Below are 288,358 nucleotides of genomic sequence, written 5' to 3' on the forward strand. Positions count from 1 at the left end.
GAAAAGGGAAAGTGTGTCATTAACATAACAAGATTCAAGCATCCAAGTGTTTTGTGGCCATTTGTTTCTAAAAGGGAAATATTGCTTCCTTATCAACTCACTTTATGGACTGACCACGCATAGCAGTTTCTGTGGGATAAATGATTAACATGAGTCAAAGCATAAAAAACTTTCTGTCTTCAGATATTAGCACTTTTGTGGGATTTCTCCATTCATGTATGGTATTAATTTGCCTCTGTGTGTTCAGGCAGGACAATGCCATTGCATAGTTTCAGCTTTCTTTTTTAATAAATTCACACAAATTTGCTTCAGTAGTTCAAACATATACAATCTTTTTCCTTTATCCTCAGCTGTTTTTGAATTTAGAATCTTGAGAGTGATGGGTGTTTCCCTAATATAAATTTTCCTAAATTATTTTATAAAATTGAGGACCAAATGTAATTTCTGAACTTCACACAATCAATACATTCTTGCTGTTGCTGTAGCAAGATTGAAGAAGGTTTCAATTACTTGAAGAAAATGTTCTAATTTTTTTTTTACATCTTTATTGGAGTATAATTTCTTAACAATGGTGTGTTAGTTTCTGCTTTATAACAAATTTAATCAGTTATACATATACATATGTTCCCATATCCCCTTCCTCTTGCGTCTCCCTCCCACCCTCCCTATCCCACCCCTCCAGGCGGTCACAAAGCACCGAGCTGATCTCCCTGTGCTATGTGGCTGCTTCCCACTAGCTATCTACCTTACATTTGGTAGTGTATATATGTCCATGCCACTCTTTCGCTTTGTCACAGCTTACCCTTCCCCCTCCCCATATCCTCAAGTCCATTCTCTAGTAGGTCTGTGTCTTTATTCCTGTCTTACCCCTATGTTCTTCATGACATTTTTTTTCTTAAATTCCATATATATGTGTCAGCATACAGTATTTGTCTTTTGCTTTCTGACTTACTTCAATCTGTATGACAGACTCTAGGTCCATCCACCTCATTACAAATAGCTCAATTTCGTTTCTTTTTATGGCTGAGTAATATTCCATTGTATATATGTGCCACATCTTCTTTATCCATTCATCCGATGATGGACACTTAGGTTGTTTCCATGTCCTGGCTATTGTAAATAGGGCTGCAATGAATATTTTGGTACATGACTCCTTTTGAATTATGGTTTTCTCAGGGTATATGCCCAGTAGTGGGATTGCTGGGTCATATGGTAGTTCTATTTGTAGTTTTTTAAGGAACGTCCATACTGTTCTCCATAGTGGCTGTACCAATTCACATTCCCACCAGCAGTGCAAGAGTGTTCTCTTTTTTCCACACCCTCTCCAGCATTTATTGTTTCTAGATTTCTTGATGATGGCCATTCTGACTGGTGTGAGATGATATCTCATTGTAGTTTTGATTTGCATTTCTCTAATGAGTAAAGATGTTGAGCATCCTTTCATGTGTTTGTTGGCAGTCTGTATATCTTCTGTGGAGAAATGTCTATTTAGGTCTTCTGCCCATTTTTGGATTGGGTTGTTTGTTTTTTTTGCTATTGAGCTGCATGAGCTGTTTATAAATTTTGGAGATTAATCCTTTGTCAGTTGCTTCATTTGCAAATATTTTCTCCCATTCTAAGGGCTGTCTTTTGGTCTTCTTTATGGTTTCCTTTGCTGTGCAAAAGCTCTTAAGTTTCATTAGGTCCCATGTGTTTATTTTTTTCTTTATTTCCATTTCTCTAGGAGGTGGGCCGAAAAGGATCTTGCTGTGATTTATGTCATAGAGTGTTCTGCCTATGATTTCCTCTAAGAGTTTGATAGTTTCTGGCCTTACATTTAGGTCTTTAATCCATTTTGAGCTTATTTTTGTGTATGGTGTTAGGGAGTGATCTAATCTCATACTTTTACATGTCCCTGTCCAGTTTTCCCAGCACCACTTATTGAAGAGACTGTCCTTTCTCCACTGTACATTCCTGCCTCCTTTATCAAAGATAAGGTGACCATATGTGCGTGGGTTTATCTCTGGGCTTTCTATCCTGTTCCATTGATCTATCTTTCTGTTTTTGTGCCAGTACCATACTGTCTTGATTACTGTAGCTTTGTAGTATAGTCTGAAGTCAGGGAGCCTGATTCCTCCAGCTCCGTTTTTCGTTCTCAAGATTGCTTTGGCTATTCGGGGTCTTTTGTGTTTCTATACAAATTGTGAAATTTTTTGTTCTAGTTCTGTGAAAAATGCCAGTGGTAGTTTGATAGGGATTGCATTGAATCTGTAGATTGCTTTGGGTAGTAGAGTCATTTTCACAATGTTGATTCTTCCAATCCAAGAACATGGTATATCTCTCCATCTATTTGTATCATCTTTAATTTCTTTCATCAGTGTCTTATAATTTTCTGCATACAGGTCTTTTGTCTCCTTAGGTAGGTTTATTCCTAGATATTTTATTCTTTTTGTTGCAATGGTAAATGGGAGTGTTTCCTTGATTTCACTTTCAGATTTTTCATCATTAGTATATAGGAATGCCAGAGATTTCTGTGCATTAATTTTGTATCCTGCTACTTTACCAAATTCATTGATTAGCTCTAGTAGTTTTCTGGTAGCATCTTTAGGATTCTCTATGTATAGTATCATGTCATCTGCAAACAGTGACAGCTTTACTTCTTCTTTTCCGATTTGGATTCCTTTTATTTCCTTTTCTTCTCTGATTGCTGTGGCTAAAACTTCCAAAACTAGGTTGAATAAGAGTGGTGAGAGTGGGCAACCTTGTCTTGTTCCTGATCTTAGTGGAAATGGTTTCAGTTTTTCACCATTGAGGACGATGCTGGCTGTGGGTTTGTCATATATGGCCTTTATTATGTTGAGGAAAGTTCCCTCTATGCCTACTTTCTGCAGGGTTTTTATCATAAATGGGTGTTGAATTTTGTTGAAAGCTTTCTCTGCATCTATTGAGATGATCATATGGTTTTTCTCCTTCAATTTGTTAATATGGTGTATCACGTTGATTGTGTATATTGCGTATATTGCGTATCACGTTGCATATATTGAAGAATCCTTGCATTCCTGGAATAAACCCCACTTGATCATGGTGTATGATCCTTTTAATGTGCTGTTGGATTCTGTTTGCTAGTATTTTGTTGAGGATTTTTGCATCTATGTTCATCAGTGATATTGGCCTGTAGTTTTCTTTCTTTGTGACATCCTCGTCTGGTTTTGGTATCAAGGTGATGGTGGCCTCGTAGAATGAGTTTGGGGGTGTTCCTCCCTCTGCTATATTTTGGAAGAGTTTGAGAAGGATAGGTGTTAGCTCTTCTCTAAATGTTTGATAGAATTCGCCTGTGAAGCCATCTGGTCCTGGGCTTTTGTTTGGTGGAAGATTTTTTATCACAGTTTCAATTTCAGTGCTTGTGATTGGTCTGTTCATATTTTCTATTTCTTCCTGATTCAGTCTTGGCAGGTTGTGCATTTCTAAGAATTTGTCCATTTCTTCCAGGTTGTCCATTTTATTGGCATAGAGTTGCTTATAGTAATCTCTCATGATCTTTTGTATTTCTGCAGTGTCAGTTGTTACTTCTCCTTTTCGTTTCTAATTCTATTGATTTGAGTCTTCTCCCTTTTTTACTTGATGAGTCTGGTTAATGGTTTATCAATTTTGTTTATCTTCTCAAAGAACCAGCTTTTAGTTTTATTGATCTTTGCTATCATTTCCTTCATTTCTTTTTCATTTATTTCTGATCTGATCTTTATGATTTCTTTCCTTCTGCTAACTTTGTGGGATTTTTGTTCTTCTTTCTCTAATTGCTTTAGGTGCAAGGTTAGGTTGTTTATTCGAGATGTTTCCTGTTTCTTAAGGTGGGATTGTATTGCTATAAACTTCCCTCTCAGAACTGCTTTTGCTGCATCCCATAGGTTTTGGGTCGTCATGTCTCCATTGTCATTTGTTTCTAGGTATTTTTTAATTTCCTCTTTGATTTCTTCAGTTATCACTTCGTTATGAAGTACTGTATTGTTTAGCCTCCATGTGTTTGTATTTTTTACAGCTCTTTTCCTGTAATTGATATCTAGTCTCATAGCATTGTGGTCAGAAAAGATACTTGATACAATTTCAATTTTCTTAAAGTTACCAAGGCTTGATTTGTGACCCAAGATATGATCTATCCTGGAGAATGTTCCATGAGCACTTGAGAAAAATGTGTATTCTGTTGTTTTTGGATGGAATGTCCTATAAATATCAATTAAGTCCATCTTGTTTAATGTATCATTTAAAGCTTGTGTTTCCTTTTTTATTTTCATTTTGGATGATTTGTCCATTGGTGAAAGTGGGGTGTTAAAGTCCCCTACTATGGATGTGTTACTGTCGATTTCCCCTTTTATGGCTGTTAGTATTTGCCTTATGTATTGAGGTGCTCCTATGTTGGGTGCATAAATATTTACAATTGTTATATCTTCTTCTTGGATCGATCCCTTGATCATTATGTAGTGTCCTTTTTTGTCTCTTCTAGTAGTCTTTATTTTAAAGTCTATTTTGTCTGATATGAGAATTGCTACTCCAGCTTTCTTTTGGTTTCCATTTGCATGGAATATCTTTTTCCATCCCCTTACTTTCAGTCTGTATGTGTCTCTAGGTCTGAAGTGGGTCTCTTGTAGACAGCATATATATGGGTCTTGTTTTTGTATCCATTCAGCCACTCTGTGTCTTTTGGTGGGAGCATTTAGTCCATTTACATTTAAGGTAATTATCGATATGTATGTTCCTGTTCCCATTTTCTTAATTGTTTTGGGTTCGTTATTGTAGGTCTTTTCCTTCTGTTGTGTTTCTTGCCTAGAGAAGTTCCTTTAGCATTTGTTGTAAAGCTGGTTTGGTGTTGCTGAACTCTCTCAGCTTTTGTTTGTCTGTAAACGTTTTAATTTCTCCATCAAATCTGAATGAGATCCTTGCTGGGTAGAGTAATCTTGGTTGCAGGATTTTCTCCTTCATCACTTAAATATGTCCTGCCAGTCCCTTCTGGCTTGCAGGGTTTCTGCTGAAAGGTCATCTGTTAACCTTATGGGGATTCCCTTGTGTGTTATTTGTTGTTTTTCCCTTGCTGCTTTTAATATGTTTTCTTTGTATTTAATTTTTGATAGTTTGATTAATATGTGTCTTGGCGTATTTCTCCTTGGATTTATCCTGTATGGGACTCTCTGTGCCTCCTGGACTTGATTAACTATTTCCTTTCCCATATTAGGGAAGTTTTCAACTATAATCTCTTCAAATATTTTCTCAGTCCCTTTCTTTTTCTCTTCTTCTTCTGGAACCCCTATAATTCGAATGTTGGTGCATTTAATGTTGTCCCAGAGGTCTCTGAGACTGTCCTCTGTTCTTTTCATTCTTTTTTTCTTTCTTCTGCTCTGCAGTAGTTATTTCCACTATTTTATCTTCCACGTCACTTATCCGTTCTTCTGCCTCAGTTATTCTGCTCTTGATCGCATCTAGAGTATTTTTCATTTCACTTATTATGTTTTTAATCATTGCTTAATTCATCTTTAGTTCTTCTAGGTCCTTGTTAACTGTTTCTTGCATTTTATCTATTCTGTTTCCAAGATTTTGGATCTGGGAAATAGAATCTTGGATCATCTTTACCATCATTATTCTGAATTCTTTTTCAGGTAGACTGCCTATTTCCTCTTCATTTGTTAGGTCTGGTGGGTTTTTATCTTGCTCCTTCTCCTGCTGTGTGTTTTTCTGTCTTCTCATTTTGCTTATCTTACTGTGTTTGGGGTCTCCTTTTTGCAGGCTGCAGGTTCGTAGTTCCCGTTGTTTTTGGTGTCTGTCCCCAGTTGCTAAGGTTGGTTTAGTGGGTTGTGTAGGCTTCCAGGTGGAGGGGAGTAGTGCCTGTGTTCTGGTGGATGAGGCTGGATCTTGTCTTTCTGGTGGGCAGTCCACGTCTGGTGGTGTGTTTTGGGGTGTCTGCAGACTTTTTATGATTTTAGGCAGCCTCTCTGCTAATGGGTGGTGTTGTGTTCCTGTCTTGCTAGTTGTTTGGCATAGGGTGTCCAGCACTGTAGCTTGCTGGTCGTTGAGTGAAGCTGGGTGCTGGTGTTGAGATGGAGATCTCTGGAAGATTTTCGCCGTTTGATATTATGTGGAGCTGGGAGGTCTCTTGTGGACCAGTGTCCTGAAGTTGGCTCTCCCACCTCAGAGGCACAGCACTGACTCCTGGCTCCTCAATTTGGGATGATTTGTTGTCTATTCATGTATTCCACAGATGCAGGGTACATCAAGTTGATTGTGGAGCTTTAATCCGCTGCTTCTGAGGCTGCTGGGAGAGGTTTCCCTTTCTCTTCTTAGTTCTCACAGCTCCTGGGTCTCAGCTTTGGATTTGGCCCCACCTCTCCGTGTAGGTCGCCGGAGGGCGTCTGTTCTTCGCTCAGACAGGAGAGGTTTAAAGGAGCAGCCGCCTCAGGGACTCTGGCTCACTCAGGCCTGGGGGGAGGGAGGGGCACGGAGTGCGGCGGCAGAGGCCCGCGTGACGTTGCAGCAGCCCGAGGCACGCTGTGCGTTCTCCCAGGGAAGCCGTCCCTGGATCCCGGGACCCTGGCAGTGGCGGGCTGCACAGGCTCCCCAGAAGGGGGGCGTGGACAGTGACCTGCGCTCGCACACAGGCCTCGTGCCGGCGGCAGCAGCAGCTCCAGCGCCCAAGCCCGTCTCTGGGGTCCGCACTTTCAGCTGCGGCTCATGCCCGTCTCTGGAGCCCCTTTAAGCAGCGCTCTTAATCCCCTCTCCTCGTGCACCAGGAAACAAAGAGGGAAGAAAAAGTCTCTTGCCTCTTCGGCAGCTCCAAACTTTTCCCTGACTCCCTCCCGGCTAGCTGTGGCGCACTCACCCCTTCAGGCTGTGTTCACGCCGCCAGCCCTAGTCCTCTCCCTGTGCTCCGCCCAAAGCCCGAGCCTCAGCTCCCAGCGCTGCCCGCCCTGGCGGGCGAGCAGACAAGCCTCTTGGGCTGGTGAGTGCCGGTTGGCACCGACCCTCTGTGCGGGAATCTCTCCGCTTTGCCCTACCCAGGTACGTGGGGAGTTTCTTGCCTTTTGGGAGGTCTGAGGTCTTCTGCCAGTGTTCAGTAGGTGTTCTGTAGGAGTTGTTCCACGTGTAGCTGTATTTCTGGTGTATTTGTCTGTTCTAATTTTAATGAAATACATTATCTCATGCAAAGTTCTAGCCTCCACAGTTTCCTCTATCACATTTCTGACAGGTTTTATAATGCTTATTTCAACTCTGACAGTGTTCTAAGGATATATTCAGTTCTTCATTAATAATATATAAATTACCTTTTTTTCAAAGGAGTAACTGAGGTTGGAACCCAGGTTCCAGGCTGCTGGACTGTTGATTTGGTGCTATTCATCAGGGTCTAGTAGACACCTATAAGGAGAGGTGGGGGAGGGGAGGGGGCTGTGCCTTCCTCTCTGAAATCTCCCTTGTAGCAGTTTACCCTAGCAGCTTGGTTTCTGCCCCTTGGTTCTCTAGTTTATTAAACTAAGAGTGAATTCTAGACCCAAGCTGGCCCAACTAGATTTGTTCTCTTGAGAAAACAAATGCAGAACCAGAAGCAGGTCATGGAGAGATGTTGTGTAATAGAGAATTTGGCCTCTGTCCCTAGTTCCTGGGAGGGAGCTTCTAAACTCCTGGAGTATCCTGAGTGGCAGGAATGTCTTTGTTATTCATGGTGGCCAACTGGACCACACCTCAGTTTATGCTAAACTGACTCCAGATGGGGCTGGTCACACCTGAAAGCTCAACCATATAATTAGAGGGTTGGGCATTGGGCCAGGTGATATCATCCCAGCCTCTGGAGAGGTGGGCTGGAGATCAAGTTCTGTCACGTGGCTGATGATTCAACCAATCATGTCTGCCAAATGTAACCCCAACAAAAAGTCTGGTCACCCAGGCTTGGATGAGCTTTCTGGGTGGTGAGCACAGATGTGCTTGGAGGATGATGTGCCGTGATCTCATGGGGGAGGACCTAAGAGCTCTGCATTTGAGACCCTCCCTGATCTTGCCCTGTATGTCTTCTCATTTGGTTAGCCCTTTAAAATAAAACTGCAGTTGTGAGCATAGTGCTTTCCTGAGTTCTGTGAATTATTCTAGTGAATTATTCAACCTGAATGGTTCCTAAGAAACTTCTGAATTTGTAGCCAGTTGTTCAGCAGTGCAGGTGGCCTGGCGACCCCAGAGCTCATGGCTGGTGTCTGAAGTGAAAGCAGTCTTGCTGGGGACTGAGCCCTTGCCCTGTGGAGGCTGTGCTAGGTCCTGAGGGTTGACCTCAGTACCGAGTTGGCAATACAGCAGTAACCAAGCTGTATTAATGTAGAAATTTAGAGAGAAGACTTCAGGCTCCTTAGCTGTACCACAGCTCATGAGACACTGCAGTGTCCTTCCAAGAATGCCCTTTTATCCTTCCCCCACACTTCCTTCTAGCTAGGGTGGGACTACCATTTGCAAATCAAAGAAACTTTGGTAGTTCAGGCAGGAAAGGAGGCCATCAGAAGCCTGTGGTGCCCTCTCCCAGCTCAGATCTTGTTAAGTCCTACCTGTCCTGGTGCCCTAGAATCTGGCCAGATGTAAGACCATGGTTCCTGCATGACCCCATCCCATCTTGCATCCTCTGCCCCAAGTCTGGTTTAGGGCTGCAGCCTGACTCTGCTTTTCCTTCCCGGACAGCTCTGCTGTTAGCCTGGACTGTAGTAGATGCTTGTGGGGAATATGGGCAGGAGGACCTTGGGATACTTCCTCCAACTGTGACCTCTAGAGGCTGCCCTGGGCTGCTTTTATGTTAAGTTCTTCCATCTGCCATCAACACCATTTTCTGTTTGGCTACTGTTTGGCCTACGTGTTCACATTTTTGGTGTTTTAGTTTTATTTAATGACAGAATAGAGGAATTTTATTGTCTCCCTTTTTTCTGTAATTTCTAAATATTAAAGGCTGATTTATGGGTTACTGAGGGATATCCAATGATCTGTATTTCCAATATGCACTAATGCACAGTACAATTAATATTTAACATATTTTCTAAAATATTTAAACTAAATTTTAGGCATAAAATGGTACGTACGTTTTTTTTTCCCCTTTGTGGCCTCCCCTTATTTCCTGCTCTATTCAGATTCCTTATGTTATTACTGGAATGCAGTTAATTGGACTGTCAGTACTGTTTTAGCTTTCTACTGAATTTAGAAAATCTTCCAGTGATTTCACTAATCTAAATTACATGTGAAAAAAATTTAAATTGTACATGAAAAATTTTATATGACCATATATCAGTGTTAGGAGTCTTTAGGGATGGAGACATCTGCAGGTTTCTGGAGCATTTCTGATAAGTACCAAAGTTGGAAAGACTGCTTAATGGTTCTGTAATTCTCCTAAGTGCATATTTTTATAATGCCCTACCTGTTCCGCATAGTTAGCAATAGACTTCTTCAAATAAACGAAAAGGGGGATTGTAGTGCTTATTTTAAATAGGAAGTAACCAACTCGTATTTTATACCAGGGCCAATCTTGGAACAGGGAGAAGAACCCAAAAGATTGATTTGGAGGAGGTCAAAGAGCAGAGCAGTGGGAACCCTGGGGGCAGCGGGAAGGAAGCCCTTAGGAGGATTTAGAGGAGTCATGACAGAGAAGAGAAGGGAAAGGAGGTGTAAGCGACCCTACAGTCACCTGTTACTGCCCTTGATGTCCTTCCTAACCCTGGCTACAGTTTGCCGCCCAGGGCCTCCCAAGTGAACAAGCATTTATTATGGGAAACCCCTCCCTGGTGGATGGATTGTGTTCACTATGGAACTGTTGGTTAGGGTCACTCATCCCAGAGCTTCATCTCAAACTTCCAGTGACAGGTAACCCACGTGATTTTTTCCAGTTGCCTCAGTAGAATAAATTGATTTCTGATGCTTCACGCAAAGTGATTGGCCAGGGCTCAGCCTTGAGTTTATTAAACCTCCATCCCTGCCCATGCATCACCCTTGTCCTGTGGCCAACAGTCAAGCCTGGCTGACATTCAAACCTGGAACCCCAGGAGAACCAGAGAGAAAGATCAATGTCAAGGAATGCTGCAGTTTCAGAGAACTAGAAACTTGGAAACTTGCACAGCTGAGATCTCACTTGATAAGTCAACAGGCAACAGATTTCATTTTTTGTATTGTTGACATGCTTTTTAATTACAAACTTAATACACATTGATTGCTAAAAATTCACACCCAACAGAAGAGTATAAATAGTGGAAAACTTTTATTCGGTCAACTCTCTTTTCTGTCCAATGCCCCAGGCATAACATTGTTAGCAGTTTGATGTGTACTCTTCTGGACCCTTAGCTGTGCCCATGAACAGAAACACAGATACACACACTTCCAGGGCTTTTGTTCTTTTCATTTTTGGCACGTGTTTTAGAGTTGACCTTTGTACCACCGTCTTGCTCTGCCTTAATGTATTTCGTCATTCCCTATTGGTGGATATTTGGGTTGTTGCCACTTATTTGGTCATTCAGTAAATATTTATTGAGCATTTATTAAATGCCAGCCTCCAGTGGAGGCCAAGATTCCTGCCCTCATGGAGTTTCCTGCAATGGACACATGCACCGCCTTCTTGATCACAAGGCACATTTTGGGGTACAGTGTGTCGGACAGTATGAGGATTTCACATGTTGAGGGTCCTGCCCAAATACCACATATCTAACTCTGGATTGTATCTTTTAAAACTCTGTAGCTTTTACTTCTATGCAGAAGAGTTTCTTTTCCAGAATCCTGTCTCCTGTGGACCTATGTGAAAGTGATTATATTTTAATCAGAAATGCTGAAAGAATAATTGAAGTCATAATGGAAGAGATGGCAGAGTGAATCAGGAAAAAAAGAGGTCCTTTTCTATGTCGTGGACATCATTTCTCTATCTTTAACCGGGTACCTGGAGAGGCAGCCAAGTCTATTTGGCAGTTTCCTCAGAAGAGATACTACCTGTACTGCAATGGAAATCATGATTCTTGGAAGACATTCCCCCAATGTTCCAATGAATGGATCAGTGCAAATAACCTCACTAAACAGTTTCATCTAAGTTGCTTGGGAAGCATTTTCAACTAGTGCCAACTGGGACGGCAGGCCCATGTGGTTTGTTCACTCATGTCCTTGTAGCTGCAGTGGTTGCCCTACAGAGATTATTTTATGACAATTTGGGTGATCAGTAACATTTTCCTTTATACATTGCCTAAGACAAATGGTCTCCCCTGCTCTTTGGTGCAGGATGTTGGAATTTCAATCAAGTAGACACCAGGGCAGGTACAATGGCATGAGTTCAGTCATTCATTTATAATAGTCATTCATCCATTCAACAAACATTTCCTGGGCCCCTGGGCCCCCGTGGCACTGATCTAAGTCATGAGGAAGAAACTCAGTGCCTGCCCTATGGAGCCTACAGTGTAGTGAGAACCATGTATCAGATAATCAAACAATGAAACACTAAAACAGAAACTGTTTATAGTATGTGTTAAAAATAAGAGGCACATACATGGTGATGGAGAGGCTGTAGAGGGAAATCTGACCTATTCATGAGAGGTAAGGATGTACTGAGAAAGTGATCCTTGAATGGAGATCTGATAAAGATGGGCTTTGAACCAGCTTCAAGGTGAGAGAAAAGCATTCCAGAAAGATGAAGCAGCAAGTACAAAGAGTCTGAGGTATGAGGGAGCATGCGTGTTCCAGGAACTGAGACGAGGCCAGTGTGGCATTGACCAAAGGTGAACAAGTGAGGATGGGTCTGAAGAGGAGGCACTTAGATCGGTTATGCAGAGCCTGGTAGACATTGCTGGGAATTCCTGTTTTTTTTATCCTAATACCAACGGGAAGCTGTTAAAAGGTTTCAAGAACAAGTGTCTGTGTGTGTGGATGTGTGCAATATACATGATTTGATTTCCAGTTGGAAGGCTCTCAGCTGCGGTGTGGGGAGGGGGCGGGAACAGAGATGGAGGAGCAGTTAAGTAACCAGTGAGAGATGATGGGAAGTTGGACGGAGAGAGTAGTAGCAATACCGACCTTTGAATGCAGTTCAGGAGATAGACGTGACAAGGTGCAGTTTTGGATTTAGAAATGGAGGTGATGCAGAGGTTCAGGGTGAAGGGTGACATTTAAGTTCCTGACTTGTATACCAGATGGACAGTAGAGCCATTTACTGAGATGGAAAACACTGGAACAGAACCAGGTAGACAAGGGAGTTATCATAACTCTTGCAAAACAATGAGTTCTTCCTTTCGGTGCTCTCTGGGGCTTGGCTGTACATGCCCTGCGGCTCCTCTCCACACAAGGAAGAAGCTACCCCTGAATTTTATGCCACCAGCACCTCTGGGATTAAGCTCTCAGATTTCTCTTCAATTAACATCACGAAATTGCTATATTTTTCATACTCCTCAGGGAACTCAATATAACCTCTGGGACTTGAGGGATGAGTAAGAGTTCATGAGGTAGAGAGGATGAGGGAAGGACATTTTGGGCACAGAAATAAGTCAAAGTGCAGGGTATGTTTGGGGGAGGGCAGATGGCTGGGAGCTCCTGGAATGCAAGAGCGCATGGACAGGGAAGTGGTTGGTGAGAGAAGAGGCAGAAATTTGAAAGGACCAGACAGTAGAGGCCCTCCTGTGCTAAGGAGGTTGGATTTGAGCCTGCAGATGGCCAGAGCTGTGACAGATTTCTGAGAAAGGGAGTGGAAGGACCGTCTTATCATTTAGAAAAAAAATGACTCAAGGGACAAAGTGAAGAATACATTGGAAAGGTGAGATTTTAGAGACAAGTGTCTAGATTTAGGCAGTTGTTATGGGTTGGATCATGTCTCCCCAAAAACATATGTTGAAGCCCTAACCCCCTGTACCTATGAATGGGCTCTTATTTGGAAATGGGGTCTTTGCAGATGTCATCAAGTTAAGATGAGGGCCTTAGAGAGGATCTTAATCCAACATGACTGGTGTCCTTATAAGAAGAGGGAAATTTTCACAGAGACACACGCAGGTAGACACACACAGGGAGGATGCCATGTGGCAGTGATGGAGGCGGAGATTGGAGTGATGCAGCTGCAAGGAATACTGAGATTGTCAGTGACATGAGAAACTAAGGGAAAGGCATGGAACAGATTATCCCCTAAAGCCTTTGAGAGAGCATGTTCCTGCCAACACCTTGATTTCAGGCTTCTGACCTTCAGAGCTGTGAGAGAATACATTTCCGTGGTTTTAAGGCACCCAGGTTGTGGTAATTTTTTAGAGCAGCTACAGGAAACTCATATAGCAGCCTTTAACATTTCCCGAAGACCAGCTAGCCTGGGACTCATACTAAGAACCTTCACAGAGATGGATGTCCAACCACAGGGAGAATTCAAAACTCAAACTTCATTGGTCAGAGGAGGTCCTGACAACATTCAGTCGTGCAGGCAAGTCCTCAGGAGCCATGCTGCTACTGGCAGTGGAACCATGATCACCTTCTGCCTCAGTGGACTCGATGAAGCCACCCTCAGGGGAGAGGGAGCAGTCACACTTAGACAGCCACGTGCTCCACTGAAACCCCAGCTCACACCTGGAGTGCTAAGAGCTCTAATGGAAATGTAAGAGTTATGACATACTCTGGATGCTTCTGAGGCTTTACAGCCTGAGGGCTGGTCTCTCTGACAACTAAAGTTGAGTCAGACTTGCCACTCGCCTCGCATGGTGAGGTTGCTGGTGGGGTGAGAGGAAGCTTCTTGTCCTACCTTCGGGTTTCAGCTGCCGCCTCCCCCGTCACTGACTGCAGTGACGGGGTAAAAACGAAAGTGAGGACCTCACTCCATAAATAAAAACTGAAAATCAGAGCAACTAAGGGATGCCATTGTTCACCCATTAAATTGGAAAACAATGAAAGGAAGTGCTGTTGGGGACGGGGAAGGAGGCTGTGTGGCTGTCAGTCTCAGAACGCTGGCGGGAGTGGAAATGTTTGCAGCCTCTTAGGAGGATAATCTGGTAATGTCTACCAAAATGTTTAATGCATGTACACTTTCCTGTACATTGCAGGTAAGTTCCTACATGAGTATCAATTCACCCTGTGGTTATGCTTGCAAAAATTCGCTAATTCTGATGTGCAAGGATGCTCATTGTAGCACTGCTTATAATGGACAAAAATAACTAGAAACAACTTGTGGTAGTTAGTTTTACGTATCGACTTGACTAGACTAAGGGATGCCCAGATAGCTGGTAAAACATTATTTCTGGGTGTGTCTTTGGGAGGGTTTCTGGAAAATATTAGCATTTGAATTGGTAGACTAAGTAAAGAGGATCTCCCTCACCAATGCACGTGGGCATCGTCTATAACTAAAACAACCCAATTCAAAAATGGGCCAAGGATTTGAATAGACATTTCTCCAAAGAAGAGATACAAATGTCCAATACACACATGAACAGATACTCAATATCACAATCATGAGGTAAATGCAAATCAAAACCACAGTGAGATACCACTTCACACCCACAGATATTATCAAAAAATGGAAAATAACAATTGTTGGTGAGGATGTGGAGAAAATGGAACTCTTGTACATTTCTTTTTTTAAAATTTATTTTATTGAAGTATAGTTGATTTACAATGTTGTGGTAATTTCTGCTGTACAGCAGAGTGCTTCAGTTATACGTATATATATTCTTTTTCATATTCTTTTCCGTTACAGTTTCTCACAGGGATATTGAATAGAGTTCCCTGTGCTATACACTAGGACCTGTTGTTTATCCATTCTATATATAATAGTTTGCATCTACTAATCCCAAACTCCAAATCCATCCCTCCCCCACACCCCCTCCCCTTGGCAACCACAAGTCTGTTCTCTATGTCTGTGAGTCTGTTTCTGTTTTGTAGATAAGTTCATTTGTGTCGTATTTTAGATTCCACACATAAGTGATATCATATGGTATGTGTCTTTCTCTTTCTGACTTAGTTCACTTGGTATGATAATTTCTAGGTCCATTCATGTTGCTGCAAATGGCATTATTTCACTCTTTTTTATGGCTGAGTAGTATTCCATTGTATATATGTACCACATCTTCTTTATCCATTCATCTGTCGATGGACACTTAGGTTGTTTCCATGTCTTGCCTACTGTGAATAGTGCTGCTATGAATATGGGGTGCATGTATCTTTTTGAATTATAGTTTTCTCCAGATATATGCCCAGGAGTGGGATTGCTGGATCATATGGTAACTCTATTTTTAGTTTTTTGAGGAACCTTTATTCTTAGTTTTTTGAGGAACCTCTATTTTTAGTTTATTTTTGTTTTCCATAATGGCTGCACCAGTTTACATTTCCACCAACAATGTAGGATGGTGGAACCCTTGTACATTTCTAGTGGAAATGTAAAATTGTGCAGCCGCTGTAGAAAATGGTTTGGTAGTTCCTTAGAAACTTGGACATAGACTTACCGTGTGATCCAGCACTTCCTCTTCTAGGTATATGCCCCAAAGAATTAAAAGCAGGGATTCAACAGTACATAGCCAAAAGATGGAAGCCATCCAAGTGCCCGTCACAGGTGAATGGATAAACAAAATATTGTCTATCCATACAATGGAATGTTACTCAGCCATTAAGATGAATGACATTCTGACACATGCTACAACATGGATGAACCTCAGGAATATTATGCTACGTGACATAAGCCAGACACAAAAGGACAAAAATTGTATGATTCCGTTTGTATAAGGTATCTAAAATAGACAAATTCATAAAGACAGGTTACCAGGGCCTTAGGGGAGGGAAGAAGGAGAAGTTATTGTTTGTGGGTATGGAGTTTCAGTTTGGGATGATGAAAAGTTTTGGAAATGGATAATGGTGATGGTTGCACATGGTTACACATTCAATGTTGTGACTGAATTGTACTCTTAAAATGGTAATTTTTATGTTATGCATATATTACCACAATAAAAAAGTAAAACAAAACATAAATTAAAAAAGTAGAGATGTATGTGATATGAAATCATCTTCCTCACATATATTAGGGGAAAAGTCAAGAACAGCATATATATATTTCTATAAACATATTTCTATATATTTCTATATAAAATAACCTTAATTGAATATTTTAAAAGCATATGCAAATATACACAGTTACATGCTTTAATATTTTACTGGAAGAATGTGCAAGAAATGTTGATAGTGGTTGTCTTTGCAGAGGTCTGGAAGTAGGAGGGGAGATCAGATGGTCCTTTTTTATTTTAAACATTTTTCTGTATAGTTTGAGGTCTTCTTTCTCCTTTCTATGCATGATTATCTTATTAAAGTAACGATAATGTAAGGTAGGAGCCGGGAAGCTGGAGGAAGTTCCCTTGGACTCACTTTCTCACAGTCACGGGCCAGTCCTCTGTGGAACAGTCCTGAGCCCGGGGGCGGTAACGAGCCCAGCAGAACCACTGGCCTCGCTGGGCCTGGGCTCCCTGGTCCTCTTCAGGACCACATGACATGGGGCAGGCTGACTACTGCAGTTACATCCTGGAATGAAGTAAACCCATTAGCCTGGGGCTCCAGTTTATGGAAGACCAGTCCATTTCACTTTATAGGCCAAATTACAGAAGTATTCACCAATGTTTTATATAGTCATTTCAGTAATATATAAAAGGGCACCATACCTTTACTGAGGTACCTTGCCTCAGTAAGAGAGTGAGAGAGAGAGAACTAGTTATGTCTTTGAACAATCATCTGTTGTATGTTTAATGCCTGCAAATCGATGCTAGCAGAGTCAAGTTTCCTGGAAGAAACATCCCATGCTCCTAGATGTGTATGGACTTTGCAGAGATTCAGTGGAACTGTTTACATTAGCATCAGTGTGAGGTGTAGTCATCATTCCATCTAACCTGTGACAATTGTGACAATGGAGTGGGGCCCTGATGTCTCCTAACTGCCCTCTTGGGGGAAAACAAATTCCTTGGGCCTGAGCTATTTGGTTCAAGGAGTTGTTTGCTAAAGTATATCACAGCCTAACAGGAAAGCAGTCCCACGTTTTCCTAGAAATTCAGAGAACCTGGTTGTCACTTGTGTAGGCCAGCTGTTAGACTGAGCTTTTTGAGCTGGAGCTTTTTGAGTGTTTCACACTGTCAAATGGCCCCAAGAGACACAAACAGACACCACTCCAAAACCACAAGGATGGGATTTTATTGAAATACCTGATTAATAAGAAGTTTCTTATTGATTCGAAAGTTTAATTTCCCTTTGGAGGAGGATTGATAATTTTAGAAATTAAAGTGCTACTGAGTGGGAAAAGAATCAAGTTTTTCAACAGTAGGTTTCAAAGCTGGAAGAAAAACATTTTATTTTGCTTAAACAGAAACTCTTCATTGTACTCAATCAAGGGTGTTTCATAGCACACAGTATATCTCTGGGGTACATGTTGTAGCTTCCTTGAGCAATCTCACCATAAAGTTAGTTCTAGAAAGGTCCTCCTGGAGGCTCCAGCCTTAGTTCCATGAGATATTTCAGTTAGGATGGTTAATAACAGAGCTGGCATCGCCAAAAATCCATGTTGCAGCTAATGCTTAGATGCGGGAGCTTTTTCTATTAGGAAGGAGGTGCTCATGCATTTCATTTGAAGAGGCACAAACTCCAAGTAATGATCACTTCTCCAGTTCCACTTGACAAGGAGGGTGTCTAATCATCACTAATTCCTTTGGTGTCTGCACTGTGGCACCAGCTGTGTGATGAGCATGTCTGGAATTAATCTGGATGTAATGTGGCATCCTTGTCATTACCATTGGTTAATCTCCTCAAAACTAGAAGCTCCTGGGTACACTTTCTATGCAAATGCCTAAGACAGAGGGAACGGACTTGGCATCGGCATTTGTGGGGATACAGGAAGGTGACACAAACCTCATTTCTGTGATCTTGGTGACTCAGATGAAGTCCTCAGTGCAGCCTCAGGACGGCATCATCCCATCCCTAGGAATGCAGTCGGGATGAGATGGGAAGAAGGCACTGGAGAACAGGGACTGTGGAGAGGGCCGGCAGGTGATCCTGTGAATCAGGTCTCGCTGCTTTCCGTGTCAGAGCCGTGCTCGAGGAAGTCGGTCTCATCTGAGACGAGAAGAACACAGTGGGCCTATTAGCCGGTATAAATTAGACTAATGTGATAATGACTGCCTGCCAGTCCTTTTAGGAGTTATACCAAGACAGACAGAGTATAGCCTTTTTTTAGTAGAATATTCTGGAGACAAATCATGATTCACTGTCATGTGCACTGTCATCAACTGTGAGGTTCCCCCCCCACCATGCATCTGAAGCCATAATTTGCATCATTTCCTTGTTTTTATTAACTTTGTTTTATTTTAGACTCAGCGGTTTTTTGGGTTTTTTTTGTGGTACGTGGGACTCTCACTGTTGTGGCCTCTCCCGTTGCGGAGCACAGGCTCCGGACGCGCAGGCCCAGCAGCCATGGCTCACGGGCCCAGCCGCTCCGCGGCATGTGGGATCTTCCTGGACCGGGGCACGAACCTGCGTCCCCTGCATTGGCAGGCGGACTCTCAACTACTGCGCCACTAGGGAAGCCCAGACTCAGCCGTTTTGTTTGCTCACTGACTCAACCTTTTCCTAAAGAAAAAAAAAGGAAGAGCAGGTCCTTCCAAGGTTTAGATCCACAGGTGTTAAGAGGGGGCCCAGATCCCTCATTCCCCATCAGGCAGTTTCCTGGGATCATCCTTCTTGATGTAACCCTGTGTCTTTGCATGTGCTGATGTCCTGAACAGCCCTGTCCTCACCGTGCACACCTGGGAACCTGCTCTTCTTTCCAGTGTCTCCCCTGTGGAGCCTTCTCTGCCTCCCCCCAGATACCTGTTCATTCAGAAAACATTTGAAATGATGTAACAGGCCCTTGCTGGAGCACTGGAATAGCACAGTGGTTACAGCAGACCCAGCATCTGCCCTCCTAGAACTGAGAGGTTGGTGAGGGTTTTAGACAAAAAAGTAAGTAAATAAATAATCATAAATGGTTTGAACAGTGGTAGTTCATATAAAGATAACTGGAAGCTAGGACGGAGAATGATAAAGGAACTCAGAGGTAAGGAGGTGAGAGGAGGCCTCTTCGAGGAGGAGACTTGTAATCTGTCCCTCAGAGAATGAGAAGGAGACTGCTGCCCCTAGAGCAGGGGAAGGGAAGCAGAAGGAAGGAGCTCGATGAGTCTGAGGGACTGGAGGAAGCCAGCGGGACGGGCGAGAGCGTGGGTTAGGGGCTCCCTGTCTGGGTCTGCAAACCTTTTGCGCATGTTCCCATGCAGAGCGTGTTACAGTTCCCTGGGTTTGGTGTCTGCAAATCTGTCACCTGTCTCTGTGATCCAGTCATCTGGCGTCATCAGCTCTTGGTCGCCTACTGGGCGCATGATAGGTACACAGCAGGTTTTTGAACGGAGGAGTCAACTCAGTGTCCTGTCTGTGCTGGGGACTGATTGTGTGCCTCCTTCAAAGCTGCTACCTGTAAAGGCAGGTAGCAGGTCCTCTGGGCATCATCAGGCTGTGGTGCCACAGGTTCCATGGCTGGGATCGTCTCTGGTACCCTCAGTAGACACAGAACTGCCCAGACTGTGTTTCATGGTTGGTGCATTGCTATTTCTACCTGCAGTTCTTGCTCTGGCTGACTCTGGTTGCTTGGATAACTTTGCAGCAACTTTGGCTTAATGCTGTAAATGAATTCCGTAGCCAGCGATATAGTAATATAGATATTCCAGGATTTGGGGCTGGAACAGCCATGGGAGATCATCAGCTCAGCTTTCTCATTTAATGAAAACCAGAGGGTTAAGTGACTCATCACTTAATAATGAGGTATTGGCAGGAAGGAGACTCGTGCCTGGAGCCCTTGACCCCCAGGCATTGCTATTTCCACTATATACCTGGTCTCCAATTAGGCCTCAACTCTCCGTGTAGGAGAGTGGCGTGAGAGCATGGGCTTTGGAGTCTGGCTTCCTAGCTGCCTCTGCTTCACTTCCTATGCTTGGCTATGACATTGAGCAATGCCTCAGTTTCCCTATCTGAAAAATGGGGTAACAGCTAAATTTATCCTTTAGTGCAGTGACAATTAAATAAAATAATGCATACAAAGAACCTGGTCTTTAGTAAGAGCTTCATAAATGTCAGCTATTATTATCTTTTCTCCAAGCACTATGCTGGAGTCAGTCAGCACATATTTTCAACAATCCTTTCCTCTATTTATGCATTTTTTTTCTAGCTACTGAACTGGATTTTATTTGTCCATCTCTCCCTGGGCAAATGTCTGTACTGTTGGAAAACTTATAAATCCCAAGCTATTGTTTCCTTATTAAATTTTAGGAAATGACACAATGCTTATGATGTTTTCTTGCCTAATGCTGACAGTGTTGGAAGGAGGCTTATTATGATTAGAGAAGTTAATTAGTCATGCACAAGCAATGCAAATAGCGTGGAGGAGAAGGAGGTCTCTGTGGGGAGAAAAATGGCTTGAACTGTGGTCTTGAAAATGAAATTATAAATGAGACAAGGGATTTACATGCATAAAATCCATCATGATAAAGAGAAATGGAGAAAATGCAATTGGAAATGAAAAGGTATGAAAAGGCTTCAGTTGTCTAAATGGGACGCTAAGCCTCATGTCTTCCATTTATCAGGTGCTTAATAAGGGTGTAAAGGGATGGGTAGACGGGTTGGGAGTCGGCAGATGGGTGGACAGCCGGATGCATAGGTGGGTGGATGGATTTGCGGATGAGTAGATGGATGAGTGGACAGGTGGGTGGGGGACGGATGGATGGGGAGATGGGGAGGTGGATTAAAACAGAAGGGTCACCTGATTTTTGACAGTAAGACACCTGGGGCTCCGTACCTCTGGCTGTGACACTGTCCAATATACATTGTAAATTTCCAGAATGAGCTGCAGAGGAGGCTGTGATGACTGCGGGGTCCCCACCTGCCCCCAGGAGAGCCTCAGGCCTCTTCACGCCTTCATGCCTTATGCTCTGATAGGCCTCAGTCACCACCGGCGCTTCCCAGGGGAGCATAGCCGCTGTGACGGTTCTCCGCGCAGCACTTTGTCCTTTGACCCAGCTCTCCACCTCACCTGCCTCCCCAGCTTTTCCCCAGGACCATCTGGGACACTGGGATTACCGTCAGCAAAATTCCGTACAACATCAGCCTCTTCTCTGAATGTTTCTTCCACCTTCTTCTATCGGCAGAAATTAAGCTGTTCCCTGAGTATCTGGCTTCTCCTACAACCCTCTCAAGAGTGGGCTACTGTTTTCGTACCGCATTTCTCGGAGCCCAGAGAAGGGTTAGGTGCCTTGCTCGCTCCCATTGCTGGCTCTGCCCTCCTCCTTTCAAAATCCCAGCTTCTCTCCAGCACGCCCCCTCAGGCTGTCTCAGTGCTGTCACTCAGTGCTGCAGTCGTCATCTGCTCCTGGTCCCCCTCCTTTTACACCCCCTCCTTCACTGCAGGTTTTAGCACATAATAATCACAGCTAACACTTGAGTAGTATTTCCTATGTGCCAGGCACTGTTCTAAGTGCTTGCTATCTTAACTTATCTTCACAACAACCCTCTAAGGTAAGTATTATTGTTATCGCCATTTTAACGGTGAGGAAACTGAGGCACAGACAGGCTAAGTAATGTGTCCACGGTGATACACTGCTAGTCCTTGATGGAGCCAGGATTTGAACTCAGGCAGCCTGGTTCATTTTTCTATACCCCAACGCTTTGGTCATAATTCTTACTGATTTCAGCATCTTCTGGAGTAGCGCTATCCAATAGAATGTTCTATCACGGGAATGGTCCACATCTGCAGCTTCCAATACAGTAGTGTGGACCCTTAAAATGAATTTTTTTGGGGGGTGTGTGGTTCGCAGGCCTCTCACTGTTGTGGCCTCTCCCGTTGCGGAGCACAGACTCCAGACGCGCAGGCTCAGCGGCCATGGCTCACGGGCCTAGCCGCTCCGCGGCATGTGGGATCTTCCCGGACCGGGGCACGAACCCGTGTCCCCTGCATCAGCAGGCGGACTCTCAACCACTGCGCCACCAGGGAAGCCCTAAAATGAATTTTTAATTTGAGCTATTTTAAATATGAGTAGCCAAATGTGGCTAGTGGCTGCCATATGGGACAGTGCGGCTCTGGAATCCATGCAGTGTCTGGCTTTTTAGTTCCTGGTCTTGTTAGTGCCCAGCAATCGTTGCTTCCATCCTGTGTAAGCCCCAGGATTCCCATGGTCATACTCTAGTTCTTGCTTCTGTTGAAATGTCACTAAATCCAAGATCTTGGATTCAAGCATCTCAACCTGAGACCTACCTCATCTGTATTTCCAGCACATTGTCTCCAGTGCCATCACATCAACAATTTTCAACGTGATCCACACCTTCTAACATTTACCCTGCCATGTTTTTACTGGCCAATACTCCTTACATCCAGACTTCTCATCTAGCTTAGAGATAAGATGACCCATTATTACAGTTACGCCTTAAACAGATGTTTGACTGCGTAGCTAGTGACATCCAGGTCCTCATTTGCAGGGGATCCTTCCAGGACCCTGGGAGAGGCCCTAGAAAGGTCAAAAGGTCACACGTTATTGCAAAATTTGCAAAGTGAGATATTAAACCACAATCAGTTAAAAATCACTGTCTTTTTCTATTCAAACTTCCCCTCTGTTGCAAATGCCTTTTTGTTGGGAAGGGTTGAATTGGCCAGAGGCAGTTTTCAGATGTGGCTAAGGGGAAGTTGAGTTGGCGATGCACTTATTTTGGGTAAGTGAGATAACATCTGTGTATAGTTATGATACTACTAGCTGTCCTCATGTAGACGTGGCTTCTGGAATATTCCTGCTGCCTTCTGTGCTGACCCATCCATCATCACAGCACAAGGGGTCAGAGCCTGAGGTCATACGGTGATATGAGCGTGCCTTACAGCGCCCAGTACAGGAAATGTCTGGGTAGTGGGGGAGAACCAAGCTTCAAAATGTGTGGACCCAGCAAACAGTCTGTGGAAATTTCTCATAGATGCCTTGGAGGAAAGAATATCCTCAATGACACAACATTTATAAAAAACAGTGGATTTATAAGGGTGAATTCATGGGGAAAAATTCTGTGTATGGGCAAAGGAGAGACTCCTGAGAGTTGTGAATGCTTAATTTGGGAGAAAGATTCTGTCAAGTTCTAGAGAAGACTATATAATTCTTCCCCCAAATTTGGCCTCTTCCCGAAGCAAATTCATGCAAGAAGCTAAAAGCCTCAGTTATTTAGTTTGTTCCATGGAATCAGCTTTGTTCAGATGCTCCAGACATCAAGAGGAAACTTGCAGAGGACTTTCTCCGATAAATGAAAGCACATTTTAAATGTAGACTTTTTTTTAAAACAGTGGCAGGAGCTAATGTTTTTGTTATGTTTTTATGAGTATAGCTTGGTGTAATTTCTTAGCATTGATGCATATTTTTAAATAAATTTATTTTCCATATGTATCTATGATATATACACACATGCACACATCTGAGGGATTTTTCATAGTCATAATTGAAGAGGATTTCTTAAAAATAAATAAAATTTTAAGGCAGAAAAACCCCCAAAACACTTATAAATTCACTATTTTTTTGATGGGCATGATATATATAACAGAATCTATCACTTTTTCTGTATTTGTAGCATAAAACCTGTAGCAGTATTACACACAGTAAGTATATCTGTGTGAATTCACATGTTTTATTTCTGCAACCCTCATAAGAAAAAAAAACAGATATCAATCAACCTTGTTAGAGGAAAGCCTGACTTATCTTTCTGTTCTCTAAGATTATTGTCACATGAATAGGCAAAAGAGGGCAGGAAAGAAAGTAATACAAAGTTGTAATACAAAGTAATACAAGCTTTTGTTGGACAGCTAATAAAAAATCATGTTATTTTTCTGGATTTTTGTGATGTCTGTAGTAAGTATTGAGTTTCAAACTTATTATTTTCTCATTCTAAAAAAATTCACTTTTGTGTTTAATTTCATATTTGTGATTTCATAAACTTTCTCTTAAAGAGGGCACCCAAAGCGTCTACATTTCAGGCCCCCCAAACCTGGATTCCTCCTAATGCCACAGCCTAACCCTTCACTCTCTGGTCCTGCCCCCCCAACCCGGCTTCACACACACATGACAGTGTTCCATCACTGATTAAACCAGACTTCCTGTTTACTGCCACCTGAGTGTCACTGGAAGAAGACACATGACTGGGATGGCAGTTTCTGACCTCAAAATGGCTCTCGGCACCATCCTCACCCACGTTGTTTCTTGATAGATGCACCTCCCTACTCTGTTTGATGACCATTTCACACCTGTGCTTTCGTCAAGCCTCCAACACCTTTCCCTGTCCACTCCCTCAGCTGTTCTCATGTCACTGAGAATACAGACGAGAACCGCCCGTCTTCCCCTATCTGCCTGCCCGACTCCTCTGTGTTGTCCCTCCCCTTGTCAGTGACAACGGAAGAGCTCATGTTACCATCTAAGGCAGCTACTCCACCAGGGTGGTAGCCCAGCTCTTCTGGAAAGTGCAAGACCTGGGAGCATAACAGGGGCTGTGGGTGTCCCTCCCGTTCCCCTCAGCCCACCCTGGACTGGAAGCCACGGGGAACAGCGCTCTAACCTGCTAACAGTCCCCAAGGCTGTTCTTTGGCCATGAGTGTGGGGACGATGTGGAAGGGCCGAGTAGCCCTTGGTCAGTAGGGGGCAGGAGTGAGAGGATAAATGCTCCAGCCCCTCACCCTCCGTGAAGCAGTTCTGCTTCGAGGAGTCCCTGGCTGGACTGAGCCCCATGTCCACAGCCGTCAACACAGCCTCTGTTGACTTCCATCCCTTCCATGTCTTACTTTCCCAGGCTGTCACTGTGCTTCATAAGATCCACCTCCCGAGTTAACTACTTACACCTAAATCTTTGCTCAGGGTCTTCTGGCTTCAAACGGTGTCCCAAACCCACTTGGTTCTTACCACCTTCACGGTCACTGCCCCAGCCTAAGCCACCTTCATCTCGAGCCTGTAACATTGTGATGGGCTCTCAACTCCTCTCTGCTATTTGTGCCCCATGTGGTCTATTCTACACAGAGCAGCCAGATGGTCTTGATCTTTAAAGTGCATAAATCAAATCATGTGACTTTCTTGCTGAATATCCTTGGATAGTTGTCTGTCAAATCCAAGCATCTCACCACGGTCCCCTCTGCCTCTCTGACCCTGTCTCATGCCCTCTCCCTGTCACCCAAGCTCCAGTAACACGTGTCTTTGCTCTTGAACACGCCGATCTGCTTCTGCCTCAGACCCTCTGCTTCAAATCCTCCACCTCCGTGCCTTCCTATGGCTGAGTCCTTTGCATAAATTAAATCTCTGCCTGAGTGTTACCTCCTCAGAAAGGTGACCGCTCTGTGATAGAAGGAATAATGGTGCATTAAAGATGGCATATCCTAATCCCCAGAACCTGTGAATATTTATCTTACATGGCAAAAAGAGACTTTTGTAATTCAATTAATGATCTTGACATGGAGATATTATCCTGAAGTGGATGGCCAGTGTAATCACTACGTAACCCTTTTAAGGCAGGAGGATCAGAGCGAGAAAAGGCAATATAACAAGAGAGAGATAGAGAGGGAGAGGGAAAGAGAGAGAGAGAGAGAGAGAGAAAGAGAGAGAGAGGTGCTATGCTGCTGGCTTTGGAGATGGAGAATGGGGTCAGGAAGCAAGGAGTACAGTCAGCCTGTAGAAGCTGGAAATGCAAAGAAATGGATTCTTCCCTAGAGCCTCTGGAAGGAGTACAGCTTTGCCAACATCTTGAATTTAGGGCTTTTGCCCCTCAGAAATGTAAGAGAATAAATCTGTGTTCATTTAAGGCACTAAGTGTGTAGCAGGTTGTTACAAGAGCACTAGGAAAGAAATACACCCGCCATGAACCTTTATCCTGTGTTATCTTCTCCCCAGCACTGATCACAATCTGATCGGTAACATTTATGATTTAGTTGTTTGTTTACTTGTTTGTTCCCTGTGACCCCCATTAGAATGTAAGCTCCACGAGGGCAGGGACTCTGCACTGTCACTGCTCTGCTCTCAGCAGCATGTGGAGGTGGGGCTGTGTCTTTGCACGGTGTGTGTGGTCATACATGTGGCCCTGCCAATCCCATGCCTGATGCTACTTGTTGAACGCGTGATGAAGACTTCTCCAGGATGACCACTGAAATATGCTCTCCTTTACCTACAGAGACAGGCTACCCTCCCTCCCTTAGCTGAACCTTCGTTTGAGTGTTTTTCTTCCCAGTATTGGTAGGTGTGCCCTGAGCCAGCCGTACCTACCTGATCTCCTTATGGGACCATGACATTGGCTTGGATCTTTTACTTTCCAGGACCATTTAGGTTATGCCCGATAATGTGCATGATTATAAGTACACTTCCCAATTAGAAAGATACATCAGTGGTAGAGCTGGGCCTCCTAGGGGGACCAGGAAGCCATTTGGATTCCAGGGTCATTCTCAAGGTCACATTCTTAATCCCCCCACTCAAGGTGGCCATTCACTGTTCCCTTTTCTGGAGTCCAACCCTCATTGGTAATGATACTTTCTGCCTATTTTTTACCACTACTGTGAATGTCTTTCTATCCTCATAGCTTCTGTGCACATGGACTTTCTACTATCTCACATCACCTATGATTGCTACACTCTCTGCCTTTCAGAGTGGAGTAAATGCTTGATTTACATACACCAAGTGGGTTCCTTGTTGTCGCCAACAGTGAAGGAAATCCAGGTTTTGTAGGTTTGCAATGTAAACTGCTCTTGATCAAATTAGCACATAGGTTAGCGAGGCTGCGAACTGAACCCTGAACAGTTTGCACTGGGAGTCAGAAATTTACCAACTCATCTCATTAAAGGAGAAATCACCTTGAACAGCCACCACAGGCTTGGTGAAATTAGCATTTTAAAACAATTGAATGCATTCTTTCATCTTTAATGTCGTTATAGGCTTTAATGGAGTAAATAGAGAAGGAAAAGTTAGTAAAATACGAAAGTGAAAAATTAGGCAGGCTGCTAATAATCCTTAGCAGAATTAAACACAGACGCCTCAAAGGTATTTCTAGGCTGCTTTACAGAAAATAGCTAAATAATTCACTTTATGAATCCTCTTGTGGCAGCAAGTGCCATGTCTTTAAAATGTTGTAACATTTCTTTCTGAGTTTCTCTGGAAAGTTACACGAGGAAGGGTTTTTAGGTGGCAATGTTCAGAATCTCTAAGACGCTTTAGCCCTGTCATTTAGGGGAAGTGGAAATTGTCCCGGTGGACAGTGCAGCTACCCCTGGCCCTGGGGGGCGGTGCTAGGTGGAGGAAGAGGAAGCAGATCGCTACCACTCTGATTTTCTGGGAGAAACGTCTTCCAGTGACAGAACGGTAAAGATATGTTGTGTCTGTGAAACTGTATACTTAGTTCTGGGATTGTGGGTCTTTAAAGGGCGGAATCATCAAAGGCAACCCTGGGGCGTGGATGGGGCTTGTTACCCTGAATCATTTCCTCAGGGCAATGTATTCGTTCATCAACAAATGTTTCTGAGTACCTGCCTGGCGCGGTGCTGGCGCGATTTGGTGGTCAGCATGCCAGGCCTGGTTCCTGCCCTTTGGAAGCCTGCATTCTAATGGGACCATTACTGAGCACGAAAACACATTTTGAGAAGTGCTGAGGAAACAAACTGTGTCGTGATGGAGATCGGCAGAGGAGGCTTACTTATTATGTTTAAGCTGAAACCTGGAGATGACCTGGGTGGAGATGAGGAGTCATTTCTAGCGGAGGGATGGATTTGTGCAGAAGCCGAGAAGGGCTCCGTACGTTCCAGGATCTGGGGAAGGCAGGCCTGCCTGAGTTAGAGCGGGCAACCAGGAGAGTGTCAGGGAAGAAAGACTTTCTTCTACCTTCTTAGGCTCATTGCCTGGGGCCTGTGAATTTAACTGAAAAGACATTAACAGGTTAATATTTTACCTGCACAGAAGTATACAGAAGAGAAATGAAACTCAAAAAAACACCAAGACTCAGGGACTTATATACCATCTTAACAAAGGAAAAGGGGTTTGCGTTTCAAGGGATGATAAACTGAAGAAGAGACTAGGAAGTGTATGGGAGGAGCTAACGGAAGGTAAGGGTTATTTTAGTAAGGTGTGTTTATGGAGATTAATCTGGGTGCTGACTCTCCATCTCCAGTAATAAAGTATAGGAGGGGAGGGCACCTTCACAGAAGGAAATTTATTATCTGCTTTTATGAAGAAAAGTGAGGTAAGAGAACTCTTCCGCATCTGTTGATTCTCAAATCCTTCAGTTCAAAGCCATCTTTGTGCTAAGGTGCATATTTTGGCCTGGTTTAACCCGATCCCCTTCAAGAGGCACCGATGATGGGGGGCAGAGGGCAGAGGCTATACAGTGGAGGGCCTGTGGGCCATGGTAAGGCTTTGGGATTTTATTCAATATGTGACAGGAGGTACAATTGAAGGAGTTTAAGCAAGGGAGTGACATAATCTGATTTACATGTTAAAAATTTGCTCTGGTGTCTCTGGGGAGAATAATCATCTCACTCCACTCGTCTCCATAGGGGAAGTAAGCTCAGGAGACAGGGTGTGGAAGCTAATGTGAGGTCAGCCAGTCAGCAGAGAGCAATGGGTGTACTTGGGGGACTGCTGCCCCTGGCTAGAGGCAGAAGCTGGGCAGGCTGCCGAGCGCAGTGACTGCTGCTGAAGCCAGGTCCAGAGGACACTCGGAATGAGGGGGCAGACGCCCGGGGTCACCACGGGGCCGACTCTGCTGTGGTGCTGCAGGCCCCACTGGGAAGGGAGCCGTGGTCGGGCAAGCTCCATGGGGTCCTGGGGAGCACCGGGGGCTCTAGGAGAGGTGAAGGGAAAACCACTTCCCTCAGTTCTCAGCGTTGGGAACCTGGGGAGAAACCCTTGGGGTCAGAATGGTGGAGGCCCATAGAAAGAGGGCAGATGGTGTCTTTCCTACCTGGTGGATGGCGGACCAGTGCCATGGCCAAACTCACCATTTTTGCCTAGTTCCCCCCTCCACACACACACACACACACACACACACACACACACACACACACTCACTCACCCCCAGTCCTGAGAGTGAAGTGGACATGGCTGCTGAGGTAAGGCAGGAGTAGTGTGGAAAGTGGACCCTGACCTGATTATCTCTGTCGGAAGCTGAAGGCTCCATTTGGAATCAGAGGATGTGCCTGAAGTCTGAGGTTCTCCCCACAGCAATGGGGTTAGTAACTACTTTAGAAAGTGAGCCCAAGGGCAGGACTTTGCATAAATGTGCAAAGGCAGAGCACAGCACTATAACCTACCACAACTCCCCCTGCCCCAGGGGAAGCTCTCCTTAATTCTTCTCCTTCTCAGTGACTCAAAAATAAGGAAAAGACATGAAGTTTTCAGCCTTCAAACCGAATCTCTAAGGGGAAAATAAGCAGATCTTGAGAAAGATTCACTTGTACTGTGTTGGAATATAAGATCTTAATCATAATGAGTGAACAACAACAACAAAAAAACAACCAACATGAAAACCATGTAATAATGCTAGAGAGAAGAAGGAAATGAAGGAAGGACAAAAGATGCAAAAGAAGGAAGAGAAAGAAATGAAAGATACTTCTAACAAATGCTTTGCTATATAGAGGAACTTCAATTCAGTAAAATAAGAGCTTAAAGAAGAAATAAAACATAGTAGTAGATATTGGGTTATATATAAGGGAGATGTTGAACTTAAAATAATAATGAACCCGCAAGAAAGAATACAAAATAAAGAAAACAAAATAAGAGCTAGAATAAAAAGCTGACTTATCATAATGAATGCAGAGAATAAAAACAAAGATATTGAAACAGAATGATCCAATTCAGAACAATTGGCATCCTTGACAAAGAATCCAATAAATGGAACAGAAATATTATTCAAAGATATTTTGGGGAAAAAAACCCATTTTCTTCCTAAAATCAAACCTCTCCTGATAAAAAGGCAGTAATGATCATTGTGTCTTTTTTACTGCCAAAAATAAAATAATTCAGAATGATCAATACTAAGACATATCCCAATAAAGATAATAAAATGCAAAAGGAAAGAAAGAATTCTTCAGGTATCTAAGGGGCAAAGCAGGTCACATTTGAGGTGGAGCTTGGGCAAAAATAGATAAATGGGGACAATGTGGCAAAAGAGCTGGGTGAGCATTGAACTCGTGGCTGCATATAAAAAGAGCAAGTTGCATACCATAATTGTAGAGGGCAAATGTCGTAAACCTTTAAAATGTGCTCAATACTGTGACAGCAACAACAATGAGAATGACAAAGAAACAGGTGAAGGAGATTAAGAGGTACAGACTTGCAGTTGAAAAATAAATGAGTCACAGGCATGAAATGTACAGTGTGTGGAATATAGTCAGTAACAGTGTAATACCTTTATATGGTGACAGACCATAACTAGAATTATCATGGTGGTCATTATGAAATGCATAAAAGTATCAAATCACATGTTGTGTTAACAGGAACTAACACAGTACTGTAGGTCAATTATACGTCAAAAACAAACAAGCAAACTCATAGGAAAAGAGATCAGATTTGTGGTTACCAGAGGCAGGGCGTGAGGGGAGGGGGGATTGGATGAAGGCAGTCAAAAGGTACAAATTTCCGGTTTAAGGTAAATAAGTACTTGGGATATAATGTACAACATAACAAATATAATTAATACTGCTGTATGTTATATATGAAAATTGTTGAGTTCTCATCTCAAGGAAAAAACTTTTTTCTATTTATTTAATTTTGTATCTATATGAGATGATGGATGGTCACTAAACTTACTGTGGTCGTCATTTCATGATGTGCGTAAGTTGAATCATTATGCTGTACATACATAATACATAATACATATAGTATTGTGTGTCAACTATATCTCAATAAAACTGGAAGAGAAAAGAACAGTAATATTGTAAATGAAAATTAGGGCTGTATTTGTGTACGAAATGAGAAGAAGGAGAGATAAATGTTTTTATTCATGGGGAGGATTAAATAGATGTATCAAATATTGGTAGGTCAACTAATAGAGACGTTCAAGCTTACTTATAAATGTATAAATATAACCACTTGAAGAACTAAAAGCAGATGAATAAGACTTTAAAAATATCAAAAGGAAAAACAAATGCTCTAAATAAGACTGAGAAAAGATAACCCATATAGCAAAAAGAAGCACTGAAAACTTAAAAAGAAGCACACACACAAAAGAAGATGATGGAATGAGGCAAAACAGCACCAGTAACTATAGAAGAGCCAAACTCATTCACTAAAGAAAGAAAACCTCAGGCTCAGGTTTTTAAGAATTCAATTTTTGAATGAAAGACATTCAAAGTAAGTGATTTAATAATGTTAAAAGCAAAGGGCCCTGCCAACACCTGGATTTTAGCCCAGTAAGTCTTCAGATACCCAGAACTGTAAGGTAATACGTTCGTGTTGTTTAAGCCACTAGATTAGTAAACTAATACATGTACCAAATAAGAAAGCATCAAATTATATAAAGAATAAAGGGCAGGGACTACAGTGAGAAATACACAGAAACGTAAAAGAGATTTTAACTCACTCCTGTAGCGTACAAAATTGGGTCAGAGATTGCTGACTGCTAGTCAGAATCTGGGTGCTCTTCTTCCCAGGTACACAACTGGACTACAGTTCCCAGATTCCTTTGCAGCTAGATATGACCATGTCACTAAATTCTAGCCAACGTGATGTAAGAGGTTTCTGGGTCAAGAGTTTCAAGAAACTCACTCTGCTCCCTCTTCCCTCAAGGCAACGATGAGGCCTTGGGTGACAGAGGAGTCTCAAGGTGGAAAGAACTGGGGTTTAGAACCACTGACTGGAGGAGTACCACCTTGTGACCAGGACATTTTATGAGAGTGAGAAATAAACTTCTAGTGCATTTGAGTCATTGTATATTTGGGGGTCTTTTTGCTACAGTAGTCCAGTTTAAGAATTAGGGAAAATATATTTAAGAATTTTAAAAACCTGGGAATTAAAATTAATCAGATCAGTTTAATACACATTGGCATATCAGCTAATGGAGGCTACCCTTATTTTCAAGTGGTCTTTTCATATTTATAAAAAAATGACCATATAATAATCATGGAGAAAATCTCAATAAATTCTATTAAGTCAAAAGGGTAAGATTATATTTTCTAACCACTATGCAGTAAAGCAAAAGTAACTGACAAAAACAATAGGGTTCCACTTTTCTTTCCAACCCAGTACTTTCACGAAAAAGAAGAAAGTATTTCTTAAATTACGCTTTATCTCTCCTTTCATACCTTTCTATAATATTTGAAATTTCTTACTTGATTCTTATATTATTTCTTAAGAATCGGGGCAAGAATCGGCAAAAAAATGGGTTAGTGATTTCCAGGGACCAGAAATGGGGAAAGGAGATGACCTACATCTCCTTTAGGTAATGAAAATGTTTAGGGGTAATGAAAATGTTCTGTATCTCAGTTGTGGTGATGGTTACATGGCCTTATCCAAACTCACTGAACTGTATACCCAGAAGGGTAAATTTTGCTGTATGTAAATTATACCTCAATAAACCTGAATTTAAAAAAATAAAGTAAAAGTAAATTGAGATAATAGAGTAAATTTATGGACAATAAAACAGTGGGGTTTTTTTCTTATTCTTTTTTTGTATCAAAAAACACACTAGTAACGTAATGTAATGTAATGTAATGTAATGTAATTTAGAATGCCTGTTTGAACCCAGTGCAGTCACCCCTCCATATCTGCAGGTTCCACATCCTTGATTCAACCAACCATAGATTGAAAATATTTGAAAAAAAAATTCCAGAAAATTCCAAAAAAGCAAAACTTGAATTTGTTGCATGCAGGCAACTATTTACATAGCGTTCACATTGTATTTACAACTATTTACATAGTATTTTACATTGTATTATGTATTATAAGTAATCTAGAGATGATTTAAAGTATATGGGAGGAGGTAGGTTATATGCAAATATTGCTTCTACACCATTTTATATAAGGAACTTGAGCATCCGTGGATTTTGGTGTCTGCTGTGGATCAGGGAACCAATCCCCTGCAGATACCAAGGGACAACTGTAGTGCACCGAATCATCTGGGCTTCAAATCTGGCTGTGTTGCATTTGGAATTAACCATGGCAAGTTGGTACTGCTTCAGTATCCTCTAGCATGGTACAGTACCAATATCCAGGCTGTACTTCAGAATCCTAATATCAGGAAACATGTGGTTATTCTCTCACTTGAAAAGAGAGACAAATCACCTCTGCATAAACACATTACAAACCCAAGATTCAGCAGGATGGAGAGAAATCCTTTAGGGCACATCCTGAGACTGGCACCATCGCCAAGCTCTGCATTTACCTCCTTATGACTGTAAGCCATATCATTGTGTGGGAGGCTGGCCCTGAAAATCAGTCATCCTGATGCTCATTATCTAGAACTTTCTAGAAGTGGGCCATTTTATTTTATTTTAGAAAAGAATGTCAACAAGAATTTTAAATACAGTTTTAACCAATATTTAACAACTATGACATCTCCCTCCCCCAACCCATTTGAATACAATATGGACTCAACGTAAAGGTGCTAAAATCAGAGGGGTTTGGAGGGTCACTACTGAAATGCCAGTTGGCGTATTCTGGTGCAGTGGAAATGGTCTGAGTTGGATTCTAGGCCCTCTATTGCCTGGGCCCTGCCTTCCTCTCCTGTGCCATCTCCGCCACAGTCACATCAGTCATTGCCAATGTTTGAGCAATGTCAATCTGTTCATTTCAAATCTCCAGGTGTTCACTCATGATTTTCCCTCTGCTTCCTCATCTTTCTCTGCCAAGTTACTCTTCCTCACCCATCTGTCTACTCCAGGAAGCCTTCCCAGAATTTTCTGTCTAAGCTAAGGGCCCCTAATGTTTGTATTCACAGCTCCTTGTGCATACAGCTATTTTCATCACCCACCAAATAGTATGTGTTCCTGTGTCAGTCTTCTAAACTGGACTAGAAACTCCAAGAAGGAAGGTCTCTGAGAAGTAGTCACTACTTTGCCCAAGCAGTCCAGTTCACTAAGATGTTACTTTATTAATGCAACTAAAAATTCAACCAACCAAAAATGATTTTGCTTCCTTGTATGTTGAGCTAATCTGGAAAGAAAATGGAAACCACATGGACAATTTAGAATTACAGTAGAGAAAGGGGAAATTCCAGTGGAAAACTTAGTCTTAACCTTATCACCAGGTAATGCTATGAATGTGCCCTTATCTCATCTATAGATGTGCTGGTTTCTTTTCTCTTCAGCTGTGAGACTAAACGGCTGAGGAGGACACTTCACCGTACTTCCTGGTGAGGGTACAGGAACCTGTGGACAAGGAAAGTGAAACTACATTGACTGGTGCAAATCAGGGCCAGAGTTGTATGGTGGATGCACAGGCAGGCGTTCTGAACTCTGGATGAAGCTCAAATGCTGAGTCAGGAATAAGCCAGCTGTCAGAATGCAAGAACCACAGACCCAAGTGAATGAGGAAGCAAATCAGGACAAGCTAGAAAGTCTAGTAAGGTGGTTCAGATCAAGCTGTGTGGCTGGGAGGGTTTTGGCTGGGTGGGACCTCTATTGAACCCCCTGGGGATACTCTCAGGGGAATTTCTATTTATAGTAATAGCTTTTATCTTTTTATTTCAACATGAGATTTTTTAAAAAATCACAGCAATATATGCCTACATTTTCATTATAAAAATTCAAACATTTCAGATTCTTTACATTTTTTTAAGTCAGAATCTTTTTTCTCCTTCTGTTTCCTCCCAGGAAATCGCCGATAAGAATTTGCTGAATGTTCTTTCAAACATCCCTAACATTTCAAAACGTGCATTTATACCTGTGTGTGTATGTGTGTGCAGTGTGTGCACACATGCATAGCTTCGATTTCTTTTTTTTTGTACCATTTTAAATATACGTTCAAATCGTTTGTCCACTCTTTAATTGGATGCTTGTTTTCTTAATAAGAGTGAAATTGGCAAAAGAAAGAAATAGATCAATAGAGCATAAGAACTTAGAAATATACTTACACATACATAATAAATTTTTAACAAAAGTGCAAAGGCAATTAAGTGGAGAAAGGATAGTGTTTTCAACAAATGGTGTGGAATAATCAGATATCTAATTTTGATCTTACCTCACACCATATATAAAGATTAACACAATGGATCATAGAGCTAAATGTAAAACCCAAAACTCTAAAATCCCCAAAAGGAAACAAAGGAGAAAGTCTTCTTGGGTGAGGTAACAATTTCTTCAATGCAACACCAAAAGCACGATACATGAGAGAACAGGTTGATAAATTGAACTTCATCAAAATTTTAAAAACTCCGGCTCATCCAAAGACACTGTTAAAGAGAATGAAAATGCAAATTATCCACTGAGAAAATATTTGCAAATCATATATCTGGATAAAGAACCTACATCTATCATATGGAAAGAACTCTGAGCAGAGTTTTAAAGGACACATAAAAATGACCTGGGCAAAGGAAGACATGGTATTCCAAGGCAGATGGACAGGGCTAGTAAAGGCAATAGATCAAGAACACCACAGTACACAGAAGGAAAGGCAGGATGTAAGACTGGAGAAGAGGCTAGGATTCAGATCATTTTTGTAAAATATTACGTTAAAGAGGTTGAACTTTATTCTGGGGGTAATGGAGTAATTTAGAATATTTTTAGTAGAGTCATGACGTGGACTGATTAGAATTCTTAGATAGCTCACTCTGAAGCCTATGTGTAAGATGTATTTGAAGGAGAAAAGTATGAGCCAGAGCTGTTGCAGCAGCCCAGGTCAGAACTGAAACAGTAATAGTAGGAATGAAGAGGAAGGGGAAAACACAAGATGTTTAGAAGATAAATTCTACAAAATATTTTATTGCTTGGATGTGCGAGATAAATTTAGGAGGCAGAAGAATAAATACTGGCTCTCAAATTTCTTTGCTAGTGATACACAGAATACAAAAGGAATAGTTTGACAAGTTACAATCAGTTCAGTTTGGGATACATTGTTTGAGTATGAGTCTGAAACTCCAAGAAGAGTCCTAGATATAGAATTAAGTTGATTTTTATCATACAAAACTATCTAGCACAATATACTGATTAATCAGTATAATGCCAATTTATAAAAACACCCAAGTTCTCATTATGTGTGGGTCATTTCTTGAGCACCTCTGAACTGTTACATTGACATACAGTACTTGCCCCCTCCCATGCCAACATTACACTAGTTTTATTTTAAAAGTCTTGCTACTGCATAAATAAGTCTCTACACCTTATCACTACCACATCTTCTTCTTCCTCTTCAAAACTGTCTTGGCTGTTTTGGTTCTTTTTTTTTTTATATACAGCAGGTTCTTATTAGTCATCCATTTAATACACATCAGCGTATACATGTCAATCCCAGTCGCCCAATTCAGCCCACCCCCACCCCCCAATGGCTTTCCCCCTTTGGTGTCCATACGTTTGTTCTCTACATCTGTGTCTCAATTTCTGCCCTGCAAACTGGTTCCTGTGCCATTTTTCTAGGTTCCACGTATATGCGTTAATATACGATATTTGTTTTTCTCTTTCTGATTTACTTCACTCTGTATGACAGTCTCTAGATCCATCCACGTCTCAACAAATGACCCAATTTCATTCCTTTTTATGGCTGAGTAATATTCCATTGTATATATGTACCACATCTTCTTTATCCATTCATCTGTTGATGGGCATTTAGGTTGCTTCCATGACCTGGCTATTGTAAATAGTGCTGCAATGAACATTGGGGTGCATGTGTCTTTTTGAATTATGGTTTTCTCTGGGTATATGCCCAGCAGTGGGATTGCTGGATCATACGGTAATTCTATTTTTAGTTTTTTAAGGAACCTCCATACAGTTCTACATAGTGGCTGTATCAATTAACATTCCCACCAACAGTGCAAGAGGGTTCCCTTTTTTCCACACCCTCTCCAGCATTTGTTGTTTGTAGATTTTCTGATGATGCCCATTCTAACTGGTGTGAGGTGATACCTCATTGTAGTTTTGATTTGCATTTCTCTAATAATTAGTGATGTTGAGCAGCCTTTTATGTGCTTCTTGACCATCTGTATGTCTTCTTTGTCTATTTAGGTCTTCTGCCCATTTTTGGATTGGGTTGTTTGTTCTTTTAATATTGAGCTGCATGAGCTGTTTGTATATTTTGGAGATTAATCCTTTGTCCGTTGATTCATTTGCAAATATTTTCTCCCATTGTGAGGGTTGTCTTTTCATCTTGTTGATGGTTTCCTTTGCTGTGCAAAAGCTTTGAAGTTTCATTAGGTCCCATTTGTTTATTTTTGTTTTTATTTCCATTACTCTAGGAGGAGGTGGATCAAAAAAGATCTTGCTGTGATTTATGTCAAAGAGTGTTCTTCCTGTGTTTTCCTCTGAGAGTTTTATAGTGTCCAGTCTTACATTTGGGTCTCTAATCCATTTTGAGTTTATTTTTGTGTATGGTGTTGGGGAGTGTTCTAATTTCATTCTTGTACATACAGCTGTCCAGTTTTCCCAGCACCACTTATTGAAGAGACTGTCTTTTCTCCATTGTATATCCTTGCCTCCTTTGTCATAGATTAGTTGACCATAGGTGCATGGGTTTATCTCTGGGCTTTCTACCTTGTTCCATTGATCTGTGTTTCTGTTTTTGTGCCAGTACCATATTGTCTTGATTACTGTAGCTTTGTAGTATAGTCTGAAGTCAGGGAGTCTGATTCCTCCAGCTCCATTTTTTTCCCTCAAGACTGCTTTGGCTATTCGGGGTCTTTTGTGTCTCCATACAAGTTTTAAGATTTTTTTGTTCTAGTTCCATAAAAAATGCCATTGGTAATTTGATAGGGATTGCATTGAATCTGTAGATTGCTTTGGGTAGTATAGTTATTTTCACGGTATTGATTCTTCCAATCCAAGAACATGGTATATCTCTCCATCTGTTGGTATCATCTTTAATTTCTTTCATCTTATAGTTTTCTGCATACAGGTCTTTCATCTCCTTAGGTAGGTTTATTCCTAGGTATTTAAATATATATATAAATAGGATCCTTCTGTAAATAGTGAAAGTGTTACTTGACTTTTTCCACTTGGCACTATGTCTTGTAGATGTTAAAGTGCCATTGCTTCTTGACAAAAATCATTTTAAAAATTGTTCCAGAATATTCCACACAATATGGTGGTACCAAAAAATATTTAATCTATTTTCCTCTTGATAAATATTTGTTTTTCATTATTCAATTTTGGGCCATTTAAATGGCTACCTTCCTTATACATACACCTCTCTACAGATGGGCAAGTATATTGGTAGCATAGCTAGTTAAAAGTGAAATTGCTGGGTTGAAAAGTGAGTATCATTTACTCTGCAAACTGTTTGTAGATAGCATGGATTCTGCAAATTGCCTTCCAGAAAATTTAACCAATTTTTGCTCCTACCTTGATATACGCCTTGCCTGTTTCTCCACATCATTACAGAGAGATATTATTCTGAACCTGAGGTCCGACACTTGTGTTCAGCTGCCTTCTGTTTCCGGTGTCACTAGCAGATCACCTGATGAATGACCCTCTTCTTCCTCTACCTCCCACCGGTACTCCACACTGTCTCTAAGTGTCACTTCCCTTGGCTGGTCTCCCCTGATGCACTAAACTAGGTTTGATCTCTCTATCAGAAACTCACATTATAGCGTACACTTTTTGTACTTATGTATATGTCAAATAATTATTTGTTTAATGTTTGTCTTAGATTCATTCATTCATTCTTATATTTATTCATTTATTCATTCAAAACACTGGGTGACGGATTCAGTACCTTTCAGGTATAGGGATTAGGAGCCCAGCCATTGGACTCAGACTTCCTGGGTTCAAAAACCAACCTCGTTTCTTTCTAACTGTATGACCAAGGTACATAACTTCCCTATGCCTCTATTAGTACCCACTGCATAGGCTTGTAGGGATGATTAATTGGAAGAGTGTGTAAAATACTCTAAAGGGCAACTGGTATATAGTGAGTGCTAAATAAATTTTATCTATTACATCTTATTATATGCCAGGCAGTGTGTCAGGTACTGGGGATCTAGCAGGGAAGAAGACAAAACTGTCAAAAAAAATCAGACTAATTTCACATTGATTATAAAGAAAATAATTGCAAGGTGGTGGGGAAAGGAAATTTCTCTTACATAGTGTGATCAGGGGAGGTATCTCTGGAAAGGTGACTTGTGAGCTGAGGCTAAATGGTTAAGGGTGGCCATGAGCTCTACAAAGAGCTGGGGGAAGAACATTTTAGGCAGAGGAAATAACAAGTACAGGTGTCCTGGGGCAGGAACATGCTATGTAAGAACATAGCCCATGCGATGGGGGAATGGAGAGAAAAGGTGAGTGTTCAGGTCTGGGTCTTGTTCACTATAGGATCCCAGTGCCTACTCTGGGTCATATCACTGTGTAGGTATCTGGCAACTTCATAGAATAAGTGTATTAGTGACAAATAGATTAATGAGTGGAGAAAGGATGATATGAATGGGTTAGAGGCCTTCTTTTGCTCATAGGTACCATCTACCCATTTTCATTCACTCCAGCCTCTGGAGAAGAAACAGGTGAGCGTGGCCTGTTGGAGAGTGGGAGCGGGGGGTAAACATTTCAGTCTGGATAGGATTTGAAGGTCCCTCAGATCATGCATGGCACCTAGGTATGGTCACCTGCCAAGAAACTGATATGCATCTGGAAGAAGGAATTTTTGTGGATCATGTGCACAGAAAAGGTGACAATGGACATTTCAACCAGACAAGCCTGGAAGGCTTTTCACGGAAACCTCCTATTTCCAATTTTGAGTTTGCCCGAAAGCAAACTCAGTGAATGCTCAGAGTTTAAGCCCCAGGCTTTTGCTTCCTGTGCCAGGATGGTCTGGGGTTTCTGCCCAGTGACTGGTGTCCCGATGCTGTGTCCACCTGTGCACAGACGTGCAGCCAAGTGCCCACAAGGGTACCCCTCTGCAGACTGCACACTGGTCTAACCCTCTGGTTGGAGGTGATTGCCTAAGGCAGCAGAATAGCAATATTTAATAACCATGTAAAAGAGAAGTAGGGTCCAAATTAGCAAAAACGCAGGAACCCGAGTCTGGTGAGATGGGATTAAACAAAAACTATTACCATTGGTTTAGCACTGTAGATTTTCCAAGCTGTTTTTAAGCATATACTATCTTATTTATTATCATGACCACCTCAAATGAGAAAAATAGCTCACTGCTAGACTCTGATCCTAGGCCAAAATCCCAAGCTTTTCGCATCAGTCAATGTTCATGTCCTAATCATAAATTACAGTGCATCGGAAAATCCAACCGTCAGAGCTACTTTATTTTTCTAGGCAGTTTTAACATATCTATATTATACCTAGATCTATTAATAAGAGAAGTCAATTTTACATTGTCAGTATTAAAAATATTTCTATTTTTATAGATTGAAATAATAATTTATTTTAATCAAGTCAATATTTTAAAATATTCCTTTCTTCATTCATATATTCAACATGTAGTTTTTGAACCAACTGCATGCCAGAGCAAAGGTTTTCGATTTTCACAAATCCTTAATAAGTGGGATGAAGAATAAAGCAGTTAGCATTGTTTTCCTGTTCATATTTACCAGCCTTCAGAGTCCTTTTATCTTGTGGCTCGCTTTAGGGGAGAAGTCCTCCAAAGAAAGTGTACCCCTCCGCCCCAAACCTGGGGTTGAGTCAGACTGTTTTTTTTTTGTTTTGTTTTTCATGAAATCTTTAACACCAGGGTGATCTTGTTCATGAAACTTTCTGAATTTAAAGGGCAGGGTTGCCACGGCAACTAGTGTACATGGACAACTCCTGTAACCGGATGAGCAGCTGTCTGGAACATTTCTCCCACTGGGGTCTGCCTCTGCCTCCCTGCAGTCATTGCTTTACTGGGGCTTTGCAAGAGCTCAGCTATATATTCCAACCCCAAAACAGGCCACGCCTGAAGTCCCCGCCATACTGCAGCCTTGGGGCCAACTCTGTGAATACTTACGTTTTCTCGTATCTTCACCACAGTTTTTACTCATGTCATCATAGGACTTGCCAATAGGATGAGAGACTTGTGCGATGGTAGAATTCATGTTCTATCTGGAGAGACGAAAAAAATCTGTTCTAGGTCTATAGGAGCCAGAAGAACCAGAGAAGAATAGGAGAAACGCTCCTATTTTCTTATGCTTTGTTTTTTACAAGACAGATGGCTCTAGAAACACTACAAACTATGCTCTCTAAAAGGGGAAAGAGAATGGACAGTCTTTCACTTAACAAATATTTATTGAGCACTATTGTGTGCTACACACTGTTCGAGATGCTGGAGATTCAAGATGTAGGAGTCGGGTGGTTTCCAGTTAGCACCTTGCTAGCCATGTGTGAACAAGGGTGCTTTATGACTTGCTCAGTGGAGAGAGTGCCCTGGAGTCTATCTTGCAAGGTGTCCTGTATACAGTAAGTGCTTGACAAACACTGTCAATGACAGTGATGAGGATGGGGAACAGGAAGGTACAATACAACGGACGTCAAACAAAGAGGCCTGGTGACCCCAGGCAAGTCACTTCGGCCGCTCTGAGCTGCTTCATTTTAAATGTGGGACTAGTAATATCTCCTTTGCAGAAGTATTTTGAGAATTTACCCAGGTAACGTCCCTGAAAGGGTATAGTGTAGTGGCGGGCAGTAAGGAGCCTCTGGAGGACTGTCTGTGAGGCTGGAGCAGGATGCTGGGGAGAAGGGAGGGGAAGCAGCAGGAGCTAGATCAAGCAGGCTGCCAAAGGGGGCATATTTGCCATTTTGGACCATAGGGAGCCCTGGGGGGTTCTGAGTTACAGGACCAGCTCGGTTCTGCCTTGTAGGAAGCATCCTCTGGCTGCAGCGGGACAGCAGCCTGGAGCTGAGAAGGACAGCGGGCAGGCTTCTGTCCTAATGCGAATGATTCATGATGATGACCTGTGCAAGGGACCATGGCCCGTGTTGGAGAGCAGTGGTTGCATCCAGGTAGGCACGCTGGGAGGTAGAATCAGCAGGACTTGGCGTTGGTGAGATATGGGTGGGAGATGAAGGAGCTGTTCAAACGCAGAGGAGACAAGATGACATCCTGACGTTTTGCTTGTACAGCTAGGTGGAGAGTGGTGCCTCCAACCTGAGACGTGGGGTAAAGGAGGAGGACTGAGTTTGCGCGACAAAGGGCAGAGTTTAACCTTGTACACATGGAACCTGAGGGGTCTGCAGGCTGACCTCCAGTGAGGGGTCCAGGAGATGGCACCGAGCCAACAAGCCCTGAGGGAGAGTGTGTTTCTCCAGTGAGTCTGGAGTCACCTGGTCTGTGCTTGTCTTTCAGCACATGCCTTACTAATCACATCACTCATGTTTCCTCAGGTACCCCCTGGCACACAGGTAAATGAGACAGATCTGGACCCCCTGGGGTTTCCACTCTAGTGTGGGCGGCATATAGCCAACGTGTGACCAGGAAGTGGATGGGATAATTTACCCCCATTTGGAAAAATGGAGGCAAAGAGGTTGGAGTGTTTGACAGTAGCTGGTGAAGGTGGTGCTAGGGTGACTTTATACAGGGCAGTTAGGGAAGACATTTAAAGTCAGGTGACTGTTTAAAATCAGGAGGAGGTGACATTTAAAATCAGGTCAGGGGACTTCCCTGGTGGCACAGTGGTTAAGAATCAGCCTGCCAATGCAGGGGACACGGGTTTGAGCCCTGGTCCGGGAAGATCCCTCATGCTGCGGAGCAGCAAAGCCTGTGCGCCACAACTACCGAGCCACACGCCTGGAGCCTGTGCTCTGCAACAAGAGAAGCCACTGCAATGAGAAGCCCGTGTACCACAACGAAGAGTAGCCCCCGCTCGCTGCAACTGGAGAAAGCCCGTGTGCAACAGTGAAGACGCAACACAGCCCAAAATATATAAATTAATAAAGAAATTTAAAAAAAAAAAGGTCGGAAGAATAAAAGACCTTGGGCAAGTCACATCGTCTCCTGGAGCTTCAGTTTCAGCACCTGCGGGAATGATGGTGCTTTCTTTACAGATCAAATGATACTGTCTATCAATGCAACTCTAGGTTCCATAATCATAAGGTAACAGTGGAGGTGTGGGGAGGTTTGGGCCCTCTCCTAATGTCCTTGATGGTACCAGAAAGAAGGAAGGGCATTTGCTTATTGCCCAGCAGTCTCCTTAGAATCAGAGGTCCTGGCCTGGTGAAGGAGTCAGGCCTTAAACTCAACCCTCTGGCCCCCAAGTCGACCTCCTCCAGGACCGAGGGCTTGGGGTGGGGATGCAGGCCTTGGCTGCACTGTGCTTTGTGGCCACAAGAGGGCTCACAGCTCCCAAACTTTTCCTCTAATAAATCTTCCTCGCTCTCTTTGTTTCACTGAATGTTTAAAACGAGCGTCAGACAATTATAAGCACTTCCATAATAGCTAAACATTAATTTTAGCATCTTAATTTTATAAATGTTTAAATGCATTACTCATGCATAGCTGTTCAAATGCAGATGGTTAAATCAAATGATTGCGTTTGTAATCTTCTGCAAGTTTTTCCTTTGAAATTAAATGTCCCTATTAAGAGTTTTCTTTTGCTGTCATCCTCCATCAGCTGTTTGGTTCCATTCTTGGTGGTGACTGTCCTCTCCCCACCATATGCATGTTTGTGCCTTGATTTCCGTTGCCAGATCCGTTAGGCATGTGGCGTGTGCATGAGTCCTGCTTAATGATTCGCTGTCTCACCCTGCGGTGTCCAGCTGGAAATAAGCAAAAAGAGGAATCTCCAATAACGGAAGCTCTGGGAGTTTGGAAAGCTCATCACTGTGCAATAGAGTTCTTGGTTTTCAGGCTGGCACAGCAGAGGCAGGGGAATTTGGATGCAGTGCCAGCCTTTGCACAGATGGAAAAAAAATTCCACGGTCATGGTGACTCCTTCTGTTGATAGGAGCTCAGCAGATGGCCATGAACTTCCCCCTCTAGGGGGCACTTTCCCGCTGCAGTTCCTCTGAGCACTGGTCACAGAGAAGAGCGGTGGGCCCAAGGCAGTCATCAGGGGGAGACGTTTCCAGCCCACTGACTCCAGAAGCATCTGATCATCGTCCTTGGCCACTGCACGGCCATCACTTGTGATAAGGACCTTGTCACGTGGAGGGCATTGGAACCTCAAGTCTTAAGCCCTCCTGAGTAGAGGGGACCTTTTCACAAGGCTGTTGACACTGGCACCGAGGAAGGAGGCTTCAGGAGCAGTCTCAATCATTAAAGCTGAACCATCCCCTGAAGAGGCATGCTGGTTTGCCTCTATCTTGGACCCCTCGCCAGCTGTTTTCATTCTGGGCTCGCTGATCTTCAGGCTCTCTGTTGACCTGGCACGGGGCGGATCTGTACAAGTCGACCTCGGCAGCTGTTGTGGACGGCGTGGATTTGGGAGGAAAAGGAAGGGCATCCTGTGTTGTGTGCATCTTGGTGGCAGAGAAGATTCTGCCAGAGATTCTAGAAGCTGAACGAGGGTTTGTCCCTGGTCCAGACTCAGCCACTCTGATGCCCCACCTGAGAGTATGATACACTGATGGAGGGACACTGGGAAGTGACTCAGAGCCAACAGGGTGCAGCTGAGGGTCCAGGGATAAGAGTCCTAATCGATTGTTCTTTGGTGTGTGGGCACCGTGTATTCCTTGCTGCTTGGATCTCATTTGTTCATGCTTATTTTTGTTTTTTGAGTCTGGTTCTTTCCTGTCGATGTTATAAAATCCATTCAAAGAATTGCTGCTAAGAACTTTGGTTTCCTCTTCTTTACCGAAACCCTTGATTGCTGTAGCTACTGAGAGAGCAGCTCATCTTATTCACTCTTAATTCTTTTGTTTTCATCTGAGACTGTTTTCTTTTTTCTGCACGTGCTGTGGGCCCAGGTTCCACAGACTTTTTTCATCTCACGCAAATCATTCCTTGAAGCTAAAACCACTTTCCCAGCACTTAGTGAACGTGCCAGCCAACACCACTCCCGGCTCTCCCTGGATGGCTGCTGCTCCCTCTTCCTAGAAACTCAGTGCTTTGGGGCGGTGGATTTTCTGGTCAGTCCCTGGGTTCAGCTCCACCCTCTGCTATTTACTCCTGTGTGACTTTGGTTCCAATTCTTAATTTCTTGCTGTCTCAAATTCCTCATCTGAAAAATGGGCATAGCAATGGTCTATAGCTTATACAGTTGTAATAAGAATTAAATTCATGAAGATACGTAAAGTGCCCAGGCCAGTGCTTGGTACACGGTGAGTGCTCAATCGATCACAATAGCTCTTGTTATTATTTCCTTTGTCTATTTGTTAGGAGGCTTCACTGACGGGGTGGATGTAGCGTGTTCAGCGTAGTTCCTGGCACATCGTAGGTGCTCAGCTGTCGTTATTATCATTGTCCTTCATCTGATGGACTATTTCTCATCCTTCAGCTGTGGGTCAACTCACCTCTGACCTAACTTGCTGATCTTAGCTGCTGTTGGTCAGCAAATGTCCTGACCTTCCTTGCTGTTGGTTGAACTTATCCCAAAAGGAGCAGGTGGGAAGAATGAAGAGATGTAGGTTAGGGTTAGCAATTCAGATGTGATAGCAGAAGCCTGCAAATCAACAGGGGCGCCCCTTGGCTGGTGGCACTTCCCTTGGGATGGGCCTGTGATTCCAGTTTAATGGGAAAAATCAATTCACAGCTACTTGTGGAGGTGTCGTTGTAGGATCAGAGCCCCGTCCTTGGTGAGCACCACTGGTTTTCTGGGGTTTGTGTTTGTTTCTCTGATATCTTCATGTTTATTTTCCTTCCCCACCTCCTTCCCTCTCCTTGGGATTTAGTACAGTTTTGGTTGGAAAATTGCTGCCTGTGTGGGAGGGTTTGAGGGAAAGGGTTGTGTCCAGGGACAGGAGAGTAGCACATTTTAAAGGCAGGCCATGGTGGCTGCAGGAGGACAGAGGTGAGGGGCCTCGGAGGAGTGGGGGAGGGGAAGAACTGGGCTCTGCCCAGGATGGTCCCACCTTCCTCCTCATCCCCATCCCTGTCCACCCTGTTCTTCTCGCAGCCCATGGCCCTCTCCACCCGCTGTTTTCAAATACTTCCTTGGTAGGAGAAGAGTCTGGATAGAACTGCCTATTGAAAGGACCATATCTGCACTCTAGGGATCTTCAAAGGCAGGGATGCTGATGCTCTAGGCTAATACCGGGCCAGTGGGAAGAAGAGTTCGGCCAGGCAGGCACATCTTTTGAACAAGATGGAATGTGTCTACAGCCTTTGCCTGGACACTCTCTGAGAATTCTCACCCATAGCACGATCCTTCTCCTTTTAAAATATTCCTTAACAAATGCTATTGCACCCATAAAGATGCTAACAGTAAAAATACCAACACAAACATATCTTCAGCATTTGTCATATTCTATGTGCTGTCAGCATTCTGGATGCATTTTTTCCCAGGTAACACCCTATATATCGTCTCATTATTCACATTTTGCAGAAAAGGAAACTGAGATTTACAGAGGTTACATGACTTGCCTAAAACCACATAGGCAGTAAAATGTAGAGCCAGTATTTAATATCAGTTAAGCTCTTAGAAACCTAACTCGTGGTAAGAAATTGACATGAATTTTTTATTAAAGTATGCATGATATTTGGTAATTATTTTTCTAGACCAGTTTTCTCAAATTTGGAGGGCTAGTTAAAACACAGAACATTGGGCTCTATTCCACAGTTTTTGATTCAGTAGATCTGGGGTGGGCCAGAGAATTTGTACTTCTAACAAGTTCTCAGGTGATGCTTTTCCTGCTGGTTCAGAGACCACGTGTTGAGAACCACTGTCCTAGACCAACTGATGGCTGTGCATTGATTGGAAATGTTGAACTATAAAAGCATTGTCAATTTAGACTCAACTTGCAGAGATTCTGATCCCGTGACTAGGGCTAAGATGTCAGTTTGCACAAAAAAGATAAGGTCTTGTTCGTGAATCCACAGCATGCATAGTTATGAAGAAGAGGTTTAAACTATAAGAAAAGAACTGCTCTCTGGCATTCACAGGTGGGCTAAGTACAAACCAATAATTTATCAGCAGGTTGTTTCCCTAAAAGGTGCCATAAATTGTGCCCTTGGTGGCACTAAATAGCACTGACCCACAAAATGAGAAAGTTACTTGTTTTACAGTTCTCTTTCCGTCCCAGTGATGTCAATGAGAGAGCTTTAGTTTTGTGCTTTTTCCTTTAACACCTCTCAAAAATGCTCTTTAATTTCCTCTTTCAACAAAACCTCAAGACAGGGAACAGTAACCAGAATTTAATACACTGGTTGTTTTTTGTTTTTTTTTTTTACACTGGTTGTTTTTATTGAAGTGCTTTGTTTTATTTTTAACTCATATGTACCCTATTTAAACAGCTTGGCACAGATCGTGAAGACAGACTGCCTGGGCTTTAACCGATTCCGCCAGTTACCAACTGTGGGCAAATTTCTGAACCTCTCTGTGCTTCAGTTGCCCCAGTTTTTAACAAGGGTAAATAGTCTCTGCTTCAGTGTTTTTATAAGAATTGAATGAGTTAATATTTATAAAGCATTTAGAAGATTGTCTGGAACATCAGAAGTGCTATATAAGTACTTGTAAATAAATACATGAGTAAATAATTTACAGAGGTATGAAAAGTATTGTCTTAAAGCAATTAGAGGGCAGAGGGGGTGTGCTAGGAACCGGATGCTGCCATGCCCCTCTCAGCCCATGCCAGGCATCGCAAATGCAAGGTAGCCACAGCAATAGTTGAGACTTAATACTTAAGACAAAGATCCTTTTGCTCACCCTGGTCCAGCCACTCCAGCAGGCCCGGAAGGGGGCTCAGGTTGAATGAAGTGTGGCCTGGCAGCAGCTCTGGTCAGGGCAACGCCCACAGTGGTGAGACCAGTCAGGGAGGCTGAAGGAGGGCAGTTGAGGCTCCTGCCCAGACTGGCCATTACTTTTTTATCCTCATTAACTAAGGGTCCTCAGGGAGCAGTGGTCCACCGTCCACTCAAAGCCAACCAATGGGAGTGTCTAAGGATACTGGAAGTGGAGGTGTTGGGGCTATGAGGCACATGGGATGGGCACCCAGGTCAGGGGGGTGCTGTGGAGCCAGACAGGCCCTGGGTCCACGTGTCTGCTCCTCATTAGCCAGCCTTTTGACATGCAGCCCTCCTGACCAAAACCCAAGTGTGTCTTGTCCACCATCTTGCCTTAGTCCAGGCTTCCCTTAGTTACCAGGGACCTTGTTTAATAAAAAGTGGATCCAGAGCCAGTGTTCCCAGAGATTCTCATTCAGTAGGGCATCTGCATCTTTAATCAGCACATTTGTGATTCTGATACTTCCGGAAATCCTGCTTCTGTCTCTCTTTTTTTTTTTTTGGCCGCACCTTGTGGCTTTTGGGATCTTAGTTCCCCGACCAGGGATCGAACCCAGGCCCTCGGCAGTGAAAGAACGGAGTCCTAACCACTGGACTGCTAGGGAATTCCCTTCTGTCTTCTTTTAAAGGGGGATGTTCCTTTGTCTTTATTGTTTTAGAATTTTCTGTGTAATTTTTTTGCTGGCACCACGTCCCTTTCGAAAGGAAGAAAGTGAAAAAATGTTGCCAGATAGATATGAGAGATGACATTAAAATGAAGGATGAATTTATAAAGTGCAGAGAGCTCTGAGAACATTAAGTCACTTTCTCCATTTGACCTTTTCATTCCTTGCATATTATAAAAAATTAGATAAATTGCTCTTAGATTATTAAGCAGAAAGTTCTGTGTGCCTAAAATCTTTAGCCAAAAAAAAAAAAATCAGAGCTTTTATGCTTTTATTACCCTATATTAAAAAGTTTAACTCAATATGAGTTTCTGTGCCAAAGTATTGAAACAGGAAGCCTGGAGTGTTAGGATATTACAACCCAGTTTTTTGTTTGTTTGTTTACATCCAGTGGAAAGTGTACTCCATGGCGCTTGAAATTTAGAAAAAGTCAGTTGCCAAAAAAGAATACGTTGTCAGGCCCAGAAAAGAGGAATTGAAAACACAGATGAGAATGGAAATGAGAAAAAAATGGTAAACAGTATTAGCTTTGAGGGATGCTGTGAATCATTGCTGTGCATGGTTCTTTGGTTGATGGAAAAACACCAAGATGGGAAATTCTTCCAGCGGGGGATTTTTTGTTTTCACTGTGGTAAAATAGGTATAACATAAAATTTACCATTTAAACCATTTTTAAGTGTACAGTTTGGTGACATTCAGTGCATTCTCATTGTTATACAACCATCACCAACATCCATCTCCAGAATGTTTTCATCCTCCCAAACCAAAACTCCATACCCATTAAACCCTAATGTTTGATTTCTCTCCCCACCCCGAGACAATGCTACTCTCCTCCCCATGAATTTGACTACTCCTGGTACCTCTTATTGTAAGTGGAATCATATACCTGTCTTCTTGTTTTGGCTTATTCCACTTAGCATAATGTCCTCAAGATTCGTCCATGTTGTAGCAAGTGTCAGCCTTTCTTTCTTTCTTAAGGCTGAATAATATTCCATTTTATGTACAATCACACTTGGTTTATCCATTCATCTGTCTGTGGACACTTGAGTTGTTTCCATCTTTTGGCTATTGTCAATAATGCTGATATAAACATTGGTGTACAAGTCCTCCAGCAGGGGATTTTAATAATAAAAAGCAATGACCCTTTCCCACCTCCCCCTGGCAAGTCTGGTCTGATATTCCAGAACTGGCAAGGCTGCAGCTGCTTGAGTGACACTCAGCTTGAGGTACACTGAGTGAATGGCTGAAATCCCAGAATCACTGGCCAAGCTCTTCCTAATTTCTCTGGAGGCTGAGTTTGCTCATGCAGTCTGTCAGTTTAGAAGTTCTCACATTTTTCCCCACAAGGAGAATGTGGGGAATGGTCGCCAGCCTATTCCCTTTGAAGGCAGTTTTCAAAGTCCTTGACCTCTTGGGAGCAGTGGTGGGTGGTCACACGAGAGCACCTGTTTTAATCGATGCCGCTTTCTTGGTTTTGGCCCCTTCAGGGTGCCTCTGCATCACTCCTCCGTTTAAAACTGGCTGGCAGAAGCGCTCGCCTGCGGCACTTCCCGGGGGGTCGGAGGTCGGGCTGTTTTCAAGTTCAGTTTTTGAAAAGGGCTTTGAGGATAAAAGTGGGTGCCTCTTCTTCATGCTGCTCCCCCCTTAATTTAATCTGGTCTTGCAGGCTCTCCCTAAAACCAGCCTTCCGTCCCCACCCTGCAGCGATGGTGGGAGCTGTCAGCTAAGATGCTGCTGCACCTGTCCTGGCAGCCCTCCTGCTCCTGGAGTGTGGCCTCGATTACACCCCAGAGGTTGCACAACCTTCCTCCCAAAATGATCCCCTTGGCCCTTCAGCCATTTCTCTCCGTCTTTTCCAAACTCATCTTACTGGCTTAGAACTTTTGCAATGGGAAACCCAGCTCTGCCAGGGCACGGATAATCCAGATCATTGAAATAGACTCTGTGAAGCACAAACCTGGACAATGCTCATGATTCTTACTGGAAGTCTTTCAGAAACCACATAGCATCCTTAGGTTCTGTTTTCTGGTTTTTTTTTTTAACATCTTTATTGGAGTATAATTGCTTTACAATGTTGTGTTAGTTTCTGTTGTACAACAAAATGAATCAGCTATATGCATGTGTGTATCCCCATATCCCCTTCCTCTTGCGTCTCCCTCCCACCCTCCCTATCCCACCCCTCTAGGTGGTCGCAAAGGAGCTGATCTCCCTGTGCTATGCGGCTGCTTCCCACTAACTATTTTACATTTGGTAGTGTATATGTGTCAGCGCTACTCTCTCACTTTGTCCCAGCTTACCCTCCCTCCCTCCCCTGTCCTCAAGTCCATGCTCTACATCTGCGTCTTTATTCCTGTCCTGCCCCTAGGTTCATCAGAACCTTTTTTTTTTTTTTTTAGATTCCATATATATGTGTTAGCATACAGTACTTGTTTTTCTCTTTCTGACTTAACTTTACTCTGTATGACAGACTCTAGGTCCATCCACCTCACTACAAATAACTCAATTTCATTTCTTTTTATGGCTGGGTAATATTCCATTGTATATATGTGCCACATCTTCTTTATCCATTCATCTGTCGATGGACACTTAGGTTGCTTCCATGTCCTGGCTATTGTAAATAGAGCTGCAATGAACATTGTGGTACATGACTCTTTTTGAATTATGGTTTTCTCAGGGTATAGTCCCAGTAGTGGGATTGCTGTGTCATATGGTAGTTCTATTTTTAGTTTTTTAAGGAACCTCCATACTGTTCTCCATAGTGTCTGTATCAATTTACATTCCCACCAACAGTGCAAGAGGGTTCCTTTTTCTCCACACCCTCTCCAGCATTCATTGTTTGTAGATTTTTTGATGATGCCCATTCTGACTGGTGTGAGGTGATACCTCACTGTAGTTTTGATTTGCATTTCTCTAATGATTAGTGATGTTGAGCATCTTTTCATGTGTTTGCTGGCAATCTGTGTATCTTCTTTGGAGAAATGTCTGTTTAGGTCTCCTGGCCATTTTTGGATTGGGTTGTTTTTTTTTTTTTGATATTGTGTTGCATGAGCTGCTTGTATATTTTGGAGATTAATCCTTTGTCAGTTGCTTCATTTGCAAATATTTTCTCCGGTTCTGAGGGTTGTCTTTTTTCTTGTTTATGGTTTCCTTTGCTGTGCAAAAGCTTTTATGTTTCATTAGGTCCCATTTGTTTATTTTTGTTTTTATTTCCATTTCTCTAGGAGGTGGGTCAAAAAGGATCTTGCTGTGATTTATGTCATAGAGTGTTCTGCCTATGTTTTCCTCTAAGAGTTTTATAGTGTCTGGCCTTACGTTTAGGTCTTTAATCCATTTTGAGTTTATTTTGTGTATGGTGTTAGGGAGTGTTCTAATTTCATTCTTTTACATGTAGCTGTCCAGTTTTCCCAGCACCACTTATTGAAGAGGCTGTCTTTTCTACATTGTATATTCTTGTCTCCTTTATCAAAGATAAGGTGACCATATGTGCGTGGGTTTATCTCTGGGTGTTCTATCCTGTTCCACTGATCTATATTTCTTTTTTTGTGACAGTACCATACTGTCTTGATTACTGTAGCTTTGTAGTATAGTCTGAAGTCAGGGAGCCTGATTCCTCCACCTCCGTTTTTCTTTCTCAAGATTGCTTTGGCTATTCAGGGTCTTTTGTGTTTCCATACAAATTGTGAATTTTTTTGTTCTAGTTCTGTGAAAAATGCCAGTGGTAGTTTGATACGGATTGCATTGAATATGTAGATTGCTTTGGGTAGTGTAGTCACTTTCACAATGTTGATTCTTCCAACCCAAGAACATGGTATATCTCTCCATCTGTTTGTATCATCTTTAATTTGTTTCATCAGTGTCTTATAGTTTTCTGCATACAGATCTTTCATCTCCTTAGGCAAGCTTATTCCTAGGTATTTTATTCTTTTCATTGCAGTGGTAAATGGGAGTGTTTCCTTAATTTCTCTTTCAGATTTTTCATCATTAGTGTTTAGGAATGCAAGAGATTTCTGTGCATTAATTTTGTATCCTGCTACTCTACCAAATTCTTTGATTAGTTCTAGTAGTTTTCTGGTAGCATCTTTAGGATTATAGTATCATGTCATCTGCATATAGTGACAGTTTTACTTCTTCTTTTCTGATTTGGATTCCTTTTATTTCTTTTTCTTCTCTGATTGCTGTGGCTAAAACTTCCAAAACTATGTTGAATAATAGTGGTGAGAGTGGACAACCTTTTCTTTTTCCTGATCTTAGAGGAAATGGTTTCAGTTTTTCACCATTGAGAATGATGTTGGCTGTGGGTTTGTCATATAAGGCCTTCATTATGTTGAGGTAGGTTCCCTGTATGCCTACTTTCTGGAGAGTTTTTATCATATATGGTGTTGAATTTTGTTGAAAGCTTTTTCAGCATCTATTGAGATGATCATATGGTTTTTAAACTTCAATTTGTTAATATTGTTAATAGTGATTAAAGGGATATCTGGCTGCCCTGCCTTGTGGGACCACTGAGACTTTGTCCTATTATTAGCCTTCTGCTTCAACTCACCAGGACAAAACCAAAGGAACTCTTCTGGGTTGTTGGCATCTCTAATTTGCTTTCTCTCTGTGTAGATTAAGGATGTTATTGTTGTCTAGATCTACTGATGATGAACTTAAAAGGGAGGGAGGGCTGTTACCTTACTACTTAGACAAAGGTTGGGAAGAGGGGAGATATGGCACCCATTCTCATTAGCACCCTTGGCGTGGAGAAGGGGAAAACATCTTGTGAATATCACTTATTACTCAAATGTCAGAACATCTTGTGTCCTGGAAAGTTATAAAAGAGACCTGTGAATTGAATAAGGAGGTGAGCTTCAGGTAAAGTGGGAAGGGGCCAGCTTTGTCCTGGTGATATCACTCTCTCCTACTGTCCCTTGCTGACAATTCCTGGTCATGCACGTGGATCGCTAGAGGCTAAGGAGAGAGGAGGGAATCATTCTGGAATGGAATTTTATTCTACGGCTGATGGATGGACAGAATAGCCACTCTCAACTATCCTTGCCAGTGCTGGTGCCATTGAATGTAACCCTTAGTCATTGGCTTTTTGCTTCATGGGAGTTGATCTTGCTCACTAAACTTTTGTAGCCCCTATGCCTCTTTGTCCCCCACATATCCCTCAAAAGTGCTTGGCACATGGTAGATATTTGGCAAACACTCTGTGATTGATGTAAGAGATTTTAATGATTCAATTAGGTCTCGATGACAGAAAAAAATCCTAATCAAACTGTCTTAACTAAAACCAGGAATGCTGTGGCTTAGAGAAGTCCAAGTATTAGTAGCTTTAGGCCTAACTTCCCCCAGGGCCTCTTACAATGTCAATGGGGCCTGATCTCTCTAAATCTTATCCCTTTTCTCCTCCATACTAGTGTAATTCTCAGGATCTTTGTGGTGAAAGGGGCCAGCTCCAGTCCCACCTCCTCCAAGGTCTAAGTTGAAGCAAGAAGAGAAGTGCCTTTCTCAGCAGTGGGAGGAGATGTTGCATTGTATCTCATTGGTTCTAACCAGGTCATGTGTCCATCCCTGACCAATCACTGTAGCCGAAAGAATGTATACTCTGATTGGCCAGGCCTGAGTCAAATGCACATCTTTGAGGCCAGGGTGAGGTCAACTTTACTGGAAGCACAAGATGTGAGGGTGGAGATGCTGATTGTCTTAATCACCTACTATTCCCCTCTTTGGTGAGGGAGGGGTTCCTGACCTGGGGTTATAGGGATGACCAACATAGGACACATGACCCCTGGCACTGGAAAGGTGAGGCAGACAGTGGTTTAGTAGTGACATGCACTCATAGTCCCAGGAAGGAGGATACTGCATGGTACACAGGGCTACATGAGGGTTGCACCCAGGAATAGCATGAACAATTGGAGTGACCCCCAGTTTCCATGGGAAGATGTGATTGGTCTCTTTGAATAATTTTGCAGGTTGGTAGGGAACTGAAACCTGGCACTTGGGATAAGCAGAAACTGTGCCTGGTTCCTGAGTGACAAGGAGGTCATTGTCCAGGGGCCTTATCCACAAGAGCAGAACAGAGAGGAAAATTAGCAATTTGGCTGTTTGAAGCCCTCCTGGTTTCACCAGATGTCCAGACAGCACATAATATTGGATCTTAATTTTAGGCTCTTACAGCACGGTTGTCCCCAGAAAAAAATGAAGGACTATCAGCATAAGAAGGACAGATTGATGCTGGGTAGAAAGACGATAGACATCCACTATCCCTGAGTCAAGAGACTTCCAGAAAGTGGTCATTGGCAGCTGGTCATCAAATGCCTGTTCTTTTGGACTGGTTATCCTTATCCTGACCCAGTCTTGGGAATCTTGTATAAATGCCTCTAAGGTCTTAATGGAGAAGGTTAGGTAAGAAAGTGTGGATGGCACAGGACAAAGCCCTGAGGACACCTATCCTGCGAAGGTGGGTCATGCCTTTTGGGAAGAGAGCCCTAGTTATAGAAGTTTCGAAATGTCAGCCTTCAGGGACACCCCGGATGGAATACACAGCTCCACCCCAGGGCACTTCACTCCTCTTTCCTCATGTTCAGGGGCCCTATCCAAATGTAGGTTGGGTACATCAGATGCCCAGGTGGACCTGCTTCCAAGTCTGACCATGAGAGAGAAAATCTTTGTTATCCAATTGGAATCATTAAAAAAGAAGCTGTGGGCTTCCCTGGTGGCGCAGTGGTTGAGAGTCCGCCTGCCGATGCAGGGTACATGGGTTCGTGCCCTGGTCCGGGAAGATCCCACATGCCGCGGAGCGGCTAGGCCCGTGAGCCATGGCCGCTGAGCCTGCGCGTCCGGAGCCTGTGCTCCGCAACATGAGAGGCTGCAACAGTGAGAAGCCTGTGTACTGCAAAAAAAAAAAAAAAAAGAAGAAGAAGCTGTTTAATGCCTCTGGGGCACAAGGCTGGAGTTGCTGCTGATGAAAGCTTACCAGGGTCATAGGTGATTTGATCTAATAATTACTAAAGCAGAGCTTCTTGAATTTTTTTTTACCTATGAAGCTTTCCAAGAATCAGATAAAAATTATGGACCCTCTTCTCAGAAAAATAAACATATATTCCAAACTTTACAAACAATATGGGGTTTTCATGTTATCCTTGAAATCCCATACATTATGATTAGAGAACTCCATGGCCTTGGGAGCCATATTTGGAGAGGTTGGTGAGTAGCAAGTCAGGTAACGCAACCTTTATTCCCAGTTCCACCTCTGCAGAGGCTGTACACCTACAGGGTAATAGCTTTTGGAAATCCAGAAGCCTGTGCTCTTGGTCACTGGAAGTGCTGTTTGGGGCCCCTGTGCCAAGATGTGTGCATATGTCTCCACTGCTGCTCTATACACATTATCCCCTTGCAGTAGGATCTCCTTAAGCTCTTTGAGGAAGAGCAAAGGACACAAAGTGTGGAAAGATTTCTTTAGAAGTTGGGCTCCAAGATGCAGTCTTAATATGTATATTAACTTGTGAAACTCATCAATGTCACTTGCACCATGATAGAAAAGACACGTGTTGTCTGCTTTAAGCTCAAGTGGCAAATGGACTTTCAGGCAGATGGACGTCACACAAACAGGCATAGCTGCTGGAGGTGGCTCTGCACCCAACTCTTTCCTGAAATCCTAGTTTGGACCAAGGAAGTGATGAGCAAAACCAAACTGTGTGATACCATACTTAGCAGCTTCTCTGAAAGCTTGAGTTTCCCTCATTTATTCATTTGTATGATAAATACCACTATTTACTGAGTACCTACTATGTGCCAAGTATTTTTCTAGGGGACATAGCAGTGAACATGGAAAAGATCCTGTCCTATTGGAGATTACCTTCTAGTGAGATCTATGTGGTGGGCATCTTACTGCATGGTGGATATTTGAAATTTGCCTTCTCGATATCCATTCACCCTTCTTTGGCCATAGTAACTGACTTTAGCTCAAGGTTCTACCCGTTTTCCACTGTTGTTCCTCTTGGTTTAAGGGATGGGTTTATGACCCAGAGTTATCCCAATCATAGTCCCCAAGCATAGTCCCCCACCATCATGGACCCATGACCCAAGCTGGTCTAATCAGAGCAAATCTCAGGACTTTGGCAAGAACTATTGGAAAACAAATACACACACCCATATTTTTTTTCTTTGCTGAACTTGAACTTAGGAGGCTGTAAGATGGAGCTGCCCAACAAGGAGAGAACAAATCTGAGTATGAAGACAACAGGGAAGTAATATTGAGTGATGTGCAAAAGACAGCCTGAACCCAGCATTCCCCTCTGGTCATTGTCCAGGTCAATTTGAGTTGGGTTTTCTATCAGTTGCTACTAGAGGAATCATAATTGATTCACCCTGCTGGCCTGGAAGATTTGGTGAAGTAGTTTCAGTTACAGGCATGTTCTGAGTTCCTGGTGTGTTTAAGGTTCTCTGAGGACATATATGCCAAACTACAGAGCAGGTGAAGGTGGGCCTTGTCACCCCTTCCTTCCTATCATCAACCCCTCTGCTCACTCTCCAATATCCTGCCCCAGGCAGCCTTCCTGCCTTTGCCAGGCACCGGTCCTGTGTTCCATTTCTGCTCTCCCAGCATCCCATCAATCCCCACTTGGATGGTGAGGGCCAGGGGCCTTGGCATGCTGGAAAGGACATGGAGCCTGTTACTGGAAGACTTGCCCTTTAGTTTGGCTCTACAACTGACCATCTAGGTGGTCTGGGTGAGCCACATAACCACAAGCTTTATCTTCTAAAAAAAAGTGGTGGAGATAATAATAATAATAATAGTAATAAAAACTTTTCTTCCTCGTGTGATCTTGTGGTGAGGATCAAAGGAGGTAATGCATGGGAGTGTGTGTTGTAAACAGCAAACTGACATACGTAAAAGCAGACCTTTCTGTTTGGGTCTCTGAAAGACAGCCATGGCAGTTGCGCTGAGTGTGTCTGACCCCACTGCAGTCAGAATACTTGGACAAACTGAGGAGTTGGCATTGTTTGCTTGGGGGATCCCTCTGAGAATTTTCTCCGCATCCTGTGACCTAATTTTTTCCTTTGTTTTCCCTCTTTTTTAAAAAAGTTAAGATATAACTTACACACAATTAAATACATAGATTTAAAATGTACAGTTGGATGAATACTAACAAATGTATGTACCCATGGAACCAGCATCCCAATTAAGTGTAGAATATTTCTAATACCTCAGGAAGTTCCCCTGTGCCACTTTCTTGTTGCCACCCAGAGGGAACTGCCGTCTCCCTCTCTATCACCATAGCCCAGTTTGTCTGTTCTAGAGGCTCATATAAATAGAATCATACGGTATGTTCTCTTTTATGTCTGGTTTCTTTTGCTCAGAATATGTTTTTCAGATTTATTCATGTGTTTGCATGTATCAGTAGCTCATTCCTTTTTATCACTTAGTGGTATTTCATTGTATGAATATGCCACCATTTATCTATTTCCTGTTAATAAACATTTGGCTGGTTCCAGTATTTGGTTATCATGCATAAAGCTGTAATGAACATTGGTACTAGTCCCCTGGTGTTGGCAAGCACAGAGCAGGACCCCGAAGAGATGGGTGGAGAAAATGAAAAGAATCGAGGGGACCAATACAAATTGTCAGTTTTTGACAAAGCTGTCAAGGTAATTCAACCTGAAAAGATAGCATTCTTAACAAGCAATTCTGAGTAACCAGATATCCTTATGAAAAAAACAACCTCAGCCCCTACTTTATACCACATGCAAAAATTAATTTGAGACATAACATAGACCTAAATGTAAAAGCTAACATTATAGAGCTTCTAGGAGAAAACATAGGGGAAAATCTTCACAGATGCGGAGCAGGCAAATGAACAACCATAAAAGAGGAAATTGATAAGTTGGACTTCATCAGAATTAGAAATGAGTGCTCTTCGAAAGGTACCGTAAAAGAAGATGAAAAGTTAAGGTACAGGTAGGAGATATTTGTAATATGTATGTCTAAGAAAGGATTAGGATTCAGAATATATTAAAAACTCCTTCAAATCAATAATAAAACCCAAAAATCCAATTTAAAAATAGGCAACAAACATGAAGAGATACTTCACAAAAGAAGATGAAAGAATGGCCAAAACTCACATGAAAAGATGCTCAACATCATTAGCCATCAGGGAAACACACATCAAAGTAACAATCAGATTTCACCCAAGATGCAGCTAGGTGCCATTAAAAAACACAGGACAAAAAAAAAAAAAAAGCACAAGACTGTGAATGAGGGAACTTGGGTTCTGGTCCCGCTCCTGGTCCTGCCCCTGACTCCCTGAGGGGGTCTTGGCAAGGCCCTGGACCACCCACAAGCGAAGGAGCAGGACTAGCTGTGCACGAAGAGCAAAGGCTTCTTAACCTTTCACTTTTTTCCCTTGCACTAATATTCCAAGATTCTAATTTGTGACAGAGCATCTGTGGCAATGAGAATCCTATCGACGGCTCCCTTACAAAGATTTCTTTTTGGACATAGTAAAGGTAGTGTTATTCTGACTTTTCACATGATGAATTTGAAAATAAGAGACAAAATCCTGCTAAAAAAGAAAGTTTCTAACTTAAAGCTTTCTAAGAACTGAAGTAACGTTTTTCCCTGAAGGCTTCATTAATTCATACCTTTTCTCCTTTGATGGCCTAACAACTACTCTGAAGACATTAAAGGGTTAAATCACTTTCAGTCTGCTTTCTCTCTTTCCAGGAAGTAGGAACATTACCTTTTATTATGTGGAATTTGGCTTAATGCACTTCAGTGTTGGGTCTGCAGTGCCACATCCTCAGAGGTCTTATAAATATTACTACCAGAAGGTGAAAGAACTGAGAATATTTAACTTGGAAAAGAGAAGACCTACTCTCTCTCTTCCTTTCTGTCTCTCCCTCCATTCTTATCTCTATCTCTCTTCCTTTCCAGCTGTAGAATAATTAAAGAGCCATAACACAGAAGAATAGGCATTGAATATATTCTGTGTGGTCCCCAAAGCACAATTTGGAGCCATGGATGTCGGCTACCGGCAAGTCTGTTTCTACTCAAACGTCAGTGACAATAGGTCTCTCCAGAGATGGAATGAGCAGCGAGTGAGTTCCTCATCCCTTGAGGTGTTCAAGCAGACAGATATTTATTGAGACCCTTGTGGAATATATTCATGAACCAAGTTGAACTTGATGACCTCTTCTGAAATTCCTCTTTTGATCCCTGGTGTTTTAGGCACATCAGCAAGTTCATACCAGGCAACCACGGTGGAAAGCCTGGATGTGTGGGTCTCCATAGGGAAGGATCACCATGCTGGCTACCTGTTTCCAGGCCACACTCTTACAGCAGCTAGGTGGGTATCATTGAGATACGAAGTATAACTTTTGGAAATGACATTATAAGAAATTGTTGCAATTTTGTGTTTTCTGAAAGTGGCTTTGGTTTTTAGAAATAGCCAAAAATCTGATCAATATGGGATCATCATACTGGACAATACCATTCGGGAATTTAAAGAAAAAATCCAACAGCAGAGGCATGACTACGAAGGGATGCGGGTGATTTTCTTGGCATGCCCATAAGCTCAATATGAAATATGAGAGATTTTCCCCAAGTGGCACTTTGAAAATGTGTGCAGCCACAGAGGCATTGAGGGAAGCTGCACCCATTCGAGTGTCTACATTCTGAAGTGATTTTTCAAAGATCAATATCACATTTTACAGTTACGGTGCTCACTTTATCTTGGTAAGGGATTGGCGTGTTTATTTCTTATGATAGAACATTTCTGAGACCGCTAGAGCCTCTGACCCATGCTTCCTTCTCTAGAGAACTCATCACGTTCCATGGGAGTCTTCTGAAGACCCAGCAGGGGCTGCCAAGCTGGGCACCTGGCTGGATTGCTTTATGTAACCTGCTTTACATCACTTGCTTGTCCACTCATGCGTGTGCTGCTGCAGCACCATGACACTTTGAAGGTCTCTACTCTCTGGCACATGTTCACAGCTAGACAGCTGCTGGAGCTGGCCACCCCACACCCATGGGAGTGGCCTCCCACTTTGTGGGATTTGGGACACCGAGGATGGCATCTTTAGTCCCTTTCATAGGGACTGCCCTTCAAGAGGGACCTGGCTTAAATAATAAATTCTCTGTGAGAGAGAGAGAGAGATGGACAGACAGACACATCATGGAATATCCTGATCCAGGTTTATGTAATGAACAAGGCTAGAGCTTTCCCTTAACAGCTGACTTTGGTAAACAAGAAAGGGGATTATTTGAGCAGATGACAGAGTTGCCAAAAAGCCTGGAGATGGAAGAGACCCGGCAGCTGAAGAGGAGCCTCTGAGTGACATCGAAGCTTTGTTTAAAGGCAGTTCTGTAAGTCTGCATGACAAAGCAAAGGCAGGGCAGCCTTATCGTGGATAACTCTTTACTGGTTAAAGACTGAGGGACAGGACAAGAACTCAGGGAAACATGCTAGTTTTCTGCAATCTGCACGGTTGTGGCATGGAAGGGGGTATCCTGGCCTTAGTTTGCTCTATCTCAAAACATTTTCCCTCCTCCAAAGCATCAGCCCTGTATTTGTGGGTCCACTTTCTCCCATCCTCAGCTCAGGGGCACTGGGTGAAGGTTCCACTCCCAGCTTAGGGATGAAGCATGTGACCCAGGCCTGAGACAATCAAGCCATCATGATACCCAGACCATGGTGATTGCTTCAGGGCTGGGCAGTGCCAATGACATTCAATGACATTTTTGTTGGGACTGCTGGCATCAAGACAGAGGTCTTTCCCGTTAAATTTGATCCTGAGAGCATGGAAAGCTGGATTTCTGGCAATCATCTTGTAACTACCAGAAACCCAAGACTGAAGCCAATACAGTGCAGACAGAGCAGAGGTAGAAAGAATCAAGTCCTGGTGACATTGCTTAGATCCTGAATCCAGCTGTGCCTGAAGCCTGATCTTCCCCTGAACTTTCAAATTCTTCTTCTTCTTCTTCTTCTTCTTCTTCTTTTTTTAAATGAATTTGGGTTGAGCCACCTGTTCCTTAGCACCGCAGAAGTTCTGACTGTATCAGTTCTGTGCAGCTAGCAGGCAGGGGGCGGGAGCAGGTGGAGCAGGACTAATGCATTCATATAAGTTACAGGACAGCGTTTTGTTGTGATTCCCTTTAAGGAAGAGATTTCAACAGAGCTGTCTGAAGAGGGTACAAGCTCCCTCAAGGGTGAATTCTTTATCAGTGGCAGGATTTCCAATACGTACAGGATGACCACGTTGTGGGGAGAGCACAGAATTGGTTCAAGCATCAGATGGGGAGTTGAACTGGGCAGCTCTTTAGATCTGTGTTTCAAAGTCACTTCCTCATGATGGCAGCAGTGAGGTCACATGCCCTTTCAAACTCCTTCTCTAGGCATCTCTAATACAAGCAAGAAATGATCAAGAAAATGTTGCACAAAGATTCTAATTCTGTGATCTTTTTTTTTTTAAAGAATCAATTTTATTTATTTACTTTTGGTTGCATTGGGTCTTCGTTGCTGCACACAGGCCTTCTCTAGTTGCGTCGAGCAGGGGCTACTCTTCGCTGCAGTGCGCGGACCTCTCATTGTGGTGGCTTCTCTTGTTGCGGAGCACGGGCTCTAGGTGCACGGGCTTCAGTAGTTGTGGCATGCGGGCTCAGTAGTTATGGCTCATGGGCTCTAGAGTGCAGGTTTAGCAGCCGTGGCACACGGGCTTAGTTGCTCCGCAGCATGTGGGATCCTCCCAGACCAGGGCTCGAACCCGTGTCCCCTGCACCGGCAGGTGGATTCCCAACCACTGTGCCACCAGGGAAGTCCCTAATTCTGTGATCTTGATAACAGTTCCTGGTGGGCAGGACCAACACAATTAGGTCTCCACCATGAATTTAACCTTGGTCCACCCTTCAGCTCTGCCACGAGGTCAATCCACTCTGCCCTCCAAACCCCTTCCTCCTTCTGCCCCCGTCACCTACTTGTGCTTTTGCCCTCACTTGGAATTTCCTTTGCCTTTTAAGAACCAACTCTCCTTGACAAGGCTTTGTGCTCTGGCTACCCCAGACCAAAGGAATGACTCCAACCCTGATCTCTGAGTGATCCAGTTTTCTGAAGCACTCCTTTGGGACTGATTGGTACTGCTTTGCATAGTTCCTTAATGTTTCTTCATGGTTCCTTGTCTGCCTATCTCCTTGAGGGCAGATTTGGATTATGAATCCTAACACCCAACACATGGCTTTGCAGAGGCTGTGCTCAGTTGATGCTTATAGGTAAGTGATGTGTTAATATCATGGGCTCTTGTTAGTAATCTGGAATCTGGCCACCTGACAAGTCTCAGATCTGGGTCATTAGAGTTCACTGAGTTACTATGGGCTCTCCTACACCACAACCCAGTCCAGTTGTGTCCAGGGTAGTTGTAGGGCCCAAGGCACAGAGGAGACAGACCCACACCTCCTTCCTCCAAGTCCTTCCTACTCTCTCCACATCTGACACCCCACACGACTGATTTATATAGTCCATTCATTCATTCATTCATTCACCGAATACTTACCAAGCACAGTGTGCCAGGCGTTGTGTATACAGTGGTAAGCTAACTAGATACAGTTCCTGCCTCTGGGGCTTCCGGGATGGAGTCCCTTCCACACAGAGCCAGGATTGTTCCTCATCTGCCTGCCTCTCTTTCCTAGATCCTGAGATGTCTTGGTTCAGGAATCTTGGATCCATCATATGTCCCTTTGGAGGTGGGGTCCCTTTGCCCTCGCTGATGCCTAAGGCCCCCTCCTACTCCCCCTCTTGTCTGAGGCTGAGCTATGGGTCCTCATTCCCAGGAACCACATTCGAATCCATTTTCCCAGCTCACAAAACCCAGAAGAGATCTGGGCTCCCCAGAGACAACCTAATGGTTATGGTTAATATGAGTTTTGCATCTTGAATGTCCATTTGGTTTAAATTAATAAAGACAAGTGCAAATTCTGAGAAATATACACAGTCCTGACAGGTGATGGGAAAGCAAAGCCTAACCCTCGCGGGGCTCTGGCTTGAGGTCCCGACCCTCAGGTCACCAGTGAGGATCTGGCCTTTGACTCTGCGCCCTGAGGATGAGGCTTCTGGTCCTCCTTGCAGCCCCTGCTGCCTCAGGTGCTGATGACAGTGCTGTGTCAGCGATGGGCGACACTGACCGCCGGGGTGGGGACTGTGCCAGTCTCTATTTTCACATTTCGCAGCGCTGTCCAAAGCTGCTGGGGACTGCGCGGGAGGGGTCCTCTGGCCTGGCGCTGGTGGCATGGCGAGGAGTCAGGCTCGCCTTTGCTCAGTCTGTGCCAGGACCCTGGAGTCTGGCTGGCTCTTCCTGAGGGCAAAGCAAAGCCTGCGAGTAATCTCGGGGGAACTTCCTAGAAAAAAAGAAATGATTCCAGGTTAGAAAGATGTAGGAAGGGCAGAAAACGGATGGGAGGGAGCGCTGGCTGGCACGAACAGTGAGTGCCACGGCTGTCTGGAGCCGGAGAGAATTCCCAAAGCGCTCTCCTGCTACCTGCCCACGTGCGTGCGTGTGCCAGGGAGCGAGGGACCCGAGAGCCAGAGTCAGAGGCCGAGCGAGGAGACGCAGAGGGGCCGCAGGCAGAGCCCTGGGAGCGCGCTGCCCGGGCGCTGAGCCCAGGGGCCGCCCACTGACGGGGAGCGCGCAGGGGAGGCGGCGGCGGCGGCCGGGCTTCCCCGGGCTTCCCCTCGCCTGGCCGCGAGCGCACGGCGAGGGCTCAGGACGCGGAGGTGGTGCCCGGCGCAGGGGAGCGGGGAGTCCCCGAGGCGTCCTCCACTCGGGGCCGGGAGTGTCGGGAGCGGCCAGCGCGGCGTCCCTGAGCCCCGGAGCCCCAGGCAAGAGGTTTGGGCTGAGCCCTCCCCGCCGCCGGCCCCTCCGGGCGCCCGCTCCCCGCCCCCGCCCGAGGCCTGGAGCGCGCCTCCCTCGCCGCCCCGGGTTTGGAGAGCCGGTGCCGGCCGAGCTGCGGGGTGAGCCGCGGACAGCACCAGCCGCAGCCGCCGCGGGAGCTGCTCCGGCCACACCATGCGAGAACTGGCCATCGAGATCGGGGTCCGAGCCCTGCTTTTCGGGGTCTTCGTGTAAGTAGTGGCGTGCCGCGGGCGGGGGCGCCCGGACTCGGGGATCCACGGACCGAGCGTCTCGGCGCTCCAAGTTTGTTTGCGTCCCGCCGGGGCCAGGATTCGAGGGCCCCTCTCCGCGCTAGGGATGTGTCCTAGGGGACCAAGAGAGACCCTCCCGGTCTCCCTCCTGGGACTCTGGGCGTGAAGGGACCCGCGTGCGCGAGGCCGAGACCTGTTCCCGTCACCCGCGTCGCGCCGGGGAGCGGCTCCGGCCGCCTCTCGGGTCCCCTCGCCTGCGCCGTTCACCGGCTCCGCACCACCTGCCCGGGGATTCTGGCTGCTTCCCTGGACGCAGACGCGACCCTCGTTGGCGTCCTCGGGAAGTTTCTCCTTGTGTGTGATCTTCCGAGCCCGACGTTTGCAGCCTTCGCTCCTAGCCGCATCGCTCATTGCCCGCCGCGTGCGCGTCCCTAGCTTTGGCGCCGCGGGTCCGGGTGAGCGTTTTCCCTGGAGGCGTTTGCGGTAGTTCTCCCGCTGGAAAACTGTTGCTGCGGAGGCTCGGAAGTCCGGGGCCTCAGCCCTGGGGTGCGGGCTTCATACGCCCGGAGCTCTGTGCCGAGTCCGTATCCGCTTAGGGCAGCAGCGGAACGCCCGGTGGGGCCCCGAGCAGCGGGTGCCCGGAAAGAGCGGTCTCGGAGGGGGCGCTGCCTCAGGTTCTCTCAGAGACGTCTGAGCCCCAATGCGCCCCGGAGACCCGCCGCCGCCCGCCTCCCGGCCCCTGTCGTGGCGCTGCCTTTCAGATCCAAGCCCAGAACACCAGCTCAGACCCACTTCACAGCCTCCTGTCATCTCCTGTCACCTGGGCACCCACGTCTACACTTGTCCCTCCATTAGGGGGTCAGGTTCTCTGTCCACCTGTGCCCATGGCTGTTTTCAGACACATTTTGCATATTTAAGTTGCATGAACTTTCTGGATTTGACTTTTTTTTAAAACCCACTGAGCTATTCCAAACAGGAGGCCTCTCTCTGGATTTCTGCCCCGAATACGGAGTCATTGGTGGCAGGTGGGAGGCTGTGAGATGACTTCTATTCCGTGCAGCCCAGGGTATACACATACAAAGAAATGCCCTTTCTTGCATGTTTTTCTTTACGAGGGGCGTAAATAAACACTCATCTGGAGTGTTTATTCACACCACCAGAACAAGCCGTGAGCTCCCCCAGATGCAGAAAAGACCCCTCTCCTAGCTTCTGACTAAACACTAGTGTTACTCAGTGGGAAGAAGGAAGGAGAACTTCGGGTGTGTCCTGATGCACCTGGGAAAACAGAAAACACTTTTCCCTTCTCTTAATCTATTTTTCTACCTTTGGAATATACATTAAAATTAGTACTTGCCTTGTGGTCAGTTGGGGACAGTTTCCAATTGGCAGATAGGCTAAGCCCCATTAAATTATTGTGTGATAGAAATGATAAAATAGTGTTCAGTGCACAGTAGAATTTGCCATTTGTTGGGTGAATGTTTGTGTGAGTAATACTGAAATACAGTGAGGCAGCCTCTTGTGATTGCCGCTGGGAATTGTCAGATAAAAAAAGGGTCCAATAATATGTAAATATTTGTATTTTAGATAGCCCTTCAAACATCCCACCAAACATTTACGAGATGTTTACAAATATATAATGAATGGTCTATGCAGTGGATTTGGGAATTTTTGATTATTGTCATTTTATGTGCTTCTTGCTTCCTCTAAGGATGTTCTGTAAAAACCAGGCAGTTTATATTCTTTTCTCCAAACTTCCCCTTTGTATTAATTACTTACTGGGGGATCTGCTATCACCCAAAGGGATACTCTTGGGCACTGATGGCATTTTTGGATGATCCCCTGGTTTCATATCAAATTGGAAATATTAACAGTGAGTCCAACTGTGGCTCTTTTACCTGCCAAGACCAGCTTTGGTATCTGTGCAAGACTCCCTGGGAATCTTGGAAGCTCAGATGCTGTTATCATCAAGCAGATAATGACTTCCGGTTTGGAGCACACAGATACAGATGACCCTTTGTTTTCTCAGATAAGCTTCTGGCGAGATGGGGGGGGCGTGGGGGGTGGTGGTGGTGAATTTTATTCTTCCTTTTGCCGGCGGCGCTGGTCTGATGGCAAGCTTCGGTGGCTTGAACTCCCCTCTGCTTATGAAGGTGGTGGTCTCAGTAGCAGGGCTTCACTCCAGTAGGCTTAGAAAGTCCCTCTGGGCAAGCCGAATCCAGTTGCTCTGCTGTGGGGTCCAACTTAGCTGATACTATCTGGTTCTGCTTGGTATAGCTACTTTATTTCTCAGGATAAGAGAATAATCTTTTGGGGGGGGATACCTTACATCTTTGCAAACTTGTGCCTCTGGGGGAACATCCTCTGTGGATGCACCTGTTCTCTGATCAGATTTGCTCTGCATAAGAGTAGATTGCCTCCACCCAGTGCCCACGTGCTCCCAGAGATTTGAGGTTAGTGCTAATGCAATGCATTTTTTGATCCATAGGTAGTAGGGATATCTGCTTTCCCTTGTTCTCTTAAGGAACTGGTTCTCTGTCTGTAGATGAGGCTTAGTGCTGAGGTTTGATGATTCAGGATTCCAAGAGGAGGCTTTCCATGGGACACTCTCCATAGAGCACCCGAGAAGTACTTGGTCCTGGCTGAGAAGCTCACACCACTGAGAAGAGAATTAGTAACAAAAATTAGGGCTGGCACATGGAGTTTAACCTAAAAGGAAATAAATGGGTTTGAGGAATCAATGTTTAGGATAAATCAAATTATGATGTGTAGCTTTGAGGCTGAATTTAGTGCTGGGAGGCTTGTGGGCCTAGAGGTCCAGTGCTGGCTTTAGCAGGTGCAGAAACACTCAGAGAACCCCTACTGGCGTCTTGGGTGGCAGCAGGATGGCAGGAGCCCCTGGATGCGCCTTCTCTCTTCCTTGCCCGCAGTCCCTAAGTAAGAGCAAAGGGCCCTCTAGGCAGGACCTGGGGTCTTCAGTCTCTCCCTCTGTGCCTCCATCCCTCCCTCCTTCTCTCTCTCCCTCCCTGTGGTTCCTGGAGGCTCCCTGTCTGGCATGTCCTTCCAGGAGCTGGGGGTCTGCTTAGGATGCCAGGCTGCTCAGGGAACAGCGTTTGCCTCACCTCAGATCCACCCAGCATCCTTCTTTGAGCTCTTCCTATGCAGGAGGGCCTGTGTAGGTGCCGGGGATGGTTGGAGACTGAAGGCCGGGCGCCTCCAAGGAGCTCTAAGCCTGGCAGAGCAAGCACACCAGGCACCACTATTTGTTATCCCCCTGCCTCCCCATCCAGTCGGCAGATGCATATTTGGCCTCTTCTAGGTGCCTGCAGTTGTAGTAATTTTCTTTCTCTATCATTAGTAAACTTTAGTATGTGTAATTCCGAACAGACACAAGGAAACTTGGCACTTTACCCGGTTCAGGTGACTTGCTCGAGGGCCTTGGCTGTCAGGAGGATTTTTGGAATGTCGGCAGTAGCTAACAGATCTTTCTTCATTACCCCTAGGAGTCCAGTTTAAGACTCTGGGTGGGGGATGGTTATGGTAGTTGGAGCAAAGTGCTCAGTTTTACTTGGAGGAATTACTTGGTCCTATAGGAGGAGTGACAGGGAGAGACCGGTGCCAGGGGAGGTTGCTTAGAGCTGACCTCTCTCACCTGAGTCTTGAGCAGTGCGTGCTAGGTGCAGAGCGCCGGGGCCCAAGGACATTCCTGCAGACAGAGTGTCCTGGAGCAGAAGCGTGGAGGCACATTTTGGGTGGGATCAGGTCACCACGTGTGGCCTCAGCACAACGTGTGGGTGGTGAGAGGGACAGGAAGTGATCCTGGGACAAGAACGTGGATGGTCTCAGTGCCCTGTCAGGAAGCATGGACGTTCCCTTGGAGGCACTCACTGGGGAGCCCTGGGAAGTATGCTAACACATATATATGGAATTTAAGAAAAAAAAAATGTCATGGAGAACCTAGGGGTAAGACAGGAATAAAGACGCAGACCTACTAGAGAATGAACTTGAGGATATGGGGAGGGGGAAGGGTAAGCTGTGACAAAGCGAGAGACAGGCATGGACACATATACACTACCAAACGTAAGTGGGAAGCAGCTGCATAGCACAGGGAGATCAGCTTGGTGCTTTGTGACCACCTAGAGGGGTGGGTTAGGGAGGGTGGGAGGGAGACGCAAGAGGGAAGAGATATGGGGACATATGTATATGTATAACTGATTCATTTTGTTATAAAGCAGAAACTAACACACCATTGTAAAGCAATTATGCTCCAATAAAGATGTAAAAAAAATAATAAAATTTCAAAAAAGGATAAATAAAGGACAGTAAAAATTCATGGTAAAAAAAAAAAAAAAAAAAAAAAGCACCGTGATGAGATACATGCCCAGTGGGGGGAAACAGCAGTTCCCTTGGGCACCTAGGCCCTGTTTCCTTCTGGGAGTGAGTGTGCACAGCTCTGCCGCCGCTGCTGGGCCCCTCTGTGCTCTCCAGGAGCCCACGGTTTATTCCACCTTCTGTGCAGGTTACACGTCTGGAGTCTGCATGTCTGTCTTCGTTGCTTTCTGCACTCTCCCACCTGGGCCTTGGGTGGTCGGCACCTTGGGAGAGCTCCCCAGAGGGCACTCAGTTTCTGATGATTGCTTTTATAGACCTCTGAGTGTTTTGCATCTATCCAGAGCAAGGCTTCTTGAAGGGCAGTCTGCTGACCACCTGCACCTGGATTACCTGGGGCTCAGTTCAGACTTACCTGGATCAACCTATGGAGTGGAGCCCCGGGAATCTGCATTTCCAACAGGTGATCCTTCTCTCCACCACGTTTGGGAACTACTGATGTGCAGTTTACAGTAGCTTGAGACCCTCTCGTGGTCAAGTGTTGCCTCTAGTTCTTTTCTCCTTTCTGGCTACACGGAAGACTAATGTTCCCAAACCCCTGCCTTTGGGTGGGACCATAGGGAACATGGGAAGAGTGACAGGTGTCACCTCCAGGTTGAGGCAACATCATTCCCGTTTAGTGGCCTGTCATTGTCCTTCTCTGTTGATGGCGAGCTTGGAGCTCTGTGTTGAGATGGCAGGGCTGCCAGATGCCAGCAGCAGGACAGCTGCTGTTGGAGGTGAGCTCTGTGGAGCAGAGGGAAACTTTTTGCATTTGGGGACTGATTAGCTCCAGTAGCAAACGTCTATTCTGTTGTATCTAACTAATACACCTGTAATAATTTTGCTCCCTCTCTAGAAAGAGAGAGTTGTTTGAGGCAAAGTGTAAATGTTAGACCTTGGGCTTTGCAGCTGGAAGGTCTGGGTTTGGATTTCGGCTCTGCCACTAACTAGCAAGTTGCCTAAAATCTCTGAACCTCAGTTTTTTCATGGGGGAAGTGGGAATAGTTCCTACTTCATTGGGTTTTATTAAATAAGGTGCTGTGAGTGCCTACAGTACATATACAGTACATATATATAAGAAGGTGTCTTCTTCCCACTCTTGTGAATTCCTGTTACTTATATGTAGTGTCTAAGGATGGCAGTGTAGCGTAGTGGTCACAGTCATGGCCTCTGGCTCTGGGTTACTGGGGCTTGAATCCTGGTTTTGCCACTTAGCTGTGTGAGCCTTTTAGCAAAGAATTTATCCTGCTTCAGTCTGTGCTTCTCCATCTGTTCGACAGGAGTATTAACTGCATCCATGGATGTAAGCCTTGCGAGTATTAAACGAGAGAGTCTCAGCAAATGGTAATGTGATTATTATTATCCTTTTATTAAGATGAAACCATAATATACACTAAAGAGAAATGCCATAGGTAGCTAATGATACCCTTATTACAAATAATTTACTACAGGATTTCCATAAAATAATAGACTCCTTTAAATATATTTCAGATGATTCCTTTTAGCCCCCCAAAGTGAGGTATGTAACTTCCCATGAGTTCATTCAGTGAGCTGTACCCCCATTTCTCAGTGTGGGCTGCTGTCTGTCTGATGGAAGGTGGCAGGAGGTATCTCAGCCCTGTAGCTTCTCAATGGTGACAAATTGCTGGCCTTTTACAGCAGTGATTCTAGGACATTGAATCAGAAGTGTTATCAGCCTAACAGCATTTGATAATGGGTAAGGAAAATGCTGTGTTCCCATCATTTACTTCTGAGTCTGTGTTCATATCATTTACTTCTCAGTCTGTGTTCATCATACAGAGTTCTGCTAGAAGCCCGGTGCAGACAGTTCTTCCATCAGACACCCCCTCCACCCCCAGCTGGTGCATGCTGGACCAAGCATGCCCAGCACTTCTCCCCCACCCGGGAAGGCATCTGCTTTGTTATCTGATAAATGGAGCATCCTTCTGTTTGAAATATTATTTGCCACTGTAAAATGAGTCGGCTGTACCCAGAATTCTGAGAATTGTTGATGTTTTTCCACAGGGAGATAAATGCTTATAACACCATAAAAGGAGATCATTAGTTTCATAGCTTTTGGATAAAGTTATCTCGATTAGTTATAAAGATTATGCCTTTCATGACCCACACAAGGCTCGGAAAAGCTCCGTACCTCTATTTTTCTGTGATTGTGTTTTTAAATATGAAAATCATCTTAGTAATTTTGCTTCTTTAAAACATACAATCTTAGTGTTCTGTGGATGAATTAGAAACACTGGTTCACAGTGAGGAATTGAATTCGTACAGGACTTGGAGATGCCCGGGATGGGTGAGCAGGAAGCCGGGAGGGGCTGGGTCTGTGGAGCCCGGGGACAGCAGCATCACAGTCTTTTTTTTTTTTTTTACAACTTTATTGGAGTATAATTGCTTCACAATGGTGTATCAGTTTCTGCTCCACAAAAAAGTGAATCAGCCATACATACACATCTGTTCCCACATCCCTTCCCTCTTGCGTCTCCCTCCCTCCCACCCTCCCCATCCCACCCCTCCAGGAGGTCACAAAGCACCGAGCTGATCTACCTATGCTATGAGGCTGCTTCCCACTAGCCATCTACCCTACGTTCGGCAGTGTATATATGTCCGTGCCTCTCTCTCGCTTCGTCACAGCTTACCCTTCCCCCTCCCCATATCCTCTAGTCCATTCTCAACATCACAGTCTTTTAATATGTGACTGTGAAAAATTGTCCCGCCAAGGTGAGGCGCAAGTTGTTACTATGTCTTCAGCAAAAACAAAGGAGCAAGAAACAGGGTCAGAAGCTGCAGGAGCATCTAGGTTGGTTTTCAGAGAGGGTGCAGTCTGCTAATCAATGCTAGATATTTCTTTCTCCTTTTCCAGAGGGTTTTTAAAATGTGTTTTTATTGAAATATTAGTTTGAAACAAATAAAATTGCTGATATTTGACTGTTTTGACCTACAGAAACGGGAATTTCATTTTAGTCCAACCTAAAAATAATATACACAAAGAAAAGTGTATGATTCATAATTGTACAGCTGCCTAGAATACCTTCCACCCTCTGAGCCCACTTCTGCCACCCTGAGGGTCTCCATCACTCTGACTTCTAACAGCAATTTTGAACTCCGTGTAGATGGCATCATGCAGTGTGTACTTTTTTCTGTGGCTTTTTTGGGTTTTGTGCCCGGCTTCTTTTGAGACTCATCCATGTCATGCATAGCTGCAGTTTGTTAATTTTCTTTGCCATAGAGCATGTCATTGCATGACGGTACCTCTTCATTTACTCATTTTATGGATATCCTTTATGGATATTTGAGTTATTTATCGTTTTGGCTATTAAGCATAATGCTGCTTTTGTTTTTAATGAATATATTTGTAATTCCTGTGGCATATGCCCTGAGGAGTGGAAATGCTAGGTTACTCATCTGAGGTTTTTAAAGAGGATTTGGCTTCTTTTTGTCTGTCTCAAATTCTGAAAGAGAGCTGCAGTCTGTATGCTGCTTTAGTCTCCATTCATTGGTCTGTTACTTTGTGTCAAGTATGTGGTGGCCCTGGTGAATGACATGAGGATGCCTAGAACTGGGCCCCTACTCTGCAGCAGGGTGGGCAGCATGGCACCAAAGTCAGCTCATGGGCCTTGGAGTTAAATCCTGACTGCTGATGATAAAGATGTGCCTCAGCTTCCTCATCTGTAAAGTGGGGACAAGATATCTGCCCAGGAGGCTTAAAGATGAAGGTATGTAACATGTGACACATGGTAGTTGTTTAAGCCAATCTCCTTTCCTTCCTCCATCTCTCTTCCTTCCTATGGGGAGGCCAAGATACAGGTCAATAAAAGATATCTAATGTCACAATGTAATAATAATAATGAGTGTAGCTTTCAGTGCCACAGCAGTGATGAACCTGGAACTGGGATTTAGGAAGTTTGGGGAAAGTGTTCTGAATAATTGTCCAAGAAGCCATTGAGAAAGAGAAGTGCTTGATATGTGTGTATGTGTAGGTATCCTTTAATAGACCTGTTTCTCCATCTTGGTTAAAGGAAACAAGTATCAACACTAACAGTGTGCCAGCTTTGTACTAGGCACTTGTCACACCCTAGATGACTTAATCTTTGCAGCCCCCCACCCCAAGAAGTGATACTGTTGTCCTAATTTCCAGAGTTTAGAGTTAATGCTTCTCAAATACAGAGAACTCTTATCAATCAGTATGAGAAGAAAAGAGCTTTTCCAAAAAAAAATAATAATAAGGACAGCGGACAGAACAGGGAACTAACAAAAATACAAATAACCAATCTTGTTTAAATCTTCGATTTCCATAGAAGTGTAAAATATGCGCCTAAAAACAATAAAATATATTGCATATAGATTAGCACAAGCTTTTTATGGGCTACAATGAATGAATGCAGCCACCAAAAGTAGTTTTGTAGATAATGTAGATAACTATTCGTTAGCTTGGAGGATATCCATAAACTGTTAAGTGATAAAAAGTAGGTTACATAAGTATGCATAAAGCTACTGTAATGTGGTAATTAATAAAATCAATTTGTATCTATGTCTGTAAGAAAATAGCTATAAAGATAAACAACAAAATCTTAATGGTGGTTATTTCAGGCTGACAGGCTTATATAATATTTGCTTTTTTCTTTATACCATTTGTTGTGTAATTATTTTACAGTAAACATTTATTACTTTCACACATAATTAGAAAAATTGATTTAGATTTTTCCTGTTATGGGGAAAAAAAGAATCTAATGAAATATCCTAGATAGGATACTGGATGATTGTTTTGTGATTGTTTTAGAAATATCTGAAGGGGGAATGTGTCAAAAATTAACCCTCCTATGTTTCATATCAACTAAAATATTTAAAGGAAAATCAGAAGGTAAGAATTAACACGCAGGATGTGCAAGGTGAAACGGATGTGATCAGATGCTGCAGGTGGAATTGTAAAAGGACATAACCGTTTGGAAGAGCAACATTGCAGTGCATAGACAGTCGTAAAGTTATTCCTGTCGTTTGACTTAGAACTCTTAAAAAATATGTTGAAACACTGATGTAAAAAGTGCAAAATCCTAAATCCTCATGTATAAAGATGTTCATTACTGTGTTTCATACAAAGTAAATATATTTGTCAAATAAAAATAAATTAAAACTCAAATAGTCAACATTTGAAGAATGGTTTCATAAATTATGGATACAAAGAAATACTATATAGCTATTAAAATAATCATTTTGAAAATCAGGGTAAAATTTTATGATGTAATAGTTAAAGAAAGCACTATAAAGAATATATATTTCCAGACTATTTGAAATATATCTGATTTGGGCAAATATTAGAAAGGATTACACAAAAGTGAATGTGATAGGAATGAATGTTTCTCCTCACTTGAACATTATTTTAAGATTATAAAATAGTTTTAAAAATTAAAGCAGTACAAAAAGTGTAAGTTTTCCTGAACTCTGTCACTTATCTCTGCCAATTCCATTCCCTTCACTTTTTAAACTTTTAAACCTATATTTATATATTTTAAAAACTGAGAACACATTTTATCTATAGTAATTGTTTTTTTTACTTAATGTATTGGTATCTTGGAGATATTTTTTGTCTCTATAGATCTACTTGTTCTTTTTGCTGGCTGTGTGGTGTTCAACTGATTAACCTATACAAGGAGTTATAAGGTGTTTTCATCTTTTGTTATGACAAACAGCATGGCAGTTGTGCATATATTGTAATGTACCTGTTAAAGTACTATTGTCATAAACTTGTGCAAATGAAATTTCTGAGTCAAAGGCCACATGTATTTTGAATTTTGGTGGGTACGCCAAATTGCCACCCAAATTGTTGGTTTACATTCTACCAATAGTTCAAAGGTGTCTATTTTTTGACATTCTTGCCAATGTTGGATATTATTAATGTTTTATATTTATACCATGGGAGAGAATATGACATTTATATCTTTTCACTCATGTATTGGAAATTTATATTTTTTAGGTGAAATATCTTGTATTTCCCTTTATCCATGCTTTTATTGGATCTTCAAATTTATCTTACTGATGTGTAGCAGCGCTTTATTCCTTATAGTTATTGACCTTTTATTTCATAAGTTGCAAACACTTTTCCTCTGTGGTTGACTTTTAAGTTTCTTTGCAATTTCTGTTATTGTGCACATTTTAATGATGTAGTTAAATATATCAGTCTTTTCCTTTATGGTTTCAGAGTTTCTCTTCTATTTAGAAAGTCCTTTCTCATCTAAAACAGAAATATTCTTCTGTTTTGCTTAGTATACTTATATTCTTTAATTTTAATTCTTTAATGTATGAGAATTTTTTAAAATTTATGGAGTGAGGTAGAGAATTTAACTTTTTTCTTGCATGTGGTTTGTCAATTATGAAATAGACATTGTTTTCTCAGTGACATCTTAATCACATACAAGCTTCCATATATCCATGGATTGCAAGTGAATTCTCTTCTGATTATCGGTTTGCCTGGTTGCTCAATATAACATTTTAATTATTGTAGTTTTATAGTTTATTGAGATATCTGAGGGGAAATGGCCCCTTCTCCCTGAGAAGGGACATAGGATGGTGGTTTAGACTGCAGGATCCAAAGCCAGGATGCCTGAGTTCAAAGCCCTAATCTGCTATTTACTAGTTATGTGAACTTGGGCAGGTTGCTTTATCTCTCTGTGCTTCAGTTCCCTAGTCTTAAATATGGGGGTAATTATAGTGCTAAAATAGTTTCATTGAATTGAGATCAGAGGCTGTGGCTTGGGTGATTTCTGTGTTTTATAATTTGTTATGATTTTCTGTATGGCCACATACATAGTCAATTTTTAAATTTACATACAGTGTAAATTTTTGTAAATTTATATAGTTTGAACATAGTGAATAGTTTCTGTATGGTGGGTACAAACCTCTAAATATATTAAAGCAAGTTAGCTGTGATATTCAAATCCTCACTCTTTTAAATTTGTTCTTTTTAATTTGTTCTTTTTAATGTGAAGATATGCTCCCTCTGTCAAACCGGGGTAATTAAAGCTTTCACCTTTTTTGAGATAACTAATATTTCATCGTATTACTGCCAACTTATTCTCTGTTTTCTTTAAGTGGTGCTTCATTTCTGTGTTTTTTCCCCTTTTGTTTCTTGCTTTAGCTGAATAGCTTAAGTTTTCCTTGCTGCCTCCCATTTTTTCCTTTAGTGATTTGGAAGTCAAATTGCTACATCTACATTTCTAGTTAGCGTTCTTAAATTTTCTTTCCTTCTGATGAATTGAACGTTTTATTATTATGAAGTTTCTATCTTTGTGTTAATATTCCTTATCTTAAAGTCTACTTTATCTAATATTAATATATAGCTATATTATCTTTCTTGAGATCAATGTCTGCACAGAATGTATTTTTCAGTCCTTTTACTTTCAACCTATTGGTATTTTTATGTTTAATGTATGACTCTTGTAAACAGCTTTAAGTTGTACCTTTTAGTTTTATCCAGTCTGGCCAGTCTCTGCCATTTAATTGGAGTGGTTAAGTCATTTACAGTTAATGCAGTTGATATGGTGGGGTTTAAGCCTACCACCTTACTATTTGATTTTTATTTGTTTCATCTGTTCTTGTTCTTCTTTTTCTTTCTTCTCTTAGGCTAATCAAACACTTGATGCTACAGTAAATCCCCTACATACGAACGAGTTCCATTCCAATAGCACGTTCCTAAGTCCAATTTGTTCGTAAGTCCAACAAAGTTAGCCTAGGTACCCAACTAACACAATCGGCTATATAATACTGTACTGTAATAAGTTTATAATACTTTTCACACAAATAATACATAAAAACAAACAAACACAAAGAATTAAGAAAAAATTTTTAATTTTACAGTAGAGTACCTTGAAAAGTACAGTAGTACAGTACAACAGCTGGCATATAGGGGCTGGCATCAAGTGAACAGGCAAGAAGAGTTACTGACTGGAGGAGCGAGGGGAGATGGGAGATGGTAGAGCTGAAGGATGGTCAGCAATAGGAGACAGAGGGCAAGATGCAGTGTCACTCATGCCTGACGGTGGAACACACGTTCGCATCTTTGAAAGTTCGCAACTTGAAGGTTCATATGTAGAGGACTTACTGTATTCCACTTTACCTCCTTTATTGTATTTTAGTTTTACCTCTCTCAAAAAATTTTAGTAGGTTCTCTACACATTACAATATGCATTTTTTTTACTTGTCACCATGAAGTCAATATTACACCATTTCACACACAATGTAAAAATCTTTCAAAAGCATTTTTTACCCATGTCTTTGGTACATTGTCATAGATTTCACTTTTATGTATAAGTCCCATAAAACATTTAAATTTCGTCTTTAGCAATCAATGTGCTTTAACAGAAACTAAATTTTTAAAATAGATTTACCTACATATCTACCATTTCCAGTACTCTTTATTTCTTCTTTCATATTTGGTTTTCCCTTTAGGATTATATCCCTTCAGCCTGGATAACTTCCTTTAGCATTTCTTGTAGGGTAGGTTTGCCAGGAACGAATTCTCTTGGCTTTGGTTTTGTTGGAATTGTCTTTATTTTGCCTTTACTTTTGAAATCTTTTTGTTGGTTATAGAATTCTAGATAGACAGTTTTCTTTCAGTACTTCAGAGTTGGCTTTGAATTGTCTTGTAGATTTTATTATTTCTGAAGAGAAGTCAGCTGCCCCTGTTTTTGCCACTTTCCTAAATGCCACATGTTTTTCCTGTTAGCTGATTTTAAGACTTTATTTTTGGTTTTCAGTAGTTTGGCTACGATGTTTCTAGGTTGGGCTCATTTGTATTTTTCCTGCTTGGGTTCATGGAGATTCTTGGAGCTATGGTTTGATGTCCTTCATCAATTAATTATTCTCAAAACATAGTTTTTCAAATATTTCTTTTGCCCCACTCTCTCTCTCCTCCCCTTCTGGTTCTTCTATTACATGTGTATCAGACAATTTGATATTGTTCCACAGGTCTTGGATAATCTGTTCCATTTTAAAAAAAAATTTTTTCTTCCCTGTGACTTAGTTTAAGATAATATCTACTGACTTTTCTTCAAATTCACGAATTCTTTATTCTGCTGTATCTATTTTTTCCCTGGTAAGCCCATGTCATAAATATTTTATTTCAAGTGTTCATTTTTTTCAGTTATATAGTTTCCCTTAGATTCTTTTTTTAGAGTTTTAGTTTCTTTGTGATGTTATCCACCTGTCCACCTATTCTTTTCATCTTTCCCTAGAATTAAACATATTTATAGTAGAAAGTCCTTTTCTGCTATTTCCAGCATTAGGATGATCCATGGTTATTTTTTTTTTTTCTGTTGATTATGGGTCACATTTTCCTGCTTCCTTGCTTGTGTAGTAATTTTTAATTGTATATTGGACACTGAATCACACATTGTGGAGATGCTTGATTGTTATTGTCCTCTAAAGAGTGTTGAGTTTTATTCTTGCATGCAGTTAATTTACTGTTGGGTCACCTTAATCCTTGGAGCCTTGGTTCTAGGCTGTGTTTGCATAAGTCTTTCTTGGTTTTGCCTTAGATCCTAGGGTGCATCCTTTAGTCCTAGGATGTGTTTCTTACTCCTATGGTTTGGCCCTTCTGGTTTCAGGAGAAAATGTATCTTGGGGAAACTTCAACTCCAAACTCTATCTCCTAGTACTATCTAGCTGCTGAAGTCTCTCCTTCACTCTTTAGACTGTGACTGTTGCTTTCCATTGGGGTCCTTGTAGTCTTCTCCTGCATGTTGCAATTTCTGAGTTTGCCAATGATTTGAAGGAAATTTGTACATTCAATTTTGCGTACCCCTCTCTGTCTAAACTCCTTAACAGGGATGTATCTCATTTCTTGTATCATCCATTATTTTCTTCCCATATGCTTTATCTTTTCCTTAATTTTTTTCATATTCTGCTTTGCTAATTGGCACCCCTTGAGGCTCTTCAGCCTAGCTCTGGATTTTATGCTTTTCATTCTTTTTAGGGAGGTTTTGAGAGGGAAGAAAGACAAAATGTACAGGTTCAATTAGCCATCTTGAACTAGATGTCTCTTTAAAAAACATTTTTCAAATTTTTCTTTGATACAATGTTTACATTTTTATATTTAAAATTATATTAAAATCCATTGATTCTTTCACACATGAATATTTTTATGGTTTCCTGAGTCATCATGTAAGTGGCCTCTTCTTTGCCTATCTAAAATCCTATTTTCCAAGACTTGGCTCAGAATTTGCTTTTCTGTGATATCTTGTCTAAATATATTAGCTCTGACTAAATGTATATAATACTGATGATAGATTATATAGAAGTCCCACATATATCTTTTTTTTTCTTTGATGATGGAAATAGTTGGTTTTCTGGATGTATTATGTTTTAATTCAGTCTTGTGGACCAGTGAAAATATCTTCAGTCATATAATGAGAACATATTAAATTAGATTTAAAAAATATTAATACCATATTTATGAAAAACCACAAGAAACAAAGATACTTTGATATTTTTCCTGATGCAAAATATCCTTTTGTTGTTTCCTAAAAATAGCAAGCTTGGGGTTGTTTGGCTCCAGGGATGATGATGATGATGATGATGATAATGATAGCAGTAACTAATATTTATTGACCACTTAACTGTATGCCAGGCACTGTGCTAAGGCAATTTACTCGTTAAATCTTCAAATGATACTATGAGGTAGGAATTTTATAATTCTTCATATTTTTGGATGAGAAATCTAAGTCTTAGAGAGGTTAAAGAACTCACCCAGTGTCACGCTGTTAATAAGTGGGATGAGAGTGCTTTCAGTGAAACATTTAAACTGAGTGTTTAATGCAATGGAACAATTTACATCAGATTTGGGTAGAGAGGGAGAGAGAAGGGACTGGTGGTGAGGCTTTCTGGTAATTAAATGACCCTGACAACCTCAGTGAAGTTATGGACATGAAGGGGATTGACGTACACGGGGCAAATGGAACTCTGACATTTCACCAGAAGGCACCACAGAGTGAATTATATTCTACCCGGTGTCTGACCTGGCAGAGTCTCTAGACCTTGTCTCATCTGTCTTCCCCTCCTTTTTTTTTTTAAACAGAGGGTGTTAATCAGACCCTCCTTGTTCAGCAGCAGAGGTGAACCTAGAACCACAGTCTCTTGACTCTTGGCCCCAGGGACTGCTCAGCATGTGACTTCCTCTATTCCTAAGAAGGCACAGGTCCTGCGCATTTAGGATCGTCTTTTCCCCATCCTGTCAGAATCATTTGAATGCAGCTGTGTTTCTCGGCAGCCTCTGTGGGGCAGCTAGTGGGGGAGCTGCTTTTTTTTAAATCAAAACACACTGTTGATCAAAAGGAGCAACATCTTTGTCCGACATCTCCCCACCCCACCCCTGCTTCCGGTTATAAGATAAATAAATTCTGGGGATCTACTGTACAGCATGGTGATTATAGTTAATGATACTGTACTATATACTTGAAAGTTGCTCAGAGAGTAGATCTTAAATGTTCTCTTCACAAAAAGGAAGTGGTGGTTATGTGACATGATGGAGGTGTTAATTGGCATTTTTGCAGCAAGCATTTTGCAGTATATGCATTATCAAACCAGCACGTTGCACACCTTAAACATACACGATGTCAACTATATCTTGATCAAGCTGGGAAAAAAAGTCCTGACAGCTCCCTCCCACGTATTTGTCACACTTCCACAGGACACAAGAGAGAGAGGTTCCACAGGCCACAAGAACATGAGGTGACAAGCCAGCCATGCCTGAGGGTGGTGTCCGCTCCCCGTGGTCAGCCTGTCCTGAGGCTTCCTGTGGACTTTGTTCTAAGTGTCAGGACAAGGGACAGAACCTAAACTTCAGGGGTGGGTGTTTCTGGAGGTGTTTTCTCTACAAAGTCCAGCTTTAAAAACTGGGGGGGGCACCACATGTTACACTCAGAATATCTGTACCTTGGGCAGAGTATCTGTAGATGGTGACACATAGCTTTCTTTGGTCCAGTTCCCTTGTCCTGGGAGCAGAAGTGGATGACACATAAGGGAGCCACTGCCCTCATTTAAGGTAGCATTGAAATCCCCTCCATTCCTTCACTCCTGTAGCCTCAGAGGTACATTGACTGTGTCCCACTGTGCCAGGCCCTGGACACAGAGATGAAGAATGCCACATGCCTCACTAGGCCAGGTCATGTTGCCAGTGGACAGCAGAACCCGTGGATATTGGGATACAGCTGGACCAGTCTTTCTGGCCTGGGGACCTGCCAGTGCAAGAGGACTTGCCAGGAGTTCGGGGGTGCAGTTGGGGTTGAGGGCTTGGGTGGAAGAATGGCAGTGCTCAGGGTGGGGTGACAAAGTAGAGTGGAGGACATCAGGGAACAGCTTTGCCGGCGGCCAGCCGTGCCCTCCTCTCGGTAGACCTTGCCGCTGGCTCTTCAGCCCAAGGGCCTGCCCTTGGAACTGCTTTGCCATGAGAAATAACAGCTTCTTTCTTTTCGAGTGCTTACCCTGTGCCAGGTGACGTTCTTATGCTCTGTGGGCAGTTAGCTCATCGCATCCGTACAGCATGATGTGGGTGCTGTCATTTCTTCACTTTGCAGGGGTTGGGGGGTGAAATGCAGGGAGAGGAGTGATGTGTCCGCGGTCACTTGCACGTAGGTAGCGGAGGTGGAGTTGGAGGCCAGGCCCGCCGGGCTCTGCTCTCTGTTCCCATTGCTCTGCTGCTACAGCTGGGTGGGGGGTTACTTTGTCCCGAGTCGCCCACACAGTGGCCTTCTGCCCACCGTGCCTGGCGTGGATCTAGGTCACAACAAACCTGTAGTGCACCCGAGTCCAGGGTTGAGGAGCCCAGACTGCCGGACGTCCAGTGCTGCCTTCATCTTGGCTTGGGTCACTTTAACCTCTCCTTCTTCAGTTTACTGATCTGCAAAGTGGGGATAGAAATAGTACCGGCCAGAACCTGACAGGGTATAAATACTCGCAGAGCGGTGCCTGGCACGCAGGGAGCACAACACGGATGTAAGCCGCTATCGTCATATTCGCAAGTGCTCATCTAGAAATTTCCCTTCCCTTCTTCTTGCCCCGTCTTCAGAGCAAAATGTCTTTTTCTGTGCTCTTCTGCAATGGCCCTCTTATCACCCTGACCTTATCTTGCCTGTGAGAGCCGTTTGTTTATAAGAATTATGTGTCTCAGTTCACCGTAATCACTGTTTCTTTCTTGACCAAGTGGAACCTCTCCCTCGATGTCAGCAGGCATTGTTGGAAAACAGTGCCTGCCTTGGAATAGGCAACATAAAAAGCATCGGGAGCCTCGGAAGAAGCTTGATTAATTATCTGTGTACTTTATGCCTAAAGTGTGAATTGTGGTTTTCATTTTCTCAAGAATGTGAGCCGCCTGCTTTGAATTAATCCGGAGAACAGTGTTTTTTTTTAAAAAAAAAATCTCCCCACTGCTGCGTCAGCACTTAGAATTACTGCCTGAGGGTTTTCTTTTTCCTTCTTAGAGAATCTAAAGGTATGCTGAATAATTTTCGGATTAAGTTTAATTATTTCACGTTTGAAAAAAAGAAGGGAAAAGAACTTTGTGAAAACTGTGCTCAGGAAAGAAGTGTTCCCATTGTCAATTTTTTTTGTTTGTTTCTAAGGTGTTTTGAAAATCGCTCTGGGTTTTTCTGCTGGTTATGCTGGAAATCACAAGTCCTTGCTTACATCAGGAAATCAGAAAGCAGGGCTCACTCTGGATTGAGCCGGGTTCGATTTAACACTGAACGGAGTCAAGTCCTAAGTACAAATCAATGTCAGATATAAATAAGTCCAGGCACAATTTCTCCGTGTGGCCTTGGGTTATGAAAGCATTTTCCCACTTGACTACAAACTTCTCAAGAGGAGAACCCTTGATTTTTGTGTCCACCAGTCTCTCTCCCACCCCTGATATGTACCTGACACATAGTAGCTGCTCAGGAAATATTAATTGAGTGAATGACGTAACTGTGGTGAGGTGACTTCAGGTCACACTTTCACCTACTGGAAGAAAGAGCTCTTCCAGCTGGGACCCCCTGGGCCTGCATACAGGAAGACAGAAGCCAAGGCTTGTCCTTTAGATGCACAGAGAAGCTCGGAAGAAAAGTTGCAGGAGAACATGTGTCACTAAATGGAAGACACCTTTTCATCCCCAGGAAGAAACACAATGAAGAAAAGGCCAGGAGCTGCATTGAGATGCCCTGTGGGTTTGCAACTGTGTCAGCTCCCTGGGGAGCATGGCAGACCCCTCATTGGGCTCTGTCATTGTCCCTCTTGTAGGAACAAGCAGGGAGGTGGCAAAGGTGGCAGTGGGGTAGTGTGGCCTTGTGTGCGTTTGAGTAACTGTCCAGACACACACCAGGCTTTGCCAGGTCTCCACTTCGGCAACCCCCCAACCCCCGTCCAGGGCCCACACCCGCAGCTGTCTGCACAGCCTTCTCGTAAGGGGTCCTTAGTAGAGTCATGCCTATTTCCCCATGTGCAGACCCCACGCTCAATTACGTCCTATCTCTTCTTGGGGGTTAGCTGCTTTGTGTGGTTGCATTACCTCCGAGCTGAGGTCTTCCAGGACCTCAGCTTTTAAACAAGTTATCTTTGCTAGATTTCTTTCTTTTTACTTTAAATAAATGATTATTTAAAATTATGAGACAAATGTAGGCTCAGTGCAGGAAACTTAATAGAGAGAAAAAATTTGAAAGAAAATGGAATTATTTATGATCCTACAACCCAGAGAAAACCAGAGTTAACATTTTGGTTTGTATTCTTTTAGTCTTCTCCTGCTCCGCCAACCCCCCACTCATGCCATGAGACATAATACTTTTTATGCACAAAAGGTATGCCTCGTCTGAAATAAAATTTTATAGGCTGCCTTTTTCACTTGACATTACGCCCTCAACATCTTTCTATACCAATAAATCTTCTTCCCCAACTTGCTTTTTTAATAGCTGTGAATGGTGACAGAATATGCTGCCCCAAAATTGGCATAAAGATTATTTTGGGAAGAGGGCAATTGAGAGGAGGCAGATTCAGGAAAGGCTCCCTGCCCTCCCCCAAGTTTCCTAAAAGCAGGGCATTAACTTTCAAGGGTGTCTTTCCTCCCCTCTCTACCAGGAAAGACAGAGAGTGGTCACTGGAGACAGCACCAGAGGAGTCTACATAACAAACTGCACAGGGGGCTTCCCTGGTGGCGCAGTGGTTGGGGGTCCGCCTGCCGATGCAGGGGACACGGGTTCGTGCCCCGGTCCGGGAGGATCCCGTATGCCGCAGAGCGGCTGGGCCCATGAGCCATGGCCGCTGAGCCTGCGCGTCTGGAGCCTGTGCTCCGCAACGGGAGAGGCCACAGCAGTGAGAGGCCCGTGTACTGCAAAAAAAAAAAAAACCAAAAAAACAAACTGCACAGTTAACCGTTATCTACCATTAGTTTCCGTCTATGTATTGACTTTCCCACAGTTCGCTGCCCTTAGAAGCCTAAAACTTCTTTCATTTGTCCTGTCATATCTTCACTAATTCATTGCTCTTTATTGGGAATGCTATATAAGCTGGAGTTCTAAGCCACTGCTTCGAGTTACTCATTTTTCCCTGGGTATCCCCTGTGTATATATGAGGTATCCATGTTAATAAACTTCTGATTCTTTTTCTCTTGTTAATTTTTTTGTCTTTTGTTATAGGGGTCCCAGCCAAGAACTCAGAATGGTAGAGGGAAAATTGTTTTTTCTTCCCCTACAGCTGCAACACAGTCCATTAAATTAAGCAAATAATCTAATACAGTAAGCAGACTGGAGATGGACATTAGTGGCCTGTCTCTGGTTTTTAGTTGATATAGACAACCCTGTGTTGAACATCCTGGCTCATGCCTTGCCATGCACATCTCTGATTAGATTCTTAGGCTTAATTCCTGGATGAGGAATTTCTCCGTCAAAGCATTTTTCCCTCTGCTTTCATCAGCTTGCCCTCCAGAGAGTCTGTACCAATTAACATTGCTCCTTGCCTGCTCTGCTGGTGCTCCTCAACACGCCTGCCCAAATGGCTCTTGATGGACAAACCTCCACTGAACATTCTGTTCAATGTCTCATGTCCCATCCTATCACATTATCATATTACCCCATTTTATTTTTTAATAGCACTTATTTTAATCTGAAATGATGTCCATTATTTATTGGCATCCCGGTTTATTGGCAACTCACTCTGTGAGTGCAGGGACCTTGCCTGTTGGGGGTCAGTGCTGTTTGGCAGTGCCTTTCAACCATTCACCCATTCCCACCACAGTTGTGTATCTCGGTGCGCAGGACAAGTCTGCTGAATGAACATATGTTTACCCACAAGGTCAATGACACTTGTATTATCATGCATTAAAAAAGTTGTTATCGGGCTTCCCTGGGGGCGCAGTGGTTGAGAGTCCACCTGCCGATGCAGGGGACGCAGGTTCGTGCCCCGGTCCGGGAAGATCCCACATGCCACAGAGCGGCTGGGCCCGTGAGCCATGGCTGCTGAGCCTGCGCGTCCGGAGCCTGTGCTCTGCAACGGGAGAGGCCACAACAGTGAGAGGCCTGCGTACTGCAAAAAAAAAAAAAAAAAAAAAAAAGTTGTTATCTTTATTCTAAAACAAAAGATGCCAAACATAACTTAACCCATTGCTGGTGACCAGTGGCCCTCAGGTGGTCCCGGGATCCTTTGGTGTACTAAGGTATAAGACCCCTTTCCCAAGCAGTAACTGGGTTTTGTAATTACTGTGGTTTGTTTCTTTTGGCTTAATTTTTTTCTCTGTTCTTGAAAGGCTGTAGATAGTATGCTTACTTGAAGCAAGTTATGTTTCCACTTCTGATTTGCTGCTACTAATCTGCTAAGGCTTTGAAAGGAGAGACTCACCTTACTTAAACAGTGTATAAAACAAGAGTGAATAGGTTTAGCTTGAAGGACTGAATAGCTCTGCTGTGTTTAAGTGCTTGGGTATTCTGTTTGCCCAGAGGCTTTTTTTGACTGTTTTCTGTTTCTTATAGAGGGATGGTGTTGATAGCTGAGTTCTGTGAGCGAGGTACTGCAATTCTTGTTACTGAGTCTGCCCCTCCCTTGAGTACCATGAGAGAATGGCTAATATAGTAGTTAGATGTTGAACAAGTAGTGTATCCGGAGAATACTGGCAGTGGCTGTGCATCTGGGACATGGCTGGGCGATGCTGTCAAGGCCATGCCTCTGGACTCTGAATCTGGCCTCCTCCGTCCAAGGTTTTTATCAGCAACTTGGATAAAGACATAGAAAGCGGGCTTATCAAATTTGAGAATGAAACAAAACCAGGGTGGAAGGCTAATACGTAGGATAATAGAATCAAGATTCATAAAAATCTTGGCAGGAATGATGGGTCTGAAACTAACAAGGTTAAGCCCTAACAGGATTACATGCGAAGTCCTGCGTCTAACTTCAGCAGAGCCAGCCACAGCTGCCAGCGATGGGAGGGGCCTGGCTTGAAGGCAGTTTGTGTGCAGAGGACCTCGTGAGGCCTGTGGGTTTCCTAGATACTAATTTAAAAACTAATTATGCCTTACGTACTATTAACAGCAGTAGGACCTCCAGATCTAAGGATGGCAAACTGCCTCATAGCAGTTCCTTCCTGGAGCACTTCTCCCAGCCGTCCCTCTCCCCACAGCCTTACCCAACTCACATGGTGTTCCGGCGCTAGCTGGGCTCCTACTTTCTCTGAGGAACGTTCCCTGAGTCTGCAAGATGAAGTGAGTTATGCTCTCCTGGGTGCTCAGATGCACCTTTTCTTCCCCATTACAGTCTCCCCAAACCTCGTGGCCATTGTCTGTCTGATTGTCCATCTTCCTCTTTGGACCCAGGGCTCCTGGAAGGCAGGGACTGTATCTGCCTTCTTGGATGCTCCATCCCGAGCAGTGACACTGTGACCGGCACACAGCGGATGCCCAGTGGATGATGCCCTGGTTGGGGGTATGTCTATTTTTAGAATATGGGTTAGGGTTTTGGACTCCACACAGTTGGATCTCGTACCCCCTTACCACCAGGTAGTGACAGGTTTGCAGACCTTGTCCTGTGGGGAACAGGTGATGGAATTGTGGCAGCTTATCCAAACCACGCTCAGGTGTGGACCGCCAAGATAGGAGGGTGTGGACCATCCCAGGGGTTCCAGGGCAGTGCAGGGAACAGCAGGGAGAAGGGACTCCTTGGTTCCTTGAATGGAAGAGTGTGAAAACAATTGGAGCTGTTCAAGTGCATCCGACCGCTTGCTTGGTAGGAGTCTCCCATTGGCTGTGAATGCTGAACTGGGGAGAGGATTTTTAAATTGACAGTGGAGGAGTTGAAAGCTAATGATAATAACAGCAGCTGACCTCTCCAGGGCCCTCCCCAGGCATCGGGCAGTTTGCTTAACTGAGTCCTCACAGCCTCCCTGTGGGGTGTGGTGCTCCTCTTTTCTCTGTTGGGCAGATGAGGACTCCAAGACCTTGTGTCAGGCCACCCAACTAGGAAGTAGCAGATAACTGAAGTCTGTTCCCATGCTAAGGGCATCTGATGGTGGGATTCTGCTGTCTGGGGGTGAAGCAGTGTCTCCTCCAGCATCTGGTAGGTGTAGAATTCAGCGGCCGCGGAGCTGTGCCTGCCTCTAGGGTCCCTCCCCCCCCTCCTCCGTCCACATCTTTGGGTTGGCAGCTGATCCTTCGCTGGCTCAGTGTGTGACCCGCTCTGGTAGGACTTCCCCCTCCCCCGCCCCAGGAATGGCAAGTAGCCAAGTTCGGCTGCGTTGTTAACGTGTGGATGTTGGTCTTCTGTGGGCCTCGAGGCATTGTGGGGTGACGGAAGGCCTCACAGACCCGGAAGCCAGACAGCCCTGTGTTCGAGTCCCCGCGGCCACTTGCTGGCTGTGGGACCCCGGGCCCAATCGCTTAATCTCTCTGAACCTCAGCTGTGAAATGTAGAATTCGTCTCCAGTTCAGTAAAGCACTTGACCCAGGAGGCCCCCTGAAAAAGATGGCTCATCTGCTGTCGGGCTCTCAGCTGCGTTGCTCATGGCTGTGGTGGTTTGAAATCTGTTGTCTGTATAAGCTGAGCCTGTCCAGGAAAAAAATTGACTTAAAATTTCCACACCGTGTATGCGGCACGTGGAGCTTTCCCTGCCTAGTAGGTGTCAGGGCAGAGGGAGGGGGAGGATCAGATTGTTGAACTCTGCTGGCCTCCCGCTGCCTGGGAGGGTTCCGTGTCCAGGCCTTGCTGCCTTTTGTCGTCCTGACTGCCCTTGGCCTTCGCAGTTGTGTGTGTGTGTGTGTGTGTGTCTCCTCAAGGTGTTTTCTATATCTCTCTTCTGTAGCCAGAAATATGATTACAGACCATTTATTAGAGGAAATATCAGTAAATATGTGAGTGGTTTTTTTCTCTGAAATTATAGAGAAGGATCATTCACTCCTCAGCGAATTCTTCTGAACACCTGTTAGACATCAGGCAGAGCTCCAGACCCTGATGCTATAGCAGTGAACAAAACAGAGTCCTTGCCTTCATGTAGTTTATATCCTAATCTGGTGAGAAGGTACCAGATTAATAAGTATACAAGTAAAACTACGGTCTGTTGGATGGTGGTGAAAAGTAGAAAAAATATGTGGGTGAGGAGGAGAGAGAGGACTGATTTGGGATGGGGTGCTGCTGTTTTACGGAGAAATGTTGGAGCAAACCTGGCGGACGAGATGTTCCCTGAGCAGACGCTGAAGGAAGTGAGGAGTGAGCCGCGCAGGTGTCGGGGAAGAGCATTCCTGGCAGAGGGAACAGCACGGACACCATTCCAGACGTCGGGCCTGCCTGGCAGGTTCAAGGAACCTCAGGGGGGCCAGTGTGGTCAGAGTGGAGTGAGGGAATAATGAGGACGATGGCAGCCCAGGTCGACCGGGCAAGTGGGTCCTGGGCCCTGGGCCCTGCTGCCTTGTGCCTCTCTGCTAATCCCCACTGTCCAGAGGCCCTGGTTATCCACCAAGAGGCCGGGTGGGGAGGTCACCTACCCAGGGTCCCAGCTCCGAGTGGAGAGCCCAGGTTCTAACCCAGATCCACGTGGTTCCAGCGTCCTTGTACCTCCCCGTGCTGGGCTGGTGGCAACCCTACTCTTCTTCTGCTCTGCAGAGCCATCCTCCTGGTTCCCTGTGCACCATCCCCAGCCTGGGGCTCGAGTCCTGCAGAGGCATCCACTGCGCTGACCATTAACAGAGACCCGCTTCCTCCTCCTCCCCGTGAGGCGCTTCCTGCCCAGGTTTCAGTCTCATCCCTGTGGAAGTTCTGCGGGAAGAGTATTTATCCAGGTCAGAGTTGGAATAAATTAGAAATTATTGTTTGAGGACAGGACACGGAGTCAGTACTGGCCTCTGTTTCCTGGGCCCTGAGGGTGCCTTTGAGAGCGGCGGGCTAGGGTGGTTTGCTCTTGTGCAAACGGTGGCACGTAACAGGGCCGTGCTCTGAGGGGTCTCATGAGCACTGAGGCAGTTAATGCATATAAAGCACTCAGGACGTGCTGGGCATGGCGTGAATCCTTGGTCAGCGTCCACCGTGGTCACCACCATGGGCCTGGCACTGCTCCGGCCCCCGGAATGGAGGGGGAGAGACAGACAAGGGCTGTGTTCTCATGGTGCTCCCAGCCTGGCGGGGCCACCGGCAGTAAGCAAACATTTGCGTGGTAGTAAGTGCCACGGTGGAAATTTACAGTGTGATGTCATAGCGACTGAGAAGATACAGCTGTGTTAACATTTGGGGGATTTTCTTCTTGTCCCTCGTTTTCTCCTTTGAGTGTTTGCATGTCGTATAAATACCAACAGCAAAACAAAATGGGAGAACACAGGATTCTCCTTTCACCTAGGCAGGCAGCATCTGGAAAAGGCAAGCAAGTGCATTTCCTGTCAGAGCTTCCAGAAAGGAATGCAGCCCTGCTGGCGCTTTGATCTTCCCCCAGTGAGATCTGCATCAGACTTTTGGCCTCCAGAACGTGTGTTGTTTAAAGCTACTAAGTTTGTGGTCATTTGTTACATCGGCAATAGGAAGCTAATACAGTCGGTTTGTACGCCTGTGCCTCCCCCTAGACTGTGAGCTCCCCGAGGGCAGGGGCTGTGCCTCATTCACGCTGGACCCCAGCGCCTGGCACAGCCTTCGGGCTCAGCAAACATCAACTAACCTCTTCGCACCTGCTCAGGAGCTGCCCCTCGGAATTAGGGCTGGCGTGGCCCCTTTAAAGGACTCTCTTCCCCAAACCCAAACTCTAGTCTTGGTGCTGCCCCTTGGGAAAGGCCTCCAAGGCTTAGGGACCTGCTGCCAGGCCAGACCAGTCTCAGCCCATAACAGGTGACGCGGATGGAGAGTGCACTGCCTGCTTGCTTAGCTCCCAACTAACGGGGCCACCTCGAGAAGGGGAGTCCTCATAAAGTAGAAGGATTCATGGGCAGAACTCAAAACATGCACATGTTTTTTGATGTTGGTTACTGTGGATTCCTTGTAACGTTTTTTAAAGGACCATTATTGATTCATTCGGCAGGGAAATAAATGAGGTAAAGACAAACCAAAGAGAGGATCCAAACAAAAGAAAAAAGAACAGGAAAAGTGAAAAGAATGAAAAGATATGTCCCGTTGACCTTCCGAGCTGCCTCCTGCCTGCCTCACTTTGTAAGGAGGCTCCAGAGCAGGGGTGCCTCCCCCTGGATGCCCAGAGAGTCCGATGTAATTGGTCTGGGGCAGGGCAGGGCCAGTGATATTTTTTAAAAGTTCCTCAGGTGAGTGTACTATGCAGCAGGGGTTGAGAACCACTGCCCCAGGGCATCCTTAACTTGGCTCTGTTCTCCTGTTAGAAGGTCTCCAAACCCTAAAAGTCATTAAGTGGTATTTCTTAGAGGCCATTCAAGCATTTTACAAATGGAAAAACCAAGGTCACAAGGCACTTGGTGGCCCAGTTAAGACCAAGGCCTCCATCTGTGGACTTCTCATGCCCTCCATAGATCCAACTGGTGCTGCCAACAGCCTCAAATCAGGATGATCGCACCAACTTCCATCTGTGAGTGGCTTTCTTCAGTTTTTCAGACTTTTTTTTTTGCTTCTTCCCAAATGTCCCTTTTAAAGATCTGCTAATGCTTTGATTTGAACATGGCCCCTCTGTCTCCACCCTTCCCTTGATCAGGCAGGACCACTTGTTGAGTATATGAGCACAGGCTCTGAGATCTTGCTGCACTAATACTGTGTGGCCTCTGAGAGCCTCAGTTTGACATCTGTAAAATGGGGATAGTACTAGAAATACTCCATAGAGGTTGTGAGGTTGAAAAGACATATGGTACATTCAAAGTGACCAGAACAGTGTGTGGTACATGAATGCCAGATGTTATAAATAATATTATTGTTTTACATTACTGTTAATATAAGGAAGAGAATGGGAGTTCAAGCGTCAGAGCCAGTAACAAGTATCGACGGGCACATCATTTTTCACTGTTGCTTTTTGGCTTGCTTTGGACTGTGTCTGGTGGTGGTCACTCCTTGACTGGACATGGTGAGTCCTCCCTTGGAGGAAGTAGTTGTGAGTTTCTAAGCGAGTGTAGGGTGAGAGGAGCCCTCACTTTGGAGCGAGGGCTCGTTGGGCATTTATCCCGATTTAACCTACCTGTCTTGAGGTCAGCCTGCCCAGGGCCGTCTCCTGTAGGGACCCAATCTCCTTGGACAGAGCTGAGCCCCTCCCTCACTGTAGGATTCAGAAGGGACCTGCTGCCTTCTCCTGTGTGTCTCCATTACATAAAAATTTTCCATGCAAGTAATTGCAGAATGGGGTAACAAGGAGGTTAATAGGGGGAGATGATTGTGGATAAATCAGCTTGATTACACACTTTCCCAAACTTGATTATACAGATTTGCAGGGCTGTGCAAAATCTTGAAAGCCAATTAAGACCTTCCAGTAATGACTGCAGATTCCGGGGAAGTCTCTGTCATATGTCTAGCAGGTTGACCGTTGAGAATGGTGAGTATAACTCTTCTGCTTTTGATTTTTTATATTTCAATGAGACAGCCATGGAGTTTTATTTTAATGTTTTTAAACAAAGCAATTACACGTACAGGTGGGAAGGTACCCACTCTTCTGCTGACTGGGCATGGAGTGATATAGACGCACCTTTGGTATTTTGCAAGGGTATCATTCTGGTTGGTAATATTACCAGTTGCACTGGGTGCTGATCCATTTGAAGGCACATGATACCATTGATAAAATAAATAAAGGACTTTGGGAGGTCATTGATTTATTTAGTAGCATACTATTAGCGTCCTTTTACCAATATTACTTAACCTTTAAATTCAGGTTTTTTTCCTTTTTTCAGCTTTATTGAGATACAATTGCCATATAACATTGTGTAAGTTTAAGGTGTACAGCGTGTTGATTTGGTACACTTATATATTGTGAAATGATTAGCATTAGCTAATACCTGCATCACATCCCATAATTAATATTTCTTTTTTTGTGGTGAGAGCATTTAAGATCTACTCTCTTAGCAAATTTCAAGTATATAATACAGTATTATTAACTATAATCACTATGCTCTACATTAGAGCCCCAGAACTTATTCATCTTAATAGTTGGAAGTTTGTACCCTTTGACCAACATCTCCCCATTTCACCCACCTCCCTGGCCCCTGGTAACCACCATTCTAGTCTCTGTTTCTATGTGTTTGGCTTTTTTAGATTCCACATATAGGTGAAATCATAATCATTTGTCTTTCTCTGTCTGACTTATTTCACTTAGCTTAATGTCCTCAAGGTCCAGCCATGTTGTTGTGAATGGCAGGATGTCCTTCTTTCTCAAGGTTGAATAATATTCCATTGTGTATATAGATCACATCTTCTTTATCCATTCATTGACAGACAAGGGTTGTTTCCATATCTTGGCTTTATAATCCTGTACGAAACATGGGAGTACAGATATCTTTTTGATATCCTGTTTTCATTTCCTTTGGATATATACCCAGAGTGAGATTGCAGGTTAACACAGTGGTCCTTTTTTTTAAATCTTTTGAGGAACTTCCATACTGTTTGTTTGTTTGCTTACCAGTTTTATTTTTAAAAAAATTTTATTGGAGTATAGTTGATTTACAAATGTTGTGTTAGTTTCAGGCGTACAGCAAAGTGAATCAGTTAATACATATATCCACTCCTTTTTTTTAGATTCTTTTCCCATATAGGCCATTATAGAGTATTGAGTATAATTCCCTGTGCTATAGAACAGGTTCTTATTAGTTATCTATTTTATATATAGTAGTGTGTATATGTCAGTCCCAATCTCCCAATTTATCCCTCCCGCCTTAGAGTCACGGATGTAGAGGAACTTCCATACTGTTGTCCATAGTCGTTGCACCAATTTACATTCCCACCAGCAGTGCCCAGGGATTCCCTTTTGTCCATATCCTTGCCAACACTTATCTTCTGTCTTTTTTTTTTTTTTTTTTTTTTTTTTGCCGTACACGGGCCTCTCACTGTTGTGGCCTCTCCCGTTGCGGAGCACAGGCTCTGGACACGCAGGCTCAGCGGTCATGGCTCACGGGCCCAGCCGCTCCGTGGCATGTGGGATCTTCCCGGACCGGGGCACGAACCCGTGTCCCCTGCATCGGCAGGCGGACTCAACCACTGCGCCACCAGGGAAGCCCTCCTGTCTTTTTGGTGATAGCCATTCTCATAGGTGTGAGGTGATATTTGATTGTGGTTTGAATTTGCATGCCCTAAACTCAGTTTCTTAATAGGCAAAAATTACCTTGTAGGGTGTGGTAACATCTGAATGAAATAATATATGTTAAGTGTGTAATTCCACAGCTGGAATGTAGGTGTTCCATAATCGTTGAATTCTACATTGTTTGGGAGGGGAGATTTGCAGCATTTGGACAGAAACTCTGAAGTTATCCAGTCCAGTTCCTTAATGAGAAAAATGAGGAAAAGACTTACTCGAGTTGATTTACCAGCTAAGCCAAAAATAGGTGTTCTGGCTCCCAGTGTTGGTGGCTACTGCCTGCGTGGGACTGGTTCCCAAAGCCAAAAGGAAACCCATGGCTGTCAGCTCATAAGCAAGTAGAGATTCAATCCAGGATGGGGAGTGAGAGAGCTCAGGGTTGGAGATGTCAATTTGGGAAGACCAGAAGTCAGGGGCAAGCTTGGCCGTGGGGGCAGATGTCGTCCCCACTGCCTGCTGGCCTTTGCCTTGCGGGGCCAACATTATTCATTGAAGGGCCTGGAGGGAAGGAAGGGAGCTTGAGAAAGAGGATGTGAGCAGGGAGAGGGATGGAAGAACGAGAATGTGTCCCAGGAGCCCAGGTTCACAAAACCCACTCAGTGGGTGGGATGTCAGTGCTTGCTGAATGAATGAGAGAAAGAGTGGGTGATGAATATTGAGCCTGCTTTCTGTGTGCCAGTCATCTCGTTTATAATAATCCTTCTGCAGGTGAGGCACAGAGAAGTAAAGTGATTTGGCCAAGGTCAGACCCAAGGAAGTTCTTTCAGAATCTGCGCTTTTCATTTAACTACCTTGCTGTAACTGCAAATGAATGGATGAATAAGTGAGTGAATTTCCATTTTACCTATAAAGAAGTAACAACATTGAAGGGCAAGTGACTTTCCTATAATTACAGAGTAATCAGTGGTAGAGTCAGAGCTAGTTAGCTCTTTTGATTCCTAGTTCAACAAGCTGCTAACTCGGGCTCTGTGTCTCTGTACCACCTGGGCAGGCCCTGGGCCCTCCCACTGCCCCCTCCACTGAGCCAAGTTATTATCTGCAACCCAGCTGCGGCCACATGTCCCCCTCAGAGCGCTCTTGCCCACGTTTCCAAAAGTGGGGGCAGTGGAAAGAGCCCAGGATTATGGTTAGAAGATCTGAGTTTGGGTTCCAGTTTGGCTGAATGACCTTGGGCAGGTGAAGAAGACTCTCTGGGTCTCAGTTTCTCTCTCTGGAAAATGGGGATAGCAGTGCCTCCTTTTCACTTGTGAGACATGATTGAGAGAAGGTGTAAGACATGCCTGGCAGGCTGCTGGCAGGTAGGAAGCACTGAGAAAGTGATCAGTTTCCCTCCTTCAGTTCCCTCTCTCCCTTCTTCTCTTTCTCCCTTCCTCTGACTTAAGATTCCATGTGGCAGAGGATTGGCTCTTTATTGAAACAGCTGGATTTCTTTGTTTAGTCTGGATTCAACAAATATTGATTTATTTATTTATTTTTAATTGAGGTATAATTGATTTATGATATTATATTAGCTTCAGGTGTACAACAGAGTGATTCAATATTTTTATAGATTATACTCCATTTAAAGTTATTACAAAATAATGGCTGTATTCCCTGTGCTGTACGATATATCCCTGTAGCTTATTTAGTAGTAGTTTGTGCCTCTTAATCCCCTACCCCATCTTGCTACTCCCTGCTTCCCACTTCCCATTGGTAACCACTAGTTTGTTCTCTATACCTGTGCGTTTGTTTCTGTTTTGTTATATACATTAGTTTGTTTTATTTTTTTAGATTCCACATATAAGTGATAATATTTGTCTTTCTCTGTCTTACTTTACTAAGCATAATACTCTCTAGGTCCATCCACATTGTTGCAAATGGCAGAATTACATTCTTTTTGATGGTCGAGTAATACTCCATTGTATGTATACCACATCTTCTTTATCCATTCATCTGTTGGTGAACACTTAGGTTGCTTCCACATCTTGGCTATTGTAAGTAATGCTGCCATGAACATTGGGGTGCATGTATCTTTATGAATTAGTGCTTTCATTGTCTCTGGATGTATATCCAGGAGTGAAATTGCTGGGTCATATGGTAGTTCTGCTTTTTTGAGGAAGCTCCATACTGTTTTCCTTAGTGGCTGCACCAATTTACAATCCTACCAACAGTGTACTAGGGCTTCCTTTTCCCCAGATCCTTGCCAACATTTGTTATTTGTAGACTTTTTTTTTTAATTTATTTATTTTATTTTTTTTATTTTTTGCGGTATGCGGGCCTCTCACTGTTGTGGCCTCTCCCGTTGCGGAGCACAGGCTCCGGACGCGCAGGCTCAGTGGCCATGGCTCATGGGCCCAGCCTCTCCGCGGCATGTGGGATCTTCCCGGATCGGGGCACGAACCCGTGTCCCCTGCATCGGCAGGCGGACTCTCAACCACTGCGCCACCAGGGAAGCCCTGTAGACTTTTTGATGATGGCCGTTCTGACAGGTGTGAGATGATACCTCATTGTGGTTTTGATTTGCGTTTCTCTATGATTAGTGATTGTAAGCATCTTTTTTTTTTTTTTTTTTTTTGCGGTACGCGGGCCTCTCACTGTTGTGGCCTCTCCCGTTGCGGAGCACAGGCTCCGGACGCACAGGCTCAGTGGCCATGGCTCACGGGCCTAGCCGCTCCGAGGCATGTGGGATCTTCCCGTACCGGGGCACGAACCCGTGTCCTCTGCATCAGCAAGCGGACTCTCAACCACTGCGCCACCAGGGAAGCCCCCGGCTATTTTTTAATTGGTTTTTTTGGTTTGTTTGTTTGTTTTGATATTGAGTTGTGTGAACTATTTATATATTTTGGATATTAACTCCATATTGTTCATACTGTTTACAAATATTTTGTCCCATTCAGTAGGTTCTCTTTTCGTTTTGTTGATGGTTTCCTTTGCTCGACAGATATTTATTGAGCACCTACTACATACCAGGTGCTGTTCTAAGCCCTGAGAATACAGCTCTGATAAAATGTAAACAAGAATCCAGGGTGCCTCTTGGAACTGATGGTCCACTCTGGCTCTTCCTCTGCCTCGTGCTGCTGTATCTTTTCAGCTGTGATGAGGACCTGGTTATCTTCATTCCCTTCTGAGGAAGATTTCGAGTGAGCAGCTTCATCCCAGCCATAGAGCCCGGTTATACCAAGGGGAAGCCATGGCTTGGTCCTTGACTCAGGAGCTGGCCATTGTTGGGGCCACAGACACCAGCATGGGGGTGTCTCCAGCTGTCCAAGGTCAGGCCCATGTCCACAGGCCCCTGGCTCAATGTGACTCTGTACTGAGGAGCTCAGGGTTTGCAGGGCAAGTGGCTACGAAAACACTTAGTGATGCTCACCATCAGCAAGAAACTTTGGGGGCAGAAACGAGGCTTTATCTGCTTAAAAACCACAGGCCTGGCCATTCCTGTTCTCAGCCCTGACCTGGGCCCTGACATTAGCCTCTCATCTGATCACTACTGTCCCCAGCCCTCAGCCTTTTGATTCATGGCTGTTCCATCTCACACATCAGCCTCCTCTCGCCTGCCAGCCTCACTGAAGACCGTTTTAGGAGAACATGACCTTATCCCTCCACCGGGGAAAATTGGTCATGGGGAGAAGATCAGGGGCTTAGTCCACGTCAAGACTTGGCTGCTTTCTGCAAAGGACTCAGGTAAGAAAGGCCCGATGCTGCCCTTTGCTGTTGGCAATGGACACCAGGGGAAATCAGATGAGGTTATAAGGGAGGGGAAATCTCAAAGACATATCACAGTCTCCTGTTTAGAAACAAGTGCTCTCTGGCTGGTGTATTTTAATTAAAACTACAGCTCAGAAGCCTCTTAAATTAAGTTCTGTCTTCACTGTGTTTTGCACTGAGTGTTGAGGGGCATTTCTTCTGCCCCAGTTCTCTGCTCAGTGGTGTGTCCTGGGATATCTTGCTGTGACCTGGTCTGGGGATGGGTATGTAGAATGTTCCAGAGTGCTTTACGCTCTGGCTAAATTCCTAAAGACTCCTAATTAATCCAGGAATGAACGGTTCACTGGGCATTGTAGGATCGAAGATTAATTGGAGACTGAGGTCTCTTAGCAAAGAAATTATACACTTTTCTCCCACTTGCATCTTTTACTAGTTTTTTCTTTGGAGTGGCTTTTGTTTGCCTGTGGCTCAGATACAGCACAGTGGTTTCTGCACCAAACATCATTTTCCAATGGGAAGGGTGTCTGGCCCAGAGAGTATTCAGTCCTGGAGGGCTTTGTGTCGCTGGCCCTGCTGGGAGATGAGGAGCTTGTGCTAGGGTGGGGATCTGGGCTCCAAGAAGTCCTGGCAGCCAGGTTTCCCTGAATCCTAGACTCAGCGGCTTGGCTTTGCCCCTAGTCACTGGCCGCTGCAGGGCTCATTTCCACAGGCCCTTCATTATCCTACTTATTAGGCACCTGCTTTCCAAGGCAGCATCTGAGCCAGAGAGAGGGCTCCTCATCACCCCAGGCTCTGGGGCACCTTTAACCTGAGCATTTCCAGGTATGTCCAGGTATGTGGCTTTTTGAAGACTGCTCCATTTCTCTCCTTTCTTCTTTCTGTTTTTTTTTTTTTTTTTGCATTAATCTTCCCATTGTCACACTTTACTGAAATCCATTCAAAGCTAATAGTACTTTCCAAGAGTATCAGTTGCTTTGGCTGGTAAGACACAATTTTGTAGGTATCTTTATAGCCAATGAGTGAAGTCATTAGAAAAAAAAAATCCTTTTTGTTGTGGAATTTTACAACACTGTCCACCAGTTATCAGCACCTTTGTTTCATTTGTTTTCCTCCACTGTCCCTGTCTTTTGGTCTTTTTGTGGAGTATTTTAAAGCAAATTCCAAATATGGCATCATTTCACATCTAAATACTTCAAAAAGTAACTTCAACCAGTGAGAACTAAAAAATAAAATAGGATAAGCAAAACCTTCAATTGCCTGCCCCCCTCCCAAACCACAATACCATTTGTAACACCCAATAAAATTAACACCGATTTCTTCGAATCAGGATCCAAATAAGGTCCATACATGGTTACTCGTGCAAGTATTTTAGGAATGATTTTTTTTAATTTGGAATTTTTCAGTGATTACTGTGTCAGTGCCAGTTGTTGAGTGCTTCTTGTGGGCCCCGATGATGATACCAGACTCTCACTACCTCCCAGCAGGGTGTTCTGCCCATTTTATAGATGTGGAAGGGGATTCAGCAGCTTGTCCCAGGTCATGAAGCCCCAGCTGGCCCCGATGTGTTAGCTTTTGCAGCTTGAGTTTATGTAGAACAGGATTTTCTGTTTGAGTGCAGGCAGTTAAAACATTTTCAGTCTTCTGTTGCTTCCTTCCAAAGGGAAGGCACCCTCGGTAGAAATGTTTGGAAATAATTGCTCTAAATGTTTGGACTTCTGGGGTGATGCATATGGTTTCTGAACATTGTGCTTCTGCAAAATAAGCTTCCATTTATGCCTGTGCTCCATCGCAGGCATGTCCGAATGTGTTCTGCTTCTTCTGTGAAGCAGAAGTAGTTTTGAATATGCCACTGCTGTTGGAGATGACTCCTGGGGGAGGTGACAACTGAGCAGAGAGCGGCCCAGTCTTATGCTGAGTCCATGCTAAGTCCTCACATTCCTTCCTCATCATGGCCCTCCAGGTAGGTGGTATGGTTATCTCCATTCCCCGAGGAGGCAGCGAGGGCTCAGAGAGGAGATGTCAGTAGCCCAAGGTCAGAGCTAGTAAGTGGCAAGGGTGAAAGGTAGGCTTTTCACTCCACAGCTCTGGATGCTACCATTGCACGTTCACGGCAACACTATCTTCAGTGCTGTTTCCCCCACTCAGGGTCCTGCTCCAGGACCTCACTATGCCAATGTTTTATCCTGGAAAATTTCAAATATACAGAAAAATTGGGAGAGCAAAACAGTTCCCCCTATACTCCACCTAGATTAAGCACTTAACGTTTTATCCTATTTGCTTTATCTCTGTATTTATGTTTCTATATATACTTTTCTGAACTATTTGAAAGTAAGTTGCTGACAATCATGATCCTAAATACCCTAAATGTTTCAGCTCCTTCTCCAAAAATATTCTGCCACATTTTTGACCACACTGAAGGAAATTGTAACATTCCTTTACTGTCACCTAATATGCAACTCATTCTCCAGTTCCACAATTTCCCGAGTCATCCTCAAAGTTTCTTTTAAATAGTTGAAAACAAAATTTTTTTGACCTAAGATCCAGTCAGAGCATAGCGGTTACACTTGGTTGTCTTATCTCTTCCAATTCTTGTAACCTGGAACATTACATCTTTATTTCTGGGCTTGTCTGTTCCTTTGCCCCTGTATTTCCGACAAGCTGGCAGTTGAGCCTAAAGTTCTGATTAGGTTCAGAGTATACATGTCTGGAAGAATGCTTCATGGGGATGCCGTGCACTCCATATAGCCTGTGTCAGGGGTCCACAGGGGTCTGTGGTCCCAGCACTGGTGACCACAGGTAGAGTGTGCAGGTTAGTGCCATTTTTCTAAAAGCTGAAGAAGAGTTGGTGTGAGCAGAGCATCTTTGAGTCAGTAGCTTTGCATTATCCATGCAGCCTGTTCCTGGTCCTCTCTCTTCTTTCCTGGGCACTGGATAGATGGGGAACATCTCCAGGCTTGGTCCACACGTTTCCACTGTCCCACCACTTACCCCATCCCACCCCATCATAGTTAGGAGGGCATAGCTGAGGAGTACATGTTTCAATCACCTCTTATTTGCCCCCTTGGCGAGGGAGGGATTCCTGCCCTGGAGTTGAGTTATAGCGATCCTGACCGTTCATGACAGCCAACACTGGACAGATGAGGCTGAAAGCAGTTTATTAGTAACAGATTCACAGCCCACTGCATGTCACACAGGGTCACACAGGAGCACAGTAAACAGCCGGGGGCAATGGGAGGCAGGCTTTGTAGTATCAAGGGGGTGGGGTGCCCACTGCTTCCTGTAGGAGGATGTGATTGGCTTGTCAGAATAAGTCCATGGGCTGGCAGCGGACTGAAACCTGCTGCTTGGGGATAAGCAGGGACTGTAACTGGCCCCCTTGATAAGCAGGGTTGTTTGGCTGAGGGAGCTGAGTGGGAAGGAACTTGTGGTTAGGACATTTGAAGCCTTTGTGGTTTCAGGTGTCAAGGGAAGACATCATATCAGCCCTTAATTTTCGGCTTTTTGCTGTAGTACAACAACGCACCTACAGTGTACTCTCCCCATGCAGGCGCCCCCCTCAGCACTTCATCTTAGTCATTCACCTGCTAGTCCTACCAGCCCTCTGAGGTAGGTGCTGTTATCAGCACCACTTCACAGATGAGGAAACTTAGGCCCAGGAGGTGAAGTGCCTTGACCGAGGTCCCACAGCTGGAAGGGATGATTGGAAAGCTCATCCAGGCTGCCCTCGGGGGTCTGTGCCCACACAGTTGAAAATGACGTGAGATGTAGAGTGAGGGGGGGAGGGTGAATCCAGGCTCTGCCTGGGTGGGCAGGTACACTTGCTAAGCCCCAGTCTTCTCATTTATTGTGCCAGAGCAAGAGGGACCATCCCGAGAGGGTGCTGGTGACTCTGGGAGATGTTCCTTATCTGGTCCACGGCTGGTGTCCTGGATGCAATTCTCCTCCATCCAGGTGAAGGGCAGGTTGCTTTGCTTAAGTCTCCTGCTGTGGGGAACCTGCTTTTCTGAATGACAGGGAGGAGGGAGGTGGTGGGAGCGGCTTCTTGGGGGTCTTCATGTCTCTTTCCACCTCCTTCCCGGCGTGTTCTTCTTCCCTTTTCTCTTTCACAACAAACAGAGAACTGCTCTCTGCAAGAATCTGATCTCAGTGGTTCACACTGCATGAGAATTGAGATCGACATGTTTCATTTTCCCAAGAGTGAGGCTGTATTTCTAATTGTGGAAACTTATATCTTTTAATAAAATAATTGCAGATGCCAACATTGGTGGGAGGTGTGTGTGTGTGTGTGTGTGTGTGTGTGTGTATGTATGTGTGCGCGCATGCGTGCATGTGCAGGTGCGTGCACGTTCCTTGACCTTCTTAGAATTCCAGACTATGCACTGAGGAGGACATGGAACAGTGGACATCCTACAGCCCATAGAGCTGTGCAGACTTAAGTAAGACACCCTATGTCTTGTAGCCTCAGTGCCCTCCTCTCTAAAATGGGAATACTGTAAAAGTAATTTCTACCTCATGGGGTTCTTATGAAGATTAAACAAAGTAATGTTGGAAAGCACCAAGTAAAGCACTTGGCACCAGATGGCTCCAAATGGGATAAGTATTTATTATTATAATATAACTGTGATAAATTGTTATTATTATAATCGTTGCCCTTGTCTTTGGGGGTGGCCAAGCTCCCCGACCCAGGGTAAGTCCTGTCCGGTGGCTGGTCTCCGGTTTACTGACTCACAGAGATGATCCATCAGTATATTCTTTCAGTGGCCCGTCCCCAGGACTAACGGAAAATCCCAGTGCCTCCTCCCTGCCCGCGGAGCTGCCTGCCTGTTGTGCTGACAGTTTGTAAGTGTTTTCCCTCTTGCATGAGAGGGGACCACTAGAGAGGAAAAGTCAATAGTGCAATTAAGAAACATGCTCTGCTTTTTGCTGTCGCCTGGAAAGCTTTATTACGTGTCATGTTTTTTCCTCATTCGGATCTCGCAAGGTTCAGAAGTGACCTTCTGGGCCACTGTTTCCTCATAGAATGGCTAAAGGATGTGGTAGTTGTTGACATTCACCTGTGCTGTCCAGTCTCCTTCCTGCAGCATGCAACCTCACTGCCCTGGGTGGGGCGGAAGGGGGGAGGGGAGAGCTGCTTAGAGCCGGTCATCATGTCGTCAGCATCCTTCTTGTTCACGTTTGCAGGAACAGCGGCCCCCTTTGGCTGAGCCCTTTGGTGCCCCAGCCACTGTGCCAGATCCTAGCATTTATTACTGCTGACGAAAGCAGTATTATTACTGCCCTGGGAGGTACGGCCATCCTGGGATACGAGGAGGAAGATCTTAAATCTCAGAGAGGTTAAGTGACTTTTTTCAAGTCACCCAGCTGGCAAATGCCGAATCAGGGATTTGAACCAAGTGAAAGGTCTGATTAAGTTCATATTCCCATACGATCTTGTGTTTTTTTTATGGTTGGGGGAAAGGATGTTGAAATCTGAGTCTAGTATGTGACAGAAATGTTAACCTATCTTGAAAAAAGCATATTATCAAGGTACATGAGTTAAAGGTCATTGACAAATCTATGGAATCCATTATCCTTTAGATAATGGGGAGACCCTGGGGCTTTGAGAACTTGACTTTGAGTCGGAAGAGGCACAGGGGGCAGTAGCGTCATGGTCGTTTGTTCAGGGACTTGCTGTTCCTGATACTGTGATGTCAAGAGTGGCCATTCCTCCGGGTTCCCAGATTTGGGCTGAATCCCTTGCTACATGCAGCAGGTGGACAGTAACAGATTCACACCCTGGAACATCCCTAGGGGCCCAGGGTCCTCACAGGCAGTTCCAGGTTGGAGCCCATCTCATGAGTCTAATTAGTGAGGCCCCCAAAGTAGAGTGGGGTGGCGAGCTTCTGTGTAGTCAGAGTTCTGATACCTGTAACTAAAGACCTTGACATCTCATTCCTCAATCCGGTGGCACTTAGCAACTCTTGACTGTAATCTCCATGAGAGTGGGACTGTATGTGTTTTATACACCAGAGTTCACAGGCACTCAGTAAATATTTGTTGAATGAATAAGCAATAGGCAAAGATGGAAGTCCACTGTCTGTCCCTACTGCGCCCCTTCCTCTATAAGCAGACATGTATCCTAGGCTGCGTAAGGGCAGGGTGAGCTATGCAAACAGGACTAGCCACCAGGAGAGAGTGTGTGTGTGTGCATGTGTATGTGTGTTTGCGAGCGTGTGTGAGCGTGGTGTGTACCTGTCACCACTCTAAATGCTACCCTAGCTGGCCCTGGTCTGGGGGTCCTCCAAGGGGCAAAGTGATGTTTTTATCTGATGCCCGGCTGGGCCTGGAGAGCCTCCCATGGTGCAGTGCGTGACAGTGGAATCACATCCACTTCTCCTTGGTGAGGTTTAGGGGACCACAGAAGGGCGACAGGCCATGTGTTTGTGATTTGGGGAGGAGGAGTAACTGGCTGCCTACTTGAGAACACCAGGATGTTTTTACCTGCTTGGCGGTGGCTTTACTTCTCCTTTAGCCTTCTGCCTGCTTTTCACTCTACGTCAACATCAGATCTCCTGCTTCTTTTCTATTTCAGTTAACTTTGGTGGGTTCTCCCTGTATCTTAGAAAATTGCTTGCTTTTGCTTGCCTTCTGCTCACTTAAGTTCTGGAATCTGGTCTAAGGAGGATTAAAGCATTTATGCTATGCAAAAACTATGCATGCATTGAAGAGAGAATTGCTCGGCATCAAGTCAGAAGAATGTCGGAATTTTCAGTGTATGTTTTCCAAATTCTTCTAACTGTATCGTCAGAAAACGAAGAAGAAAACGAGTAACACTGTCCCAACTTTGAAATGAAGATAATATTAGATTAAGATAACTGTCCAATTAAAACAGCAAAGAAATTGAAAGGAGCATGTCTTGGATCAAAATCCTGCGGCAAGTTACCTGACTTCAGACAGTTATCATTTTCACGAAAGAAAATTATCTGTTTCCTTTAGTAGTAACTCCATGCTTTTCACCTCAAAACATGTTGACCTATACATTTTAGACATTTTATTTTAGTTTGGAATTTCAGTTAAGTGCAGTGGTATTGTTGACAATAGTTAAGATTCGGTGAATGCCTTTGATGGGGGAAGAAGTCAGTTATATTGAGGCTGGACTGGCCCTGGCTGCTGAATCAGAGTTTATTGGTAACAGTGGAGAAAACACTGCTTTCACACCTGTGTGGTCTCATTAACTAGCATCTGTTCTTTGGAACAATTAATAAATGATACTTTCTGACCTGTTAGATTTCCTTCTCACATAGAGCTCTTCCTTTCTGTTTACTTTTGGTCATCAAGTCTGACGAAGTCCTAGGAGTCTTCTCTGCTCTTCAGCCTATCAGGAGTGAAAATGGATAACTGGGCCAGTTAGCCACGTCATTGGAGTACTGATCATCACACCAAATCTCCTTTTTTCCATGAGTCTCTGCAGTGATGCAGAAGTGCCATTCACAGTGAGGACAGTTTTGATTCTCAGCCTCAGACTATGGGGAACTCTGCATCAGTGGATCTGTCAGACCCTTTCTGGGCACTGAGATGTTTTTCTCTGCACTGAATTTATTGGAAATGAAAGTAAGCAAAGTGGTTTTACACACGTCGCAGTGGTCAAAGAGTTGCTACACTTTCTTCAGCCTTTTCTTGAAAACTCAAGGACATGGGTCATTACACTGGCCTGGGGTATGCTGATGCTTGCCGGCATTACTAAGACCAGTGGGGCTATTTTCTTCTCTACTGAATGGCCCCAGATTGGTGTGCTTTTGAGTCGTCACCTTTGTTTTTCATCTTTTTTCTGCCTTCCCTGTGGCACAAATGGTACTGGAGAGGATTGTAGGGGCTTCGCAAGGTGGATTTAGATTACACGTGGATGTGATCCACCTGACTCGACACCACGGAGGGGGCACCTGCGCCCCGCCTCCTCTCCTTCCATCATGGAAGATCTTGTTGACCCTCACAGAGAAGGCAGGCCTCTAACCAGAGGCAAAAGCATCAAGGTAGAATTTAAGAGCATGCTTTTGTTTTCATTGTATTTACTATGACGTTTACCAGCTGTTTATAGAGGGAATCCTGATTTCATAATTCAGCAGTGACATGAAGTTTCTTCTAGAATAACCTCATTTTAGTTTACAAAATCTGAAGAAAAATCACAGTACAGGTGGAGGGCGGATCAGGCAAAACCGGCCAACGTGGTTCTTAAAAGGCCGAAGTTGGGAAGCACTGGCTTTGCCCGAGAGCTCTGTGTCTCCAACTGTGGCGCTCACACCAATCTTGTTAAAAATGAAGATTCTGAGTCAGTAGATCCTGGCTGGGGCACAAGATTCTGCATTTTTAACAAGCTCCCTCCTAGGTTATGCTGATGCCCTGGCCTCTGGCGACTCCAAGTTTGATCCACAGACCAACAGCATCAGCATCACCGGGAAGCTTGTTGGGGATGCCAGCCCTCAGCCCCGTCCCTGGACCTGCCGTATCTGCAGTCACCAGACCCCCAAGTGGTCCCCAGCACATTAACATTTGGGAAGCCCTGATCGTACATGCTGCTGCTGGGGGGTCCTCAGTGCGTAGTGAGCCCTGCCGAGCAGGCAGTTAGAGCCCACGCCTGAACTCCTCGTGTGGAAGCGGGGTTTCCATTTTCTTGTTTCCAAATCACTTTACAAAGAGCTCATGGAAGGATGTTTCCAGGCCTGGCACACCCTCTCTTAGGAACACACCTTCCAGAGCTTCCCATTCCACCACATGTCCACCTCTGCTCCTGTTTGCATTTTGAGACCCATGTCCTCTGCGTAGCTGCCTCACTATCTGGATTCTCAGAAGCCGACGCCTGTGGCTGGTGCGTGGCTGGAGGAGGGACATGTATCTTTCTTGGTACTGCCACTCCCAAAGGATATAATTTGCTTGACAGATGTGTTCTGGCTGCAGCCACTCAGGGTGGGGTGAGGAATCGTGCAAAAGGCTGGGTGCACGAGGCTTTAAAAAATGGCCATGAGGATAGTGTCCCTGGGGAGACAAAGGAGGTGAGGAAGGACAGTGCTCAGCGGTGTGCCAGCTCCCTGTCCCTGCGGCCAGCTGTGTGGGGAGGACACAGGAATCAAGGCTCTGGGGTCTCTGAGAGCGGGAGCTGCAGGACCATTACAGTGATGACAGCCTGTGGGTGGCAGATTGTATTTGGAAGGTGGCTGCAGCCATATCTCTCATCTTACCTGCTTTTCTGTAATGCGGACTTTGCTACACCCCTGCCAAGAGGTAGAGTAGGGTCCCCTCTCTTGAATCTGGGCTGACCTTAGGTAACCCAGTGATGCCACAAGACTTCGGAGGCTGGGTCAGAAAAGCCATTCAGCTTCTGCCTGGTCCTCTTGGAACCTGCAATCTGGATGAAGCCAGAAGAATGAAGAATTCTGACTATGCTGAGACTGCGGTGCTGGAGAAGTATGTGAGGTGCTCCAGGCAGCAGCCCCAGCTGAGCTCCTGGCCAACAGCCGGCACCCACGGTGGCCACGTGACAGGCCATCCTGATGTCCAGCCCGGTCAAGCCTTCAGGTGATGCAGCCCCAGCTGACATCTAACTGCTGTGACCACATGAGAGATTCTAAGTGAACTCTGCCTAGCTGGACCCTTCTCAGTTTTCTGATCCACAAAATCATGAGCAAAACAAAATGCTTGGTTTCAGACATTAAGTTTTGGGGTAATTTGCTCTGCAGCCAGAGTAACTGGAGTATTCTGGAAGCTTTGGTTTTTACAAATATATTCTCAAAAACAACTCCAAAACAAAATTCTTTTTCCTTAGTTATATTTAAAATGTTTTAAAAACACCGGGGTGCAGTGAGTAGGTTGTTACAAAATGAACCCCCCCATCCCCACCAAAAAAAGCCTGAAAACTGTCTAGTAAAAACTTGCAGATGGAGGCAAGAGTAAAATGATAAGGGTGATAAAATGCTGCTTTCTGTTCATTCTCTGTTAGGTACTTTATATTCTTTCATTTTATTTTTACTCCCACACTTTAAGGTGTGCCCATTTTATAGATGGGATGACTGAGGCTCAGAGATGTTCAGGAACTCACTAAGAGCCACACAGCCGGAGCTGGAGTTTGAATGTGGATGGACCTGACTCCATAGCCTGTCCTGCAGCAGATGGAAGAATTGTTAACATGGAGAGCCACATCTCTAAGTCTCCTCTCCTTAAGGAGAAGGGCTCAGGACCCTTAGGGATCATTCCATTCAGTGCTGGGCCCTTCAGGGTCACCTGGGGAGTGTTTTAAAATCCACATACCAGGCCCAGTCCATACCAAGACTGTAGGTCTGGGGTAGGGTGTCTCCAGTGGTTCTGACCCATCTCCATTTGTCACCTCTGGCTTAGCCCAACCTCCCATGTTGCAGGTGAGGACACTGAGGCCCAGTGAGGAGAAGTGGCTTGTTCTGAAGTCCAGAGCAGCTTAATGGCAGAGCTGGGGCAGAGAGCAGGTTTCCCAGCGCCCAGACGGCCTGCTCCCCCGTGTCTCACTTTGGAGGAGGCTTGGAGGGCCGTTAGCAGAAGTTACCTTACACATCAGTGACGGGATCTCAGGACACTTGTAGTAAGATCCTGCAGTAGAAATGTTCTGGACACAGTGCTGAACGAAACAGTCAGGGGCTGGCACCGCTTTCTTGAAATTACATAAATACACGGACGGAGGGACAGAGTTTTAGGACTTAAAACCTCCACTGGGGGGGAGAGGGAGGGGAGGAGAGGAAGAGAGAGAGACAGAGAAAGAGGGAGGGATATGTATAGAGAGACACAAAAGACAGGTTGAATTTTAGGTCTCTTGTAGGTGCATGGTAGGATTCAGTGTGAGGCTGATCAGACTGAGGGTGTTTTCTGCAGCAGCTGTTCAGAGTCCTGAACAGACATCAGATTCTGCAGTCACTGAGAGTCCCATCCTCCTGGGCTCTGAGGACACAGCCCTGGAGTGACCCCCAGCCTCTACAGCCTCCCAGTGTAGCTGGACATCCAAACAAATCATGATCATACAAAGGCCCACGTCTAGGGTAGAAACCAAGGCTGTGAGAACCCTGATTCTGTCCCAGGGCTGGGATGGCTTTAAGATGACCCACCATCTAGGTTTTACCTAAGACTGGGGCTTTTCCAGGGACACAAGACTTTCAGTGCTAAAGCCAGGAGAGTCCTGGGCAAACCCAGACTGTTGGTCACCTGGGTGTGGTTCCCTAGACGAGAGGACAGCTGACCTCCAAGTCCTCCTCATCCTGGTAATGGTACCCCTTTTCCTGGAAGCCCAAGCCAGAGCCCTTGGAATCTGCTTTGACCACCCCACCTCCCATGTGCACGTTCTTCCATTCTGTCCTGCCCGTTCCTTCGCTCTGCAGCCGTCTGTTGCTGGGACAGCTGCCATAACCTCCTAACTCTCTCTGCCTTCCCTTCTCTGTTCTGCTCCAGTTCCCCATCTTCGCTGCTATCTGGAATGGGAAATTTCACTCTACACTTCTCGGCCGAATTCATCATTGGTTCAAAAGCCAAATTCCTTAGCCTGGCGCTCAAGCCCTGCATCACCTGGCCCCTGTCCTCTCTCCGGCCACATCTCAAGCCATTCTGAACTGAATTCACCAGGTGAAGAGCTGAGCTGGAGAGCTGGGAGGCGGCCTGATGGCCAAGAGCTGACAAAGCAAACCTGCAGTCTCTGTCTGTTCTTTCCCCCAGGTTTTCTCTTGGTGGTAGTTCTTTTCATCCGCCTGGGTGTTTTGGGCTCCCGGGATGTTTGAGGGGTCGGGAGGTGACGAGATGAGGAGGTGGCTGTTTAGAGCTGTCTGGTTTCCTGGTAGCAGCCCCAGAATGCACCGCATCCCCCTCTCCCTTCCTTCTTTCCTCTCCTCTGTGTTTCTCTCCTGTCTCTACCTTCTGTCTTCTCTTGAAGCTCAGTCTGCCTTCTGGCGGTGGTGATGGTGGCGGGGTGCCGTCTGGGGTAACGTGGAGGGAGGAACACCACCGGTTCTTTCTCTAGTCCTGCCTGCTGCTCCCTCACCTTTGTTCCAACTCAAGTCCATTTCGTTTCCAGAAACTGTGCTGCTGGCCTTGCCTTGCCCCAGTCTGAGCCACCATTCTGGACTTCAACTCCCAGTTCACTTTGGATCCCCAAGTTTCTAGAGTCTTTGTATGTCAGCCTCACAGCCGTTCTCTCATGCCGACAATTAGTCCTAGCTGGCAGGTGGCGACAGAAGATTCTACAGTCTTGGTAACTACCTCCATCTTTCCCCAGTTGGAACTGGCCGAGAACCATCAGCCGGGCAGCCTGTCCTCCCCCCGGCTCCCCCAGAGGCCAGATCATCCACCTGAGCGTGTGCAGCAGCCACCTTCTCCAGTGCTCAGCCCTCATGCCTCTTTCTTTGTTTCGTTTCAGTTTTACGGAGTTTTTGGATCCATTCCAGAGAGTCATCCAGCCGGAGGAGATCTGGCTCTATAAAAATCCTTTGGTGCAGTCAGACAACATACCTACCCGCCTCATGTTTGTAAGTACCATGATTTCATGGCTGATTTGACCACTCTCCCAAGTATGAACCAAATGGGTTTTCATTTCTGCATTTCCAACCCCTGCTGATGATGGCAAGCAGCCTGAAAAACAAGAGGCGAGCTGCCCATCAAATTAAAATTCAGTTCCAGATCAGGATGGTCGCCGCTTGGTCATGTGAAAAGCAATTGCCCGACGCTTTGGAAAAGAAGGGCCCTGCTTACCTGAGCTAAACCCGAGTTGTTTCCAACTACTTAGAGTAAAATAAGATGAGAAACTAGTGAACAGAGTTTCCTGCTCCATCTGTTTTTTAAAAAACCTCAATTTAGCTGTACTCAGGTAACCGCTTTTCTGGGTTTTGCTGGTCAGTTGACCAGTGACGAGACCACTAAGTGTAATTCACCCCTGACAGCATCTCTGGTCCTAGGATAAATGGGCAAGCATCCACATAGCTGGTGGATATATGGAGACATTTTTACCGCTTGGCCCTGCCCCCTGTCGATTACAGCCTCTTACACTTCCTCTACTATGTGCCGGGCCCTTGGCCAAGAGCTTCGGAAAGGATTATCTCATTTAGTACCACCCAGTATCCCCGTGAGGAAGATGTCATTGTTGCCTGAATTTTGCAGGTGCAGACCTGCATCCCAGAGAGATGAGGGAACTTGCCCAAAGCCACACAAGCTAGAGAGCAGCAGAGCCACGACTCACAACTGAGCAGCCAGCTCTGAGCCCTGCTCGCAGCCAGGAGGCTGCCCTGCAATCAGGAGCCGAGTGTCCAGGACTCCTTGCTGGAGCTCACTGGCTTCTGGAGAATTGCCTTCAGGCCTTTCTGTAGCAGAGGAAATATTGAAGCTCCCTCTTGTTACAGAACAATAATGCAGCTTCTGGATGGGCAACCTTGTAGCTTGAAGCTTATTCCTATTGAGCAGCCATTGTGTGTCTTGCCTCTGGGAACTTAAATGACTGTTCCAGAGCTTTTATAGAGAACATGAGGAATATTTTTGCATTTTGAAAGAAATCCCTCTGATTTTGTGGAGGAAATCTTGTTCATTGGTGATGATTGGAAAGATCTTTGTGTCTGCAGACATCCCAAAGTGCCCGGAACACTGCATGAGTATCACAGTATTATTTTAATTGCTTTTTCATAATTACTTTTCTGCTGGAAAATAAACTGGATTTTTGTAAAGATCGGGGAAATTGAAAAATGTAGGGTGCTTGTGAGTAGGGTATTACCTTATACTTGAGTATTAAAATCAGAGTTTTTTCCATTTCTGCTCTAACTCAAATCTTCCATAAATCCCAGAAATAAAGTAACTAGTGTGTGTCTAACTAGTTTACTCCAGGGTTTTAATAGGGGAAGCTTCTGTTGATCACTTGTTTACGTTTTCAAAGATTTCACATTTCGTGTACTGTAAAACCCAATTTGGAGTGAATGTTCATTTGGGATATTGTGAGAAATTTGTGGCTGTGTCCTAGATTTGTGAACAATGGATTGTTTTGAAGTCTAGATAAAAACGCCACAAATATTCTGGCTGCAGACACAAGTAGGATGGAGCACATTTGCATGCTGGCAGTGAAGGGAAGGAAGCAGTAAAGGAGTTCTTCAGTGCTGTGATTCTCGGAGAAGAGAGGGGTATTCAGCCACAGACACTGATTCATACCCTCTCGTCTCCTAATGAAATAAGTTCAACCTTTTGTTTTGTTAATAGTAGTTGATGAATTTCATTCATTTGGTCACAAGACTTAGTACGATTCCGTAATAACACAAGGAAAGCAGTACATACATTGAGAATATGTGTAGCGCAAGATGAAAAACGCTTTGTCACCACATAAATTAGGTTTGTTCTCCTGGGTTTTATTAAGAGTTTAATACAAGACATCACTTGTCTGCTTTTGATTCTTTTAAACCTTGTGGTGTTTATAGAAGAATTTGTAATAGAACATATTTTCACTGTTTTTAAAAAATAGCTTGGTTTCCTTAGAAAGCTCAAATTTCATTATTTAATGCATAAACAGAATCCTGGGATCTCCTCTGCTTCTGTTTAGGATGTTTTAATATAAAGGCAAACTTGCTAACTGTCTAATAACCAAAGTGTTTTTTAAAGGCAGCTGCTATAACCCAGATGTTTCTTTATTTGGGAAATCAGTGTCTCTGGAGTTGTGCCTATTTGCGCGCATGCGTGCGTGTGTGCGTGTGTGTGTGTGTGTGTGTGTGTGTGTTTTAAAGGAGCTACTTGTTCAAATGTCACAAAAATAATATCAGAATGTTAGGGAATTAAGTGAGGAGTAATGACATCACCAAGAAGCCCCTGGCTGGCATTTCCTCTGTCCTTGGCACCATCAGCTGAGGTGACTACATCCGTCAACATGAAACTTGGGTGTGGTTGGACCGTTTGATTCCAGGAGCTTGTTTCCCTTGTTGACTCTGAGCTCCTGTGGACCAGAGAGGCAGGCTGAGAACTCTTTTCTCACACACTGAGTCTTGACTTAACATTTCCTGGCTGTTCCCAACCACCAGCTGCTCCCTTATTCAGAAGAGGTCATGCTTCCTTTCTGAACACGTGGAGGTTATCAGATCATCTTTGAAAGCCTACTTTTTGGTGTAGGAAGACTCCCTTGGTGTTGGGTGTTGCTGTTCAGTACTCTCTTTGTTGTCTGTAGTAGTCGTGTCTTTGTGTGTCCGGAGGACGCTTCCAGGAGCTGGATGTGGGTGAGAAAAGCCATAGGAACTGCAGGTGATGGGAAGTCAAATCAGATTTGACCCCTGCAGGCTCCTGGGGGACACGGTACTCTAAAGCAAAGTGGAATCTGGAAAGAGCCAGAGGAGAGGCTCAGGTAAACTTTTAGGGATGCTCATCATCATCCTCATCATTATCCTCCTCATCATCGTCATCATCATCATGTAGTCACAACAACAGACAACATCTCTTGCATGCAGGCACTGCGCTCATCATTTTACAAACAGCATCTTAGTGAGTTCTCTCAATCCTTTGAGGTTGGCACTTTTGTTATCCCATCATTTCAGTGGAGAAAATGAAACTGTCATGAGGTTAAACAGCTTATCCAAGGTTTACAGCCATCAGTGGCTGGACCAGGATCTGAATGCCAGCAGTCAGAGCGCAGACGGCCTTGGAGCCACTCGCCTGTGCTGCCTCCTTGGGGGCTCAGGTGAGGTGGACAGGTGGTGAGTGCAGTGTGTCACACAGAGAAGAGCAGGTGTAAAGGCACAGACACAGCGGAGCCAGGGCCGCGTGGGCCCCACGAATAGGCATTTGCTTGGAGTGCTGTGTGGTGCACGGGGCCGAGGGTGGCAGGGATACACGCAGACTGTGGACAGCTTCAAGTAAGTTAATTAGTAGCTCATTCAGCAGAAAGTTACGAAGCACCTTCCTTGAGCCAAGCCCAGCGGCGGGTAGTGGAGGCGCGAAGCTGAATAAGGTGTGGTTTCTAGTCTAGTGGGGACACAGACGTGAACATGAGTCAGATGGTTCAGCATCACGGGAGAGCCCTTGAAGGACAGGCAGGACTCAGGTAGGGAACCGAAGGAATGGTGAGTGTTTCCCAATTTCTTTCCTTGGCTTAAAAAAAATGTACCCAAGACCTGTCCTTTGCCCCTCGTTTTGCTCTGGCCATGATACTGATATGTCCAGAAGATGTACTTCTGTAGAATATTATTGAGATTGTGTTGATGTGATTGTGTTGATCCTATTCTGGAATAGGATGCTTCTAAGGAAGATGGAAATAAAGTCAATTTGGGGGGAGAAGGGAAGGAAAGGAGACAAAGCTGGCTTGTGATAGTTTAATTTTTAGACACCTTTGAAAAGTCTTCACTCTTAGCTTTGTGACGGGCTATAATTGTTTGCCCACAGCAGGGCCTTTCCCACGTGTCTGCTCGTCCTGAGTTGTTAGAAGCACCACGCAGCACACCTTTCTGTCAGATGCTGGGAATTAGGGCACTTTGGGCCCACAGTTTTGTCTGATCTGGATGAACCCCAGGGACAAGCTCTTCTCTGGCTAGCACCCTAACATCAGGTGCCCTGGCTTCGGTGGTAAAAAGTGCTTGGCACATTCATGCCCTTCCCTGCACACACACTGCTCCATGCTTGGCAGATTCCCAGACACATGCTGGCCACACAGTGCCTTGTATCTGTGCCCAGGTTTACCCACTGTCTGCGTGTAGCAATGGCCGGGACGGACGGCACTTCCCGCGTTGGTTTCATTGGTGGATGCACAAGGCAGGGCCCTTGCTGGAGACACTGGTCCTGTAGGGCACAGGCAAGGCGCCTGGGCTAATAGGGCTCTGCCCTGCGCCTGACCTCCCTGCACAGATGGGCTGGAGCTTAAAGCTCTCTATTCCCATATGTCTGGTCACAGGATCCTGGCATTGGTCATCTGTTTACAGGTTTCCCTGGGAACAACAATCAGAATTTCCTGGATACTAACTCTCTGCTGGGCCTCATGGGTGAGCAGTTGGCAGGGGCTCTAGAGTGGACGGCCTCGGTCCACTCCCAGCTTTGCTAATTACTAGCTTCGTGAATTGGGAAAATCACCTCCGCTCTCAGTGCCTCAGTTTCCTTATCTGTAAAAGGGGGCTTTAACAAGACTTTCCTCCCTCCCCAGGGTGTTGAGAGCTTCAAACAGGGTGATAGACTTACAACACTTCACTTAGGGTGTGATCTATAAGAAGCATTCAACAACTACTCAGTGAATTTAAATCCTTGCAACCATGCTTTGCTATGTATATCATCACTCTACCCATTTGACAGATGAGGACACTGAGACTGAGACTCAAAGGTGAATAGGTTAAGTGACATACTCAAGGTCGCAGAGCTGAAAATATCAGAGCTGGGGCATGAGCCTGGTTCTACTAGATCTGAGTCTGTTCCCCACATTCAGTTTGCTCCACAGAGCTCTGGCTTCCTTGCCTGTGGAAGCGCATCATGCAAAACCAGCCATATCCCAGGCTCTGCTTAATGACTTTTATATGTTCTCTTGCTATGTGGCTGCTCTGTAGCACATTTAATTAGCAGTTGACAAGATGTTCTCTGATACAAGAGGATCTCACGCTCAGTTTCCCCATCTGTAACATGAGGCTGTTGGGCTAAGCTGATCACTCTGATTCAGGACTCCAACCCAGGTAGCACGGCAGCCCAGATTGGAGCGTCAGGGTCCCAGCAGCTGCGTGCATTTGTGTGTTCCCTTATCTCCCTGAGTTCCAGTTTTGTTTTCTGTACAAGGAGGATGTTTCCCCCAACGGAGTAGCTAGAGGATTAGACAATGTGAGGAAAGGCCCGAATACATAGTAGGTGCTTAATCCATGACAGCTGCCACGAACACTTATGTGACTCATCCATGTTCCTGGAAACACACCCCATTCTTTCCTTCCTCAACGCCAGAGTAAAGGTGTTTACCATGTTTTATTAACGCTTCTTGCTTTTGAGGTGAGAACTGCTACAGCACGGGTTAGAAGCACAGAGCTTGATTTAAACAGACGGAGTGCAAATTCCCACTTGACCACTTATTAGCTGTGTGACTTTTAGCAGGTTGTTTAACCTCTCTGTGCCTTAGTTTTCCATCCATTAAGTAAGGAGCCTGCTTCATAGGGTCGCTGTGAGGATTGAATGAGTTAATTTACACGAAGTGCCTGTAACAGACCATGTCATTAGTGAGTTTTCAGAAGAGCAGCCCTTTTCGCATAACTAGTGGGGAAAACTCAAGCACAGAGAAGGCTCAGTGTGTTTCCTGCATCCTGAAGCAGTGAGTGGCTGGAGTTCATTGTCCTGGTCTCTCTTGGGTCCCATTTAATAAGCACAGACGATTCACTGTCTTCCCACTGGGCCATTCCCAGGATTTTCCAACTTTTTTTAAGCCATGGAAACATTAATCTAAGGGAAGCAAATCGCAGGGGAAATTTTGCCTGTCCCTTTCTGTCCTCCATCTCCACACCTGTTTGGAGGTAGAAGTAACCACTCCCACCCCTGTGTCTCTGTGTCCGTCTTCATCTCCTCCATGGGCTTGGGCAGCAGAACGGTGCCTTCTAAAGGCGTTTGTCAGAACGTGGAAGGGGCGGACATCGGTTTAACTCAGTCCGGTTTGCTGAGTGAAAGTGGGGTGCTTCTTTTTTCTTCATTCTTTCACTCGGTTCAGAGGTGCTTTTGCCCCGGAGGAAGTTGTTTTCCTAACGTGTTGGCTTCTGGGGCTCATCTCTTAATTCCAACTTCTGGTTGAAAGAGAGTTATAAAAAGTTGGGGGCAGCAGGTGGTAAATGTAAGTAAGTCTCTGTCCTGATCTGAGGACTGCGCTGGCCCAAGGATACGGCAGATATGTTTCCAGGAAGAAGGAGCGAGACCAGAACCCAGATGTCGTTAGCATGAGAGGAGCAGAGAAAGACCCCTGACAGTCATGTGCAGACATTTCTGTTGCGGCCACCTGGGCGGGGGCTGGGACCCTAGCCTGATGGCTGCTATTCCTCACCTGCGAAGCTCGTGAGATGGGAAACCCTGGGCCCTCCTGGTGCTTAGCCTTGGCCCAGGAAGCAGTTTGTCCTTGGTTGTAGAAGACAGACCAACGTGCATCTACGCAGGAGAGTTAAAGTGCTGTCTGGTTGGGGATGTAATTAAGAGCCGGAGAGCTGAGGCAGCGAGCAGTGCTAAGAGGGACCCCCTTGGCCTTGAAGCTGTGAGCTTGGAGCCACCGGGCAGCTCTGATGCCTTCCCCAGCTCCGACTCCCGGGCTTGGAGCTGCGGTCTCCCACACGGTGCCCCATCTCCTGTTTGGTCACCACAGTCCTGCTCGGGATCATCTCCTGGAGGCAGCCTCTGGAGCCTTGGAGGGAAAGTCTTCCTGATTCATATTTTCTCTGTGGTTCCATTTCTGTCTAATAACCTCAGACTGTGCCAACTGGGATTGTCCTACAGTATTTTCTTCAGTTCTCCATTCTCATATTTAAAGTTTGACTGTCGGGGGGGGGGTCATTGCAGCACTGTTCACTGTTCAGTGAGCTGCTTTCTCCTGTTTGGGGGTGCCCAAAGTGAGAGGAAACCGAAAGCTCAGGACTTCTTTGACCTCGACCGTAACTTTGGACTTACCTAAGCAGGGGCTTCAGCCATTGCTCTCTAAACACTGAATGTGTGAGTCAAAACTGATGCGGTGTTTCTCAGTCCCCAGCATCGTTTGAGATGCTTGTTACACAGTGTAGATTCCCAGACCTGTCCTATATGAGTGTTTGAGGGACGCAGCCTTGTGACAAGCCCGGCAGGTATGCAGGTGTGAGAGCCACCCAGGCACGCGTGGAAACTCACAGACTTGCTGGAACTCTTAACTCACAAGCGAGTGTTGCCTTTTTGAGCCGCCCCTGGGGAAATCCTCTGCTTCCGTTCTGAATCTTCTCTTGTACAGCTGCCCTTAGACCTGTGTCACAGTCTTCTGAATACCCTCCGTGGTGATAGGACTTACTGATGTGGCGTTTTAATAGCCAAGTCATTCAGGGCCACTGCCGATAAGGAGGCTCATCAAGCTGGTTACTAACCATCTGTGGTCAGAGAGAGACCAGTCAGTAAGGAGAAGCGTTTTCCTGTCTCAGGAACTGTCTCTGAAGACAGCTCCCAAAGAGAAGTCCCCAAGACGCTCTGAGCTCTGGCAGTCTGGCTGTAGCAAGTGTGCAGGGCATCCGAAATTATTTTGAAAGACTGTGTGCATTTGGATGGATTCTGTTTTTTAAAAAAGGAGAGTATCTTCTAGCCATGCCTTAGTCCTGTTAGAAAGCCCCTCTCCAAAAAGTGACACCGATTAGAGCCCAGGTGGAGATTTCCCAAAGTGGGAACGCTGTTGGCTAATAGTGACACACATCACTACTCCCACCACCATCTGTGACCCGATTGTAGATTTGCGAGATATTTAACCCCTTTTGATTGTTATCCTGAGACGTTATAATCATAAGGAAATAACATAAATACCTTTTTCTTGATTGCTGGAATGTTGAAAACAATGGACTAATTATACAATGCTGAGTAAAGATTAGACTTGAGAGGCAGAAAACCTGACCTCCAAAGCTTGGCCTTGCTCCTCACCAGCTGTGTGTCCTTGGGCACCTCATGTAGTCCCCAAGCTTGGCAAAGAATTGTCACAAAGCCAGCGTGAGGATTTAAGAGACTCCAGTACCTGACGGTACCCAAACACAGTTCCTGCCTCGTAGAAGGTTCAGTAGCGAGTGTCGCTTGCGTCTGAATCCCACCAGCTTGGTTCATTAAGCACTTACTGCACTCCCAAGTGGTTTGGTCCAGGGGAAGAAAGGGGATGGAGGAAGGGAAGAGGAGAGGCTTCACGGAAAAGGACTAACCTCTGCTTTGCAGTGGAAATGAATATTCGACAAAAGAGCACCAAAGGGGAATGAATCAATCGACTCTAAGCAAGTCCCATGTGCTCCCATGTTGCCAGAGTGCTGAGGCTGGGAGGCCAAGGGTTCTTCCGCGCCTCTGCAGGGGAGGACGGGAGGAGGGTTACTGACAAAGATGGGTTGTTATAATTATGGACTGTTCTTTTCTGTTTAAAAAGCCACCACTTGAAATGTGGCTCCCAGCAATTACAAATCAGTTATAACCCATAATCAGACCTCTGATTTTTCAAGTCTGTGGAGTCTCTAAGTATAGATATAAATCCTTCTTCGTGTGAGGTCAGGAGTTCAGTAAGATCATTCAACTAGTGAGTCTAAACGAAGCTAACTGGAACTAGTTATCAGTCAGCCCTCTGATAGCAAACTGCTGTCCTCATAAGGGATTCTTTGTTATTTCTTCCAGGCAATTTCTTTCCTCACACCTCTGGCTGTTATTTGTGTGGTGAAAATTATCCGGCGAACAGACAAGACTGAAATTAAGGAAGCCTTTCTAGGTAGAGTATTCACAGTTCCTGCTTTAGGGGATGGGGCTGAACTTAGTTATTGAGGTCGCTAGATTTTGAAAGTCTCAGTTGCACCCAGCTGATTTTTCTCTTCGTCAAATTAAGTTTGGAAACACAAGACAAGGTAAACTTTTACCCCTAAGAAGAACCAGTGCACGGGTGGTAAGTACCTTATCTTCAGGGTCAGCCCATTGCCGCTGCCCCTTGTGCTGGAAGTGAGTGTCAGACTCCCCATCAGAGCTCTGTGCTTCCCCGGCACACCAGAAGGGCAGCTCTTGGCTGTAAGGGAGAGTGAATCTGAAACTTTGTCACCACTGACTGTCCAGCCCCACATTTGTGGCTAATAGGCCCATATTTAAGGGCAATTCAAAAATCAACCACAGGCTCCTTGACCAATCACCATTGGCTAGAGGCAAAAATGTGCAAAAACAGATGTAAAATATAATATAAATTGGAAACAAACTCCATAACTCATCTTCAGTTTGGGGACATTTTGGCAGTTAACCAACTGTTATTATGTAAAGAATGCTCCAATCTTTGCCATTGATTATAACACCATTGTTATCAGTTCTCCCCAAGCTGAGCCATATCTGCATGTGACATGAGTGACATTTTTAGGGTTAAACCCATGTTTTTTCTGATCTGCATATATTAATCAAAAGACTGAGTAAATGACAGCACTAAGAGAAAGCAAAACTATTTGGCTTGTTTAGCAACCAAAATAAACTACCTGGAGGCCAGGTTTTTAGCTTTTTGATGGTTAGGAAAACTGAATTAGGTATATTTTTTGACATGACACGTTAAGTTTACCCGATCCGTCACACACGTTGTGTTTGTTGGTGTGTTGTATAGGCTCACCATTCAGTTAGGCAGTAAATCTGGAAATATGAGATTCTTAAGTTAAGGTTATGTTTGTTGGGCTTCCCTGGTGGCGCAGTGGTTGAGAATCTGCCTGCTAATGCAGGGAACACGGGTTCGAGCCCTAGTCTGGGAAGATCCCACATGCCGTGGAGCAGCTGGGCCCGTGAGCCACAACTACTGAGCCTGCGCGTCTGGAGCCTGTGCTCCGCAACAAGAGAGGCCGCGATAGTGAGAGGCCCACGCACCGCGATGAAGAGTGGCCCCCACTTGCCACAACTAGAGAAAGCCCTCACACAGAAACGAAGACCCAACACAGCCCTAAATAAATAAATAAATAAATAAATAAATAAATAAATAAATAAATAAAATTTAAAAAAAAAAAGGTTATGTTTGTTAATTACTGAGCTTTAAGGAAATGAAAATGTAACGAAACATGGTCTCCCTTGTTCTCTGTAAGGGAAGGAGGGTGAGGGTGAGATCTAGGGAATGCAGAGCAGTAAAGGGACAGGGAACATTCTTACATAATCAGGCTTTGCTTAGGCTCTGGCTTGTTGAGAAGAACAGAATTCCTCTGAAATTACATCAAATAAATTAGAGGTTTGGTTACAGGGCTATAACAAGCGATCTCACAGACATCCAAGAATAGGGAAAAGAAGGACGGAGGAGCCTCATGGGGACGGAGCAGGTATCCAGGCCACAAGGGGTGGAGGCGCCCCTGCCACCTCACGGCCCCTCCTCTCTGCGATGTGCCCTTCCTCTCCTCTCACTCCCTGCCCCAGTCTCCTGTCTGGATGGCGTTTCTGCTGCCTGCACCTCTGGTCTGTGTGAGGTTTGGACTTGCAGTGGTGGGTGCCCCCAACCCACACCTGTATGACCGTTCAGCTCCAGTGCCACCTCGAAGGTTCACTGCATCTTGTGGTCTAGACTTCCCAGGTGGAGACTCTGGCTCGACTCGTTTCTCAAGCCTGGACACAAAAGTCCCGAGTCTCTGGCCAGCCTGTGGATGCCTTCCCTGAAGTCAGGTGTGTACCCCCGGCTGCTTAACTGCGGTTTGAAGCTTTGGTTGTCACATGGTCTCTGTCTCCTCAGCTGAGGTGCTGGAAAGGTCAGGTTTTCCAGGAAGGGCGTAGGTGCCCTCCCACATGTGGCTCGAGCATCTGGACAGATATCACTGCGGTCCCCCACATGTCCCTTTAGGAGCCCTCTCAGTTGACCTGGAAATCCCTCTGCTTCACTTGTTATTCTAGTCGCTCCCTTGACACGGAGTCCCGAGATATGTGACTGTGGGTAGGAACTGTCTTTCATGGTTATGGTTATAATTTACTGCCCGCTTTTGGAGCTGGGCTGTTGTTATGGCAGTGAGTAGCCTACAGTTATTTTCCCTAGACCTTTCATTCTCAGCTAAATCTCCCTTAGGATGACATCTCAAAATTGCACCCCATACCCGGCCTCCTATATGTTAGCAGAGAAGGCGGAGTCATTGGATGTTCTGTTTGCCTAGATAAATGAGCGCCTGCCTTGTAAAAATGATGAAGAACCTCCCATTGTACACAGTTTGTTTTAAATTGCTGCTTTTAGGAAGCCTTGGAAGTATGGGGTGGGGAGAGTGATCTTTAAAAGCCAAGGACAGAAAACTAGGTGTAGCTTTTCCACCGTTACCTGGGATGCAGGACTTTCGCAGTGAGGGTGGTTTAGTGCTGAGGTCCCTTCTTTACCCAGGCATCTTCAGCAGACCCGAACCCCCAGAGCTCCCCTGATCTGCCTGTCCACAGCAGCCCCGTTTGTGCATCTGCTCTTGGACAAGTGAGGCCTGCCCCACCCAGCATCGGGCTCTAAGGGATTTGGCTGCAGAACAGCCAGGTCTGTAAAACGGAGAACCCTGGTTTTTCTTTTTTGTTTTTTGGGGTTTTTTTTTTTTTTTGCGGTACGCAGGCCTCTCACTGCCGTGGCCTCCCCCATTGCAGAGCACAGGCTCCGGACGCGCAGGCCCGTCGGCCATGACTCACGGGCCCAGCCGCTCCACGGCATGTGGGATCTTCCCAGACCGGGGCACGAACCCGTGTCCCCTGCATCGGCAGGCGGACTCTCAACCACTGCGCCACCAGGGAAGCCCAAGAACCCTGTTTTGGAAGGACTGTGGTGCTGAATTCCCAACAACAAAAGTAACAGCAACAAAAGCCCCTCTTAATCCTCTGGGGTGCTTATAAGCAGGAGTGCCCTCCATATAGGCCCCTTGCAGGCCAACTCACATGACACACTGCTTTGAATTTCTTTATCAGACACAGTCTGGCTTGTCTTTCTGACTCTTGTCTCAAGCCCGCAGTGCTGTGGGATGCTGTAAACACAGCCCTTAGGAACCAGACCCCCTGGGTTATTGTTAATCAACAAGCCAGCCCCTGCCCCCATGACCGGCGCCATTCATTTCCTGCTTGGCCCGCCTGTCACGCATCTAATCTCAGCCCAGCCTTCCCTCTGGTATCAGTGAGAGGTCCCCTACCTTGGTCCCCCTGGGGCTTGTGCTATTCAGATGAACATAATAATCAGTTCATTTTACTTCCGGAGGGCTGCAATGACTTCCACCCTAAATATTGTCGCTCCAGATCCCCACTCTCTTCTGTCTCCTTCAGGCTTTTGGATCAGAGAGTGAAGCTGCCAGCTGTTGGTGCTTATATCACATCCACACATTTTCTAGCTCAGCTACTTGAAGCTTTTCAGAGAACTGCTCTGTGCTCCAGTAAACCCAGCCGGTGCAGAGGTTGAGGACGTGTATGGTGTTTCTGGATTGATGTAGCAGTCTCTGAAGTTCCCCAAGGGCACTGGGAGATCAGCTAGTGATGCTTCGTCCCAGAGACCTTCTCTGTGTAGAGGCCGTGCTAGGACCAGGATACGAGAGAGTCTGGCCCCTCTGGGAAAACACAACAGTGAGCCCGCTGGACTAGCCCTGACAAGAAAAGACCTCTGTCATCTCAGGGCTATTTCACAGCCTGTTAATTGTCGTGGCTCTGGGAGAATTTTGCAGTGAAGATGGCCCAGGGAATTTTCCCTCCTCTCTGCAAAGGAGACCTCTCAGCAGTGCTCTGAGCTTGTGAGAAAGAAGGGAAGCCCGCGTTTTAGGGAGGAGGGATCTGTGCGTGCAGAACGTACTCATATCTCTCCAAGTCCCCCCACTCTTGCTTCCAGTTTATATGCCCCAGTTGCGTGCTCGGTATTTTCAAGGTGGTGCCGTGCTGCTGACTCATGCTCTGTTCTCCACCCCGGTGGCCCATCCCTCCTTTGCTGCCACAGTCAGGTATGGCAGTGCTGCCCATCCCGCATTTAGGGGATTAGTTTCCCTTTGACAAAGGTGTTCATTTGAACTGGTCCCTCCCGTTCTCTTTGCCTCCCATGACTTGTTAAAAGCAGGTGGCTTCTGTCTCCACCTCAGCAGCCTGTACCCTTGGTGACTGTTGACTGTTCACAGTACTTTCTGTTTGTAGAATAACTCATTTGTCTCCCTTGATGACCATGAATTGCTCCAGGCAGCTCCTTTCCGATAATGGCCCTCCACTGCTATTTTCTTACGTAAATCTCAGCTAGTATCGAACAGTTAATACTTGCCAAAGGGAACTCATAACTCATATGCTTTATTATTCAACAAAGCAATGGAACGGGGCATCAATAGGTTTTTATTGCTTATGCAAAGCATTTGGCCTTCCATCGCATTGACTTGCCTTTTGTGCAGTCTTGATAAACACAGGAGAGAGGTGCAGGGTCTTTGCAGGGAAAGCTCCATGACTCATTTCATCTGCACCCTTTGGACGATCTGTGCTTCATCCAGCAAAGTCCTTCCAAGCTGCTGGGAGAAAGTCCCCGTGCTGTCTATTTTTAAAGGATGTAATCCAGAAGTGCCTACTGTTTCAGGTGGCAGGAAGCACCACCTGGGCAAATCTTTTCAAAAGCGAACGAGGTTTTGGGGACATTTCACCTTCTCAGAAACGGTGATTTGTTTGATAACAAGTGGACAGCCGTCAGCAGGAGACGGGTCAACAAGGAGGTGACAGCTGAGTGGGCACGTCCTACTTGCAGTAGGATTCCAGCAGCTGCTCTGATTAGAATTGTGTCTGCGAAGATTGCCAGAAGGAAATAAAAAAGTTATGTTTCTTGCTACCAGTAAAAGGGATTCTATGTTCTGTCCTATTAAATCTGTTCCTGTCAGGCCAGAACATGATAGATGGGCTTCTCAGTGATATTGAAAATTTCATTCAAGGAGGGGAGATCAATTTCATGTCACAGGGGCTTGGAATTTTTTGAGTCACTCTCCAAAGTCCTGTTCTAATTACATTTTCCTTTAGCTGCTCGAACTTGCCTCCCTTTTTTAGAGTATTCACTTATATTTCTATGGTCATAAATTAAATAGTAGTATGATGGAACAGAGGTGATGGTGATGATGATGATAACGATGATGATGATGGTTTTGATTTGCGAGCCTGCTGGTTATTTTTCTGTCTGTTGGTTTTGTTTTGTAGCTGTGTCCTTGGCTCTTGCTTTGAATGGAGTCTGCACAAACACTATTAAATTAATAGTGGGAAGGTAAGTTCCAAAAAAGAAACAAATAGTGACTTTGATTCTCAAGGTTGTCTACGTAGGAGCCTTGGCCACAGGACACTGGATGGGACACATTTGAGCTCTTCTGGTTTTCCCTTAAGTTATTGTCCTTCTGAGATTTCTGTCCTCAACACAGATCTTTCCTCTCCTTTGAATTACGAACTCAGTATTTCAGAAAGCAGGGCATCAATAGTAAAGCAGTATCCACTGACTATACTTTCTCGTGGACCAAAGCCCACTCACTGCTGGCATCTCTGGTCCATCCACTGATGTTCCAGGGCCTCACCGGACACCCACTCACTTGCCAGTTTTGGCCTCCAAAAAATAAATAAGCTTTCTTCTTTATCGGTCTCTTTGGAATAAGAAATATGGATTGGCATTTGAGCTTTGGCTCATGGCACATTTCTCTTACTCCACTGGGAAGTGATTTCTCTTCTCCATTTATCTTGCCTCCTCCCTCAGCCGCTCTGGCAGGGAGCTAATCTCTGTAGAGACGAACTGTCAAAAGGCCTGAATTCAGGACCTGACCTTGGCCCTGACTAGCTGTTGGCCTTGGACAGGTTGGTTCCCCTCTTGGAACCTCAGTATCAGTGATCATGTAAATACTTGGTGCATGGTGCTGGCCAGGCATCGAGGAGGCAGAAGAGGGTTACAGATTGGGCAGTGCATGGCTTGGGGCCACAGTGTCCTTGCAACTTTCCAGGCTTAGAGTTGCTGTGGGGCCTGATAAAATGCCGATTCCCAGGCCGTGTCCGCTCTGAGGTTCTGGTTCAGTAGGTGAATAGCCACACTTGGAGAAACACTAGCCACATAGGGGAGAGACTGTAAGCCAGCAGTTCTGATAGATTACTGATAATGGATATGTTACAGATACCGATAGATTGTTATTGGGCCCAGATCCCAGAGCTGGAGGACCAGTGAGTCAGTCTGGGTGAACTGTAACCCAGTACGTACAGAAAAGGGGGATTGTGTTTACAGTGCTAGCAAGACCTTGTCCACGGCAGACATTCGGCAAAGGTTAGTTGAATTAATGTGAAGTAATTCACCATCACACATCTGTGTGAGAATCCACACTTGAGTGAGGTGGACAAGCATGGGGTGAGCTGTGTAGGTACAAGAATCCAATTGCTGGGGTTCAGAGCTTGTCTTTGCCACTTACTGGTTGTGTGTGACCTTGGGCAGTAGTGTAATCTTTCTGAGCCTTCATTTTCGCACCTGTGAAATGAAGGAGGTCCGAGGGCCTGCCCCAGGGTTGTCATAAGAGTCGTATGACACATAGAGTCACAGATGTAGAGAGCAAACTTAGGGTTACCAGGGGGTGGGACGAATTGGGAGATGGGGATTGACTTATATACACCACTATGTATAAAATAGATAACTAATGAGAACCTACCGTTTAGCACAGGGGGCTCTACTCAGTGCTCTGTGGTGACCTCACTGGGAAGGAAATCTAAAAAAGAGGGGAATCTGTGTATACATATAACTGATTCACTTACTGTACAGCAGACACTAACACAACATCGCAAAGCAACTATACTCCAATAAAAATTTTAAAAGGAAATAAAATTTAAGAAAACATGCACCCATGGGCGGTGCTTAGTGCTGGGTCTGGTATGCAGTACGTACTCAGTACACGTTAGCCGTGATTGTGGCAGGAGGTTCGGCCTCAGGGCCGGCTTATAACCGCCTCCCTGTAGAGCCTCCCCCGCAACCTGGACCAGGAGCCGACCTGGCGACCGTGTGCTCTGCATCTTGGAGCTGAGCTTCCAGGTCCTCTCAGTGAGGTTAAGTGAGACCTGCTATTTAAGGAAGGGCAGGCAGTTGGCCGTCCAAATTCAAGCTACAGGGCCACGAGGAGCCTGAAGGCTTGGGTCCTGGAAGCAGCCTCCGAGTAGCGGACCCATAGGTGGAGGCAGGAACTACCCTCTACTCCGCCGGCCCTGGGCTTAGGTGGCTCCTGGAAGTCATCTCACTTGACCTGCAGGACCTCACCTTTGGGTAGGTATTGATCTCCCTTGTTTACAGATGTGGAAACTGAGGCTGGGGTGGGGGATGGCTACGTGACCTTCCCAAGGTCATGAAACTAGTAAGTGGCAGAGTGGGAGTTCCAGCCCAGATCTCTCTGACCCCAAAGCCCGAGCTTTGCCTAAGCCCATAGTGTCTTCGGGGCAGGGCGGGCTGCGCTGTTGATGGCAGCAGAAGGAGCTAGGACAGCAGGGGACAGTGGGGTTAGCTTGGGGTTTGTTTGTGATGGCAGCCTTTTATATTGAAAATGTCCATGGTGTCTTTTGTAGACCTCGCCCCGATTTCTTTTACCGCTGCTTTCCAGATGGAGTGATGAACTCGGAAATGCACTGCACAGGTGACCCCGATCTGGTGTCCGAGGGCCGCAAAAGCTTCCCCAGCATCCATTCCTCCTGTAAGTTCAGTGGCTGGGACACTCTAATTCCTGGGTCGTGTCTCCTGATCACTTTCTCCGGGAGTTTAGATGGAGAGAAAAGAGTTGATACACGAAGGTCGAGCACCGTTCCCTTTTCTTCACTGGTTGGCTTAGAAACAAGATATTGAATAGGAAATAATGAGCCTGAGGACAAGGCTCTGGAGTTTACAAAACATCGTATGTGTTGCTTTTGTGAACTCGGCAGAGTGTAACATGTGACACTTTACCCTTTGGCAGTACCAATCAGAACTTGACAGTGCAAGGGAATTAACCAGGTTCCCTGGGACCTTATGCCTTTCAGCTCAGTGTTCTGTCTAGTTTACTCCTTCAATGAAGGTAGTGTATGTGTGTGTGTGTACCAACATATAGTATATATATGTATATATATATATAAGTGAACATACACCCTCCCTAATATATAGTCTGATTATGGGTATGTGAGCTGGGACCAGCCTTAAGCAAAGAATAAATAACATGAATCAGGTGCAGTGTGGTATAGTGCAAAGCATACAGGTCTTTAAAGTGTGACAAATCCTGACTCTGCCAGGTCCTAGCTCTGTGACTTAACCTCTCTGTGCCTCAGTTCCTGCTGTGTAAAGTGGGAATAAGGCCTCCACTATTGGTTGGAGTAAGGGTTAAAATAAGAGATGAGGATCACTGACATTTCTGGAGCTTCTGCCACGCCCAGATGTTAAGGTACATTATCTTATTTAGTCCATTCAGTATCTGTCAAGTACTTGGTATCATGCTTCAAATAAACCCCAGTCATCCATGCATTGTTTAGTCTCAGGACTGAGGTTCCCAGAGCGTTCTGGTTTGTGTCTTCATTCATTCCTTCAGTGTTTACTGAGTGACTTAGGTGCCAGGCACTGACTGTGACAGGTGTTGGGGACACAAAGATAAGTGAGACACAGCTCGTGTCCTGGGGAGTCCACGGGTAGTGGCAGGCTGTATATTTAGGTTGGTGATTCTGGGATCATTGGAGAGGAAGCAGGCCCACAGGTGACCACCTGGGAGAGGACAGCCTGCTCTCCTGACCCAGAGGCCTTGATTCCCCACAGGTCTGATTGTTGTTTAGCTTTGGCGAGCTTGCTACCTTAATCTTTTCGCTTTCTTCTAAGTACCTAATACATACCCTGATAGGGGCTGGATCAGGGAATAACTGGACGGCCTTTCCTGCAGAGTGGTCGTTGGGCATTTTGCTCAGAGTCATTAGAGATTAGGGCCTGTCAACAATATAGAGGTGCCTGGCCCTCTAAGTGGATCTCCATCAACCTGTGCCACAGCCCTGCCAGGTCCGGTTGTCCACACTTTGTGTGTAGGGACAGTGAAGCTTAAGACAGACTCGGCAGCTTCTTCAAGGACACTTAGCTGACGTTCATGCCCGCCTCTAACACGATAGTGTCTTGGGCTTTAGGTGATTAAATACAACAAGGTGTTCACAGCCCACGTTCATTTAAATAAATAACTCATTTTCTCCTCTAGTTTGCTGGAGACTTTAGTGGGTTGAATAATGGTCCCCAAAAAGATATGTCCAAGTCCTATAGCCCACAGAACCTGTGAATGTGACCTTATTTGAAAAAAGTCTTTGCAGATGTAATTAAGGATCTCAAGCTGAGATCATCCTGGCTTTAGGGTGGGCCCTAAGTCCAATGACAGATGTCCCTATAAGCGAAAGGCAGAAGAACATTGAGACTTAGAGATGCAAGGACGAAGGCCACGTGAAGGCAGAGGCAGGGATTGCAGTGATGCAGCCACAAGCCAAGGAACACCTGGAGCCACCAGAAGCTGGAAGAGGCAGGGAAGGAGCCTCCCCTGGAGCCTTCACAGGGACTGTGGCCCAGCCAACACCTTGATTTTGGACTTCTGGCTTCCAGAACTGTGAGGGAAGAAATTTCTTTCATTTTCAGCCACTAGGTTTATGGTAATTTGTCACAGCAGCCCTGAGAAAAGAGAAAGGAGACTTAGATTGAACACATTGGTTCATGGAGAGGGTTTGGCTTTGGAGTCATGGGGGAGATTGAGAGAAAGCACGCTCCTGGGCATGCTTCCTAAAATGCCCTCTGAGTTTAGTATTGCCAGGGGCACAGCCTGCATGACGGTGTAGGGTGCTGCAGTCACTCCCATTATTTAAGGTCATGCATTCATTTATCCCTTCCTGTCCGAGTTTGTTCTTCCTCTCTGAAGTCATGTTTTGTTTTAAGTGAGTCTGTTTCGGAGGCAGTGTAGGTGCCAGCTGGAGGAATGCCTGCAGTATTGATTTCCTATCTCCTTACTGTCAGGGATTCCTGGGCTGGCATTGTTTAGAGGTACCTGGGATGGTATTCACCTGGGGTCCACTTCTATCTGGTCTCCATCTGTATCCTTGTGGGGTCACTCAAGTTCTCTGTTGTTTTAAGACATGTTCTGTTCTCCCAAAGACCTGGTGCTGAGCTTCAAGGGGCTTCAAATATTATAAGCAGTAAGAAGTGAAACCCTGTGGGAAAACCTTAATCCTGGCTTTTGAACTGTTAACTAAGGACTGCAGCACAATTTCGTAGCTTCTGTTGCATTTGAACTTGGGAGGGAAATAGGTCTTACGTGACTAACTCAAGCTAGAAGACTGCTGGACCACAAAGAGCAGAGGCCAGGCCCCGCAGAAGTGTTTCTTTCAGAGGCTCACCCTCCCTGTCAAATGCGTTCCCTGACAAGTCTGCCCACCAGCTGCCTTGTCGAATGCGAGGCTGATGTCCCATCTGTGCTAGACGAGTTTTTGACAGAGGCTATTACTGCCTTTTGCTTAAGATGTACTTACAATGTTACAGATTTTTACTGCTTGGCAGACACAGAATCCTCCCCAGCCTCTAGGCTTTGGTGAGTATTTTCATCTGATCTCTTTTTTTTATGACAGGTCAGAGATTGCCTTGCAGGGAGCTGCCATATCCACTTAGAAAAACCATCAGTGCTGTTTTCTGGATTTCTTATTGTAGCTAATAGGAAGCCTAGTGGTTGGTGTGACTCTTTGCTCCTCCGAAGAGGTGGCAGACCTCAGAGGGGGTGACCTCAGTGGACTCCCATTTTGTGTACACACTCTTTCTCCCTTCAGTAAAATCAACTTCGTGGGTTGCATTTGGGTGAGTGGACACAGGGGCTCTGGACCAAGGGATCTCCGGAGACGAACTCCCCATTCTAGGTAAACGTGGGTTTGCTTCTGTTCTGTTCACAGGTGATTGGTGCCTGGGAGGTAGTCGATGTCCACATGTTGTCCTGCAGAGCAGTTGGTTTTCTTTGAACGCAAGAACAAACGTTGATTACTTTCGGAAACAAAAGATCTTGTTCTCAGTTTACCATAAGCAGTCCAACAGCACTGCCCTGAAGGGCTCATGTGCCAGACTTTCAGCAAATGGCACGTCCCTGTGGTAGCCATGCTATGGGACTTGCTCTGTGAGGCAGCCTAAGCCACGCTTGCTGGAAAAGCAGAGATCACGGTTTCAGAGAGCGTGTGATTTCCTTCAGAGTTTTGAGAAGCTTGGGGTTTAAAGTGGAAAAGGGCAATGTGGCTTCAAAGCAGGGATATTCTGAAAAGGGGATTGTCTTTCATCATACCATCTCAGCTTTTGATTGGATGCTGTTTCAACTTCCAAAAAGAGGATAGATTTCAGAGAGAAAAATTGAAAACAAAAACAAAAACAAAAAACCTTATTATTGCCAAGTCAAGCTATTAAGAAACTTCTGTAAAATGGTGGGAATGAATAAAGTGATACTGTTGTCCAGGGGTCGGCAGGTGACAGCATGTGGGCTGCCTGTTTGGTAAATAAAGTGTTATTGGTACACAGAGATGCCCATCACTTACGTATTGTTTATGGAGGCATTTTACAATGGCAGAGTTGAGTAGTTGCAGAGAGACCTGGCCCACAAAACTGCAAACATGTTGCCCATACTCCAAACAAATACTATTAAAAAGCATTACCACGGGGTCCCAGTAGGGGAGGGATGACTAAGCAGAGCACAGGGGATTTTTAGGGCAGTGAAACTACTCTGTGTGACACTGTGGTGGTGGATGCCTGCCATGATACATTTGTTGAAACGCATAGAATGTACAACACCAAGACTGAAGCCTAATATAAACTGTGGATGTTAGGTGATTATGACGTGTCAGTGTAGGTTCATCAATGGTAACAACTGCTGGAGGATGTTGCTAATGAGGGAGGGGCTGGGAGTCTATGGGAAGTTTCTGTACCTTTTAAAATTTGCTGTGAAACTAAAACTGCTCTAATAAACTAACGTCTAAGAAAAAGGCTTTACTAAAGCAAGACCAGTGCACTTGAATTGTGCACATAGATGTTTCATTTTAAAACAAGTCCATTATCGTATAAAAAGGGGGGCATTTATGGGATAATCACTGCTTATGGGATGCATTCTTTAAATGACAGACAAAATTTCAAGGCATATCTGGCCGCTGGTGATTTAACAGATTCTTCTTGAGTACTTAGTGTTTTATAGGTACAGGCTTGCACTTGGGGAGGGTACAGGATGCTCAGACGTGGCCATGTGCTGTTTGGGGCCAGGGCAAATACAAGGTGCTTTAACAAGTGCTCTGGGATTGGGGAGCTGGGAATTCCAGTTGGGGAACAGGGAAAGCCTCTGGAGGACAAGCTCTTTCTCCTGTCATTTCCCATGAGAGTACGCATGAGCTAGGTGTTTCGGGTCATTTATGTTTGAAGTGTCTTTATTCTATTTTCTAGCTGAGTGCAGAATTCTAGGTTGAAAATCAGTTCTGTGCAGGATTCTAGTTTACCGTGTGCTTCAGAGAGACCCAATGACATTCCCTGCTTTCATTTTGCTTTTCTCTTTCTCTCTCTGGAACCTCTTAGGAGCCTTTAGCTCTGGTCATCTGAAGTTTCACAATGATGTGCCTTCCTGGGACTTTTCTCTTTGTATTTACTGTTCTGGTCTCTCAGTGGGTCCTTTTATTCTGTAACTTTGTGTACCTCCCTCTATATTCCCTATTTCTTTTCTCTGGATCCTGTATTAGGCAGATACTGAATCTCCTGAGTTGATTTTATCTTTTAATTTTATTTCCTATTGTCTTTGTCTTTTTGTTCATCTCTCTAGGAGATTTTAAAAATTTAATTGGGCTTCCCTGGTGGCGCAGTGGTTGAGAGTCCGCCTGCCGGTGCAGGGGAAACGGGTTCGTGCCCCGGTCTGGGAGGATCCCACATGCCGCGGAGCGGCTGGGCCCGTGAGCCATGGCCGCTGGGCCTGTGCGTCCGGAGCCTGTGCTCCGCAATGGGAGAGGCCACAGCAGTGAGAGGCCCACATACCGCAAACAAACAAACAAACAAACAAACAAACAAAAAATTTAATTTACCTGCCCTTCTGTTGAATTTATTATGATGTTTATATTCTTAATTTCCAAAAGCTCTTTCCTTAACTCTGATTTAAAAAAAAATAACATCGGGTTCTTTTGTCATAAGTACGGTGTCCTCTCTCTTCTTTGTCTGCAGGTATCATCTGCTCTCGCCTTCTCTTTATCTGCATGTTTTTTGGTATCTAGCTTTCCTTAAATACCTGGAGATCTTTGGCTGGATGTTCTTATTTAACGTGGGAGCACTGAAGCTAACTGGACGGAACCCATTAAGTGGGCTTCACTGAAGGGTGGGTGGGGAGTGAACTGGTTGACCCTGAGTGTTAGCATCTGGCCTTTACTTAAAGGCCGTTCCATTCCCTGGAGGAGGCACCCCCCCACCTTCCCTGTCTCTGGCCAGGTGTACATGAACCTGGCATTTTGGAAGCCAAGCCCAGGGGCTTGGTTTCTCACCGGTCACCTTGCAGACCTTCCCTCAGGCCCCTGTGTTCGGTCTGATTGTTCAGCCCTGTTTTCTACTTGCCTGCGTTTTCCCAGCCCAGAGCCTTGAATGGTTAAACCTTCTACCTCCTTCAAAAGTTGGGGAGGTGACAGTTTCCTGGTTTGAGGATGGGGTGGGGACCTGGAGAGTTTAACTGCTCTCTGGGGACTTTCCAGCTACTTTGCTGTCCAGCCCACGTCTCACCCCTGCCTCCTGCAGTACCGGTTCAAAGCTTTGCAGGGCCCTGCCTGGTGAATTAGTGCTTCTCATCAGCACCACCGTCCCCGGCTCTGCCGGCTGCTTCCCATACTCATGTATTGTGGGGTGCAGCTGAGGTGCTTCTAGCTCCATTTAAGATAGAATTTGTTTCCCTATTTGCATTAGTCAGGGTTCTCCAGAGAAACAGAACCAATAGGGTATATGTATATATAGAGAGGGAGAGGAATAGTTATTTTAAGGAATTGGCTCACAAGATTGTGAGGGCTGGCAAGTCTGAAATTTGTAAGGCAGGCCGGCAGCCTGGAAATTTGGGTAGGATTTCTCTGTTGTAGTCTTGAGGTAGAATTTCTCACTTGGGAAACCTCAGTCTTTGTTCCTAAGGCCTTTAAATGATTGGATGAGACCCACCTACATCATGGAGGGTGAGCTCCTTTACTTAAAGTCAACAGATTGTAAACGCTCATCATAGCTTAAAAATATCTTCAAAGCAACTTCCAGACTGGTGTTTGACCAAACATCTGGGCACTATGACCTAGCCAAGTTGACACATAAAATTAGGCATCACGCTATTGTTCCTTCCTTCCCCTATCATTTTAAATTCAGAAATACCATCATAATGCTCTAATACCTAATAGTTGCAGGGGCACCATATGTTAGAAGATTCTCATGCACCCTCAGCGTTACTTTGATGATGGAGTCCTTGAGAGTGGAGTACATACATCAAAGGATCTTTGTAGGCTGAGTGTCTGGGAGTTTGCTTTTGTGGAACAAATCTAAATGGGTTGTAACTCTGGATTGAGAAATTATAAAATATCATCTATGCTAAGCAGCCAGGTTTAATTCCATCAAGCATGAATATTTAATATTATAAACCAGCTGGTTTTTGGAGTGGTTAGGCAGGCTTTTGCATAAAGAAACAGGAAATAGGAGAGCAGTAGACATTGCAGGATTTGTTTGTTTTGCATCATTTAATGAAATGAAATTGCTATCCAAGGTTTTTGCTGGTAGATGGGAAGCTTCTTCTTCTTCTTTTAAAAATGGTATAAAATGGGGCTTCCCTGGTGGCGCAGTGGTTGGGAGTCCACCTGCCGATGCAGGGGACACGAGTTCGTGCCCCAGTCCAGGAAGATTCCACGTGCCGCGGAGCGGCTGGGCCCGTGAGCCATGGCCGCTGAGCCTGTGCGTCCGGAGCCTGTGCTCCACAAGGGGAGAGGGCACAACAGTGAGAGGCCCGCGTAACAAAAAAAAAAAAAAAAAAAAAAAGGTAGAAAATGGCATGGGCTGCTTTGGGTCCTTGGTTCAACCAGGACAAATTGCTGGTCATTTGTCTGAGGTCAGTTCCATTGGTGTGGTTTGTCTTCTAACTGAGAAATGAAAGCTTCCAGATTCACTATCATGTCAAGGGACGCATCAGACTTGGCAAGAGCCTCTCCTGGCTTTTTTCCTAATTTCGTATTAGCCTTTATCTCAAACTTCTAAGACAATTTCCGAGGTTCTGGGAAGCAACTGCACTTATTTTGCAGCTTTTTCATCATTCAGATGAAGACTCCCCTGAATGCTGGAAAGTCTTGCTTTGGGGATGCCCAACCCTTGGAGGCAATGATTGCTTTAAGAAGAATCAGACCTCTTTGTAGGATGATGTTCCTCAATCTTTTTCTCATTATCATCCTTCCTCATTTTATAGGCTTCCCGCCCCACCCCCTGCCCGCCCAGTTTCTCTTCTCTACCATGAAATATTAATTCCACAGATAGATTGTATATCTGTTTATGTACTGTGGCCCTCTGGAGGACCACAAACAATTGTAATAGCTAAGATTTTCTCATCTCCCCAAGAACCAATTTTTGTCCCCTTGGGGGCAACATTGTCTTGGTGGGGAGTGGTGTTCTTGGTTTCTCTCACAAGCAGTAAGCTTTCTCCTCCTGAGTACAGGTAAGACTTTCTTGTTTCTTTGCATGTCTCATAATTTTGTTCTTGTTGTTTTTGGAAATTGGGTAGTTTGGGTAATATATTGGAGCAGTTGTGGGTACTGATCATTCCTCATTCTGGGGCTTGTTTTTGCTGTTTGCTTATTTATTTGTTTAGTGACTGGTTGGATTATTTTAGTGAAGCCTGTTTACCCTACTGTGTGAAGCCTCAGTATGATGTGGCTCCCACAGCCTGCAGCCTTGGGCATGTGCACACTCACCTGGGATGACAGTGGTTTTAGTAGGGTTCTCTTTGACTGTGTTTTTCCCTGACCACACCCCAGTGCTAGGTTCCACTGATTGATGACTCTATTGTTTTCAGCAATGCTCTGGGACATAAATGGCTCCACAGATTCATCCAATTAAATTCAAGCTCCTTTTCAGGGATAGCTTTTGAGGTCATGTTTGAGATTTGTCCATCCCCCAAGATGAACATCCCCTTCTTCTTTCCCTGGTTCTTGCTGGTAAACTAGCTGGCCTACCATTTAGTTTATATCTCCAGTGAACTTACTGTTCTCCTCCTAATTGCTTTTCATCACAACCTTACATACAATGTTTGTGAGAGTACCCTTAGGCTTGAACTTCACCAAGTTCCAGTAAAGTCAGTTCCTTTGGGAAGAGCTCCAGAACTCTCTATTTTAAGGTCTGCCTCTCCCCGAACCTTGTCTCTGGGGCTGAAGACAGGGACAGTGGCAGGTTCTTTCTAAGTGATGCTCATGCCTAGGACTTGGGCACTGGATGGAGGGGAGCACAGTAGCTTCTGGTCTTCTTGGGAGGTGCTAACAGCCTGTCTCTCCCAGCAAGATAACATTGCCCTTGACTAGAAGCTGTGGGAAGAGGGAGAGGGAGCCCTGTGTTCTGGGCTGTACCCCTCTGGAATGGACTTTCTATCACCCTAGGCTGGGAGGGAAGGAGGAAGAATGGATCAAGGTTCACATGCCACAGATTCTCACTGTCCTTACTGAGTTTTAGTATATCTTCTTAAATTAATGTTTCTTCATTTGCTGTATGCTCTTAGGACCACTTCCAGAGACTTAATTATTTTTTCAGTAATTTTCTCCAGTTTAGCTTGGGAGTGGGGTCCACAGAGCTTCTCATGCACCATTCTGGAAGTGGAACTCCCTTATGTCAGTTTTGATAAATTGTGTTTTTAAACTAGTTTTTACATGCATTTAGATTGTTGCATTTGTTAGTATAAAAGTGTTCATAATATTCCTTTATTGACTTTTTGATGTCTGTTAAGAAACAACAGTAGTGATACGCCCTCTTCCATTTCTGATATAGTAACTTGTATTTTTTCTCCTTTTTTTATTGATTAACTTTATGCATGGTTTATCAATTTTATTAAACTTTTCAAACAATCAACTTTTGTCTTTATTTTCTCTATTTTTGTGTCTTTTCTGCTTTGTTGACTTTGGCTCTTATTTTCATTGCTTCCTTGTTTTTAGTTTGTGTTCAATTTGCTCACAGTCTTAAATTGGAAATTGAAATAATAGTTTTTAAAGTCTTTTTTCCTTTCTAATGTAAGCATTGAAAGCTATAAATTTCCCTTGAGTCCTGTTTTAGCTGTATCCCACAAAATTTGTTACATTGTATTTTTATTGTTATTATGTTCAAAATATTTTCTAACATCCCTTGTGGTTTCTTCTTTGATCTATGGGTTATTTAGAAGTGAATTTTTTTTTACTTTCCTAATATTGAAGGCTTTTCCAGCTATTTCAGTGTTATGAATTTTTAATTTAGTTTTATTGTGACTAGAAAGCATACTATACAAAATTTCAGTCTTTTGAAATGTATGGAGATTTGTTTTATAGCCTAGTATATACTTTATCTTGGTGGATCTTTCACTCACACCTGAAAACATACTCTGAATTTGTTGGGTGTGGCATTCTATATGTGTCAATTAAGTTAAGATGTCATTCAGAGATTTTTGATTCTTTCTTTTCTTCTTTTTGTCTCGTTCTGTCAGTTGAGAGTAGAGTTTGATAATGTTCAACTATGATTACAGATTTTGTCTGTTTCTTTTTTTAGTTTTGCTAGTTTTGCTTCTTATGTTTTGGAGCTCTTTTTATAGGCACTTCCATATTTATGATTGTTATATATTCTTGTTATCTTGACCCTTTTATCATTATGAGATGTGTTGTGCTCTTCATTCTCTCTCCTCCTATTTCATGTAATGACTTCTTGTGGATGTGAGGCCCCTAGGCTCATCAGAGATCTTGTTCGTGGCCTATGATGATAGAATGGACTTGAATTGTAAAGGAATTGTTGGATAGGCAGCTGTTTTGTGTGGGTTCCTTTTATCACTGTTTCAAACCATTTGCTTTTAACTCAATCTTCCAAATTTAAGCCGAGAAGTCATTTAGGATGTTAGGCGTGTTCTAAAACTAGAAATTCAAATGACCACGTCTTCTGTAATGGACATCTTTTGGGGTATAGGTAGATGGGAGGAAGGAAGGAAGGGAAGTAGGTAGATAGATATCATGAGACAACACTGTTCCACAATCTCCTTCTGTGGAAGTTGTTCCAGTCCTGATGTGGGACTCAGGCTCAGCTGGGGCACCTGCCATAGAAATATTATCTTTTGGGTTCAGAACCACCCCAGGTCCTTTCTTTGTGTTTTCGCAGATTCATATCTAGTGTGCATATCCTTAGAACCAGTGTGTTTTCTTTTCCCTTTCGGGTGGAACTCATAAACATACATACGTTATTCCCATGAGGGTCTCTACAGCACATATTTCATTCCAGACTTGCTTCCTTTTGCCTCCCACTGGGCCTGGGGGCCATCTCTCTTGCCTCTGTTGGCATCTGCTTGGAAAATGCAAAGTCATTTGAGTGTTAGCTGGAGCCAACTTAATTAAGAAGTTAAGTCTGCTGAAGGAAAATGAAACAGATCATTCTGCAGCCAAGCGCGTGCAGTTGTTGGATGATTCAAGCCAATGCTTGAACACACTCAAGCTGTCAGAACCCACTCATATTCCTTTAGCACTTACTATGTGATTCACATCAATTTCTAACTACCAGCACCTGCTTCTCTCTCTGAGGGCTTCTGTGGTTGCCAGAACCCTCTCTGCCTGTGTTTATGACAGACTGGGCACATAGGGAATGAATGCTTACCCTGTCCCCTAGAGCAGTGGTCCCCAACCTCTTTGGCACCAGGGACCGGTTTCGTGGAAGACAATTTTTCCAAGGACCCGGGGCTGGGGGGATGGTTTCAGGATGATTCAAGCACATTACATGTACTGTGCACTTTATTTCTATTATAATTACATTGTAATGTATAATGAAATAATTATACAGCTCACCATAACGCTGACAGGAGGCGGAGCTCAGGCGGTAATGCGAGCGATGCGGAGCGGCTGTAAATACAGATGAAGCTTCGCTCGCTCGCCCGCCCGCTGCTCACCTCCTTCTGTGCGCTCACCTCCTTCTGGTTCCTAACGGGCTATGGACTGGTACCGGTCCGTGGCCCAGGGGTTGGGGACCCCTGCCCTAGTAGCCTACAGCCAGTGATTACTGGGGGATGATGTATAAATACCCCAGCTACCTTACCCCTTAGGTGGAACAGGTCTGAGGTGTGTGTTTTACACTGTCTCCCAGAGCTCCCCAGTGGAACTGAGCCCTTGCTGCCCACAGTGGTAACTTGCTTGATGTCACACGCTTTGCTGGCTTTCTTCCCATCCCTCTCACTTCCCCACTGATGTTTCCTGGGACCATCTTCCTATTAAACTACTTGCACTTGAATCCATCTCAGGGTCTCATACTGAGGGAACTCAAACTAAGACATTACCATGGCTAGCTCCTGCTTATTCTTGAGTTTCAGCCTAAAGGTGGCTTTGTTTAAGAAAACCACCCTGAATACCCCGAAACTCCTGTCATCATTCTTTGTCATAGCACATAGTTGAGTCCGTCATCATTCTGGCTGTTTACCTGTTTTTTGTCTGCCTCTGCTTCATGAGAGCAGGAACCTTGATTATCCCCAGCACTGATGTGTTCCCAGGGCCTAGCACAGCGAATGGCTCATTATAGGAGCCTCCAAATATTTATTGAACTAATTGATTTGTTAGCTTAATTGAAAAAAAACTCAAGTGAAGCAACATTTATGCTATAAAAAATGGGTCCCAAATTCACCATCGACGCTGAGTTCTCGGAACACCCATGCCTTCCTTTGTCTAGAGTAAGAAAGAGACCTGAGCTGTTAGGGTAGTGTGGTCAGCTCTCCTGCTAATCAGCAGTGTAATCTCGTGGCAAACCCTTGACTGCTCAGTCTTCTCTTTTACTCTTAGAAGATGAAGGGATATAGTTGGGATAGAGTTTCATAACTCACTTTTAGTGATGGAATTCTGGGTCTCTTTCAACCTCTCTGTCGTCAGCTTTATAAGAGGGTTTAAAAATACCTCCCAAAGGTGTTGCGAGTATTGAAAAGGATAAAGGCTGTGAAGCCCCTTGTACTCTGCCGGCACACAGTAGGTGCTTTGTGACTGGATCCCCTCTCTGCCCCCTCCAGCAGAGCTGGGGATCCCGCTAATGCCTGCAAAAACCAAGATGACACCGTGGGACAGGGTCCTTTCTGCTTGGAAGCCTGGGGTGGGACCTTGGGACTGGGGACTCCTGGGAGGAGAGACCAACAAGCTTCTTTACTCCAGAGCTTAGATATTCCAGAGTCTTTGTTTCTTTTGTAAGCAGACATTTTCAGAAGTTAAAACTTCTTTGGGAGCCTTTTTGTACTTGTTTCCACCAATAAATGATACAGTTTCAGTTGGTTGTCTCTCATAGGATTTTCTCCCTCAGTTTTCTAGGCCATGAGGGATCTCTACAATTTTTCATCAAAAGGAAAGGAAGGAAGGAGAGGAAGGGAGGAAGAACCCTTGCTTTCTTTATGGTTCATTTACTAACTAGATGGTAGGTGAAACGTGACAGACTCCAGATCCCACGGTGATTAGTAACTTTGTAAAAAAAATATGGCTCATACTTTTGTCCTTCACTCATATGGCCTTTTGGTCAAATGTTTGAGTATTTTGGCCTGGGTATTATTTACCACACCTTACAAATAACACAAGATTCCATTTATTTTCTTTCAAAACTATTCCCTTCCGGAAAAGAAGAAAAGTGACTGGCATTTGCTGACTGGCTCGAGCCAGGGAGCCCAGTGAAGAACTGCCCGTGTCTCCCCATTTCTTGGTCTTATGGTCAGAGGATTTGTTTCCTCTGACCGTTTATTAGGATTTAGCTATAAAAAAAAGTGAGGTGCTGCCATGTATTTCACAATCCGGCCTTTATCACGATATCTTAGGTAAAACTCCCAATACTCTCTAAGTACTTCAGAAAGTATTCATTCACTCATTTCTTTAGTGATTCAGTCATTTATTCAACACTTGTTTAGTGGACCTACTATGTGCCAGGTCTGCTTTGGTATAAGAGGAGACAGATGCCATCCCTGTCCTAGCAGCGTTTACAGGACATGGCCACTGTGAGCCATATGGTGCCTTATGCCAATTAGGAAAAGGTGTCTCTTGCTCCCAGCAGATGCAGTCCCAGGTACAGGGTATCATCAGCAGAAAGCAGGCATCCCTTATCAGCTGGGCACCCTTGGGCAGTGAGTATTCTGAACAGCCATTCTTGGCAGCCCTGATGGACAGCAATGGACATTAAACAAATCATTACTCAAATAGCTAATTACAAGCCTGCATATACAAGTAGGAAAAGTACATAATAACTAAATGGTGTCTCTTACATAATCAGAGGCATCTGGGACAGTTAATTCTGAAGGAAGAGTGAGGCAAGACCAGAGAAGAGGGGCTGAGAACATTTCTTACTGGGAGAACCCCAAGCATCCCTGCCTGGTGCCTATGGAGAAGAGAGCCAGGACACTTAGATAATTTTAAGATTTTTGGATTTCTGGTCTAATCACTGTGAGCATTCATTTATTTTCTCTTTCTCTATATGTTCATAACTACATATTGCTGAATGTCAAAAGAATGCTATTTTAAGACCTATCCTGGGGCAAAAAATGATAAATTTGCTTTTTTTTTTATTAGTTTCTGCTTTATAACAAAGTGAATCAGTCATACATATACATCTGTTCCCACATCCCTTCCCTCATGCATCTCTCTCCCTCCCCCCCTCCCCATCCCCCCCCCCTCCAGGCGGTCACAAAGCACTGAGCTGATCTCCCTGTGCTATGCGGCTGCTTCCCACTATCTATCTACCTTACGTTTGGTAGTGTGTATATGTCCATGCCTCTCTTTCGCTTTGTCACAGCTTACCCTTCCCCCTCCCCATATCCTCAAGTCCATTCTCAAGTAGGTCTGTGTCTTTATTCCTGTTTTACCCCTAGGTTAGTCATTAGATTTCTCTACATAAATACTTTGATATTTAAGAACATTTCTATATTGGTTATGGTAGAGAATAATTATTTTCAGATTCAGACAGACCTGAGTTTGGCCTGGCTCCATTACTGAGTAATGATGTGATCTTGGGCAAGTTGCTTCATGACTTTCTGCCTCAATTTACTCATCTGTAAAATGGGAGTTCTAATCTCTACCTTTTAAGGTGTGGGGAAAATTAAATGAGATGATTTAGTGCCCATTCCCCCTTGAACTCTGACTCTGGGAAAGATTGGAAGAGGTTGGTCTCTGTTCTCTTTGGCGGAGATAGGAGGGCAAGAGTGAAACAAAGTCTGCCCACATGTATCTATGCAAATGTGTTTGTTTCTAATACAGTAGGACAGCAGGCTACAGATGCATCCAGTTGAGTTCTCTACCGAAAGGTGTGTGTTTGATTATTAGATTCTTAATAATGTCCTTCATGGTATATGTTTTACTGTGAGAGTCATGCAATATATTCAGTCAACATATTTTTTTTGTGGTGGTTCTCATGTCTACACCTATGATATTAATTTGATTCTACATACAGATCTGTACACTTCAGAAACTCACTGTCTTATAATTTTTCAAAACAAAAGTAAAAAGTTGAAAAAAATTTTCTCTTATCATGGCCTGCTGTGTATTTAAGAATTATGGCCTGCCACTTAGATTATTCCTGAAAACCAGTGTGTGTTTCAGAGAGCCTCCCTTGAGCTGGGCTTATAGACAAGGCCAAATCAATGACCACAGCATGGCGCCCTTGTCTGCCAGCCACAGGTTTAGAAGTGGGAGGCCTGCTGGAGATTCATTTCCAAGAAGGTTGGTTAACAGTTGTAACCACACTTAGAAAGGTCACAGAGGCGGGGATACCCAGAGTGAGGTCAGCCAGAATGTCAGCCAGCATGGGCCCAGGTACAAACTGCCAGAGACATAGCCTGACCTTCGACCATGGGATTGAAAGTCATCACCTGCTACTTCATTCATTGTTCTCCTCGTTGGATGGTGGCTAAAGCTGAAGAACAGAAGTACCAGTCAGTCCTCTAAACAAATAACAATTTATGGAGGCAAAGGAAGCCTCTGGGTACAGCTAGGCTGGTTGTTCTAAAAAGTTGGAGGCAACCTGGGAACCACTGGTTACTGGGCCTCCTTCAGTCTGTTTATGAGAGTTGGGACTGGGAATAGCACAGGCATCTCAGTGCAAGTTCTTGCGGAGGAGCTGGCCACCTCCCCCAGGAAAAAAGAGGTGCTCTTGGAGGCCTCTGGCCCAACGCAGGAACTGTATAAGCCTCGTGACTTTGTAAAAGTATATTCAGTCCCTTTCATGCATCCAGCCCATCTGTGCTCTCATTCTTCAATTGCTGCTGAGAAATTAACTGGTAAAAGCTTTTCATGTGGTAACAAGAACCACAAAACCCACTGCAAAGCGACTGTCCATGATGCTTCGTTCTCGTCCCCGACATTTGGAACAGTTAGACCCCTGATTGTTGGTAAATGATGTCTTCGTTTCTCAAAGTCTTCAAAAATTCTTCCACGCGTGTGCAACACTCACTCGGATGGAGTTTTTCTTCTTCCAGAGGCAGTCCGTATGTCCTTCCTGATCAAGCAGCACTGTCCTTGCCCGTAGATGGCTGAGGCAGAGGAGGGGTGGAGCCCAGGCGACCCTGACACCCTCACAGCTGCCTGTCACAGAGTGCCCTCCCTGTGTGGTTGGCCGGTGGCCCCCTGCCAGTTCCGGTCGTGGAAAGAGCTGGAGCCTCCGCGGCCCGTGAGACCCAGAGGTGGGTCCTTGGGTGCTGTCTCTGTCCTTCACTCTGCCCTGGAAGCGGCAGTGCAGCGTAAAGGTGGGTGGGACGAAGGCTTGGCTCTCCTACAGTGTTTCATTTAAATCCTTCCTGAGGAGACCTGGATTCTGTACCTCTTCAGTCCCCAAACTCACTATACAATCTTCTTCAGTTCTCTCATCCATGATGGCACCAGCAGCCCTAAATGTTCCTCTGTGACACCAACCCTGAGGATGTAAGGATCTGTATCACTGAAGTCACTCACCAGTTTCTTTAACAATTCATTGGGGAATTCTAATCTGGGTATTTTCCCAAGCCATGTTTGAACCAATGTGAGTTCTTCAGAGAAACAGAACCAACAGTGTATATATAATGAGATTTATTAAAAGGAATTGGTTCACATGAGTATGGTGGCTGAGAAGTCCCACAATCTGCCATCTGCAAGCTGGACCCAGGAGAGCTGGTGGTGGAAATTCCACTTCAAGTTCGAAGGCCTGAGAACCAGGAGCCATGATGTGAGTCCCGTTCTAAAGGCAAAAGACTGATTGACGTCTCAGCTCTAGCAGAGGGAGAGGGCAAATTCTCCCTTCCTCCACCTTTCTGTTCTGTTCAGGCCCTCGACAGAGTGGATGATGCCCACCCTACTGGGGAGGGCCATTTGCTTTACTCAGTCCACCAATGCAAATGCTAATCCAGAAAGACCCTCACAGACACACCCAGAAACAATGTTTAGCAAAATATCTGGGCACTCTGTGATCCAGTCAGGTTGATACATAAAATTAACCATCACACACTCCTACCGTCTTTGGGGAGAGCATGCTCCTGTCCTTTCCAGCATGTACCCTTCAAACCAATCAGCCTCAAGACCCCATAGTCACTGCCTTAGCCAGTGGTTCATTTTCTTCCCCTCCAGGAAATGTCCCCTTGGCCCTTCTCTGACAGTCCACCCTGCCTGGCACAGGATAGTGTTCATAAAATGAATGTACATCCTACCTACTCATCTTTCAAGATTGGACTCATTTTCCCAACTCTTCCTGGTAGCCATCTCTGCTTATCAAGATCCACATTCACTTCTCCATATCATCTCCCTCGTTTCCCTTGCAGGGTGGATGATGCTAGAGAATACACGAGAAAGCTCTGCCCATTGTAAATTCAAATGTAAAGAATAAGTACAGTTCTGACATTGTTTTTAGCATTAAATAATTCATTATATGCATTGAATAACAGGTGAAATGAATAACAGGAATTCACAAGGAAATAAATAGGTCTAACATGTATGTCCAGTATTTTACTGGAGCTCAGGAAGACTGGACAGCATATAATGGATCCTATAATGGATGTCCCTGAAATTGTTGCCTTTTTTAAAATCTTTAAAAGTTATGAGCAAAGATAATGAATAGGAAAATTATTTTTCTTCATTTTCTAAAATAAGACAGTCAATAAGTACTGAAATTAGTTAAACTCTAGTATTTCTTTTAATTTTTTTAGGTCTCACTTTAAAAAAAATTTTTTTATTGAAGTCTAACTGATTTACCATGTTGTGTTTAATTTCAGCTGTACTACAAAGTGACTCAGTTACACATATATATATTCTTTTTCATATTTTCCATTATGGTTTATCACATGATATTGAATACAGTTCCCTGTACTATACAGTAGGACCTTGTTGTTTATCCATCCTATATATAATAGTTTGCATCTGCTAATCCCAAACTCACAATCCTCCTCTCCCCCACCTCCTCTCCCCCTTGGCAACCACAGGTCTGGTCTCTATATCTGTGTAAACTCTAGTATTTCTTGACTAAGAGGAAATAAATGCCTTTCAAAGAAATGTCTAGAAATTAAAGGAGAAAGCATAACTCTATGAGGACCTATTATTAGATAAACAGAAATGGCATGATTTTGATCAAATATAGCATGACATAAGCTTGCCAGTGACATTTCCCATCCTCATCAATCATAATTTTTGAAGTGAAGGTTGAAAATTGTATTTAAAAAAAATAAACAATTGGCAATTTGGAGAAGAAACCCAGTAAGAGAATGATCGATCATCAATAAGTCAAAAAAAACGACATTCATTTCAACTTGGCCAAGATGTTACTTTCTGTAATTTCCATCAACAATAGCATTTTATTCAGTACAATGTAACCCTTCTTGGCCATGTGAAAAAAAAAACTGAGGGACATTTTTTTCTTGTTATATTCCTTTTTCCAGCTGCATTTAGCCCTGTTTCATGAGGTACGATACCTTTCCAAAGTCAGGCTGCTCAAGTGCTGGTAATATGATCCTGAATCACTTGCTCATGGAAACTTCATGGTTGAGTTGAAAGTTCATGGGTGTTAGAATCAGAAGGACAAGACTGTGAATCCAAAATAGCTTTTGTGACTTTGGTAATTGCTTAATTACCAAAGGGTCTTTGAAATGGATGCAATAATATTTCATAATATTATTGTGAGGATTGTATCACTGAACTTTCAAAATATGCTAATTTTAAAATTTGAGTCGCATTCTATTAAATTTAAGGATAATGAGTACATACGGTCCAAGATCATTGGTGTTAGATTTGGGGGACTGATTTAGATGTCAGCAGTTGTTTGGAATGCCAGCAGTTGTTTGTAGGTAAAGGATTTCCAGTTCTAGCCATGGGGGAGAAACCAGTATTGGACTTGCCCTTATTGTTATTTTTATGGTTAATAAAATTGAAAAACTCCTAGCACGACTGATCAAGGGAAAAATAGAGAGAATACACAAATTCCCAATATCAGGCAAGAAAGATGAGCTACTCCTATAGATTCTAAATCCATTAAAATAACAATAAGGGGATATTGTGAACAGTTTTATGCCAATAAATTCAGCACTGTATTTATTTAGAATGGTCAAATTCCTGGCAGACCACGGCTCACCAAAACTGATACAAAGATGAAATAGGAATCGAATTTGTAATTAAATACCTTTGTAGAAAGAAATCTCCAAGCTCAGATGGTTTTACTGGTATCTTTCATCAAACATTTAAGGAAGAAGACATATCAATCTTACACAAAACTTTGAAAAAAAATAGAAGAGATGGGAACACTTCCTGACTGGTTCTGTAAGACTATATAGATAAGGTTATAGAATAATTCTGATAACAGAATAATAATTCTGTTATCAGATAATAACAGAATGATAATAATTCTGACAAAGACATTACAGAGAAGAAAAATTATAGGCCAATATCTCTTATGAACATAGACACAAACTTCTTTAGTAAATTATCAACATAAGTCCAGTAATATATGAAAAGGAATTGGAATTTATCCTAGGAATGCAAAGTTGATTTAAAAATTGAAAATCAATCACTGCAATTGATCAAATTAACAAAATGTAGGAAAAAATCGTGTTATCAATAGACGTAGAAAAGGCAACATCCATTCATGATGAAATCTTTCATTAAACTAGGAATAAAATGGAACTTCCTCAGTTTGATAAAAGGCATCTGTGAAAAACCTACTGCTAACTTCATACTTGATGGTCAAAAGCTTTCGCCTTTTGATTGGGAACAACATAAAGGGATGTCCATTTACTATAATTTCTCATTTAAGTATTTTATCTGTATAAAAATATAAAACTATATCTATTAAAAATTGTGATGATAGTCCTGGTCAGTACAATTAGGCAAAACAAAGAAGTAAAAGGCAAAGAAGAGGGCTTCCCTGGTGGCGCAGTGGTTGAGAATCCGCCTGCCGATGCAGGGGACACGGGTTCGTGCCCCGGTCTGGGAAGATCCCACATGCCGCAGAGCGGCTAGGCCCATGAGCCATGGCCGCTGAGCCTGCGCGTCCGGAGCCTGTGCTCCGCAACAGAAGAGGCCACAACAGTGAGAGGCCCGCGTACCGCAAAAAAAAAAAAAAAAAAGGCAAAGAAGAAGTAAAGTTGTGTTTATTTGTAGATTACATGGTTATTTGTTTAGAAAATCCTAAGAAATCTACAAAATATATTAATATCAATAATAGAATTTTGGAAGATCATAGGATACAAGATTAGTATAAAAATCAATTTTGCTTCTATATAACAAGAAACAATTAGAAAATGAATATTTCAAAAGTACCATTTACAGTAGCATCAACTTATGAATACACAGGAATAAATTTTTTGACAAAGGTGCCAAGGTAATTCAGTGGCAAAAGGAAAGATTAAAATGAATGGACCAGAAAACCTGAATAAAAGTATGAAAAAAATTAACTTTGACCCTTACCTCACTATATGTAAAAATTAATTCAAAATGAATTTTATACTAAAAGTTAAATCTGTAAATCATCTAGAAGATGATGTAGAAGAATGTCTTTGGTACTTTGAGATAGAGAATTCTTAGAAGGAACACAAAAGCACCAACAATAAAAAAAATGATAAATTGAACTTCACCAAAATTTAAAAGTTTTGTTCTTCGAAAGGTGTCATTAGGGGGCTTCCCTGGTGGCACAGTGGTTGAGAATCCACCTGCTAGTGCGGGGGACACGGATTCGAGCCCTGGTCCGGGAAGATCCCACATGCCATGGAGCAACTAAGCCCGTGCACCACAACTACTGAGCCTGTGCTCTAGAGCCTGCGAGCCACAACTACTGAAGCCCATGCGCCTCGAGCCCATGCACCACAACAAGAGAAGCCACCGCTGTGAGAGGCCTGTGCACCGCAACGAAGAGTAGCCCCCGCTCGCCGCAACTAGAGAAAGCCCGCGTGCAGCAATGAAGACTCAACGCAGCCAAAAATAAATAAATAAATAAATTTATTTATTTATTTAAAAAAAACAAAAACATATCATTAGGAAAGTAAAAAGACAAGTCAGACTGAAAGAAAATATTTGCAGTTCAGATATCTCACAAAGGACTTGTGTACTCATATTCAGAATATATAAAGAACTCCTACAGATAAGCAATAAAAAGACAACCCAATAAAAATGTAGGCAAAAGACCTGAACAGAGACTGCGTAAAGGAAGATATATGAATGGCTGATAAGCACGTGGAAAGGTGCTTGATTATTGTTCATTAGGGAAATACAAATTAAAGCAGTAACAAGATACCACTTCACAGCCATTAACTAATAGCTAAATTAAAAAAGACTGATAACATCGAATGTTGACGGATGTAGATTGAAGTGCTGCTGATGGAAGTAGAAACTGGTATAACCACTTTGTAAATGGGTAGTCAGTTTTTTTATAAAATTAACCATGTATTTACCATATGACTCAGCAAGTCCATTCCTAGGTGTTTGCCCAAGAGAAAAAAAGCACATGTTCATAAAAGAACTTCTGTAAAATGTTAATAGCAGTTTTATTACTAAGAAGCCCAAGTCAGAATCAATTCAAATGTTTATCAATAGGAGAGTGGATAACAAAACGGAACAAACTACTAATATATATAGCAGTATAGATGAATCTCAAAAACATATTGAGAAGAGGAAGCCAGACACCAAAGAATACATACTGTAGTGTTCTGTTTATATGAAGTTTAAGAACAAAACTAGTTCATGGAGTAGAAATCAGAGTGGTTGATCCCGGTAGGGGGAGAGGTTGTAGGCTGGGGGAGGACTGAGTGGGAAAGGCTATAACTATCTTTTGGGGGGTTTTGCTTACAAGAATGTCTGTGTTTTTCAGGACTTAAGATCTGTGCATTTCACTGTGTATAAATTTAATCTCAATTTAAAAAAAATTAGACCAAGAGGAAAAATTTTCAGACACTTTAACATACTGTCTACATTTTTATTAGTGACTCTCAAGGATATTTAAGAACAGCTTGGTAATTGATGAAGGCTTTCCCATAGCATTTATTTTAACTTGAAAAATAAGCAGGTTGTAAATTGTGATTATATTTAAGCACTGTTTGAAATGACAGTATGAGATAACAGGGTGACCTGAGGTCAGTTGCTGTCTGCTGATACGGTTGTCCAGACCAATGGGCTCTTATTCTGTCTTCTGTCTTCTGTTTCACTTCCCAGTCATTCACACAGCAACCAATTGATTTTCTGCTACTCTTCTCTTTAAAAGTCTTAGCATAAAAGTCCAACTCTTGGAATAAAATTCAGGTGACTTTTCATGTTCCACAAAGCCCTGTAAAAACCTAGGCCCTCCCTCATCCTCTAGCTTCATGTCAGCCATGCTCCACTCCAGCCTACTAACTTGATAGTTCCTTGACTGTACTGAGCTCTCCCTCTTCTGTTGCTGTTTCCTACCTTGGACACACAATAATGCTCTGTATAGCTCCTTCTCATCTTTCAGATTTATATAAAGTGGCGCCCCCCTCCCTGGCCTTATCAGCCATTCTTCCAAAAGCCTGTTTGTTCCCTTCCTAACACTTTACATGGTTTGCCATTATTTCTATTTCTAGATTCCATAAGGCCAAGAACCAAATTTGTCTCATTATCCCCCAGACCTGAGCGTAATACTTGGCCAGGCACATAGAAGGAACTGAATAAATATTTGTTGACATAATGGCTTCATTATAAAACTCTCAACCTTATTGACCTAGGTGGTGTTGTTTTGAGTAAATGTATGTGTATCTGTGTGTGTCTCATGAAGTCCACACATTTTTTTCAGAATCCTGGCGGTCCAAATTCTTTTTTTTTTTTTTTTTTTTTTTTTTTTTTGCGGTACGCGTGCCTCTCACTGTTGTGGCCTCTCCCATTGTGGAGCACAGACTCCGCAGCCATGGCTCACGGGCCCAGCCGCTCCGCGGCATGTGGGATCCTCCCAGACCGGGGCACGAACCCGTGTCCCCTGTATCGGCAGGCGGACTCTCAACCACTGCGCCACCAGGGAAGCCCCCAAATTCTTATTTGTTGACAAAAACTTGCATTATCATAGGGAATAAAGTCATCTTTCTCTAAACTCGGATATCTGGCTACCTACAGTTAAGTGACCTTTCACTTCTTTTTCTAACGGATGAAACACTGAAGCCAAAATCGGGGCAATACAGCATCATCCCTCCTCCGAGTAGAAAGTTGGAATCTGGTTTGATTGTAGGTTTTTGATATTTTCTATCTTCGTTCTATCACCATTTACCATCAGAGTATCTTGGAAGTCTCAGGAACTTCATCATTTCCTGCATTTCAAATGCACATACTTTAGTGCTCATTCCCAGGAAAGCAGTCTGGCTGGTGGACCAGATGGACCTTGTTTTTTTTGTTGTTGTTGTTTTGGGGGGTTTTTTGCGGTACGCGGGCCTCTCACTGTTGTGGCCTCTCCCGCTGCGGAGCACAGGCTCTGGACGCGCAGGCCCAGAGGCCATGGCTCACGGGCCCAGCCGCTCCGCGGCATGTGGGATCTTCCCGGACCGGGGCCTGAACCCTTGTCCCCTGCATCGGCAGGTGGACTCTCAACCACTGTGCCACCAGGGAAGCTCCAGATGGACCATTTTGACTGACTTGACAAGTGACTGCTGCAGCTTTTCTTTTTCTTCTTTTTTTTTTTTTTTAAACTCAACTGACAGAATCCATGACCTACTTCAGCAGTGCAAAACACCAACCAGCTTTCACCTCTGAGCCTCATTTCCCCAAAGCTGTAGGCTTGTATCAGTGATTAGAAAGGCAAGTCGGCTACATTGATTTCCAGATCTCTTCAAGGAGCTGAGTGACAAAGGCTGGAGCTGATGGAATCGGTGCAGGAAAAAGCCTTTGAATACTGCAGTGAAGGGAGCTGGGACCCCACCTCTAAAATTTTCTTCTTCTGATGACTGATACAGTATAGACAGAGCTCTACAGCATTTGAGAAGGGTGCGGACATTGGGATTCTCAACATTCAAATTATTATCTGATTCTTTGCAGTCACTTGGTTGCATGGGGAAGGTAAAGTCATTATGCCATGAAAGGAAATACACAGTAATGAACCAGCCATTAATGGACCAACCATCTCTCAAATTAACCTGCTCTTAAACATCTGTTCCTCCTCCTCCTTCCTCCTTGCTCAGTTCTCACTGATTGTTGGGTGTTTTAATATGACAGTACAACGCAAACACATTGCAAGTTGATGACAAAGTCAAACTGCACATCTTGAGAAAGATGCAGGCTTTCATGAAGTCAGTGAAAGTGATGCTGCAGAGCTCCTTGGTCAGACAGTTAGACTAGTTAACAATTGGAAGGGGGCAAATCCAGTAGAATGAGGCCAGTGGAGTTGCTTCCGAAGAGACTGCTTTGAATGTCAAAGGATTACAAGATGTAATTGAGAAAAAAATAATGAATACTACTAATTTTTTTTTTTTTTTTTTTTTTTTGCGGTACACGGGCCTCTCACTGCTGTGGCCTCTCCCGTTGCGGAGCACGGGCTCCAGACGCGCAGGCCCAGCAGCCACGGCCCACGGGCCCAGCCGCTCTATGGCATGTGGGATCTTCCCGGACCGGGGCATGAACCCGTGTCCCTTGCATCAGCAGGCGGACTCTCAACCACTGCGCCACCAGGGAAGCCCACTACTAATATTTTTGTTAAAAAGATCTTCCTGGTGATTTTGGGGGGAAAACGTTGTATTTTGTGGTTGCACACTTCTATTTTTTCAATTATGTCAAACCCCCCAAAACTTGACTTACTCTGTTCTAAAAATTAGCTTAGTTGCAACTATGACCCACATTTTATTAAATATAAGATAAAATTAGTTTTATAAGTTTTAGTTTAATTTTTTTAGTTGAATCTCAACAAAAGCTTTTTTACACTATTTAATACAAAAGGTTACTCTTGGTTTTGAGTGAACTCACATTAAGTAACTTTTGCTGTCAAGGAGATTGCCCGTCCCTGATAGCAACCTGGATTGCATGTATCTGGGGCCTCCTGATGCCTGTGGGTGTCTGAGATTCCTGGAGAATCACAGAGGTAGAGAGAGAGGTCTGAGAGGACCAGTGCAGTGGCCTGAGCTGTGACCCAGACTTGGCCATTCCCCTCGGTGTCCCCAGCACCTACCCACCCCTAGATCCATAGCAGACAACACTGCCTGCCCACTCTGGGCAGCATATGACTTCCTTGCCTGCCCTCAAACCTACCTTCAGGAAGTTCTGGGGATGCTGATAAACTCCCAGAGGCTGGTAGTTAAACTGAGTGTGAAATTTGAGGGGTGGGAGTGGAAGGGAATGGAGAATAGTTCTAGTAAGGCAGAAACAAACCTGAGACACCAAAACCAAGCAGAACCCAAATAGCAAAGCACTTACTTCTGCCTCTCAAGAAGAAAAGGGAAAACCCAGCTCCACGGAAGAACTTATACTCCCATAGATAGATTGAAAAGAACTGACTTTGTACTATGGTTGACCTGAAAAATGTAGAAGCTTACAAATGGTGAGCTGGCCCCAGCTGGGTTTTTTCCTTAGTGTCTGAGTCAGATTTTCTATTGTCCTTGCATTGTACCCAGGGCTTGTGAAACTGCTTAGGTAAAAAGAACTTTGACTTCTCGTCAACATCACAGGGACTTTATTTGACACCTCCCTTTTCAATCTCTTTTATCCAAATCATCCAGGAAGACTTCGGACAGAAATAAGACCAAGGGCTCCTGGTCAGCTTGGTATAAGTACTCTTTTAGTTTTGTTTTTAGGTCAGCTACTGAAACTCCAAAACAGCCCTCTGTTGCTCAGCCTAGTAAAGTTCTCTCTCAGGTGTGGCTTTGGCAAATGCCTCACTAAAATTAAGACCCACCGAGTGTCATTGTGCCAGGCGGAAAGAGCATGGGACTTGGGAGGTCTGACTAGCCTAGTACCTGTTTGCCTGAATGAATGAATGAATGAATGGACGGATGGATGGATATACTTTTGAGTCTTACATCTTTCATTTCCAGCGGTGACCTTGAGCAGGTTATTGACTTCTCATTTATTCACGCAGCAGATATTTATTGATTGCCTTCTGGGTTCCAGGCACTAAATGAAGTGTTGAGGCTACAAAGGTGAGTAAGACAGCATTTGTCCTCAAGGTCTTGTAAGGTGATAAAGACAATAAAGGAGAGAATCTTCCAGGAGAGTAACTGACTCTGTGTACTGGGAGACCAAGTTACAGATGTAGTTACCCCGGACTTGTTTCTGCAGGCTCGTGGCTTGCATGACTAACACGTTCACCCATCTTTGCCTTAGGAAAGTGGTGAGCACTGTTAGGAAATAACACTCCCTTCTGTGAATATTTCCAGAGGCTGATATTAGATATTTCAGTCTTTAACTTCCAGAATCTAATTTCTTCTTTAAGCATTTTTTAAAAGACAGATCAGGTTATTTCCCTGTCATCAGGCTTCTGGCAGCTTTCCTGTTATCCATGCTTTTGCAAAGATTCCTGGAAATAATTTTTCATCCAGTGGGGAAGGGCTCTTTTGTCCTGGGGAGAAACTGTTCTCCTTCTCATGTTGGAAATCACAATGGGAGGGGAAGAGTTAAACTGTTTCTCTTCCAAGCATCTGTGGATGCAGGTGTGTTCAGATTTCATGGGCGGAATGTCAAATGGTGTGGACATGATAAAATTTAAGTTTGCCATTTGCCATAGTGGGGACACAGAAAATTCAGTCTCCTTTAGAGCATATTAAACTAAGCATAGAGTCTTTCTACTGACTTTATATAGCTGTTTATTGATTCTTTGCAGTTACAGAGCTTTTACTATATTCTGGGCATGCATCAAATGTTCTACATGCATTAACCTATTCAATCCTCAGGAAAAATCCATGAGGTAGATATTCTTATTAATCCCATTTTGCAGGTGAGACCCAGAGGGTTAAGTGTCTTGCCCCAGGTCACAGCTAGTAAGTAGTGAAGCTAGGATTCAAACCCAGGCACTTAGATGCTACTTTGCCTATCTACCTGTCTGATGTTTAATTCAAGACATTAGTGAAGAAATCTCCAACTGATGATTCATGCAGGAAGGAGCTGTTTCCTTCCTCGAAAACTTTGTAACAAAAGTATTTTATGTTATGTTCATGTTTGTGGGGCATGCTTCCTTGATAATAATTTTCAAAGAAAATAAATAATCCAAGTCCTGGCTTAGCATATTTCTGAGCCCATGCAAATCATGCAAAAACATCATAACAAATGGCACAGAGCTGCAGGCCTCTGTTGCACTGAACAGGACTAAAAGGGTTGAGGTCTGCCTTTCACCTTTAAGAAATAGCTACATTGGAAAAATAAAATATCAGCAAAGTTTGAAATAAGTCATGGTGTAATATCTGTAACAGGCAGCCTGGCCAGTTTCATTTATTCTGTATTTATTCCCATTACAAGCCTTGAGTGTTCCCTGGGCTCACTCTTGCTAAATCAATTTTTCAGAATTCTCAGTGGCTTGAATTTTGTAATCTGAGAAATCAATCAGGTGCCTCGGGAGAGTACCATATCTTATTCTGCTCAGAGCCTCCACACGTCTCTTATAATTAAGTATTAGGTAGAGTTCATTGCACTTGAATAATGAGGTGGTGTTTGGGTAGGCTTCCTTCGTTGTTTTTTCTTGAAGAACATTGCTTCTGTTTTCTGGTTAAACAATCACTGTCATCATAAAAGTGCAATTTAAAGCCTGCATAATCATGACACTTAGCATCTCCTAAAACCAAATCCAGTAGTTCATGTTCACTAGTGAGCTGCTTGAGCCAGCGCACGTCATAGCCTTGGCACGCAGAGCGCCTGCCTGGGATCCTGGAGCTTTTTCAATTGAGTTTTACAATGAAAGGAGACCAGGGTTGGGGGACTTGAACTTGTTCCTTTTTTAATGGCCTGACTTGCTTGATTACCAAATGAATGGCTGAATAGTCTCTGTTACAGAGACTATTACAGTTTGGTGACTGGTTCTAATTCTGCATTTGCTCCTGTACCATATAAATTTCTTGGTATCCTGCTGTTGTTTTACAGGGATAATTAGTTAACGGTGAAAGATATATACAAAATCACACATAAAACATAATCTGTAATAATATTATACAATAATATTATTATTACTGTTAAATAATATTAATAAATGTCAAATAATTATAGAAAACAGACCCTCATGTACCCACCACTTGGATTAAAATACAGAATTTAACTATACCCTTAGAAATCCTGTATAACCACACACCCTCCCCCCGACATGGCTTATTGTTCTTACTCCCAGTATAGCCATTGTTTTGAAATTTTAAAAATATTTTATTTGCTTTTCTAGATAGTTTTACACACACACACACACACACACACATTCTCAAGTAATACATTGCTTAGTTTTGCCTGGTTTTGAACTTAAATGGAGTCATATGGAATATATTTTTGTGATTTGCTACTTTTGCTCACTGTTGTTTTTGAGGTTCTTGTATTTAGTGATGTACATAACAGGAGTGTATTCATGTTCATTGCTGTATGGTGGCATTCTAAGACATAACTATACCACAGTTTTTTAAAAATCATTCTATGTTAATGAAAATTTGGGTCATCTCCAGTTTGGAAAAATTATCAACAGTGTTGCTATGAACTCCTTTTTACAAAAATAATTCTCAGATGTATTCCTGGCAGTGAGATTTCTGGAGCATTTTATCATCTTCAGCTTTAAGAAATAACGCCATACTTTTTTTATATTCTCACCAGCAAGTTATGAGAGTGTTCGTGACCCACAGCCTTGTCAGCACTTGGCATGGTCAGAATTTAGTTTTTGCCCATCTGGAGGGTCTGATAGTAGCTCCAGGGGGTTGTGATATGTATCTTCCTGATGACTAATGAGCTGGACCATCTTCTCATAAGTTTAATGCAATTTAGTTTCCCTCTTTATATGACATTACTATTCATGTTTTTGCTGATTTTTCAGTTAGGTTGCCTGCCTTTATATCATTGACTTACAGGGTTAAAAAAATTGTGGATATTAGTTATTTGTTGGTTATGTGAGCGGCAAACATCTTCTCCCTCTCTGTGCTTGTCTTTTTCATTATCTTTATTTGTTGGTTTTTGCCTCCCACAGTTTATATATTCATTCTTTTGTTTATTTATTCATTCATTTATTTTAATACTTTTTCTTATTACAGAAACAGTACATGCATACTATAGAAAGTTAGGATATACAAAGAAGCAAACTTTTTTTTTAAACAGAACTTTATATTCCTACTGCCCAAAGGTGACCAACCTTAACATCCTAGTTCATGTTCTACTGAGTTGCATTTGTGTGTGTGTGTGTGTGTGATCACAATGAAAGTGCAGTTAACAATTTCCGTCTTTGCATTTGAGTAAATGTTCATCTTATGGCATATGCAAACCATCAGATTTTCCCCCACTGACCACCAATATCCTTTACAGCTGTGGTCAAACCAATATCCAATCCAGGATTTATTGTGTATTTGGAAGAAACAAGTTTTCCATATTAAGTGTAGTCAGTTTCATCAATTCTTTCCTTTATGCTTAGTACTTTTTGTGGCTTTTGAGACATGTTTCCCAAGCCTAAGACTGTTATCTTCTAATTGCTTTTCAGTTTTGTTGTCTCTTTTAGGTCTGTAATCCATCTGGAATTGTTAATGGTGAATAGTGCCCAGTACTGGGCCAATTTTATTTTCCCTGTGGATACCCATCTTTCCCAGCACTATTTATTGATCTATAACACAACATCTGCCGCATCTTGTGTGCACACAAGGATGGGTCTTTTACTTGGCTCGCTCTTTTCTGATCCATGGGTCAGTTTGCTTATTTCTGTACCAATGCTGCAGTGTTTTTATCCTTATAGCTTTATAAAGACTTGAAATTTAGTAGGGCAAATCTCCCTGTTAGCGAGGATAGGTGGGCTATCTTTGAATATAAATCTCAGTGGCTTAAACCAAAAAGCGTTGTTTCTTGCTTATGTTATGTGTATAATTGTAGTCACTCGGGGCCCAGACAGACAGAAGCTCCGTTGCCATATCACCCTGTGCTTCCAGAGGGGAGAAGAGAGAGTGCAGAGTCAGCCCTTGACGCTTCCTCCCAGAAGGTCTGTTCTCCTCATGTTTCATTGGCAGAGCTAGTCACATGACCACACCTAATTTCAAGGGTGTAAGGGAATATAGTTGCTCTGTAACTAGAACTAGAGGATTGTCTGCCCTCTCCAACTTTGTTCTTTTTCAGTAGTATTTTGACTCTTCTCAGCCCTTTGCTCTTCTGTAGGTATTTTAGAATCAGCTGGTCAAGTTCCATGAAAATCCTTATTGAGATTTTGATTGCTGTTTTATTGAGTCTAAGGTTTACTTTGGGGAGAAACAATATCTTCCTATCTAAGTGCATGGTATATTTGTCTATTTAGGTCATAATATCTTTTAGTCATTTTATACTTCTCCCTTTAAAGAACTTGCCCATAATTTATTACATTAATTCTTAGGTACTTTATATTCTTATTGGTATTGTTTATTTTTTTAATTATTTTTTAAATTACTTTTCCTATCCGATTTATTTTATAGTGTCCAGAAATACAATTGACTTTGGTATATTGATTTTTTTGGTGCAGAATTTTACTAAACTTTCCTAGTAATTCTCATTACTTATTCATAGATGGTTTTGGGTTTTCTACAAAGAAAATCATGTTACCTACAAATATTTATTTTTTTCCTTTCCAATTCTTAAGGTTTTTATTTAGTTTTCTTATCACTTCATTACCTAGGACCTCCCTGTAAAAGGTTCTGGAAGTGGGGATAGCAAGCATCCATGTCTTATTACTGATACAAAGGGAATGCTTTAAACATTTTACCATTAAGTATGACTTTTTTTTGGTAGACATTCTTTATCAAGGTCCTTTTATTTCTAGTTTGCTAAGAATGAATTTTGAGTTTTGTGCATCTGACAAGTTGGTATTTTTCCCTTTAATGTGTTAATGTGGTGATGAACTTTAAAAATATTAAACCAGTGTTAATTTCTATAATTAACCCACTTTGATGAAGATGTATTCCCGTTTTTACTTAGTGCTAGTCACTGTTATCAAACCAGACAGAAGTACAAAAAAGAAGTACAAGACTTACAGAATTCCCCAGAATGGTTGGAAACTTGAAATATTCACTTCAGTGACTAACAAATCAAACATAAATGGGAAAATATATAAGACTTGAACAGCACCATTAACAGGCTTCATTAAAATGAGCATTCCCTCATTTTTAATTCTCTGTAAAGAGTCTGTGTAAGATGATTTATTTTCTTTTGGGATTTCTGGCAGATATGCCCATAAAATATTTGGTCGTAGAATTTAAAATACTGAATCAGTTTACCTAAGGTTATAAAATTCTTGTGTTTTAAAATTTTTTTCTTCAGAAATTTTTGGTAATTTCTGTTTATTTTTAGAACTTAGTTCTTTCACATAAACTTCCAAATGTATTGACAAAGTATTTCATAGTATCATTTGTTTTCAATTTATATCTGCATTATTCATCTCTGTATTACTTATATGTACTGTCTCTCTCTCTCCCCTAAATTTTTTTCGTGCTAATCTTGCCAGAGGTTAACCTATTAGTCTTTTCAGTGAGCCAACTTTTGCTATGAGCCTCTTTACCACGTGTTTGTTTTATTTTTCGTTATTTCTGCTGTTATCTTTATTATTTCCCTCCATCAACTTTAAATGTATTCTGTTCTTTTGTGAATTTATTAAGTTAACTTAAATGCATTGCTTAATAATGCTAGTCTTTCTTTTTCTAACTTAAGCAATTTGTGCTATAAATTTTCTTATAAATGTTTCTTTAGCTACATTCTATAAGTTTTAATGAATATTGTTTTCATTAAATTTACTTCTGAAAATTTTCTAGTTTTGATTTTTCTTCTGTGACTCATAAGTTGTTTAGAAGAGCTTTTTTTAAAAAAAAAACAACCCTAAACATGATTTTTTCTTGTTATATTTTTTAAATGATTTATAGTTTAATTACATTGTGGTCAGATAATATGATCTGCAAAAATTATCAATCTTTTGATCTTGAGGCTAGCTTTGTGGCTTAGCATATGGTCAGTTTTCATAAGTATTCCATGTGGTTAAAAAGAATGTAAATTTTTTAACTGCTGGAAATAAAGTTGTATATATGTCCATTGGACTAAGCTGGTAAATTGTGCTGTTCAAATTTTACATATCCTCTCTAAATTTTCTGTTTATGATTAATTAATGCTTAGTTTATACAATTAAAGAATTAATATTAATTTATGCTTAATTTATTTAAATGCACATTAAAATTTTCCACTGTTAGAGTAGATGTTGTAGTTCTGTGGTCTTTGTAATTTTGCCCATTTTTTATTCCTGTATTTTGAAGTGATGTGTAAACGTAGTTTAGAATTTGTCATACTTCCTATTATACTTTCTACTACTTTTATAATTAAGTCCATGACCATCTTTATTTCTAGTGCTGTTTTTTACAATAAAGAACATTTGACTTTAATATTGAGGCCAGAGACTTCCCTGATGGCACAGTGGTTAAGAACCCACCTGCCAATGCAGGGGACAAGGGTTCAATCCCCGGTCCAGGAAGATCCCACATGCCACAGAGCAACTAAGCCTGTATACCACAACTACTGAGCCTGTGCTCTAGAGCCTGTGAGCCACAACTACTGAGCCTGCACTCCACAGGTACTGAAGCCCACGTGCCCTAGAGCCATGCCACAACTGCTGAGCCCACACACTGCAACTACTGAAGTCCACACACTCTAGGGCCCATGTGCCACAACTACTGAGCCCACGTGCTACAACTACTGAAACCTGCACGCCTAGAGCCCGTACTCCACAACAAGAGAAGCCACTGCAATGAAGAGTAGCCCCTGCTTGCCACAACTAGAGAAGAGCCCGCGTGCAGCAATGAAGACCCAATGCAGGCAAAAAAAAAAAAAAAAAAAAAAAAAAAAAAAAATATATATATATATATATATAGAGAGAGAGAGAGAGAGAGAGAGAGAGAGAGAGAGAGAGAGAGGCCAACTTTCTATTGGTTAAAGTTTGCTTCTTGTATCTTTTTCTGTCCTGTAACTGTTTGTACTCTATTTTTTTTTTTTAAAGAAGATGTTGGGGGTAGGAGTTTATTAATTTATTTATTTATTTTTGCTGTGTTGGGTCTTCGTTTCTGTGCGAGGGCTTTCTCTAGTTGTGGCAAGCGGGGGCTACTCTTCATCGTGGTGCACGGGCCTCTCACTATCGTGGCCTCTCTTGTTGCGGAGCACAGGCTCCAGATGCGCAGGCTCAGTAGTTGTGGCTCACGGGCCTAGTTGCTCCGCGGCATGTGGGATCCTCCCAGACCAGGGCTCGAACCTGTGTCCCCTGCATTGGCAGGCAGACTCTCAACCACTGCGCCACTAGGGAAGCCCTGTACTCTATCTTTTTACCTATGTATTTTTTTAACTTTTACCTGGGGAGCTGTTTTCAGTTATAGTTACTGTTATTACTTATATATTAGGATTTATTTATATCATTCATTATGTACTGTTTCCACTTCCTTTTTGTACCATTTTCATCTTCTGATTCCATTATTTTCCTCCTTTTGTTTGCAAGTTCTACCAAGCCTCTTGGTTAACACATGTAGTTAACAAAGTCTCAAATTAGTTAATATTTTTGTTTTTCTTCTTCTGAGCAACATAAAGACTTTAAATGCTTTAGCTCTGCTAAATGCATTCTAATATATCTGGTAGTTTTCTTTGGTGTTTAATTCTAGCCTGATTCTTCCTCTCTGTCCCCAACAAAACCACCAACCTGTGCATAGTTTAACCATATACATACCATTCTCTTTTCCATCTCAGCCTTTCCGCTTTCTGCCAAAAATATATCCTTTAAATTTCCTTCTTTTGATATATCTTTTGTGGTAAATGCCCTGTTTTTGATTTTTCTAAATTTTCTTTGACCTCATTCTTGAAAGATAACTTTACTAAATATGGAATTCTTATTTGACAGATTATGTCTCTCTGAACTTTTTCACCATATTATCCTTGTCACTCAGCCTCTCTTCCTATTCTTCACCTCCCTCTCAATCCTCCTCTCCCTCCCCCTCTCCCTCCCCCCCTCCACTCCCCCTCCTTCTTCTTCTCCTCCTCCTCCTTCTTCTTATTCTTCCTCTTCCTCTTCAAGTGCATTCTGGAAAAATTTTGAACCTACCTTCCAATTTACTAATTCTCTATTCAGCTTTGTCTCACCTACTATTTAATCTATTTATTATTTCATCCTATTTTAAATTCAATACTCATTTTTTATTTACAGAAATTCTTTTTTTTTAACAGAAATACTATTTGGTTTTTTTAAAAATCTGCTTCATTATTTTTTATAATGCTTCTTCATCCTTATTTTCATGCTTCCCTATAATTTCCTTAAACATATTGCAAGTAATTACTTTATATTCTGTGCCTTATAAAGGTTGTTGTGAATATGTTTTTCCTATATATGCCCTGGAATCTTTTGTGTTTTGAGTTTTCTTATGCTGGGCTTTTAATTTTTCCTAGAACTTTATTTTGGGGAGTATTTTGATGTCTGGGTTGAAGATGAATTCCTCCAGAGAGCACTACCTACTCCAGGGCCATCCAAAATTAATTCTCCACTTTAGGTTTTTTGGGGACCATATGAGAAGCATGGACGGGACAGCAAAAACCTACAAGAGTTGTATTTATGAAATCTCTCCACACAGCAGAAAAATGGAGACAGCCAAATTTCCTTGCTGTTTCTTTCTGAAAATCAAGCTTCCTTTCTTACTTAATCTAAGGCCTTTAGGATCTAAGGTTTATTCAGGGGTCTTCTGTTATATTTTCCCACTTGGATAGGCCTGAGACTTTGTTTCTTTACTCCTGTGCCTCAGGGAGACATCGTGAAGCTCAAGGTCTGCAGGTTTCCACAGACACACTCAGGGCACAATCTGGCTTTGCTGTTTCCTTGTGTCTAAGACCCTTGTTTTCCTTTCATTTTGGGAAACCTTGCTTTCAGTAATTCTTCTCTTAATGTCAACTCAGTGATAGGTTTAAAAACTTGTTTGTTTGTTTTATATTTCATCCAACATTTAATTATTTCCATCAGGATATATAGCGTGCCACATCGCTGGGAATAAAGTCTTGAGTTTGGAAATTTCTGGATAATTCTGTATGGGAAAAGAGGATTAAACTTGGGCTTAGAAACGGTCAGCTCTGGGCTCAAGACCAGCTTCAATATTTCTAGTTACCTGTTTCCTCAGCTTTACTAACACCTTCCATTTGTTTCTTGAATTTCTGTTTACAAAGTACTTTCACCAATACCATGTGTTTTGAGAGTTTGGTGATGTTGTTGTCCCCATCTGGTGAACAGAGGAGACCACTTGGGGGGACACCACCCTGACCTGGAACCCAGATCTTCTAACACCTAGAAAAGTTCTCTTTTTGTTCTTTTTTGTGCTGTCCTGGATGAAATGATTTAAAAGCCACCAAGGTGGATTTCACCTTGTTGTGTGGGGCAAGTCGCTACTTGGACACTGCCTTGACGGAGTTCCTGAGTCCAAAACTGGCTTCTGGATGAAGTCCCTTGCTGCCAAGATCACAGGAGATGAAATGCCATATATTTGCTTTCCAAAATTTAAATGGCCTTTCTAACTTAAAAAAAATCCACAATTCTCATATGAACATAAAACAAATCTTTTTTTTTTTTTTTTGCCGTACGCGGGCCTCTCACTGTTGTGGCCTCTCCTGTTGCCAACAGAGCACAGGCTCCAGACGCGCAGGCTCAGCGACCATGGCTCATGGGCCCAGCCACTCTGCAGCATGTGGGATCTTCCCGGACCGGGGCACGAACCCATGTCCCCTGCATCGGCAGGCGGACTCTCAACCACTGTGCCACCAGGGAAGCCCCCACAAATCTTTTTTGAAGTAACAATGGGGAGACAGCCTTTGTGTACATCAACTAAACGAAGCTCTTGTCCTATTTATGATCAGTTTCCTTAGGGGTGTAAGTGAGAGATGAGCCTGGTTGGTCTTTGGTGATGGGAGTTTGGTGTCAGAGAAACAAGGATGTGGGGGAAGGTTGGGAAGCCACCTGATCGGCCACCATGTCACCTGGGGCTACAGTCCTGAGACTGGTGGTGCAGTTTTCTTCAGTAACCAAAACACTGGCCTAGCCTAACGTAGGGCAGAAATGTGAAGTCCATTTGTCTTCCCCTTTTCCATTTACACAATATTGGGAAGGTTTGATTGGGCTGTGTGGTCAGCACCCATCACAGGCTGCCCTGGTGGTCAGCATTTGAGTCAACTACCTTGGAGGTGATAGATCTTTTTTTTTTCAAGTAGATGATGTACTTTTTGGTAGATCTTCTTAATGCTCAGCCCATTGACAGTCTGTGTCAAAAACCCAGTCTTCCTCCTGTGTTTCTTCTCTCTTCCATCACACTACTCTGACACTCACAGAGCTTCTGACGCCAGATGTGCAGGGCTTTCCCCACCAAGCAGTTCTCTGCTGGGCATCCTACAATTTAACTCATCTCCGACCCTCTCTATCTGGGGAGAGCCTCAGATCCCACAGGTGAAGGGCTCAGTCCCACCAGACTGCCCCCATGTCAGGCTCCAGTCACAACTCCAGGTTGTCACTTGTGTTTCTGATCAATCAGCTACAACTCTGAGGTTCGCATAACCCTGTCCTCCGGTTTGATTAATTTGCCAGAGCAGCTCACAGAACTCAGGGAAACACTTACTGACATTTACCATTTTATTAAAGGATTTGATAAAGGATGCAGATGAGCAGCCAGATAAAAAGATACATATGGGGCTTCCCTGGTGGCGCAGTGGTTGAGAGTCCGCCTGCCGATGCAGGGGACATGGGTTCGTGCCTCGGTCCGGGAAGATCCCACGTGCCGCGGAGCAGCTATGCCCGTGAGCCATGGCCGCTGAGCCTGCGCGTCCGGAGCCTGTGCATCCGGAGCCTGCGCATCTGGAGCCTGTGCTCCGCAACGGAAGAGGCCACAACAGTGAGAGCCCGCGTACCGCAAAAAAAATAAATTAAAAAAAAAAAAAAAAAAAGATACATATGGTGAGGTCTGGGAGGGTCCTGAGCACAGGACATTGTGTCCCCATGGAGTTGGGGTCACCCTCCCGGTATATGGATATGTTCACCAACCTGAAAGCTCTCTGAATCCCCTACTTTTGAGATTTTTGTGGTGGCTTCATCATGTCGGTCTGATCAATCATGAACCATTTCTAGTCCCCCTCCCCTCTCTGGAGAATGGGAGATGAAAATTCCAAGCTTCTAATCATGGCTTGGTTTTTCTGGTGACCAGCACATCTCCAGGAGCCCCCCAGACTCTCCACCATAGAACAAAAGGTGCTCCTTGTGCTCTTAGCACTTAGGAGTTTACAAGGATTTTAGGAGCTCTGTGCCAGGAACCAGGGGCAGAGAGCAAAATATATATTTTATATATATATATTTTTTCTATTATTTTACACATTCCCTTCCTGTTCAGGCTGAGATCCCCAATCAAGGCTGCTAGGGGCAAGTTAGAAGGGTTGTTTTCCCTGACAAATCATACTGCAGGTGATATACCATTTCACAAAAGGCAGATGTTGAGGCCACTTCCTTAGAAGACAGCAAGACAGTAGCAGTCATTAAGATTTCCAAGGTTTCTCCTGAAGACCGTACACCCCGTGGAGAGGCTAATCAGATGAGCATACTGGGCAAATTAATGGCTACTGCCTTTTTAGTTGTTTCTCAAATGTGTACCTTACTATTCAAATCTCGCCATCAAATTTATGTTCTGCTAAGGCCGTTGGTCAGAGGTAAAATAAAGTTGTTTTCCATTAAAATGTTATCTTTATCTGAATCCTGCCCATGCTTTTATCAGCTCCCCTAACAGTGTTATGGAAAAAGGTAATTTCTCCCTTTTGAGGGCTTACTCTTATATTTATGTTTCAGGTCATTGTGGCATATAATCAAGACTGAAAAAAAGCAAAAGTTGTCCTGGGGATTTAGACCTTCAGTAGATTAGGATGTTGTGATATGCAAAATCACATCCCATCTTGGTGACTGTTCTTAGCTCTCTCTAGGGCAAGGAGTAATATTTATGATTCCTAATAATAATTTTTCATCAATCGGTGTAGGGTGGATGGGGGGAGCCAAAGTGGCTTCTGTCATTTAAAAACCCTTAATCCTCTGCTGATGCTTTGCTGCTTCCCAGGATTGGTGCTTCCCGGGTTTGACAGAAGGACCACCGTCTTCTCCTCCAGTCAGTTTCTTCCCCTACCACTCGTGCTTCCTCTGCACTTTTCACACATTGTGCCTGGGTTGGTTCTTTTATTTTATTTTTTTCAGAACAAAATCCTCTTTGGAGATGCAAACTGGGGTTATGCAAGGAATTTACGGTCTGCTTTACTCTGTTTGTATTTCCTGCCTCTGACATTTGCTTTCAGACTAATTATGAGCATTTTGGTACCTTCTCCTTTTCCCCATTGCTCCTTCCTTAAACAAGGCTGAGCGATCCTTTCCATCATGAGATGGAAATCTTGTCTGGCTCAGGTGGCTGAAAAATCACCCTGCCTAGAAACAGGGAATGGAGGACATGACCTTTCATGGCCATATAATGTCTTTCTGTCCCCAAGGACCTTGGCCTTTTGCCAGAGTACTTAATTGTGAGTGAAGTTATGTTTGTGAAAGAATAAATAGTCTCTACCATTTATATATTCATTCAGTCACCGTGTTCTGCTGACTTCTCCTCCCAGGCAGTGTGCTGCGTCCTAAGGCTTCAACAGTGACCCTGATAGTCACATGCCTACAGGGGCTATAAAACAAATAGGCAGTTAGCATTGCTATAACTACAACTATGCCAGGAAAATCTGTGATATTTTTCTCTATTTAGAAATAATTCACAATTTCTTAAGGACTGCATTAACCTTCGATAGGTAATTTGACCTGAGCCTCCATTTCTCACCCATAGAACAGGCCCAACTTCTACGTCACTGTGCTGTTCTAGGGATGCAGTGAAGCCAGGTAATGAAAGCTTCCTAGCACAGAGTCTGGCAGATGGAGGCTCTCAATTACGGATGGTTTTGTTGTCCTCCTTCTGATGGAACGAACACTCCTGGGACCCGGTAAACAGTTTCCACTTTCCTTCTTTTCTCGTTCATTGAAACAGCACTCCACCTGCCTTTCCTTCAGACCCTTAGAATCTCGTGTTGCTTCCCTTTCTATAGCTTCTTAAATTTTTCCCCAGTATTTAGCCCAGATATCTGGGAGGTGGCTGTCAGTCTCTGGAGAACAGAGGGACTCCTGCTCTGAAGGCTCCAGGAGGATTCTGGGGTCATCCTCATAGGATGAGCCCAGGGAAGTGTGTGTGTGTGTGTGACACACACACACACCATATGTCTGGAGGGTGGGCTGTGATAAGGAAGAATTCAATGAAGGCCCAGCTCACCTCCCTCTCTCACGTTATCCTGAGCCAGTGCAGTTCCAAGCCTGACTCTAACCCTTCTCCTCCATTGGATGCAGCCCTATCTTCTTCCTTTGTGGAACCTCCCCTGATTATCAGGTCTTTAGCCATTCATTCAGTATGTACATTTATTGAGCACCTAGTGAGTGCAGGCACAGGGTACACAGCCTCTGCCCTCGCAGAGCTGAGAATCTAGTGGAAGGGAGATAGATGCTGGACAGTCACATAAATGAAAAGAGCGGTGCTAAGTGTTATGAAGGACAGGTGCAGAGGGCAGTCAGAGCCTGTTACACCTGCTGGTGGGGCCAGGGAAGGCCTCTGAGGAAGTGACATTTAAGGAGTCTTGCAGGGTGAGTAGGAGTTTGTTAGGCAGAAGAGGATGCTCATCACTGTGTTTCCTTAGAGCCCTCAAGAGTACACATCTTCTGGCCCAGTTTTCATATTACCCTTCATGTCATTAATTTGTTCATTCACTTGTCTTTATTGAGCACCAGTGATGTGCCTGGCACTGTTCTTGATGTGAGGGATATAATGGCAACAGACACAGACACCATCTTGGTGTCTTGGTCATGGAGCCATTCTGGTCCGTGGAACTCACATGCTTGTTATCTTTGTATTTGCATTTGTTTTGTTTCCTCTTCCATGTTCTCAGATTCACTGTGGGGAGGTAGCATGGTTTTGAGAAAGAGCATAAGTAGAAAAAACAGATGAAAGGGAAAAGAGATCAGATTTTAACTTAGGGCCTAAGGCGTGCCAGGTGCTTTGTCCAGTGTGCCATGGACACTCTGTCATTGGTTCTCTCAATTGCTCTGTGGACAGCTGTTGACTTGTAGATGGCGAGCCTGAACTTCAGAAGTTAAGCTCCTCTCCTTAGGTCACACAGGTAGGAGGTGATGGGGTCAGGTCACCTATCTGGGTCCATCCAGCTGGGCTACAAGAGCACTTCTTACCTGTGCTCAGTCCCTACTCCACCTCTGCCTCACTGTAGGTCCTCAGTTCATTTTACATCTTTGGGGTTGTATCCACTAGGTCTTCTTGGCTACGTTCGGTGGGCCAAGATGGTTCTCTCCATCCCTCTGGATCAGTTGGTCAAGTGGTGTTGGCTTCAACAGCCTCAAACTCTGCCTGCCTTCCTCAAGGAGCTTAGGACCCACTCATTCTCCTTTGTCCTCACCAGCTGAAAGATTTAACTCTTGTTAAATCTTAAGGCCAGGAGGTGGGTCAAAAAGGATCTTGCTGTGATTTATGTCATAGAGTGTTCTGCCTATGTTTTCCTCTAAGAGTTTCATAGTTTCTGGCCTTACATTTAGGTCTTTAATCCATTTTGAGCTTATTTTTGTGTATGGTGTTAGGGAGTGATCTAATCTCATAGTTTTACATGTACCTGTCCAATTTTCCGAGCACCACTTATTGAAGAGGCTGTCCTTTCTCCACTGTACATTCCTGCCTCCTTTTTGACCCACCTCCTAGAGAAATGGAAATAAAAACAAAAATAAACAAATGGGACCTAATGAAACTTTAAAGCTTTTGCACAGCAAAGGAAACCATAAACAAGACCAAAAGACAACCCTCAGAATGGGGGAAAATATTTGCAAATGAAGCAACTGACAAAAGATTAATCTCCAAAATTTATAAACAGCTCATGCAGCTCAATAGCAAAAAAACCAATAACCCAATCCAAAAATGGGCAGAAGACCTAAATAGACATTTCTCCACAGAAGATATACAGACTGCCAACAAACACATGAAAGAATGCTCAACATCATTAATCATTAGAGAAAGGCAAATCAAAACAACAATGAGATATCATCTCACACCAGTCAGAAGTCTATCATCAAAAAATCTAGAAACAATAAATGCTGGAGAGGGTGTGGAGAAAAGGGAACACTCTTGCACTGCTGGTGGGAATGTGAATTGGTACAGCCACTATGGAGAACAGTATGGAGGTTCCTTAAAAAACTACAAATAGAACTACCATACAATTCAGCAATCCCAGTACTGGGCATATACCCTGAGAAAACCATAATTCAAAAAGAGTCATGTACCAAAATGTTCATTGCAGCTCTATTTACAATAGCCTGGAGATGGAAACAACCTAAGTGTCCATCATCCGATGAATGGATAAAGAAGATGTGGCACATATATACAATGGAATATTACTCAGCCATAAAAAGAAACGAAACTGAGCTATTTGTAATGAGGTGGATAGACCTAGAGTCTGTCATACAGAGTGAAGTAAGTCAGAAAGAGAAAGACAAATACCGTATGCTAACACATATATATGGAATTTAAGAAAAAAAAATGTCATGAAGAACCTAGGGGTAAAACAGGAATAAAGACACAGACCTACTTGAGAATGGACTTGAGGACATGGGGAGGGGGAAGGGTAAGCTGTGACAAAGCGAGAGAGAGGCATGGACATATATACACTACCAAATGTAAGGTAGATAGCTAGTGAGAAGCAGCCGCATAGCACAGAGAGATCAGCTCCGTGCTTTGTGACCACCTAGAGGGGTGGGATAGGGAGGGTGGGAGGGAGGGAGACACAAGAGGGAAGAGTTATGGGAACAGATGTATATGTATAACTGATTCACTTTGTTATAAAGCAGAAACTAATTTAAAAAAAAGTCTTAAGGCTGATGGTACCAGAGTAAGTCATTCTACCTGAGGCTGTTGGCCACTGACCTGCCTGGAATCACAGGCAGCTCTACTGCAGGGATGAATAAACTTAACCCCCCACCCCTGGATTATATCAATTGCAATGAACTCTTGTTTTTAAAAGAAATTTTAGAGGAATCATTGGCATGAAATTCAGAAGATTTCTGGGATTTTGAGAATTCTCTTCATTCCAGTCAAGATAGACTTTTTGTCTCCTACATCAGAGCAAAACAATCGCATTACTGCTGGATTAGAGAGAAGGAGAGACTTTAAAAAAATCACTGTGGGTACTGAGTCTATTCTGTAATATTATCAGAATTTCCCCTCGAAATTATGACTCTGGTTCAGTAGCTACATCAGATGCTAATGATCTTCTTTTTTTTTTTTTAATTTTAATTTTAATTTTTATTTTTATTTTTTTTTTACAAATTTAGTCAGTTATACATATACATATGTTTCCATATCCCCTCCCTTTTGCGTCTCCCTCCCACCCTCCCTATCCCACCCCTCCAGGCGGTCACAAAGCACGGAGCTGATCTCCCTGTGCTATGCGGCTGCTTCCCACTAGCTATCTACCTTACATTTGGTAGTGTATATATGTCCATGCTGCTCTTTCACTTTGTCACAGCTTACCCTTCCCCCTCCCCATATCCTCAAGTCCATTCTCTAGTAGGTCTGTGTCTTTATTCCTGTCTTACCCCTATGTTCTTCATGACATTTTTTTTTCTTAAATTCCATATATATGTGTTAGCATACGGTATTTGTCTTTCTCTTTCTGACTTACTTCACTCTGTATGACAGACTCTAGGTCTATCCACCTCATTACAAATAGCTCAATTTCATTTCTTTTTATGGCTGAGTAATATTCCATTGTATATATGTGCCACATCTTCTTTATCCATTCATCGGATGATGGACACTTAGGTTGTTTCCATCTCCGGGCTATTGTAAATAGGGCTGCTATGAACATTTTGGTACATGTCTCTTTTTGAATTATGGTTTTCTCAGGGTATATGCCCAGTAGTGGGATTGCTGGGTCATATGGTATGTTTGTAGTTTTTTAAGGAACCTCCATACCGTTCTCCATAGCGGCTGTACCAATTCACATTCCCACCAGCAGTGCAAGAGTGTTCCCTTTTTTCCACACCCTCTCCAGCATTTATTGTTTCTAGATTTTTTGATGATGGCCATTCTGACTGGTGTGAGATGATATCTCATTGTTGTTTTGATTTGCATTTCTCTAATGAGTAAAGATGTTGAGCATCCTTTCATGTGTTTGTTGGCAGTCTGTATATCTTCTGTGGAGAAATGTCTATTTAGGTCTTCTGCCCATTTTTGGATTGGGTTGTTTGTTTTTTTGTTATTGAGATGCATGAGCTGCTTATAAATTTTGGAGATTAATCCTTTGTCAGTTGCTTCATTTGCAAATATTTTCTCCCATTCTGAGGGTTGTCTTTTGGTCTTGTTTATGGTTTCCTTTGCTGTGCAAAAGCTTTTAAGTTTCATTAGGTCCCATGTGTTTATTTTTGTCTTTATTTCCATTTCTCTAGGAGGTAGATCAAAAAGGATCTTGCTGTGATTTATGTCATAGAGTGTTCTGCCTATGTTTTCCTCTAAGAGTTTGATAGTGTCTGGCCTTACATTTAGGTCTTTAATCCATTTTGAGCTTATTTTTGTGTATGGTGTTAGGGAGTGATCTAATCTCATACTTTTACATGTCCCTATCCAGTTTTCCCAGCACCACTTATTGAAGAGACTGTCCTTTCTCCACTGTACATTCCTGCCTCCTTTATCAAAGATAAGGTGACCATATGTCCGTGGGTTTAACTCTGGGCTTTCTATCCTGTTCCATTGATCTATCTTTCTGTTTTTGTGCCAGTACCATACTGTCTTGATTACTGTAGCTTTGTAGTATAGTCTGAAGTCAGGGAGCCTGATTCCTCCAGCTCCATTTTTCGTTCTCAAGATTGCTTTGGCTATTCGGGGTCTTTTGTGTTTCCATACAAATTGTGAAAGTTTTTGTTCTAGTTCTGTGAAAAATGCCAGTGGTAGTTTGATAGGGATTGCATTGAATCTGTAGATTGCTTTGGGTAGTAGAGTCATTTTCACAATGTTGATTCTTCCAATCCAAGAACATGGTACATCTCTCCATCTATTTGTATCATCTTTAATTTCTTTCATCAGTGTCTTATAATTTTCTGCATACAGGTCTTTTGTCTCCTTAGGTAGGTTTATTCCTAGATATTTTATTCTTTTTGTGGCAATGGTAAATGGGAGTGTTTTCTTGATTTCACTTTCAGATTTTTCATCATTAGTATATAGGAATGCCAGAGATTTCTGTGCATTAATTTTGTATCCTGCAACTTTACCAAATTCATTGATTAACTCTAGTAGTTTTCTGGTAGCATCTTTAGGATTCTCTATGTATAGTATCATGTCATCTGCAAACAGTGACAGCTTTACTTCTTCTTTTCCGATTTGGATTCCTTTTATTTCCTTTTCTTCTCTGATTGCTGTGGCTAAAACTTCCAAAACTAGGTTGAATAAGAGTGGTGAGAGTGGGCAACCTTGTCTTGTTCCTCATCTTAGTGGAAATGGTTTCAGTGTTTCACCATTGAGGACGATGCTGGCTGTGGGTTTGTCATATATGGCCTTTATTATGTTGAGGAAAGTTCCCTCTATGCCTACTTTCTGCAGGGTTTTTATCATAAATGGGTGTTGAATTTTGTCGAAAGCTTTCTCTGCATCTATTGAGATGATCATATGGTTTTTCTCCTTCAATTTGTTAATATGGTGTATCACGTTGATTGATTTGCGTATATTGAAGAATCCTTGCATTCCTGGAATAAACCCCACTTGATCATGGTGTATGATCCTTTTAATGTGCTGTTGGATTCTGTTTCCGAGTATTTTGTTGAGGATTTTTGCATCTATGTTCATCAGTGATATTGGCCTGTAGTTTTCTTTCTTTGTGACATCCTTGTCTGGTTTTGGTATCAAGGTGATGGTGGCCTCGTAGAATGAGTTTGGGAGTGTTCCTCCCTCTGCTATATTTTGGAAGAGTTTCAGAAGGATAGGTGTTAGCTCTTCTCTAAATGCTTGATAGAATTCGCCTGTGAAGCCATCTGGTCCTGGGCTTTTGTTCGTTGGAAGATTTTTAATCACAGTTTCAATTTCAGTGCTTGTGATTGGTCTGTTCATATTTTCTATTTCTTCCTGATTCAGTCTTGGCAGGTTGTGCATTTCTAAGAATTTGTCCATTTCTTCCAGGTTGTCCATTTTATTGGCATAGAGTTGTTTATAGTAATCTCTCATGATCTTTTGTATTTCTGCAGTGTCAGTTGTTACTTCTCCTTTTTCATTTCTAATTCTATTGATTTGAGTCTTCTCCCTTTTTTTCTTGATGAGTCTGGCTAATGGTTTATCAATTTTGTTTATCTTCTCAAAGAACCAGCTTTTAGTTTTATTGATCTTTGCTATCGTTTCCTTCATTTCTTTTTCATTTATTTCTGATCTGATTTTTATGATTTCTTTCCTTCTGCTAACTTTGGGATGTTTTTGTTCTTCTTTCTCTAATTGCTTTAGGTGCAAGGTTAGGTTGTTTATTCGAGATGTTTCCTGTTTCTTAAGGTGGGATTGTATTGCTATAAACTTCCCTCTTAGAACTGCTTTTGCTGCATCCCATAGGTTTTGGGTTGTCGTGTCTCCATTGTCATTTGTTTCTAGGTATTTTTTAATTTCCTCTTTGATTTCTTCAGTGATCACTTCGTTATGAAGTACTGTATTGTTTAGCCTCCATGTGTTTGTATTTTTTACAGCTCTTTTCCTGTAATTGATATCTAGTCTCATAGCATTGTGGTCGGAAAAGATACCTGATACAATTTCAATTTTCTTAAATTTACCAAGGCTTGATTTGTGACCCAAGATATGATCTATCCTGGAGAATGTTCCATGAGCACTTGAGAAAAATGTGTATTCTGTTGTTTTTGGATGGAATGTCCTATAAATATCAATTAAGTCCATCTTGTTTAATGTATCATTTAAAGCTTGTGTTTCCTTATTTATTTTCATTTTGGATGATCTGTCCATTGGTGAAAGTGGGGTGTTAAAGTCCCCTACTATGAGTGTGTTACTGTCGATTTCTCCTTTTATGGCTGTTAGTATTTGCCTTATGTATTGAGGTGATCCTATGTTTGGTGCATAAATATTTACAATTGTTATATCTTCTTCTTGGATCGATCCCTTGATTATTATGTAGTGTCCTTCTTTGTCTCTTCTAGTAGTCTTTATTTTAAAGTCTATTTTGTCTGATATGAGAATTGGTACTCCAGCTTTCTTTTGGTTTCCATTTGCATGGAATATCTTTTTCCATCCCCTTAGTTTCAGTCTGTATGTGTCTCTAGGTCTGAAGTGGGTCTCTTGTAGACAGCATATATATGGGTCTTGTTTTTGTATCCATTCAGCCAATCTGTATCTTTTGGTGGGAGCATTTAGTCCATTTACATTTAAGGTAATTATCGATATGTATGTTCCTATTCCCATTTTCTTAATTGTTTTGGGTTCGTTATTGTAGGTCTTTTACTTCTGTTGTGTTTCTTGCCTAGAGAAGTTCCTTTAGCATTTGTTGTAAAGCTGGTTTGGTGGTGCTGAACTCTCTCAGCTTTTGCTTGTCTGTAAACGTTTTAATTTCTCCATGAAATCTGAATGAGATCCTTGCTGGGTAGAGTAATCTTGGTTGCAGGTTTTTCTCCTTCATCACTTTAATTATGTCCTGCCACTCCCTTCTGGCTTGTAGAGTTTCTGCTGAGAGATCAGCTGTTATCCTGATGGGGATTCCCTTGTGTGTTATTTGTTGTTTTTCCCTTGCTGCTTTTAATATGATTTCTTTGTGTTTAATTTTTGACAGTTTGATTAATATGTGTCTTGGCGTATTTCTCCTTGGATTTATTCTGTATGGGACTCTCTGTGCCTCCTGGACTTGATTAACTATTTCCTTTCCCATATTAGGGAAGTTTTCAACTATAATCTCTTCAAATATTTTCTCAGTCCCTTTCTTTTTCTCTTCTTCTTCTGGAACCCCTATAATTCGAATGTTGGTGCGTTTAATGTTGTCCCAGAGGTCTCTGAGACTGTCCTCTGTTCTTTTCATTCTTTTTTCTTTATTTTGCTCTGCAGCAGTTATTTCCACTATTTTATCTTCCACCTCACTTATCCATTCTTCTGCCTCAGTTATTCTGCTATTGATCCCATCTAGAGTATTTTTTATTTCATGTATTGTGTTTTTAATCGATGCTTGATTCATCTTTAGTTCTTCTAGGTCCTTGTTAACTGTTTCTTGCATTTTGTCTATTCTATTTCCAAGATTTTGGATCTGGGAAATAGAATCTTGGATTATCTTTACCATCATTATTCTGAATTCTTTTTCAGGTAGACTGCCTATTACCTCTTCATTTGTTAGATCTGGTGGGTTTTTATCTTGCTCCTTCTCCTGCTGTGTGTTTTTCTGTCTTCTCATTTTGCTTATGTTACTGTGTTTGGGGTCTCCTTTTTGCAGGCTGCAGGTTCGTAGTTCCCGTTGTTTTTGGTGTCTGTCCCCAGTGGCTAAGGTTGGTTTAGTGGGTTGTGTAGGCTTCCTGGTGGAGGGGACTAGTGCCTGTGTTCTGGTGGATGAGGCTGGATCTTGACTTTCTGGTGGGCAGGTCCACGTCTGGTGGTGTATTTTGGGGTGTCTGCGGACTTTTTATGATTTTAGGCCACCTCTCTGCTAATGGGTGGCGTTGTGTTCCTGTCTTGCTAGTTGTTTGGCTTAGGGTTTCCAGCACTGTAGCTGGCTCTCCCACCTCAGAGGCACAGCACTGACTCCGGGCTCCTCAATTTGGGATGATGTGTTGTCTATTCATGTATTCCACAGATGCAGGATACATCAAGTTGATTGTGGAGCTTTAATCCACTGCTTCTGAGGCTGCTGGGAGAGGTTTCCCTTTCTCTTCTTTGTTCTCACAGCTCCTGGGTCTCAGCTTTGGATTTGGCCCCTCCTCTGCGTGTAGGTCGCCGGAGGGCGTCTGTTCTTCGCTCAGACAGGACAGGGTTAAAGGAGCAGCCTCTTCGGGGACTCTGGCTCACTCAGGCCGGGCGGGAGGGAGGGGCATGGAGTGCGGGGCGAGCCTGCAGCAGCAGAGGTCGGCGTGACGTTGCACCAGCCCGAGGCGCGCCGTGCGTTCTCCCAGGGAAGCCGCCCCTGGATCCCGGGACCCCGGCAGTGGCGGGCTGCACAGGCTCCCGGAAGGGCGGTGTGGACAGTGACCTGCGCTCGCACACAGGCTTCTTGGCGGCGGCAGCAGCAGCCCCAGCGTCCCACGCCCGTCACTGGGCTCCGCGCTTTCAGTCGCCCTAATGATCTTCTGTCAGTCATTTCATGAGGAATAATAATTGGCTTTCCTGTTCGGTTGAATGAGTTAGGCTACAGATGCACTGTGGACCCACATTCTAAGATTTGTAGCCATCTTCTTTCATCCTTTTTTGAAACTGAAATCTCTTCATCAATAACTTAGAATGTTAATGTATATAGCTTGTCATAAAAAAGAAAACAAAACAGGCATCTTAGCTAGAATGAACTATGCATTGAGAAACTATGAAACTGAAACTATGAATGAGAAACTAGTCCTCTTAAGGGATTTGGAGCCACAGGGACATAAAAATAGGTTTCAACACAGTGAAGCTTGGAATCGCAGAAACAAGCTATGTGATGATGGGTCATGTAGCATAAGAATGGCCTGCTGGTTGTCTGACCGTCTCATCTGAGAGCTTCAGGCGTCTGCAGAGTGGGGTGGGAACAGTATCTCCGCTGGCTCCTTTCAGTTTGTTCATTTGACCAGCTAAGATCATTTTACATCTGCTGAGAGCCACAGGGGCTGCAGAATTGTGAGAGGCTGAGAACCCGGTTCCAGAATTCTCTGTGAGCAAGCATGCAGTTATGTAACCGAAGAGCTGCAGATTGCAAGAGTGGAGCTTGTGAAGGCTTTTCTTTGAGGACGGAACTTTACAGAACCGGGCCGGATACAGCAGGAGCACGGCAGCTGCGGCAGCCGGCAGTGTTAGGAGAGCCATCACCCGGCGCCCAGTAAGGACGCTGAGCATATCACAGGTCCCCGTGAACGCATCCTCAAGATGGCTTTGTGGGTTGAGTGCTACTAGCCCCATTGCGCAGATGAGGAAACTGAGGCCCTCGGAGATGAGCTCTCATGGGAGAAAGTGGCAGAGTTGAGTCCACATATGCTCGGTTTGCCTGAAAAGCCCGCTTTCTTCAACAGCGCACAGTACTCCCTCCTGTTGAATGGATTATTCAATCCCCAAATCTCCTGTGTAACTTAATTTGTTGTTATTGGTTTAAACAAAACCACCCCAAACTTATCGAGTGCTTCTTTGCTCTAGTGTGAAGAGAAGGGATGAATTGGTGTGCATCATGCTCAGCGCAAGCTTAGGAGGTCATTTAAACAGTGGACCATTAGCGCCGGAAGGCAGGTGAGCTCTCGAATTGGCAGCCTGCAGACCCAGCCCCCAGCCCTGTTGGCCCGTGGATGAGTTCATTTGGTCTGTACTGTATTCATTTTTGATGAGTTGTTAATATTTAAAATGGAGACTTTTCCCATAAATATCAGGGTTTCCTTCTTCTGTTACAAGATCAAAACTTCTGGGAACACTGAGCCCATGTGGCAGACACCAGCTTGAGCAGAGGTGGGGCTGCACCTTTAAACAGGCGGATGTTCCCCAGTTTGCCCCAGTCCTCACTACTCCCAGGTGTCTCCCAACAGTGAGGCCAGGTATTAGTTGCCATTTATAATCATAAATGAACCATTAATTTTTTCTGGAAGTGAAGTACTTCCTGGATCTGAGCGTCTAGCAATAGAACCCGGGAGGGTTTTCTGTTGCAAAAAACATTGATTCAACATCCAACTACTTTACTCATGCTCCCCATCTGCCTGGCTCCCCCGGGCATGATGTGGTGGCCGCTTGTGGTTCAGCCTCTTATTTTGCAGAGCAACCTGAGGCCCAGAGAGGAAAAGCAAGTTGTCCAAGATCATGGATTCAGTTAATGGCAGAGCCAAGGTGGAAACCTGGATCCCTGACTCCCAAGAGCCCTCTCCTGCTGTCAGGGGTCTGCAAGGTGCTGACTAGGCATGCTTGTTCCCTCGTCCTTGGTTTTAGGTGGTCTTGTGGAGATGCACTGGCAAACTCAAAACACCCTTCAACATGAAAAGTTATTCAACCACCTGGTGTTGCCCTTCTCCCTCTTGGAAAAGAAAATACTAACTCTTTGAGGATCATATAATGAAAAATTTATATAACTGCATTAGAACACAATTCCATTTGTGGTGCCAGGAATTATCAGTTTGTCTGGGGAAATTCATTATAATTAACAGAACTGAAAAATACAACACAAAAAGCTGGGTCTGTCCCCCTGATTCTTATCTCGTTTGCTTTTAAAACTTTTTTCTTTGGTGCTTTTTTTCTTATTTCTTGCAATCCTTGGGGTCCAAACCTCTTCCACTTGGTTGAAAAGTCAACGGGGGAGGAAAAAGCAAAACAACGTTCTTTCACCTAAGCTGTCTCAGTAAATAGACCTTTCTTTGCAAAGGGCCTGTTGTAAACCTGTGACAATTCATCTGTGCAGCTGGAGAGAGGAATCAGTGATTTCCTTTCAGAATCACTGGGCAGGCAGATAGACCTGTTAATGCGACATGCCTGGCATCACCACCTGGACCAGCAACTTGTATTGTGATGCTTTGCTTATTGACTCTCATTGATGACAGCCAAGTGAGCACTGAAAATGCCAGAAACAGGGTGGGGAAGCCACACTCTTTCATCTGCTTCCTAGTTTAGAGGCTCCAAGAGCATCTTTACTTTTCAGAGCCAGATCAACATAGAAATATTTACAGTCAGCTGCTTCCAGCCAAGAAAACCTGCTACAAGCTCTGAAAGGAAGGGGCATATGCTCTTCCCACCATCACTGTGAGTGCTTGTGTGTGCGTGTGTGTGTGTGTGTGTGTGTGTGTGTTCTAAACTCTGTTCTACCCCTGGAGAGGTAGACTTCCAATTTTCTCTCACACCACTGGCTTGGGACTGTTCTAATCATATTTCTGTTAATAATGTTAGCAAAATATGAATGCATTTATCCTATTTTATAATCCCGACCTTCCAAAATGTCCAGTGCTCTGCCTGCATCTTTGTGCAATTCTCCGTTTTATTTCCTGATCATGCTGGAAGCAAGGACCGTGTTTCAGGGGGAAGACGGTCCCTTGGAATGAATGTCATCTCACCTGCCCCTCACTAGCATAAAAACTTCTACAGCCCCTCAGGGTCTCAAATGCATGTTTCTTTGAGAAGAGAAGAGGGTGGTGTTTGGCTAGAATTGGAAAGAATTTCTTTAAAAACCTTTCTGTTTTCTTTTTCTCCCAGTTGAACTTGAATCTGAGCCTTGGTAAGTCCCAGGATCTCAGAGCTGGAAGGCTCGTGGGAGATTACATCCTGGTCCCAAAGCCCCAGCCTCACAGGAGGTGGTGGCAGAAAAACTGTGGGATTCTATGAATTCAGGATGGTTTGGTAGAGCCTAATTCTTATTCAGTTGGTACTTGGGAAAGCAGGAATTTTGACAAAGCACCTGAGCTGCCCACAGCTGGGACGTGCCTCCTGGGCCAGAAGGAAGTGCCTCAGGAGCCCTTTGCCAAAGGACATCATGCTGGTTCAATAACTGTAGGAATATCAGTGAGAAAATGGCAAGCATAAGGTTTAGCATGGAATCCGAGTCTCTCATGTCAGCTAGACAAGGGTGCACAGTGCTGCTGTAAAAATGCTGCCCGGAGGCCCAGTAGGATGTGAGACTGGCTGCTGCTGGTTGCCCACATGATCCAGGCTGTTGAACTCAGCCTTTAAAATGCCTTTGAATCCCTCCTTCTTTTCAAAGAAGTAGATGTTTCTCCATTTTGGAGGACCTGCGGCGTGGGTCCCACTGATCAGGAGAGAATATGCTTTACCTGCTCTCCAAAGAATGAGCCACAGCCTCCACTGTCAAAACTGGCCAAATTTGAGTTCCTGGGGGCAAGGAGGTGACCAGGTGGAGGCTGAGGGTCTGGCCTCAAACCACCTGCCCCAGGACTTGACCTTGGAGGGTTTTCAGCGGCCCTTCTCTTGTCCATCTTGTGAATATGCCCAGAGGCTCAGGGCTGTTGGCTGCTGAGCCGGAACTCAGATGTCTTAAAGTCTCCAAACCATTTTTTATGGAGACACATACAAATTCCTGCTCAACATCCCCTCTACGCTCATTGACCTTCTTTTTAATGTTTTCCCAAGAGGTGACAACTTGGCAACACCCAGGGCTGCCTCTCCTCTGATTCAAATCTTGGAAACTTTCATCCATAACCCTACAAAGCTCCAGGGCAGATCTTTTAGGCTCGCCACATTCAATGTACAGTCATCCCTCAGCATCCTTTCGGGGAATGGTACCAGGAGCCCCACAGATACCAAAATCCATAGATGCTCAAGACGCTTATATAAATGGAGTAGCGATAATTAGGTGGGTAGACTGCTAAACTGTCAGATTTGAACGAAGTCTGTTACTCCTCTTGTAAGAGCTCAGAATGAGGCCGGTACCCACCAGAGCCAAGTGTCCAGCCCTCCCCCACTCTGTTACCTCAGGGCAGAGTGTGAACGAAAAGCAGAAACAGAGCAAAGTGGGTGAGGATGGGCAATTAAGAACCCGTTGCACTTGCTAGGGTGGTGATGGGCAAATGGGGCCGCTTTGGACAGCCTGTAAATCGTTTAATACCCTTCATCATAGCAAACAATCTAGAACAGGCCTGGGCAATGCAGTTTTGCACATAGCTTTACTTTAAACAGAATATTCAATATATGTTGGCACTGCTTTCCTGTTTGAGTACAAATCATTATTCAAAAATGTTTAAGTGCTTCATTTTTATTCCTGAGATAAACCTGGCTTAGTATCCTGTTTAAAAAAAAATACTCTGTTACCTTGTTTAATTTGATTGCTGAAAAAATTCTGCTTTGGTACAAGCTTGTGTTCATACTTGGGGAACCCCGTTTAAGAAGACACATTATTATCAGAGATAATTTGTTAACGTTTCAGGTTATTCATTTTTATGTACTATAACCGTGATTATCTTGAACCTACAAGTTAGGCTCTTGCTTTTTTCTCTTAACATTGTGTCCTAAGTATTGTCCGTAGTGCTACATAATCACAATAATTTCCATGGTTGCATCATAATCCATTGAATGGAAATATCCCAGTTCTTTATCTTTACATTTTCCCATAATTATAAATAACTTTGAGCAGAATATCTTCTAGATTTCTCTATAGTTTTGTATTATTTCCTGAAGATGGACTCTCAGAGATGTTGTATAAAGACCATGAATGTGCTGTAGGCCAGACCTTCTCAGGCTTTGGGGCACACACAGCTCGCTTGTGGATCTGGTGAAATACGGATTCTAACTCAGTAGGTCTGGGGTGGGTCTGACATTCTGTATTTGTGACAAACTCACTGATGCCGAGGCCGCTGCTCAGGTTTCAGACAGTCTCTTAAAGTCCTTGGTGTTATGGCATTAGACCCATTCTACCAAATCTACCAAATCACTGTGCGGTCTGGTTACCTAGGAGCTCTGCCCCTCAGGCCTCAGGAGTATTTTCTCATCAAGAGGAAAGTTTTGAATAGGCTGGTGTCTAGAGACGGTGGGAGCTGTAGCCCCTGCCTTCAACAAAAGCATCTAAACTCACTCCTGGCCGCCATTACACTCACCTGGGGAGGACTTCCCTGGTGGCGCAGTGGTTAAGAATCTGCCTGCTAATGCAGGGGACACGGATTCAAGCCCTGGTGCGGGAAGATCCCACATGCCTCAGAACAACTAAGCCCGTGCGCCACAACTACTGAGCCTGCGCTCTAGAGCCCGCAAGCCACAACTACTGAGCCCATGTGCCACAACTACTGAAGCCCATGTGCCTAGAGCCCGTGCTCCACAACAAGAGAAGCCACCGCAATGAGAAGCCCGTGCACTGCAGTGAAGAGTAGCCCCCACTCGCCGCAACTAGAGAAAGCCGCGTGCAGCAACGAAGACCCAACGCAGCCCAAAAAATAATAATAAATAAATAAATATTTTTTAAAAAATAGAATCACCTGGGGAGTCCACACACACACACACACACACACACGCACACACACACAGGCACGCACGCACGCACACCACTAAGGTCCACTCCAGACCAGTGCAAACAGAATGTCTGATGATGATACCTGGCTACCAGTAGTTTTGAAAACTTCCCAGGTTTTAAGGTGACTCCTTGTATAGCCGGGGTTGAGGACCATAGTTCTAAGCCCACAGAAGACCCACCTTACTCACTGAGTTCAACTGTGGTTTAAACCTGACTGGATGGAAAGCTTGGGGTTCACATACTACCCCCGACTCCACACTGTCGACAGTGGATTCAGCACAGCTATGAGTTGTCTTTGCAATTCTAAACATTAATAACCATAATTTTTAAGAGAAAATAAGGAATTTGTCATCACTGGCTTCTCTGTCAAGCTCACTTCTCCACGGCACTTACTGTTGCAGGTTCACTGAACGCCACCAAGCCAAGAATTCCTTACTTTCCCTCTCCCTTCAAAGCTATGCTGTCATCACAGTCATTTGTTTTGCATGCACTCTTTTTTCTTGTAGAACTCAACACATTGTGTTGAAACTCTCTATTAGCGTGGCCATCACCTTCGTTCAGACCGTGAGCCCCTTGAGACCAGATACAGACTCCGAGGCATCTTTTTATTCCCCCCACCTTGATCAGTGCCTGTCTAGCACACAGTAGACACCCATTAAGTCATTGTTTCATGAATGAATGAATGAAATAGAATAGATTTTGATCACATGCAAGCCTGGAAGGTCATTCTCATTGTTGACCTATTCTCATTCTCATACCAGCGTGGTTCTAGCAAGGGCACAGATTGCCTAGATGGTGCCCGGTGCCAACATGGCCTTGGCCCTGGTAGTGTGCAAGATGGCAGACAGAATGCTCAGGGTGCCCTGTGTCCCTGCTGCTTCCCATCTGCTAGAGTAACACCTGCTGTTTCTCTTCGGCAGTCGCCTTTTCAGGACTTGGCTTCACGACGTTTTACTTGGCTGGCAAGCTTCACTGCTTCACCGAGAGTGGGCGGGGGAAGAGCTGGCGGCTCTGTGCTGCCATCCTGCCCCTGTACTGCGCCATGATGATCGCCCTGTCCCGCATGTGCGACTACAAGCATCACTGGCAAGGTGAGTTCCTGCCTGGGGCCCGCCCAGTCCTTGGGCCGTCTGCCTCTTTCCTGCAGGGAAGGGGGGAGACATGCACCTACTGGTGAGAGGTAAGTGCCCACTGTGAGAAACCAGAGTAGGCTGAAATGACAGAGCAGACACAGTTTTAAAGAAAATACACCTGTTCAGGTGAGTTCTGGCCTTCATACTGTCCTTGCTGGGGACAGAATCGGAGTTCCTCCCCATCCTTCATGCTCCAGTAGACCCCTCAGGTCCTGCTAGGATGGCAGGCCCTCAGTCACAGACTTAGATGGACTTCCCTGCTGGACCCCTTGCCTCCATCTCAGACTCGATGCCAAGTGGTTGTTGGCTCCTTTCACATCTCAAATCCATCCCACAAGGACATATCTGTCACCATGTCCAGCCCAGAGATGGATGCCAGCAGCCACTGCAAGGCTGAGTGAGGCTTACCTGTATGTATCAGTCCTGGGGTATCTGTGCAAAGTCAAAACAACACAGAACAAGTGAGGGGCTTGTTCCTGGAATAAAACTAAACCATGCCATGCCCCTCTGCAGATCAGCTGCAGCTCTCAGCTTGACTGGGCCACAGTAGCATCTGCCACAGCAAGAAAGGGAGCAGAGGCAGAGGCGACGTCCACAGGACATGTGGCCTCCAGGAGTGCAGGCTCTAGGGCTGTGTTTCCCAAAGGCCAATCCTCAGATCACCTGGATCAGGCCACTCGCAGCTAGGAACTGGATTCTTGGGGGTGGGTCTGGAGTGGCGGCCAGGAATCTGCATTGTTAACAAGCCAGTTTGTTAATTCTGATGAAGTCTGAGAATTACCATGGAGAGCTCCACTGTGTCAGCTTTCAGCAAATGCACTGAATTAAATGTGCCTAATCCAGCTTCCCTGGACGAATGGCCTTCCACGATTGGTCTGTGGCCTCCCCCTGCTCTTCCTTTCCTGCCTTCCTACTGTCAGCAGGCACCGTTCCCCTCCTGCCCCTTTTCTGACCGCCCTCTTCTCACCTCTTCCCGGGTGTTCCAGTAGTAGTGTGGCTGCAGTTGAGGCTAGAGGTGAGGGGGCTCCTGGTTGGAGGTGCCTTTGCCCCACCTTCTTCGGCCGCCTTGTGCTCCTTCTCTGGCCTCGGCTCCACCCTCCACCCTCCTGGAACTCACGCTCTGGGTGTCATGAGCCCTCCAGCTTCAGCCTTGGGTGGGGAAGGGGGAAAGGGAGACTGATGCACAGTCTGGACAGGTGGAGGCATCAAGTACTGATCGGGATCTTGAGGCCATGCTGATGGGGGCAGTCAGTCGAGGCCCATCAGTCTGGATCCTGAGCCCTCCCTTGTTCTCTGCTTTTATCAGTGACTTGGATGCAGTTCTGGATATAGGAGGCCACGTAATGAGAGGGGGGCAGGGAGAGGATCACTGTGCCAACAACACAAGGGCATAACCATCGCCCCCTCGGAACTAGGACTATTTTCCAACAGAATCATTGCGGCGCATGTGATTAGGGCATTTCCCCATGAGAACTGTTATGGGCTAGATGGCATTTCACGGACTGCTTCTCATTGATCCTTGTAAACTGTAGTTTCTTCTCCTGAACGTGGGAACAATAATCCCCCAATATTTCCCAGAGCCGTTTCACAGGCTGAATGAAATAATGGATCTGAGTGTACTTTGTAAATGAAAATGTATTGCACAAATGTGAATCAGTATTGTCGATGCTTAGTGCATCATTTCTAAAGAAGGATGTGTGTGTTTCCCAAACCACTGATTTCGAGGTGGACACGCTTTTGGAACATGGTCTATTTGTAAGCTGTGAATCCCTGGTTTCCACTTGTATTCAGCCACTTAGGATCTGAGAAATGATTAAGGGTTTTAGAGTTGAAGAGATTTGGGCTTCCTCTTGGAAGGTAGTAAGAGCTTTAGGGTAGTGATTGTGTCTTGAAAACCTAAGACGTGAGGTTGGCCTCTATTAAATGCTCTTCTGTTACTCATTACCGAGCTGCGGCTGGCGTGTCATGAAAGGATGCAGGATCACAGCTCTTGGCTTTGGGGAGATGCTGGACTTCTGATGTAGCTGGTGCACTCGAGGCCTGCTGGCAACAGGGCTTCACACCCATTCTATCCAACTGGCACAGAAAGGAACTTGGAGCAGTAGAGGGAGAATATTAATGCTCTGTGGGCTGATGGGAAAGCAAAGCAAGAGAATGTATGATCAGTGGTGTTTAGGGCCATACTTGGGATGGGGGGGGTCAAACCAAAATTGCATCATGGTAGACTCCTGCAGCCAAAACTGAACGTGCCTCAGTTGGTACAGGTCGTGGGTGTGGCCCAACTATCCATTCAGCTGTGCCATCGTCTGTTCAGTTTGTACCCTGGAGTCAGCCAGGAGTGGAGTGTGCCTTTCCTTGGATCCTCTAATGGGCTCTGAGTCAGGCTTATTTCACCTGAATTCCCCTTTATGAGGCCATCCATCACTGTCTATACCAGTGGTCTCAATGGGGGGGCAACTGAACCTCCCAGGGGACATTTAGCAATGACTGGAGACATCTTCACAAGTAGAGGTGGTGTTTGTGGTGGGTGCTACTGGCATATGGTAGATAGAGGCCAGGGATGCTATTAAACATCCTACAGTGCACAAGATAGCACCTTCCCCACAGCCCCGAATGTCTCTTGCTGAGGTTGAGAAAGCCTGACCTGTAGCCACATCTCAGCTCCATCTTTCTTTCCCTTATTACGTGTTAAGAAGACGCCATGTTGAGTGAGTGGCAAATTGTATTCATTCAACACTCACTTATTCAGGGAGTAATCAAAGAGGCTGCCAAGGTTTCCAGCTTGGAGAAGGGATGGATAGTGAGGCCTTCGACTGCTGTGCAGGTGGGTGTTTGAGGCAGGATGCCCGACCGAGATTAGTAAGTTGTTGCTCTTTGGTGGACTGAGCTGTTCAGTGACCATGGGCGGGGGTCATCTGTCATGATGAGAATTCACGGGGAGACCCATAGGCAGCAGCACAACCTGAGAACCTCTCATTATAGACTTTAGTTAGCAACATTAATATTATGAGATTTTTATGACTCCATTCCAGTTTTGATTTAAGCAACTGCGCCTGATGTGGAAGGATATCCAGTTACTCGATTACATATTCATATACAGTAAATAGCCCATATCTCAAACGCTTTGCTCTGTTCATTATCATAGTGGTTTTCTGTTATCGACGCCCTTCTGGTCTTTTCTGCCTTTCCAGCTCCACTCCAAACACACAAGTCTGTTGTTTCATTAAGTGAGGAGGGCACAGGCCGTGGTCTGGAGGGGCAGCGAAACACTTAGCAGGACCTCTTCAGAAATAAAAGCACTGGCTGGATAATAAATCTTTATCTGGCTAAGGTCCTCCACGTCTTTGTGACATGCTGGCTTTCTGGTCAACCAGAAGCTAGAGAGTCCATGGGTGATGCCAACCACAGGGCCAGTGCTTCACAAAGAAGCTTACCTTTGTGATTAACTGTGTGTTTTCAGAGTTAAAACTTGTGGAATTTCCATGCTGGGAAGAACATCTGGAGAGAAAAACGCACAGAAAGAACAGAGCGCCTCATTGAACTCTCTTCTGCCCCAACTCACAGTCTTGTGTGTGTGTGGCTTCCAGTCAGTGGACAGTTATCGCTAGAAGGGTCAGGAGTGCGTTGTTTTTCTCCATTAATGGACTTAATAAGGAGCTGCCTCTGCCCTCAGATCCCTGTATCTGCATCCAGGCTTTCCTTGTGTGACTCCAGCTTTCAGGTAGCCTTGTAACCAACACTGATTCTCTAATCATAGGTCATTTGAAGCAGCCCTGAGTGCCTGTGTAGTGTTTCGTCATAAGAAAGAGCACCTCCCTCTGAATATGATCCAGAAAACCGTGTCTCAAGGGAGGAAGCAGTCATTTGTTTCCACCCAGCCTGAGGCTGGAATGCATCCATGTCAGTCACAGATACCATGCTTGACTGGGCTGAAAATTTCAGGATGGTGCCATTGCCTTTGCCAGGTTTCTCTGACCGGGCTGTGAAGGGTCTGTGATGTGAAATGAATTTACGTGTAGTTTCCAGTCTCTGCAGATGGGGTGTTTGGGGACAGGGACACTGTGCCCGACTGTACATGAGCCACACTAAAAAGCCAGGTAGAGGCTGCTCCCTCCTCTCCCCCCCCCCCACACACACAGTTGAGGGACACACACTGTTCACCAGGCCTCCCTCCCTTGGGCTGTCAGAAGCAATCTCTAAATTTTCTAAATGAAGTGACTTGAAAAGGAGACTTTTGGAATGAAACCATTGTTCCCACCAGAACCCACCAGCCTTACATAGAGCAAGAACACTGAGGTTCTCCCTCCGAGATCCCCCGTCATCTCCCCTCATCTTCCCTCTGCAGTCAGCTGTCCCGGGTGGTGGGGTCTGCATTCACACTCGTCTTCAGCTGCCCAATGCTGCTGCTTGGGGTCTGGGGACCTCTGAGCCTTGACTGCCCATGAGCCTGCCCATCTCTGCCTTCATACCCAGGGCATCCCCGGGGGAGGGCTCGAGCAGTCTGCAGCCCCAGGCCGCCCCCTCCCTTTTAATCAGAACCCACTGGACAGAGAGCTTTGGGCCTCAAGAGAGGCTTTCTCAGCCAGGCCCTCTGCCCTCTGCCCTCTGCCCTGGCGTCCCTCATTTCTTAGTTCCCAGGGAAGATAGGTTTTGGCTGCTCCCAAGTCTCGTTGACCGCCTGGCTTCATTTATTCCAGGGAAGCTCCCCTCTGTTTGCTGTGATTTTCTCTGGTTTCTTCTGTTGGCTCTATGTTCAGAATAGTTCTAGAATCCAACTTCCTTCTCCCACTGTAGTCCACCCTCACCTGTTGCCTGGGTTATTGCTGAAGCCCTGCTACCATCCTCCCTCCTTCCTCCTTCGCCCCTCACACTGCAGCCAGAACGAGCCTTTAAAGCCCTGTCACACGTGGTGCCTCACCTCCGCGAAAAGCCCCTGGTCACTCCCCACTGCTGTCAGCGTCAAAGCCCAGGTCCTGCAGTGGCGTTAAGATCTGGTCCCTCAGTTCCTGCCTCCCTGTCAGTATTCTGCGCTGCCCCTCCTTGTTCATGCCAGCACTTTCCCACCTCAGGACCTTTGCACTGGCTCTCTCCCGTGCCTGGAATGCTCTTCTCTCAGATGTGTGTGTGGCTCCTTCCCTTCCCCCTCCTAATCTTAGCTTGAGTGAGGCTGTCTTAAGTGACCATTCTGCTGAAATCGCAGCCCGTCCACCACACTTCCTGTGGCTCTCACTTTTGCTCATTTATTGCCACCGTCTGACAAACTAAGTCATTTCTTAGTATTGATTATTGTCCATTCTTATCTACTTGAGTAGGAGTCTGCAAACTTTTTCTGTAAAGGGTCAGATAGTAAATATCTTAGGCTTTATGTGGGTCATACAGTCTCTGTTGTAGCTCCTCAAGTTGGCAATGGTGGCGTGAAAGCAGCTATAGACAGCATGTAAATGAATGGTGCACATAGTTTGCTGAGCTCTGTACTAGAATATACTCTCTCTGTGTGCAGGGATTTGTGTCTCTTTTGTTGGCATGACACTTAGTAGGTACTTGTGTTAGTTTCCTAGGGCTGCTGTAACAAAGTTCCACAAACTGAGTGGCTTGGAAGAATAGAAATCATCTCATGGTCCTGGAGGCTAGAAGCGGAAAATCAAGGTGTTGGCCAGCCACACTCCCTCTGACACCTGTCCGGGAAAGAGCCTTCCTTGCCTCTTCCAGCTTCTTAGCCCCAGATATTTCTTGGCTTATGGAGGCATAATTCCAGTCTCTGCCTCCATCTTTACATGGTATTTTCATTGTGTTTCTTCACATCATGTTCCCTCCATGTGTGTCTGTCCCTGTGTCCAAATTTCTCCTTTTTATAAGGACACCAGTCATTATTAGATTAGAGCCCGTTCTACTGATCTGATTTTAACCTGCTCATCCTTGTACAGACTCTATATCCAAATAAGGCTATATTCTGAGGTACTGGGGGTTAGGACTTCAGCATATCTTTTGGAGGAACAATTCTTGATGCATAACGGTGCTCAATAAATATGTGTGGAACGAATGAATGAATGACTTTGGCTAAATCATATTCCTTTCTTACTAGTATCATTTTTTCTATACACTGGTTTTACTAAAATTATTCTTTGCAAGTTCTTTCTCTTCAAAAAGGAACAAAAGAAGTGAACTTTACAGTTCATCCATTCACTCATTCATTATGTTGCCTGTGTGCCAGGCATTCTCTGATGGGGGCACAGTATTGAGGTAGACAGACTTGGCGCTGCCCTGCCAGCTTACAGTATACCAGGTGGATTGTGCATTCTGTGCTATGTAAGTTCTTTTATAGAAACTCAAAGTCACAAAAACAGGACGCTTCATTAGTAGTAGAATAAAAAGAACAGAAACAATCATGTGAGGTTGTTGAGTTATCCAGAGCTGGTATTTACCCTAGGGTCTTGGGTCATAGAGCCCAAGGCACACAAGGTCCCAAGTCACACCAGCTGAGTGATGTTGGTTGTTGCCATGGCAACAGAGAAGGATGTGTTCCTCCCAAGGACTTGACAGCACATCTTCAGAAGCCTTTCTGCTTGTTTGTGTCAGAGCAGGTGAGCAGGGCTGGCACTCAGTAGGCCAGACTCCATGAGACCCTTTCCTGTCCTTTGACCTCATGAGAAGGGGTTGGGGTCATGCCCATTTTATGGGTAAGGATTCAAATCCAGGTTGCCTGATTCAAAGTCTAGCCCTCTTTCTACTACCATTGGAGCATACTAGGTGTTGATTCTAACCTCCCCTTTTAAATAGCTTTGTTGAGGTATAATTCATAACTCATAATTCATAAATTCTCCCTTTTAAAGTGCACAATTCAGAAGTTTTTAGTATCTTCAGAGTTGTACAACCATCACCACCATCCAATTCCAGAAAATGTTCATATCTTCCATCCACTGCAGCCCCTGGCAGCCATGAATCTACTTTCTTTCTCTGGATCTCCCTCTTCTGGACATTGCATATTCTGGGCATCACACAATATGTGGCCTTTTGTGGCTGGTGGTGTCTGTTCTTTAGTGCGTCTTGTAAATGTTATTCAGTGCATCTCAGTTCACCAAACATTTACTGAATGTCTGCTGGGCTCTGGGGAAATGAAGGTGAGGCAGTCAAGGTGCGAGTCAACACCGAGAGGTAGATGTGGGCTGAGAGGTGCACAGGCAGCAGCCCAGAGAGCCAGTGGGGACCCTGGTCCAGGCTGAGGGGACGTGGAACACCCTTCTTTTCCAGCCCACACCAGAAGCCTAGTCAACTTACGTCCTATAGACTTATAATGACACCACCCCCTGAGAGAAGATGGACCTTCCTTCAGTTTCTCAGACTTGCCACGCCCCTTCCTTCCTCCTCCCTGCCTCCACTTCCCCCTCCCCCGGCTTCACACCTGGTTATCCTGCAGGGCTGGCTGGTGGCTCTTGGCGTCAGTGAAACTCCCCCGGTCCAGACAAGCCAGGGCGCTCTGCTGGCCGATCTCACAGACCCACCTTCTCCCTCATGGCGCGCACTATAGCTGCAGCTCACTGATACGACTGTCACTTCCCCTAGGACTGGGAACATGTCTGTTTTGTTCAGCCTCGTGTCCTAGGACCGGGCATCACGCCTGACACCTGATCCCCATGCAACATACGTGATGGATGAATGACATGAAGGCTGAGTGAGGAGACTGCAGCGTGTGTACTCCGGGGACACGGAGCTCCACATGTGCCCCCACTGAATCACAGCCCCACCCCGTCCCATGCTACCATATTTGGGGTGAAGTCAATCCCAAGTAGTTTCTTTCCCTAATAAAGGCCCACTTGTCCCCTGCCTGCTTTTCTGTCAGCACACGCTCTACAGAATGTGAATGTGATTTCATCAAGTGGCACTTGGTGGCATTCTCTCTCATAAAGTAAGTCATTTTGTGAATCTTGTTCACCACCTTTGTGATAAACAAAGCCCTGGATGACTGTGCTGAGAAGGCGCCTTCGCTAGACCTTTCATTGCCCTGGTTCCTTCTGATAACTGTGGTGGCACCTATGATACCACTTTTTATTCATGCCATTAAATGGGAAAACAACATTGACAGCAATCACCATTCTCTGGTTGCTGCCGCACCAGTCAGCCTGGGGAACATATACTCAGAATGATTTGATGTCTTTTGGTCAGTGATGCACCTAATAAAATGCCTTGTCACAGAAAATAGAAAGTCAAATGGCATTATTTGTAGGTTTTGCTGTGTGATCTGTTCAGTAGTCAATGGCTTAAATGCAGTTGTCCTGGATCATTTCAGATACTAATAAAAATAACACCCTGTGGGGCTGTTCTCTGGGGCTATTGGAAAAACAAAACAATAGTGTGACTCTAAGGCCTTGAACTGGAAAAAGCCCTGGCACTTTTCACAGGCTGCTGGCCACAGGCTTTGTGAAGAGTTTCTCAATTTAAGGAATTTGATTTAATCGCATTAATTATGCTTGTGACTCCACTGAGGAATTCATAGTACATATCACTTTCCAGTTTCTTGGGTGACAAATGTTTTCTAAGTTCACGTGTTTATTTAAAATGCTGTGAAAGTTTGGCCATGCTAAAGAGATGACAACTGTAGACGGCTGACTTGGTGTGTGAGAAGAAGGATGGGGAAGGACTAGAAAGCCCCCAGTAGTGCCGGAGAGGAACGGAGGAACAGTGGTAGACACTACTTTTTTAGACAATGTATTTTAAGGTCTTGTTTTGTGTTGTGCTCTGGGATATACTGCTCAGAAGCAGTTCTCATTAAATCATTGTCACGACTCTATGACGTGGATATTGAAATTTGCGTTTGAGAGCTAGGGAGACTGAGGCTCCGAGGTGCAGTGACTTGCCCTGGTCAGGGCTGCAGTGTCTTTGTCGAGGATTCCTCAGCTGGGAGGATTCTCAGGCCGGGGGTGAGAGTAGATGCTGGATACCTTACCATGGCCCCAGATGCCTGCTCTGGGAGCAAGAATGGGCCCCTGGGTCTCACTGATATCTCTCCGATGGTCCTCTCCTCCCCTACTACCTTGGAGGCTACTCACCAGGGCTGAGTGGCCACTAATCTGTTTGCCTCGCTTTTCTGCCAGGTGGTGGCCACAGTCTCACCGTGTTTGCACTCCTATGGAGAGGAAGTAGCTACAGTTATTCATTCTCTCTCTGACCTGTTAGAATGACCTTTGTTTGTAAGAGATGTTTTATCCCAATCAAGAATAGGACCTACTTTCTGGATATGCCTTGGCAGTTTCCAAATGATCTGAAGGCAGTCTCAGTAGGCTGACCCTGGGGACCAAATTCCTGGGACACTCACATAAGAAGGCCTCTCAGCGGCCATGCACTTGCTCCTAATGAGGGAACTGAGGCCCAGAGAGGGGAACGTGGCCCACACAGGACACCACAGGACAGTAACCAGAATCTAGCCCCCAGTTACTGTGCACGTATTCATTCATCCACTTCCTTCCGCCAACTTAATTCTGCGTAAGGTGAGCAAAGTGCTGTTCCAGGCACTGAGGAATCAACAGCCAATGACCCAGACAGAGGCCCCTGCCCTGGTGGAGTGTAGAGTCCAGTGTTAAACATTACATCATTGCACAGCTCGGAACTATTTGCCATTCTTATCCCCCAGGGGCTAATGAAAGTGTATCCCTGGGAGACAGGGTCTAGTCTGGAGGTCAGGTGATGCATCCTTGCACAAGGATGTTGAGTTGAGCTTGGAAGGATGAGTAGAAATTGAATAGGTGAGATGAAGGGAAGGGATTCCCAGTATGGAAGGGCAGAAGGGGGAGGAAGCAGAACTATTGGAGAAACAGAAGGAAGACGGTGGCTGCAGCAGAGTCAGGGGACGGGGATGGCTGAGAGGTTGGCAGGACCAGCTTTGTGGCTTTGAAGGCCGTAGGGGCTTAATCAAGTCCCTAAGAGCAGTGGGAAGGCATCTAATCAGGCAGACAACCTCATCTATTGTTATGGAATATGATGTTATGGAAAAACCCAAACAAACTTTTTGGCCAACCCAATATTTGCACTTGGGAAACAATCCCTAGCAGCTGTGTCCACCCTCAGATGCCAGAGCAGGGTCTGGGCACCTGTTCTGCACACAGTAGACCTTCATTCTGCCATCATAGGAATGCCTGTGTTCCTTACCTGTTTTTTTTTTTTCTGCTTTATAACCAAGTGAATCAGTCATACATATACATCTGTTCCCCCATCCCTTCCCTCTTGCCTCTCCCTCCCTCCCACCCTCCCTATCCCACCCCTCTAGGTGGTCACAAAGCACCGAGCTGATCTCCCTGTGCTATGCAGCTGCTTCCCAATACCTATCTACCTTACATTTGGTACTGTATATATGTCCATGCCTCTCTTTCGCTTTGTCACAGCTTACCCTTCCCCCTCCCCATATCCTCAAGTCCATTCTCAAGTAGGTCTGTGTCTTTATTCCTGTTTTACCCCTAGGTTCTTCATGACATTTTTTTTTCTTAAATTCCATATATATGTGTTAGCATACGGTATTTGTCTTTCTCTTTCTGACTTACTTCACTCTGTATGACAGACTCTAGGTCTATCTACCGCATTACAAATAGCTCAGTTTCGTTTCTTTTTATGGATGAGTAATATTCCATTGTATATACGTGCCACATCTTCTTTATCCATTCATCCGATGATGGACACTTAGGTTGTTTCCAGCTCCGGGCTATTGTGAATAGAGCTGCAATGAACATTTTGGTACATGTCTCTTTTTGAATTATGGTTTTCTCAGGGTATATGCCTAGTAGTGGGATTGCTGGGTCATATGGTAGTTCTATTTGTAGTTTTTTAAGGAACCTCCATACTGTTCTCCATAGTGGCTGTACCAATTCACATTCCCACCAGCAGTGCAAGAGTGTTCCCTTTTCTCCACACCCTCTCCAGCATTTATTGTTTCTAGATTTCTTTTTTTTTTTTTAGGCTTGTATTACTTCATGTTTATTATTAAGCAGTTAAATTATAAAGCCCAACCTGCTGATTTTGATAGAGTACCCAAATTGATAATACAGAATAATAATGACAAAAATCAATTGCAAGGCTTTATGGCTTGCCAAACTGAGAGTATGTAGGAGTAAAGCAAATTCAAACTGATGTGTTTGCTTTCAGCCGAAGAATATGAATTAGAAAACATCTAGAGGTGGAGAAACGGCACTTGCTGCCTTTGTCGGAGATTAATGTTTATTCAGCAATAAACAACTTAATTGTAAACCATATGTCTGGAGGAATTTAGAGATTCACTGATTTTCCATGCAACGTTTTGATATATGGGTGTTGTAAGTTTCTGAAGGCTTCTATTAGTCAGTAGCATGTTGCAGTTGTTTTGAAATACTTTATGAACAGAAAGTAAAAAAATAAGTAAATAGGTAGAACATAAGAGGAGAACACTCAATAATTATTGACAATCCAAAAATTGAAATATTTTCTAAAATAACTCTAATCTAGAATCGTCTATAATGTCATGAAGGTTTTTAAAATTTTAATTTTAGTGCATTTTTTTAAATTAGTTTCTGCTTTATAACAAAGTGAATCAGTCATACATATACATCTGTTCCCACATCCCTTCCCTCATGCATCTCCCTCCCTCCCACCCTCCCCATCCCACCCCTCCAGGCGGTCACAAAGCACCGAGCTGATCTCCCTGTGCTCTGCGGCTGCTTCCCACTATCTATCTACCTTACGTTTGGTAGTGTATATATGTCCATGCCTCTCTTTCACTTTGTCACAGCTTACCCTTCCCCCTCCCCATATCCTCAAGTCCATTCTCAAGTAGGTCTGTGTCTTTATTCCCGTTTTACCCCTAGGTTCTTCATGACATTTTTTTTTTAATTCCATATATATGTGTTAGCATACGGTATTTGTCTTTCTCTTTCTGACTTACTTCACTCTGTATGACAGACTCTAGGTCTATCCACCTCATTACAAATAGCTCAGTTTCGTTTCTTTTTATGGCTGAGTAATATTCCATTGTATATATGTGCCACATCTTCTTTATCCATTCATCCGATGATGGACACTTAGGTTGTTTCCATCTCCGGGCTATTGTGAATAGAGCTGCGATGAACATTTTGGTACATGTCTCTTTTTGAATTATGGTTTTCTCAGGGTATATGCCTAGTAGTGGGATTGCTGGGTCATATGGTAGTTCTATTTGTAGTTTTTTAAGGAACCTCCATACCGTTCTCCATAGTGGCTGTACCAATTCACATTCCCACCAGCAGTGCAAGAGTGTTCCCTTTTCTCCACACCCTCTCCAGCATTTATTGTTTCTAGATTTCTTGATGATGGCCATTCTGACTGGTGTGAGATGATATCTCATTGTAGTTCTGATTTGCATTTCTCTAATGATTAATGATGTTGAGCATTCTTTCATGTGTTTGTTGGCAGTCTGTATATCTTCTTTGGAGAAATGCCTATTTAAGTCTTCTGCCCATTTTTGGATTGGGTTGTTTGTTTTTTTGCTATTGAGCTGCATGAGCTGTTTATAAATTTTGGAGATTAATCCTTTGTCAGTTGCTTCATTTGCAAATATTTTCTCCCATTCTGAGGGTTGTCTTTTGGTCTTGTTTATGGTTTCCTTTGCTGTGCAAAAGCTTTGAAGTTTCATTAGGTCCCATTTGTTTATCTGTGTTTTTATTTCCATTTCTCTAGGAGGTGGGTCCAAAAGGATCTTGCTGTGATTTATGTCATAGAGTGTTCTGCCTATGTTTTCCTCTAAGAGTTTGATAGTGTCTGGCCTTACATTTAGGTCTTTAATCCATTTTGAGCTTATTTTTGTGTATGGTGTTAGGGAGTGATCTAATCTCATACTTTTACATGTCCCTGTCCAGTTTTCCCAGCACCACTTATTGAAGAGGCTGTCCTTTCTCCACTGTACATTCCTGCCTCCTTTATCAAAGATAAGGTGACCATATGTGCGTGGGTTTAACTCTGGGCTTTCTATCCTGTTCCATTGATCTATCTTTCTGTTTTCATGCCAGTACCACAGTGTCTTGATTATTGTAGCTTTGTAGTATAGTCTGAAGTCAGGGAGCCTGATTCCTCCAGCTCCGTTTTTCATTCTCAAGATTGCTTTGGCTATTCGGGGTCTTTTGTTTTTCCAAACAAATTTTGAAATTTTTTGTTCTAGTTCTGTGAAAAATGCCAGTGGTAGTTTGATAGGGATTGCATTGAATCTGTAGATTGCTTTGGGTAGTAGAGTCATTTTCACAATATTGATTCTTCCAATCCAGGAGCATGGTATATCTCTCCATCTATTTGTATCATCTTTAATTTCTTTCATCAGTGTCTTATAATTTTCTGCATACAGGTCTTTTGTCTCCTTAGGTAGGTTTATTCCTATATATTTTATTCTTTTTGTGGCAATGGTAAATGGGAGTGTTTTCTTGATTTCACTTTCAGATTTTTCATCATTAGTGTACAGGAATGCCAGAGATTTCTGTGCATTAATTTTGTATCCTGCTACTTTACCAAATTCATTGATTAGCTCTAGTAGTTTTCTGGTAGCATCTTTAGGATTCTCTATGTATAGTATCATGTCATCTGCAAACAGTGACAGCTTTACTTCTTCTTTTCCAATTTGGATTCCTTTTATTTCCTTTTCTTCTCTGATTGCTGTGGCTAAAACTTCCAAAACTAAGTTGAATAAGAGTGGTGAGAGTGGGCAGCCTTGTCTTGTTCCTGATCTTAGTGGAAATGGTTTCAGTTTTTCACCATTGAGGACGATGCTGGCTGTGGGTTTGTCATATATGGCCTTTATTATGTTGAGGAAAGTTCCCTCTATGCCTACTTTCTGCAGGGTTTTTATCATAAATGGGTGTTGAATTTTGTCGAAAGCTTTCTCTGCATCTATTGAGATGATCATATGGTTTTTCTCCTTCAATTTGTTAATATGGTGTATCACATTGATTTGCGTATATTGAAGAATCCTTGCATTCCTGGAATAAACCCCACTTGATCATGGTGTATGATCCTTTTAATGTGCTGTTGGATTCTGTTTGCTAGTATTTTGTTGAGGATTTTTGCATCTATGTTCATCAGTGATATTGGCCTGTAGTTTTCTTTCTTTGTGACATCCTTGTCTGGTTTTGGTATCAACGTGATGGTGGCCTCGTAGAATGAGTTTGGGAGTGTTCCTCCCTCTGCTATATTTTGGAAGAGTTTGAGAAGGATAGGTGTTAGCTCTTCTCTAAATGCTTGATAGAATTCACCTGTGAAGCCATCTGGTCCTGGGCTTTTGTTTGTTGGAAGATTTTTTATCACAGTTTCAATTTCAGTGCTTGTGATTGGTCTGTTCATATTTTCTATTTCTTCCTGATTCAGTCTTGGCAGGTTGTGCATTTCTAAGAATTTGTCCATTTCTTCCAGGTTGTCCATTTTATTGGCATAGAGTTGCTTGTAGTAATCTCTCATGATCTTTTGTATTTCTGCATTGTCAGTTGTTACTTCTCCTTTTTCATTTCTAATTCTATTGATTTGAGTCTTCTCCCTTTTTTTCTTGATGAGTCTGGCTAATGGTTTATCAATTTTGTTTATCTTCTCAAAGAACCAGCTTTTAGTTTTATTGATCTTTGCTATCGTTTCCTTCATTTCTTTTTCATTTATTTCTGATCTGATCTTTATGATTTCTTTCCTTCTGCTAACTTTGGGGGTTTTTTGTTCTTCTTTCTCTAATTGCTTTAGGTGCAGGTTCAGGTTGTTTACTCGAGATGTTTCCTGTTTCTTAAGGTGGGATTGTATTGCTATAAACTTCCCTCTCAGAACTGCTTTTGCTGCATAGGTTTTGGGTCGTCGTGTCTCCATTGTCATTTGTTTCTAGGTATTTTTTTATTTCCTCTTTGATTTCTTCAGTGATCACTTCGTTATTGAGTAGTGTGTTGTTTAGCCTCCATGTGTTTGTATTTTTGTTTTTGTTTTTGTTTTTTTTTGTGGTACACAGGCCTCCCACTGTTGTGGCCTCTCCCGTTGCAGAGCACAGGCTCCGGACGTGCAGGCTCAGCGGCCATGGCTCACGGGCCCAGCCGCTCCGCAGCATGTGGGATCTTCCCAGACCGGGGCACGAACCCGTGTCCCCTGCATCGGCAGGCGGACTCTCAACCACTGCGCCACCAGGGAAGCCCCATGTGTTTGTATTTTTTACAGATCTTTTCCTGTAATTGATATCTAGTCTCATAGCATTGTGGTCAGAAAAGATACTTGATACAACTTCAATTTTCTTAAAGTTACTAAGGCTTGATTTGTGACCCAAGATATGATCTATCCTGGAGAATGTTCCATGAGCACTTGAGAAAAATGTGTATTCTGTTGTTTTTGGATGGAATGTCCTATAAATATCAATTAAGTCCATCTTGTTTAATGTATCATTTAAACTTGTGTTTCCTTATTTATTTTCATTTTGGATGATCTGTCCATTGGTGAAAGTGGGGTGTTAAAGTCCCCTACTATGATTGTGTTACTGTCGATTTCCCCTTTTATGGCTGTTAGTATTTGCCTTATGTATTGAGGTGCTCCTATGTTGGGTGCATAAATATTTACAATTGTTGTATCTTCTTCTTGGATCGATCCCTTGATCATTATGTAGTGTCCTTCTTTGTGTCTTCTAATAGTCTTTATTTTAAAGTCTATTTTGTCTGATATAAGAATTGCTACTCCAGCTTTCTTTTGATTTCCATTTGCATAGAATATCTTTTTCCATCCTCTTACTTTCAATCTATATGTGTCTCTAGGTCTGACGTGGGTCTCTTGTAGACAGCATATATATGGGTCTTGTTTTTGTATCCATTCAGCCAATCTGTGTCTTTTGGTGGGAGCATTTAGTCCATTTACATTTAAGGTAATTATCGATATGTATGTTCCTATTCCCATTTCCTTAATTGTTTTGGGTTCGTTACTGTAGGTATTTTCCTTCTGTTGTGTTTCTTGCCTAGAGAAGTTCCTTTAGCATTTGTTGTAAAGCTGGTTTGGTGGTGCTGAACTCTCTCAGCTTTTGCTTGTCTGTAAAGGTTTTAATTTCTCCATCAAATCTGAATGAGATCCTTGCTGGGTAGAGTAATCTTGGTTGCAGGATTTTCTCCTTCATCACTTTAATTATGTCCTGCCACTCCCTTCTGGCTTGTAGAGTTTCTGCTGAGAGATCAGCTATTAATCTGATGGGGATTCCCTTGTGTGTTATTTGTTGCTTTTCCCTTGCTGCTTTTAATATGATTTCTTTGTGTTTAATTTTTGACAGTTTGATTAATATGTGTCTTGGCGTATTTCTCCTTGGATTTATTCTGTATGGGACTCTCTGTGCCTCCTGGACTTGATTAACTATTTCCTTTTCCATATTAGGGAAGTTTTCAACTATAATCTCTTCAAATATTTTCTCAGTCCCTTTCTTTTTCTCTTCTTCTTCTGGAACCCCTATAATTCGAATGTTGGTGCGTTTAATGTTGTCCCAGAGGTCTCTGAGACTGTCCTCTGTTCTTTTCATTCTTTTTTCTTTATTTTGCTCTGCAGCAGTTATTTCCACTATTTTATCTTCCACCTCACTTATCCGTTCTTCTGCCTCAGTTTTTCTGCTATTGATCCCATCTAGAGTATTTTTCATTTCATTTATTGTGTTTTAAATCAATGCTTGATTCATCTTTAGTTCTTCTAGGTCCTTGTTAACTGTTTCTTGCATTTTATCTATTCTATTTCTAGATTTTGGATCTGGGAAATAGAATCTTGGATCATCTTTACTATCATTATTCTGAATTCTTTTTCAGGTAGACTGCCTATTTCCTCTTCATTTGTTAGGTCTGGTGGGTTTTTATCTTGCTCCTTCTCCTGCTGTGTGTTTTTCTGTCTTCTCATTTTGCTTATGTTACTGTGTTTGGGGTCTCCTTTTTGCAGGCTGCAGGTTCGTAGTTCCCGTTGTTTTTGGTGTCTGTCCCCAGTGGCTAAGGTTGGTTCAGTGGGTTGTGTAGGCTTTCTGGTGGAGGGGACTAGTGCCTGTGTTCTGGTGGATGAGGCTGGATATTGTCTTTCTGGTGGACAGGTCCACGTCTGGTGGTGTATTTTGGGGTGTCTGTGGACTTTTTATGATTTTAGGCAGCCTCTCTGCTAATGGGTGGTGTTGTGTTCCTGTCTTGCTAGTTGTTTGGCATAGGGTGTCCAGCACTGTAGCTTGCTGGTCGTTGAGTGAAGTTGGGTGCTGGTGTGGAGATGGAGATCTCTGGAAGATTTTCGCCGTTTGATATTATGTGGAGCTGGGAGGTCTCTTGTGGACAGTGTCCTGAAGTTGGCTCTCCCACCTCAGAGGCACAGCACTGACTCCTGGCTCCTCAATTTGGGATGATTTGTTGTCTATTCATGTATTCCACAGATGCAGGGTACATCAAGTTGATTGTGGAGCTTTAATCCGCTGCTTCTGAGGCTGCTGGGAGAGATTTCCCTTTCTCTTCTTTGTTCTCACAGCTCCCGTGTCTCAGCTTTGGATTTGGCCCCACCTATCCATGTAGGTCGCTGGAGGGCGTCTGTTCTTCGCTCAGACAGGAAAGGGTTAAAGGAGCAGCCTCTTCGGGGACTCTGGCTCACTCAGGCCGGGGGGCAGGGAGGGGCACGGAGTGCGGGTGGAGCCTGCAGCGGCAGAGGCCCGCGTGACGTTGCACCAGCCCGAGGCGCGCCGTGCGTTCTCCCAGGGAAGCCGTCCCTGGATCCCGGGACCCCGGCAGTGACGGGCTGCACAGGCTCCCCGGAAGGGGGGCGTGGACAGTGACCTGCGCTCGCACACAGGCCTCGTGGCGGCGGCAGCAGCCCCAGCATCCCACGCCCATCTCTGGGGTCCGCGCTTTCAGCCGTGGCTCGCGCCCGTCTCTGGAGCTCCTCCAAGCAGCGCTCTTAATCCGCTCTCCTCGCGCACCAGGAAACAAAGAGGGAAGAAAAAGTCTCTTGCCTCTTCGGCAGGTCCAAACTTTTTCCCGGACTCCCTCCCAGCTAGCTGTGGCGCATTAGCCCCTTCAGACTGTTCACACCACCAACCCCAGTCCTCTCCCTGCACTCTGACTGAAGCCCGAGCCTCAGCTCCCAGCGCCGCCCGCCCCGGTGGGCGAGCAGACAAGCCTCTCGGGCTGGTGAGTGTCGGTTGGCACCGATCCTCTGTGCAGGAATCTCTCCGCTTTGCCCTACCCAGGTACGTGGGGAGTTTCTTGCCTTTTGGGAGGTTTGAGGTCTTCTGCCAGCGTACAGTAGGTGTTCTGTAGGAGTTGTTCCATGTGTAGCTCTATTTCTGGTGTATCTGTGGGCAGGAAGGTGATCTCCGCGTCTTACTCTTCCGCCATCTTCCCCGGAAGTGCTCCTTACCTGTTTTGATGCTGTTTATAGATAAAATTACATGCACTAAATTACTATATTTATTTGAAAGAGCTTAAAGCTATTTATTATAGTGATTTTAAACGTTTTACTCTTAGTCTAGTAAAAATGCTGAAGGTAGAAGCAATTCTTCAAAAGATAATAAAATACCAAAATATTGTCATTTTCCTCAGAGATGATCCCCGTTATTCTAGATGGAGCCAGAATACCTATCACAAAAGGGCTGATAAGTGGGGTGCAGATATCTAAGGGTTGAACAGTTTGTTTCCTTGGAAGATATATTTCTTTGACAGCCACCCCAAATTCCCCTGCAGGAGACACAGGAGAGTCAGCTTGTGACTTAAACTGAGGTCAGTACACAGTGTGTGGCTTACTGGGAAGGGTCTGGAGACTTAACATCCCCGTCACTGGTAAAGGAAAGCTGTTGTCCCCCATCTGAACCCAGGTGCACTGCCCTTCGGTCATGGCCTGCTGTGTTCTGAAAGCTGGGACAACAGAAAGCTTGGGATGAACCTGCCAGGGTTTGAGCACAGCCTTGAGAAGCAGTGCAGGTCAGAGTCGGGACACCAGAGTTCAAGGCCAGTTCCATCATTAACAAGGGGTGGGGCCATGGAAGGTTTGTTGGCCTCTCTGAGCCTGAATTTCTTCTGTAAAATGGGGCTGATGCTCCCTGCCCATAGCAAGTGTGGGCGATTCAACAAGGTAATGAAGGTGAAAGTGGAAACCCCCAAATGGAGGATGACAGTTCAGCCTGGCAGCGACCTTCATGAGAGTGCAAAGTTTCTCTTATCAGGGGAGGTCTTCCATTATTTTAGGACCTTTTTGGCAAGAATAACCCATAGTCAGTTTAAAGGGCATGCATGCACATGACACACACATGCACACACACACACAAGCACACACACACACAAACACACACAGTGAAGATTGTTGGGTTGGGCTGCTTTCATGGGGTCTCTACTGGGAACCAGCTGAATGCCTTTTTTGGCAAGGGGCCGCCATAGAGGTGGTGAAGAGGCCTGTTTCACCCGCAGATACCCTCTCCTGTCTTGTCTGCCCCCCTAGCACCCTCCAACTTGACAAAATCTGCAGCTTTTTGGAGGCATTGGGCCCCTCCCGCCGGGACTGTCGAGTTTGCCAATCCTGGTGTATCATAAAATGTTTCATTCACTTTGTGACTCAGAAGTTTCATTTCATCCCTGGGAAATCACTGACTGTGAGGCCCCGCTGGGCTTCTGTGGTGCACCGGCAGCGTTGCAGGAGTCCAGTGGGAACTTGCTAAAGGAAAAGAAATGACAGCCCCCGAGGGTATCCAGATCCCATGGAGATGGCCGGAATTCTTCCAGAATTTGGACTTGATTTTCAAAATCAAGAAGGCAAATCTGAGTTCATGCTGTGTTCAGCTGCATATTCTATAAAGAGAAGACTCAAGTACACGTTTAAAAGGGATGTTTAAGTTCTAAAATGATAAGAGTTTGCAGAGGCCGCAAGATCTATAGATCCAGTGAGGTTTCTCTTTGCTTTAGTCTTTCAGGGAGTCCAATCAGCAAACCAGTCATTGAAGCTGGTAGGAAAAGTGCTTTCTGGAAAACATAACTGGCCACATTTGAATGAATCATAACGCGTTTCTCCCGGTTCTGCTCTTCTGTCCTAGATTCTTTTGTTGGTGGAGTCATTGGCCTCATTTTTGCCTACATTTGCTACAGACAGCACTACCCACCTCTGGCCAACACAGCTTGTCACAAACCGTACGTCAGCCTACGAGTCCCGCCGTCGCTGAAGAAAGATGAGAGGCCCACGGCCGACAGCGCAGCCAGCCTGCCCCCTGAGGGGATCACCGAGGGCCCCGTATGACTGGGACCTCGGAGGATGGACGCTGAGCCCAGGCCACGCTCTACCACCTGTCATAACACGGTAGAAGAGGTTTTCTGTAGTGTGTTCCTCATCAGTTGTTTCTCTACCTTATCCTTCTGCTTCCATTTTGCCGACGGTGTTCCTGCTACTTTAAATGTCTACTTTCAGCTCTCCTGAATTTGCAGGGGAAGGACCCAGGAACATTCTCTGAGAGACCTGTGGGTTTGGAAGGAGGCTGCAAGGGTGGGCGGGCACAGCTTGGTCGATTCCTCCATCTGAAATGTTTTCTATCTCAGCCACCGTCCGATGATTTCATGATTGTAAAGCGTAATAAAATGTCCCACCTGGAAGACGTGGTGTTGGCCGTGCAGCACACAAGTCATTCGGGGCTGCAGTGAGTCTCACATCCGCCGCCGGGTGAGCAGCTGGCCCAGCGCTAGCTCTGGCTGTGGTCGTTCTAGGTGTGGAGCTGGGGGCAAAGGCTGAGAACTTTCACAACAGTCAGCCACAGCTTATGTCTCTGAAATGGACTTGCAACTTGGAGATACAGCCTTAGTATCTCCAGGGCTTTTTGCATCGTTGAATCTAGAAGGAAGTGAGATGAATAAGCTCACGCATAGGCTTCCACCAAACACGATGCAAATAAAGATCCCAAGCATGGGGAGGGGGTCACTGCAGTTTTCTGAGGGCCCTGGCTACTGTATCCTTTCAAGGGAACGGCTGGGTGACGATGGAGTAAGCAGCCTCCAGGTAGGAGTTCTTCCCCTGTAGGATCCCAGTGCTTGAAAGCTTCTTCAGGCGGTGGCGGCACGTCCCCATTCCTATCTGGCAGGTGGCATTACAGCATGATGGGGCGCGGCAGAAGGTGCCAGAGCACAGTCAGCAGTGTGCTGTCTCTTGCTCAGCTCTTTGAACTGTTTAAAAGCGGCCAGTCGAGAACCGTTTTTAGTCTCAGTACAGAGCCTGCCGCTCCTCAGCCGGCTGGTTCTCTTCAAAGCAGCAGGTGTCCCTCCGTTCAGTTCTGGTCACGCGCCCCAAGTGGTTCTCCAGATTGCTGGGCCTGCTGCGATGCGAAGCGTTTCTGGTGTCTGAAGACTGTCACTTCCCAGCAGTCCATGGAACAGACTGCATTTGGAAAGACTCGAGTGGCTGGAGAAGTGGTCACCTGCATAGCTCTGCCCTGGGTGTGCCCGTTGGAACCATCAGGATGTCTGTGATCAGCCACGTCCGCTGCGGGCTCAGCCTGGAAGTGTGTGAAGATCTTATCAAATGAGCCCCAGTGCAGCCCTCCTGCTGTGGTCCTTCCAAAGCTGTGTCTGCACCGAGCCAGGGAGCCACCATCCTGTTGTGGGGTCGGGGGAGCGGAAGTCTTGAAGTGACATCCTTCCAAAGTCAGATGTTTTTAAATTGCAGCAGTTACACTCACAAGCAACTTTGAAAACACATGTGAGATACTTTAAACGCTAAGTCATAGCAATTCATGAGACATCATTCTAAACCCAGAGCCGAAATTCATGTAAAATTTTAAACAATATTCTGATCTAACTAAAAATTTCGTCATTTTCAAAATAAAGTCAAAAATAAAAATGCAGGAAAAGGAGCCTTTGCTACCTACTGTTTAAAAAAAGAACACCCAATGCAGCCCGTATACTTCTTTGATTCCGGTTTTCCCCATACTCTGCATAGCAAGCAGAATGAAAGTGAGAGAGTTAACACTTCACTTAATGATGACAAAATTCTGGACCGTGAAATGTAAATTTAATATAAACACATTTAAAGATAAATGGAAGGACTCTGAAAAGTAACAAAGAACAGAACGTTGTTAATGCTGATGATTATTCAGTTGAAAGTCCTGAGACAGGCCATGTAAATGCTTTCATTAAATTGTAATTAAAATCACAAAGGGCGTAATAACCTGAAGTGTGTGGCAGGATCCTTAGGAGACATAATTAACAGTACGAGCCAGTTCACAAAAGGCAGGTGTTTTTGTGGATCCATATATTTTAATTTCACGCTCCATTAAGGTGAAGGAAATGCGACATCTCGAGGCACTAATAAAACGGCCAGGAATGAAGGCATTTGTTCCCCAGCCCCCGGTCTGTTTTGTATGTGAGGGGTTACTAATCCAGTCTCTGGCAAAGCAAGTTCCAGACGGTGCAAACGGAGCCCAGCTTGAAAGCTGTGGTTCGCGAGACTCTTCTTCCCTCCCGGAGTGAGCGTGCTCAGAGTCCCTCTACACTGGCCAGCGCTGTGTCCTCTGTCCTGTGGCCAGCCCAGAAGTAAGGGGGCTTGGAAGGGAGAGTCCCCAGCATTTTCCCCTGTCGCCTTTCTCCAGGTCCTCAGGTTACCTGTACATGGGGGCGGGGTGGTTTCCTTGTTCATTTTATTTTATTTTATTTTAGTATTTCATTTTTGGCTGTGTTGTGTCTTTGTTGCTGCATGCGGGCTCTTCTCTAGTTGCAGTGCTCGGGCTTCTCGTTGCAGTGGCTTCTCTTGTTGCGGAGCACGGGCTCTAGTCATGCGGGCTTCAGTAGTTGTGGCACGTGGGCTCAGTAGTTGTGGCTCGTGGGCTCTAGAGCGCAGGCTCACTAGCTGTGGCGCTCGGGCTTAGTTGCTCCACGGCATGGGGGATCTTCCCGGACCAGGGCTCAAACCCGCGTCCCCTGCATTGGCAGGCGGATTCCCAACCACTGAGCCACCAGGAAAGCCCCCCTTGTTCTCTTAATTACTGATTCCCTGGTGCCACCCTGTAGTTAATGAGTTAGAGGGGAAGGAGGGACCCGGAATCCGTAGTGAAGACTCACAGCAATTCTCAGGTGCTGTGGCTGGGAGCCCTGCTCCTGCCTCCCTTTTCCCTGAGGACAGGATAGGGGAGAAGGGGACTGTGCTCCGGGGCTGTTCTTAGAGTGTCCTCTACTCTGGGAGGGAAAGATCTCGGAAACGATCACGTTTTATTTTTGGTTGATAATTTCAGTCAGTGCTGCATACTGTGTCCTGTAGGGCCACTATCAACTCATCTGCTGAAGCCCCAGCCGCAAGCATCTCCCTTGATGGTGTCTTTTCCCCGATTCCCTTCGTCCAATGCGTAAGCAACTCCTCTTGGTTTTACCTTCAAAATACACCTCACACCTGCCACTCCTCACTTGCCTGCTCCTCCCCTCTGCTGTTGCCGCCCTAGTCCAAGGGGTCACCCTCTCTCACCCGAACTGCTGTGATGCCTCCTACCTGCATCACCACGTCCACCTCTGCCCCCCAATCCATGATCCACTCGGGAGCCAAAGTATCCATGTGTGTGCACGTGCATGTGTGTGTTCACGTGCGTGTCTGCATGTGTGTGTGTGTTGGAGGGCCCAGCATTGAGGCCAGGTAAGGATCATGGGACTGGAGATATACAAAATATAGTCAGTATTTAATTCACAACTCACACGGTTTATTGCACCCAATCAGAACACAACACAGGTCAGACGGAGTAGGGAAAATAGAAAAAGCGGGTAACAGCCCTCTTAGGAGAAGTCCGGGAAGGAGGCGTCTCAGCACAAGCGAAGGTCCCAGGTCAGGCACAGGTCACAGGGCCTTGGGCAGCTCCACCTGGAACAGCTCCTAGCAGACTGGAGTCAGGTCCTTCCAGCAGAAGGGCCTTCCAGCCACTTGGCGTGGCGTCTCTTTTTAAGGAGCAACAGGGGAGGGGTCTTGGCTCTACCAGTTGTTCCTTGTGTTCCAGTGATGTCCGTGGTGCATTAGACTTTTTATCTCAGTACCACTCTTAGTTTATCCCTCTAAGACACTCGCAGTCCTACGGCAGACATTTCAAAACAACTGCATGGACGTTTAGGTTGGCCGCTGTGACTCCATTTTGAGCTACTTAACACGTCTTAACATGGCTTAAATCCTGTAAGTATCACACAGAAGAAATCACATCATCACCGTGTGTTCTATTTTTATTGGGGTATTATTTACATAGAATACACCTCACCTATTTTGAACATCCAGCTTTTTGAGTTTTGATCATTGTACACGGTTGTGTAACCACCACCACAAAATACAGAACTGCTCCCTCCTCCTGGGAGTTTCCTCTTCTCCTCTGCTCGCCATGCCCTCCTCTGTCCCTAGCCCCAGGCGACCATGGATCTGCTTTCTGTTGTTAAGGTTGTACCTCTTCTAGAACGTCCTATAAATACAACCAAACAATACGAAGGTTTTTGTTTCTGACTTCTGTCTGTTTTTGAGATCCGTCCACCTCATGGCATGTCTGCTCCGGGCTCCCTCCCCTCTGTTCATACACCAGCTGAGCAGTTTATTCCCTCTGCGTCCCTGTGCCCTCTGCACCCAGCAGCTCTGCCTGGGCTCCTCCTTGCCTGGCTCTTCCTCTTTCTTCTGGTCTCAGATGCCTCCTCCTCCGAGCGTCCCTCAGCACGCTAGTCCTCTACTCTTGACACACACACACACGCATAATTATTTTTCTCTCAGATTCTCCTATTAAGTTCCTTCATGTCACAATTATATTATTCATCTACTCTTGCAGGTTGAATTGCATCCCTCAAAATTCATCTGTTGAAGTCCTAACCCCCAGTACCTTATGATGTGACCTTATAAAGAGAGGGGCTCTTTACAGAGGTAATCAAGTTAAAATGAGGTCATTAAGGTGGGTACGAATCCAGTATGACCTGTGTCCTTTTAAAAAGGGGAAGTTTGGAGATAGACCTACACAGAGGGAAGACTGTGTGAAGATGGCCATCCACAAGCCAGGGAGAGAAGCCTGGGACAGACCCTTTCCCTCACAGCCCTCAGAGGAACCCACCCTGCTGACAGCTTGATCTTGGACTTCTAGCTCCAGAACTGTGAGACAATACATTTCTGTTGTTTAAGGCACCCAGTTTGTGGGTACTCTGTTACTGCAGCCCTGGCAAACAAATACATTTTTTTTTCCTTTCTGTCCTCACCAGAGTGTAGGTCTGGTGGGAGCAGGGACCCCTCTGTCTCATGCACAGTTCTGTCCCCAGGTCCCAGCACAGAGGAGACCCTTGGTATGTTGCTGAATTAAAGAATGGGCACCTCCTCTTATTTCTTCTCACCATTATCCCTCTAAGGTTGGCTTATCAAATTTAGGTTACCTATTTGAGGTGACACAACTAAAAGCGAGAGAATTCTTGATTCCTAGTCCCGTGTCATTCCAGTTACTCCATAGTTCCCTGAGAGCCAGCTTGAATAAAAGAAAATCTACCAGCCTTCCCTTCTTATAGAATACAGAATGCTTGTTCTCCTGAAAATGTTCCAGAAGGTTCAAAGCTATCACATTTGAGCTGTGGAGAGAGAAGTAAAAATAGCAACAAAACAACATAGCAACCAAACCCAGATACCTTGAAGGAGGTTATTTACATTAAACAAAGCAAACCATTCAACTTAACAAAGGCGTTCTTTTCTTAACCTAAGTATTGATCATCACACTAATACCCCAACCCATCCTCATATGATACAATTTATTAAAATTTGATTTTTAAACATTTTTATTGAAATATAGGTGATTTACAATGTTGTGTTAGTTTCAGGTGTACAGTAAAGTGATTCACTTATACATATATATAAATATATATATTCTTTTTGTACATTTTCTTCCATTATAGGTTATTACAAGATATTGAGTATAGTTCCATGTGCTATACAGTAGGTCCTTGTTGGTTCTCTATTTTATGTTTAGTATTGTGTATATTTTAATCCCAAACTCCTAATTTATCCCTCTTCCCTCCCATCCCTTTGGTAACCATGAGTTTGTTTTCTATGTCTGTGAGTCTATTTCTGTTTTTATAAATAAGTTCATTTGTGTCCTTTTTTTTAAGATTCCACATATAAGCAATATCATATGATATTTGTCTTTGGCTTACTTCACTTAGTATGATCATCTTTAGGTCTATCTATGTTGCTGCAAATGGAATTATTTCATTCTTTTTTATGGCTGAGTAATATTCTATTATATATATATATACCACATCTTCTTTATCCATTCATCTGTCGATGGACACTTAGGTTGCTTCCATGTCTTGGCTATTGTAAATAGTGCTGCTATATTACAATTTGATTTACAAAGATCTTTCGAGAAGCTGTCCATTGTACACTTAGAGCTTCAGGCCTATTGATTAAAACATACCTGTAAACTGTTGACCTGAAACAAATAGACCACCAGGTATTTCTCCAGCAAAGATAGGTTGATTTAGGATCAGCAGAGAATTGCAATTCAGGGTTTGCAACCACAGCAAGCCACGGGCAAGTCCCCCCATGGCAAAGGAAGGCGAACACTTTTATAGAGGGGGAAAGGAAATTGGGAGGGCCACAGTAAACAAAGGGTCATGGCTTTCCACTGGCTGAGTCCTTGCCAGGAAAGAAGAGTCTCTCTTCTTCTTGTTGGGCTCTGCTCTCCTCACAGGGCGTGATAGCTCCTCCTTCTGGGCTCCCAACTCTATTTAATTGAGGCTTCTGTTTATTAATTTTTTACAAAACCAAGGGGCATTTGCCAGAAAGGCAAGAAAAGGAGAGGACAGAGTAGTTTTTAATTTGACACCCAAAGGGCTATGAGAGAGCAAATTCAAAACCCCACGTACAGGCATATGCCTTGTTTTATTGAGCTCCGCTTTTTTTTCCCCACCATTGAAGGTCTGTGGCAACCCTGCATCAAGCAAGTCTATCGGCACCATTTTTCCAACAGCACTTGCTCACTTTATATCTCTGTCACATTTAGTAATTCTTGCAATATTTCAAATTATTAGTATTTTATTATATTTTTATGGTGATCTGTGATTGATGGTTAGCAATTTTTTAGCTATAAAGCATTTTTAAATTAAATTACATTTGTTTAGATATAATGCTATTGCACACTTAGACTACAGAACAGTGTAAACATAACTTTTATACATACTGGGAAACCAAAACAATTCAAGTGACTCGCTGTATTCAATATTTGCTTTATTGTGGTGGTCTGGAGCCAAACCCACAATATCTCCGAAGTCTGCCTGTACATGTGGAGAAGTGCCTGGGAAATGAGGGTAGGCAAAGGATAGCAAATATATTATTTCTTTAAGTGGCTGAACCTTGAAGCAGGTTTGCAGTGAGACAGCTCATTCAATGAAATCATTTTTTTCTCAAGGTGCCTAAGTGGTAGAGCTACTGCTTTAATGTGAAATCAGTTAAGTCTGGGGAAGGATAGAGCATTTAATTTGCAGTTCAGCACTGGTGTGTTCTAACTCTTGCTATTTTCTTTTTAGTGGTTCCTTCTCCTCTGTCTCTATGTACTTTAGAGTGTCTTTTCTTCATTTCTGTACACTGGTGTACGTCTGTGACTTCTATTCTTATCTTTCCTTCTGCCAGGTACCTCTGCCTGCCTCTCCCTCTCTCTCTCTCTCTCTCTCTCTCTCTCTCCCTCTCTCTCTCCACCTGCACTGATGATGCTGAGCCTGGCAGTTTGTATAGAACTTCATCAGTTTCCCCCACATTGAAAGCTGATCTCTTTTGTTCCACTGAAGAGAGAGAAATCCCTCTAAGTGTACAAATGCTCTCAATTATCCTGGGGCTGGAGAAAGGAACTTCGCAAACTTTGTCATTTCAGTAAGAAAGACCTTTGATATCCTTATAATTGTCTTCACACTCATGTCTTTCTTCTTTTTCCCAACAGCTAAAACATAGGTAAACAGTGCTGAAATCTCATTGGTGGGTCCATGAAGCGTAGGGTGATTTATTCAGATATTAGTTTGGGTCCTGTCTTTGCTGCAGGGGAAATCAAGAAGAATGAGAGCCTTTATCATTCTGTACTCTGGGTTTCTTTCTCCCTCAGGTCCCGAGAACCTGTTTCTCTTGATGGCCTTAGGTTACTGCGGGGACAGTGTTGGGTGTTCCGGGGGGACAGGGAGGCAGGAAGGGCTTCCCGGGCGGGGGGAGCAGAAGCAGCACAAGTCTGCATGTTGAGCTCTGACTTAGGCGTTGAGGAGACAAAAGTACACAAAACAAACGTTCCTGTACGTGTGGAGCTCACATTCGGTGGAGACTGAGAATGACAGTCTCAATGATGAGAAGAGAGCCTCTGGGTAATGTGGGAGAGAAGTGGAGGCTTGGCTGTGTGATCCGCCTGGAGAGGGGGGACCCGCACATCGTGGAGCCCTCAACCTCAACCAAGATTGACAGATACCAGGGCTGTAAGAAGGCAGCAGAATCTCTATACCTGAGGAGCCACATGGGTTTGAGCAGTGAGTGGGTTGGCAAGGACTGGAAACCTTGGGCCCCCCTAAGCATTCTCCTCTGTGTAAGACCCCCAGAGCCCTACCCAGAGCTGGGTAGGGACAGGCCCCAATTCACTGAGCCTGGATTCCTTGCCAGGCCAGAAGGATTGGGCTGGGGACTCAGAATCAAAATTAATTTGAGTTAAAGAAAATAAAGTAACTTGACATGTATTACCCACTTAAGTTCATAATTTCCAAGTCTTACCCAGACTTCAGTGGAAGGTGTGTGCTCAGTGGCACTGTACAGATATGTGACTTTTTGTCTTTCAGAATACTGTCTGTTACTCCCTATATAGTTGTTAGCTCAGTCCTACTCAGTTTGGTTGAAAAACTGTAAGAGTGACACCTCTAGAATTATTCAGATCTTAGCTCAAACACAGATTCATACCCATAGATTTATATCTCACCTGTACCACGTGGCCTTGGGCAAGTTCCCTAGATTCTCTTACCTTCAGTTTCTTCATCGGTAACATGGTGATAATGATAGTATTCATCTGAGAGATTACATGAGAACTAAATCAATGCATGTAAAGCATGGAGGTAAAAGTGTTTGGCCGCTGACAAGTACCTGAAAAATGCTGACTCTAATTTTTACTTTTTCTTACTGACTCATCCTGGAGAAAGGGACCATTAGCGATCACCCACCATGAAGTTTTGAACTAGACGACTTCTAAACTTCTGTCCTTCTCTAAATCCCAAGGATGATGGGTCTCTCACAGGGCTTTTAGTCTCTTCTCTTCCTTCAACTTACACTGGGTTAAAGCCATGATTGCAAATTAGACTAAGAAGACAGTGGCTTCATCCTTTCATGAGGAAGATCTGGGGTTTGCAGGAGACCAGCCAACAATCTGAGTCATGTCAGGGAGAAGATAAGGCAAGGTCTGGGTTGTGTGCACTGCAGCATTCTTAGCACAGTTCATAAACCCATCTTCCCTTCTTTGGAACATTGCGCCTTCCAGTAGGTAATGAAAATTGCCCCAAAGAGTGAGTAACGAATTTGACAAATAAATGAAAAAGAAAAAGAAGAGCAGAGAAGACATCGAAACAAAGAAGTTGGCTCATCTTAGTCCCAGAAAATAATTTGCTAGAGGGCAGCTGCTTAAGGGATGGACATGTGGCCTGAAGCAGACCAATCAGAGCTGCCAAGACTCAGTTTCAGGATTTCTGTGAGAACCACTGAAAAAGAGAAGTTCTCTTTGGCTTGAGACCGCTGTGAGGATGCAATGGGAGCCTCAAACAGCTACAGCCATCTTAGCAGCAGAAGAGGGCGTCTGCTTGCAGGTGGAGCCCACACAGAGGAAACCAGAGCCAAAAGACAGAGAAAGTGAAACGGATGACATTATCTGGGCCTCTCAACCCATCTGTTCCAGAAACCAGTCCTGCCTCTGGCCTTTTAGTCACTTGAACCAGTGAATTCCCTTTTCCTATTTAGCCAGGTTTAGTTTCATTCTGCATCCCAGGTGACCAACAAAATGGACACTGCTTTCAGCAAGGGCCAGTAACTGCGAAGTCCTGAAACACAAACAGTGCCCGCTTCCTTCCTGCACACTGGTCTCTTTTCTCTTGAGTGTGAGTCTGTCTAAGCCTTGCATTTCTTTTATGAGTTTCATTTGCTCCTAATCCTATTTCTGGCTCAGCTTCAGCCCTCAAGCCAGCCGTGGCACTCCGTTCTCCTGGCTGATGCCTGGAGCCTGTCCAGTGGAACTTTGTGTCATTCAACTTTCTTCCTCATCAACGTGCTGTTTTCTGTCTTGGGTGAGGCAGGCTGAATGCAGAGCACATCAGCATGCTGGTTAGAATTCCACGGCCTTTCTTCCTCAGCCTGAGTGTGTATACGCAGCTGGGCTATGACTTCCATTTCTGTCTGATGGCTCAGAGCCACAATTTTACCCTGTTATTGATACCTGCTATGTCCTTTTAGAAAATGTAGGGATACGGCTGTCCAATTTCTCCAAATATGTGTATATAAATCCATAACTACACATTTAAATCCACCCTTACTTTGATGTGATATGAAGAGAAAAGACAATTCTCGTAGTTTGTTTTCCAAAGAAACAAGAAGAAAGTAAGTTAATACACCATCAATATCACAAGCAATGATGAAACACATTAAATACTATTTGAGAATTATTTTTACACGTATGATGTTAGTTTTCCATGAAGAGTTGTGACAGTTGCCTTGATCTGTGAATGACATATCCCCCTGCAGGCAGGTGGGGAGTTTCTAGGGTCTCAGTTTATGCTTATGAAAAGAGAAGCACCACATTTAGTGGGTGAAGGAGTCACCGAGCTTGGTGTGCACTCAGAGGCCGTGTCTTCACATTGTGCTATGGTGTGCAGGCTTAGGACACTCATCAGAAGACCTCATGTTTATAAAACTCTTTTTCTTCTCTCAGCTGCTATATGGGACCAAAAATTTTTCATCTGAATTGAACCAAGTGATTTCTTGACTCTTAGCTCTATTTCGTGCTCGGGAGATGTATAGTGAAATGAAAAGTGGGGGCCTGAGGCTGACATTCTGGAAAAAATATCCCAAAGCAACATTTCCACCATGCTTCTTTGAGTAAGTAGGATCCAGGAGTCTATTTTTATGGAGCAAGAGAGCTACCACATGAGCAGATTTGAGTCTAGTACTTCCAAAGAGACTTGGGGAATACTAGAGGCATGTGATTGGCATTTCTGAACAATGTTTCAACTTTATATATATATGTGTGTGTGTATTTTTATTTAAGTATAGTTGTGCAATATTATAGAAGTTACAGGTATACCATATAGTGAATCATAATTTTGAAAAGTTATACTCTGCTTGTAGTTATTATAAAATATTGGCTCTATTCCCTGTGTTGTACGATATACCCTTGTAACTTATTTTATACCTACTAGTTTGCACCTCTTAATCTCCTACCCCTGTGTTGCTCCTCCACCCTTCCCTCTCTTCACGGGTAACCCTTCGTTTGTTCTCTGTATCTGTGGGTCTGCTCCTTTTTTGTTAGAGTCACTAGTTTGTTGTATTTTTCAGTAATATCACACAGTATTTGTCTTTCTCTGTCTGATGCTTTTTAGTAAGAAAGGAAGGAAAGAGGGAGGGAGGGAAGGAAGGAAAAAGGACGAAAGGAAGGAAGAATAGAGGAAAAACAGAAAAAGAGGGGAAAAGAAAAAGAAACTGAGAGGGTCAGAATTCTATTGCAGTGTCACTGCCTCGAGGGGAGGACACCTGGGCTGTGACCGGGTTTGGGGCGTGGTTGAAGGGGCTGGAGCACAGTATAACACAGGAGCCGTCATTTGGAAGCCTGAGTAGATTGTTTCTTGCATGAGAAGGAAGAATTAGAACCAGTGAGTAGGAGAGATACTTCAGTTCCATTTTAAGAACTTTCTTAGTAGAGAAATGGGCTTCCAAGTGACATACTGCATTCCTTATCTGGAGATGTGCAAGCCGAGACCAGACACATGCAGGGTGTGTCTGTGGGAATTCATTCACTGGGGAAAATGTAAGACTAGCTTACTGCTTAGAGTCTGTGTTTCATGTTCGACTCTTGGAAATTGAGGTGATCTTAATGGGATACCTAAGAGAAGCTCAAGCCTTTTGGGAAGAAATATGGGCAGACCTCAGATATGCTGTGGGTTCAGTTTCAGACCCCCGCAATAAAGAGAATATTGCAATACACAAATTTTTTGGTTTCCCAGTACATATAAGTATTATGTTTATACTGTGTACTGTAAAAAACAAGGTACATACCTTAATTTAAAAATACGTCATTGCTAAAAACTGCTAACCATCATCTGAGCCTTCAGTGAGTTGTAATCTTTTGCAATAACATCAAAGATCACAGATCAAAGATCATCATAACAAAAATAATAATGAAAAAGTTTGAAATAATAGAGTTACTGACATGTGACACAGAGACATGAAGTGAGCAAATGCTGTTGGAAAAATGGTGCTGAGAGACTTGCTGGATGCAGGGTTGCCACAAACCTTCAATCTGTGAAAAAGGCAATAGCTGTGAGGTACAATAAAAGGAGGTACGCCTGTAGCTCAGGCTCCTTGAGAGTTCAGAGGAAGAAACAAATATGGCAGCAACCACAAAACACACATCAAGCAACACCTCGCAATAATGAGGAGGTGATTAGTCCCTTCAAAAACCCCACAGGGAACAATAGTAGGTACAAGTTAAATCACAGGCATTTCCCCTCATTATCTAGTCAATTACTGGAGTTGCCTTTCTAATTGGCCCTGTGCTGTCAGTTCTGGAGAGCTCTCAGAACCCAGTGAGATGGCTGTAAAAGCCACTCAAGACCAAACTGTGTGTGATCATTGTTGGCCAGAACCCCGCTACCCACACAGTGACATGACTAAGAGGCACAGCAGAAGCCACTTCAACTCCAGGATGTATAGTAGAATAACATTTGGAACTGTTGGATGGCCCTGCAATTCAGTGTGCCCAGCGTATCAAAGAGTGGACAGGCATCCTTCTTAGGGTTAGAGATTTGCTTTCACACTCAAAGTCTACACATCAAGAGCCTTGTGTGTGTGCCAGTGGTGGTGGTCAGGGGTGGATGACATTTAAAATAAATGCTTAAATTTGAACTGATTACTTGGTTAAATGAAGCTAAGCAAAAGCTAAGTTCCTAAACTACCGCATAGAAGCTGAGATGCAAAAAATGTCCTTCTCCCACCTGTTCTTTGCACTCTATGTTCTGTGTACTTGGTGACTGCCACTTTCTGCAGGCTGTGCTAGGGAGCTATTTGTAAAATCATAGTGATTGAAAGTTGGGTTGCTTTTCAATGTACTTGTTAAAGTAAAGAAATAATTTGGCACAGTTCCCCAAGAATAATAGAGAAGACTGAGGTACACTCCAAATAGAGTCTCATTTTGCTTTTCCCTACTTTCATCTTTTGGGATCTTGCCAATATTTGCTATGTGTGTTTTCATTCACTGGCTTTGAAATCACTGTAGGCATGGAGATGGGGAAGTAGGAATGGGAGACAGTTTTACAAAGCCCAGAGAAGCTGAAAAGGAAATTGACGCATCACCTCCCTGGAAAGAATTTATGTAGTATTTATTATTGTCACAGCTGTGGATGAGCAACTTCGGTACGCGGGCCTCTCACTGCCGTAGCCTCTCCCGCCGCGGCGCACAGGCTCCGGACGCGCAGGCTCAGCGGCCATGGCTCACGGGCCCAGCCGCTCCGCGGCATGTGGGATCCTCCCGGACCTGGGCACGAACCCGTGTCCCCTGCATCGGCAGGCAGACTCTCAACCACTGTGCCACCAGGGAAGCCCTGAGCAACTTTTCTTTATCTCACCCATGCAAGCCCAGCCTTTGTTTCTTCCAAGGCAGAAGCTATCAGGTGGCCTCTGAGGACTTGTTGTAAATTTTTAGTTAATTACATGTCAAGCACACAGCTGGTAGGTAAACAGGAGTGGCTTTGTATTTAAAGAGTCTGACAGGAGTAAAGTAAGTTGCTAATTATGAAAAGGAGAATTTGGATAAGAGACAAAAATACACCTAAAGGATTTAGGCTCTTACTCTATTTCTATGAACTAATTTTTTTCTCCTGGTTATAGGCCACCATTCTTGCCTCATGACTTCTTTAGTAATTTTTAATTGTATGCTGGACACTGTTTTACCTTGTTGAACGTATACATTTTGTCGCCTTCCTTTAAAGAGAGTTGGCCTTTGCTCTGGCAGGCAGTCAACTTATTTGAAGAGCAAACTGTTCCTTTGGAAGATCCTTTGTGTTTTAAGTTTTATTAGAATGATCCTAAAGTAGCCTTTATTCAAAGGCTAGTTAGACCTACTAAACGTTGCCCCTTGTAAAATCTCTATTAAATACCCTGGGTATTCACTGTGGTCTTTCCACTCTGGCTGGTGGAACTAAAGTGTCTCCCAGCCCCATGTAAGCTCTGGGAATTGTCCGTCTCACAGTTCACAGGTTGCTGTTCCTTACCCAGTCCCATGGAGTTTCACTCTAAAGACACACAGCTAGTATTTGGTGTAGTACTGCTTGCTCCCTTTCTCCAAAGACAGCAAGTTTTAGGAAGTGTTCACAGATCTCTCTTGATTTTATATCACAAAGAATATTCATGACTAAGCTGTCAATATCCAAACAGGCTACTTAAATGTTGCTCCTGGGGAAAAACTGTGCAAGGTTCAAACGGGCAATTAAGATTTTGTCTGCTGTTAAAAAGGATGATGTTTACTTCCCCCCTGCAAAAAAGCCTCCAGATGGAAACTGAGATTTACAAAAGATGAAACTGTTCTCTGATTGGTTTCTTCAGGGCTGAAGTTTAGCACTCATTAAACTCTTAAAACGTTTAGAAGATGCTTGTTCAGATCCCTCAAAGATTTATGATGCTACTAGCTACTGTCTGCCTTCTTCCCCCGAAATCCGAGATGAGTAAGTGAATATTTTCTTTGCTGAAGCATTAAGAATGGGTAATTGCTTTCACACCGAGCATTTTTATGAAATCAGGCAATAAACCGGGTCTTAAATTCTTGGTTTCCTTCAAATTTCGTAAGCTTAAAAGAATTTCTATTGGGAATTTTATTTTTTATGCTGCAGCTTTAATAACTCCATTAAAGCTCTTACCCCCCCCGATACACCCCAATACCCAGCTATGTATATTTGGGTGTGTAATGTAATTTTCTCTGGCCACAGCTAAAAGGAAACTTTTTTTTTTTTAACATCTTTATTGGAGTATAATTGCTTTACAACGGTGTGTTAGTTTCTGCTTTATAACAAAGTGAATCAGTTATACATATACATATGTTCCCATATCTCTTCCCTCTTGCGTCTCCCTCCCTCCCACCCTCCCTATCCCACCCCTCTAGGTGGTCACAAAGCACCGAGCTGACCTCCCTGTGCTATGCAGCTGCTTCCCACTAGCTACCTATTTTACATTTGGTAGTGTATATATGTCCATGCCACTCTCTCACTTTGTCCCAGCTTACCCTTCCCCCTCCCGGTGTCCTCAAGTCCATTCTGTAGTAGGTCTGCATCTTTATTCCCATCCTGCCCCTAGGTTCTTCATGACCTTTTTTTTTTTTTTTTTAGATTCCATATGTATGTGTTAGCATACGGTATTTGTTTTTCTCTTTCTGACTTACTTCACTCTGTACGACAGACTCTAGGTCCATCCACCTCACTACAAATAACTCAATTTCATTTCTTTATATGGCTGAGTAATAATCCATTGTATATATGTGCCACATCTTCTTTATCCATTCATCTGTCGATGGACACTTAGGTTGCTTCCATGTCCTGGCTATTGTAAATAGAGCTGCAATGAACATTTTGGTACATTTAGTACATTACTGGATTAATAACTGCTAACATCACAAAAAGAGAGACACTGGATGTGGCCTCTTAATGAAAGAACATAGCCCGCCTATAGTCTTACTGATGCAATCAACCTGGAGTCCATTCAAGCCTTTGGATCCGGCTGCAATTTTCAGGAAACATATAGGAAAGAGGGACAAACTAACAGCAACATAAGCACACAACCAACAAAATCCAGACTGTCGGAAACCACAGGTTAAATGGCCTGGGTTTTTCAACACATACATAAACATAGGGAAGAGAAAGGGATGGAGGTAATTCTGAAGATTAAAAGAGATTTAAAAGCTGTATCAAATAATTTTTGAAATGGCAAGACACAACTAGTGTCTAGGGATACATAAGTATGAAAACAAAACAAAACAAAACAAAAAGAAACCAAAGAAGTGATAACTGTAAAAGTCAGGATGGAGGGGGCTGTGACTGGGAAGGGGTCAGCTCTGGGTGGCTGACCAAGTTCAGTTTCCTGACCTGTCTGGTGGTTACAAGGACACTCACCATTTAATAATTCACTGAGCTACACATTTGTTTTGTGTGCTTCTCTGTATCTATTTTTATTTTTTAAAGGTGGTGCGAGCATCTATTTCAGTGAGGTCAGTTTAGGTACTGTGTCAGGACAGGTTACTGTGTCTCCTTTAGCCCTAATTAAATCAGACACGGGGGAGGTTGCCAGATCTTAAAGATTCCCCAGGGGATTCTAATGCACAGTCAGGGTTGAGCAGTACCAGGCATACCATGGTTCTCCAAGTATTGGACCAGCAGCTTCAGGATCACCTGGGAAGATTGTAAGAAATACATTGTCCTCACCTGAGAACTTACTAGAACTGCTAATTCTCAGGTCTTACTTTACCCACAAAATCAGAAACCGTGGTGGTGGTCACAACAATGTTGTTTTAACAAGTCTTCAATGATTCTGAGGCGAGCTCTAGTTTGAAAACCACTGGGCTATTACAATCAGAGCTTCCTGCGACATGTCAAAAAGACCCACACCTATGCTGGGATGAAAAGGCCAAAGGCTCTAGCAAATACTTGGAGTGGCCATGATAGAGCTAATTCATCCGTGGAGAGGCACTCTGGCTTGCCTTCCCAAGACAACAAATACTAGAGGGAATGCAAATGCATGTTTTGGCCATTTTTCAAATTAGGGCAATCTGGTAGGTCCTCTCTGCTCTGATAATGTGATATATGGAGATGGTGATTGTTGCTTTAGAGCAGGCATATGTTCACATCTAAGCTGGTTCCATTACTGAACCTAAATAAATCTTAACGGTAACATCGCCCGAATCTATATGCAGATTTAACATGGAGAAATTATCTTTTTAGAACAACTAAACAACAACAACAAACCGTGTATCTGTGCTCTTTGGAATTCTTAGAACATGGCCACCTCTGAGCCCACTAGGAGGCAGGCACAGCGGAGGCTTAGGCCTCACAGGCTTAGGTCTTGGCCAAGAAAGCCATTTCTTACTTACTTGTAAATGCTGGGGCAGGTTTTATACAGTCTTCATCTGAGCAGCGTGTAAGTGAAAAAGTCTGAAAATTGCTGTTTTTCTCTCAAAATACTTTTTAGAAGATTTGGCTTTAAAATGGGGCAGCTTCATTCCATTTGATTATTTGCAAAGGGAGATATATTTAAAAGTGATGTCAGGGAAAGAATATAATTATCCCCCCTCGGCTTGCCTTGGTTCTCTGGAGTGATTCACTCGTGCGGGATGGATGTTCTCCATTGGCCACGCTCTAGGAAGGCACAGGCTTTGTGCTGTTTCTCCAGGACAAGGAGAGATTTCCATTGGTCTTTCCAGAGTCTGCTGAGTCACAGATCCCCAACTCCAAACCAAGCCTGAGCCCCAGCACACGTGTGCTGCCCGGCTCCTACCCTCCGGTTGGTGCCAGTGACTTCTTCATAGCACATACAGACCCTGGGATGCCCCTTCCAGAAAGGATCATAAAAGAAGTCAGGGAGAAAAATGACTTTCTCCAGAACCATCTGCATCACTGCTTTCTGGTTCCTGAGATCAGGGGCAATAATTACATCAACACATATTTATCAAGAGCCTAGAGTGTAAGCTTGCACAAGGATCTATGGATACCACGGTGGACAGAGATGCTCCCTAGTCTCAGGGATCTTGCAATCCAGTGAGTAGATAGTCACTAAAACAAGAACAACACAGCGTGATCATTGCTTAGTGGTGGCACGTGCCTTAGTTCAGAAAGCATGTAGGAGAAATGTCCCTCCTGGGGGGAGGGGTGGATGCAGGGAGGTTTCACAAAGAAACTAGACTTTGAGCTGAGTGTGAAGAATGAGGGATGTTTGGGTGGGAGTCAGAAAGCAGTAGGAGGGTGCTCTGGATAGAACGATTAGCGCTGACCAAGGTTTGGAAGTGTGGAGCAGCATCTAACCCTTGGGTTCAGTATATTCATATGTAAACTACAAGTTGAGGGGCAGCAAAGATCGCCTATGAAAAGGTTCTGTAGCTGAGTCAGAGGTAAGTTTCAATCTAGCATTCAAGGGAAGAGCCTTTGAAGAATCCTGAGCAAGGGAAGAACATGAAAATGATAGTTATTCTCAGCATTGTTATTACTATCTACGCTACACCTGTCATGTGCTAAGCGCTGTACTAAGTAATTCAGTTAAATAAATGACTCTATGAAATGAATATTAATTTCCTTCTTCTACATTTGAGGAAATAAATTCAGAGAAGGTAAGTTGCTGGCCTATAGTCACTAATTACTAATAAGTAGCTTAGTCCTGACTAATACCCATGTGGGTCTGACTCCAAAGGCTGAATTCTTTGGAGTAAACCTTTTGGCAGTTTGAAGAACAGTCGGCACTCCATATCTGCCGGTTCTGCATCCACAGATTCAACCAACCATGGATCTAAAATACTGGGGAAAAAATTTCCAGAAAGTTCCCAAAAGCAAAATTTGAATTTGCCTCACACCAGCCAATTATTTACATAGCGTTTACACTGTATAAGGTATTATAAGTAACCTAAGGATGATTTAAAGTATACAGGAGGGTATGCATAGGTTATATGAAAATACTTTGCCATTTAATATAAGGGACTTGAGCGTTTGAAGAGTTTGGTACTGACAGGTGTCCCGGAACCAATCCCCCATGAAGACCGAAGGTTGACTGTATATGGGGTGTTGAGACGACAGAGCTGGGGGCATTGCCACATGAGTTAGAACTAAAGACATGTAAATGTAGAATTTTTCAATAAAGATTATGTCATGCTAAACTGTGCAGAAATTACATAACAGGACTCATTCCTTCATTCATCTGATCTACCATATGCCAGGCACTGTACAAGGTGCTGAGACTGAGGGTAAACAAAACATGCATAGCTGCTCCTGCCCCTCCTGGGAGCTTACATATATATATATATATATATATATATATATATATTTTTTTTTTTTTTTTTTTTTTTTTTTTTGCGGTACGCGGGCCTCTCATTGTTGTGGCCTCTCCCGTTGCGGAGCACAGGCTCCGGACGCGCAGGCTCAGTGGCCATGGCTCACGGGCCCAGCCGCTCCGCGGCATATGGGATCTTCCCAGACCGGGGCACGAACCCGTGTCCCCTGCATCGGCAGGCGGACTCTCAACCACTGCGCCACCAGGGAAGCCCTGGGAGCTTATATTTTAATATGAGATTCAATCATTGATCAAATACTTACACACATAAGGTAAGTATTTATATTAATAACCACGACTTGTTCTCTGAGGTCAAGTCTTTCTGAGCTTTGAGGCCATGTAACAGGTGGGGAAGAGGGTAGTCCAGTCTAGAGTGGGGGACATAGAAAGACCTCCCTAAGATCTGCTCTGAAGAGTGGGCTGTAGCTGAAATGTGGCCTGGTCAAATGGGGAGGGAAGGATGATCTCCACAGGCAGAACCCCGTGTACCAGTGTCCTGTAATGGGAGGGTGTTGGTAATTGAGGAACAGAAAGAAAGCTAGTGTTGCTGGAAAGCCAGTGGAGAGAGAGTCGGGGAGTGGGATAGGAGAGGAAGCTGGAAGGCAAATGGGGGCTTTTCCATGAGGGTCTTGTAACCATGTAAGGATCTGGGCATCTGGGTTAAACCACTGGGTCTCAACTTTGATGCACATTGGTGTCACCTGGCCAGCTTTAAAAATGCTGAATCCAAGACCCTGCTTCCAGAGCTTCTGATTTTAATTGGTCTGGGGTACTGCCCGCAAATCAGAATTTTTAAAGGTGGTCACGTGATTCTAATGTGAAGATAATCTTGTGCACCACTGGATTAAAATGTTTTAAGTGCATATAACCATCTGATTTCCATTTTGAAAGATCAGTCTGGCTGTCGTGTAGAGGATGATGGGCAGGGCAGGGTAGATGAGGAGGGGACCCCGGTGAGGAGGCCAGAGCAGTATCCTTGGCAGCTGTTGAAGCGGATTCTTTGAGGGCATCTCACTGTCTATCAGGGCAGCTAGGAATTTGTCTGTAATTGTTAGAAACTTGGCAGGTGGGGTGGGGGTGGTTCTTGTCCTTCTCTTTCTTCTTTTTCTCCTTTTTTTGAAAGAAATGTTAAGTCCAATCTGTCTCCTTAAAACTTAAAAAAAATGGTCTGATTTCTGCTTCTTGAGATAAGGCAGAACAAACCTTCCTCTTCCAAGGAACAGTTTGTCAATAATGGAAGATGATTATGGTGCCCTAAAGCCACCTCTTTGTACACTAGATGCTTGAACTTAGAAACTATTTCTCACACCATGGGTTCTAGATCCTTCCACTGCGTATGTTCTAATTTGTCTCTAACAAGTCCTCTTAAAATTTACTACTTTTTTGTTACGTAATTGTTTCTTTCTCTATTTTATTTTAATAAACCGTTTCAGTGGCTAAGGAAAAATGCTAAGAAGAATGATCATATGAAGAACAAAGCTTTGATTTTAAAAAGTTACCCATTTATTTTCTATAACAAATGATATTTAAATGATATATGTAAAAAGGTACTTAAAATGTACTCTTGGCCTTGGAAAGAGTTGAAGTCAGCATTTAAAATTCTAACTTTTATATCTGGTCTCTATGCTTAATTAACATAGTATATATTTTCAGCAAGAAAGTGGAACCTACAGGAAATTTTCCCCTTCATTTTTCTCAAAAATTAAACATTCTTAATTGAAGAATTTGAGAGTACAAAAACAATCTTCCTTTCTTCTGTCTCTGTTTAAGTGTGGAGAAGTAATATTAATCAGCATCACTACTGTTTATTGAGTGGTCAGTGTAGCTGGCATTGTGCTCCTGAGTTTCCATGTATTCGCTATCTCATTTAACTTCTATCGAAATTCAAGAGAGAGGCACGATTCTTATCTCCCTTCCAAAGATGAAGAAGGAGTTGGAGGGTTTGCCCAGGATCACACCGATCATTAGCATCCCGACGTCTGTCCCTCCAGCACAGCCCAGCACCCCTTTCTTATCCTACAGGTGTCTTTGACTTCCACCTTCAAAAGAAAGTTTACACCTTGATTAAAGAGCAAAGGGCAGGTTGGGTCCATATTTCTTCTGGAAACTTCCCCAGATAACCCAGTGTCTGGGTCCCTCCACCTAGACTGTAAGTTTCCCCTCCACCTAGACTGTAAGTTTCCTGGGGAAGGACTGTGTCTTATGAGTCTTTGTTTTCCCATACTGCCAAGCCCGTTTCTCTATCTATGAGACAAGCCATGTTATTTGAATAAATAACATGAAGAACCACTAGTTCTTTTGAAAAACATGATATATATGCTTTGGTAAAGTCCCCTGAAAGGCTAACTGTATAGGCATAGGAGTTATACACTTTGGGGTTTGTGCTGTTTCCAAACCAGGGAAGTGATGTTCATTTTAAGTACACTCATGTGTGTGGATGTTAACGTAGCTATAGCCATTAGCTTTGATCTGTCTGATGCTAAATAAGCCTGAACAAACATGAGGCAGAATAAAATTAAGCCCTGTTTGATTCCTCACTGTGTTTACCATTAATGAGGAACTGTGAATACTAACTCAAAAGAACTGCAAATCTTTTTTTTTTGTACACATCACACATTCTTTATCCATTCATTTGTTGATGGACATTGGGTTATTTCCATATCTTATTAAGAGGCCCCTTTGAGGCTTTGTTCCTCTTCAATATGGCCTGAGGTAAGGAAAAATGGCCTTTGTGGTCCAGGGAGATAAGAGAGATGGGGAAAACACACAGAAACAGGGAAATTTATACAGTGAGCTATAACTCTGCCCCACTAGCCGTCACCCATAATACTACTTCCCAGAGATTACTATTTTGTTAACATTTTGATACATTTCTTTCCAGTATTACATAGTATATATTTTCTATACTTGGTAATCGTTCTTCCTATATAACTAAAAATCATTACCCTTATTGCTGAAAGTTAGAAAGACAGAATATCAGTGGTTGGTAAAGATGCAAGAAATTGGCAACACAGTCTGTAGGTGTGTGACTTAATACAACCACATTGGAACACAATTTGGAAATCATGAGTAAAGTTGAATTTTCACAAACTCTTTAGAAAAACCCTGATGTCCCTAAAAAGAAGTTAAGTGCAAGAATGTTTTTTAGATCATTGTTCAACAAATTTAGTGAGGAGCTAGTATGTTCTAGGCATTAGATACGTGGCAATGTATAAAAAACAGAAAAAGCCCTGTACTTACAAGGTCATGCAGGCAGGTAGAGAAAAGACAAATGAACAAAGAAATGTATGTGACGGGAGGTGCTGATAAGTGACATTTAGAAAAATAAAGCCAGGTAAGAGGAATGGGGAGAGATGGCTATCTTATCTAGTCAGAAGAGGCCTCACTGAGAAGATGACAAGTTGACATTTAAGCAGAGACTCAAAGAAAGTGAGAGATTCAACCATGCGGGTACCTGGGGGAAAGGCTTTCTTGTTGAGAGGCCAGCCCCAGCCCCATCCATTTTCTTACTGTAGCCTGAGTGGTCTTCCTAATGTGCAAACCTCCTCATGTTTCTACTTTTATGCATCTCTGTATCTTTGATTATGTGGCATTTAGGAATAAGAGGGGTCCCAGATGGCTCTTGTGTTCCAAATACAAGTAATTAAAAGAATGGTGGTCGTGTTCAATGGGAAGTGGAGTCCCGGATTGGAATGGGGAGTGGAGCTGGTTTGGAGGAGAAGTGGCAAGGTACGCATATACAAAGCATTCGATTGAGTCTGGTGATGTCAGATGATCTGAGCTGTGTAACCAGGCCTGCCAGTCTCCCAGACAAGGAGGACAATAGGTGCGTAATAGGTGGGAGAAAGAATAGAACAATCAAACTAATACTTGAAAAAGAGTTGCAGAATCCAATACCTTAGCTTCCCCTTTCTAGGGGTTTTCTCATCTATACAATTACTGGGTTGTATCAGATGGACCGTGAGGATCACTTCAGGGCTAGAACTGTACGTTGTATGGGATTCCATGCCCGGCAAGCTATTTTCAGTGATGCTCAGGATGGTACTTAGGGAGCAGACAGTGGGTGTTCAGAGAGGTAAATGTAACAGTGACCAATAGTGAGCTCACACCCAGTTGTGGTGGGACCATGGACAGCCCTCTTTTCTGGCTGTCACTCCTAGGCAGGGCATCATAGTGCTCTAGAGGTGGGGTGTTCATGGGTGTTTTACACACACACACACACATATACACATACGTGTCTATGTTCAAATGTTCAAATAAGTTTGAAAAACACTATACTAAATAAAGTTAGAAGGCTTCTTTATAAGTTTTTTAGCCTTTAATATGCTCATTTTCTCTCTAGGATGTTAATGTGTGGGCTATAGTTCCTTAAAATAGAAAGGAAGGAAATTGTAATCAGGCAAATCTCAGCATGCAGAATAGGGAGGGGCCAGCTGACTTCCTGCAGGCTTGTGGAAAGCCCTCGATGACCCCCTTCAGTGACATGGCTCTTGCTGGGTTCCTTGAGGATGAAGATCAGTAGGGAAAACACTCTTGCCTTCTGGACCCAAGCGCCTCTCAAAGCCTAAAGGATGCTTCTGTGGATTCAGCACGCCCATCTGCCCCCTGCATCCTGAAGAGAGATCAGGACACATAAATGCTCCATCTTCCAAATGCATTTGGCTCCCAAGAGTTAAATGATGTTAACCATTCAGCCACCTTCACCTCCAAGCACACATCTTCCTCACTCCCATCCTGCCTCCTTTGCTCATTTCTTACTCTGTGGGCACTTATACTTTTGCAGCATAAAGTAATGAGGACCCTGAGGACCTTTAGCTCTGAAAGCTGGAATGGATTCAGAAGGTCTGTCACCAGGCAGCAAAATTCCCGAGTGGTGTGGCTGCTGTCCACTTCCATTCGGCCAGAGGCATGCTCTGGTGTTGGCCTTTTATGCCTTCAGCACAGTGGGGTAGATGGCGGCTGGGTACTTACTTGCTATTTGATTGCTGAATGTGTCTGTGGTCCTGATTATTTTTGGCATGGAATGAATGCCATTAGTCAGAAACAAAACTTCCTCTCTGAGAGCTATTTGTTAAATCCAATCAACGAGCGCTGGCCAAGAACTTATTGAAGTGGATCCCTGCTATTCTGTCTCTCTCTCATCCCTTCCCTTTGTGAACCTGTCCCTCTCCCACCATATGAATTCCAGAACCTACTTATCATAATTCCCACAGGACTCTGAGAGGGGAGAAAGCCCTCGGATAAAAGATTTTCTGAAGCTGGGAGAGCAAATAGTAATTATAGAGAGGGATGTGCAGCTGTGACATCCGGGGTGGGGCACACAGGGTGGGTGGAGGCCTGAGGGGGGAAGTCGTTTGCGTGCCCTGAAATGGTGCCTGAAGTCTCCATCCCAAACAGAGGGCTTGTATTAGGCGTGGAGCCACGTGGTAACTATGGTAACTAGTGTCTGATTCATTTCCGTGTCCCCTGGCATGACCACTTGGTAGGAGGCCAACAAATATTAAAAGCATCAATAGATAAACACCAATCAATTACTGCCACTCCTCGCACTCTGTATGCCAGGATCAGTGCTGAACACATCACCTTGATTCTCCTCTTAACCCCAGGCAGTAGGTATTAGAATCATCTTCCCTGTTACACAGATGAGGAAAGAGGGGATACGAAAGCTGAAGTCACCTGCTGGGGCACAACATCTACAGTTGGCAGAACCAGAGTGGAGCCCAGGTCCTTGAGTACAAAGCCAGTCCTCTTGACCACAGGCTGTGGAGAGAGCAGGTGGGGAGGGGAAGTCTCTTCCTTAAGCCAAGTTGGAGGTCACCACTGGGAACGCAATGGACAGGAGGGGAGTTCCCATCACCAGGCATATGCTGGAATCCTCTTTCTCAGCCTGTATCTGGGGCCCCTCTGGAACTTGTCTCCTCATCCTAGCACCTCAGTGCCTGGGTGTCCCGGGTGTCCCCACGCCTTTCCCCATCTTAAGTCGGGGCAGACAACTGCATGGTATTTTGTGCTTGGGCACCTGGCTCTTTGGGACACTGAGAGGCAATGTGGTCAAGTCCTTCCTTGTTTTATCACGGGAGGCAGTGTTTCTCCTAGGGTTCGGGCCAAGGTCTTTCCAGAAGGAAAGCTATCAATAACATGCCTGTCTAAAATACTGATGGATGTTTTTATTCAACTTTGATGTAGTATATTTTATAGTCAATATTTTCAGCAACAAATATCCAACAAAATTTAGCCAGACTGAGATTGCTACCTGCAGACTTAATACCTGTCAGCTGGCAACATCTCCTGAATTACAGGAACAAAAATCCAGTAATTCACTTTTTCTCAACCAAAAAATACAATAATGACAGTAAAATAATTACCATTTTCCTTTTCACTGAGTTCATATGAGGGCATTCAGAGTTTGCCAAAAGTATTTTCTTTGTCCATAGGTCTTCCCTGCCTTTGACAAATATCCCTCCCCAACCCCAAATGTTTTTCAGTTGTTATTTTCATTAAAACTTTTAGCTTAACTTTAGTTTTATTTTATCTTCATTAAATAAAATAGTCCTAAATAAAGACAGTTTTATTTTCTTTTCATTAAAACTTTTCATTTAGGTCATTAGAACATTTAATTAACAAAGTCCTTTCCCCAGTGGGAGAAAAGAGTTAAAATGATAATTAAATCTCCAAAAATGTAACAAGGAAATGATAACCTGGAGCAGTCCTCGTACAGGCAGATCTAGGATATAATGTGGATTTTTCTCCTCTTGTCAAAGTTGGCAGCAGAATACCAAGGTGAAGTGTTGAATTTTTCTATTTGCATCAGCTCTGTGGGAAAGGGCTCTCTGGTCTGTTCTGGGCAGCAGCTTCCTATTTTAGAGGGATGGAGAGAAAATGATTTTGATACAAATACACCTCTGCATTTCAATTTCAGAGCTTGCATCCTATCCTGTCCCTACTTTGAAATGTATTTGGCTCAAGAAGATGCCACCAAAATGAGTTACGTTGATTTATCTTTCTGGATGAAGGTGTTTCTAACTGAGCAATTATATATTTGCCTAAACATTCGCCTCATTTCCATCCAGAGCTTCCTCTACTTTGCTTGCAAAATGGAAAATACAAAATTAGTTATCTCAGTTCCAAGAACAGAGGATGTGTTTAAATTACATACAAGATCCTTTAGGCCAAAGCATCTAGAATGATGACTGCAAAAGTAAACCAGCCAGAGGAAAGAGTTAGCACTGGATCATTTGCTATCTCAGGGTGAATTTTATTCTATTTCCTCTTTCTATTACAACTTTTCTCTTGAAAATGAGTCTACTGAATCTTAGTGTTCAGTCTATCCTCATTCTGATTGTGTGACTTTCTCATGATAAAAAAAATTAACAAATGGAAAATGGGAGTCAAGTATATAATCCTGTTTCTTAATATTATAGGGACTGAAAAGAGTACAGGGTGATTCACTACTTAAAAACCTTTTAAATTATACCCAGAAACACAAATAGGGCAAAGCAAAATTGGTTTGGGGGACAATATAAAATCTCCATTTCATAGTTGTTTTTTTGGTTTTTTTTCGGTACGCGGGCCTCTCACTGCTGTGGCCTCTCCAGTTGCGGAGCACAGGCTCCGGATGTGCAGGCTCAGCGGCCATGGCTCATGGGCCTAGCTGCTCCGCGGCATGTGGGATCTTCCCGGACCGGGGCACAAACCCATGTCCCCTGCATCGGCAGGCGGACTCTCAACCACTGCGCCACCAGGGAGTTATCACACACTTGGTAAATTGTTCCATAATACTAGCAGAATTAGATTTCACCATTTCAACTCAGGAAACTAGTGGTAGTCAATATTCTCTGGCTCTTGAAAGTTGGGATGGTAATAAAACACAATTCGACATTTTGCAATTACTGCTTAAAGATATTGAATACAAATTTAACATCAGCTCTCTTCTTCAGGTGATGACACTTACCAAAGAGTTAAGCCTGCAGTGCATTTAGATGATATGACATTCAGGAATTTATTTACAGTACTATTTCCTCAGTTATCCGTGTTAGGCAATACTTACTGACTTTCTACTGGAGCAATTGACTATTAGCTCTTTTACCATCACTAGCAATTCACCACCTCCAGTTGTCCCAATAGAATTGTTTCACATTTCCTGGTAAATATCATATATTTAAAATGCCTAAATTGTGATCGTCTACATTGCTTACTACTGCACCAAGTAATGACATGATAACTGTTTACTCTCTTATATAGAGTTCTGTCTTCCTTGGAGTTGATAATTTGCATAATTTTCTATTATTCTATTGCCAATTCACTCCTAAAGTCACCTAACGGTGTGTCATATTAGAAAAAATACCCATATACATTGGATAATTGTCTTAGAGCTGCTATAACAAAGTATCAGAGACTGGTGGCTTATAAACAACAGAAATTTATTTCTCATAGTTCTGGAGGGTGGAAGTCTGAGACAGGTGTCAGGATGATCCAGTTCTGGTGAAGGTCCTCTTTCAAGTTACAGACTGCTGATTTCTCATGGTGTCCTCACATGGCAGAGAGAGGGTGAAAGAGCTCCTTTGGGGTCCCTTTTATAAGGGCACTAATCTCATTCAGGAGGGCTCCATCCTCATGATCCAAACAGCTCCCGAAGGCCCCCACCTCCTAATGCCATTGCATTGGAGACTAGGACTTCAACATATGACATTTGGGGGAGGGGACAAAAACATTCAGTCCCTAACAAAAATCTGTCAGTCCCAGTTTTTGCTGGGGACCTTTTTCCACAACTCTCTATGTTCTTGTCCCAATGTCCATGGATTGTTTTCTAGGACTCTGTCTGGTTGTTCCTAGACTACCCTTCACCTTCCCCTGGACTGGATTTTCTGCTTCCAATGTTTTCTTTGGTTTGCTCTCTCATTTTGTGAAAGCACATTCTCTAGCAGCTTTCTAAAGAAATGTGCACTTTAGGTAAATCTTTTAACACATCAAAAAAAGTTTTTATTCTACATTCAACCTTGAGTCAATGTAGAATTATAGGCTGAAAATAATCTTCCCTCATAATCTTTTAAAGGAATTTCTCACCATTGTCTAGCACCCAGTATTGCTACTGGAAAGTCTGATAACATTCTGATTCCTGCTTCTTTGTATACAGACTTTTATTTTTCCTCCCTGGATGTTTTTAGGGTTTTCTTTTTGTTCTAGTATTCAGAAATACCATCATGATGAGCCTTGTTATGGGTGTTGTGCTGTCCATAGGCCTGGACACTCAACAAACCTTTGCAGTCAGGAGACCCAAATTTAGTTCTGAGAAATTTTCTTGTGTTATTTCCTTAATGATTTCTTCCTGTCTGTTTTCTCTGACCTCACTCTTAATAGAACTCCTATTGCATAGACCCTCACAGATATATCCTCTTGTTGCATTTCCTCTCTCTTCCTTTATTCATATTTTGGTTTTATTTTCCTAGGTGACTTCTGGGTTATTCTTTAAAACTATCTTCAAACTATTCTCAGAGTTTTAAAAAATTTAGGTTAATGTATTTGTATTTTTAAGAGTTTTATCTCATTTTCTATTTGTTATTTTCTAAAAGCAATTTATTCTTGTTTTATCGGTAGGATAGGTTCTTCATCTCCCTGAGGACAGTAAAGTAATAACTGTATTAAAAAAAAAACACAACTTTCCTAAATCAAGTATACTTCAACTAAATTTTTTTTCTCTTGTTTCCGCTTCATCTCTGTTTCCTTCCACCTTTATTTTTCTCAGATTCTTTTCTTTCATCTTTCATTTTGCTCAAATTGCTATTTTCCTACCTTTTCTTAAGGGATAAGCTCTAAAAACACTCACTTAGATCTCTGTTTGCCTTAGATTGGGGGAAGAGGGCTGATTAATTCATAGGTTCCAATGTGGGTGATCCGTCTGCTATCCCTGGGGGAACTCAGAATGGTGGCATGTTAAAGTGTTTTCTCTGGGACCAGTAAGTGTTTCCTTAAATTAACACGCCAATCTCCAGCTTAGGAAAGTATATATTTTGATTTAGGGTCAGGGGAGCAGAATTTGGCAGGCGGGCTGGGAATTCCAATGTTCAGAATGCAGACCTTGACTTAACTTACTCCATCCTATTTTTATCCCTATGCTTCCTTCCTTCCCTCCTGATGTACCTGAGCTTGGAGATTTCTGGATACATTTCTCCAAATACTAAGCAGTCCATTTTCTGTAGAAGGAAGACAGGTGGAGCTAGTTTGTGGCTGTGTGGGATGACAGAGAGGAGGTTGTGGTGGTAGGTGTGGGGACAGTTGCACTGTGCAAAGACAACCAACCCCCCTCTTTTGGATCCATATCCTCCCTCTGCTTCCCATAGTCTGTGGTGCCAAGCTTGAGCTTCTTGAGGTTCTGTAGGATGATCTGACTCTCTTATCATGAGCATCCTCCCTTCTCTGTACATCTTCCCTGAAATATACACACACAGGTGATAACTTCCTGCCCTCTGCTATCATTATTTCATCTGTGTTCTATCTTCCAAAAACACACTGAAAACTTTCAACAGCTATTTCCTCTTTCCCAGTCTCTCAGAACTTGTGGTTTACTACCAGCAATTTAGTGAGTTTAGTGGGATTTAGTGAGAGGAGATAAACATGGGAAGTTTATGTACCATGTTAAAAAAAAAAGTCCCTTTGGTTTTCTAAATCAAATTAACATTGACTCTAAGGTATCCATGGTGGTGAGATAAGTGACCTCGGTTTGTGTTAAGATCATTCCCTTCCCCAGGGCTTAACAGGGTCTCAGGGACTTGGCGCCTGGAAAATAGAAGACAGCCTGTAGATTTCTGTCCCTTGTGGTCACCACCAGGATTTGCTTCTTTCACAGCAACATCAGAATGCGCAATTGCTTTATTTACTTTTTGATTATGACAGCTTTTACTTTTCACTGTTTTCCTCACTAAACTGAATATTCCAGTAGGTCAGGGATGATGTCTGCCTTGTTTACTGTTTTGTTCTCAGCTCCTCACACTATGCCTGTCACATACATGAAATCAATATCTGTTTGTTCAATAAATGAATAAATAAATGAATGTTTTTAAACAAGACTTCCAGATGATTCTGATGCAGTTGTCCACTGACCACACTTTGATAGATGCTACAGTGTATTTGCTTTGCCTCTTTTTGAAATCAGTAGTCCTCAATTAAATTCAGTTTGAGTCCATTCAATTCAACCCCCCTGAGAGCAGCACCGCAAGGCAGGAGCTACAACCCTGTTGACCTAAGAAGAAGGGTCTTGGCTCCCCCAGTAGCCTCACCCATGCAACAGTCAGAGCACAAACACACACCCTCCAACCCCGAGGCACCAGCAAAACAGGTGTACAATGCATGTGAATATTTGTGGTTTCTGGCCTCTTGGCATCATCCTCCTTCCTAATGGTACCATGGATTTGTTTTGGAGGAGGAAGGCTTTCCCCTCCACACTCATGCAGACCTACTTTGGTGGGCCTGTCAAGTGCTGTCTGTCTAAGCCTGGAGCAGCCTCCTTATCTACACTTGGTTACTTGGACTCCTTTCCCAGCCTCCACATCTTGAGCTAAGTGATGCCAGGACAGGCAGAGCCAGCCAAGGGCTTCCATTTCAGTGCTGGCACCCAGGGCAGATGGTCGAGGAGTTCTTCCTGCCCTAACACCCCAGGCCCTCTGCCTGCCATCTTGTCACTGTGCCTTCTCCCAAGTCTGTGCTCTGGTTTCCCATAATCCTTTCTTCTCTTTCTCTCTGGCGTGGACTTCTAGCTAGGTTCTCAGTATCCTTCTGCTTAAAGAACAACTGATTTAATTGGGTGTGACAGTATATGCTCCAAAAAGTGATATTTCCCTACTTCCCTTGCCATGTGCCACAGTTCTAACCAATGAGATGTGAGCAGAAGTTGTAGGTAGATTTATTACTAAAGTTTATTGAAAGAATAAATACTCTCTTGAGTATTCATATCTCTGCCTCATTAAGGAAAGGCCCCGGGGTGAGGACAGATGCCATTCCTCCCCTTAGCCCTGGCCACATGAGCATATGCCCCATAATGAGAAAATGGACAGTTGCAAAGATATTAACTTATGCAACAGATGATCTGATTCATCACATTACAAAGTGTTTCATTTTACCCAAAATACTACTCATTTGGTTTCTTTGAATATCATGTCTCCCTCCCTTCCTCAGTTACATTTAAAGTAAAATTTCAGAAGTTTTTATTTCAGGGCCACATAGTGGTTCAAATCTTGAGCTCTGGACACAGGCGGAGATGGGCTTGAACCCTAGATCTGTTATTTCCTCAAGCAAATAATATAGCCATTCTGAGCTGCAGGTTCCTCATTGGGAAAATGCCATTACTTCAGAAGCTCATAATGAGGATGAAATAATACTCCTGAAACTCCTGGCTTATAGAAATGGTAACTAATGTTAGCTAGCATTATAATGTTAGCTGTCAGTATTATTGATCACAAAATGCAGACTACACATTGATTCAGCCTGAGAGATTCCTGTCTAATTTACACCAATAAGGGCAGAATTAATAGTGATTTTCCAGCTTCTATGTGCATTTTTAGAATCATACTTGGGAAATAAAAACATTGTATCACTCCTGCTTTCACACCTTATAATTCTGACTGTCCCTAAACTATTGTAATCGTGTTTGTCAATAGAACTCCTAATTAATATTTCTATAGCTCCTAGGAGAGGTAGGTTTGTTTTTATTTTTATGTTGGGATACATAAAATAAACTGAACCAACTATAAGTATTCAGTTCAATGGGCTTTGACAATCATATATATCCGTATAACCACAATCCGAAACAAGAGGAGAGGTAGGTTTTTATTCTGCCTTGACTCTTAAATTTTATTTTGCCCTCTTCGTTATGATGTTCTTAATAAGTGACAGATATTAGAAAGTGACCCAAGTAGCCAGCAGCCACCAGATAAGAAAGACTCAAGGGTGACTCTGAAAAATGGGTTTCTTGATCCGGTTTTCTCACATTCTCCCCAGCACCTCGCTGCTCAGACCTCCCCTGACCTTGTAGCTTCAACATTTCTCTCTGCCTGTGTTGCTTCCTCTCAGCCTAGAAATGCTTTGAAACTCTTATTCCAAATAAATCCTCTCTTGAACCGCGTCTGCTGCAATTACCGCCCAATCTCTCTCTCAGCTTCCCCAAAGAGAAGTCTTTGCTTCTTCAGCCTCCACTGTGGTCTGACTGCTACTTCCTTGACATGGTTCTCAATAAAAGTTGGCTCTTGTGACCCCTCCCTGCCCCCACCCAGGGGAGAGCTTGTGTCTGACTGAGATTTCCAAACATCCACTGCTAGGGATCTGCACAAGTCCAAGTACAGTGGATGGACAGGGAAAATACCAAGGGTACCGGGGATCATATATATTCTCATCACTGGTCTAAATAGCTTGAAATGTGAAAAAACACCACTGGACTGGACCTTTGTTTGTTGTTGTTTTGTTTTTGCTCCTTCGACCCAACCAGCATGATGTAGTGGGAGTCCCACTCAGCGACGGAGCAGCTGCTATAGGACGCTTCCACCACCAGGGAGCTGCCGGGGCCATCACTGACCCAGGTGCCACCATCAGAGTCATTCTGCAGCCTGTGCAGCAGCCTGCGGTCATCCCAAGCTACTAGTGCAGGAGGAGTCGCTGTCTCCTGGCTGAGGTTTCTGGTGAACTGGAAGAAGGACCTGTGGTTCATTGTGAGGGAGAACTCTGATCTGGGCTTTGCCTGGACTGGCCTGATTCGCCAGCGATTCAGGCAGCCTCTCCTATCCGTTCCTCTCTGCAGAGAACATGACCTGCTGCCGGAGGCTGGGAGGGTCACTGCAGGGTCAGCTGGAGGGAGGACAAGGCCCTGGCTGGCTGGCTCAGGTCACAGAGCAACCTCACTGTGGCTGCCTGGTGCGGACACTTCCCACTTGCCGTATATACAGGCTGGATACAGATACGAAATGTTAAGAGTAAACACGTAAAATTAGACCGAAAATTAGAAAGAAAAAAATGATAAGTGAAAAAATTTTTAACATCTTTATTGGAGTATAATTGCTTTACAATGTTGTGTTAGTTTCTGCTGTATAACAAAGTGAATCCGCTATACGTATACAATGTCCCCATATCCCCTCCCTCTTGCGTCTCCCTCCCTCCCTATCCCACCCCTCCAGGTGATCACAAAGCACCGAGCTGATCTCCCTGTGCTATGCGGCTGCTTCCCACTAGCTATGTATTTTACATTTGGCAGTGTATATATGTCCATGCCACTCTCTCACTTCGTCCCAGAAATTTTATAAAGAAAGTAATTAGATAATGAAATAAAAGTTAAGACTAAGGAGATCAAATAGTGGGAAAATTAAAATTACGCTTTGTGCTGAGCATTATGGGATGGGTGGGTTCAGTACATAGAATGAGCCTGACTCTGCTTTCAAAGCCCAGCTCTACAAGAATTCTCGTTTCCTTTATTGACTCTAACTCAACCTAAATTTTGGATGCAAGTCCCTCAGTTGTTTCGAAGGCTCCGCCCACTCTGCCCCCTGGTCATGGTGAAGCTCCGGCTCGTCGTCAGTGCCATGGCTGGCGAGGTAACGGGAGGGCGACGGCTGTAATTACAATCGTCTCTTCACACCGGTGACCACTGAGCATCCTCTACCCTGAACACCGGCCCCCACAGGTGAGAGGCTCCTGACTGACCTTGGTCCACCCAGGGATGAGGTCTCTTTGCTGATGCTGGGAGCCTGTCTCCAGATTCTGTCTTTTTGAACACGTCATAAGACCATTCCCTCTCCGCTCTGGCCACCTCCTCAGGCTCTGCCCCCACAGGTCCCAAAGGCCCCTTAATACCCACCCCTTCCTCTCCCTGCTGTTCTCTCCCTGACTCTCCTTTCACCTGATGTGTCTCTCTGACTCATCTCACTTATCACCTTCAGTGGGCTGAGATCTTCAGAAACAAATTCCAGGACAGGAGATTTTTGATGGCAACTTCTTTCTTTCTGGCTGTAGACTCTTACTGGGATGAAACACAGAGCTTTCTCTCTGCTTTAAGTGGGTGGGGGGACCAGGGTAGGGAGGAAAGGATGGGGAAATATATGGAGGAGAAACAGAAATTAATCTCTTAAGATATCATCCAGCTTTGTACATTACATTAAAGTTAATGACATGGAGAGATACTCAAGATTTATAAACTGTAAGGAGCAAGGTTAAATGAGCATGTGTCCTATGAGAGCATTTCTGAAATATATAAACATGTGCACATAGAGAAAAACAGGATATAAATATAATGTTTATATAAAATATAAATATGGAGAGAAAAGACAGAAATGAAATCCAGCTGTGTTTTCTATAGACAGCAGCCTAGCAGATTCTTCTTCCCTTTTGACTTTTCTGTATTTTTTTAAACTTTTCCATGGTGAGCTTCCTTTAGTTGTAAGATAAAACCGAAGAAATAAGACCAGATAAACATATATATTAGCCATAAGAAGAGAAGATAGCCTTATAATACCTACTCTTTTTTTTCTGTGTCTCCCAGACATCTTTTCAGGAGAGGATTCAGGAAGCTAGGCTAATGTCCTGCAGGGTGACTGCTTCTGGTGGATTAATGTCCTTTGCTTTGGGAACTCTGCATTTCTGCTGGTGAAGAAAAGGACCCACTGAGTCTCTGGCAGCCACATCAGGCCTGTCTTACTACCCAGGTCTAATATGCCGTTCTGTGCTGCCCGCCTGCTTTAGGAAGAACTCACGCCCCACTACACACTCTGCAGGCTGGGTGGGGTGGGGATGGGAAGCCAACCTCCCTCAGTGGTGAGGACCCACGCCGAATCCACTACTGAATCAGTGTAAAAATACACACATGGCAGCCAGCATTTGGCTCCAAGTGTGTTTAGTATCCGCCTGTGGGCACACTTTACTTTTAGGGCGGTGGGATTGCTTGGGACTTAGAGCAGGAAGCCTGCCATGCAGCTGCTCCCAGCTTTACTTGGTGACCTCAGAAAGCCCTGCAGTGAAGCACCAGCTCCTACCTGGTGAAAATCCTCTTCCAGCTAAAAGCTAAGTGGCCTCCAGCAGACAGTGATGGAAATAACAGGCAAATCACAGTTAACGCTGTGCCTTGGAGCAGAAGCCGCTAATGAGTCTAATCCATCCACATTTCAGACGCCTCAGCTGTCTGCATCTCTCCCTCAGAAAGACAGAGGCACACAGTCCCCCTCTTTGGATGTCCATTCATTTACCAACGATTCCATCAAACCCAGCTCCCCAGATTACATTTTAAATGATGGAGTGTTCCAGGATGCTGTCTGCAAACAAACCAGGCTTTGTAAATGTGAAGGATGATTGTTATTGGCATCCATAGCTCCCAGGGCACATTCCCAAGTTGTAAGATTCTCTGTGTTTCAGGCAGACTTTGTGCTCCTCCACTGCAGCCGGGCTTCTGACTACAGGCAGCATGATTGATGGACAGCTCTGAGGAGAAGTAATTTCTTCGAGAAGCACTAGGACCCCTCCTTCCTCCAGCTTGGACTAAAGGGCAAAGAAAGCAGCAAGCTCACTTATAGTTTTCTTGTTTTGTCTTGTTTTTTTTTTTTTGTAGTTTGGCATTTTTGTGAGCTCTCAAAATTGATTTCCTTTCACCCTAAACACTGTTGCTTCCCTGACAGTCAGTTTCAAGTAGATATCTGTCTGTTCATCATGTGATATGACTGTCCACTGCATATCAGCAATGGCTTGGAGCCTGGGGGTCCTTGAAGCTTTAAGACCATCTGGAGGAGCTTCCTGGATTGCTGGTTATTCCAAGTCTCCTCACAACCACTTGGTTGAAAATACAGTAAAGGAAATGAAAATTAACCCCATGTTAGGACAGCTGGTCTCTGGGAATTCAGTTTGTTGAAAAGAAAGAAGTAGGTTCATGACTGATTCCTCAGCCATCCAAGGAATTTAAAAATTATTTCTGGAATGTCTAAGGCTGAAAGCTTTTGCAGATTCCAAAAGCAGGTTCTGACAGTGAACTCCACCTTACACGCCACCCAGAGTACATGCTAGATTATCATGGTGTCTGTAGTTCCATCAGATGGTCGGGATGTGTCCTTCCGCCCTACTCCTTGTTGACTGGACCCTCTGGGGCAGCTAGAATATGTGGGAATAAATTGAGGGTGGACATTTTCATTACAGTCCCACTGCCTCTGGTTATAGGTAAAGCATTCAGTGCCCACAGTGTCAAGAATATAGGCCCCATCATGGGCAAATTTGTGTCAAGTTCCAGGTTCTCACATCCTTCACATAACCTCCCGACACACATTTAGCATCTTCTCTTGGGTGTCCTCGTATCTGTACCAGCCAGACCAATTTGATCTTCCAAGTTCCAAATTACAGATGTTCAGCCTATGCCCATCAAAATTACATGGCCAATTAAAACAATTTTTTTCCAAGCATAGCTTTGAGTCCATTAGAGCCCCATTATGATTCTGCTTGGGACCTCAACCAACTCATAGTACAGATCAAGCCATTTTCCCCCAAGGCGCACCTCCTAAAATCAGAGGGAACTTGACGAGCACAGCTCTCTGGGGAGGGCTAACGCATCATCTTACCAATGCCCTAGGCTATAGGTAGCAGATGGGCCCGCTGGGCCAAAGATAAGGCCATTTCAGAATACCAATGGTTGTGATCAACATCCCCTCCTGGGTGAGAAGCGTCAAATCAAGCCCATCACTTAGTCTAATTAAGGGAGTAGAAAGCAGTGGGGAAGAGAACACATTAAAATACAACTGGACATCAGTGATGAGCTTGTAAGATCAAGAAGGCTAGGAATGTAACAAGAGAGCTCTGGAAGTGACAGGCTGTTGGGACACTTGCTGTTTTGTAGACTGATTATCAAGAGGCTTTAAGAGATGCAAAATGCTTACCAAGCAACTTCTGGAATTGCAAAACACACTTCCTGCTCATAACTCTGCTAAGGGGATTTTTTTCCACCAACAAAAGGTAATTAAATTATTTTTTTCCATTTGGGATAGGAAAAGGAGAGAGAGTGGGAAACAATTAGGATCTAACCTCATAGAGTCTGCAAATATTTAATGAAGTTATTTCTATTTTGCCTAGTTTGTGATTAAAGAAAATACATATGTGCTCTTAATTTGTCTAGCAAGGAAATAAATCCAGTGGAGAAGTGTTTTTTTTTTTTTTTCCCCCCTGGTTTGTTTTTATTTTTTGGCTGCACCCCACGGCTGGTGGGATCTCAGTTCCCCAACCAGAGATCAAACCTGTGCCCCCTGCAGTGGAAGCACAGAGTCCCAACCACTGGACCGCCAGAGAAGTCCCAGAAGTTTTAAAAACTGGCTGAATTCAATTTCCAGAGGATGGTTTTAACAAAGCAGTGTAATCATCATCATCATCACCATCGTCACCATAATTTTCCCTTTAGTACCTCAAAGATCCATGCCAAAATGAGCTAATACATGTGGAAGGCTGTATTAAGCTCTAAAATACCATTTACACGCAAAAGCTTATTATTATGCCACAGAGTCAGGCCCTCTTCTTCAGCATGCTTCTGTGTGTGCTAAGAAACTAACAAAAGGGTTTCCCTGGTGGCGCAGTGGTTGAGAGTCCGCCTGCCGATGCAGGGGACACGGGTTCATGCCCCGGTCCAGGAAGATCCCACATGCCGCAGAGCGGCTGGGCCCGTGAGCCATGGCCGCTGAGCCTGTGCGTCCGGAGCCTGTGCTCCGCAACGGGAGAGGCCACAACAGTGAGAGGCCCGCGTACCGCAAAAAAAAAAAAAAAAAAAAAAAAGAAACTAATAAAAGATTTTTTTTGGTTTTCAAGAAAATACACTGGTGTTTCCACACAAAGAGGTTACACATGAGTGTGGATTTCCTGAACACAGAGCCTTATTCTTCTGACATGACTCTGGTGGTTGGTTCCCAGTCCTTCCCACACAGGTAGGAAATCACAGAGCACACTGTCTTCTGTATTTATTTGCATTTAATGAGCAGCTGACACGTTCCATTCAAGCAGCGGTTTTCAACCAGGGGCAAATTTGCCCCCAGGGACAGTTGGCAATGTCTGGAGACCTTCTTGGTGGGCAGGTGCTCCTGGCCTCTAGTGTGTAGAGACCATGGATGTAGCTAAACATCCGACGACACGCAGATGCGCAGGACAGCTCCGCACAGCAAAGGATGATCCACTTAATGTGCCACCTGTGCTGAGGTGGAAAACTCCTGCTTGAACACAGGGAGCTTTCTGCCAAGACAGTCCCCGGCCTCACAGGAAGCAGAGCAGGGGAGAATCAAGCCTCCCCTGAGAGCAGCCGGGACAGAGTTAAGAGCAAAGGACTGTGCTGTGGGAAAACAAACGTGAAGGTCGGTGAGAGCCCTGAGCTGACTGGTGTGATAAGCCAGCCTGCAGGGAATGAGAGACACAGAGATTGCTTAAAAGAGATGCCAACTCTGGAGTATCGAATCTGAACAAGAGGCTCGTGGTGGGCAAAAAGGCAGCCCACCCTCTGTTCCAGAAGAGACAGGATTCCTTGGCCTGGGAGCGTAATCCTTAGCATGTGGCACAAAAAGGAAGGTGGTGAGAGGTCAAAAATCTGAAACGGGGGCAGAGAGTGTTCCCTTTTCATGAGAATTTGCTGAATTAGCAGGAAGGAGAAAAGACTATTGCAAAAGACAAAGAAGAGTTGGTAACCGTCAGCTTAGCAAATGCTGTGTTTTACAGCTGAAAACATTCCTCCGAGGAGAAGCTGTCAAGTTCCTTTCATGGGAGAAGCTGTAGACACTTTTCAGAGGCTGTGGAACTTCGGCTGAATCTTGGAATGAAAGTCGTCCCGAGCAGGGAGGACCCTGAATGCACTTTCCCATCACTGATCTGCTGAGAAGTCTGTTGATTTTTTGAACCCCAATATCATCCCTTATCAACTGGGATTATGGTACTAAATCTGATTCAGAAAACTTGTTGTGAGCCTCAACCTTAAGCAAGGAGGTTGTGAAGTATGCATAAGTGAGCAAGACCCTGTCCCTACCCTTAAGCGACTCAAGTCGACATGATCTGGAAGCTTCCAGCCCTTGAAAGTCCTTGAAGAAGTAGAACTTTGTTTATGATTCCACGGTAGAAACACTCTAGGCAATTTAGCATTTGTTAGGTCAGATTTTTATCCTTAGGAAACTGGAGATCCGGGACTTGCAAAAGGGGAAAAGAAATGGCATCAACCCAACAGTAGCCGAGAGCGAAATGACAAATGTCCACCAGCAGAAAGCAAAGAACAGGCTGATCTTGTTGCATGAGTGACGTGCATGGGGTCTGCAGACCGGTCCCGTTGCCAGCAGCTCAGACATTCAAGGCCCTGGGGCCCGGGAGCCCATCAGTGAAATGTTCCCATAAGTTACCAGAAGGTCTGTGCAATTACCACATGGGCTCAGGTGGCGGGTCCACAGTTGCACTCACCTGTCAAGGTTTAAGAGTAAGTCTGGGGCTTCCCTGGTGGCGCAGTGGTTGAGAGTCCGCCTGCCGGTGCAGGGGACATGGGTTCGTGCCCCGGTCTGGGAAGATCCTACGTGCCGCGGAGCGGCTGGGCCCGTGAGCCATGGCCGCTGGGCCTGCGCGTCCGGAGCCTGTGCTCCGCAACGGGAGAGACCACAACAGTGAGAGGCCCACATACCGCAAAAAAAAAAAAAAAAAAAAAGAGTAAGTCTGGGTACTCTTCCAACTTCACCCAAGCCTGAAAGCCAAAGACAGTAAAAAGGGAAGTGACCATTTAGTATCGGAGAGCAATGAACAAGGCTGGGAGTTCACATTTCTGTTAAAATGAAAGTGAATGCAGGAGACCATGGTCAATCCACTTTATAGGCCTCCTAACACACATCATAAAAATGATGAGTTTTCCTTGCTAATGAGATACAAATTGAAGCAGTAAATTGTGACTGTTGTGTAGTTTTTCAGTAAGTCCCATCAGGCCCTGTGCCCACCTTTCTCTGAAGTATAAATTTCTCATTATTGCACCAAATGGCTCACATGATGCTCGCAAAGTTCCTACGAGACATCTTTGCAAAGCTGTGCCAGCTGTTTGCCAGGAAAGATGGAGCAGGACCTGCCCTTTATCTGTCTTGGATGAGGTACTAGAGTTGTCGTGTATGTCACGCTGTCCAGTAGCACTCTGACCCTCTGTCCGTGCCCTAAAAAAAGGAATGAGTCCGTTCTGCTGGGACATGTGAAAATATTTGCCTCACTATCAGAGGGCTGAAATCTGTGCAGATATCTCTAGAAATTGGATTATATTGTTATATTACAAAGACACGAGCAGCAGAATAATCCTTTGGTGGGTCTCCGGGTCTCCCGGTGTCATGGAATTGCCTTCTTTTTGCTTATTTCAACAGAAAATAAGTAAGCTCAACCCAGAGAAAGAAGCTGGATCCAATTTTGTCGTGCCTGATACAGTAAACTTTGAGTTGTAAATTTTGATACATCCCTGTATGACTCTTCTCCCAACTGAGGTAACACTAGATGATCTTAAGGATCATTTATGACTCTAAGATTTTACGGTTTTTCAAGGCCTGATGATTAATGTGATACTTACACTGAAGCTTGATAAAAGTAAATACTTAAAAAATTCCACCTACAAATAAATTATATACATATTAAAACAAGTTTAGTTTTTTAAATCGGGGTAAATCGGTTGTTTTACAATGTTGTGTTAGTTTCTACTGTACAGTGAAGTGGAGTTCCCTGCGCTATATGGCAGGTTCTCGTTAGTTATCTATTTTACATATTAGTGTATATATGTCAGTCCCAATCTCCCAATTCATCCCACCCTCCCTTTCCCCCCTTGGTGTCCATACGTTTGTTCTCTACGTCTTTGTCTCTATTTCTACCTTACAAACCAGCACTGAGATGGGAGACTTAAACCCAACCATATCAATAATTACATTAAATGCAAATGGACTAAATATTCCAGTTAAAAAACATAAATTGTCGGGCTTCCCTGGTGGCGCAGTGGTTGAGAGTCCGCCTGCCGATGCAGGGGACACGGGTTCGTGCCCCGGTCTGGGAAGATCCCACATGCCGCAGAGCGGCTGGGCCCGTGAGCCATGGCTGCTGAGCCTGCGCGTCCGGAGCCTGTGCTCTGCAACGGGAGAGGCCACAACAGTGAGAGGCCCGCATACCGCAAAAAGCAAGCAAACAAACAAACAAACAAAAAAACCCCCAAAAAACATAAATTGTCAAATGGATTAAAAAATAAAAGACTCAGTTCTATGCTGTTAACAGTAAACACATTTCAATTACTGTTAAAAAGCTGGAAAAATATATTATGCAAACACTAAACCTAGGAAATCTGGTGTGGTTACATTAATATCAGATTAAGCAGACTTTAAGAAAAAGACTATTAGCAAGTATAAAGGGGGACAATTCTTGCTGATAAGAGGATCGATTCATCAAGATCAAATATGGAACTTCTCAGTGAAGCAAGATGACTGAGTGTGAACTCTTCAATAAACTCCAAAGCAAAAAGCACTACAAGACACCAGGATAAATCCATATTCAGTTGCTTAATCTTAGAAGTGAATTTGCACTGTCTGAACTTTTATATGGCCAGACAAAATATTGTCTTGGTAACAAGAAAATATCTTCCAACAAAAGAATACAAATGAGCTAAAAACTGCTCTTTGCTTACTCTGAATATGTCCCATATGGCAGAGAAATAAAGAATTAAGATGAATGGACTACTGTTCATGTCAGAAGGAAGGCTTTGGAGTTACTGTGTGTATGTGTGCATGTGTGCACGTGTGTGTGGTGCAGTCTAGAGGTGCTTAAAGAAGCAGGAGTACCAGAGAGAAAGGATTCCCTGTCCCTGACTCAAACAGGGGAGGTGAGGACTTCCCTGGTGGTCCAGGGGTTAAGACTCCACGCTTCCACTGCAGGGGGCGCGGGTTCGATCCCTGGTCGGGAAAGTTCCTCATGCCGTGCAGTGTGGCCAAAAAGAAAAAAAAAAACAAAAACATGGGAGGTGTGAATAGGGGAATTGGCTCAAGTCCAATATTTTACAGCCTAATGGACAAGATTTTCTGGATAAACACTTAAATCCACAGAGGAAATGAATAAAGTTCTGTAAAACAACAACCCAGAGGAGGTAACATAGAAAGGATGCAGGCTGGGGCAGATTCTAACAGACCCGCACAGAAATGCAGGGAAAACGAAAGCTCAGTGACAGAGAACACAGAAGCAGCAGGCAGAGATGTAACCCAAGCTAAGGACCAAGAGGAGAAACAAAGTGAAAGTGTCAGAAAATGGAAGAGGCTCTACGAGAGAAAAGGCTGGTGGTCAAGCTGGGCAGGGGAGTATGTGAGCACAGTGAGACCACACTTACAGGAGACCCAGAAGCTTGCACCAGCTCAGAATTGATGAGGAGAATAAGGGGCTGAAATGACCCTGTGGAAAGAAAACACAGACTGAGGCACATAAGTAAAGCCCTGGTTTCACCAGGTATTGGCTTCCTGTGGCTATTGTAACAGAAGACCACAAACGGGGAGGCTTAACAACAGCGGAAATTTATTGTCTCAGTTCCAGAGGTGAGAAGCCCCAAATCAAGGTGTCCGTAGGGTTGGTTCCTTCTGGAAGGAGACTCCGTTGCACAGCTCTCTCCTAACTTTCATTGGCGGTCAGCAAGCCCTGGCTTTCCTTGGCTTGCAGATGCATCACTCCAATCTCCACTTTCCTTCTCCCATGACCTCCTCCTCTGTATCTCTGTATCTCAAACCTCCCTTTCTCTTCTCCTATAAGGATACCAGTTGCTGGATTTCGGGGCCACCCTAAATCTAGGATGATCTCATCTCAAGATCCTTAACGGCATCTGCAAATACCCTTATTCCAAACAAGGTCACGTTGTGAGGTTCCAGGGGGACATCAGTTTGCGGGGGACACAGTTCTACTCACTACACCAGGTGACTCCTTGGTAACGAATTGATCCAAATTACCTCAGACTCTAGACCAGCACTTCTCAAATTTGAATGTGCCTATAATCACCTGGGGATGTTGTTAACATGCCGATTCTGATTCAGTAGTTCTGGGCTGTAGCTGAGAATCTGCACTTCTACAAGATTCCAAGTGATGCTGATGCCGGTGGTCTGGACCACACTGAAGAGCAAAGCTTTAGTGTATATTTGGGAATGTATGCAATCAGTTGGCCATGCTTCACCCCAATACATCTGGGATAACCGTGAATCATTTGAAAAAAATAAGCCGGCACTTTTTTTCTGTGTAAAGTAAGAAATAAACAGAAATCTGGGTGTGGGACAAACAGTTTTCCCTGAGTGGGAAACAGCAAGTTGGGGGAAGACTGTGTGATGTATCTTGTACCCCTCAATCTTCATTAAAATTGTGAGGCCGGCACAATGCATCATGCCCGTGAGGCTTTCAAGGGAGTCTAAATGCACAGAGCTTTGAGTCCAGATTTTGCTTGGGAAAGGACAAATGTCCGTGAGGGAGAAGGCTCTGAGAATTTGCAAAAACTGGGACGGGGGAAGTATCAGGGCTCACATGAGTTGTGAAATCGAGGGTTTAAATCAAGTAAATAGAATACCTGAGAGGTAGGGAGGCCCTAGCTGATACCTGGGTAACGACTCCTAGGTCCCACGTCATTGGTCTTCAGTGGCACAAGATTTAGGAGACTCTGCCTCTAGCTTTGTCATAGTAGAGTCTTTTTTTTTTTTTTGCGGTACACGGGCCTCTCACTGTTGTGGCCTCTCCCGTTGCGGAGCACAGGATCCGGACGCGCAGGCTCAGCTGCCATGGCTCACGGCCCAGCAGCTCCGCGGCATGTGGTATCTTCCCGGACCGGGGCACGAACCCGTGTCCCCTGCATCGGCAGACGGACTCTCAACCACTGTGCCACCAGGGAAGCCTCCATAATAGAGTCTTTTTATCCATAGGTCAGAGAAAAGGGCAGCATGAAAAAAATAGATTTAAAAATAGTCAATTGAGAGCAGTGGTGGATGCGGTTGGTTGGGTCTCAATATTTTGAAATCAATATCCTGTCTCAGTTACCAGGAGGGACACTGCAGCCTCCTGACCCACTTTTAGACTTGGTTTAATAAGAGGAATCTTGCAAAATAAATTCCTCTTCTTAAAGCAAAGGACTTTTCACAGAAAGGGCTGTGGGAGAGGGAAATGAGGGTTAATCTTTAGAAATGGTACCAGTAAATGCCCCGTTTTGCTCTGACAATATTGACTTGGCTGGTACCCTGCAATCCCAGAAAACAGAGATGGTTAAGCAATTCCCCACTCCTTTGTGTTCCAGAACTGGCTTCCTGCCAGGAGCCTTGCCTCCCCATAGGGCTTAGATAATACTCACAGATGCCCGCCTTGTTTACCTAGAACAAGACTAGACAGAGACCCTCCAAATTTCTATTCTTTGCTTCATAATTGTTAATGGAACTATCTGTGATCAATCTGAACAAAATGCTTATTAACCAGATTTTGGTTAAGATTCCCTTGGTGCCCTAAGGCCCTGAATTCGGCCGCACCCTCATCCTGAGCCAGCATGCCACCCTCCTAAAAGGCCCGTCCTGAGGAATAGGCTGACCTCAGGGTAGACTATCCTCTGATCCAGTGACTTCACCTCTGCTCACCCGACTGCCCCACACCTGGTTCTTTCTAGACTTGCTTATTCCTCCCCATAAAAGGAAAGTCCTGGGCTTCCCTGGTGGTGCAGTGGTTGAGAGTCCACCTGCCGATGCAGGGGACACGGGTTCGTGCCCCGGTCTGGGAAGATCCCACATGCCGCAGAGCGGCTAGGCCCGTGAGCTCATGGTCGCTGAGCCTGCGCGTCCAGAGCCTGTGCTCCGCAACGGGAGAGGCCACAACGTGAGAGGCCTGCGTACCGCTAAAAAAAAAAAAAAAGGAAAATCCTTTACTAGGTGGGCTTTGAGACGCTTGTAGAGCTATTGCATGTAGATCTACTCCTATCAATAGGAGTCCCCTAATGCAATAGCTTCCCTTTTCCTACAGCACTACCCCTCTTCCCTTTGCTATAATCCTTTGAAACACAGTCTTTCCTTACCTAAGTCTGGATTTGTTTTTTGTCTGACAGCAAGGGAAATAAAGAGAAATTCGTGCCTGAGTCATCGTTTGCCTATGACTTGAGTTAGTTAAGTCAGCACAATCTCTCTCCCCCTGGGTTTCGGAAATGGTCCTTTGGTCCCACTCCTTGAGCCTTCTTAGGGTAGCAGTGGCAGAGTCAAGAGAGCATCAACCTGGAAGGCCGGACCCCAGTCTTTATTCCCACGTCCACCAATTACAACAGGAACCTTGTGGCTGTGGATCCATCCTGTGGCTTCCTGGACCTCAGTGAAATAATACCTTAAAGGAAACCTTGAGTCTTTTATTTTAGGTCTAACTGCTGCAACTTGGTGATTGATTAGACTTTCCAACCACTAACATGTTGACTTCTAATAGTGTTTTTGATCTTTCACCTAGGCTCTGAAGGCGCACCCAGAGCACCTTGTGTGGTCCCCTGACCCTCCTGACTTTTAGAGTGAATTATTCTAGAAGAAAGGGAGGGATGAAGGAAGAGAGGGATGGAAGAAGATCAATCATTTTTTAAAAGGTATTGAAAGCACTAAATTTTAGCTATCTATGGCTCTCAAACATTTTGAAAATGCAACTTAAACAGAAATATGAGAGTGATGTTTGCTATTTGCTGATTGACAAAACATTATTTTAGGATCAAACTTCAATCCGTTTTAAAAGTGGATTTTCATTTCAAAGGAAATAAACCCTGTTTCAGAATTATCAGGATCTCTCTGAAAAATACCAGAGCATAGGTATGTAAGCTTTTGAATAAAAATTTAAGCTTCAAATTACATCATTAGTAATATACTCCTGCAGGCAACTGTTACTTGGTGGCAAGACATACATCAGTGCCAGGAGATCAGGAAGTGAAGAAGTAGCAAACATTTTGCAGCTTGGTGGATGAAAGAAATCTATCAGGCTGATTTAGTGCAGTTCCCCAGAGATACCTGAAGCCATAAATATTTAAACTTATTGTATTTGGCTTGAATGTGCCAGTTTTATAAGATGGTCACACACAAGATCCACTTCTTCTGCTTCCAAAACCCAAAGATGCAGAAGCAGTGTTTTTTGTGGGAGTCTCCATGAGCTCCCTGGCACTCCCCACTTCCTGTGTAGGTAGGTTGGGACCATGTGGCTAGTTTGGGCCCTAAGAAGGAATAGCAGGTGTCACTTTCCAATCTGAGGCATTGAACAGGAAGGATGTCTCGATGCCCTCCCTCTTATGGGCACTCTGGAAGTTCTACCTGGAGGTGGAAGCATCAGTAGATGAAGACCACAGAGGTAACGTGCCATTTTCATTACCTCATATCAAGGGTACAGACTATCAACATGACATCACCTTGATGTTGACCTTGATGGCCTGGCCAAGGAAAAGTTTATCAGGCTCCTCCAATGTTAGCTTGCTCTTTTCCCCCCTTTTCACACTCTGTGCTTTGGAAAGAAGGAATAAATGCTCTCCCATTTATTTATTTATTGAATCATTTACTTCTATCAACATGGACTTGTGGATATTTGTTTAATGCTTTGGGCTATAATCTAATACTACTTTTTTTGTTTCTCAGATTGTTCTAGCTTGGCCATGAGAGCTCTTCAGAGGCCCCTGTGACCCTTTACACAGGAAGTTAGTCCCTTTCCTCTAAACTTTTCCCAGGAACTGGCACTGTGGGATTTGGTTCATCTTGCAGGATCTAAGTAGTACTTTTTGTTTGTTTGTTTATTGAAGTATCGCAACAGATTTATTTCTCAGAAAATAAAGAGGGTTTCCAAGTAAGTAGGGCCACTGTGTACAAATTAGAGTCAGGAAAGGATGCTTCTCAGCAGTTTCATAGGCCACTTAACATACAGCCTGGGTAAATAAGAGTCCCCATCTACAAAGGGTTTTTCTAAATTTATAGCTTCTAAACAGCCATGAATTTTGCTGCCAGATGGGTCATGAGAGGCAAGCTGATAAAGCTTTCATCTGCAGTGGATCATGTTTGCCCACATGAGTGTTTATTTTCATAACCCATGTGTATTTCAGCCAGGTACAGCTGAGCCCCCCCCCCAAAAAAAAACCCATGCTGGTGAGGGAGGAGGAATCACTCATATCCAGTGCTCACCTGATCTTGATAACTGCTGACTCCTTGCCTCTTCAAAGGAGTATCCAAGGTGATCCTGATTCTGCATATCATTATATATGACAAATGATTGTAAAGTTGATGCATAATACAGCTTAACCTTTAAGCAGTCAATGATTTGCATCACAATCAGTCAACAGCGATCAGGCCTTAATCAAAAGCCATTAAGAAACGAATGTTTGAAGTTCGCCTTTTTCTTCCAGAACTACAACGGGATTGAATCATTTTTCACTGCTATCTCATAATAGCCTAAATCAGCCCCCCCCAGATATTCACTGCCAACTGACATCTGTTACACAGTAAATACTAAACCACACAGTTTTCTGCTCAACACATTTGTCCCTGACTATAATTTGCATGGCGTAACTTGAACGTAACTTCAAGTACATGGTCCAATCAATATAACAAGAACTAAATGATACCTACATAAAGGACAGCAGGATTCATATAATCATCAATGTACTGTTCCCTCCAGGTGTACTGATACTTCATATAGGGGATTCCTTTTTTTTATGAGGAGTGAATGAAAGATGTCTTGCAATTCAAACAGTATTTTTATAGTTTGCCAAGAGTTTTCATGCCCTCTATTTCATGTTTTTCAAAAGAAAGAGTAACTCTAAGAAATAGTTAAGATCATTTCTAGGGCTTCCCTGGTGGCGCAGTGGTTGAGAGTCCACCTGCCGATGCAGGGGACATGGGTTCGTGCCCCGGTCTGGGAGGATCCCACATGCTGCAGAGCGGCTGGGCCCGTGAGCCATGGCCGCTGAGCCTGCGCGTCCAGAGCCTGTGCTCCGCAACGGGAGAGGCCACAACAGTGAGAGGCCTGCGTACCGCAAAAAAAAAAAAAAAAAAAAAAAAGATCATTTCTATTTTCTGAGAGAGACTGAGGCTCAAGGAAGCTAATGACACAGCCAGGGGACACAATCTCTAAGTGTGGACCTAGGCTCAGGCTCTGGTTTTCTGCCCCCCAAGTACAATGTTCTTTCTTCTATACCATATTGCTTCTCCAGACCTTGTGCTTGAGTATTTCTTTGCCCATTAGTTTTAACAAGCCCCAGTCTAGGGTACTCTAAACACACTGGCATGCACTGTCGTTTGCAGCTGCTGTTCTAATATTTCAGGGCAAGTGGTTTTGTGCTGGGATTTACTTTATGGTAACTCTGTACCATGTGGACGGATGCCTGGGGTATTATCTCCAAGTGTCACTGGCCATCATAGACTTGTGTGCTCTGTCCTTGGTCAAGGTGAGAGGAGCGTTTGGTGTTGAAACCAAAGGGAGAAAGAAGCTGCCCTTTCTTTGTCAGTAGCTTAGAACATGTCCAAGTTGTCTGGCTCATCTCTATACTTTTCCTTTTTGTAGCTTCTTCAAAAGGATAAATTAAATTCCTACAAGAACATCTTTAAATAAACTATACTTGTGTCGGCTTCCTTGCATTTACATAGAAATTAAAGGAAGACAGTATTTTTGTTACAAAAATAACTTCTTAATAACAGCTTGATATGAACTAATTGCTTGCATGGCTTTGCAGCAGTGGCAGGAATTTTCACTTTGTGCCCTTAAGCTTCAGGCTTGGGCGTACTTGGATGAGGGCTCAGCTTCCACAAGAGGCCCCCAAATTTTCATCTTTCCAGATAAATGAACTCCAAACCCCCTTTGCAATGAATATGAGAATGGTACAGGCCTTCCCCTAATAAACTGGTTAGGTTTGCCTAAGTGCTTGGCATGCAATAGGACACAAACTCTGAATTCAAACTATGTGAGCTTTAATCCTTCCTTCTCTACTGACTTGATGTGTAACTGTGGTGAAGTTACTTAACCTTATTATGCCTCAGTTTCTACACCTGTAAAATGGGTACGATAGTAGTACCTACGTTACTTTTGGTTGTTTTGAGGGTGAAATGAGTTATGACATGCCAAGGGCTAAAACAAGTGAGGGTACACAGTTGGAATGGAATAAATGGCAGCTATTGCTGTTATTATAATGATGATAGGGATGATGCTAAACCCTCTCTCTAACCACCTGAGAGTTAAGTAATACATTTACCTTGACTTTACCCTTTCACCCCGACTTCAGGAAACTGGAGGCTTAGACAAAATTTTGGTGATTTGCTCAAGGTCTGACAGCTTGTAAATGGCTAAGCCAAGAGGAGAACAAATTTATTTGCCCGGAACTGTCACACTAACTGATCAAATCAGCCAGTCCACTGGCCAAAGTAGTCAAATAGCCAGTGGTCAAGACCTGAAAGGCTGGTGTAGGGTGGGGTGTCAATGAACTCAGTGGTGTCACAGGACAGACATTGATTTGGAATCAGAAGATCTTGTCTTGACTCCACCTTTCACTAACTCATGTCAGTTAACATCTCTAAGTCTCAATTCCTTCATCTGTAAAATGACCCCTGAACTAACCCATTCAATAGAGTTGTTGTAAGATGGAAAGAAATAATACATTTGTGGGACTTCCCTGGCAGTCCAGGAGTTAAGACTCTGCACTTCCACTGCAGGGGGCACAGGTTTGATCCCCAGTGGGGGAACTAAGATCCTGCACGCTGTCTGGTGTGGCCAATATATATATATATTTGAGACCATTTTGTAACTTAAAATGTCATGTAAGTTATCATGTATTAATTTTTGAGATCTTATAGAATGATTTTTACTTTTTTGCTCAGCAGTTGATTAAACTGACTAAGTAAGTCTTCTGGTTATTTCTTGTCACATAGATGGAATCCAATAGTTTCTTTAACCCATAAGCACAAATCAGCTGTGAAACAAATGTTGGGAAATGTCCCAACCCACAAAAATGGGGATTCGGATCCTCTCCTCCAGAAAATGTAGTTTATTTTTTTACCTATTACTTGAATAATTCATCCATTTGCTTACTGTACTTCCTTCTATGTTCCAGGTGTTATGCTGGGTAATTGGAGGAATAATGCACAATCCTTGCCCTCAGGAGGTTAACCAACCTCATAAACAATTATGATCCACTGCATTAAGTATAGTAGTAGATAATTGAACTGTGCTGAGGAAACGTTTAGTGGCATCTAAGTTGAGTCTTAAAGAAAAACAAATACTAATTTTAGGTAATAGCTTATAGTAATAGCTAAATACTATTTATAGTATTATCCTATAATACTATGAGTAAGCTTTGTGACCTCCCAGGGGCATATGGCAAAACCTGGTTGATGGACTGACCTCACCGTGAACTCCAGCCCTGTGATGGCTGAAGAAAATTGATGACTTGGCTGAGAACGTCCTTCAGTAATCTGTTGACTGCACAGGGATTCTCTGTTGCCAATATCTTAGGGCTGATGGTGGCAAACCTGGCCTATTTAATGTGTGAAGTTTCTACAGTGGACCATGCCTGCCTTTAAAGTGTGAATGGTGCACCTTTCTCTCCTCAAGTGACCATAAAGAAGCACTCACGTTTATGTAGTGCAGCTCCGTGCTGAGACTAAGAGTGCATTCAGATGACATTCTTGCAGGCACCAAAACAAAAGGAAAGGAATAAGATACAATCAGACCAGAACTCATGGAAGTGAGTCATATATACATCTCCACCTACAAAGAAATAGTCTCATTATCATTTTAAAAGATTTTTGGCTTGGAACACCATATTAGTATATTTCCATAAACGCCACTTAGTATGCAGTAAAAACAGTTGTACTTGCCCCAGCATGGGAGTTTATTGACTCCCTAAGGACAAAGGCTTTTGGTCTTAGGATGGAGAGAGGGGAAGATCGGGATCAGAGAAGAGACCTGAGGAATGTCAAGGTCACACCAATCTACTCCACAGTTTGGGTCAAGCAGAGCCATTACTGGTTCCAATTTTTTTGCTTAGAACTGGTTACAAAATTGGCTGAACTTTGGGCATCTGCAGGCTGAGAGCTAAGAAATGTATCTCCCAGAACCAAAGGAAATGGTGTGGTGATGGATGGAGTAGGGGGGCCTATTGCCGGCTCACATCTTAAAATTGGTCTTATGGATCCTTGACCCCCGACTGTATATATGAATTGATATTCTGAATAAGTGTTCCTATGATTAGTGTTTACATTGTAGTGAGTGGTGTGTGACAAATTCTGTAATCACTCTAAAGAAAATGTAGACGATACATGCTTTGAGTTAAGGGCTTGCTCTGAGGCTTGCTTTGTAAATTTAGATGCGCCATCTAGCGGACAGAGGAGAGATTTTTCCATTTATCAAAGCGGTCCTTCTAGGCACGGGGATTATTTCTCCACATTTCTCCTAAAGGCTTCCTCTCCAAGGCGCCACCGGGGTGTAAGCAGTGAAGTGGTGCGACCAGAGCTGAGTTGAAGAAAGATAACGGTGTCGTACAAGGAGAGGCCAGGGGAGTGCTCCCGTGTGCCGCGTGGGACGGCGGTCCAGCCTAGAGTGGACAAGGGCCTGAATTACAGATGTGCGACGGAGAAGGGTGGGGACGGGGTGGGGATCCTTTGAGACGGGATCCGCAGAGCGAGGTGACTGCTGGAATGTGGAACGTGGCTCCCAGAAGCCGAGTGAAGGACAGTCGTGTCACCCTTGTGTCCTGGAGCCTTGAGTGAGGCAGCAGCCTGGATTCGTTGGCAGGTGGAGCAGCAGGCAGGGGGAGTCCCTCCCTGATCGCCTCCTTTTTCTTTCTTTTTTTTTTTTTTTGGCGGTACGCGGGCCTCTCACTGTTGTAGCCTCTCCCGTTGCGGAGCACAGGCTCCAGACGCACAGGCTCAGCGGCCATGGCTCACGGGCCCAGCCGCTCCGCGGCATGTGGGATCTTCCTGGACCGGAGCACGAACCCGTGTCCCCTGTATTGGCAGCTAGATTCTTTTTTTTTTTTTTTTGGCGGTACGCGGGCCTCTCACTGTTGCGGCCTCTCCCGTTGCGGAGCACAGGCTCCGGACGCGCAGGCTCAGCGGCCACGGCCCACGGGCCCAGCCGCTCCGCGGCACGTGGGATCCTCCCGGACCGGGGCACGAACCCGCGTCCCCCGCATCGGCAGGCGGACTCTCAACCACTGCGCCACCCGGGAAGCCCAGCTCCTTTTTCTTAACGGGAAAGGGAGTGGGGTGTGCAGCCCGGGGCTTGGGGGGGGGTCGGGAGGCGGACCTGAGCCGTGAAGGCTTGGACTAGTGGTACTGCAGGTCCTGCTTGGTCTGGACAGCACTGCAGTGACGTGTCTGTCCGCCGGGGTTGTGCTGTTCTCTTGGGCTTCCCAAGCAGGGGGGAAAGGGTAAGGTTTGCGGGAGGCGGGAGAGGGAGGGGACACCGCCCCATCATCACCCTCAGCCCTGGCTTTTGAGAACAAACCATTAGCTGCAATCCAGGCTTTGTAATTAAGACCTGATCCCTTCAGCTATCTGCAGGGTGGTCCTTAGCCTCTCTAAGCTTCGGCTTCCTCATCTGTAAAGCGGAGATAAGCACAGAATTTGTAGCACGGCTATCGTGCATTGTGATCCGTCATACACAGTGCTTAGCAGAGAGCCTAGCACTGATGGGTCTAGGTCGATAACAGCTATTTTGTTTTCTAGAAATGAGCATCTTCAGAGCACTCCACCGATGGCCTATAGAGAAAAAAGACCTCACTGCATTATTCCAGAATTTAATGTTTAGTCTGGCGCTTGAATCTCCGGGACTAGGACAGAGCTAATGGGCGACGGTTCTACAACTTTCCTCCCTGCTTTGTTTTTTGTTGTTGTTGTTTTGTTTTTGGGTTTTGGTTCGAATAATAACAAGGAGAACTGTGTCATTCTGAATGTTTAAACATGCTGCATTTACTCTTTATTTACTCCCTTAACTTGTAGACAGATATTCTTGCACTGAGGCAATCTCCCAAATCAAGAAATTAAATCCAATCTTGGCTAATTTGGTAGTTAGCCAAGATTAACTACCAAAAAACGCTCTTTAGGCTTTTCATGGAGGAAAGAAAACAAACTTTTTGCTTCTTTCTGCGTGTGCCCGTATGGATGGGAAAAGGGAGTTACTGTAATTAATGCTGAATTTTAAAATATCAACATGGGAAGATAGCTAGCATCTTCTCAACAAGGTGAGAGTGAGAACCTGGGAGATGATAAGGTGTTTAGATAAATGTGATTTATTAAGTATAAAAAAAAACCCACTTACGCAAAGCAACAAATAGGGAAATGATGCCATGCACTAGTGTGAAAATGGAATAGAGCTGTTGGATGAGCGGATTTGTAACTCTGTATTAAATGTGCATATTCCTATCAAGAAAGGGCAAGCATTTTGTCCAGTATGATATCTAACCTTCTTGATTTCTGGGTATCGTTGATTTCTACTTTTCTGACTCAAGGTAATTTTCCTGGGGGCCATGCTTTGGAAAGAGCTTGTACTTCTAAACTCACTAGACCTCCACCTATGGATTGCGGTGGCATGCTGGAGAAGTAAGAGTTGAACAATCTCCTTAACTTCACAGAGCTCTGGGGACTGCTCCCCAAAGAGAGGAATAAATCCTTGTGGATTTTTTAAAAGCCATTTTAAGGACAATCAAAAGAGGTTTCAGGAGAAAAAAAAAAAAAAAACATGGGAAGGGTACAAGCTAAAGAACTTAATACAAGATAAAGTGAAGGATGAGGATGAAGGACTGGAAATAAATCCTAGAAAAGCTACAATCCATCAGGTTCAAAGTAAGTGCTTTTTCTGCTGGTTCATGGGCCATCAGTCTGTAAAACAAGAAACAGAGATATGAAACCTGGTGCCCGACACAGACAGCTCATCACTCCAGCACACTGCCTGGAACCTGCCTGCATCAGGACGGGGGCAAGGTGGGTGTGGGTAGCAGCAGGATGCAGGGTTCGGAACCACAGACACATTAATCAACAAGCTCTGATCCAGTGTTGCTGGGCCTTTTTTCCATTATCGTCCCCCGCACCTTAAGGAGCCTTTTATGATAGCATTATCCTAACTGCCCCCCCCATGAAATTTAATCCCACAGATGTGCTAAATTGTTGCTTATGTACTGTGACCCTTTGGTGGACCACAGATCATTGTAAAATCTAAGATCTGTGCCCTCCAAGACCGAATTTTCAGCCCTTGGAAGTGATATTGCCCTAGGTCCTTACTATATACCTGACCCTGACATGCATCATTTATGTAATCTATTCCCTTTTGGCATGTGAGGCTTAGATGGGTTGAGTAAATTGTTCCAGGACCAAAAGGAAGGATTTGAAATCAGAGCTGCCCAATCTCACCTTCTTCTCTTAACCACTATTTCCTGCTCACAGCAGGATCTGGACATGCCCTGCCCATAAGCACCCTGCTCTCCTGCCCCCCTTTCTGAGATGTCAGACCATCACGGCTGGGATGCAGAAATAAGGTCCCTGTAGTCAGGGTTCATGGGGACATCACTTGTGCCAAGGGGCTCCCTTTTGAGCATCTTTCTTTGGGGCTAAAAGCAGTGGTTGTGAAGACAGATCCAAACTTTGGTATCTGGTTCCTGATGACTCTCAGTGAGATGCTGAGTTCTGCAGGATAGGAAATGATGGTGAATGCAGTAAAGACACAGGAGCAGACACACGGGAGGATGTTACCCTGACACTAAGAAGAATGCAGCCAGTGCGGTAAGAGGGAGAAGAGGGGGATGTGGCAGCTGAGAAGGAGAGCATGGACCAGCTGAAGCATCATATTGCCTAGTGGGGCTGGGAATGTGGGAAACAGGCCTCAGCTTGACGTAGAGACTGAATCATCCCTCCACTTGGACCCTCCATCATATGGATAGAAGGATGTAGCTAACAGATGCTGAGCACAATGGAAAATGAATCTCACCCACATGGACTGAGTTAATTTGTCTGGGGTGGGACCTGGGCATCATCATCATCATCATCATCATCATTTCATCATCATCATCATCATCATTATTTTTAGCTTCCAAGGAGATTCTGATTGCAACTAGGGCTAGGAGTCTCCAAACTAGACCAAGATTTTCTCCATTTCCTGAGAGATGTAACACATTCTTATCTGTAACTGTGGATGGCCTCAGTGATCCTCATGGTGAAAGTGGAGGAGGACTGGAAAAAAACTGTATTGATCACAGGTGCTCTTGACTACAAATGACAAAAATCCTGACGAGAGTGATGTAAACCAAAACAGGTTTATTTACTTGTGTTTTGTTCATATTGAAAAGTCTACAGATGGGTGATAGCTGGCCCTGGATCCAGTCACTCACAATGTCAGCACCAAAGTATCTAGAATTCTCTTGACTTTGATTTCATGGTTGCAGGATGGCTGCTGAAGTTCCAGCCATCATGTTTATACTTCAGTGGAAAAAAAGAAAAGCACCTGTAGAAAGACTGCCATTGATATGTTATTGGCTAAAGCTGGATCGTAGAGAAAGGGATTGAGAATCAAATTGGCTGACCTTGGTGTCTGGCTTGGAGGGGGAGCATCTTTAGTTCTAAAGACCCTCTTGGGGATTCAGGTGTGCTCATCCCCAACTGCCCCCTGTTAATTAGGAGTTACTGATCTTCTAGAACAATGGTCTCAACCAAGGGCAGTTTTGTCCCCACTCCTTGGGAGATGGCACTTGGAAATGTTTGGGGACATTTTTTACTGTTATGACTGCAGGGGTGATACTGGCATCTAGTGGGTGGAGGTCAGGGATGCTGTTAAACATCATGTAATGCACGAGCAGTCCTGCACAACAAAGAATTTTCTGGTCCAAAATGGCAATAAAGCTGAGGCTAAGAAATCCTGTTCTAGACTATTACAGAAATCTCTAGACCATTACAGAAATCTCCTGCTCAGTCAATCTCTCTCGAGTTCTGCCTTACAGATCAGCCAGCATTACACCATTCTTCCTGAAGCACTGCTCTAATCTGAATATCCTCTATATGTTTGCTAAGATGAGGAGCCCAACGTGGATCTTTAAATCCTAAAGTGTTAATGCAAAGAGACCTTTATAGTATTCCTAATAGCCATCCATATTCTGCCTGAACACTTTTAGCTCTGGGAAGCTCATTCCATTTCTTTCCTCCCCCTCCTCCTCCCCCTCTTTTCCTTTTAATTGAGATATAACTTCCATAAAGTAAGTTACACGATTCTTAAGTGTACGACTCAATAACTGTATACATATGCAGGAATCCATGCATGGATTGACCATGACCCAGATAGAACCTTCCCATCCCCCCAGAAAGGTGCCTGTGGTCCTTCGCAGTCATTCACCGCTTGGAGGTCTCACCACTATTCTGACTTCTTTACCGATAAAGATGGAGCTGGGATTTGAACCCAAGTCTGACCTCAGAGCCCATGCCCACAGAAGAAAAGATTATACTTTTACATAGGATGAAGTTTGTAAATTATTTATACCTGAGAGTAAGCTTTAAAAAATATCCCCATCCTGCCTGTGTCTTGTCCTCTAAATTTCCTTTTTCAACAGAGTAACTTGGAGTTTGTGTGCTGTGACTCGCCTTTAAGACTGTCATAAACCTCTAAGTCAATACTGAAGACAACAGCTCCATGTGCCTTGTGTGCAAATGCTTATTTAAAGACTTCCCGTGTGGTGGCTCCACTGGGGCTGCCCTGCAGCTAAGTAAAACTTGTTACAGCTGGGAGGCAGCCACTCTCCCCAGGTATCCACTCTGAGTGAATTTGCATTTGTCTTTCCGGTTGGGGCCTGTGCATAAAGGCATTTCTCTCCAACTGACACAAGCACATCATTTTATTCCAGCTGTCATTAGGAGCTAGAATCTTCCTGCCAATTTATGATCACCATGGTAAAGCAAGTTTTGTACCTCCCAATTCTTTCCCTGGGAAAATGAAATTGAGGTGAAGGTCAGGGACATCCCGAATTCGAGCTCTGGTTAAACGGTGCTTCTTGCTCTTCTGCAACGCAGGAAGGAATTGGTTCAAATCAGTAACGCACAGGCAAGAAAACTGAAGGTCCCAATAACTCTTGTAATGACTGGTGGAGAAAACTTCAAAATATTTCCTACTTTTCCCTTAAGATTTAAACTGGTTTTTTTTGTTTGTTTGTTTGTTTTTTGCGGTACGCGGGCCTCTCACTGTTGTGGCCTCTACCGTTGCGGAGCACAGGCTCCAGATGCTCAGGCTCAGCGGCCATGGCTCACGGGCCCAGCCGCTCCGCGGCATGTGGGATCTTTTCGGACCGGGGCACGAACCCGTGTCCCCTGCATCGGCAGGCGAACTCTCAACCACTGTGCCACCAGGGAAATACACTATAGGGGGAAATACATGCTGACGCTAGGTCAAACCAATTAAAAGTTATGCGGAAGTGACTAGTGCTTTATCCACAACGCATAAGTTGCTTTAACCTGATGGAATATGAAAGTAATTAGAATCCAAATGGCATCCAGACTTTCTCATGTGGATGAATAGATGGTCCAGGATAAAACCTTGGACTCCATCTTTATATTCAACTGTAATAACTCTTTCTTGGTGCATAGAGCTCCTTCTGATTTCTTCTGGGTTAAATGGTAAAAATAATTCTGGACTTGGAGTCAGAGGCCTGGGACACAAGCCCTTATGGGATCATCACCCCATATGACTTCTCCAACTTTATCTCTTGCAACTTTCTCCCTTGCTCTCTCTGCTCCAGCCCACCGGCCTCGCCCCTCCATGGAACCCGGAAGTCCTGGTACTGCCTTCGGCACTTTGCACCTCTTATTTCCTCTGCCTGGAGCACTCTTCCTTTAGATGTTCAAGGTTTTGCTCCAATATCTCCTTCTCAGTGTGATCCACTCTGACCACCCTGGTTGAAATTACAATCCGCCTCCACTCCACATACTTCACACTCCCTTTGCCCTACTGTTTATCACCTTCTAAATCTCTCTACAACTTCTTTATGTTTGTTGTCTGAATAGAAACAAATGGGATCTAGAAAATCTCTTATCAAATGCATTATATATATATGTGATTCTTACCCTATAAATTCCAATATTTTAATACAATAAATTCTCTTTTCCCCAATATTATGCATTATCTATTTTGTTTACTGATGTATCTCAAGTGCCTAGAACAATGACTGGCCCATAGAAGGCACTCAATACATAATTGTTGTTTTGGTTGTTGCCGTTTTAGTTTCATTTTGACCCCTTATCTGTTCAGAGACTTTAAGCAAAGCCATTACTTCCTCAGAGCTTGAGTTTGCTTCAAATTTGTAAATGGCAATAATAGTAAGACCAACAAGGCTGGGTTGTTAAGCAGATTAAATGAGATCATGTATATTCAAAAGTTAGGTATAATGTTGATGAGAAGAGAATTTATTGTGTTAAAACAGTGGGATGTATAGGTTAAGAATTAAGCATATATAATATATTTGGTAAGACAGCTTCCAGAGGTAAATGCACTGAAGATGTTTTGTACTTTATGTTTTATGGGTAGAAACACAGCATGTAAAGGAATATGGAACATTCGGTGTGAGATTGGGAGACACAGACATAAAGAGACAGAGACTAGGGAACGATTGAAGGAGGGAAGAAGCCAGCCGTGCAGAGTAGAGGGTCCCGCTCCTGGTTCCCCCGAGTACATGGATCTCCCTCCAATTTTTTTATCCCACGAAAAATAAAACACAAAAAATGAGGTCCATAGTAATCATACATCGCATGGTTGTGAGAGCTCCGTGTGGGGAAAAAGAGGATGAAAGTTGGGAGGGACTTGTTTACAGGACACTGGCTGGAATCATGTGGGAACAGGGCCATCCTGGGGCTGAATGGGGACAGTGTCCTCGAGGGTCCTGTCTCCTGGCTATCGTGTTATGCCCAGCGTGGAGAACCCACCGGCTCATGAAACCACCTCGCCCCACCTTCCTGCTAGTTGCCGTCACAGCGTGGAAGGAAGCGCTCAGACTCTAGGCCGCTTGGTCAGCAGGCGTAGGTGATTAGCATTTGTTAAACGTACTGTCTCCATTTTTCTCTCTGCCCTTTTCTGTGGCTCCTGAATTTAGGGTAAGATTGTCCAGAGGGAACAGGGAAGGGAGGAAATAAAAAAAGTTCTGTCAACTAGAAAGGGATGTGCAGACGTCAGTTATTGTTTTCCCCCAGCTGGTCATCTTTAGTAGCTGTTCTATTCATTTCCTAGGATGCCTGAGGTTCATTAAATCATGGAACATCAAAACAAGAATGACCTGTAGAGATTATGTTCATTCATTTATTTCAACACACATTTTCTGTGCATCAAATCTGTGTCAGACTTGGGGCTAAGCACTGGTTATATAAGAAATAAGTGTTGTTTTCTTCCTCAATGAGTTCACAGTTCAAAGGGAGAGAATAACAAGTGAAAATGCACTAGTGAGACATCTACTAGGACAGAGGCACACACAAGGCGCTGTGGGGCTTAGAAAAGGGATACTTAATTCAGATAGAGGATGCTGAGTGACAGTCAATGGGAGTGGCGCTATTCTAAAGGCCAAGTAAGTGCCTCCTGAAGCAGAGAAGGGAGAAGGCATCATTTCAGGCAGCAGGATGGAGGAGGGATGGAGGCACGAAAGGACAAAAAGTTTGTCTCAGGAACTGCCAGTAGTTTGGACTGGGTGGAATGAAGTGTACGTGCAGGCAAAGTATCCAGACAATGAATCTGGGCAGGGTGGCAAAATATAATTAAAGGAAAACATTATGTCTCAAGCAAATGACTTTGAGCTTGATCTTGAAAACAGAGGTGAGCCAAAGAAGTACTTTCAGGTAGAAAAGGAGGAGACTGGGTTGGTGTTTATAAAGATTATTTAGTCCACAACATGGATTCAGGGATCAGCTTGGGCAGGAAGTAGTCATTCAGGCAAGTAACTAAAGAAAGTCTGGATTAAGGCAGTTGTTATAACAGTGGGTTTGGAGAAAAGCAGACAAAGTCATGAGATCTTCACAAAATAGGACTCAGTTTTCTACAGTCTGAGTTTCCATGAGAAAGGAGTTCCCTAGCACATTCCTGGACTCACACCTTTTGCATTCTGTTCCTTCTGCAGGGAGGTAGAGTGACATTTAATGGGTGCATTTGGGAAGAACTGGGCATGCTCAGTTCAGCTCCGTTCAGCCCTTCTCCCTTGGGAGTGAGCCTGTGCACTAAGAACACAAGGTTTTCTCGGCTTCTCCAATGCCCTTGGTCCATGTGGGATATCCTGCCCCACGGCTGTGACTGAGTGGGTGACCCTAACAAATTGTGAGGTTCAGTGTTTGCAAGTCTCTTTGGTCCACAGATCTAAAGCCATGTCTTCTACTGAGCCGCTCCCTAGAGGAGATTTTGGTGCTACTGCTATCTGCTACTCTTTGTTTTAGTTCTCCATTTCTCCAGACCTCTGGTCCAGAAGAATGCTATCGAATGGCAGTCCTTGAAGCCCAACGTCAGCAATTGTTGAAGGAGACAGCGGGCGAGAGACCACATGACTCCTAGTTTCTGCTTGGTTTTTCCCACTCCTGGGTTCTCATGAGGAGAGAAGGGGACGCCTTACCCTGGATTGGGAATACAGGGGGAGGAGGGGGCTATGGGATAGAAGATGATGATTTAAGATTTGGCCACAGTGAGTTCAAACTGTCTGTGGACCAACCGAATAGCTGTGCCCCCTCCACGTTCCCTTCCTCCCGTTAGATACACCCCCATCTCCCGTTAGATACACCCCATCTCCCGTTAGCACCCCCTGCTTGTGTTTCTCATCACACGCATCAGAAGACGCAGCTGCTCACCTGTCTATATTTTGCCTTTGACTTCCCCAGGGTATGGTTTGTGTTTTGTTTTGTTTTTTTTTTTTTTTGCGGTACGCGGGCCTCTCACTGTTGTGGCCTCTCCCGTTGCGGAGCACAGGCTCCAGAAGCGCAGGCTCAGCGGCCATGGCTCACGGGCCCAGCTGCTCTGCGGCATGTGGGATCTTCCCGGACTGGGGCACGAACCCGCGTCCCCTGCATCGGCAGGCGGACTCCCAAATACTGCGCCACCAGGGTTAAATCTCTCCAACAGCTGGGTCTGTTCTGAGCACCAGTAGTGAATGAGTCATACTTGCTGAATGAATGAATGAATTCAATTAACTTAACCACGCCTTTGTGTTAGTTCTGATGTGTTTCTTCGCCCAGGAGTGTTTGGCAGTATAAGGCAGTATGGGGGGCGGGGCAGGGATGCGTCATCCGAGGGACTGTCCCTCCTGTGGCGTCAGCAGCCCCCTCCCCTAGTACTTCTCCTTCAATCCAACCCTACTCTTCTCCCCACAGCATTTCTACACCCCATAGGTTAATATGAGTATGGGCACCATCACCTTGTCAGCAGAGCCCTGGAGGCTGTCAGTGGGCTGCAGACTGTGCTGGACAGTGATCCTCCTAAGAAACATGGATCATTTAGGAAAGACAGGCACTGACACTAGGAAAAACGTGAACTCTGCTGATGACAGGAAGGACATCATCAGCTAATCGTTTCTGCCTTCTGGGGCCCAGCTAAATGCAGCAGCAGCCCCCGGCTGACAGTGTGAAGATACCCAGGCATCTGGGATAGAGGGAAGCGTGTCTAAGAAAACCCTGACAGGCGTAAGTCAAAAGCACTGGAAGGGGCTTCCCTGGTGGCGCAGTGGTTGAGAGTCCGCCTGCCGATGCAGGGGACGCGGGTTCGCGCCCCGGTCTGGGAAGTTCCCATGTGCCGTGGAGCGGCTGGGCCTGTGAGCCATGGCCGCTGAGCCTGCGTGTCCGGAGCCTGTGCTCCACAACGGGAGAGGCCACAGCAGTGAGAGGGCCGCATACCACAAAAAAATAAAAAATAAAAAAAAAAATAAAGCACTGGAAGATAGCTCCGAGAAAGGGAGATACTTTTTCTTTATTTGAAATATAACAGACATACAGAAAAGTACATAAAAACATATACAATTTAATAGTAATCAGTGAAATGCCTTTGCTACTACTACCCAGGCCAAGAAGCAATACACATTGCTGCCTACCCTCCCCAAACCCCTGTGCTCTTTCCTAGTCACAACTAGAATGTTGATTTTCATAGTAATCATTTTGTTGGCCTTCTTCATATTTTTAACACTGAACAATATAGCTTAGTTTTTCTCGTTTTGAACTTTGTGTGAATGGCATCCTACCGTATGTGAACAACATGATGCTTGTGAAATTCATTCACACAGATGTGCATAATTGAGGTTTATTCTTCCGATTGGTGTTGTGGGACATTATGGAACCATGACATGATGTATCCGTTCTATCATCCCTGAGCTGAGGGACATTCGGGTTGTTTACCTTTTGCTGCTAAGCTCATTCTTGCTCCTGTACATTGGAATACTTGTGCAGAGGTTTCTCTAGGGTATTTGTCTCGTGATAAACTTTCTGGATCATTCAGTAGGTATATCTTCAAATGTAATAGGAATGCCAATTTTTTTCCAAAGAGGATGTACCTATTCATAGTCCCACCGTTGGTGGATTTGGAACATGTAAAGGCACCTAAAATCCTAATTGCAGGACCTCACTATAATGTGCATTACTTGCAAACAGGGAGCTAGTCCTTGGAGCTTGCCCCATGCCTGGAAATGTGACCTTTGGTATCTTGCTATTAGAATTTAACTTCCGCTCCCCCGCCCACTCCCTGCCCCCCAGAGGATGGAAAAACATCACACATTATTTTTTTTAGTCAAAGTATCATTTGTCCAATTTGGAAAGGCAGAAGGGCAATTTAATAGCTATTATATATGTGCTTTTCAATCTAAAGTTGTAAATACAGAAGTAGGTTCATAGCAAAAAATAAATAGAAAACTGAATGCCTAAAATAATACTCTACACTTGACCCTTGAACAACACCGTTGAACTGCATGAGTCCACTTATACACGGATTTTTTTCCGTAGGAAATACTACAGCACTACGCAATCCAGGGTTGGTTGAATCTTCGCGTGCAGAGCAAGTACAGAGAGACCAACCGTAAATTACAAGCGGATTTTCTACTGTGCAGAAGGTGAGTACCCCTGACCCCAACATTGTTCAAGGGTTAACTGTAGATTCTTTCATGGGCTTGGCTGATTTGCTCCCTGTACCTCTGCTGAGAAAAAGAGAGTTCAAATAATGTATTCCATTCCAGGTCTGAATTAAGCACACCCTGGTACTCCCTAGTTGTGATGGGGTAAGATAAGCAAAAAGCATATCCTGAGAAATTCAGCACTGTATCTGCTCAGGGAATTTTTCTAAGAGAAGGTACAACTTTGATTTGATTCTTTCTCAGAGCATGGTCAGAATCAAAGATCTTACATACTAGAAGAGCTTCGGAGAATTCTATTACTGTCCTTTTTCACATAAACAAACCAAGATACTTTGCCAAATATCCCCAATACCTAGCATACATCTTGCATATAATAGGTGCTCAGTAAAAGCTGAATGCATAAAGAAGTTCTTATAACCTTGAGTTGAGGAGAAATTTACCCAAATGGAAAAACACAATTTGTTAAAAAGCCTGTCGTTTAAGATTCAATCCTATCCAATTACTGCCTCCACAAAAAATATTGAGTCTCAAGAAATTTGACGTCACTTTTGTAGAAAAACCTTAATTCAAGTTCTAATTATGATCCTTCTAAGCATCAATCATTAAATTCAGTTACCCCAAAGTATAAAGGAGATTCCAGGCCTCCCATCGCCCTTCCCCAGGTGTTATGGTGAGTGTTCTCCCATGTGATTCCTGAAGTTATTGTTTGCAGGCTGGTGCTATCACCAAGTGCCCCTGGAGTAAAAAATACCTTTCCAAGTGGAAACCCAGGCTACAGGGTGCATCACAAAGGCAGTTTAACCAACTCTAATGAGAAGCTGGTAGCGATGAAGGAAATATCACTGAGAGGGCAATAAATCCTCTCACCCTAATGAATCTTTGACAGCAAAGGACCCCATGCTGTCTCAGTGCTGTGAGCCTACAAATTAAATCAGAGATGTCTTGTTGATTGATACTGCAGGTAACCAGATAATTGACCAGGCATGAGCTGATAATGGGACACTTTTGGCTAATTAGAGGATGACCAATGAACTGAATTCAGATGAAAAGCTGTGATAAAAGCCATTGTGGAGAAAAAGGCAGGTAACTGGAGAAATGGGAGCAAGTGGTCCTTCAGAGTGGAAGTTATATCATTCTAGTTATGAATCATCCTCTTATTCAATGAACCAGGCTCAGAAACACCAAAGGCATGGAAACTTCCCTAGGATGGTTTGTAATCCAAAATCTAATGGTCCAGGGGAGGATTTGGAAAAAAATAGTGGAAATGATATCCCAAGAATGTCTTTATAATTTGCATTCAGCGATCCCTAAAGTGTGACTTGAGATGGAGGGGTCCAATTTTGAGGGGGAGCCATTGGAAATAAGACCTTAAATTGAACATGGATTTCAGAAATTAGGTCCCAGAGGAGGCTCATTTGATCCAAAGGGACACATTCTCAATGATTTACATGGTTTATATACACTTGAGAATGTATTTTTTTACCCCAAAGATTAATAAGGCAACAGGTCCCTCCCATTCACTCTTCATTCCATCTCCCCTCCCCCTACCAAAATGCATTATTTTTATTATATAATTTATTAATTAGATTTTATCTGCTATTTGCTTTATTATTATTGGTGGGGTTTTTTCCCTTAGAAGAACATTCACACACTTTCATCCATCTTGCATTACTTCCCCCTTGTCTTGTTGGTCTCTTCTAGAATCTTCGTTTTGGTTGTCATGGCTATGCTTTGGTTTGGGGAGAAGTAATAGGAGGTCATTGCATATCTAAACAAAAATAAAATGAGTTAATTCCTTTACTCACCCATACTTCCCACACCTAATTTCTCTCTCCTGAATTAGTCTCTCTTCTTTGGATGTATCCATTCAGCTCTCCAACTCATTTATTGGGTTCTTCACTTCTACACTTTCATTTTTCATGCTCAAGATCTTCCATCTCTTCTTATTCACAGCTGCGTGTTCTTACTTTTTGTTTTAAATATCCCTCCTTCCTTTTTTTAAAATGATATTTATCAGGCTTATTTAAAATTCTCCAGTAGAGGTTTTCAGTATGTTGCCTTTCGGGGTACGTGTGGTCTGCAGAGGTCTCATTATTTCTCCCCGACTCTGTGTCTTGCCTTGGGAATTTCGGTTGATGTAATGTGTACCTGAGGGAGAGGCAAAGGCTTAGGCTGTGAGGTATGGGGCGGTCCTGGACAGACTCTGGCAGATTCTACAATTCGGAAGCAGCCACTCCCAGTGTGCTTCACCCCCTCCTTCCTACCCCTCACCCTCATACCCCCCAGGGACCCGCACCCTCAGAGAACCTTGGGAACTGCTCTTTCCCAAAGACTGTTCCTCTTTGCTTTGGGATTGGGGGATGTGAGGAGGAAATATTCAGGAGATGACCAGCCTCGCCATGTTTGTTATCACCACAGAGGGGCTCCAGCTCTGCCCCAATGTCACCCAACTACCTCTGATAAGTGCTGGGCTAGGGAGGTGATTTGCCACTAAAACAACAAGCGTGAATAGTCCACTGAGATCAAGGTGGGAGAAGGAAAAGGTACACTCCATCAGCCCTCCCGAGCACATATCCCACCTACATCCCTGGGATCCTCCTCATCTGGGCTGTCACTTTTCTTCCACACAAGGACTCATCCACCTTCTGTCTTCCTGTGAGTTTTCCATGGTTTTGATGTTAAGTGCTGGGAACCATCCACATGTCTTTTGATTTTTTTTCCTTAAAATCTCCAGAGTAGGGTTTGGCTTATGTTAATTTGCCATGTTGTCCAGAATTGGAATTTCTTCTAAAGGTGATGAATGCCCATGATTACAGGAACCACGAGGCTTATCCCCCCATTAAATGCACAATGCCTAGCACACAGCCAGTTCTCACTAAAACACTTCCTCAGTAAATTGGTAGATTCATTCAAAGATATTTTAGATGATATGTAAAGTCATGTTTCTAATTCTAGCTTTTATTTTTATGTTTTGCTTTAGAAAAAACGATATTGCCTCAGTAGCCTGAAAAGGGAGAGTTATTGCATTTTAATAGCCTAATCACAAGGAAAGCCCCCAAACAGAGTAAATAGTGCATGAAGATGTGAGTCTGGGAGAGATTTCCAATTAAGCTTCCATTTTTCTTTGTCATACCTAAGCTTCTCGGGCTCTGGGATCCATTTTCAGGCTGCATGTTATAATGCTAATACTCTAAGACTTTCAACATTAATTTTGCTATTATTTCCCTTTTTATAGCTCCTTTTTCCAAAGAGCTCAGTCTGTTCACAAGAACCTACAGATTGGATATCGATCCTTTAAGTTTCACAAGAAGATAGAAAACACAGAAGAAGGAACAATTAAGAACTCTTTCTACTGTGTATATTACCCCTAAAGGGAGAAGGAAAGGAGCGAAAGGATGGAGAGGAAGGGAGAGGGAAAGAGGGAAGAAGAAAAAGACAACAAAGGGAAGGAAAGACAGACTTGTCCTTGCCTCCACTCCACTATCCCCTCTCCCTTGACCTTCTGCTCTGCCCTTACCTGCACTTCTGACCTGGACTTTTCTTCTTATTCAAATGGACTCTTGTGGCTACTCTATAAGCTCCTTGTCCACCTCTGTGGAGTCTTAGTATGTGCTTCACTTAGGTAATCCCGAACCTTTTCTTCTCTCACCTAATTGTCCCCTTCTTGCTATTGTTTCAAAGAAAACCATGCGTCCTTTGTTGAGGAAATTGGGAATGTCCCTCAGGAGCCTCCCAACCCTCTTTGCCAGAGAGCATCTCTGTCTACACAGCCATACATCCTTTTTCCATCTGATTGCAGTGGTCCCTTTCCAGCTTCTCCAATACAGTCTCCTTCCCCTCCTCTTCCCTCTCTGTTGCTGCTTTGGCTGCCTCTCTTCCTTGTTCCTCGACCTCCTTCCCTTCGTTGATCATCTTCTTATTTGTTGACCACTTAAAGGGTGCCATGTAAAACGTAAAACTAAGTATCCACAAACTACCTCATTACTAATGGAATATATAGTGTCAGTATGCAGTAGCATGACCCCTATTTTATGGAAGAAGATTTTTAGGTTCAGAAAAGTCAGGTATCTTGTCCAAGATTGCACAGCTTAACAGCTGGTGGGTCTCACTAGCTCCTTCTCCTTGACCTGGAAACATGGGCATGTTTTAGCTATAAGTATCTAAGAAAATACATGCCTCACCTCCTTTGAGCCACTGTTCTATTATTCTCCTTCCTTTCATTGCTAATGTATCTCTCAAGCAAATGGGTACCTCTGCTTCCATTTCCTCAGCATCCCAACCTGCTTTAAGTCCTTGCACTCTGGCTTCTGTGCCCTGTCATTCTGCCAACATAGATTGATGTCTCTGAAGTCACCAATGGCCGCCTCCTCTCTAAACAAAAGCTCTTTCTAATCCTTGTCCTTAATGCCTCTGTAGCTGTTGATGCTGCCAATAATCTTGTCTTTGGAATTTCAGCTGCCAGCCAATGAGGCTTGTGAAGCAGATTTGCATGATCATTCACAAGTCCTGTGAGATGGGCCGGTCCCGGACAGATGGGTCCAGCACTCAAGGATGTACCCCAAGTCCATGGCCAGAAATTTCTGAGGGTCGAGAGGTATGAATTATTTTCAGAGTGGGAAGGATCTTTTATACGTTTAAGGCTATTTTTTGCAGGAAAACAAGTTATTCACATTTTCTGAATGATATTTAATTATTTGTGGTGATCCTTTATGTGTAAATATTAAATCTTAAGAGCCTAGATAACTAAGTTTCATACTTGAAACAAAATATAAGTAACTTCAATAATACTTCAAGGATTTTGTGTCTTCAGGGAACGGGAACAAGGTAGGGGCGGGTGGGAGTGATTCTCATCTTTATGGAATAGTTCAGTGGAAAAATGAATCTCCTGGGGATATTTTATATATAACTTTGCCTCTGAGAGTCTCTTAATTACTCTCATAGGGGTACAGCTGTGAATATCACAGAATATTTATTCTCTCTGAAGATGTCGCAGTTTCTAAAATGAAAGAGTAGTTCAAAGCAAATAATCACAGATTTTGTTCCTCTGCCACATGGCCCAGAGAAAGTAGGGTCTCTGGTTGATTGGAAGCACAGGTGCATGTGGTTTAACACACCCAAGAGATAACGGGTTGGCAGATTTTTAAATGGAGAATAGACTTAACATTTACATAGAGCTTTACGACGTCAAAGGTATGTCCACATATATTATTCCTTCTCCCAACTCCTTGGGTGAGATGGGGATTCTGATCCCAGTTTGCAGATGAGTAAGTCAAAGTCCTGATAGTTGATACTAAGTAACCAAGTATCCATCCGTAATAAAGGCAGACCCAGGGTTAACACCTAGGCCCCTGACTCCCAGCCAAAGGGTAAGTCTCATTCATCTCCTTCCAGCCCATTGCAGGCAGGTGATTAGCTAACTGCAGGAAGTGGACTACGGCAAAGATGACAGGGCACAGGCATGCAGGCAATCACAGGCATACTACGGCAAAGACTGTTCTTTTAAAAGGACATATTTGTAACATGATTCATTCTTGGCAGTCCCTTTACAAAAGGCAGTAGGTATTTCCAAGTGGAACCCGTCACCCACGCTGGCCAGCCGAATGTTCCATTGAGACAGATTCCCCAGGTGCTGGATGAAGTAGTATTGGTGTGCTTTGCTAAAGCTCAAAAGGTGCTTAGGTATTGCCTACGCGACTTCTGGTTAGGATACCAAGATCCAGAGAGGGGAGGTGACCTAGGAGCAATATTATTAAAATATAAGAGGAATGGAAGTTTCTACCCCTCTAGAGCAATAACTGTGCATGGAGAAGACATTTGGGGGTGTCAGTCCAGTCACAGATCCCTGAGGACCACCCCCTCCACCATGGCACCCCTGGTCACACATACCTAAACACGCCTACACAAAAACACGTACACATATACACGGGCATGGGCCCCCAGCAGCCATGGTTCTACAGTGAGACCCTGCTTTCCCGGTCACAGGTGATAGGAGTAGGCGTGGACACCTGACCCAAGCTGGGCCACTCAGCCCCTCTCTCTCAAGCACTGAAATCAAGAAACAATGCAAATGGGAAAAGAGGGCTGAGTGATGAGGCTCCAGAAGGAAAGCCCACAAACTGGGGTTTAGAGGTTCCTCCTTCACTCCTCCTCTCCTGAACTCTGGGTCACTTGGCCTTTTCTTTGATTTCAGGAGTTACTACCTCAGTGCCTTCCAGTAAATTCCACTCTGCACTTAAGCTAATTTGAAGTGAGTTTCTGATATTTGCCACCAAAAGAAACTCAACAAAACTGTGACAGATCCCCATGAAAATGACAAACACTCTCTCCTTATGCTCTTCTGTGATAGAATAAGTTAATTAAGTGCTGGTCAATCCCAGGAAATCAATTAAAAAACAAATAATTTATGCAAGTAACTATCATAATTTGAAATACTTATAAAAAGGTGATCTCTTTTCTTGGAGCTTTGATAGCTTTTAAATAGCAGCTATTGGAAAATATACTTTTTATGCTTTCAAGCAATATACGTGTGTGTGTGTATGTGTGTGTATGTGTGTACACGTTTGGGACATATACACACAGACCCATTAGGTGAATTCTCAATTGTGGAATAACTGAAGAAATTTTAAATTAAAAGTTTGCATTTATTTTCTGTCAATTATAAAATACTATTTAGTTCCTGTAGAAAATTTGGAATTGTGTAACAATTATGTGTCACCTATTATGCTAGAGAATTTTATCTATATTTTTTCCCATCCTAACCACTATTTGTAAGATAATTATTATCCCTGTTTAAATATGAGAAACGCTATGTGTGTATGTGTGTGTGTGTGTGTGTGTGTGTGTATCCAAACCATCAAACCAAACAAAAGTTTGTAGTGTAGACTAAACATAAAAAATATGGAAAACCATAATGGTTACTATAAAGCAATTCATAACACTTACAATCATACAGAGCAAATGCATACAGAAAAAGGAAAGCTTACTTCAGAGAAATCTATTCAGATTTCCTAGCCTGGCTAGGACCCATCCCACTGGTTTCATTCTTCTCTAACCAGACCCTGGGTCTGCTTCTTTCTTTCCTTTTTTCTCTTTCAAATGGGACCTGATGAAACTTAAAAGCTTTTGCACAGCAAAGGACAACATAAACAAGACGAAAAGACAGCCCTAAGAATGGGAGAAAATATTTGCAAATGAAGCAACTGACAAAGGCTTAATCTCCAAAATTTACAAGCAGCTCATGCAGCTCAATATCAAAAAAACAAACAACCCAATCCAAAAATGGGCAGAAGACCTAAATAGACATCTCTCCAAAGAAGATATACAGATTGCCAACAAACACATGAAAGGATGCTCAACATCTTTACTCATTAGAGAAATGCAAATCAAAACTACAATGAGATATCATCTCACACCAGTCAGAATGGCCATCATCAAAAAATCTAGAAACAATAAATGCTGGAGAGGGTGTGGAAAAAAGGGAACACTCTTGCACTGCTGGTGGGAATGTGAATTGGTACAGCCACTATGGAGAACGGTATGGAGGTTCCTTAAAAAACTACAAATAGAACTACCATATGACCCAGCAATCCCACTACTGGGCATATACCCTGAGAAAACCATAATTCAAAAAGAGACATGTACCAAAATGTTCATAGCAGCCCTATTTACAATAGCCCGGAGATGGAAACAACCTAAGTGTCCATCATCGGATGAATGGATAAAGAAGATGTGGCACATATATACAATGGAATATTACTCAGCCATAAAAAGAAATGAAATTGAGCTATTTGTAATGAGGTGGATGGACCTAGAGTCTGTCATACAGAGTGAAGTAAGTCAGAAAGAGAAAGACAAATACTGTATGCTAACACATATATATGGAATTTAAGAAAAAAAAATGTCATGAAGAACCTAGGGGTAAGACAGGAATAAAGACACAGACCTACTAGAGAATGGACTTGAGGATATGGGGAGGGGGAAGGGTAAGCTGTGACAAAGTGAAAGAGCGGCATGGACATATATACACTACCAAACCGTAAGGTAGATAGCTAGTGGGAAGCAGCCGCATAGCACAGGGAGATCAGCTTGGTGCCTTGTGACCGCCTGGAGGGGTGGGATAGGGAGGCTGGGAGGGAGACGCAAAAGGGAGGGGATATGGAAACATATGTATATGTATAACTGATTAAATTTGTTATAAGGCAAAAAATTAAAAAAAAAAAAAGAAAAAAAAGAAACTAACACACCATTGTAAAGCAATTATACTCCAATAAAGATGTTAAAAATAAATAAATAAATAAAATTAAAAAAAAAAAAAAAAACCACAATGAGGTATCACCTCACACCGGTCAGAATGGCCATCATCAAAAAATCTAGAAACAATAAATGCTGGAGAGGGTGTGGAGAAAAGGGAACCCTCTTGCACTGCTGGTGGGAATGTAAATTGATACAGCCACTATGCTTATTTCTTTCTGAATTTTCTGTGAGACCTGGAGGCAGACTCAGGCTGGCTGAGCAAGGGCCATTGTCTATTTGAAATACCAATTGTACCTCTGAAAACAAATGCAATCTTTTAAATAATGAAATGGCACCTGTGGTAGAATTTGAAACAATAGCTTACAATTTGCTTGAATTCCTCTCCTACAGATGGCAGCAGGACTTTTCTCGGACAGTCAAGGGTGACTGTTGGTCCCTGGCTTCTCCCCAGAACTGTATTGGGCTGGTAGGAGTCGGGGGCGGGGAACAATAAATTGGAAACAAAGTTCCCAGGTTTGCTACTACAATGACGCCTTCTTCTCCCACCCACCTCATCAACCCCTGTGCCATGCTGCAGTGTACCCCACCTGGGTGTCTTCCACGTCAGTGTGGCATAGAGAATTAACACACAGGGGCTTTGGAGTTGGGCACACGTGGTTATGAGCCTCGACTCAGCTCCTCTGAAGCAGCTTTTTTTTTTTTTTTTTTTTGCGGTACGCGGGCCTCTCACTGTTGTGGCCTCTCCCGTTGTGGAGCACAGGCTCCGGACGCGCAGGATCAGCGGCCATGGCTCACGGGCCCAGCCGCTCCGCGGCATGTGGGATCTTCCCGGACCGGGGCACGAACCCGAGTCCCCTGCATCGGCAGGCGGACTCTCAACCACTGCGCCACAAGGGAAGCCCTGCAGCAGCTTTTGTAACCTTGGACAAGTGGCTTCTTCGCCTCTTAGATACCCCATGTCCTCATGAACAAATGGGGATAATAAGGAGGATCTGCCTCATCAGGTGATGGGATGAAATTAACGAAACAAACGTATGTAAAGAGCTTATTAGTGAGTGTCACGTAGCAGGAAATCATTACAGCTGCTCTTATTACTATTATTAAAGCTGTGTTCTATACATACACACAGCTAATACCAGGCAATCTGTGATGACTTTTGCGGCAGAAGTATAAATGCAGCTATTACTATTGGGCAGGCTTCTTGCTTGGGGAACCCAGCTTACACCCACATCTCCTCCAGCATTAAGAAAGCAATTGCTGTGTTAAAAAACACCACTACTGAGAACCTTGTATTTTCATGACCCAAAATCCTCTTTAAAAATACGCAATTGTCCTTTATCTCTGTCAATAAACCTTAAAGATAAATGAGCTAAAGCTAGGACCGGGGAATGAGAATTTTCTGTCTCCAAGTGTAACCTGCCAAAGGATGATGCCCGACTCCTAGATCTAAGCTCTAAGCTTGAACAGAGATAACTAGCTATTGGGTAATGGCCCTGGACAGACCTCCCCAGTGATAACATTCCATAAAGCCACAGCTCTGGTACATTCACTAGTCATTTTCCTCTGATCCTAAGGAAACCCGTGCTGCTTCAAATTCAGAGATTGTACTCTAAGCATGGTATTGATTTTGCTCCCCTCCACCGTACTCACATACCCTAAAACTGTAAGATCAATTGAACTGCTAAGACAAATGGAATTATATTCACCAGCTAATTTTCCAATGGTCAGCATGACCTTTTGTAAAAGTGTCTGTTCAGCATTTGAAAGGGCATGTTTTCTAACATCTCACAATTAAATATATATCAGGAAGCAAAGCTTTACAACCATTTTCTTTTGTGCTGACAAACTGAAAAATATGACATGTTCATTTGCCCCAGAGTCAGAAAAGGCACAACCAATTACAAAGTCTGAAAATATCAAAATTGACTTATAACAGCAAATAGTCATGCCTATATAATTCCATTTAACTGGTTACTCAGCTCTTTTTGAAAGGCATTATTAAGCTTGTTAGAGAATCTCAAAGGAAATCTCTTTCATTAAGCAACTAAACAATTAGGCCTTGGAGTATTTAAAAAGATTACAGGCAGATGAATAATGCTGCAAAGTGGCCCTGAAATACATCCAGAGATCAATAGACAGAAAGAAAGATTTATAAAAGTCCTTTCACAGATTGTATTCTTTTTTCTAATTCTTATTAACTGGTTATTTTTCCAGTGTAAGACATTCATATGTTATATGTTACATACAAATATGTTATATACAAACATATTTATATATAAATATATACAAATATTTATATATAAATGTTATATACATATATAATTCTATCTGTATATATATGAATTTTATATAAGATATGGATTTTATGTAAGATAAAATGGGTTTTATATAAACAGATAAGCTTAAAGAAGAAAATGACCCATTTCAAGAATGGGTTTAAAGCAAGAAATAACCACTGTTAATCTTGCTTTCAACTTTGAGGAGGTTTATATAGTATAGCCTGCTGGCTAAGAGCATATGCGGATCCAGAGTCAGCGCTCCATTACTTACTGACGCTGTGATCTGGACAATTCACTCAAACTTTGATTCAACTTTCTCATCTGTATAATTGGGATAAAAAATGTATCTTCCTTACAGTGTTTTAGGAGGATCCAATGCGATAACATGAGTAAAATCTTAAATCAGTGCCTGGTACCTAGTAAGTGTTCAATAAATATTAGCTATTTATATCCTAAATAACAGTATACAATTAAAATGGGATTTTATTGTATATACTGTTTTATAGCCAGCTTTTTTTTAAAGGTGTATTGTACATGTTTTTCTGTATAAAGGCATGCACATCTTTTCATCTTTCTTAATGGCTGTATAATATTCCATCACATGAGTGTTTGATAAATTACCAGGTAGGACTGAGCATGGTGGCACTACTTGCCAAGCTCCAGCAGGGTTTGGGTGATGTCCTTCTATATCCGTGTGTACTTATGCACCTAATTGCATTTTTAAATTGTTATATAAAAATTAGTGGAAACAATCTAAATGCTCATTGACAGATGAATGGATAAAGAAGATGTGGTACATATATATAATGGAATATTACTCAGCCATAAAAAAGAACAAAATAATGCCATTTGCAGCAACATGGAGGGACCTAGAGATTATCATACTAAGTGAAGTAAGTCAGAAAGAGAAAGACAAACACCATATGATGTCACTTATATGTGCAGTCTAAAATATGACATGAATGAACTTAACTGTGAAACAGAAACAGACTTGCAGACATAGAGCACAGACTTGTGGTTGCCAAGGGGGAGGAGGGGTTGGGGAGGGATGGATTGGGAGTCTGGGATTAGCAGATGCGAACTATTATGCATAGAATAGAGAAACAAAAAGGCCCTACTGGGGCTTCCCTGGTGGCGCAGTGGTCAAGAGTCCGCCTGCCGATGCAGGGGACACGGGTTCGTGCCCTGGTCCGGGAAGATCCCACGTGCCGCAGAGCGGCTGGGCCTGTGAGCCATGGCCGCTGAGCCTGCACGTCCGGAGGCTGTGCTCCACAACGGGAGAGGCCACAACAGTGAGAGGCCCGCGTACTGCAAAAAAAAAAAAAAAGCCCTACTGTATAGCACAGGGAACTATATTCAATATCCTGTGATAAATCATAATGAAAAAGAATATAGATACATATATATGTATAGCTGAATCACTTTTGCTGTCCAGCAGAAATTAACACAACATTGTAACTCAGCTAAACTTCAATAAAATAAAAATTTTAAAAATTCGTGGAAATGAAAAACTAAAGGTCTGATATTAATGGTAAGAATTATTGATTTTATAAGTGTATTGCAATTGAGACAAAGATAGAAAGCAATATATATTTGATTTTGAAGAGCATGTACAAAATGGAGGAAAAATATTGCCTATATTTTTCCATGCCTAAAATGCAGGTCTAAGTAGAAATTTCATACTTTATCTCTCAGAGAACAGAAGCCCTCTTCCAAAACGTATTATTTATTTTCAGCTTTCACACATTTGACTAATGTCTGAAAGGAAGGTCTTGACTGCAAGCATCTCTTGACAGTTTTAGGAAGAAACATGAATAAGTGCAGATGGCCAGGCTCATAAGAGACAGAAAGTCAAAGCCGTGTGGAATTCTGCAGGCTTTCCTAGTGCTCAGATTCTATAGCACTGAATACCTCAGTGACTCCGAATCTCTCTGTCCCCTGAGGACTGACAGACCAGGCACACAGTGGGGGGCTTGGTGTGAGATCTCTTGGTGAGAGAAGAGACACAGACTGAGTTTGGGAAGAGACCTCCCCCACCCCAGAGCAAGTAACATGGTCTTGGATGGAAACAGCTTTTGCTTTCATTCTGGGGTGAGAATACAGGGGGAAAGTTTATTAAAAAAACTCTACAGAAAGGAAACAGAAACCCCTATTGTGGGTCTAGCCTGCCTAGCACTTAGTAAGTGATCACTGAACGTTGAGCCAATAAATGAATGGACTCCCTTTTGTCAAGTAAAGGAAGGAGAAGAGCATCACTTTTTGTTTTACTGCATCTGTTCTGGCTGCATAGTTATGAAGTTGCCCTGTAATCTTTTCACTATACTTTACTCCAATTTAGAGGAAAGGAGATGAAGGGAGCTGACATTAGGGGATGGGGCTGCTGCAAATGGTGATGCAGAAACTGTGTAAATGGCACCTTTGGCATCGCACAGTGCACAACCTGTACAGCTGTACACAACGGTCCTGGCTGTTGGGTGCCTCCCATGTTTGCAGTAGATAGTGTCATATCATCACATAATATTATTATATCAAATCTCCCTAAGACCTCTGTGAGTTGGGAATCAAAAACCTATTTTGCAACTAAAGAAATATTGATTCAGAAAAGTTGAAGAATGTCCTAAGACAGCACAATGGAAGGAAGGGACGGGACGGGAGTAGGAACTGGTGTCAGTCTGACTCAACTCAGCTCCCTGCTGAGCTCTTTCAATCATCCCAGAGAGTTTGGAGATAAATACATCTGAACACAAACTGACCAATCCCCCCCCCATCACAAAACATATGCAGTACACAAAAGCCCTGCATTTCTTCATTGAATAATGGTTTTTGTGCTTCATTAGGCTGCCAGAGCCTGGCTCTCCTGAAGTTTGGAGCAGAATCGTGGCTTTGGCCATGAGGAGGAGTGGGGGGTGGGGGAGAAGGGGGAAGAGGTGTTTCCCCCTTGGGAACAACAAGAAAATCACAATGATAATAGTAACACTTGTATCAGTAATAGACATAAAAGTTGTTCCATTTGGTGTGCAGGAAGTCGTCTGTGACATCCAGGGAGTAATTCGGTAGAGTAATCCAGAAATCCAAGGCAGAGTAAAAGGAGCTGAGAAGTGAGTGTATAGCAAAAAAGCAGATGCAGCGGGTGTAAACCCCTATTTTAAAAAGTTTGGCCAAACTTCTGAGAATTCTGACATTCCTATTCCATCCCCATTCGTGTCATTAGTTGTGGGGGATACTTTCAGTTAGTCCCACACTCAGACGTCTGCAGCCTCTTCCTTCCCACTGCTCAAGGCTATCACCAGGAAGAAAAAGGGAAACCACTAAGGATCGTCTTTATAAATTTTCATCGAGAGAAAATCGGCAAAACTGCTGAGTTGATTCCAAGAGCTGCAGCGTAGGGTCTAACGACAAAAACGAACTCCACTCAATTCTCTGGTAAGTGAGGGGGAGACTTTTGTCCTTCAGCCTGAAGGTGTTCACAGATTTGACTGGGAGGGGAAAACTCGAGTCCTCCCTTAGGTCTGCATTCTTTGCCGAGAACTGCGAAGAAAGATCCTCTTTCCTCCTGCTTGACTTGTCTCATGTGCCTCTCCTGGATGAATATCATAGCAGCACTTTTCTTTCTTTTTTTTTTTTTTCTTTTTCGGTACGCGGGCCTCTCACTGTTGTGGCCTCTCCCGTTGCGGAGCACAGGCTCCGGACGCGCAGGCTCAGCGGCCATGGCTCACGGGCCCAGCTGCTCCGCGGCATGTGGGGTCTTCCCGGACCGGGGTACAAACCCGTGTCCCCTGCATCGGCAGGCGGACTCTCACCACTGCGCCACCAGGGAAGCCCTACTTTTCTTTTCTTATAAGTTTATTTATTTTATTTATTTATTTTTGGCTGCATTGGGTCTTTGTTGCTGCCCGCGGGCTTTCTCTAGTTGCAGCGAGCGGGGGCTACTCTTTGTTGTGTGGGCTTCTCACTGCAGTGGCTTCCCTTGTTGCGGAGCACAGGCTCTAGGCACACGGGCTCAGTAGTTGTGGCTCACGAGCTCTAGAGCGCAGGCTCAGCAGTTGTGGTGCACGGGCTTAGTTGCTCCGCAGCACGTGGGATCCTCCAGGACCAGGGCTCGAACCCGTGTCCCCTGCATTGGCAGGCGGATTCTTAACCACTGCGCCTCCAGGGAAGTCCGCACAGCAACACTTTTACCTCACTCTCATAGAGCAGAACATAGCAGCCCAGAGAAGGCCACTCAGATCTCCTTCTTTGGAAGCAAAATCGACTCAGCCCCAGCTGCTGGCCCTGAATCTGGCCCCGAGTTTGTTGAAGCCACACTTGACTTCTCTCAGGCTGCTCCCAGTGGACGAGCATGTCGGGGACACCAAGACAGACCCGTTCCTGCAAGATGCAGGACTCCTCTCACACACACTTGAGCTTGAGAATGCCCCATTGTCTTGCTGAAACTCTCTTGGGACTGCAGTGTCGTCTAAGACTCTGCCACCCTACCTTTCTTCCTTCCCACCTCATTCACGGGTGTCAGACCCAAGAAGGCACCTTATGGGTCTCCCAGCTACCTCCCCTTCACAGGTGTGTCAGGCACAGCTAATCCCATCTTGGCCTTGGCATTTGGAGGAACTGAACTGACACCTGCAGTTTAGTAGAAGTAGCGGATTAGCCACTAGGTGTTGGGGTAATATTGCAGAGGCACTAGGAGAAGAATAATAGATTTAGGGTCACAAACCCTGGACTAAATGAGCTTTACAACCCTGAGCTTGGAGAATGGAGATGAAAGCAATAATACTAACGGCTACTAATAATACAACATTACTGTGTTGTAAGCATCAAATGATATTGTTTGTTTAGACATACTTTGTAAACTATAAAAAAACTTTACAAATACTGTTTATTAATAATAGTACATAATGATGAATGATGATAAGAACACTTTGTTGTCAGAAACTCTGAACTGTTTATACTCACAAACCTTCTGGCACCAAACGGGTGGGGTTTATTCCCACAACGACCTAGTCCGTTATTCTCCAGACACCAGCTCGTAGTCCTATAATTGAATTCAATTCTGACACTAACTACCCAGAGTTAGCAGAGACCCAAAGGTTTAAGGTTCAGTCTCACAAGACTGCCTTCACTTCAGACACCAGTTTCCATACTTCTGACCAACTGGCTGTAATACAGGGGTTCCAACGACCCACTCCTCAGGTTCCACAATTAGCTAGGATGGCCTGCAGAACTCAGGGAAACAGTTTATTACTATTACTGGTTCATCATGAAAGGACATAACTCAGGAACTACCATTTAGAAGAAATGCCTAGGCCAAGGTCTATAGGGGCACAGGGCGTCCATGCCCCCTCTGGGTGCACCGCCCTCCCAGAACTTCTGACGTGTGCACCAACCTAGAAGCTCTCCACACCCCATCACCTAGGGATTTTTATGGAGGCTCCAGGGCACAGGCATGGTTGGTTAAATCATGGACCATTGGTGACTGACCACCATGTCTCACTCCTCTCCCCTCACAGAATTGGAGGGGAGTGTGGGCTGCAAGTTCCAACCTTCTAACCACATGCTTGGCTCCTCTGGCAACCAGTTCCACCCTGAAACCCTCTAGGGGTCCATAAAGAGTTGCCTTATTGCTCTTCTACCAAGGACCCACCAACGTGGGCGGCTCTCACGCCAAAACCATAAAGAAGGCGGCCCGGGTCATTGTCGAGAAGTACTACACACGCCTGGGCAATGCCTTCCACGCCAACAAGCTCATGTGCGAGGAGATGGCATGATTCCCAGCAAGAAGCTCTGCAACAAGATCGCAGGCTACATCCCACATCTGATGAAGCAGAGTCAGAGAGGCCCAGTGAGACGTATCTCTATCAAGCTGCAGGAGGCGGTGAGAGAGAGGAGAGATTGATTACGTGCCTGAGGTCTCAGCCCTGGATCCAGAAATCGTTGAAGTAGAACGTGACGCTGAGAAAATGCTGAAGTTCTTAGACTTTGGCAGTCTGTCCAACCTGCAGGTCACTCACTCAGCCAACAGTTGAGATGAATTTCAAAACACCACGTGGAGCTGTTTGACTCTTTCTGCTGTGCTGTAATATTTTGAATAAACATCGGACAAATAAAAGTCACCTCCTTAACATAAACTCAGGTATGGTTAAAAAGGGCTTATTATGAATAACAGAAGACACTCCTCTCACCTGTAACACTCAGGGAATCCAAGAATTTTAGCTCTGTGCCAGCAACTGGGGGCAAAGTCGAAATATATTCTTGTCCCAGGAACCAAAACACTCTTTCATTGTCAGAAACCAGGTTGAAATAACACGGCTAAGAGAATGGATTCTGTGCCTAAATTCTATCCCTACTGTTGTAAAATAAAATGAGGAAACATTTCAACTAATGCAAGAGTTAAAGGAGAAAGGCTTGGGACATAGTACCTTATCCTAACCACCCCCCTGTCTTATCTTCCTGCATGGACAATAACCTGATAATATAACCTGTTCAAGGTGGACCACTTTCTACCTTCTTGGACTTTTTCATACTATCTAAGAGTCTTGACTAGACCCCTCTGCTTGTCCCATAGCTTTCTACTTTCTTTCCAACGTATCTTTTCATCAATCTGTGTTTAGTAAAACTGACGTGTGGCAGAGTTGGGAAAGTTTTACTCTTGGGGTGAAGGTCTTCTAATCACCAATGTCCTCAGGGCACTTTCCTAAGATCCATGAGTGGGTTGCGTGAGCTAAAGGCCTGGGGAGGTGAATCGTTTGTGAAGACGCCTGACAATGTGTGGCCTTGTGGAGATAAAACTGGCTGAGCTACTAACGCTTGGCAGCTCCTTGGCTCCCAGAGGACATTCTGTATCAGCCTCTGGAGTCTTCAGCCTGAACAACCTCCCTACACACCCCAACAGCTCGCTGATGGCTGCCCTCCTTTTCCTCTCTTCGTTTCAGCCACCACCCAGGGTTAAGTAACAGCCCAATGTCCTAGTTTAGCCTTACTTATAAAACAATCACTAGCCAGGTGTGTTCTGCTACTATCCTTACAACACACTCTTATGCATTGCTATTAATGTTTATACAACCCCCCCAAATATTTACCCCCAACCATCTACTGTGTTCCTGGCATTGGGATGGCCACAGGAACAGAGGAATAAATGAGATCAATACATTAGCCCAGCGTTCACAGAGCTATTGACCGATTCTGGAAAGAAAACTAGACACATAAGAACAGAAAGGCTGCTGAATGCTGCATGTGGCTTCAAGAGAAGTTCACAGAGGAAGCTGTGAGGATGTAGAAAAGAGGGAACCATCCTAATACAGATTTGAGGAGGGAGATCAGAAAAGTTAAGTAATCACCTTAAGGTCCTGTGTCAGTGTCTTGGGGCTGCCATAACAAATCACCACAGACTGTATGGCTTGAAACAACAGGAATTTATTCTCTGACAGTTGAGGAGGCCAGAAGTCTGAGATCAAGGAGTCAGCAAGGCCGTGCTCCCTCTGAAGCCTCTAGGGAAGAATCCTTGCTGGTCTCTTCACCGCTTTTGGTGATGGCCAGCAGTCCTTGGCTTGCGTCACTCCAGTCTCTGCCTCCGTCATCACATGGCCTTCATTCCTGTATGTGTCCCCGACTCCAAATCTCCCTCTCCTTATAAAGATGCCAGCCATTGGATTTAGGGTCCACCTTAATCTAGTATGACCCCCATCTTAACCTGATTACATCTATAAAGACCCTGTTTCCAAAGAAAGTCTTATTCACAGGTACCAGGAGTTAAGGCATAAATATATCTTTTGGGGGAGGATACAATTGACCCATGAGAGGTCATAAAGTCAACTAATGCAGAGCCAGAGCTGTCATCAAAGATTTGTGGCTGGATGACAAAAGCAAAACTGGACCAACAACAACAATGTGACTGTTAAAATATTAATCCTGGGCTTCCCTGGTGGCGCAGTGGTTGGGAGTCCGCCTGCTGATGCAGGGGACACGGGTTCGTGCCCTGGTCCGGGAAGATCCCACATCCCACGGAGCGGCTGGGCCCGTGAGCCATGGCCGCTGAGCCTGCGGCTCCGCAACGGGAGAGGCCACAACAGTGAGAGGCCCGCGTACCGCAAAAAAAAAAAAAAAAGTTGTGGATTTTGCCACTTTGTCATGAGTATTCGAGAGAGATCTAAACAAACTCAAATCCCCTACAAGGCTGCAGTCCTTCCTCTGAAACTGGGCCACATGGGACCTAGTTTTATGAACAGAACATCTTGTTTGTTGAACACTCAGTGCCCGTCTATCATCCCGGCACTGGGACTAATTAGACGGGGTGAGAACACACAGTTATAGGCTTTCAGAGGATGAAGGCACATGAGAGATAATCTAGTTTAACCTCCCATTACAGGAAATACAGGAAATACAGGAATACAGGAAACCTCCTCCTGCCCCCTAGCCTCGCCTCTGCTGGGAGGGTTCCAAGAAGGAGAACCTCAGGTCCAACTGACAACCCCCTTAATGCTCATTAGGGTCATGCCTCGTAAAGGAGTGCAAAGGCGTGGCCTCCAGACATTCATGAGTGTTCAACTCTTGCTCCCTGAGTCTCAGGTCCTTCTTCTGGAAAAGGTCACAACAGTACCTGGCTCAGAGTGTCTGTGAAAGATCTAAATGACGTGATGGATTTGGATGTGCTTCAGAAAGAACAATGCAGACTCTAATTATGAGTACAGCCTCTCAACCCTGTGCCCTTGGATGGAGTCGACGTGTTTAAAATAAGTCCTGCTGACATGCTAATACCCAACTATGTTTAATTGATTTGGAGAAAGCTTTTTCAAAAGTCCATCTACAACAGGCGGAGAGAACCTTAGGAACACAGTACTATTCCAATCAAAATCATTCCCTTTATAGATAACCAACAAGGACCTACTCTATAGCACAGGGAACTCTACTCAGTATTCTGTGATACCTATAGGGGAAAAGAATCCGAAAAAGAATGGATATATGTATATGTATAACTGAATCACTTTGCTGTACACCTGAAACTAACACAACATTGTAACTCAACTATACTCCAATATAAAATAAAAATTAAATTTAAAAAATCATTCCATTTATAGTACATTTTAGTAGCTACTTTACATATCCTTTTATTTAATGATCCTGGTACCTAAGTAAGAATATATCATAGGAATTAGGAATCTTGGAAAACCTGATGGTAAAAATAGAAAAAAAAAGATTGCAAGAAAAACATTCTAAATAATTACTTAAGAGTGAAGCAATTAGAGGTGAGTTTATTTTTCTTCTTTCTGCATATTAAATTTTTCTACAATGAAGTTACAATATCTTGGGTAATACACAATTTTGTTACAAGAATTCTGAGGACAATTTAAGTACTAGCTTCGTGTGTGCTTTTATATTAATTTTTCACCTTCACTGCCTTAGCGCCTTTAGCTTCAAAGCAAGGGAATTCAAATAGGTGCTACAGAAGGGCCTTAGAACAACCCTATTATTTTAGAAGGTGAAAATTTCACTTACAAGCAATAGATTGTCATCCCCTCCAAAAAGCTTTTACCTTCCCAGCCAGATGATTTTCTGCAGAAAAATCACACATTTTGTGAACATCTATATGCATCTTGCCTCAGAAATAAACAAAAAAATGACAGATAGATGTTTTGAGTTTTAGAAATTTGGAGCAAATAGAAGAGCTCTCAAATTGTGACTTTGGCCATGAGCAGGTGGGTGTTATTATCCAGCACATTTATGCCTGGTTTATCAAGTGAAAATTGGCAACTTTACAGATGAGTTATCATCCTTTGAGTCCATCCCCTTTCTGGTGGGTACGACTGAGTGCTTTTTTGTCCCAAGGTAGCTGCGGTTGCTTGAGCCTGACTGAACAGTCCAGTAAGCCATTATGCAGACTGAGACACAGTTGCCATGCACTGAAGTGCCTTGTCATTTGCATACTGCATAAATATCAAACTATATCTCATGTGCAAAAATAAAAAAATAAAAAGAACGACAGGTGCTACTGGGTTTGATTTTAAAATATAATTTACATAAAATAGAACATTCACTACACACTTGAAGAATTTAAAGAAAATCTCTGTTAATCCTTAGTGTTGGGTTTTCGTTGGGTGATGTGATTAAAAAAACAGTACTTTGGACCAGACAGATCAACATGCTAGCTCTTAGGCTAAGTACTTACCAATGAGTTTCAGTTAGTTTATCTGTAAAATTGTCACCAAGTAGGTTCCTTTCTCCTTCTTTGGATAACCTTAGGTTTTGGGGGGTTTTTTTGCGGTATGTGGGCCTCTCACTGTTGTGGCCTCTCCCGTTGCGGGCTCCGGACGCGCAGGCTCAGCGGCCATGGCTCACGGGCCCAGCCGCTCCGCGGCATGTGGGATCTTCCCAGACCGGGGCACGAACCCGCGTCCCATGCATCGGCAGGCGGACTCTCAACCACTGCGCCACCAGGGAAGCCCAACCTTAGGTACTTTTAATTTGGTGGTACGGTTTATAAAATCTTAGAAAATACTTTCTATATTTTACACATTTCTATATTTCCTTTCAGACATTTTCTGGCTCACATGATAGCAGCACATCTCCATCTTAAGCTGGGCTCCTTGCCTGGTGGTGGAAGGAATCAGGAAGGGATGCTAAGCTTTCTCACCACTGTGGTTACTAATTTGCTAAAGCATTTAAATTCATAGCAGGTCCCAGGTCCAAATCCTCTAATTCAATAAAGGGATAAGGGTGTTTATTTTCTACCACTAGTTAGGTATGCTATTTTGTTTCTTCTTTGAAAATGGAGCTAATTCTCGTATGTGTATATAACCCACATCTTACACAGAATTTTCATACATGCACACACGGAGCTGTGCTGCAAGATTTAATATATTGTCCCTAGTGAGCGGATAGGGAGAAAGATATATAGGCATTTGCAAAAATATTCTTAGAGTGTATTGGGGTAGACGGGCAAAGATATGATGCCACCACTCAAGCCCTCATAAATGACACTGTCCAGCACCAATGCTGTCTGCCGCCTCCCCAGTCGCCAGCACCCACTGTATCTTCTTGCTGGTGGATCAGTGATAAACCGAGGCTGAATATGCCAGAAACTCACTTTCCAGCTGCTCTTGATCCACTGGCAGTCGTGGGACCTAATTTGGTCCAGAGACTTCAGAGGAAATATACTGCGAATCTTCTTGGAAAGATTTCCCTCCCCGAGAGATACAGGATGAAGCTTCACCCTACTCTTACTTCTGGACTTTTGGACTCAGAAAAGAGCAGAGGCACCACCTCAGACACCACTGAGTTGCTGAACAAACCCCCCAAATCAGCTCCTTTTGGATTTCTTACAATGTAGGCGGAGAAAGCCCTTGCTGCTTAAACCGCATTTAGTCTGCTTTCAGGTACTCTATTCCTTGTAGTCAGAAACATCTCCCTAGGGCCCTCTCCTATCTCCCACTCTTGCTCTGGCCTTCCTGCTTCTTACCCTTGGTCCTGGGGTAATCTCCAGCACATACAAGCAGATGCCAAGAAAAATGATAAAAAGTTGACTTTTTCTCCATCTCCCCAGATGCACTGCTCCCAGTGACCTGACAAAGTACATGAGGGCTGGAAATCAAATTCCCTTAGGAGCCCCCAGGGGTGGGGCGAGGGAAGGAAAAGAAGAGGAATGTCTTAACCCAGTCAGTGAGGCTTCAGGGCAGAGCAAGAAGGAATGGCAGGAAGAGGTGTGTTGATGATGCTGTACAGCTGCCTAGGAAGCTATGCCTGGTTCCTTGAAGGAGCTGTGAGGCACCAGAGCTGCCCCTGGACCCTCAGCAGGAACTGTGTCATGAGCTGTGAGCTGCAGTCACTCCAACCACAGAGATAGCCTCTACAGAGTATGGCTGAGTTGTCTGAACCCTGAGACACTGTAGCAGAGAGAAATGCTACAGGGGCTGTCCTGAGACTCCGGAGGCAGCTGCGGGGACCCAGCATCACAGCAGGGAGAAGCAGGTCTGCAGCCTTGGCCTTGATAAATGATGCTCTGTGGGGCTCCACTGAAACACTGCACAGGCTCCACGCAGGACCCAGCTAGAGGGAACTGCTGAGATACCTGCTGGGGGATCCCGCGGCTTTCATGCCCGCAGCTCTCCACATTTCCCTTTCATGATTTGTCCCTACATCTGTACATAGAGAAGGAACTTATTTCTCTGTTTTAGTCACCCCTCACTGTGGAAGGAAAATAGCTTTTTCTTACTGGGAGACCAGGAGAGAGGGAAGCCCTAAAATCTAGAGCTGGTCCAACTGTAAAGGACCAAGATTCCAGTCCAGCCTTCAGAGCAGCATAGGCTGCCTGGTCAGAGATGCTTCCCCTGCATTGATCAGCAGGTGGACATGGGTCCCGCAAATCACAGACTGGCTACTT

General features: G+C 44.0%; 1 protein-coding gene, 1 long non-coding RNA gene and 1 pseudogene across 5 annotated transcripts; 2 read left to right on the forward strand and 1 right to left on the reverse strand.

The window, feature by feature from the left end:
- The first annotated feature begins 64,352 nt into the window (after window positions 1-64,352).
- Window positions 64,353-202,745, forward strand: PLPP4 (phospholipid phosphatase 4). Of its 3 annotated transcripts, XM_082635985.1 has the most exons (7): window positions 64,353-64,698; window positions 109,887-109,995; window positions 118,790-118,880; window positions 124,256-124,319; window positions 126,629-126,753; window positions 181,981-182,151; window positions 202,199-202,745. In XM_082635985.1, exons 1-7 carry the CDS (start codon window positions 64,643-64,645, stop codon window positions 202,396-202,398), a joined length of 816 nt encoding a protein of 271 aa, XP_082492111.1. In that variant the 5' UTR covers window positions 64,353-64,642; the 3' UTR covers window positions 202,399-202,745. The 3 variants fall into 3 exon arrangements, with proteins under 3 accessions (XP_082492111.1, XP_082492113.1, XP_082492112.1); XM_082635987.1 differs by lacking the exon at window positions 126,629-126,753; XM_082635986.1 differs by lacking the exons at window positions 64,353-64,698; window positions 109,887-109,995 and having other exon boundaries at window positions 118,833-118,880; window positions 126,664-126,753.
- A 33,464-nt stretch (window positions 202,746-236,209) lies between these two features.
- Window positions 236,210-237,647, reverse strand: LOC309793981. The gene is made up of 3 exons (XR_014291965.1): window positions 237,417-237,647; window positions 236,904-237,024; window positions 236,210-236,436 (listed from the first exon to the last, which is right to left on the reverse strand). It is a non-coding gene; the product is annotated as an uncharacterized lncRNA (long non-coding RNA).
- Window positions 237,648-274,238: 36,591 nt separating this feature from the next.
- LOC309816370 (small ribosomal subunit protein eS17-like) lies at window positions 274,239-282,045 on the forward strand (annotated as a pseudogene). The gene is made up of 2 exons: window positions 274,239-274,314; window positions 281,623-282,045. The product of its transcript is annotated as a small ribosomal subunit protein eS17-like (transcript).
- The last annotated feature ends 6,313 nt before the right edge of the window (window positions 282,046-288,358 follow it).

Source organism: Mesoplodon mirus (genome assembly GCF_964341445.2).
Source record: "Mesoplodon mirus genome assembly, chromosome: 2".
Classification (NCBI taxonomy): Eukaryota; Metazoa; Chordata; class Mammalia; order Artiodactyla; family Ziphiidae; genus Mesoplodon; species Mesoplodon mirus.

Excerpts from the sequence above, each read along its gene's own strand:
- PLPP4 (XM_082635985.1), top strand. The coding sequence starts at position 64,643 with ATGCGAGAACTGGCCATCGAGATCGGGGTCCGAGCCCTGCTTTTCGGG. Across the intron at positions 118,881-124,255 it reads AATTAAGGAAGCCTTTCTAG|CTGTGTCCTTGGCTCTTGCT; the intron begins GTAGAGTATTCA and ends TTTGTTTTGTAG. Across the intron at positions 182,152-202,198 it reads CTACAAGCATCACTGGCAAG|ATTCTTTTGTTGGTGGAGTC; the intron begins GTGAGTTCCTGC and ends CTTCTGTCCTAG.